Below are 288,358 nucleotides of genomic sequence, written 5' to 3' on the forward strand. Positions count from 1 at the left end.
GACACTATGTAGTAAATAACTGTATTCTAGGGTCTGTCCAGAGAAGTGAAAGCTTTTTTTTCTTCTTTCATTCTTTGGGACTCAGACCGGCCACGTGAACCCTCCCACTGTTTGATTTAGGTTCCTTGCCTGTCACTAGCCTGTAACAGCTAAACTTGTTTTAGGAAGGAAATTGCCAGCAATGTCCTTCCCTAGCCACACACTCGGCTTTCTCCTCCTACTGGTGAGCACCCGAGGGGCAGGAGAAGCCTGGCCCTTGTGTTAAAACCTAGGCCTGCCACCTACCAGCAGAGTAACCCGGAGGGCCGCCCTGGCTCTCACTGGGCCTGAAGTGAAGTGAGACAGACCCTGGGGGGTCTTGTTTCACACTGGACGAGGACACCCACAGATGGTGTTCAGCCAGGCCTGCCGCTGACGGTACGCTCATCCTGCGGGGACATTTCTTTCTCTCATGGTCAGCACAAGTTGCTTCAGCTCGCATTTCGTATGTTCGACTAATTAAAAGAAGCATGCCTTGCCCTGCAATTGATTTTCAAACTCATTTATTACTCATTTCTCTGTGGTTTAATTTAATTAAATTGAGCAGCATATCAAATATTGATTTTAATAAAATCTTGATTAAGATTCGAGCAATTATCAAGCATGATTTTTCATACCATGCCTGAATTTCAATGGAACTAGCCTCAAAAACCAATTTGCTTTTAAAAAAAGAAGTGATATATATATATGTGTGATATATATATATAGTGTTTATATATATATATATCTTATATATATATATAAGATATATATATATATATATAGTTTATATAGATACACCTCAAGCCATTTTCAGAAATAAAGAAAAAAATGACTTCCCAATCTTTTTATTAACAGAGATAAGTGGTAAGGTCTGACCAGGGCTTTAAAAGGCTTAATCTAGTTAGTCACTTCATCTACAATAAATAAATAGTTAATAGGACAAATCAGAAAAGAATCAATTCCTTTGACAAACATTAATTTGGCAACTACTGTGTGAAATGCACTATTCTTCCCAACACAAGTAGAGATATGGAAGACCTAATCATAGAATCAGTGCAGAAAACTTCAGCGGCACAGGAAAAGTCTAACTTTGCTGAATACTAACCAGAGAAGTACATATCTTCCAACCCTTGAAATTGCTCTATTTCGTAATTTACGAATATAGGCTCATTCTTAGGAGACTAATGAAAATGTGATATATAAATTATCAATAGTATCATATTAGCAATTAACCATAAATATGAGACACTTAATAAGTTAAATATTTGCTTTGATAGTTAAGTGTTAAAAAATTTCCAGCCAATAGCTTTCACAGCAGCACCACCTAGGGGCTGCTGGGGAGTAATGCAGGCGCATGTGGCCCCCTTGCCCTCCTCCTGCCTAGGGGGAAGAAATACTGCATGAACTTCAGTATCCAATGTCCTTTAAAGGATTTGACTTCCATGTCAATCATTTGGCATCTTCTTAAATATTGAAATCTTTGTAGAATAGCAAAGTGAAACTTAATAAACTCAAAGTCACAAAGTATTTGGGCAAAGGATCTCAATTCTTCTGGAGAAGTTAAGGAACCCAGGTATGTCCCCCAGGTCCTGGAATACTATAACTGGCCCCTACCCCGCAGCACTCCTCCCCACCACACACACACCTTACTTTGCTCTGATCAGACAGGTAAGCACCTAGTGAGACTGGACATTTGTGACACTGTTCCACGCAGTTCACACCAAAAGATCCACTTACTAACTCCCTTCCGTGGGGCAAGGCAAAATCAATGTTCCGGGAATGGGGTTGAAGGAAAGTGACAAGACACTTTCTGGTTTTTTGTTTTGTTTGGCTTTTTTGCTTTTTTATAGTTTTCACTCTTCTATTGTTTCTTGCAACTTTTCTCAAGCTGGAAACTTCATTGGAAACATATTGAAAGGATTAAAATTTAGACAATAGAATATGTCACTCTTTGTAGGAACCGGTGTTCTCCCTGTATTAACTGCATTCAGAATCCCAGCCAAACTTGCTGGCTGCAACTTCACAAGAGAGTGAAAGGCAAAAGCTGTGGACTCTGCCATAGATTGGAGCCAATGAGACACAAGAAGGAGTTCGTCTTATTTCCACAGGAGGGCGCTGTGTGCCTCGGTGAAAGCAGAAGGTCACATTTTGCAAGTCAAGGAGTTAAATGCAGAAATCTATGTTAACCTACACTTTCTTGTTTCCACATATGAAGTCAGGGTTCCTACCTGGACAAGCTACGTGAAGGGAAGGAGAGGCTCTAAATTCCAAGTGATGCACCTGGGCCTAATTTACCAAAGTATTATTCTAGGCTATGCCTACAGAAGTCTTCCCCATTCTGTACACTAGGGCAATGGCTAGTTATTCCAATTGCACTCACTTTAGTTCTGTGAAACATCACCATCTTCTTGCACAAGCTTTCCCATCTGTCTACCCCTACATGCACCTAACTGGGGTCTCCTTCAGGGTTCAGTTTAGATATCACTAACTCCAGGAACCCTCCCGGGACCCCTGCATGTGGGGTTGGGATGACTTCCTATGTGCCCCACTTGCGACCCTGCTTTCCGCTGAGGAAACTTGATGTGAGGTTTCTGAATTACTTGCTTATTAACGGTATCCCCACGAGGCTGCAGGCACTGTGAAAGCAGGGGATATTCCTGTCTTATTCACAGTTGAGTTCTGCCTCAAATTCTCCAGCAACACTGAGGCAATGGTTGTCCTGCATAGGCAGGGCTTATCTTGGGATAAGGACTCTGATGGGAGGGACTCTGATGTTGCGTCACAGCTTCCGTGCCTTCCAAACCTGTGCCTCAGGACCCACCACGTCTCCCACTCACGCCTTGCTCCCCTTATCCCCAAATTGGTCCAAAAAAGTGGTCCGCTGTTCCTTGATAAGCAAGGCTCATGGCAGTTCTGCTTGGCAGTCTCACCTCTGCTCATCATAGGACCCACAGACAGCTCGTCCTGATTCCTGAGTCCCCTGCAAGGGAGGCAAGCGACACGTTTACAGAGGGATCTTTGTGGAATGCCTGGTGTGCTCCACCGAAACAACGTCCTCCCCAGGAGGCAGATGAGACCCTGCCTTTGCCCAGCAGGCAGCAACGCCCTCTCCTCTCCCCTGTGCAGTTGGCCCAATAGCACAGGAGGAAGAAGAGAGCCTGACTTTGTTTCTGGCTTGGCCACTGACTGTGCCCATCAAAGGACCATGACATTTTGGAACTAGACTAGCACTGGACCATCTAGATAATTTGAAAGATACCCAATCAGTGCTGCAATAAGAAGTCACGAAAACAGTGTGTGATGTGAGACCGGCCACTCTGGATCCTTGTTCTGCCATGTGCCTTCTCTGCCTCAGAGACATCATCTGCAAAATGGAACTACCCTGGCCAGCTCCAGACAGCCCCGTAAGGACAACAGAGACGAAGCACATGGAAGCACTTAGAGAACCATGCTCAGCTAACCAAACATAAGAGACTATGAAGTGTTAAGAGAACTCTGCCCCCCTCCATAGGGCATTCGATATCTTAGTTTGCAATGGCCTGGGGAGAACATTTCACTGCCTTCAACTTGACAAAAGTTTCTTTTCACTAGGAAATAAAATTCACAGCACAATCAGCAAAGCACCTACCACATGATGGTTGGTGGAGGCTGCAGGGGCAATAGTGTACGTAGTTGTTCTATTCTGTTTGTTCTCATGCTTTGTGTAGGTGGGACCTATATGCAGTATAGGTCAAACGTGTCTCTTCCAGTGCCCTTAGAAAAGGCTCACACTCCTTTTATTCATTCATTTTAAAAAACATTGTTTTGAACTACTGGAAACTGGGAAAACACAGGACGACAATTTCTAAAACCAGCAAAATACATCAAGCCATAGTTTCAAGAGCACATAAAACTTGAAGCAAGACAAATTCATAGAAATCCTTGTGTAATGAAATGTCTGTGTGAGTGACCCACTGTGTCTGCCTTCTCACCAGCATTTGATGGTGTCCCTGTCTTTTTATTTCAGCCATCCCGATAGGTGTACAGTGATATCTCATTGTGGTTTTAATTTTCATTGCCCTAATGGCCAATGATGTTGAATGTCATTTTTATGTGATTATTTGCCATCTGTACATCCTTGATCCAGAACAACCTGTTTCCAATGCATGAGAACCAGCCCGACGTGCCATGATACCTAAGGAAAATCCAAGATTGCTCACGGTGCAATTCAGTGGAGTCTTACTCCTAGAAGCATGGTCCTGGGTGGCAACAAGTCCAGTGGATCCCCCTGATTTGGGACAGAAGTAGCGGGTGTGTAAAGTGGTTAGGACAAAACTGACTTCATCCAAGCCAGAAGGCCCCTGGGTTATCTCCAGCTAATATCAAGGACACCAGGCACATTCCTGGCACTGACTGGCGCCAGGGTCCAGACGTAAAGCTCCACATGCCACTCTGGTGGTTTTGATTATTTATAGTATGCTGGGAAACTATGCAAGGAAAACCGGCCAGGGTTACTCCAGGGCAGCCCCGGCACTCACAACCCAAGATGGCTGTGGTCATGCCAAGCTGAAGCCACACAATCCTCTTCGGTGAAAGTCTCTGTCTTTTGCTCATTTTCTAACCAGGTCATTTGGTTTTCTCCTCTTGAGTTTCCAAAGTACTTCAATTATTCTAAATTGTAGTCTTTTGTCAACTCCACGGTGTGCAAATATTTGCTCCAGGGTGCACTTTGTCTTTCCTTCTCTTGACAGCACCTCTCAAAGAGCAAACTCTGAACTTTGATGTGGTCTAATTTATCCGTTTTTCCTTTTATGGAGTGTGATTTTGGTGCCAAGTCTAAAAACACTTTGCCTATCCCTAAGAGTTTTCTCTTACTTTTTTCTTAAAATTTTAGCTTTACATTTCACATTTGGTGGTATATTTTTTTTATTAATCTGTTTATAAAGTGTTAGCCTTAAGTCAATTCTGACTATGCATGTGAACCCGCCCAGCACCGTTTACTGAAAAAACATCTATCTTTCCGCCTTGAATGCTTTTGCATTTGTCTCAAAAAACAGTTGGGTGTCTTGGGGGAGGGGCAATTTCAAGGTTCTCTATTCTGTCACACTGATGTATGTCTTTATCCTTCCCCCAGAACCACACAGTTTTGGTCACTAGAGCTACATAGTGGGTCTTGAAATTAGGTGAACTGATTTTTCCCACTTTATTCTTTTTCAAAATTGTTTTAGACATTCTAGTTCCTTTACATTTCCATATAAATACTAGATACTCTTCCCTACATTTATAAAAGATCTTGCTGTGATTTTGACAAGAATTGTGTTAAACAATTTGGAAAGAACTGACATAGCTCTTGTTATTCAGATCTTTTTCATTTTTTATCAGCAATTTACAGCTTCAGCATATAAGCTTTATACTTATTTTGTTACATTTGCAACTAAGAACTTAATTTTTGCGTATTTTTACTGGTGCATTATAATTGTACATAATGGTGGGATCTGTTGTCACATAGTTGTACATGCACTTAATACAGGAATGTAATTTGACTTATATGATTCCCCAGTAATTCTCCTTTCCATCCCTCCTCCTCCCCTGGTCTCTCTCCTCTACTCTATTGATCTCCCTTCAATCTTCATGAGCTTCCCCACCACACACACCTTTCTGTTCCTTTTTCCTCTTTAGCTTCCACATATGAGAGAAAACATACAACCCTTGACCCTCTGAGTGTGGCTTATTTAATTGAACATAATGTTTTCAAGTTCCACCCATTTTCCTGCAAATCACATCATTTCATTCTTCTTTAAGGCTGAATAAAACTCCACTGTGTATATATACCACATTTTCTTTGTCCATTCATTCATCCATGGACACCTAGGCTGGTTCCACAGTTTTGTTATTGTGAATTGTTCTGCTATAAACAAGGGCATGCATCTATTACTATAGTATGCAGAGTTTAATTCTTTAGAATTAATACCAAGTAGTGGTATAGCTGGGTCATATGGTGATTCCATTCTTAAGACTGTTTTAGTAACTGTAAATTGTATTATAATTTTTAAAATAGGTATCTCTGGGTTCATGACTAGTATATAAAAAGACAATCGGCTTTTGTATGCTTGCCATGTGCGTGACTTTGTGGAGCTCATGTATAGCTCTAGGAGTGGTTTTGTAGCTTCCTCAGCATTTTCTACACAGTCACTTATATGCTGCACAAATGGGGACAGCTTGAGTTCTTCCTTCCCAATGTGCCCACATTTGTCTGCTTTCCACTGGCTGAAAGTCACAGCACTTAAGAGAGCTTCGAGAAAACGTCCTTTTCTTTCCTGCATTTTAGCCAGAAAGTGCTCAGTCTTTCAACATCAAGCACATTAGCTTCAGCTGTTTTGTAGGTGTTCTTTATAAGTGTGTAGAAATTCCATTTTATCCCTAGTTGGCTAAGAATTTTTAAAATCAGGACTATTGAATTTTTCAAATGCTTTTTATGCATTAATTGAAATGATCATCATATGATTTTATTTTCTTCTTTACACTGTTAATATATATATTTACCCCAGCCACATTGCTACTGATATTTTTTGAATGGTAAACCAGCTTTGTATCCCTGGAATAAACCCCAGTTGTAATGCTGTGGAATTCTCTATAAAGTGCTAGTTTTCACCTAATATTTTGTTAAGGACTTTGCACATACATACATGGAGGATATTGTCCATAGTCTGTTTTCTCTCACTCAGTGTGTGTGTGTGTGTGTGTGTGTGTGTGTGTGTGTGTGTACATGCACGTGAGCTTGTCTGGTTTTGGCACCACGGTAATGTTAACAGTATAAAACCACAAAATGAATTCATAAGTCTCCCTCTTTCTTCTATTTTCTGAAAGATATTATATACAAATGGTGTTAATTATAGTTCAAATGTGGAATTCTCTAGTGAATCTTAATATTTCTTTTGGAAAATTATTAAATTCTGCATTCAATTTATTTTCTCTTCTTTTTCTAAGTTCTTGAAATAAGAATTCAGATTATTAAGACTTTTATCTCTTCTGATATAAGCATTTAGTGCTATAAATTTCCCTCTCATAATGGTTTTTTGCCGAGTTCCATTAATTTGGTAGATTGTATTTTCTATTTTTTTTTCAATTAATTATGTTGTTTTTTCTTGTGCCCTCCTCTTTGATCCATGGATTATCTAGAAATGTGTAGGTCAGTTTACAGGTGTACAGATTTTCCTTTTATCTTTCTGGTACTGATTTCTAGCTTGAATCCACTGTGGTTAAAAAAATACACTGTATGATTTTCATTATTTAATTTGCTGAGGTTTTGTTGTTGTTGTTGTTGTTGTTGTTGTTGTTGAACAGCTCAGGATGTGGTCTATCTTGATGTATATTCTGTGGGCATTTTAGAAGTTTGCATTCTGCTGATGTTGGGCGGGTGCTCTATAAATGTCAGTCAGATCCTGTTGGTTAAAGGTGTAATATTTTTATCACTGGTGACTTTGTTTTCTCTATCAATTGTTTGGTGAAGGTACTGAAGTCTTCAACTCTCACTGAATATATGTTTACTTCTCCCCTCTACGGTATCACTTTTTGCTTAACATACTTTGCAGCTGTTGTTTTGTGCCCACATTTTAATTCTAGGTCTGCTGCATCTATTTGGTGTAGTGGCCATTTCATTTCTGAATCTGGTAGCTAGCTGCCTTTGCTCTGAAGTCTGTACCTGATGTTCATACAGCCAACCTCGCCTTCTTTGTATTAATGTTCACATGGCACATTTTTCCATCCTTGTATTTCCTACTTGCCCATATTATGATATTTGAGGGGAATTTCCTCTAGACGGCAGTGTAGCTGGGCATCTGTCAATGCGTTCTGGTGGTTATCTTGTTGGTGTATCTAGACTATTTGTAGTTAGTGCAACTATTGGTGTTTAGTGCAACTATTGGGTGGAGAGGTGGCAGCCTGGACCTTCCACATGGTCTCCACTGAAACATCTGGGGGCAGAAGGCAAGGAGCTAACACCCAGGAGGGAGAAAGTCCCAGCTCTGACTCAGCCTTCTCCAGCAATGCTCCAGAGAAGGACTGGGGGCAGGGGTTACAGCAACCCACAGGTGGAAGTCTGTACCCTCCACTTGGCCTTTCCTAATCTTTTTCTGCTACACTTACCTGCAGTAGAGTGATCATTCTTTCCAAGAGTTCCTGTCTTGCTAGACTGGTCTTTTCCTGGTCTCTTCCTGGGTAAAGAGATGTGGAAAGGGGTTGGGGGTTTTTAAAATTGTCTGTGCCTGCTGGCATTTCTGGGTTGCCAGCTTCTTGAGCCCAAGTCTGGGATATGTGAGGAAAAGAGAAGAATAACAAAATAACAGGTAACTTAAAATCACGTCATCTCTCAGCTCCCAGGATTCCTACCCAATCTGCCCGATTCTGTCCATCTTTCAGAGACATCTTCTATGCATTATGTTATGTTCAGTTGTGTTCATTATGTTAAGTTCAGGATTTTCAGTTATACTTAGAGGAAGTAATAGAGAAAAATACCTCTACTCCATCTTTCCAGAAATGGAAATAATTGATAGTTTTTTGGATATGCTCTTTATAAGTGTGTAAAAATTCCCTTTTGTTCCTTGATTGATGAGAATTTTTCTACATTAACATTTAACTATGTTAATCATAATCAGCATATAATTTTATTTTCTTCTTGACCTTATTAATATGTATTACATAGGTATTTTAAAATTCTAATAATCTGTTAATTGGTATGCTTTATTTATATGCAATACGATTATGGATATATCAGAATTTAACTCTTCAATTATATTATTTGGGTTTAGATTGTTTTGTGTTCCGTTCCACTCTTTGTTCTTTACCTTTTGGGTTGTTTGAACAATTTTTAATATTAAATTTGTCTATTGTGATTTCGGCATATCTTTTTACATTTTGTACTGTTGGCTCTAGGGATCATATACCTCACTTTTCACCATCTACTTACAATGAGTACTCCTCCACTTCAACTGAAATGTAGAAAGCTTACCTTCTGGCCGGCTTACCTTCCAGCATAAACAGGGCCTCTCCTGTTTATGCTGGAGTTATTTTACACATTATATTTACCAACTTTTGAAACCCCAAACGATGTTCTAATCTTTGTTTTGAACCATAAAACATATTTTAGAGAACTCAGAAAGGAGGGAACAGTGTGTCAGTCACAGAAGCTTTTCCTATGAAAGGCTGGATCATAACTATTTTAGGTTTTGCAGGTGACACAGTGTCCATCACAACCACTCAACTCTGCCACTGCACAGCCAAAGAGCCAAAGGCAAAGCATAAACAGGGGCATAACTGACTTCAATAAAATTGCATTTATCAAAAACGGGCAGTGAGCTGAACTAGGGATCGGAGCTGCAGGTCGCCTGGTCTATTGTATTTACCCAAATCTTTGGCATTTCTTTTCTTCTTCCTTTATTCATGAAGCTTTACATTTCCCTGTCATAACAATTTGCTTCCATCTGAGAGTTCCTGAAATAACTTTTTTAGTCTACGTCTGCTAACAACGCATTTTCCTGATTTTTCTTTAGTAGCCTTGACGTTACCGGAGGACATTCTGTCGCAAGGGTCCCGAGCTGGCAGGTTTCTTCTCAGCTTTGTAAACACAGTTCCCCTCCAAAGTCTACGGGGAAGAATCCACAGCCCTAAGAATCATCCCTCCATAAATATTGCTTCATTTTTTATGACTCTTCCAAATTTTTCTTTAACTTCTGATTTTAGCCTTTGGTTATTGTCATGAGCCGTCCATGGGTTGCATGCGGGTCACCACACATTGAAGCTCTAGTGGACAGAAACATTTGGTGTCTGGGAATGACCAGTGGACATTTTCTCTGGTCAATTGCCCAGGGACAGTGTGAATGTCTATCCCACTCTGCCGTGGCCCATACAGCACCTGAGATGGGCGTGACCTGCCAAGACGTCAACCAGCCTGCTGACTGCAAGACATCGTGAAGCAAGACTCTGCCTTGAAACCTTCTCTCTGCCTTTGATGGACCCTTTCAATAAGCCAACAAGCCATTTTTTCTCTGTCTGGTGCCAGCACCCATGTGGACTAGATCTATCAGGGGCTTTGCTTTTGTAAATATATTTCTGACTATTTGTGTTTTGAACTTAACTATTTGAGACTTCAAGTTTTAAGGTGGCTTATACCCTCCTCCGCAGAAAGAACCCTCCAATGAGACACTGCCGTCGCCCCCATTAGGTTATGAGACGTTTGAATATGGATTTATTTCGGTGTTCCTCTTTGGGACTCACTGAGCTTCTTGAATCTGTAGGTTTGTATTTTTTGAAATTAAAAGTATCCCACTATCATTCAAGTATTTCTTCTGCATTGTACTGTTTCTCTTCTCCTTTGAGACACTGGGGACATTCTTAAACTTGGGGGATTATCTTAAGGCGCCAATCTCTCTCTCTTTTTTTTTTAATCAGGCTTCTCTCTTTCTCAGATTGGATAATTTCTTTCAAACTAACTCTAATTTCACTTAGTCCTCCCTCTGCCATCTCCAGCTTTGTGACACCATGACCAAAACCCCTGAAAAGAACAACTTGGAGGAGGAAGGATTTATTTTGGTTCTTAGTTACAAAGCGGTCAGCGGAGTCCAGTGCTCTGGGCCTGAGGTGGGGTGGCACATCATGGAGGAAGGCGTGGCAGGGGGTGGGGGGGACAGCAGAGAGAAGGTCAAACCCTCCAGGTCATGCCCCCCCCACTAGGTCCCACCCCCCAGCAGCACCTTTATGTCATGGTCCTCATGATCCAATCTTTGCCTAAAAGCCCACCTCTGAACACAGGAGCCTTTGAGGAACATTCTATGTCCAGAACATGATCCACTGATGTCAGTGAAGTCAGTGTAATTTTATCTACTACTTTTAAGATTTTCATTTTTGTATCTGCTTCTTTACAGCTTGCATTTTCTAGCTTTCTACCTTTTCATTTGTTCTTGAATTGTCCTCACTTCCTCACAATTTAGAGAATAGTGGCTTTGAAGTTTCTGTTAGATAATCCCAACTGTGTCATCTCAGTGTTCAGTGTCTGTCGATTCTCTTCTCACATGGGTTGAGATTTTCCTGGACTTCTACATGCCAAGTGATTTCGGGTTGTATCCTTCACATTTTGAATACTGTGTAATAAGATGCTGAGTCTTACTTAAATATTGATGGTTCTATTTAAGCAGGTAATCAATCCAGTTTGGTTCTGGCACCCATGTCCAACCAGCCTTCTGTGGCTTATGGTTTCAATGTAGTTTCAATTTGCAAATATCTTGAAGGATTATTTGGACCTTTTCTAAGCACCAGTTTTGAACATAAGCAGAGGTCTATACTGGAGTGAATTCTGTCTTTGGTATATTGTTTAGGATCAGAAACACACATGCTCAGTTCAGGGGTAAATCCAGGAGTCCAAACACAAGCTTTACGGAGTTGCCTGCTTAATTCCCTCTCTGCGATCTCTATGATACTATCAAATTCTCTGAGGTCCCCTTTCTTTAGTTCACTTACCAGAATGCTGGATGCTAAGGCTGTGAAACCACTCAGCTATGCCATTTCTGTGACCATATCTGTGTCTAAGGTCAAATGGTAGGAGCACAGAGCAGGAAAGAATACAGCTCTCCCTACACTCTTGGAAGCCAAATGCCCTCTGCCCAGAGAGAAAGATTTGCCTCTATTGTGGTGCCTGTGCTCTCACCACCACAGGCCCACTGTAATCTAAGGCACCACAAAACAGAGAAAAGGAAGACACAAAGAAAATGGAGCACTGGTCCCACTCCCCCTGAGCACGGGGAGTTCCCTTCCCCCGGTGCAGAGCTCTCTCTGCCTGGGCACAGGGCTCACTTCTGAGGCTGTGGGCTGTTCTGAATAAAGGCGAGGAGATACAGGAGGGGAAAATGGGAAATTCATCACTGACTCAGTGGTACTCTGAAATCATACTTTCTGTATGACAATATTTTCCAGAATATTCAAACAGCTTCTCCATAAACGATATACAGAATTTACAGCTGCATTTAGTTTAGGAAGGATGAGGCAAATATACTTACTCCATTTTATCCAGAACCAGAATCTAGGATCCATTTTTTATCAATAGAGTGAACCAAAGTTCCATTGACTTCCAGATAGCAGTTCAAAGATGAATTTCTGAAATAAACTCAATTTCACTATGCCATATTACTTTTTATATAGCACTTTACATTTGCATATAAAGTACTCTTTGTCACCTTTTATTTTGGATTTTTTGTATTTATGTTCCTAAATTTTTTTCCTTTCTTGCAATATTCCTATCAAGTTAATCAAAATTATTCTGGCCCCATTAAACGAGAGGATGTGTTCCTTCTCATTCTATTATACGTATAATTTATTTAAAACTGTGATCATTTGAAAATATTTGTATAAAAATACCTAGAGATTAAAATTAGAATAATTGAGTATGGTCATTTTGCCATGAATATATAACAATATAAATAAAATACAGAATGAACAAGTGTATTTAGCATGTTTGCCAGATATAAAGTCTATATCTGATTTGATCTATATACCACAAATAGAAAATAAAGTTTTGAAACAAATATGAAATACGTTTAAATAAATATAATGAAAGATGTGCAATTTGTTCATGCAAAAACTATACTTTATTGAAAGAAATGAAAGAAAAACTTTAAAGATGGAAAGATATACAATGTTCATTGATTATTATAAATATTTCAATTCTTGATAGTTGGTCTACATGCTAAGCTTCAATCAAAATACCAGCTATATTTTTGTGAAAACTAGCAATCTTATTCAAAAGCTATATGGAAATGTAAAGAAAAGCCATGCAATCAAGAACAACGAGAAGACCGATACTGCCAAATACCAAGACTCTGTACTACTACTTCAAATTAGGGCAAGGGTTATTTGTCCACAACCCATAGACTATAATAGAAACTCCGGAAACACACCTATAGGAACACTGTGTGCATAATAGAGCTGACACTTCAGAACTGTGGAAGAAATAAGGCTTTTCAGTACTCAGCTGTCCAAATTCACTTTGTTTTGCTATAAAAGAATACCAAGAGATTGGGCAGTTTATCTTTTATAGGTCTAGAGAGTGGGAGATCCAATATTAAGGTGCTAGGATCTGGCAAGGGCCTTTAGCTGTATCATTTCATGGTGGAATGTGGAAGGGCAAGAGAGCACACCCATGTGGGAGAGAAAAGCAAGAAATGGCTTACCTGGCTTTTACAATAAATCTGCTCTCACGATACTGAGTGCATTCCCACAACAACACCTATCCCTGCATGTGGCAGAACTCTCATGACCTAATCCCCTCTGAAAGGGCCTACTTCCCCACACTGCTGCATGTATTTCTAATATGTGAACTTTGGGGAACACATTCAAATCCTAGCAATGGAACTGTATCAATCTCATAGTCACGAGAAAATAAATGATGTGTCTTCATCACCTTGAGGTAAGGAAAGGATTCCTAAACCAGACACCAAACTTCTAACCTCATAAAATAATACTGATTACTAGAGTATATAAGAATTAAGAAATTCTGTTCTTTAAGTGACCAGAGAATAAAATGCAATCCACAGAGAACAGCTATATGTGCAATATAGATATAAATGTAGATATACGTGTTTGTATATTCACAGATATATGGATATAACCAGTAAAGAGCTTATATTCAGGGTGCATGAACACTCAAACACTCAAAAGCAATCAAAATATAGCCAATTAGTATGTGAAAAATATTCTCAATTTCATCAATAATCAGGATACAAATTAAAGCCGCAAGATATGACTATACATACACCAAAACAGTTAAAATCAAAAACCATGACAATATTAACTATGGATAAGGGTGTAGACCAAAAGTAACTCTCTTGTGCTACTACTGGTAGGCACATTGGTATAGGGGCACAACCACTTTGGAAAAGTATGGCCTTCCCAGAGAATGGATCTTACATTGTGACCCAGCAATTTTACTCCTACTTCTATACCCAAAGTGATTCCCATGTGCACTAAATAACATGTGAATGAATGCTTGTGGCACTGCTAGAAACAACCAAAATATGTGTCAATAGTAAAAGTATAAATAAGGGGTGGATAAGGGGGTGGTGGTTCCTTACAACTGAGTGCAGTGCAGAAACAACCGTGAAGACACTCCAACTACCTACGACACAGTCACCTGCCACAAACAGGAGGTCGAACAGAGTGCGCTCAAGACAAGATTGCCTGCTGGGTAATTCCATGGATGTAACTCCAAAGGAGGCAAACTAAATTACACTGCTGGAAGTCAGGGCAGGAGCAATAGCTGCGAGTGACCCCATGAAAGCTTCTGGAATGGGGACAATGTTTTCCTTCTTTGGACCTGGTCAGGGGCTACACAGGAGTTCATGTTGAGGTTCCTCACCCACTCTACATGTTTTATGTGCTTTACTTCTTTAGTTATACTTGCCAAAGTAATTTTTAACTAAATAGATCCGAGATCTTTAAAACAGCTTGCAGACCTTGGAGATCCTGGAGAAAAGAGGGGGCATATAAAGTGCAGTGGGATTTACTGCCCCTGCAGCCCTTCCCTCTTCCTACTTTGGACATTATTTATAGACAAGTGAATATTTAGTTTGCCCCCAATCTGAGGAGCTGAGCACATCAACTGAGTGCAATGCACTGAGAAGGAAACTGCCCGAGAAGGGAGCTTAAAGTTTAAAAAGGGGAGTTACAAAAATAAATAAATAAATAAAATCAGATTTGAAGAAAAGTTCTAACTGAATAATGGGTTATCTAAGGGGGAAAAGGGAAGAATGTTCTTTGGTGAGAAAGTCCAAAATATGAATTCTGAAGACTGTCCCTAGGGAGGACATGAAGGAAGAAGGAGGCTGAGGAGAAGAGTTAAGAAGGAAAAGAGGAAAAAATCAGGGAGGTAAAGGATGGTGAGATATGGAGTGACGAGGAGGGAGAAGACGCGAGTGGAGGAAAGAAGGAAAAACTGACCAGAGGAAAGAAAAAACCAAAGACACATGGTCAGATGATCCATCTTGTGCATCTGGTAGGAGTCGGGCATCTCACCCACACTGCATCATTCAAGCCTCCCATCAGCCCTCTCAGGGAGCTGTCATCGATCTTATTTTACACATAAGGACGCTCTGAGGGTTTCTTTTATCCAAGGGAGCATGCTTAGAAACTCCTAGCTGCATGCAACTCCCAACCCTGGGCCTAGGAAACCATTGGCCTCCAACAGGGAGGATTCCTTCAGTAGGAAGTAACTGATGATACACTCGGGTCCTGAAAAGGATTAGCCCCAAAGGTGCCTCTGTCCTCAGAAGCAGGAAATGGATGATCTTCTGAAACCCTAAATCTCTACTTCTGTAATTCTGACATTGGGCCATTTTTGTGGAATACTCAATGATATAACTGACATTGTGTAGTTCTGCCTTAGTATTAAGGGGCAGTTCAGATCAATCTGGTGTCTGTTTCCTGGGGAAAACAACAGAGTATTAGAAGTTCTGTTTAAGCTGACAAATTACTCCCTAACTTATGAGAGAAATGGGCACAAGATGTAGTATGGACCAATTTGTAGTACTCACCAACTGGCAGGAATATCAAAGATAGGCTGGTACAGAAAATTCCAAGGCAAAAACTCAAAGCCATGACGTTACCTGGATTTCTTTGGGCTAACCAGAGAGCAGTAGCAAATTATAAAAATTCAAGAGAGAATACGTCCCCAACCAGAAGAAAATCATCTTACTTGAACAAAATTATATGTAAGGAATAATGTTTTGCATATACCACACTTTGGAGGTTATGTCAGAGTACTTACAAAAAGTATTATTACTATTTTCCCTCAAGTTCCAAGTTATTTAGCACTTGAGTCAAAAGACAGGGTGAGGGATAGAAGGAAAGATGTGTACAGGGAGAACCCACACCTACTGAGAATAGGGTACGGAGCATGTCAGGTACTGCAGAGGTGCTTGATACAACACAGCTCTGGATATCCATTATAGTCCCCCCAATAAAAGGCATAAAAATTAAAGCAAGCTACCTCCTAGGAATAATTAGAAGTGAAAATCGATGCGGAGAAAATGGTTCATATTCTTCTCATTGATTTCCTGTGCAGAGTGTCAAACTTAACTGTTGGTTGAAAGTCAGTTTGGCTAAATCTTATTTCTTTTTCAGTAGTGGGGTTCTCCTGGGTGCCTTTCATGCGGGAGCCTTTCTTTACTATTCGCAGCTGTGAGCTACTAAATGCGGTTGACACCCTGACTCCGGAAACAAGGGAATTAATACTCCACACATTGCAGTCAGTGCCTTTATTAAAGCTGATTGAACTAACAGATAGGGTGCACTGCCACCGACTTGTATAGTAGAAACAAATGACTGTGTTGATTCAAGAGGGAACCTCCTGGATCAGAAACACCCAAAGAGCCCAAGAATCAGTCTTTATACAATTCAGTCGGTATTGAAGACCTATATTTTTATCACTGAAAAATGGTAGATACAATCTGTCATTTAAGAGGTAAATCTGTACACCCACACACCTGACTCAAGATTCCTCCCCTACAACTCAAGCTGTCCTTTCCAAATTATCAGTTGGAGTCCTGGTGTTGAGTACCAAGTGAGATTAGCTTGCGACTGAATTAGCTTGAAGAGAAAAAAGAGGAGAGAATTAGTAACAAGAATCTCCCTGGGGCCAAAGAAGAACTAGAGTTTCTCAGTGCTTCTGTATCTAAATATCAAAGAATAACAGGGTTAAAATGGTCACCTAGTCCACCAAGTTCCATGCCACTGCAGAGCACCCCTACCAAGAGCCCATTCAGACTCTAGCTGACATTCCTAGCAATAAGCATGCCTGTTCAAAACTGAATCAGCACCCTAAGAAGTCATCCTGGCATGGTCCCAATGGAGATGGAGATGCATTCCAACCTGTATTTAGTAACCAATGCGTGTCCTCTTCAAACCCCAAGAATTCACAACGTGACTGCGGCCGTGCATTTCACATAATAATTTCACTCCTCCCCACTGGCTACAAGGATATTAGCAATGTCCTTCAAAAGGTCAAGTGCCTTCTGACCATTCCTAATTGATCTTCAAGCTGTTTCTTCGTCAGTTAAACACCCAGTGGAACCTGCAGCGGCAATACGAACGCAGAGCCCCCAGCACTACCCCTGGCGTTTTGTGCTAACTCAAACCTGGGGGTGTGGTAAAAAGGAGGGTCCTAACCGAGGACAGAATCCTGATGGTGACAACTCACTAGAACTGGGCTGAGGAGTGTGGGGCGCAGCGTGCGACCGCCAGGGGTGGGTGAGGTTTAACACACGCGCGTCGCGGGCTTCAATATTAAAGCAAGGACACGTCGCGGGCGCTGTCGCCGAGCATCTAACGCAGCCCAAAGCCCGCTCATCGGCCCGGGCACGCGCCGCACGTGGCGACGGCCGCAGTCTCCCGGCGAGGACGTCCCGGGCGGAGGACAGGCGGGCGCGCGGGCGGCCAACTCGTCCCTGCGAGGACGCGCGGCACTGACGTTAACGCGCGCCTTAGGGGAGCGGGAGCGCACGCACGCCTGCGGGAGCCCGGCCGCAGCCCGCCACCCGACTGCGCGGGCGAAACGCAGGTGAGCGCCCGCTGCCCGCCGCCCGCCTGCCTTCCCCTACGGAGGCCGGGAGGCCTTGCGCCCGCAGTCCGGGCGGAAGAGCCTCCTGCTGCTTCCCGGCCGCGCACGCGCCGGCGCGGCTCTGGGCTTCCGGGAGATTGCTTCCGCCTTCGTCGCCTAGCAACGGCTGGAAGCGTTGTTGACAGCCGCGGAGGCGGCGGTGGCTGACTGAGCGCGGAGTCTCCGCTGCTGCAATGGTAAATCCCGCGTCCCCGCCGCCCCCCACGGCGCCCCGGCAGGGACTTCGCCGCCCGGCTTCCGGGGCGCGGCCACGCTGGGGCTCCGGAGACTTCGTGCAGGGGCGCAGGGAGACCGCCGAGGGGGAGGTGTGGAGATGAGGGGACGCTGCCTTGGAGGTTAAAGTCTGGAGGTGGCACGTAGACAGGAGAGAGAGGCTGAGGAGGTGGAAAAGGCCGTGGGGGAATGAGAAAAGCGGGAGCCAGTAAAGTTCGCAAGGGCAGAGGCGAGATGCAGAGGAGAAATGAGATGCTGCGAGGAAAGGGAGGGTGGGATGGGGAGAGCAAGAGCACAGAGAGGAGGGGAGGCTGGGAGGGGGAGATAGCTCCTCCCCTCCCCAGCCAAAAGGGAGAACAGGAATGTAGGGAGGGGAAAGAAAATGGACTTAAAAGAGGAGTGAAAAGGGGGTGGCAGTGGGGACCAAGAAGTTGTACCAGCAGGACTCAGAAAGCAGAAGAGAAACACTGGGAGGAGAGGAAAGGCCGGGAAGAGTTTTGAGAGTGAAGTAAAGGAGAAGAGGGAAACAGGAGACTGGTTGTCAGTAGTGTGGACATTGTCTTAGAAGTCAGAAATGTAATGACTTATTGAGCCTTATACAGTTATTAGGCTTTAGTGCAGTTTCCCAAAGTGAAATGCAAACATCCATTGCAACTTAAGATGGTCCAGAAATACCAGATAACAGAGTGAGTCATACTGTGAGACACACATGTGTGTGTCTTTAGAATGTACACAAGACCAAGTTTCTGGCACTATCAGGTCCTTAAGACTACTATCATTGGTAATTTCCATTTTTCATCTGAAGAGCAGACCAGTAGCTCAGAACTTCCATTGCAATGGAACATAATAATATGCCCTTTTCCATTTTTTTGTACAGTTATTCTTTTATGACAAATGATAACCAGGTTTCCATTCATGGTAGTGATGAATAGTTTCCTCTTAAAATGCATTTACTTCAGTTTTTGGCAATGAGATAAAGAACAGGATTGGTAAGTAATAGATAGCATTCATAATGTCAAAAATCATGAATTTAGTGCAATAATGCCTGAAATGTAGAAATGTTGTGGAAAAGAGAACATAACAAGAACCACTAAAGTGGAAAAGGAAACCATCTTTTGACTAAAGTAACAAAATGTTCACCTGTATGGTCTTGGCGGGAAAGAGTATAATAAATCCTCATCAAGAAACTGTGAAGAATGCTGTTTAATTCCAGAATATTCACTGATTGTTCAGAAAAATGGTAGATACAGTCTACCATGTGCAGGTTTGGAAAAGATTATTCTTGAATTTTGTATTTCTAGAGAGGAAGAAAACATATAATAGGATTGGTGCTTAAAATATATTCAAACAGGGCTGAGGCTATAGCTCAGTCAGTGGCAGAGTGCTTGCCTAGCATGTGTGAGGTACTGGGTTTGATCCTTAGCACCATATACAAATAAAATAAAGGAACTCTGTCCAATCTACAACTTCAAGAAAATTAAATATATTTTTCAAATAGATGAGTTTAATATTTATTCATGAGGTTTGGATGTAATTGTGCATTACATTGAACATTACAAGTTAAACATTCAGCTTGTATCAAGACTCAAGATCTAATTATCAAGAAAATCCTGAAACATGTTGTTTTTAAATTTAAATGTGATCATTTGAATGAACCCCCCAATAGGTAGCATTAGTGAAAATAAGATTTCCCACTAAAGGCTTTTTTTAAACAGAGGGAGGACATGATGTAGTTCTATAAATATTTAAAGGACTATAGAATAGAAAAGCAATTTTTGTGACTACAGAAAGATCGGCAAGTGAAATATGATCCAGGGAAGATTTCTTTGCAATGTAAAATATTCTTCTGTATCATATGGGGACAAATAAAATGAGTTCTTGTGAGGCAGTAAGTTCTGTGTCTCTGGAGGGGTTCAAGCCCATGAACTTTTCAGGGCTGTAGGCAGGAAGAGGGGATCTTATATAGGCTTGTGGGGGGGACTTTACAACTTTCAAGCCGACTTTTAAAAATCTGAGATGACAGCATCTAGTACAGAGATGGTGAAAAGAGTATCCTTGCACACATCATTCTCCTTAGGACTGGTGTCAGTCAACACAAAGACCTTTTTGACTAATTTCCTCCCTAATCTCTTCCAGGCAGAGGTGGAAGAAACTCTAAAGAGGATCCAGAGCCATAAAGGGGTTATTGGAACAATGGTTGTAAATGCAGAAGGTAAATATGTCACAGGCTGCCTTTTTGACACAAAGAGGCCCAAGCAGAAACCTCTTTTTCTTTGCAAAATTTATGGCAAACATCTTTGAATTTGATATTAAAAGCATATTTTGTGTATTTTAGCTAAAGCAGTTACTTACCAAGCATCTATTGAGTATATATTAGATGCCAAGCACTCTGCTAAGAGCTAGGGCTATAAATATGAACACAACATCTAAAAATACCTATATATTCCTAAGAAACTCTGTAGATTGTCTGCTTTTTAAAGCTTTAGTAATTTTCTTTCATCAGTTCTGAGTGCCAGTAAACCTATCATGTTGAGGTCAGGGAGAATATCACAACCGGCAGGTTGTTTTTGTTTTAACATTATGAAGAGTTCAGAGTTTCAGTCTTTATTTTAAATGAAATCATTTCTTTACCATATTTCGTTAAAAAAAAACTTTGAGAATTCATTTTAATATCATTTATCGAGTAGTCTTTATGGATATGGTATAAGAAGAGCCAGTGATTTCCAACTAGGAAATCTGGAGACTGGACAGGAACTTGCTCTCACTGCATAATCCTCATTAAGACTCCGCACAGCATTTCCCCTGCCACACTGCTCCACGCCCAGCTGTGGTGGCGACCTCTTTCAGGCTCCTGATGGTTTCATTGCTAATTCAGGCATTTGTAAGGGGAAGAGGTGCCAGAAATTCCAGAGCATGAGTTGAAATAAGAGTAGCTACTTAACATAATTCATGGTGCAACCATACAATTGGCATATAACCAGGTCAGGGCCTGGTAGAATCCATCAATAAATATTCATTGTGCAACCACCAACTGAAAGTCTGCTTAAACTCCTTACCGTTAAGAATGGAAAATAACCTACTTTAATGGTGTTTGTGACAATTAAATGAGATAATAATTGCCAAGTCCCCAGAACAATAGCCAATGCTTAATAAAATTGTAATAAAGTAATTCTGAGAGTGTGCGAATTTAATTTTACAAAAATATTGTTTTACAAAATAAAAAAATTACACAATGCTAAATACATGTAATAAATATGACTACAATAAATTCACTCAGCCTGAGAACCAGAGAGGAGAGAGGATTTAGGATCATTTCTACAGAGAAGTCAAGAAGTTTGTTATACATTTCTAGCAAGTGGTTCAGCCCTATTTCCTAGACCTGGCTAAACTGCTTATTTCCAAGTATTTGCAACTGCTGTGTCACACCCCCTGAATGTGCTATCTGCATGATTTCATAGAGGTGCTGCTGTATCACACATCGATGGCTTCAAACAACAGAAATTTATTATCTCTTAGCCTGGAGGTGAGAAGTTGAAACCAAAATATCATGGGGTTGTGCTGTCTTTGAAAAATCCAGAGGAGGAGCCTTTCTTGCCAAGGCCCAGTGTTCCCGGGGCTGACAGACATCACTCAAGTCTGCCTCCCTGCCACGTGGCCTTCTCCTCTGTCTCTGCTTACACTCAGGGAGCCCAATTATATTGAATTAGGGCCCACCAAAATCCCAAGTGGCTTCATTTTAACTCATTACATCTGCAAAGACCCTATTTCTAAATAAGGTCCTCTTCTGAAATTTAGGTTGGACTTGAACCCAGTGCATTCTTCTGTGGCACCCAGGCCAGTTCATCCAATGCGCTTTGTTGGCAGATCTTAACCTTAAAGCACATAATCCTGATGATATGCATCAGATAGCCACACCCTGGATCTGTAATTCCTCTCCTAGGAAATACCCTAAGGAGTGGTGAAGAAAGGTTTACTATAAGGGTACTCACTGAGGCATCATATGCAACACTCACAAACAGACAAATAAGAAAACAAAGCTGTCTCAGATCAGGGGAAATTTTTAAGTAACTATGTATTAGCTGCTTAATGAACATGACTCTATTAAAATGTTCAAGGATATTTGAGGATTTGGGAGAGCCACTCAAAGTATTAGATGAAAAAGTCAGGTAACAAAGCAGTGGCCAACTCTTTCTAATCATTTATGTAGCCAGTGCACACATGCATTTAAATAAGGAAGAAACGGTAGGCATATGTTATATATAGGGGTTATCTCTGAGTAGTGGAACTTAAAAAGCAAATTTCACTTTTTCTGAGGTATCTCAATCAAAACTCCTCTCATAAAAAGGCAGTGAAATAACATTTTAAATAGCCATTAACTTTTAATTAACCTCTAGTAGGATGCATAAGGGTTCAGGGCACTTTTCAAGACTGCTGGATACTCAGTTTTCACCTGAGAGTCAAATCAACCTTTATCCAAAATATAAACTAGGGGCTTATTTTTATGGTCAGATCATTAGTAACCACAGTATATGATGAAGATATTTATTAATAGCATACGGTGTAAGTAGTGTGACCAGAATGTAATAAAATACTCAAATTTCAATAATTTCAATAGCCTATTCAATTTTAGATAAAAGTGCCATCTATTCTAATGCAGATCTGCAGCTTTCAGAAATCATGTGAAATTCATATTGAAAATACTTAACCAAGACGGTGTTTGTGTCTTGTTCTCTACTAGTGGTTTTGGTCTACTAATTACAGACAAAGCATTTGAACACATTTTCAGATTGCATTTGTGGTTAGAGGTCCTATGTCTATTCATTTCATTCTCATCATGTAGCTTGCTAAACATTAGTCCTTTGTTTCACTGTTATTGAAACATAGACTCTTCATGACAGTAGACTTCTCAGTTTGTTAATGCTGAATGGTATAGGTTTTGGTTAGACTAATTGTTAGCATGGTTTCCCATTTATAAAAGCATCCATTGTTTATAATATGGAAACCCTGATCATTGCAATAGATAGTGGTGAGAATAAATATCTCCCAGGCAGTCATACCTATCATACATTCTTATGTATATAAACATGATTGCTGTGGGCTCTTAATTTTAAATATTCTTGACATTTCTAACAATGAATCATTTGAATTTCATTAGACTTTATCAGCCACTCAGCCAATTCCTTTTATTTTGAAATACAGTCTATCAACCAAAGTACAAATATATGGTTGAAAATGACAAACTAATAAATAACGAGTACAAGCTTACTGGGATCATATAGAGTCATATTTCAAAGTACTTCCATAAATTCAGCAGTATCAAATTTTAAAACGTCCATGCTCTTTGTTCTAGAAGCTCCATTTTAGGAATTTATCCTACACATACAAATAACTGTGAGATGACATACATTGCAGTTTTTTTCTAAGAGTCAAAGATTGGGGCAGCCTACTGCCTGTCAGGAGGGTGTGTTGTCTAAGTGAACTGCAGAATATTCATTGAACTGACTGTCACTAATATGATCACTTAGCTTTACTTGTGCTGAATCAAACAGTGAGACCATTTTTATACAGATCATGAACACAAACACATGCATTCTTGAGCTGGCCTAGAACACCTGTAGAGAGATGCCCAGGACACAGCATTACTTCTCAGAGACGAAGTGGGTGAATTTTATCACGTGCTAAAATTACTTTTTACTAAATTATTTTAATTACCTTGCATGGTACCAAGCAGGAGCTCAAATAAATATTTCTCAATTGTTTTCAAGTGTCTGTAGTGTATATGAAAAACTCCCAGGTGTTTCCATAATGGGCACTTATTATTCAGAAAGGCTAGCTATTTTATTTATTGACTTGGGGCATGAACAGACTAACTAAATAGGCCTGAGATTTTGATTCATAATCTTGTCATCTACATTTTAAATAATTTATTCTGGTTGTATTTCTTGTTTTGACACTGAGCAATGCAGACTTCCTAGGCAGTCAGTATTTAGGATGCAAAATAAAACTATTTTCAGAAAGTTCTCAAAGGTTGAGGGCTGGCTATGTTCTGTTTCCAGCTTGTTAAAGATCCATGCTTTGTGACCTTCCCTCAAGTGTAAAAGACAATCACCAACCACCTTTCAGGGGAAGAGGGGCCAACAAATAACAATTCAGAAATTAATAGTTTTATGTAACACCTAATAGGAGAATAGGAGTCCCTGCAAATACTGACCTTATAAAGTTTAGTGCAATCTTTTCTGGAGATAGTGATTATCTTTAAAAGAGGTTGGTCCGTTTCAAAGTCAAAGTGGATTCCAGCAGTTTCATGAAAATTTGATAAAATCCTAAGTTTGTAATATTCCTCCACTCTTTAAAGTGCTTATCTTGTTTAGTAGTTTCGAGCTACATTTTCTGAAGGAAAACTAAGAGCCATGTTCAACTCTTTTGTTTATTGGCCTTAATTCAGCTACCTAAGGAATTTGACCACAATCCCAAGTTCTCTTCCTGTGTTCTCTAAAATAAAGACACACTTGCAAATCAAATCTTGGAAATTCCTGTTTATCTGGCAGTTTTAAAATACTTTGAAGGTTATCTTTGATTACATACAATATTTGTAAAACACCTATTGCAGTATTGTTGCATAATGGGCCTTGAATTCTGGGTGGCCCCAACTGAGCTAGATTGATATGCACTGAACTGAATTATATGTACATATTTTCTAGCTAGAATTCTTTGGTAAATTAATAGATTGTGTTTTAAACCATAATAGAACAACAAAGCTAACAAGTAGACAAATTTAGTAGTATTTAAATAAAGAAGAAGTGCAAAACCAGGGAGCACACCACAAAAGTACAGTATCTTTGTCCCCATATTTTTCTAACATAAAATGTAAGGTGTTATGTTAGAATACTGTGTGAGGAATTAGTAAGAAATTGTGAGAATCCCTTTTGATCTCATACACAGTGATATCCCTTTCCGTTTCTGATTTCGGGGAAGAAGACTACCACCATGTCACAGACCAAGTTTTTCAAAGCAGACTTGCTGTAGATGGGATGCTTGGGGGCATGCATTTTATATTAAAACATGTTAACTTAGCACTGAAATAAATAATCAATAGCTTCCAAATGATTCATACACAAAAAATATTCATCACATCATTAGCTATAAAAAATATACCAAGTGACCAAACAAAAGGGGATTGTTTATATTATGATATATGCATAAAATAATAAAGCATGCAGAGATTGAAAATAATAGTGATGATGTTGTCAACAAAGACAGCCTGTATGCTATAACTTAAATGAAGAAAAAAGCAAGTCTAGTTTGTAAATATGGTTTGACTTAACTATGCTTAAAAATCTTTGCAGAAACAAAAAAACAGGCTGAAAGGAAATAAACTGAAATGGATACCGGTGAGCAATGTCAGCCGTCATTTTTTCTTTTTCTTGCAATTATCAACGTTTCCAAATATTTTTCCAATGTGCATTTTACTTTTATAATCAGAAAAAAATAACCCAAAATTAAATCTCATAATAGGCATTCCAATCCGAACCACCTTGGACAACTCGACAACAGTTCAATATGCAGGTCTTCTCCATCAGCTGACGGTGAAAGCCAAGAGCACTGTCCGTGATATCGATCCTCAGAATGACCTCACTTTTCTCAGGATCAGATCAAAGAAACATGAAATCATGGTAGCTCCAGGTAATTTGGCATTTCATTTCATATGTAAAGATTCTTTATTCTTGACTGGTTAAAAGCCTTGTTTCAAAGAATGGGGAGTACAGGTTTTAACATACAGTATGAAACATAATATTCTTTCACTACAAAATGGAGATGTTTGCATCTTAAGGTTTCAACTTGAAAAACATATGAAATTAGCAATTTATTTGACCTTTGAGCAATTTGAATTTTGCCCACTTGGATTTATTAGTAGTAATCAAAAGAATTTAGCTGTAATTCCCCTTTTTGGTGAACTTAGCACTCAGACTTTCTGGAGAGTGGCAGAAAGTCCTCCATCCTGGAGACAGAGTAGGGGGTGGATCCAAGTCCCATGGGGCCGGAACCCTCTTTGTGGGTAAAGCACTGTTACCTGGGCTACCAGGAGACAGCAGCCACAGCACCCTTCCTTCCTTGAAGGAACTGAGTCCACAGTGTGAATAAATAGCTGGAAGTCAGGCTCCTACACAGAGTCTAGAACACACTTGTGCATGGTACGTCGATCAAATCAGAATTGCCCATAAACTGAAGAAAGCTTTTTCTACAGCTGTGCTCTCTCCCTGGCTGCACATTTATATCACTTGCAGAGCTCTTTAAAAAATTATCCATGGCTGGGACACCACCCCAGATCAATGAAATCAAAATCTCTGGAGCCAGCTTGAGGAAAAGGGTATTTTTAAAGTATCCTGGTGATTCTGATGTGCAGCCATTGGTCTACACAGGTCCACTCGACACATGGAAGAGAAAACCCAGACTAGCTGAAATGTTGATGAAGTATAATTTTAGCGTGAATTAATTTTGTCCATGTCTCTCCATAGATAAGGAATATCTTCTGATTGTCATTCAGAATCCATGCGAGTAGACCCTCCACTACCAAGTCTATCCTCACGACACTGAGTTGGAAACACTTCGCGACACTGAGTTGGAAACACTTCACTCCTTAGTGATTCCTAAAATTATATTCCAATCTGACTGGGTCTTTGGACATTCTTTTCTATTTTTACATCTAAACTATTCTACATGTCTTTTCAGTCCCTTTTGATTGCATTGTGAACCTGTACTTTTGCTATATAATAAATTCTGGTATGTATGTCTCTATTTTTTTATAATACAGGTTGAATAAAGATAGAAGTCAGAAGCACAGTTCTCAACTGTGCTCAGCACCTCTGCTCAGCACCTCTTTCATCCCTTACAAAATTCCTGGAGCTCCTGCTTTTACCACACCAGCCTGAGGAGACCAGGAATGGGCCTTGGACAAAGCTGCATACATACAAAACAGAGTAGATAACTCCAGAGGGCTTTGCTTACACTGGGCCTGTTAGTCACCTTTTCACCCCTGTGACCAAAATACCTGACAAGAACAATTTAGAGGAGGAAAAATTTATTTGGGGCATAGAGTTTCAGAGTTTCGTTCCAGAATTGGCTGAGCCCATTGCTCTGGACTTCAGGTGAGGCAGAACATCATGGCTAGGGAAAGCTGGTCAGCTCCTGACAGCCAGGAAGCAGAGAGAGGGAGGAGCAAGGGCAAAATACATAACCCCCAGCATACACCCCCGGGGCCCACTTCCTGCAGCCTGCTTGCCTAGAGTTACCAACTGGTAATCCTTCAGATCACTAATTGCAGTGGATCACCACCCTGATTAGGTTATGGCTCTCATAATCTAATCAGGAGTTTTTTGCGGAGGGCACCTCATATCCAAACAAAACACTAAGTATTTCAAACATTAAAAGCAAATACAACAGATTGTCATTTACCCCAAAACTAGAATAGATGTTAATATTTTATCATATTTCCTTTAGGTACTTTATTTTAAAAGTAAATTTTGTATTTTGAGATCACTAAAGACTCCTGTGTGCCGGGTGTGGTAGCATGCACCTGTAATCCCAGCTGCTTGGGAGGCGGAGGCAGGAGGATTGAGGATTGAGTTCAAAGCCAGCCTCAGTAAAAGTGAGATGCTAAGCAACTCAGTGAGATCATGTTTCTAAATAAAGCACAAAATAGGGCTGGGGATGTGGCTCAGTGGTTGAGTGGCCTTGAGTTCAATCTCTGGTACCAAAAAAAAAAAAGATCCATGTGTAATGACAGAGATCCTATGTACCGTTTTCCCATGGCAACATCTTGCAGAACTCTAATTCAGTGTTGTAACTGGGAAGAAGACACTGATTTGGTCAAAACAGAACACATTTCCATCCCTGCCAGGATTCCTCAGTTGCCCTTTTGTAGCACCAAGCCTGTAACCTCTGGCCCCTGGCAATTACAAACCTGGCCCCCATTTCTATCATGTGTTGTAATTCAGTAATCTTTTGGGACTGACTTTTCTCACTCAGCATAATTCTCTTGAAATTTGTTCATAATATAAATGAAACATTACAGATTCAACCTGCTTCTCTCCTTATGCCTCTGTCCTCCTTCCCTAGAGGACTCTAGTGAGGAGTCCCAATTTTGCCATGCAGGGGCTCCCATTTTCCTGCTGCTCTTCACAGCAAGCTGTGCAGGGAATGGTGCATGGTAAGTTCTGCCACACCCAGGGCCCCAACTTGCAGCCCGTGAGGTGTTGTGGCCAAGGACCGTGTAAGTAGAAAGGAAGGGCTGAGGCAGAGCCCGAGGTAAAGGGATGATGGGAAAAGAGACAGGTCACCAATGGAAATCACCCAAGATTTAGAGAAAAACAGAGACTGAAGCCAGATAGCCCTGCCTGTCCAGCAGAGGTCTGAGCCCCACCGTGTGACTGGGTGCTTCTGGGAATTCTCAGCAGGTAAACTCAACAGCCCGCAGTCAGGAACAGAGCTAGGAGTCACTAGTCGTAGGTTCCTCACATCTGGCTCTGCCACTCTTGTGGTTTGGATTTAGGTGGCCCCCAGAAGCTCCTGTGGGAGTCAACACAGGCATGTTCCCAGGGGAAGTGAAGAGACCGTGAGAGCCGCGACCTCATCAGTGGACTGAGGCGCTGATGGGAATCGGCTGGTGGCGACTGTAGATGGCCAGGGTGTGGCTGGAGGAAACGGGTCCTGGTGGTGGTCTTCGGGTTCCTGTTTTGTCCTAGTGGCCTAGCTGGCTGCTTCCTTGTTGCCATCTTGAGCTGCTCTCCTGGGCCATGCCCCCCGCCATGATGTTCTGCTTCAATTTGGGTCCAGAGCTGTGGAGTCAGCCGACCACAGACTAGACCTCTCCCACTGGGAGCCAAAATAAACTTTTCCTCCGCTAAACTATTCTTGTTGGGTATATTGGTCACAGAGAAGAAGAGCTGACCCAAATAGCCATCCACGAGCAGTGTGAGCCTCAGCTTCACAAATGGGAGGCTAAGAGACCCCAACCAGGGTCTGTTCACGGAACCGGCTGAGCTGGTAGGGAGGAGGGAGAACTCAGCCAGGCCCCTGGGGGGGGGGGTGAGGAGCGGCCCAGACACGTGAATGAGCTCCAGTGACAGCCCTGGGGTTCTCACATCACCAGGTCAGCATGATCATAGGCAGGCTGCTGACTTCAGAGAAAAGGCAACTAGTGGGGAATGCCCCAGTTACAGCAGGAGCACAGCACCCCTAACTGCAGGTGACTGCACCCCGAGAGGCTGCGGGGCCGAGAGCCAAGGCACGGCACATCTCTGACTTTGACCCCACACCATAGAGAAAGACTTCAAATGTACAGAAGATTAGAAAGAAGAACCCAATGAACACGCATGGACAATACATTCACCAGCTGTTGATACTTTATGACATTTGCTTCATCTAACTACATATTTTATGTGTGAATATATATTTTATAACCACATACACACTATAAAAGTTGCAGATACCATAGTACTTTAAACACTCCAGCAGGTATTTCCCCAAAATGTATCCTCTTTCATAACCACACTACTTCAATACACTTAAGAAATTTGACATGCTCTAATATGCAGTCGTATTCAAATTTCCTTAGTGGTTCCAACCATGTCCTTTATAAAGTTTTTTAGAATCCAGGAACCTATCAAGGGTCACACTTTACACCTGGTTTTCATGTCTCTTTAAGATTTTTGGCTGTTTTTAGAAGCCCTTATTCTCCACTTCTCTATCTCCAGACACCATCATATCTGTATTTGCTCTCCCTAGAGTCCCCAGTGCCACCTGCCCGGCAGGCCCCTTGAGCCCCTGCTGCTGGGAACCAGGCACAGCTTGTACCCACAGCAGTTGGCCTGAACTCCTCACAGATGGGGGCTTCCACGCCATTGGGCCTCTTCCTTCAGCCCAGCACAGTCTGGGTACCTTAACCCAGTGCTCACTCTTCCCAGACAACTTCAGCACCTTGACAGTCCCAACATAAACCAGAGCTTGTCAGAATCCCCAAAGCAAGGAAATGCTCAAATGAGGGGAAGTCCCTTCTACTCAGGGCTGCCAATTTTCAGAGCTGGAGAGAACCATAGAAATCATCTATCCAACCCCCTCGTTTTACAGGTGAGGATTTCGCCTGTTATCTTAGGTAAACTTAAGGTGTGTGCGTTTGTATTGGTCTAGTCACGCCTATGCAACTGGCACTAAGGGCCTTATTAGAGGGCTCTGGGAGACCCCTCCCCAACCTCCAGAACTTGTTTTAAGGGGGTATAGAATTATTCATTGTTTTAAAGTGTACCAAAGGTTAATATTGGATTCGAATACCCAAATCTGTCATCGCCCCCCAGATCCCCAGCCCACCCAGAGCTCATTAACAGATGTATGGCTGAGTGGGAAAGCCACTTCCTTCCTCCTGGCCCAGCCAGGAATTTCAAGCCCCATTTGAGATGGAGCCGTGTGAAATCTCTGGCAGGTGCAGATGGCACTGCTCTGAGTGCCGGGCTCCACGTGGGCTCTTCTGGGAAGAAAGACCCCCTACATCATCAGGCAGGGACCTCACAGGAGTCCTGTGTGCACCTTTGCACCAGAGGAAACTGCGGCCCTTTGTCAGGGCAGAGGCGGTGGCAGCAAAGGCAGGACTGCCCGAGCCAGCTATGGCAGAGGAAGACGTGGTCCCGGGGAATGTGCACCGCTCCCCTCCACCTCCTGTTACCAGACTTTCCCTTTCCTTCTTGGACTCACAACAGCATAACTAATTGTCTCTATTTTAAGAGGCCTGGACCTATAGACTAAGGAGCTACACTCATCCTAAACCGTTGGTAGAGCTTTGGTTTCCTGTGAGAAGTGCAAGCCTGGGCCCAGGCGGTGGCCCTTCTTAGCCCAGCCAGCTATCAATTTTACCTGAACAATAGGAGCGCTATTTGCAGAGTCTCTGGAGGAGCATATCCCAACCATAAATATTAATGATAATGAGCCTGGAAAGGCCAGCTTAATAAAATAGCTGAAAATGCATTTACACGTCATTAGCATTATGAGCGTCCCTCTTCCTCTCTCAACAGCGGGCCCCTCCCCTTAGAAGCAGGGACCCAACCTAGAGCCCTAGGACGAGACCACCTATCCTCTTCCAAAAATGAAATCACCAGAGACCGAGCCCTGGGTTTTTTTTTTTTTTCCTACCTTCTTGGTTTTTGAAAAATCACAGTCCTCAACATGTAGTGACATGGGGCAAAATATGCTTCCTCTTCTGACATTAGAAAATTTCAGATGTCCCTGAAATGAAAACTTCAGCATGTGTAGGTGAATGGGTCACATCAATTCAACCAACATTTGATCATCTATTCCGTTTTTTAAGCAAGAAAAAGTGGACTGTGTTTGGAGCCATAACACATTTGGTGGTAAAATCTCCAACAAGGGTATTTACAAAAAAAATAGATCAGTCTCTCAACTGCTGAGATCCACGTGGCTACAGCACTCCCTTAAGCCAGAGTCACCTCTAACAATGGAAACCCAGACTTTCCCAGGGCAGATTGGAAGATATAAGGTTAGTGACACCTGGCTGGCATAATTCATAGGCAAAATTGGACCCAGAGTTGGCCACGCAGACAGTCATTCCTTGAACCCAGAGAAGAGAGGCCTGAGCCTTTGTTCTTTCTCCTGGCTTCTCACCCCAGGAAACACCCAGCCCTTACTCCCCTTAGGCACATGCCTGCACGGCCCCCTCCACAGATGTCATCAGCCCTGCATGAAGAAGTCATTTGAAAAATTCTCTTTTTTTGATCAGCTTTGCAACAGGAGACACACCGTGTTCAGTTGAAAGATCATGACATCAATGGCCTGACTCTACTACTTATCAGGAGAGGAGGCAAGGACCTCAATTTACTTTCTTGCATAACAATCTTTAGAATGTCTCCCCACAATGGCCTCTACACTATGGTGCAGCACTGATGCCTTATTAATAATAATAGCAATAGCAGCAAAATACCAGATTTACCCGAATGCCCGTCATTTGTTACATTTCAGTGTGGTCTCTTCTTATATCCAACCACATGCATTAATAGATCTACAGAGTTGCAGTCCTTATTATTAATAAACATTTCCACGTTTCTGCCTAGAATTCCTGTTGATCTTTTTTCTTACTCTCTGAACACAGCACGTCCAGTTGGTCACAGGTGAAGATCTTGCCCGATGAGGCCATTGAGAGATGTGGGCCTGATGTTTAATTTTCTTAGAGGAGTTAGGAAAAAAGCTTCTCTTGTGACTGGGCCTGAGCCCAAAAACAGGAGTTGGGGTGGCAGTGTTTCCCACAGGTGAGTGGCAGAGGGAGCCAGTTCTCAGAGGGAGGAATGCAGCCACCCTAAGCAAGAGGCAGAGCGCCCTGCCCAGGGCTTCCCTGCACTTACCTAGGTCCTCAGCTGCGTTTGGACCACTGGGTTCTCTGAGGTGGCCCCGACGTCCTATACGAAGTCCCCCCTATTGTGTATACCGCCAGAGTTGGTTTCTGTGGCCTGAAACCTAAAGGACCTTAACTAATACATTTGGGCTGTATTTGGGTCACTTCCGGCTGCTTTAGGCTGCCACAGCCAAGAAGCAGAGCCAGCCCCATGGCTGCCTGGGAAGTGTGTATTAATCAGAGCCCCTGAGCAGATGGGGCTGGTCACCCACTCCCTGCTCCCAAACACCGCCCGTGACTTTGGCTAGACAGGAGGCAGGACACTAATGGACCCTTCATGAGGCAGATCACGTGGACAGGGAGGCGCCGAGGTGAGGCTCTCACTGGGGAGCCCAGCCTTCAGCTTCTCTCCACCTGATGAGTGGCCCCCGCCTCTGTCATTGGCTAGAAAGAGAATTAGCCACCTGGACTCTGGGCAGTGCATTCCCAACAGGAGCCCGACCTGGAGTGGCCAGGGCATCTGGGGTACCGGAGAGCCATATGGGGGACCAAAGGGTGAAGCACAGGGCAGACTCACTGACTTCCTACCACCATCTCCCCACAAGGCAGTACGGTACAGAAGAAAGGACAAGAAAAAAGACAGCTCCATCTTGTTTCCCATCCCTTATTGATAATAAGAGGAGGAGGAGGAGGAGGAGGAAGGGGAAGGGGTGGGAGAGGGGGGAGGGGTAGAGGGGAGGGGGAGGGAGGAAGAAGAGAAGCAGCTTAAGTTGGCTTATCATTTGCTGTGTGCTGGGCACATTGGTCTCGCATAGTGGTCTCATTTCACAGATGAGAACAGCAAGGCTTCTAGAAGTTTCACGGGTCACTCAAGGTCAGTGAAGCCTTTCTGTATCAAAGAAAGCATCTGAACCCCAACACTTGAATCTAGCACAGGTTCTTAACCACCCCTTACTTTGCTTTCACTAGACACATGGAAAGGAAATCCACATCTCTGAGCCTCAAAACTTTGCCTATAAAGAATAGTCATGATTTCCACAGGGAAGGTCACTGGGAGACCAGACGAAATTCTATAAGCCCTCTGACGGTCACCGACGTCCCATAATTGGTAGTTGCTATTGTCACCATCACCAGCATCACTACAACCTGCAGAACCAGCAAGTGGTGGGACATGACCTGAGTGGCAGGCACAGGATCATAAGATCAGTGTCACATTTTGAGAGCTGACAATGTCCTCTGAGGTTCGTCCAGTAGGACAGTTACTACATTCCTTTCATCAAAGCTCCTCCATCAGTGACCCCTCTGATCAACAGGATGTCAGGACCACATGCCATTCATGGAAAGTCACCAAGTCCTATGAGTTGCTCCTAGGATTGAGCTCCCCATCAAGAGTCCATCTCCAGGTTCCTGTGCTCCCCAAGCCCAGACTTCATCATCTCCCATGGTCTCTACACGGGAAAGTAGCTTGTTGGGCTGCATCCCCTTCCCTGTCTGAAGCATTCCTTCCTCCCCTGTCACCTGCTTTCCCATGTCACCTGCTTTTCTATTTGGTCTGGATTGACTGGTCATTCCAATCCATTGGATTTTCTGGCTGGCGTTCCTGGGCTGCATTGACTCAACAGTCTGATCAGGAGAAGCTGAGTGCCTGGTGCATTTGGCAGTGCCACTCTTACCACCAGTGCCTGGCAAAGAATCCAGCACAGGGCGTGCTCAGTGTCCCAGGGGTCAACTCTTACCATCTCTATCCCTATTCAGGTCTTATTTTAGAAAACTGTTCCCCAGATCATGAGATCAGTTGCAAAGGGCCCCAGCAAGTTAATGAGCACCTTTCAAACAGGCCTAGTTAGCTCACTCACTTGAGAACACTCTAGGTGAGATTCTGGACTCTTAACAGCTTTCAAACTCAAAGTTCTCAGTTGAGATTGCAAAATGAATGAAAGCAGGTCATTGGCCCTCGTGAATCGGTTTCTGCACAACTTGTGCATCCTGGAGAGCTCCAAGGAGCTGCCTGGGGCCTGCCCATCAACACAGGAGCAGAGGCCCAGCTCCTCAGAAGAGGCGCTGCACCCTTGTGGAGCATGAATGGGAGTCCTGTACAGGCAAGTCCCAACCTCTGGGGAATGGGCCAGCGCCAGCGTAAGATCGCAATGCTCAAATTGTGCCATCAGCCAGATCCTTTATCCAACATGAACCTTAAGCTCTTGGCCAACGCTAAACTTTTTGGTTGGATGTTTGATCCTATCTCAGGGGAATCAGGGGAAAAGTAAATATCTGGTGTCTCCAGGAGGAAAGCAAATAAAGTACAACATTGTCAGTGGGGGCCCGGGGATGGAACAGGGGTGTTATCTGCACATGAGTGCCTGCGCTTGCCACACCCGGGGATTTCCAGGAGAGGCAAACAGAAATTATCAGCCATTTATGAACTCTCAAATTAATAAAAAGTACTGGTTTCATCCGAGAGGAGTCAAAGGAAAGAAGGTGTGCTGCTTACTCAGGGGAACGGGAACCCAGGTAGCACCACAGTCTGCAAGCGTTTGACCAGACATGACTATTTATGCCGGGCACACTCTGGGCCCAGGAGCAGAGATGGGCCACGTCATTCTGCCCCCAACAGCTCGCTGTTGGTGCAACACTGTGAGTAGGCGTGCAAACTTTCCATACAGGAAGATAATGGCAAAAGAAGTGTGTGGGAGGAACAAATGCGGATGCAGGTGAAGGGCAGGTGTTGAAGGAAGGCTTGCACCAGGGCAGACACACCTGAGTTGGATTTTAGAGAAAAAATAGGAGTTTGTCTTAGAGAGGAAGAGCAATCTGGGCAGAAGGAACTGCAAAGCCAGGCATGTTCTAGACCATTGGTTTTGAAACCTTGCTGCTTCAGGAATAGCAGCCTTGACTAACCTAGAACTTTGACCAAAGATGAGCAAAGCTTCTCCATGAAGCCAGGTGGGGCTCCTCTGCCAGGCCACATGGCTCCCAGCCTTTGCCACCCCACATTGACCCACAGTGGTCCGCAAGGAGGTGTCCAAGGACTGTACAAGCAGACTCGGGAAACCAGTGGGCTAAGAAAAACAAATCCTGGAAACGCAGCGGTTCCAAGCCAGAACTGTGTGTCTGGAAAGTTTTGATACTTTCAGGCCACCCTGGGTCTCCAACATAACTCAAACTAGTTCAAATAAAAGGATGAAGAAAGACATAAGAGGCTAATGATAATCAAAGAAAGATGGAATAACTACATTAATTTAAAACACAACCAACTTTGGACCAGGACCAGGGATAATGATTACGGTTAAGAGGAGCACAACATAATCATAAAGCAGATTTACATAGGCATAAAGCTGCTGTAATAATTTGCATGCAGGTTTTTGCATGCAAATTCTCCAAAAGGACCTAAGAATCTTAGGACATGCAAGCAACTAGCAAGACAGTAGCAAAAAACACATGAGGAAAAACTGAAAGAAGAAATAGACAAACTCACGAATACAGTTGGAGTCTTCAACACCCCTTGGTCAGTAAGAGCGGCACTGCCAAATGCACCAGGCACTCAGCTTCTCCTGATCAGACTGTGGGGTCAATGCAGCCCGTGAACGCTCACCAGAAAACCAGTCGGATGGATTGGGTTGACCAGTCAATCCAGACCAAATAGGAAAGCAGGTGACATGGGAAAGCAGGTGACAGGGGAGGAAGGAATGCTTCAGACTGGTCGCAAGTGTGCCGACAGGGAAGGGGATGCAGCACAACACAAGCTAGTTTCCTGTGTAGAGACCATGGGAGACAATGAAGTCTGGGCTTGGGGAGCTCAGGAACCTGGAGATGGAGTCTTGATGGGGAGCTTGATCCTAGGAGCTTGATCCATAGGATCAATGAGCTGGTGATTTCTTTCTTCCTTTGGAAGTGTCTGACATGACCTCATGCACTCCTCCTCCAAACCCAGTCAGGCATGAAGGTTCCCACCTCTCTTCACGTCTGGTAGCACCATGACATTCGAGGATCTGTCTGGCCCCTGCATTCTCCCCAACTACAAAGCACAAATTTTATGAAACGCCACCAACTGAGCCCAGGGCTGTGTCCTGAGACTCACAGGTCTGACCAGCACGTGGTGGACTCTCTTAGTCTTGGCAAATCAAAAACCCTCTTTCAAGTCTCAGATTAAATCTGTTATTGAAGATGATGAATTCCAGGGTTTTCCAAAGTTGCCTGATCATAACAATGACCACGTTACTCAGATTCACCAGAAATATCAGCAGCACCTGGGAGCTCGTCAGAAATGCCGAATCCTAAGCCTTACCAAATCAGAATCTGCAAATGACAAGATGCCCGGTGGTTCCCGTTCCCATGAAGTTAGAGAAGTGATAATCCAGGTCCAGGAAGTCTGTTTCCCCCAATAAGCACCCTGGAGGGGAGGGGCTGACTCAGCGTATTTAATAGAGCAGGGCTCTAGGAACCCCCTCCCCAATCCAATAGAAAGAAAATGGAGACTCCCCATAGAATCCAAAGAAAGGAGGGCGCCTGCTTGCCCACCCAGTTTTATACCCCAAGTATTCTGGGGTGCCCAAGGTCAGTGGTGAGCCGTCTTCCACATGGCACCCCAAGCCCTGCTCCAGCCCTCTTCCCTTAGCTCTCCCACGTCCGTGGGATGGCACTGTTCCTCCAGGGCACTGAGCTCTGAACCCCCATGCTCATGGGCACCACCCCCTTACCTGCCTCAGAAGTGGTAGGAGAGGGTCTTGCTGCTCAGGCACCCTGTGAGGTCCATCCTCTCTGTTCTTAACTCCTCATGTCCGGGAAGCCTTCCTGGGTGCAGACCCCACTCTGTACTCAGAACCGAGGCCTCACGGGGCCTATCCCACTGGCAGCCTCTTCACTTAGGGTGAGTTCTCTCTAGGAGCCCCCTGGACGCCCGTGCGAACAGATTTCTCCCCGTCATCGGGATGCACCTAGGTCTGCATGCGGGTCACAGCTTGGGCTCAAATCAGGTTCCTACAGCATTTGTTCAAGGGCCATGAGGTCCACTCTGAAGAGGAAATGGATTCCTGGGAGTGCGGCCTCCTGCACAGCCCGCTGCTCCACTCAAAGCCCCTTCCCGTGCATCGTCCACGCGTGGCCCGCACCCAGCAAATGCCTGATGAGCAAAAATGAATGGTGAATGTGGGTCCAAGCCATCGTAGCAGTTGGGAGCGAATCCGGACACACAGTTCAGACAAGGATAAGCTCCGCCTCCCCGTCCTCAGGACATGGGGGCTCCCCCAGACCCGCTCCATCCCCCTCTTCCTAGACCACAGACCCAGCGCCTTCCTGTTGCTATCATTGTTGAAGGCCGGCCATGCTCTCGGGTTCTGACGATGGCCCCAACACAGCCAGAAACTTGGCCACGCGTGTGTGTGCCCACGTGCACCTTGCACTCACCGTTGGACAGATTCTGAGAGACCCACACCAAGATGGTGGCCGTAGTTAGTGACTTCTGAACGACTGGGGTTCTGCCTGAGTGTTGTCTGTTTCAAAATTTTACTTTTATTTAAATTTTTGTTGATGTATGAATACATACAAAAAGTACACATCACAGCCTGGCGCAGGGCGCACACATCACAGCCTGGCGCAGGGCGCACACCTGCAATCCCAGCTACTCGAGTTTGAGGCCAGCTGGGCAACCCTGCCTCAAAATAAAAAATAAAAGGCTGGGGATGTAGTTCAGTGATAAAGGCACCTGGATCCAATCTTTCTCTCTCTCTCTCTCTCTCTCTCTCTCTCTCTCTCTCTCTCTCTCTCTCACACACACACACACACACACACACACAAGTACAATGGTATTTTCAGAAACTGAGCACGTCCTCTGACAAATCACTGCAGGTGACCTGAAGGACACCAGCTCCATTAGGGTCCTTTCGGTTCCCAAAGGTCTCCAATGCCCATCCCAAGGGCCATCAAGAGCCTGGGTGTTATTTCCAGAAATCAGTGGGAGTTTCTCTTTGTGAACTTTGTATAAATGGAATTCAACTTTGGGTACGGGTCGTCTGAATCGCCATGACTCCAGTGAGATTCATCCATATCGCGTCTGAGGGGTGTTCTCCTTGACATTTATTGCTTCTTAAAGCACAGACAATGCAACACAGATCATTTCAATAGAAAAAAGAGATGGGAGAGGTCGAAGCTTCCAGCCCTCGGTCCTCAGAGGCCCCTGGTGGAGTGATGGCAGCACACAGGGAGGAACGGGCGGGCGCTGGGGAGCAGGTTGGAATCCCGACCTGTGCCCTCTCCAGGGACAGCTCCAGGCCCGTGGAGCCTCCGTGTCTGAGTCTGTAGGTTGGAGACCTTCAGAGCTCCCTGAGGCAGACACTGGCAGCCTCTACCCGATCCCCTTGGGTCCTTTTCCTCTCCTCTCTCCGCTCCTCCGCTGGCCTCGGGACTCCTGCATTGCCCGGGTGTGGGCCACTGTGGCCACTTTGTAGGCACATCCTTGGGAGTTTATTCAGCCAGTGGCCGGAGGGTGCAGGGACTTGGAAGTCCAGCTTGCTGGCAGCCAGGGCAGGTGGAAGGTGCTCAACTTGGGGGGAGGAAAGCTCCCTGCATAGCCTTGGCCTAAAACCGAATCCTTGAGGGCCTTCCTGCCCTCCCCTCCCACCTCCAGTCTCCTTTGCCTGTTTCCGCTGGAAGTCTGTCTCCAGAAGCCACGCGGCCAGGAATCTTCCCTTGTACAGGGTCCACATCTAGGGATCCTGGCCTGGCCTGCCCGCCGGTGGCTGTGAGGTTCCCATGGACAGTTGTGCGTAAACCAACAGGCACCGGAGACACTCACACCTGTTAAAATCACCACCAAACGTAGAGCAGGTGAGCCGTGTTGTGTGGCCACAGCCCAAACTGTAGGATCCCTGGGGTTAGAAGGAACTAGAAACCTGGACTCCTGGAGTCCTGATCGACCTCATCGCCCTGTCCCCCTGGAGAGCCTCAGGATGGCTTCTTAATGAAATCACCGGGGCACGGAGACCCCTGCCCGTCTCCAGCTTTGCCGCAGTACAATCAGCCCAGCCATCTCCAGTGGAGATGATGAGGCAGTGGAGGGCGGATATTAAAAGCGCCGGCTGTCCTGAGCGTCCCCAGATCAGCGGCCAGATTCCTCGATGGCTCTGTACAGCTTGTCCCATGGTACTCCTCTCTCCCGGGGCTGGTGGGAGGAGGGCAACCCTGTGTGAATGAGCTCGCACTCACTTATCTTCAGCCCCCAAGCCAGGCGGTGCAGGCAGATATTAAAAAATAGCAGGAAACCAGAGCAGACGAGGAAATATCCTTTCATTTGAAACGAAGGTTCATTGCCGTTGAATAATCTGTGCCGTTCATCTAGATCCTAAAAAAAGGTTTTAGACATAGACCTCTCAATAGGATGCTGGGGCCAGACACCGACCAGAAGCAGCAGTTCAATATTTACAGCTGTCAGTTTGTCTGCCGGGTGCTGCTCTAAGGGCTCAGCAGCCAGCCCCTGAAGGAGGCAGGCCCCACCTCACACTCCAGGTGAGGAAACGCAGACCCCAAGGCGCAACGCCCCACCCTCGGCCCTGCAGCTGGTGACAGTGCAGCTGAGACTCCCCCCAGCTGTCTGCTTCTGACGCTCTTTCCTCAGGCAGAGCCCTGCCAGGAGTTCTGGTACCAGGGATGTGTTAGTTCCCTCTAACAAACTGGGCAGCCTAAAACAGCAAACTTCCTCTCCCATCACTCAGGAGAATCAGACCTTTCCTTCCTGCTGCTGGTTTCCCCCCGTGGAGGGCTGTCCCCGGCGTCCCTTGGCCGACAGCACATCACTCCGGTCTGTCTCTGATTTCACATGGCCTCCCCACCACCCTCCCTCTTCCTCTAAGGACAAGAGTCACGCAGGATTAGGGGGCTCTCCCGTGCCAGTATGACCCTGCCTTAACCAATCACCTCTGCAGCAAACCTGTTTCCAAATGAAGTCACAATCTTGGGTTCTGGGGGGTAGAACTTCAGCATATCTTTTGGGGAAACAGGACACACAACCCACGACAGAAGACAAGCAGCCAGAAACTCACTCTCCCGTCAGGGAGATTCAGAGAGATGAGGGCAACTCGGCCCCCTCCCCGAGAGAGGGACCCTGGAGTGGGCAGTCCATGCCTTTGACCCTGACTATTTCCATCTTCATCTCCTTTCACCTGCTACAAGAGGAGAATCCCAGAAGAAGAGGGCGGCTCTCCCCTGCAAGGCAACGGGAATAAGGACAAGCCCCGGGAGGGAAATCGACCTTGTGATGCGGCACCCGCTAAATGGCAGTGTTCGGGGCAAAACCCCTGTGAACCTGCTGTGCCTAAGACTCTACTTTTATGAAACCGTTTTCCAGACAGGGTTCTAGGTTGTATGCATGGAACCCAACTCTGGGTGACTTTGGGTGAAGGGACTCTGTTTTAAAGACGGGAACTGGCTGGCACAGTGGCTGGGAATGCTAGCGGACAGCCCAGATAGTGGCCGGGGACGAGGGTGTCTATAAGATAGATGCCAAGGCCACAGTTGGAAGAGGAACGTGCCCTTTGTGGACGTAGGTGCCACGGCCAAGGACGTGCAAGCCTGGGATGATACCGCGCTGCCGTCACAACCGCCAGCAAAGATGTCACCCTGTCCCTGATTCAGGCCACGGGCTCCGGATTCAAAGTCCCTGGTTGAGTTTCAGCCTTGCTCATGAGGTTATTCATGACGGTGACCAAAATGCCTGACAAGAGCCAGTTAGAGGAGAAAAGATTTATCTGGCTCCCAGTTTCAGAGAATTCTGCCCAGGGCCAGCTGGTTCCCAAGCAGACACCTCAGGGCCGAAGGGCAGGGCAAGGGAAGGCTGGTCAGCTCCCGGCAGCGGGGAGTGGGGAGGGGGGGGGTGAAGGCTCTGGAAGAAGAAAACCCTTCCAGGACCTGCCCCCGGTGACCTACCTCCTCCAGCTAGGCCTCACCTGCCAGGAGCCCACGCAGCTATCCATGGACTAATCCATCAAAGGGATCCGTGCGGCGATGAGTCAGAGCCCTGTGATCCCATCTCTGCCTCAAAGCCCCACCTCTGAGTCTCGGTGCACAGGGAACCATGCCAGCAACACCAGTGTTCAGGGACACTCCAGCAAAGATTCCTGCACCGTCCCCGGTTTTTCAGGTTACAGGCTCTGGAATCAAAGTCATATCGGCTGGGCTCACAACTGGTTCAGATAGAACTAAGGGCAGGGGTGTGGGGGGAGCGTGGACCTGGCTGGGTGAGTTTTAATAGAAAGAGGGAAGCCACAGTGAGAATCCACAGAACAGGAGGGGGTTCACCTGGTGGGCAGACAGCACAAAATAGCTCTTTGGGGGAGATTCAGCCCTCTAACCCAGACGCAAAAGTAAGGTGGGGGGTGTGGGGGGGGCCAAGGCTACTTAAAAGGGAGTTCACCGCTCGCGGACTGGAGGTGCTGATCCAGAGGTCTCCAAGGGCCGTGGAGACGGATGCAGATGGACGGAGAGGGGAACAGGGACTGGTGGTAACAGTTTCTTGGTCGGGTGAGGAAAACATTCTGGACTACATAGTGGGGGGGCTTCCACGGCTTTCTGCACACACTAAAACCTGCCCACCAAAAAGGGTGGATTCTATGTCATATGAATTTTCTCTCAACTTAAGAGGAACAAGTCTCTAGGAGGGGAGATCCCTGCCGTCCAGTGTACTGGGGAAAGAGGGGTCCCCTCAGCACACAGTGGCCGGATGGGCACTGGGCCAGGACATGGGGGACAGAGGTGCACGCCCTCACATCCCTCCAACAGTGACACCATATGGTGCACGAGGGCTGTCGGCTAGGAGTGGGGCTGGGTGGGCCAGATACACCAGCGTTCCCAGACAGCCCTTCTCTTTTGTAAGCGCGCCCTCTCTCTGCTCCCTGGGTCACCACGTAGACACACGTGCCCGCTCCTTCTGCTGAGAAAGACAGATTCCTGTGGCAATCGGTTTCCTACTTGAAATGGAAACGTCTTTTTAAAATGATCTCATTTGGAACAGGGAAGGCAGGACTTGAACCAGGACATGGGCCGTGCCAGGATGCCCAGACCCTGCCCCGGGGACCGCCCACTGAGTCTTCTCCCAGGTCCGTGAGGTGGGTTTAGTATCTCACTTTTGCAGAAAGAACAAAAAGGGAGGCCTGGAGAAATCCTAGGATCGGCCTCCGGGTGAGTGACTCCTGAGCCCTTAGGCCTCTCCACGGCGCTTCCTGGGCGTAAGGATTCCAGGCAGCGACATTCTGGGGGGAAGGTGAGGTGGAGGCAGGTGGGGAGGGGAGGGGAGGGGTGGGAGAGGGTGGGAGAGACCAAGTGACTCTGGAAGGACAGGCATGGTTGATTTTCAGCTCTTAATTTGGGGGTAGGCCTCCCCACCCCTGTCGCCAAGTCCGTTACAGACACAAAGGCCTTGGGTGAGTGGGGACTTCTTCTGGCAGGAGGCGGTTGATTGGGTGATAAAAGACGAGTTTCCCGTGTGGATCTGGGCCGGCAGAAATGAAGGAACTGAGACCAGATTGCGAGTGGGGAACTTCCTAACCGAAGTCAGAAGGCGTCAGATCTCAGTGTGAACTTGAGGTTGTAAAACCACCTTGGGATTCACAGGAGTTGCAGCCGTGGGTGACTACGTCCCAAGGGGCAGAGAGACCCCGTCACCTTAAGGATCGTACGTTTTCTTCCTTACCATGTTGGACTTTGAGACCTTTCAGGCCAGGATCCAAATGTGATTCACCTCCAAAGTTCCACTGTCTGGCACCCAGTAGATAAATGCCATAAATGTTTATTGAATGAATAAATTCAGGGACAAGGCCTGGTGTGAATAAACCTTTATGTGACTCAACCAATTATACCTGCCTACCTGTAAGAGAACTGGTTTCCTTGTTTAAATGGATAAGAGGCCCGAAGGTGGGCAGTTCCAGCCACAATGTGACGAATGTGCTACTATCCCCTTCTGCTCTTTCATCTCTATTTTACATCCTCATGGCCCCAGAATGGCTTCTGTATCTCCAGACATCCTGCCCATGTCCAGAGGAAGAAAAATAAAGAGACCAATGGTTTTCCCTGAGCTGGACCTTAGTGAAAACAAGAAGCCTTCCAAAGGAACCTCTGCTACATTTTATCAGCCACAACTGCCTACAGGTGTTGCTGGAAAGACACGGGGAGGGCGGCCGGGCAGAAGGGAGTTGGTAAATAGATGACCGGATCCAGTGCTGTCTCTGAGACGGGGAGGGTCTCCCTTGACAGCCTCTTCACCTCAGCTAGAATCTCTCTGGAAAGGAGGCATTGTTCATCGTGTTGCAAGATTAACACCTGCCAGGGTGGCAGGTGTGCGCAGGAGGAAACTGAGATTCAGACAGATGGATGAGCCTTCAGGTACCCAGCTGGGACTCAGCACTGATGCCCGGTGCCTCAGCAGCCCCACGGGCTTTGGATCTTAAGTGTCCCCAAGGCCAGGTGTTGAAGGCATGGTCTTGGGGCCCAACTGGAAGTTGGTGGCACCTTCAGGAGGCGAACCTTCATGGGAGGAAGTCAGGCCGTTGGGGCCCTGACCCCTCCTCTCTCTGCCTCCCAGCTGCCCTGGGGTGAGCAGCTCTGTTCTCCTGCCCTGATGTTCTGCATCCTCACAGCCCCCAAGCCACAGGGCCCGGGACAGGGTGGCAGGGAGGAGCAGCCCAAGTGGCCTGGCCCTGTGTGGTTCTCTGGCTTCCAGGCCCCTCCTGGGAGAGCTGTGGGGCTTCTCCCTCGGAGGCCGGGCCAGGCAGGCCTCACTGGGAGCCCCCTCGTCTGGCAGCAAGGTCACGTCGAACCAGCCATCGGCCTCGCTCCTGCCCCGTAGCAGGGCCTGTGACACTGTGCGGAGTCACCAGCTGGGGGCTGAGAGTCTGAGTGATGTGACAGTGACAGGGCGGCCTCACTCTCGGGCCAGCCGCAGGGCTGACTGGGAAGGACCCTGCCTGAAGGAGGGCTCACCCAGAGCGTCATCCTGGACACCTGCAGGCAGCCCGTCTGCCCCTCCGCCAGCTCCCTGCCCGCACGGGGGGTGCCCAGAGGGTGGGGGTGGCTCCTGTGACTCCTTACAAAGACCCCATAGCAGCAGGCGGTGGGGGGGGACGGCTCAAGGGCCTCGCAGAGCAGCGGCCACCAGCGGCCGGGGCAGGGTGACACCACAGTGGCAGCGACCGCAGGTGGCTGCAGCTCAGGGGGGTTTGCTGGGCTCCCTCCTTCCTTCCTCTTTCCTTTTTGGCTCTGGTTTGTTCTGACTCCGGGAGGAGCTCAGTCGGGGTTGCCGTGACCTAGGGCGGGGGTTGCCAGACAGTCAAACTGGGCCTGAACTGGCGGGTGCGCAGCCAAGTGACAAGGCCCTGGCACGGGGCCACCTTTCCTAACCACTGACACCGTGATCCCGGTTCCTGACCTCCCCTCTGGACCACAGCGTGACCTCCTGACCGGCCTCCCTCAAGGGCACCCTGGAACCCCGCGTGCGCACTCCACCTGCAGCCTGTGGACACGCCAGCCCTTGCTCAACCCCCTCTGCTTTCCCTTTGATCTCAGGATACAGACTAAGCTCCTACCTCGGCTAAAGCCAACAAAGCCGGAGTGGTCTGGCTCCTGCCCACCTCTCCCCCTCTCCCCATGAACCCCACCCCTCCCCACTAACTTGTTCCCCTGGCCCCAGCCCCACAGTTCCTTCTGAGAGCTTTGTTCTCACCCTCACCAGGCTCCCTCCAGCCACAGGACCTTTGCATGTGCTTCTTTTTTCTGTATGTCTGTATCTGGTTTCCTCCACCCATCTGTCCCTCAGCTCTCAATTCAAAGGTCACTTCCGCAGGGAAGCCATCACAGACATCCTCGACAAATGACCCCTCCCCCTGCCCACTCTGGACTTTATCCCTGCCAACAGCACTGCTCAGGGTTGCAATGTCACATTTATTTGCTGGCTTAGCTCACTAGGCCCCTGGACCAGGACTTCTTGGGCCCACTGGGCATCGGAATCAGCTAGGGACACTTCAAAAGGCACAGAGATCTAATCCCCCCGACCTCTCCTCCATTAATTCTGATTCTGAACCCGCTCAGTGCCGGAGGGGCCCCTTGGGACACACAGCTGAGTTTCAGACACAGAATTATCCAGCAGTCTCCTCCTCAGTCCACTCTGCCCTCCTGCTCTGACCTCTCCCCATGATCGCGCTCTAGAGTGTGGCCCCACAGTTGTGTCCCTGGCCCTGCCCTTTGCCCTTGACCCCAGGCTCCCACCCATCTGCCTCCTGGCTCTTCCCCTTGCCTGTCTAGTGACTCTCGAGATAGACAAGGCCACCAAAATGCCTTCCTCAGCCCCCACCCTGGGGCGGCTCTGTCTCCAACTCCTGAGCCCCGGGCTTTGACTCCCAGCCAGAGCCCCCCATCAGTGAGTGCCCATGACTGGGCCTCCAAGAAACCCGACCCCTGCTGCTTCTCGGCCCACCAGCACTGGCGAGCCTCCCGCAAGGCTCACGGCCTGTGGTCAGTAGACGATGACCCCAAAGGTGCCCACGTCCCGTCTTGGGGCCTGTGCGTGTGAGCTTGCCTGGCAGAAGGGCTTGCAGGAGTGACTGAGGCGGGGAGGTGGAGATGGGTCATCTGGGCTTATCTGGGTGGGCCTGGTGGGACCAGGTGAAGCCTTCTAAGAGAGGCAGCAGGACTAGAGTCAGAGGAGACCAGAGGGAAGCGGAGGTTAGAAAGAGCGAGAGACTGCAGGGCTGTATTCGCAGTGTTCGAGGTGCCATGGTTTGGAGACCATGGAAGGTCCCCAAATGCTCCTGTGTTCGAGGCTGGTTCCCGGTGCAGCGTGTTCACAGGTGAGATTTGGGGAAGCGACTGCGTCATGAGGGCTCACGCCCCCCAGGGGAGAATCTCGCCGTGGTGTGGACAGGAAGTGGCCCTGAAGACAGGACTGAAGGTGCGGTGCCCACGCCCACAGAGGTTCGGAGGTGGGCTCTTGGGAACCCCTGGGTCTCCAGGGCTGGATGGCACCATGGAGCTGGCGGACATGCAGGAGGTGGGGCCTCCTTGGAGGAAGCGGATCAGGGGGCAGGGGGGTCCCCTGGAAGGGTTTGTCTGTCCCCCTCCCAGCTGCCATGCGCTGACCGCCCCGCCCCGCCCCGCCCCGCCCACCTGCCACGATGCTCTGCCTCCTCAGGCTCAGAGCCATGGGGCTGCTGACCCTCCACCGAGTGCCCTGAAACATGAGCCACAATAAGTCTTTCCTCCTGGGCGGCGTCCTCTTAGGCATCTTGTCTCGGGGACAAACACTGACTTACACTCACGGGGAGCGCGGGGGCTGGGAAAGCTGGGCCTGGACCCCAGCGCCCCCAGGAGCAGCCCGGTCCTGCCCCGAGGCTTGCCACTAAGGGCGGGCCTGGGTCCCCTCTGCCACAGCCTCAGGCTCACCGCCTCTCCCCGGCACATCGTGTCACATCCCCTGCTTTATTTCCCTCCAGGCACTTGCCAGTGATGGAAGTCATCTCTTATTTTATCTTACAGGTGTGGGGACGGCAGGTGAGGACGGTTTGCCCTCTGTGTCTTCCAAAGTGTCTGCTGCACGGGGCCCCTACTCCTGTGCTCTGCTGGTGGCCGGGCACCGCAGCCCTCCTTTACCTGTTGTGATGTCAGCAGGAAGGAGGGAAGGAGAGAGAGAGAGAGAGAGAGAGAGAGAGAGCAGTGTGGTGGTGGTACACAGTCGGCGCTCAATGATGGCTATCCTCTTATTATTATCCTTGCCACTGAGAAGGCACGGGGCTAACAGAGACGCCCCTGCACAGGAGCAAGGCCCTCATTTCCTTCCCTTCCAAGGGGACAGCGACACCAGCTGGGACCTCTCCTCTCAGCACCCCTCCGAGCGTCAAGCTGGAAGCCCCAGGGCCCAGGATGGGCTGCAGGCAGGTCTGGTGGCCAGACATGAGAGCAGAAATGGCCTTGGAGGAGCTGCTGAGACAGGGCACAACAGGGGGTAACAAGCGTCCGCTCCTCAGTGCTGGGACTCACCCCCCACCTTGGCCCCTCCAGGGCCCGCCAGCAGAGCAGCGGAGGAGGACCCTCTGGAGGGGGGATTTGCAGGCGCCGTCTGGAGCGACCCTCCCATCATTAATGCCCCGTGCAGCTGAGCACACGCTTTTTATTGGGATGAGTATAAATAAACAGCAACAGGAGCCTGGAAAGAAATGACCCAGGAGGAAACCCGATCCTCGGGCAATTACAGCACTTCTGTTCGGATAATTGCCGCTGAAACCGTGAGCTGGGTGCCAATCCTCAGAAGACGCCAGCACTGGCCACCCCAGGCAGATCGCGGCCCCACCTGCCCGCCCCGGCAGCCTGGCCGCCTTTGTCTGCTGCTTCCTGGAGGGACTCTCCGCTGTCCCTGGGGCACGGCACCCCCGGGAACACTTGGCAATGTCTGGAGACATGTTTTTGTTTTTGCACAGGGGATTGAACCCAGGTGTGCTTAACCACTGAGCCACATCCCAGCCCTATTTTTATATTTTATTTAGAGACAGGGTCTCCCTGAGTTGCTTAGCGCCTTGCTTTTGCAGAGGCTGGCTTTGAACGCACCATCCTCCTGCCTCAGTCTCCTGAGCTGCAGGGTTGACAGGTGTGGGCCACCGTGCTCAGCGGCATTTTGGTTTTTGAAGCTGACATTTGGCGGGTAGGGGGCAAGGATCCTGCGAAACTTACTGCGATGCCCAGGGCAGCCCCACCACAAAGAACCATACCGCCCAGAGCTCCTCCAGGGCTGCAGCTGAGACACCTGTCCAGGGCGGAAGTTGCCAACGGCTGGCCGCAGACTCAGTGGGACCCTGTGGGCTGAAAGCTTCATCAGACTCACGTCAGTGGCTGAGTCCCCACCACCTCACTCTGAGGGGTACACACCATCCTCATTGCACAGACAGGGAAACAGAAACTCAGCCCAGTTTTTTCAAGACTTTAAGTGACTTGCCCAGTGCCTCCTGCTCGGGGACACAGAGCCAGCTTTCAGAGCTCAGAGGCAGCCTGGGCTTCTGCCCCACACTGGACAGGAGTCCACTGAAGCTGTGAAGCCCCACGTGTCACCTTCTGGGTCCAGTGGGGAATGGGCACTGGATCCGCAGGTCTGGGTCCCGTTCCCAGCTCTGCATTTTCATCTGCTACAAAAATTGGGGACATGTTAGTGAAACTCTAATGGCCTTAATTTTGTCACCTGCAAAATGTGCCCATAATGTGACCCATCAGAAGACTGGTAGGAGATCACATATGAACCCCTCTAAACAGTGCCCAGCCCAGGGAAGGGTAGTGGGGTCAGGGTTGCTGCGCTGAGTCTGAGGGTCAGGGCCACAGACGTGCGGATTTTTAGTTGGGAAGTGGACCTCAGGGCAAAGGAGGGGACTGAGGGTGGAGGACACAAGAGGGTGGCCGCTGGCGGAGGGAGCCTGCTCCTGTGACTGCCAGGCCCCTGCACCCCATGCCCCACACCTCCAGCCTTTGCTTTGGGAAAGTGTTTCTGCTTTGGAGGCCTGTTTCTACGGTTGGAGGCCCGTGACCTTGTCCTCCTGGAACAACAACCCGCAAAAAAAGTTCCAAACTTGAGGACAAAGCTGGGTTCCAGGTAGGCTGAGGGCAGGGCAGGGAGGCCACAGGCCACTGTGGCTGTGAACCTGTTGGAGTGGGCGGAGGCTGGGGTCCCCACACACACCACAGGAAGGGACGAGACTCGCCGCGCCTTCACGGCTGGGTCTGTGCAGGTATTTTCGACACGGCTTGTCCGTGTTCCCAGGAATCCCTGTGGAGTCATGGCACACCCATCTCATCGTCGGGGAAACTGAGGCCCAAGGGGGTTTGTTAATTGGCCCACAGCTGCACGTCTGGGAAATGGCAGCTCGGAGCCCTGACTCCAACGCAGGCGTCTTTAACCACTCCGCCAGGGGCCCGGCAGGCCTGTGAGAGGTGGCGGTAAGAGGTGAGCCTCCAGGAGCTGCTCCCGGCCCCCCTCCCGTGACTCTGGTTTCTTTTGGCCGCGTGAGCACAGATCCCAAGGCCCCCCCCCACACACTGGCTCCTGGTCTGGAAGAACCCAGTGAACTCAGTGTGCACCGAGACTGAACACCAAGACCTTCCAGAACAGCGCCCTCCGGGACAATTTTCGGATGATGAGGATGTCCTGTAGCTGTGCCCTCCTGTAGTGGCCTTTAGCCTCTTGTGATGATGCCTTTGCAGTGTGGCTGAGACGATTTCAAAACAGAATTTCCGATTTTATTTCATTTCAACTCATCGGAATTGTGAACTTAAAGTCACGTGTGGCCAGTGGCTTTCGTATTGGAGAGTGCAGAGAAAAAGCAAGATTCTTAGACCCCGGGATTTCTGTCAGGCACCTCCTTCTCAGCACCTTCTTCCACAGAAATTTCAGGTTGAAGATCCGCCCGATCCGCCCGCCCTTGATTTCTTTGAGCTGAAAGGGGAAATAGCCTCTTACGTGAGCCGAGTTCACAGGGGATTATCCACTAGAGCTTCCTGTCGGTCACAGGACCCACTGACCACCAGCCAGTGCACGGACTCACGCTGAGACCCAGCTGCCATGCCCGAGCAGGGCGTGGGCACCATCTCTACCCAGAGGGGGTCCTGGGCTAACGGGGGAGGGGGGTTAAAGGATAGCATCAAGCACGGTAAAATGATATCGAGGATGGTGACGTTGATGACGAAGGCAGTAGACATGAGATAAGACCAGGACTCGGAGTCACTCTCTGGATTCAAAGCCCCATTCCACCACTGAGTAGCTATGAGACCACGGAGAAGTCACTTGGCCTCTTAGACCATCGAAGGTCTCTTTTAAAAAATAAGGTGGACAAGGGTTGTTTCCCGAGGTGGCGGAGAGGGCTCAAGGGAACGTGTGGGGCGCTCAGCACAGAGCTGTGCAGGGACACCCCGAATAGTGTCCGCCTTCGTGGTTGGGCCTCTGGACTGCTCCCGGTCACACCCTGCAGGAGCTCCGTTCCTCCTCACAGGACCCTGCTCTCCTTCCTGGTCGACAGAACAGCCAGGCTGTGATCCCCCTGGAGGATCCGGCCCTGTCCTCGACCAGTGGCCGTCCAGCAATTGGAACCCCAGTCACCACGACTTCAAGACCTCGCAGGTGGTCCCATTGGCCAGCGGGCTACAGGTCAGAGACGCGTGCCCTCGATGTGGCACGGTGGAAAGTGGAGCAGCGCAGGTGCCAAAGGCAACTTGGTCACGTCCCCAGAGACAGGACCCTTTCAGTCCCTCCATCACCGGCCGATCACGCGGAGTCGGTTCCTAGGAGTCCGTGTGAAAGCTCCCCAGTGCTGGTGCACGGGGCACGCCCCCCACCAGCCCCCGGGGCCAGCCAGCATGGAGTCGCTTGGCACAGGCCTGGCACCCAGTCTGTGCTCAACAAATGCTTCTCTGTAACCTTTCCTCTATGTCACCCCTTTAGTGACATGCAGTGCCCACCTCCAACTCCTCCAGTGGGTGGGTCTAAGAGGCACGTCACTTCCCCGCCCGGCTCCCACTGCCCAGCAAGGCCCCATGAGGAGGGAGCAGCTCCCCGCAGCGGTGCTTTTGGGGTCAGGCCGTGCCTCTGCCACGAGCTCCCCAGGTAGGGGACACACCAGCCTCCATGATCACCTGAGTGCAGAGGCTCCTCCGGAAACCCTGACACGCCGTCCACCAGCGGGTGGGGCCTGCCAGGCCAGGGAGAGGTATTTATAAACCTGGCGCCGGTGCCGGGCCCTCAGGAACCGGAGAGGGCAGCAGGTCCGCTGCCCCGCGGGGAGACCAGGGAGAGAAAAACACCAACCCGCTCCGACTTTGGGCTTGAGTCAAAAGCCAGGGAGGCAGCGTCCAAGTGCCCTTCTAAATTTAGAACATTTGGCCAAACCAGCTCTGCCGCTCACCCAGCAGGCGTCTCTGCCCTCGGCCGGGCCAGGACGTTCTTCCCAGAGCTGGGGACACAAAGGAGCTCAGATCCAAACCACCGTGCCCTGCGCTTCTGCTCCCGTCACCCCTCAGGGCCTTTCCACACCTGAGGCAGCACCCGGGCTCCAGGGGGTTGCAAGTTCAGCTGTGCTGCCAGCGGCTGGCGCCAACCCGCCCGAGATCCGAGGGCCTTGGGTTTCCTGCATCCTGGGTCCTTCATCTGCAGACTGAGCAGAACCTGGCCAAGTGACTTTTCCTGGAGCAGGAAAGAGTATGACTTTTCAGTGATCTTGAGTCCCCCAGCCTCAGTTTCCCCTTTCTTCCGGGGGGGGGATTGCACCTCAGAAAAATCCCTGGAGGGTTAAGTGCATGGAAAGGCAGACATGCCAAACACAGGGTCTTCAATCCACGTGAGTGAGTGGACCAAGTTGGAAACCGGCATCAGAGTCCCGGTGCCGAGTCTCTTTGGCTTTTACTAAGTTCAAGGCCCTTATTTAAATATTGCCCTGTGCTCCCAGGCCCTGTTACTAGTCCAGGGATAAAAACAGGGGCCACGGTGAGTCTGTCCAAAGGTCTCCCTCCATCCCCCAGCTCTGTCGGCTTCTGAACGCCTGTGATCCCCTCCTACTCCTAGATGGGAGCCTAATCACCCAAGTGACATTATAAGAGGTGACACTCTGGGAGGGTGACTGAGTCAGGAAAACAGATCCCACAGAAATGGGATTAGTCCCCTCATGACGAGGCCCTCAGTCCTTCCACCATGTGAGGACCCAGGGAGCCGGCACCATCTGCTTACCAGAGGCGGGCCCTCATCACACACTGGACCAGCCAGCAGCACCATGACCTTGAACTTCCCAGCCTCCAGGACTGTGAGGAGTGGATATCAGGTGTTTCTAAGCTGCCCAGTTTATGGCATTTTGTCATAAAATACCATATTTTATGGATAGAGCTGGAACAGACGAAGACACCCACACACAACGGAGCAGCATCTAGTCCATTTTTAAACTCCTCCCGCTATTACCAGCACCACCGCCATCTCTAGTAATTATAAAAATAGTCATATTAGCTAACAACTATTAAACACTCTACGTTAAGAGCTTTACGTGAATTATATAATTTAATTCAGTTATCAACCATCATGCACATGAGCTTTACTTGACCCAACAATAAAAAACAAAGAGCAATCTTGATGTCAATGCTCGTATTCTCTGACTTCATCTTCGCATCAGTGCTGACAGGCTTCCTGTCTCCCTAGTTGAGTCCACAGGGGCATCACGGATGAATTCAAGAATGTGCCCCTCTTGGGAGCTCCATGGGCCCGCCGTATGCCCTCCTCACCAGCTCTAGCACCTTCTCTCCATGGGAAGGTCTGTGGTTGTGCCCAACCCCATTGCCTGCCCTGTGCCCTCTTGCTAGGTGCCTTTCTCTGCTCAAGAGCCACCCAGCTGGGGCTGTCCCTGTCCCTGCTCAGCAGCATCCTAGCGCCCTGGTGACCGGACAACAGCTCTGTGCTCTCAGCATCCCACCAAGTTTCCATATGAAGCTGCTCTTCAATTTTGTAGACAGGTTTGACTTAGCAGCTGGGCCCTGGGGAGTTCTCTGGGTGTGTGCATCCCTCGCACACTGCCCCCTGTGCTGGCCAAGCTTCCTGGCCCAGATTCAGTCCTGCTCAGGGGTCTCCTTCCTCGAGAGGCCATCTGTGGATAAGTCTGACTCCGGGTGAGCTCCACAGTTTGCGCTGCCCAGCGGTGACTTCCACTCAGCAGGAAAAGCTGCTGACAGGCCGAGTGGAGACGCGGATCCTCTGGGTGTCTTCTTAGAATCAGGGTGGCTTCGCGATGACTCACGCACAGCCTGTCTTCTGTGAGGAACCCCGTACACTGTGAACATCAGCATGCTTTTCTGTTCATGACGATTGCTCAATAAATGCTGGATGATTTGATGGAATTCCATGCATGCATTCGTGCATTTATCAAATACTTACCATGCTTCTGTCCGCACAGCCTGGAATCACCCTCGGATGGCTGCTAGGGACATTCATGATGAGATAGATGTGGCCCTGTCCTCAAGTAACGTGGGTGGGTGGGCGGGGAGAGAGGACAGATATTCATTCACAAAAGGCACAAAGGAAAAAAACATCCCCTGTGGAACTCACATTTTGAGAGAGAGAGAGAGAGAGAGAGGTGTGAATATTACATGCAGCAAGAGAGAGGCCATTACCACTCGGGGGAAAACACAAGGGGCAAAGTCAAGAACTGATGAGTCCTGTGTGGGGCAGGGAGAAGAGCGAAGGAAGTCACTGCCCAGCTGGCCACAGCACCTGGGTGACAAGTGATCTTCTTGGCTTCTTGGGCGTCTCTGAGGAGCCCTTGTAGAGATTTGCACCTTTGAAACATGCGTCTGCAGGAGGAAGACAGGCCTTGATGCACCGCTGCAGTGACCCGTCACCGTGTGGGTGGTCCACTCCCACCTGAGGACTCAGGGCAGGTGGCAGGCACAGAAGGCAGGTGGATCCTGCAGGGTCTCACACCTGAGCCAACTGGGAAGCTGCTGGGCAGGAGAAACTGGGCCATGCAGGCTCAAGGCGGGCAGAGGGCTGTCAGGATGTACCTGCCAGTGACTGTGACTTGTGGCAGCCATGGAGGCAACAACACCCTCATTACAAAACTGGGGGACAGTATGAGAAGGTGCGTAAACCGGATCTGGTACAACTCCTTAGGAGACTTTTTATCCAGCGTGTACCCTGTTCAAACTCGCATTTAAAAAAGACCACTCCTGCTGCACAGTAGGGAATGGGCGGAGAGTTTCACAGAGAGCAAGGCACACACCAAGGTCTGCTCGAGAGTATTTTATGTCATGCCCAGGCTTATTACAATAGCTAAGTCTTTAGAAATTATATGTGTATGTATTTTATAGATATTTATGCAGGTAGCACAATTTCAAATCTTAAGCAATAATCAATGTAAACTAACATACAGGCAGAGTTAATTGTATATATGAGAGATAAATGCGGCAAAAATCAAAAAGGCAATGCCGGCATGGTGTTGCACCCCTGTAATCCCAGCAGCTCGGGAGGCTGAGACGGGAGGATTTTGAGTTCAAATCCAGCCTCAGCAAAAGCGAGGAGCTAAGCAACTCAGTGAGACCCTGTGTCTAAATAAAATACAAAATAGAGCTGGGGATGTGGCTCAGTGGTCGAGTGCCCCTGAGTTCAATCCCTGGTTCCCCTCCCCACAAATCAAAAAGGTAAAATTTAGGACATGCTGGCTTAGACTGATGGGTAGGATCCAGGAGCAGGGGTCGGGGTGGTGAAAGAACATCATGGTGGGAATGAGAGGGTGCTGCTGAGGAGGCCGGTTTCCAAGGACACAGCAACTCCTTGGAATTGGGGTTTTAAGAGAGCGATCTTTAAAGCCTAGGATGCTTTAATTTCTCAGTTTCATTTCTAATATGTTAATGATGGGAAAGCAAAGGATCCGTGTGACATCAGACCCACGGCTTCCCTTTGAGCCCATGTCCCCACCCCACATGCACTGGGGGAGGATGAGGCTCCAAATTGCCACCCAGGAACTCCAAGTCCAGGTGGGCTGAGCTCTGCACGTGTTTAAATGAAGAAGCGTCCCTCAGGGTGGACCAGCCACTGTGAGCTGTGGGGACAGTTGAGCCCTAAGAAGGACTGACACATCAGTGCCAAGATGGCAGTGGGCTGTCTGTGGGGGACAACCCCGCCGCTCTGCCCAGCGTCATGAGTCAACACCCCTGCTACGCTTGATACTCACCACGAAAGTGCCCGTGTGTGGAAACTTGGTGACATCTGGAGTTTCCGTCTTCATCAGCCTGATTTTGGCAGTTCCCTTCCTGGTAGGGAGTTCTTTCTGAGTATTTTTTCAGACTGTCTTCACACACACACACACACACACACACACACACGTTCACGTGCGAACACATACACAGAGCTATTTGTTCAAATCAGGCCCTGGAGTGTTCTCCACGTGGTGACTGACAGGTGTGTCTTCTGGGTTTCCTCAGCTCGTTGGTATGTTTTCTTTGAAATTCTCTTGGTCTAGGAACCAGGGGCTGAAACGCTCTGCTGTGTGGTTTCCCACATTCTAGATTTGACCGATGGCATCGGTGGAGTTTGGTACAGCATGTCTCTGTCCTCAGATTCCCTGGACATTGGGATTCAGACCCAGGATCAGGTCCAGGTTGGATCACCTTGGCAGGGACGCTCGCTGGGTGGCGGTGTGTCCTGCATGAGGAGCTCAGGTCATCTGGTCAGCTCCCTTTTGGAGAGCTAACAGGAGTCGTAACCACGACCTATGTATCAATGGCCTCAAAACAAGTGTGGCTTGAGACTCAGCTGGAGCAGGGCTCCAAGTATAAGTCCCGCCATATTTTGGCTACATGATCTCTTGGAGCCCAAAGCCAAGTTCCCTGGAGGGCATAATACCTGACTCTCGGGTTCCTTGTGAGGATTCCTGATATAGCACAGGTGGTGCCGGGACTAAAGCCCTGCTGCATTACAGACAGGCAACAGCGTTTGTTTGCAGAGAGTTAATAGCAACTGTATGAGGAACAACTGCCATTGTTGCTGCTGGTGGTCAAGATGTGGCTGTTACTGAAGAACTGGGAAAACCTAGCCCCTGGTAGTTCCTCCACTGAGAAACACAAAGGGTCCAAAACAGAATTTCAAGAATGACTAATGGGAGCCCAGCCATCCACCCCGAGATCCTAGTGTAACGTGAGATACCACTCGGGGACCCTGTGCCCACCATCCCCTGGGATACCCCCCCACCAATTCTCCTTCTCCCTTTCTCCTCTCTCTACCCCTCCTCTTGCCTTCACTCAGGCAGCGAAGCCAAAGTGTGGCAGCCCTTCCCCAAGGGCCACACACCCAGGGACCAGAAGCATGCTCGGTGTGTGGGACTCCGTCAACAAGGCCCAGAACACGTCGGGCTCCATGGGTCACACAAGCAGCCTCTTCTCCCAGTAGAAATTTAAACAAGGGGTGAAGCAAAGTAAGCGTGGTCTCCCTAGCACCTCTGAGCCTGGGGGCGGGGGGGCGTGTTCCTCTACCAGAAACCCAAGGGGGACTCTGGGAGGGGGAGAGAGATTCCCCTGGAGGAAACACGGGAAAGCACCCTCCTGGCTCACGTCCACGAGAACGGGCCCCACCAAACGCTGATGAGCACGAGGTGTGGGAGCAGCAGCAAGAACTCTCAGGAATGGCTAGTGAGAGTGCAACCGATCTGCCACTTTGGAAAGACAATTTAACAGGTTTTGTTTTTTATTTTTTTAAGTAGAGCTAAACACCATCCTGCCATGCTACCCAGAACCTGCACTCCTAAGTATGCACTCAGCTGAGGTGAGAAAGCAGGTCCCCACAAAATACTGCACGTGCATGCTTTATTTACAACCGTCCAAATGTGGAAGCATCCAGGATGTCCTCCAATAGGTGAGTGGATTAAAAACCCTGTGGAACCACCACGCAATGGGTATTCTCAGTGATACAGAGAAGTTGGCTGCTCAGCTACAAAGAAGACATGGAGAAACCAAAATGCGTGCTGCTCCGTGAATAAGGCCAGTCTGAATAGGCTACATACAACTGGGTGACATCTGGAAAAGGCAGAAGTAGAGACACAGTGAAAAGATCCGTGGTGGCCTGGGTTGGGGAGGAGAGAGGGAGGATGAATGAGGAGAGGACAGTGGATTTGGGGGCAGTGACGCCATTCTGTATGACATGTAATGGTGGATACATGCCGTTCGTCAAAACCCACGGAATGTACCACACGAAACTGAGCCCCGAGGGAGACTACGGGCTTCGGTGACTAATACTGAATCATGTTCCGTCACCAGTTGTGACAAACGTACCACATTAATGCAAAATGTCAACGAGAGAGAAAAGGGGCGGGAGGGAGGGGGTCACTCGAGAGCCCCGTAATATATGCTCAACTGCAAACATAAAGCTTCTTTAAGAAAATAAAGCCCACCCACTAAAAAAAAACAAGTGTTTTCTGAGCGAGCTAGGTAGCTCTCAGACCCCCCCCCCCGAACTGTTCCTGACATCTGCTGTCCAGCCAAGAATCCTGGCCGGGAGGTGAGGACAGTCTCTGATAGATGCACAATGTTGCATCACAAGGCGATAGACCCCTCCTTTCTACGTTCTGCCCCAGGGGGCCAATCTGTGAGCCAGGCCCACCCACCTGGATCCTTTCAATTTTTTAGTTTGAGAGAGGGTCTCACTAAGCTGTTTAAGGCTTCACTAAGTTGCTGAGACTGGCCTCAAACCTGCAATCCTCCTGCCTCAACCTCCGTAGTCACCATGATTTCAGATGTGTGCCCTGGCACCTGGCAAGTGTACATTATTTAATGACTGATTTGCATATATTAGTCACTAATCCTTCAACAATGACAACAGACCAACCACAAACCCGGACAAAGAACCTGCAGCCAAGAGGAGCTATACCATCCACAGTATGCCACATGGTGGTGGAGGAAGAATCTGAACCCAGGTGAGTGGGATTCCAAATGTCCTGCCGCTCCTGGTCCAGCATGGTGACAGCTTGCTGAAGGACCCTACACACTGGGAAGAGAAGAGGGAGAGAGAGTCTCCACCACGGAGCAGGAAATGTGGCCAAGAGGACACACAATCGTAAAGACACAGCCACAAGATTCTAAAAAAGATAAAACAGAACAACTGTCAACCACGGATCGATCCCCCGGGAATCGGCCCACAGGGTCTGAATCTCCTGTAGGTAACTGCTCGTTACCCCCCAGATGGCCCACGAGGGCCGCTCGTGGCTCTGTATGGAAGTGAAAGTGTCCATGAGACCGTTTCTTCAGGGGCCCTTGCACACCACGTGGGCCACAACGACGGAACCCTTCAGGTCCTCTGTGACCTTGAGACAGCACACCTGCCACCTGTCCTGGCAGAGCCCAGGGCTCTGTTCCACAGCAGGGGGACGCCTGCCCGGCCCAGCTCTGTGTGCTCTCCTGGTGTGTGAGTCTCTGAAGCAGACCCCACCCACCCTACACCAGGGATCATCTTTGAGGCCTAATCCAGGAGGTTATTGAATTACACCCCATCTGGCTGGGGGATTTCCCGGTGGGTGGAGCCTTCTGACACTCTTGAATGACCTCAGCTTGGATGTCAGTCCCTGAGGACAGAGTGGCAGAGGCTCTGCCTCCCACTTCCCTCCCTCCCCTCCTGTCCCCACTCTTCAGCCAGGCGTCCACTGAAGGGAACGAGGAGGAGGTGCATTTGGGGTGCGCTCGCCATGGGCTGCCCCTCTTCTGGGCACCTTCTGTGGTCAGCTCCAGTTAGCCTCGTGATCACGTAGTAGGTAAGGCGATGCCCGTTGCACAGATCAGAAAAGAAAAGTGACATCGTCAGGATGTGTCACCTTATCAGAGCCACATTAGAGATCTTAAACGCACGGCTGTCTCACTCCCAGCCATGCTCTCTCCAGTGAGACCTAATGGCCTACTGTCTTGCCTTCCCACTGTCTAGCCATTTGCCTCCGCAAAGCCTCCCACAGCTGTTGAGAACGGGCAGCTCCACGGGAGGAGTAACCGTGGGTCCGTGCGCACACCATCTCATTTAAGTATATAGCTTTCCTATATTTGCATAAATCTCATGTGAAATCTCACCTCTAGACATACATGTATGGAAATCACATTAAATCATTACATAGTGACTGTGTCAATAAGATAAAATCATGTATGATATTGACATATAATCTAACTTAGAGAATCATATATGTAAGATCTTGAATATCCGTACAAATAGATCAAAATCTCATTTAGTCGTTAGTGACTAGATATCAACAACTGTTCTACATGCAATATATACACATTTATATATAAATCTCTCAAGTAAATTTCATTGACCATTAAAAAATGACTCTATGCCAACAAGTTTCCATATCATACATATATAAGCTAATTATACATTGAAGTTATTTTACATATAAATATCATTCAAAATTGTACATATGTACTTATGGACAGGCACACATAGGCATATCCACTTTCTGTGTGTGTAAATCTCTATCACTGAATCATCCCCAGAGGCAGGCACGGTTGTTACCTCGCGGCTCAGCAGGGCCACACACCTGGTGCCTGTGACAGTGGGCCTCAGCTGGGCTCCTGCAACCCCACGCAGCCTACTCCCTCAGGCCCCCAGCTCGGCCTCAGCTGGGGCAACCAGCTTTCCAGCGGCTCAGGCCTGAGCCCCAGGCCACCCTCTCTCCACAACCGCTTCACCTGCGAATCCTGGTCTGCCTTCAAGATGGTCTTGGTTTTCACCCCTCGACTGCCTCTGTCGAGGTCCCGGTGGACAATCCCAAGTCTCGCCAGTGTCCTTGCTTCTGCCCTCCCTGGGCTTTCTGACTCTTGTCGTGGAGGGAATCTGAGGAAGCACAAGCCAGCCCAGACCACCCTTCCCTGCAGCCTCCAGGGCCCCCCACCCACTTGGAGCACAAGTTCAGGGCCGTTTCAACCCACAAAGCCCTGCAGTGCCTCGTATGAGACTTCCCCACACACTGAACCATCATCTGAGGGAGCTGAATGGCTTCTAGGTTTTGCCATCTGTGTGTCCAGCGTTAGCTTAGAAGTGTGTGTAAAGAGGTTTTTTAGTTTTGGGGTTTTTTTTTTTTTGGCAGAGAATCATACTACCCCCCATGACATACCTGGAAAATAAGCAAAGAGCCCTTCCCTTCAATCTCAAGTTGGAGGAGAAGTGACCTTCATGTGCTCCCTAAAACTTGGAGGACACAGCTGATGGTGCCCGACTCATGCCTGAGAAGTTCTATGGACAAGAAGTGGAGCTGACAAGCTGCACCCGGTGTTCGGCAGAGGCTGCTGTGTCTCCCATGAGCTACCTGTGGTCCAGGCACGGCAAGGAGCTGGCTGGGGGGTGTCTCGCCTTAAGGGGGACAATAGACCCCAACTGGAAAAGGGAGACTGCTAGCCAGGGGCCAGTTGACTCCAAAAGGCTGAGTATCACAGAGTTCACAGGCAATTAGAAGGGACTGTCCACCATCAACCGAGGGGGTTGCCCAGGAACCCAGAACATGCCCCGTGAGAGAGTCAGGTGTGAACACCATGAGGCCAGGAGAATGCCAAGCCCCACGTGTCAAGGGCACCGTCCCGTGAGGTCCTTCCAGCTCTCCCAGCCCAACCAGAAAAGGCAGTGGAGGGTCGGCGAGGACAGGCAGTCTTGGTCTTGAGTGATGTTGGGGACAAAGACTCGTGGATGCCACTTGGAGCCCGTGACTGTCAGGAAGTCATCAGGAACAGGAGGCTCCCAGGGCTCACCAGGACCTCATCTGGGTTGGGGAAGAACTGCTCCCACTGATCAGGCCCAAAGGGACGCAGAGAGGCAAAACCAAGTCACCTCAGCGACCATACTCCTTCACCGCGGATCCGTGTGGCCGCCGCAGGCTGCTATTTCTGCGGATGAGGAGTCTGTCTTGGTCCCCCTCTGCCCTGCTGGGAAGGAGCTGCTTCAGCACAAGATCACATCAAAACAGCCCGAGAGGAGCCACAGCCGGCTTTGCCCTACAGAGGCTGCACCCTGAGCAGCCAACAGGCCACGTCCACCCCACTGGAAGGACGGAGGAGCGAGAAGCCATGCTTTCTGGCTTGGCCTTGACTACCTAGGATGGAGCCAGGACCTTGAAGGAAGGACGATGACGATGATAATGACATGGACAAGAGAACACAGAAAGGAGAGGGGGGCCGCTGAGGGCAGGTGCTGGGCGCCACCCAGGCCGGCCGGTGCAGACTGAAAGGTGACGCTGTGGATGTGAACAAGGAATGTCACCATCTTGTTGACTCGGAGGGTGCCTGTGACTGTGACCATGTCTTCTCTGCAGCCCTCCACTCTGGACGTTTCAAGAACCACGGCAGAATGGCCTGTCCTCCTCACATGACCGTGCTCCACGCTCCTGGAGACGGGGACTGGGTAACCCCTGCTTCCCAGAACCTGGGCAGCTCTTGAGACAGGGCAGGGGGCTCAGCCATGGCTGCCGGATGGAAGGGGAAGGACAGAGGATGGGTGGTGGGTACACAGATGCCTGCAGGACAGATGGATCAGCTCAAGTAAATCCCTTACCCAGAATTCCCTGTGACCATACCCTTGAAAGACTCCCCCTCCTCTTCCCTGGAGCGCCCCCCCCCCCACCCAATGCACTGAAGCTACGCCCTGGAAGCCAGGGCTCCTCATCATGTGCCTCTCCTAGGAGGCTTGTGACGACAAACGCAGTGAAATCATGCAGAGGAGAGGACACTGTTCATAGTGACAGTGTCATTGCTGGCCATGCATGACAGCTGGACTGCACAAGACCGAGATCTATGGAGGTTTGTCTCCAGGGAGGAAATTCCTGCATGAGAAAGCCCGCTGGATGCATCAGGGACAGGAAAAGGCTATCAGCTCCCTCAAAAACTGCTGCTGTGGCCCTCCGTCCGGGTCCCTTGGGCCTTCCTGAGTGCCTGAAGCCTCTGCTGGACCTGGGCTGGGGAGCAGGGTGTCTGGGCTCTCAGGAACCCAGACTCCACCTACACACATCACATCTCAGCCCCAGGAGGCCCCAGAAACCCCAGAACCTGTCTGTGAACATTATGCACAGGGTACAAACAAAAGGGCACACACAGCAAATGGAGACGAAGTTTCAACCTTTTTATTCAAAGCAGCTTCTCACAATGTATAAATACTGCATATTAGCACACATGAAAAATACAACTTCTAAGGCACCCAGAAATGTGTTCATACACGTTACAGGACCATTCACAAAGAGAGTGTACAATTTGCTCTAGACAGTCAGCATTGGATAAATCAGATTATCATCCCTCAGCACTGTACCCAGCTTGGGGAAATATTTACAACGTGGTGAGAACGGGTGGGTCAGCGGTACCTGCTTCACAACTCTATGAAGTACTCAAACGTACACATACTCAGAACGAGCTGAAGACTCTCCCATGACAATCGGGCAAAAGAAAACGAGTAGTCTAATTTGCAAAGGTCTCCGTGGATTTTGGTGTGTGTGTGTGTGTGTGTGTGTACATCCATGATCAAACCCAAACACTCCCGGGGTGGGCTGGATATGTTTTTGGTAGCCTGCTTCGTTATCAGAAGTTTGGTAATAAGCCTTACCAATAGAACAGCACTTCTTCAGCATCAGTCATTTCTCAACTGGTCAATGGGTCGATGATTTCATCACAAATGAGAATGGAGCATTGCTTAGTGTGAGAACGGAGGAAAATTCTTCCCCTCCCAAACAGGAATTGGAATGGGTGGATGCAGAACAAAGAGATGGGAATCTGGCAATGGTAGGAGCCCGCTGCCCAGCATAGATCCACCTGTAAAACCCAAGCCGGGGGCTCAGGTGCAAATGGAGGGATCTACACAGGTCAGGTAACCCAGAGGAAGGCCAGATTCCCACTTGCTATGAGATGAATACAAAGGCCTAGACTACACAGCAGAAACACCCACCTGAGTTAGTGAGTACCAACCTAGAAACTCCACCTTCAGAGCCTTCTCAGTGACAACTGGTCCCTCTGTGTGTGTGAGGTTGGGGGCCTGAGAGGTTTCTCTGTGCCATCACGCCCGCACACCTCTGCCTAGATGTGCCTACAATCTATGAAACTCGTGCTTTGTTGAACTAATGGAATCTTTGGTCCTTGGTTTTATGAAAGGCAATATTTTCACAATCCTGTCAACACAGACATTGGCAAATGACTTCAAGCTGGGACGAATGGCACAGGGACAAATTAAATACTAGATGGAAAACTCTATAATAATCTCTGAACTTCCCAGAGTCAATGAGCTCCAGCATCAGGCCAGACGTTGGGCCGATGAGGTGAGGTCAACACAGAGACGTCAGAGGCGAGCTTAATGCAAGACATTGGCTTTGGACTGCCACACAAGACAAAATCGGAAGCCGATCAGCAACTCTCCATTCTGCTGGCTGCAAAGGTGACTTTGCAAACCAAATGACTACCTGTACCACAGCCCTGAACTCAGGATCCTATTTAAAGTGCTGGTACAGAGCATCAGCCAGTGAACTGTGGGCAACCAAAGAAACTGAAATATTTTATTATTTTGAAAACCAAGTCCAAATTCTAGCTGGTTTTCCTAGATCCCAGACACAGCAGATCCCCTGCTGATGAGCCTGTGACTGCTGCCCGGATCCAGGGCCTGGGCCTGGGCTCTGCCTCCAGTTTGGCCTGTGACCTCCCTTTATTCTGGCTCGACACACAGAGTTCATTGAGGGGACACAGGGAACACATGGGAATGCCGATCATGGAACTAAAACCAACTTCAGATTGTCTACACAGTAAGACTTATATGTAAACTTTTGTTAGCATCTCTCAAGGAGTGCTGACCACAGCCAGACGGGACGATTCCAGTTCATCCGCAAGGAACCTGGGGCCCACCGCCAGGGTCCGGAGCAGGAAATGCCGTTTGTTTGGGACAGATGATGAGCCAGCAGCCCTCCCTCCCCACGACCGTGTCTGAACTATGTGAATAGCATGCAAGTGGCTCCAGAAAATCTGCCCTTGGTCCAGTCCCACGGCCAAAGACAACCACCGAGGAGTCGACCTGATCCCTGCCGCCATCAACGCACCAGACTCTTCAGATCAGCCATGAACCACAGACGCGCCAAGCCCGCCAACATGGCTGAAACAACCCGTATTACCCTTTTATTTATTTATTTTTTTTTTGCAACAAGCTTAAGGCTCTGTTCACAAACTCCATCAAACCGCCACACAGTGAGAATTTATGGGGAGATCTTAAACTACATCCGTAGTTGCAATGGTTGGAAGGTTTACTGATCCTAATGGTAAGGCTTATTCACAAATTCAATACGTTTTCAAAGTATACTTCAAACTCAATGACTTCTAGGAAAAGAAAATTAACCTGCTCTTTCAACAGTGTAAGAGCATTATAGGAAACAAAAAGAGATCAAAAAAAGAAAGAGAAAAACAAAACAACCCATTGGCACCAAACCAGTACGCTATTTTTTTTTTTGAAAGAACAAGTGATAAAAAATGGAAAAGATTGCCTAAAACGCATATCCTAACTTACCACAGAAATATAAAAGTTTATATTCTGAAAATATATACTGTATTAAAGTCTGTAAGCATTTCAACCAAAATTTGCAGAAAGAACTAAGCAACACTTATCTACAACAAAAATATACATGCAAGACAACCCCCGAAGATGTATCTACAAAGGCAAAGTGTCGATTTTTAAAGATTTTACAAAACCATTTACAGAGAATAAAATAAAATACTTAAGAAATCTTGTTTAGAGTCTTAAATACTGTGTATATTAGTGAGAGGGTCTAGACTAATATATACAATAGATCCAAGTGTCTGAACCCAGGACAAAAGCAACTCTGCATTTTAAATATTCACTTTGGAAGATTTGCAGTTGTTTATATTTGTTTCTCTTTGTTAGAAAAAAAAAACCCCACAGAAACTAGTTTGGAAAATTGTGTTAATGTGACTAAATCCCAAATTTAAAAAGCTTACAAACTTTTTAAAAGTTTTCTTAAGGAAACTTAAAGGGTTTAGTTTTTTAAAATCCAACAATTAATAATGGGAAGTGCGATTCAGCACTCGGTCAAGGCTATTTTTAGATGTGGCTGTGCAGGGATATGGCCGCGTTGTTCCAAGTCCGCTGTGGCTACTATTTTTCTGACCTCAAGAAACTTCATATGGGGAAAATGTATTTTCATGCTTCATGAGAACATGTCCTAGTTTAATCTATACCAAACAAAAATACTATTTTAATTCGATTCTCTAGTTCCTTCTCATAGTTACCCGATTTCATTCTGAGCAAGAAATGGTGATGGCTTTTCCCCACTGACTACATTTCTGAGTGGGAGAGGACAGGTAAGCGTGACATGGCACTGGGCTGTGGCTTCCTTATGAGGAAGAGGTCTGGCCGTTACAGAAGTTCTGCACAAGTCCTCTGGGAGCAGGGCTGTTAGTGCCGCTGCCCCATGAGGATGCCGCGAGTCCACCATCCCAGGCTGGGGCAGTGGGAGAAGTAGATTGTCAGAATGATCCCCGACTAAGGAGAGGGACCCCAACTTCCCACTTATAGCTGTTCTTCCAAACCCAAAGGCATTCTGGGATGGGGCTTCCAAGACCAAGGACAATTCTTCAAAGACCTGTCCAGGCTCTAGGAAAGGATAGGTATGGGGGAGTGGGGACGGGGTCGGGGAAGTAGAAGAGAGAGGCCTTTGGGGTATGAGATGAAAACTGGAAGTCTGAGTCCATATTGAGACTGCTGTCAGGACAAACCTTGAGGTCACCATGGGCCTGGTGTTCTTCATCCCAGATCAGTTTCTACAAGCCACCTGGATTTCATCTGCAGGGTGGCAAAAACAATGACCCAGAAGGTGAAAATTCCAGTGGCTCAGTCCGCGACAGATGGCGATAACTTTGAAAAATTGGTGGAACTCTCTTATTGAACTGACTTGATGCAAACAGCCAAGACACAGTCTGCCTTTAAGTCACCCGCCACGCCCAGGACCTGCAGGGTAACAGCCGTGGACTCCACCGCGGGAGGGAGCCTTCAGAGGTCTGGAGTTGATGATATGTGCAAAGTTCATACATTTCTGGTTCTTTCAGCAGGAAACAAATACAGACATCTACATGGAGGAACCTCTACCACCTCCCAATTCCAGTGAGAACCTGGCACTGCTTCTGTAGCGGCTGAGTGCCACCAAACCCTCACCAGAAGCTAAACAACGCCAGGCCCTTTCTACACAGGATGCAGCCGCGGTGAGATCCTCTGCCACAACACACGGGAACAAGGTCGGTCCAAGGCTTTGGGAAGGCCGACAGGAGACCGGCCATGGGAGAAGACACGGGCCCTGGGGAAAAGCAGGTGCCCCCCTGGGGCCACGCAGGCTCCCGTAGGCCTCCTCTCCAGCCTTGATGTTCACACCCGCCTCTTCAAACCCAAACCCAAAGCCAACCCCACTCCCTGTAGCAGATGCAGGGTCTTCAGTGTGATGGTCCAAATCAGCTGCTGGGAGCCCTGCAGCCGGGTCATGGGGACAGGGAGGCCTCCTCCTGTGACGGCTGCCTCTCATGAGTCAACAACCAGAACAAAGACAGAGCATCCGGCTGCGGAGGCAAGACAACTAAGACTCGGCAGAGAGCGCAGCGGACGGGGACCCCTCCCTGCCCCGCTCAGGCCCACGCCAGGACCCCTGCACATGCACACCTGGAAGTCTCTACAACACAGGTCAGGCCTTTGCCAGAGGAAAAACACTCCAGGCAGGGTGCCACCCCCAGGTGGCCTACGCCTGACCCCTTCCTGATGTCACACAACCAGGGTCGGGTGTGTTGGGGACCTTTTGGGCAGAGAAAACCCTTCATCTCTGTATAGTCAGTGAGTGAAGAGGAGACTCCACCGGGATCCCTCCTAAGGACAAGGCTGAAGAGCCAGCGTCACATGACCCAGCCACGCACAGAGGGCCTGCGCAGAGCCGCCTCCGCCTGCAGAACCCTCCTGCTGTCCTCCCGCTGAGTTGTATTTCTCGCGGTTCATTGTTAGAATGCACCAAACGGCATGAACCTCGACTGGTATTTGGTCCAGGGCAGTATGAAAATAAGATCTGTGTGAACAACAGACATCATAATATATAAACAGAAATAAATAAATAAAATATGTCCAATTAAAGAAAAAAAAACATTTTCCTAGTAGTTCATGTGTTTTTTTTGCAAAACTAGCTTTACATATAATACACATAAATTATCAGAATTTCCACTTACATTGTTTTAAAAATATATATTTAACAAAACATTTCTAAATGTACAATATCTGGGTTTGTAAATCACTTGGTTGGGTTTTAAGACCAAGCCCTAAGAGTCACACAGATTCGCACTGGAGAGGAGACTGAAGCCAGGTCTACACAAGCACTTGCTCATTGGTCTGTGAATTCCCTAAGATTGATCGTCCCCTGGCACAAGATGGACACTTAGCCAGAGAGAGCCGTGAGGGCCCCATCTCCAAATCAGAGGCACTGTGCAGACACAGCCTGAGTCAGAAGGATGGGGAGAGTGGCATCCCGTTCCTGGACCACGGTGGTGCATGTCAGCAAGTGGGGAAAGGCCAGCGGCACCTGGCGGAGCCCTGGGAAGACACAGCCCTGGAGACCTCTGTACCAGCTGGGAGGGGTGTGGGAGGCCCAGGACGCTGCCCTTCCCACTGTTACACAGAATCAAGCCAATGAGGACGACCAGAGGACACAAGGAAATGGACACGACCCTAGGGACAGAGACAGCTCAACAGACTCCTTGGCCAGGGCAACGCTGGGCTCCGTGGCCAGAACCCGGGGCTGAGCTGGAAGTCAGGTGCCCTGAGCACGGGCACAAGTGAGCCGGAGCCCTTCAGACCTCGTAGATCTTGTCCTGCAGGTAGCTGAACAGGGAGTCCAGGCCTTTGGAGGAGCTCCAGAGCTGCTTGAGCATGAGGCACTCCTTCTCGTTTACGTCCTCCAGCACCGACTTCAGGAAGCTCCGCACCAGACACTTGGACTCCTCCAGCACCTGGGGGGAGGCAAGCGGTCAGCCCTGGGGCCCACACTCCACCTGCCACACGGGTGGGGGGCACTCATGCACCAAGCCTCCTTCAGGGGGCCTCCCAGCTCCGTGTCCCAGCACAGAGGGAAGCCAGGTGCTCAAGAGGTTGCAGTAGCCACGGTGTCAACAGGACCCCGCGAACAGCGGCTCTGTGAGAAGCACTTCCCTGGGCTCCTGCCCTGGCTCTTCACCCACCACTACAGAAGGACCTGGAGGAGGAGGCCCGGCCCAGGGGCCCTGCTGCCCAGCGATGGCACAGCAGGAAGTGCTGCTGCCTCCCCCCACCAGAGGTGTGGTCAAAGTGAGGCCTTCCGGCATCCTTCTGCTGGCCTCCACCAACGCCCACCAAGGTCAAGGCTTAGCTTCACACCGTCCTGAAATGCTTCCCAACAGAAAAACAAGCAAGATGAGAGTGCCCAGGTGCCAACGGCTGGATCTCACTCCCCAGCATGGCAAGGAGCACAGGTAGTGGGAAGGTGCCGGAAGGCCTCCATCCTTCCCAGGAGCACCACTACGGGAAGCTTTCCTCCTGGGAATCCTCCAAAGCTCTTGGACCCAAGAGTGTTGGTGACATTGATTTCCTTGCAGTACTTCTTGTCACAGGCCTCTGCTAAGCATGTCTCCTTGATGTCCTTTCAACAGCTCTTCACCTGAGTGTCCCCCACTGTCCCCAGGGCACAGACCCCACTCCTGACTGCAGCTCAGGCCTCCTGCCCCCTCTTGGCCTCGCTGAGGCTGGGAGCCTCTGCCCCGAGTTTCCTCTGCTGAGCCTTTCCACCTGCCTCTGGGAACCGGCTCTGGGGTGATCTCATCTGTCTGTTAGCCCAGGACTATGGGGTTCAGTGCTAACTAGGAAATGTCTCGGGCAAAGTGGGACGAGTTGGCCACGCAGACATCAGGAAGGTTCAAGGCAAATCCAGAGAGATTAGCAAGGCCCCCTCACCAGCGAGGAGAGCGTCCCCACCACCATCATCAAGTGGATACACAGTAGGTGACAAATCAAGGGCTGAAGAGGCCAACAGAAAATCCTGACAGCTGGGTGGGGAACAGGTGGAGGGAGAAAGGAAGGGAGGTGGGGCACGGCCCCACAAACCCAGCCAACGCCCACTTCTGAAGCTGAGAACCTGGGGTCTCATGTCCCCAGCACCCACATCTCTGCTCCAGAACTGGCCCCAGGCATCAGCACCCCAGCCTTCCCTTCCCACTTGTCTCTCCCGTGCTCGGAACGCTGTCGTGAGAAACATCCACAATTAAAAACCAGCACCTCTACGGAGGTGTTGTTTATCTGTTTTTCAGGGTGTCTTCAGAGGCGAGCAGCAGGTTTATACATGACAAATACGCGGTGGGCAGAAGAAATGAAGTCAGGGACAGTGCGGCCCAGACCAGTCGCCCCTGGGCGGGTCCATTCCCAGTTCTCTACTGGCCGTGCTTCTGCGTTGTCCTTTGTGCTCAGGACGGAGTATGGAGTAGCACTCCACCCCCAAGTGTCACCCTTCTTTGTGAATTAAGCATGTGGCATTGAGCAGAGGCAAGGGCCTTTCCCTGACTCCCTGCATGACTCTGCAATGCTAATTAGCCCCCCTAAGCCTGGCTGTCCTCTCTTAACAGGGGTCCACTGCCAAGGCAAGCCCCCGGAGGTGCAGGAACTCACCACGGCACTGCAGGACGCCATCTCCTTGACCCGCAGCATGACCTCCTGGCTGAATGTGGTGGGCCAGAAGACTTGGGACACCAGGCCTCTGCTGCAGGCCTCCTGGGCTGTGAGCTTCCGCCCGCAGAACAGCATCTCGTTAGCCTGAAAGAGCAAAGGCAGGGGAAGGCTGAGGACCAGAGCTGTGCCTGTGTCCCTTGGGGAATCCTGGGCTGGTTGTACCCAACTCCCTGCTCTACGAGGCAGGATCTGCAACTTGGGATTGAATACGCTGTGCAAACTGCAGGCAGACATTAGCATCTCTGAGTGTGTTTCTGAGCAGAGGGTCCACAGCTTCCATCCAGTTCTCAAAGGGAGCCATGTATTTACCGAGGCCTCACCTGCCCATTACTGCTCCTCCATTAGTGGGAACCTGCTGTGGGCAGGACCCACATCAGGGCCCCCTCACCACTGCGACAGCAGTCCAGGGGTGAGGAGGTGATCTACCCGCACAATAAAGGTCTTCCAGGAGGCTCCCAGCCACACACGATGGGAGGGCTCTCCCTCTCGGGGTACAGACCAACACCAGTGAGCCCAGAGGACACCCCAGCTGCGTCCCTGCACTGTGGAGACGTGAGTCCGTAAGGAGAAACAGAGAGAGAAGACGAAAGGTGCTGGGAGTCTCGGGCCTGTCTCCCCAGGAAAGCCCCAGTTACGGGCCTTCCAGCTAGGAGCACCACTGAGCTCCTTTACTCTCTTTTTGAATTAAGCCAGTAGAGCACTGCCGCCTGGAAACCAGAGCACCCTCACACTGCGGTGGGGCAGCACCTCTCCAGGGCCAGGGCTGGCACAGGTACCCTGCAGGATGGAGGGCAGGAAGCAGCCCTCCCGGGCTGCCTCTAGAGCCCACTCTTCCGAGATTTCTTCTGCTTTAAAATTTGTGGCTGTCCACTATGGAAAGCAGTATGGAGAATCCCTGGAAAACTGGGAATGGAACCCCATTTGACCCAGCTAACCGCTCCTTGGTCTATACCCAAAGGACTTAAAAACAGCATTCGACAGGGACACAGCCACATCAATGTTTATAGCAGCACAATTCACCACAGCTAAACTGTGGAGCCAACCCAGATGCCCTTCAGTAGATGAATGGATAAAGAAACTGTGGTACATATGCACAACGGAATATTATTCAGCTTTAAAAGAGATGAAAGTCACGGCATTTGCAGGTAAACGGATGGAGTTGGAGAATATAATGCTAAGTGAAGTTAGCCAATCCCCCAAAACCAAATGCCGAATGTTTTCTCTGATTTAAGGATGCTGATTCATAGTGGGGATGGGGGGCATGGGAGGATTAGACGAACTTTAGATAGGGCAAAGGGGAAGAGGGGAGGGCGGGGAAGAGAAGGGTCATGGGGGTAGGAAAGACAGTGGAATGAGACAGACATCATTACCCTAAGTACATGTATGAAGTCACACGTGATGTGACTCTACTTTGTGTACAACCAGAGATATGAAAAATTGTGCTCTATGTGTGTAATATGATTTATAATGCATTCTGCTGTTCTATATAACAAATTAGAATTAAAAATGGGAAAAAAATTCGTGGCTGTCATACAGAGTGCAATAGTTTCAATCCTTTCTCCCTCCCTCCTTCCTCCCTTCCTTCCTTCCTTTCATCCTGGGAATTGAACTGAAGGGTGTCTCACTAAGTTTCTGAGGATGGCCTCAGATGTGATCCTCCTTCCTCAGCCTCCCAAGCAACTGGGATTATAGGCATTCACCAGTCTGCCTGGCTTAGTTTTGATCTTCAAAAAAACCCCTAATGGCCCATGTGTCCAGTGCAAGGTCCCCAGCTTGGTGTTCTTGAGATATGGCAGAACCTTTAAGAGGCTGGGCCTCGTGGGAGGTTTGGGGTCATGGGGGTGTGCCCTTGGAGGGATTATGGACCCCAGTCACTTCCTCCCTCTCTCTCTCACTTGCAGTTTCCACGAGGAGAGCAGCTCTGCTCCAGCCCACACTGCCACCGGGATGTGCTGCCTTGCCACAGGGCCAAAAGCAGTGGGTCCAACTGAGCCCAGACGGGAACCTCCAGGACTGCATGCCAAATTAAAGCTTTTCCTCTTCCTAAGCTGACTGTCCCAGGTATTTTGTCACAGCAGTGGGAATCTGACCAACACACATCGTCTGGGAGGAGCTACACGACAAAGGTCCTGGGCACAGACATGCCCATGGCAGTGCCCAGCAGAAGCTGACAGCCAGGAGCTAATGAGGGTGCACATCTCCTCTGAAGTGAGCCCCCACCTCCCTCCCGGGGCAGACAGCACCTTTCCTCCTGCTCTGCCCCTCTGCTCCTCCCGACTCCACTCACCCCGAACACTGGCCTCTCCCAGGCAGGTCTGAGCTGCCCAGCTCTCTGGCCTCCGGATCTTTCCATAAGTCTCTCTCCCCATTCTGACTGTCACTCATGGTTCCTGATGACCCAGGGGACAATCTTTCAGGCCAGTGTAGAGAAAGGTATCAGGCTGGCCACAGCCTCTGCTGTGTTCGCCAGAGGTTTGAAGACAAGAGCGTGTGGCTGTACTCAGTCTCGGGAAGCAGGAGTGAGTGAGTGAATGGATGAGTAAACTCCGCAGAAGGAGCCAGACAGAACCAGTCAGCAAGAACTTGTCCCCCTCATTTCTGTGACCACAAGCATGGGGAGGATCTGAAGAGGATGGAGCCCCTGGCTGGGACGGAACAGGGAGAGTGGTGGCCTCCTGGTCTTCTCGCCACTAGACGGTGAGACAGCACCTGGGTGGAAAGCCCGGCACCACGGGTGCTCAAGGAGGCCTGGAGACCAGCCCAGCCTCAGCCCAGCCGAGTCTGCAGGCTAACAGGGCCCCGGGTCTCTAGCCATAAGAAGCCACACCTTAACCTAAGACGGGGGTGTCCTGCCAGGACCCGACGCGTCATCCCAGAAGGAGAGGCCCCGGGAAAGGGGAGGCTTACCAGCGCCACACCCAGGATCTGGGGGAAGGTGTAGGAGGAGCAGCCAGCGGGCGTGAGGCGGATGGTGGCGTAGGGTGTCTGAAACCAGGCCTTCTCGCTGGCCCACACGATGTCACAGAGAGGCAGAATGGAGGCACCCAGGCCCAGGGCTGGCCCGTTGATGGCCACCACAATAGGCTTCTTAAACTGAATAAAGGCCTTCACAAAGTCCCTGGGGGAGAAAGAAGACCCTCTTTACCAGGCAGCCTCAGCTTGCTGAGCCCCTCTGGATGCCCCCGATTCCCCCAGGTGCTGCGATGCACACTCCAGCTGTCAGAGGTGAGCACAGGTCAGGCAGGGCCGCATTTCTCTGGGCACAGAGGCCCTGTGTGGTGGCTGTCTCAGTTGGCTCAGGTCATGTGCAATGTCCCAGGACCGTGCCCAGCTCCCACGGCCTCCTGTCTACTCTTGAGAGTTACATCATGGACAGTGAATGACACAGACACCCTAGACGGTGACACAGGTGGGCCTGAATGCCAGGGTTCCAAACCAGAACCAGAGCCAGAGCCAACGGAAGGATGTCCCAGAGACAAATCCAACAAGAAGAGAGAAAGAATGTCCACATGCCCCTGGCCCAGAGCAGAATGGGGTGGCTCTGGGAGGCAGAGACCCCTGCTCTTACAGGAACCCTGCTCTGGCTCAGTGAGCACCAGGGCCAAGCTGAGGAGGGAACTCATGCTTCAAATGGTGGCCACGGGTGGGCTAGTGACATCTAAGATTCTGCACCACCTACAGGGATGCCACCGAGGGTGATTCCATGATGCTAATGAGGGTCTACACACCACAGGGTGACTCAACCCACTGCGAAGGTGCTGGGCTGCCCACAGGCATTAGGCCTCTGGAATAGTGACCACAGGGTGCGGCAACACTCTCTCTCCCTGACCTTCTGTACACACCTCTACCTCCCATGTAGAGCCACTAGGAATGAGCTCTTCTTCCTCTGCCTTCAACGCTTTTTGCCTTCCCCTAGTTGCTAGGTAAGATCTATAAACTGTTAATATTCATCTGGATGTGCAGGAAAGAGCCACAATGTCTAGTAAAGCAAGTGTCCCCCATTATCCTCAGACTGAAGACTAGAAGCTATCAAGAACTCACAAGAATAAAATCCAGCTGCTCACAGCCTTGCTCTGCCCTGACTGACCTCTCAGGCTTCTCTTACATGGCTCCTGACCCTCCTCACTGCGCACGAGCCACAAAGGCCTCCAAGAGTTCTTGGAAATACCATTATCAATTTGCAACTACCCTCCTGATTATCTGCTTTGGAATCCTTCTTCCTTTTAGCTCCTTAAGGACACCCCTAGGTCTGCCCGGGGCACTGCTGGGTTTCCATCAATATTGAAATTCATGCTCAGTGAACAGCTGTTGAAGAAATACAGGAGTCTCCCAGAAGGACAGCAGGACTGCAGGCAAGGACTGCTAACTCTTCACCAAACCCATCTCTTCTTTCTTTTTTCTGAGTCTGCTGGTAGAACACATTCCCCAGCTTCCCTTGCAACTAGGTATGGAGTAGAAACCACTTCCAAGTGCTCAGTCTCCCACCACAGAGTCCTCCAAGCCCTGCCACCCAAATGAGCACACAGTCTGGGAAGACAGTAGTGGAGCCACAGTCCTCAGTCATCTTTTGGATGACAGCCACAGGATGATCAGTGACATCTGTTTCAGGTTTACATAACCAAGAAGTAAATTTCTATCATAGTTGAGTTATAGCAGCCAATATTTAACTAATAGAAAGTCAATGATCCTCCTGTAACTCACATCAAGAGACGTGGGTATCACCCGACATGCTGGCGCTGGAGTCTACTGTGAGATCACTTCATATTCTGCAGGATCTAGGGATGTCACATGACCTGTACCAGTCATCATGAAAGTACACAGCTTTGTGCCAGGCTTGGGCATCATATGGTCTCAGTCACTGCTGGCCTCACTGCAGCTGACCTGAAAAGACACCCCTACCAAGAGTCCTGGCACCCCGACCCCTGACAACCGACCCCTGGCTTCATTTCCCAACCTCACAGTTAGACTTTAGCTGTGTCACTGGCTTGCTTTTCACAGTGTAATTGGGAGTCTTCGGGGATTGGGGGTTCCTTCCAGGATCCTTGGAACCGCAGGCTTTGGAGGTTTTCATCAGACATCTCGTTCCTGCGCCAACACAACTCCACAGCAGTGGGCCTCAGGCTTGGGAGGACTCTCGACTCTCTGAGCCCATTTTCCTCCTTGGTACAGAACTCCCAGCACCGCGTCCTGAGGAAGCCCCCTCCACCTTTGTTGGACATTTTCAGTGACAGGGTCCGTGATGGCCACGACCCTTTGGTGGGCCTCCCAGATGTCCCCATTACCTGGCTCTGCCATCTGTGCCACAGTCCTTCAGGAATCAGCCGAAGCCCTCTCCTCCGAAGCCTTTCCCTGAGGACTCTGGACCCTCTGAGCTCTGGGCAAGGGCATGGGGACCATGAAGCGGGTGCCGGGGCCCAAGCACCTGGGCGGGGCTCGGGCTCTCCACCTGACAGCGCTGCTCCTGTTCACTTCTCTACCCCTCACTTCCCTTCCTTGCTATCAGTCGCCTGGTGAAGATGGTCCTCCCTCCTCTTCTCTCACCTTGGGCCACAGATCTCTATCTCCAGGGCCCCAGGGATGTGGGAGCAGACAGCAAACAGGATACTGCATTACACGCCTGCGGCTCAGATATCGGATCTGACGGCCGGCAGGGCTGGGCTCCCAAGATGGCCTGCCATCTTCCCTGTTTCCAGGGCCATCAGCCTGACCCGGCCTTTATAGTTTCTTCTGCTCAGCGCAAGCCCTGAGCTGCTGCCTGACCAGCTGCTAGGCTGCTCTGATGTGGCAGAAGGGGAAGGAATTCAAAATTTGAAAGGCGTGGGGTCAAATATCAACTCCGCCCCTTAACTGAACAGTGGACAGGCTGCCAGGTCTCCTCTGGAGCCTCAGTTCCTCCCTCCGTAAAATGGAAACACCTACACTGGCTCCCCACGGGGCTGCGTCAGAATTGAAAGACCAAGCCCAGCCCACACACCCTAAGGGAGACTCAAGGCAAACTGCTCCTGGGATGTGCGATGTCACCCGGAGCACCTGCGTTTCTTCTGTGAACCATCGACCACTCTCTGACCAGAGCCCTGAAGGCAGCTCCTTTACTGCCAAGTCTCAGAGGCGAGTCGGCCAGACCAGGCCTGGAGCACAGATGCACTCAGCAACCGGCACTGAGGGGTCTCGGGAGCCCACAGAAGTCAGGCTCCGCGCAGCTCTGACCCATGGCTGAAGGCCTAACGGAAATGATCGTGACTCTTCACGTCTGATGCTCCGGGCTTGGTAAGGGCCAGGAGTGCTCATGCAGGGAACCTGATTGCCCTTCAGCGGGCAGCCCACCAGGGAGGCCAGGGCCATCACGTGATGATTCCCATTTTCCACAGGAGCCAGTGGCCTTAGTGAGACGGGAGAAGAGCTGAAGGCCCTACCACTAGCAAGTGTCCAGGTAGCTGCCTCCGCACACCTTGTGGGTGCCACTAGCCCATGCCGCCTTCCTAAACCCCACACTGGACAAGACACCACACCATCCATGCCAAGTTCAGGTGAGGGCAGCCTCTTTCAGGATGGTCCTGGGGAGAGGCTTCTGGGAATGGACCACATCTGCTCCCGACCGACCCTCTGCTAGTCCATCAAACACCTGCAGAGTGAGCCAGCCCCGCCCGGTGTGCTTGCTTTCCTTGGGCAAGGAGCGGGAGCGGGTGGGAACACCGCTCAGGAGATGTCTGAGCCCCGGGTCAGCCCTGCAAGAGCATGGGACAAGCGCCAGGGACGTCCGCAGGTCATGTGGAGAAGAGGCACAGCTCCACGTCCAGAAGATGTTCCGCCCCGCTGGACTGAGAATGAAGCTCTTGCACAAGACATGCCTGGGCCTGTAAACACGTCATGCACCTGGGAACCCGCAGGAGCTGGATGGGACTCAGCTTAGCCACAGGCCCTGCCCTGGAAGCCCACCCACCAAGAGGTCCTGGCTCCGGGGGTGCACCCCAAGTGGGAGCCTGAGACTCCTATCTCAAGCGGAGTCTGTCAGTCCCTCTGTGGCCCGAGCACTCATCTCCGTGCAGCCACACTGTCCGCCCTGGGTCTCTTCCCCGTGCTGAGGCTGTCAGTCTCGCCTCCTGACACCCTGACTCCTCCTTCTGCACCTTCCACTCCTCACAACCACCTTTTCCGTCCTGTCCTTTTGTCCCTCCTTCAGCACTCGGTGTAGAAACCTCCTGGTCAGTGCTGCACATCACAGTGGGGGACTCTGCCACAGCAGGTGGGCTGCCAGGCAGCTGGGCTTGGGAAAGGAGCCCTCCTGCCTCTCCATGCTCTGAGGGCAGGGAACAAGAGAGCCAAGGGATGTCCCCGGTCCCCCTCCACAGCCCATGAATCAGCCCCCGCTCCCCCTGAAGCATGAGGAAGAGGCCCCTGTGCTGCCTCAGGCCTGGCTCCGCGTGCAGCTGGCTGCTGAGACGGTGAGGTCTGTCCCACTAGAGGTGCCTCCCCTTGTATGCAGGGCCCTGCTTTGGGGCTCCCTGGGTTCCCAGTTGGAGACGTCGAAGCCAGTCCAGGACCCAGACCCCGGACGCGTCTCCACTGCAGCTTCCTGTGGCTGATGTCTCTCATCCCTTTTTGCCCGACACCGCCACCTCCCTAGATTGGGTTCCCAACTCTCTAGAAGGGTGTGGGTGTCGGTCCTGTGGCCCTGAAGGGGAGGCTATGGGGAACAGAAGGCAGGACCACACCCCTCAGCCTTAACACATCTAGAGGCAGATGCAGGGGGAGGCTGGGGAGAGGCCGCTGTCCTCACTGGTGTGAAAAGCTGCAGGGGTGGGCAAGCATGTGGGGGCTCCAGCCTCCTGGGGCCCCTATTTCTGTTCGGGTTCCCTGCCCACAGTGACACTGCTGCAAGTCACTGTTCCCATGTGTCCTGGCACCACCCCACAACCCCACTGGACAACCTCATCACATCCACCCACGACTGACAGGCCATGGTGCGACAGCTGTCAGGGATCCCCTGATAATAGACCCCACCAGCAGAGAAGCAGGGCGCCCCGGAAGGAGTGGCCTTGGGGTACCAGAGTGGAGGTCGGCATGGAGCTTGCCTGAGAGGAGAGCCCAGGTGATGGGCAGGACCTTCTGAGCTGTGACAACTTCCCCAGGAGCAGCGGTCTCCCAGGGCTGCTGTCACGGCCACCACACACAGGCTCCCAACAACAGAAACCACTCTCCCTCCTCGTGGAGACCCGAGTCCAGAGCCTGGGGTGGGCAGGTGGCTGCTCCTGTGGCGCCGGCCACCTGAGCTCCTTGGCTGGCGATGCCTCCCTCCCTCTCTGCCTTAGGCCACCTCCTCCTGCTCACTCTGTCTCCTCTCCTAAGGCCATTCTCTGGGTGTGGATCCACTCTATTCCAGGAGGACCTCATCTCAGGACTTAGAACTTCTGCAAAGACCCTTTTTGCAAGTAAAGTCACATGTGCAGAGTCCGGGATTGGGACTGGATGTGGGTGTATGTTTTGGGGACTGCACGAGGTTTGCCTGCTCTGAGCAGAGTGTGCGTGGAGTGACAGCCAGGGACAAGGTCACAAGAGTGACAGCCGGGACAAGGTCACAAAGGTGCACCCAGGTGTCTGGAGATACGGCGGAGGCCTTGGCGGCATCACACCCAGACCAAGACTGAGCCAGGCTGGCAGGGGGGTGCTGGGTCCCCTGAAGTGGGTTCTGTTGGCTACTACTGAGGCGGGAAATATCATGGGGAAGCTGCCGGTTCCCCCAACTCAGCAGAAGCCAGTACTGAGTCCAAGCAGAGAACACACTGCCTGGGACTGGGGCTGGCTGTGCTTTGCAGGCCTGGGGCAGCACAGAGCTGGCAACCAGGCTTCCCGTCCCTCTGGAAAGCATTCTGCAACAGGAAGCACGTGGCGCTCTGAGCAAGGGCACCAGCAGACGCTCCCTGGAGAGGGACGCAGGTACACGCACTCCAGTGTCGCCTGCTGGAGAACTGCTCCCCCAGGCCCCTGTCACACACAGCCTGTGTGACGTGGCCAGACTGCAGTGAGGCTGGAGGCCGGAAAACCCCCCATGTACAGCCTAGGCTCAGGATGAAGTAAGTGTCCCTTCTGAGGAGACCAGGGGACATTACTAAACTGTGTCCCTGGTCTGTTTCCCTGAGCCAGGTACAGCAGCGAGCACATCTGCCCTTGCTGGAGTGGACGCTGAGGGATAGCTGTAACCAGCTCAGTGGCCTGGCTAGAAGTCACCTCCCTGGCTTTTGACACATTTACAAAGAATGGGGAAATGAGCAAATTCTGTGTCTCAAAGGGGACACCGATGTCATACTAGGACCCCAACTTTACCCAAAGGCAATAGAGAGGGGAACACTCCACTCCACAGGTCTAAGGATGCTCAGCTGCCCAGAGCACCTGCTCCACCCTGTCAACCAGCCATCTCAGGTCCAGGACCCAGGAATGTCCAGACAAGCAAAGCAGAGACCTCCAGGAGGAGGAGAGTGCCCACCACACGGGCATCAGCCGACACGGGCCTCAGCCGGGAAAAAGTCTCCTTCTGATCAAAAGACTAATAAGAGTGGGATCTGACCTGGAGAGCAAGGCAGGACTAGGGCTGCACATAAAACCAAGAGAGCCCATTAAAACCCAAATTTCAGATAAATAACCAATAATTTTAAACAGAAGTAGATCCCAAACATTGCATCGGCACAAACTTATGCTAAAAATATGTTCCACTGTTTGACAGTCAAATTTAACTGGGCAACCTGTACTTTTTTGTCTGCCTAATGTGGAAACCTTAGAACCCCAAGGTGTCCCAACAGGAGCAGAACTTACCTGATGGCTTCTGCAATTCGAGTGCTCTCCTTCCGCCGGTCACTGGACAGCCGGCCAATCAGGTAGGAGTAGTCCAGGCCACTGCAGAACACGCTCCCCACCGCGCTGAGCAGCAGCAGCTTGCTGTCGTCTGTGGCCGCGTTGCACAGCGCTCGCCGGACCTCCTTCATGATCTGCAGGCAGAGGTGAGGGGGCAGGGATGAGCGTCCGCCCTGGAAGCCGGACGCCGGCCCTGAGGCCAGAGGTGAGCAAACCTGCTCTGCCAGTGAAGGGAGTCTGCCCTGAACACAAGCAAGGCCCACCCCGAGGAAGGGAATGCTTATCAGACCCAAGCCTCCTGACTCCGTTCCCCAAGCACGCAGAGGAGTTAATACGGAGCCTGTGGTCACTGGCTCAGACCGGGGAGACGGGCCGGGTGCCGGGCAATCCCTGGTAAATCTCTACAAATCCTCTTCTGGCATTTGCTAGTTGAGCCGTTTACAAGGTGTGGAAAAATAGCTGCGTGCAGCCCAGGTGAGGTCGGCAGCCTCTCTCCACGGCTCAGTTCAGTTGGACTCTTGTCCGTCCTGAGTTCAGCCCAGACCCTCACAGTGCCTGTTGGTGGCTCATGGCAAACAGGCTTTGGCATCAGAGCTAGACCTGGGTTCAAGTCCTATGGAGTAAGAAAACTTGTTGGGAGCCGTGGCTCTGCCATGTCCCAGGGACGTGACCTGAGACACACGGAGAGCACTTGGTTCCTCTTCCATGGGGAGAACCACAGCACCCACTTTCAAGGACCAGAGTGAGGACTGAAGGAAGCAGAAGATGCTCTGGCCATCTGCAGGCTCCATTCCTAGGAGGGATGGTGAATTCTAGGTCAAGAGCCTTCCGTTCCTCCCCTTCATGCCACTAAAGGGGTATTGCTTGCCCAGCTACGCTGTGATTTTAATACGGACAAGAATGACGGCTCTCTCACTCCCACCATATTCTCAGAGCCTGGTATGACACCTGGCATACAGGGGGCACTCAATCATTGCTTGCTTCATTACATAGCAATTCTCGCACAGCACCTTTCCAAGCCCCAAAGAAAAAGATCCAGGTTGCTCTCCCACACCAGGAAGCCCTGAACACAGGTGAGGCTGCCTCTCAGGCAACTGTCACGGTCTGGATGTGAGGTGTCCCCAAGAGCTCATGAGTGAGACAATGCAAGAGGGTTTAGAGGAGAGGCACCTGGGTCAGGAAAGCTTGACCCACTCAGTGAATTACTCCCCCAGTGGGGAAAACTGGTGATAACTGAAGGTGGGTAGGGTGTGGCTGGAGGAGGTGGGATCTGGAGCATGTCTTTGGGGTATATATTTGGGATCTGGTAAGTGCAGCCTCTCTGCTTCCTGATCATCATGTGAGCTGCTTCCCTGCACCACCCTCTTCCACCATGACGTTCTGCCTCACCTCGAGCCCCAAGGAATGGAGCTGACTGTCTAGGAACAGACTCCTGAAACTGTGAGTCCCTAAATAAACTTTTCCTCCTCTAAAATCATTCTGGTCAGGTCTTTTAGTCACAGCAGCGAGAAAGCTGACTTTGGCCCTCTGGCTAATAATGCCCTCCAAGGAACAGGGTCTGGCTTTTGGAGCAGTCGGGTATGAGCTCTGCAAAGCACAGGGAGAGCAGAGCTTATGGTGCAGCCAGACTCGGAAGCCGACCCCTGCCACATGCATGCTGGCCACAGAGGCCAGAGCGTCATCCGAGACTCAAGTCTGGACTCTGGGTCAACTGACCCCAGCAGCCCTTCACATTTTCTGACTCCTTCCAGTCCCACTCCTGCAGCAGGGTGTCCACCCCACATACACCATTCTTCTTGGGCACCCAGGAGTTTGGGGTGAGTTCACGCGGTCGTGTGGCCAGGCTGCTAGAGTCCTAGACGGGGAGACAGACAGCTGTGCTGATCCACTCCACCAGTAACCAGCACAGCCTCTGCCACCTGTTCCCCTCCCCACAGTCAAAGACGAGGCTCAAACAAATAATTTATCTCGGCTATAGGAAAACCTCCTGTGAGAACCTGAAACTCCAAGCCTGCTCTGCATGTGGATCTGCAGTGCTGAGTGATCACATCCACCCAGGAGAGAGAGCTCCACCTTAGAAAAATCAACATGGAAATTGGACTCGGCTGGCGACAACCCCGAGGTATCCCATCAAAACGAATGTCAAAGTCCTCTGGAGAGAACAGAAACCAGGGCTGCCCGAGGACTGTCCCAGGAAAACAGTCCCTGCCGAGGCTGAGCTCACGACCCACAATCCCACAGCACTCGGGGGGACACAAGTCTGCACTCCGCGGACGGGAAGACGACTGTAAGTGACACCGACCTAAAAGAGACCACAACTGAAAACACTGGAAACAAGAAGGGAGAGGAAGGACACATGAGAACAACAGAGAAGGAAGAGAAGACTGTGGGAAACCAGGTTGAAAGAGTAAAAGCTTCTCACAGTGACAAACTGAGGGAGGGAAGGGAGGGCAAGTGACCTGAGATCTGAAGTCACCAACCGGCACCTGGAGCACAGGAGCAGGGGCAAGACGTCACAGGAGGGTCACGCCCAGCATGACAGGCCCAGGAGACTGGAGACCAGGCTGCAGGGTTCTCTCAGGAGGTCACAGAGGACAGGGCAGAGGCAGGATCCAAAGAGGAAAAGCGGGAGCAAACCCGGGCACCGCTGCACTCCGCCCAGAGGCTGGCGGGAGCGTCCACTTCCCTGCCTTCTCCAGCAACCAGAGGTGGCCGCGCTGGCTCAGGCCCTGCCTCTTCCCCAGAGCCAGCCCGGCAGCGCGGTCCTGCTCACGCTCCCTCCTGGCACTTCTCGGGGAGTGGCTCCTGTCCTCCCTGGATCCACTGGGCCCTCCAGGAGGTCCAGGTCATCCTGCGCCCTCCATCTCAGCGCAGCTGATGAGCAGCCCAGGTCCCTCTGGACCTGGACTCGACGCCATGTGACCGGAGTTCCTGAAATCCAGGAACTGCGGAAAGTTAGGCAGAAGGAAGAAGATGAAGGGAGAGGTCTTCATGACATCGAGGACAAAGCGAAGCCCTCACGCACCCAGAGGTAGAAAGCTTCCCTCCCCAGGGCCAACGTCTGACAGGAGGCCCAAGTCCACGGAGGTCACACCACGTCGTTTTGAAGGTGCAGGCTCTCCACCAGGCGCCAGCGCCACCGCCACTCAAGGGCAAGGGGTGAGGATTAGCCTCTGAGTCACACCCCACCCCAAACTGTAAGAGACGTCCTTCAAGAGGAAAAGCAGGTGCAGAAAGCAACGCTGATGCGCAGAACAACAAAGACCCACGTGGGAACCCACACAAAGCCACGCCGAAGCTGCCATCTGGGCCGCCCCGGAGGCTCCAGTCACAGGCTGGCTCCCCGGCTACTGGGAGGTGGCGGGATCCTTAGGGGGTGGTGTCCCTGGGCGGGGAGGGGACAGTGTGACCCTGGCCCCTTCTTTTCTCCTTTTGCTTCCTGAGTGCCATGAGGCCAACGGGCTTCTTCTGCCGCGTGCTCCTCACCGCGGTCGAGGCCGCCTCACCAGGGGCTTGACAGCGACCAAGCACTGACAGCCCTGCAGCCCACCCCCATCTGCCACCGTCCCAGTGACAATCAACACCCATAGGGACTAACTCGAGGGGGGCGGGCAGTGCTCCTGCGTGAGAAACCAGGGAACGTCCAGGGAGGGGTGCCAAGGCTGAGGCTTCAGAGTGGGTGGAGCGGGTGATGCCATCTAGACGTCCCTATGTGTGAGCAGAACTGTTAGATAATGGAATGACAGGGAAGGGGGATGAACTGAAGAAATCCCAGTCACTCAGCTGAGGAAGGAGTTCGGGAAGTCAGGGAAGGAGAACTCTAAGCGGCAACAGGAATCAAGCCACGGAGCTCACCTCCTGAGCTTCCCGTCTCGGGAAAGCAGCATGGGGCAGGCTTTCCTGGGGTCATTAGTAATCAGTCAACAGGCGTGACTGGAGGGTCTTGGGGTGATCCTCTGAGAGCTTTGCTTTTTTAAATTATACTTTTAAAAGAACCCCACTTATTAAGCACCTAGGATTCCAGGAACTGCATCAGGAAATTGCCACCTAATACTGTATCACAAACAAATTCTGCAAGGTAGAAAACAGCATCTCAATCTCACAGGTGAGGCAATGAAGATTCAGAGAGGTGAAGAAAGTTGTCCAAGGCACACCAGCACTAAAAGCAGAACTATAATCCAAATTCAGACCCACACCCTTAAATGGATGTATTTTAATGGGAAAGATAGGGATGACTTAAATGGATGTATTTTAATGGGAAAGACAGGGCCAGGTAGCCATCTGAATCAAGACTCTCCAGGCCCCAGCGCTGCTGGAAGGACAGGAGGAGCACATTCCTTGCTAATAGGGTGTAAGCCACAGATGTTCATTTTGAACATCAAAAAAGTGAGCAGGCCACTATCTTGCAGTTCCTTTAATCCATCTGCCTCCAGAAATAGGCACGCTCTCACCTACATATGAACTCAGTTTTTCTCAGAGGCCAATACAGGAAAACCCTGCTGCAAAGCTACGGACTGCAATTCCATGGTGACTCAGAGGGGCCTCTGCTAAGGCCACGCTCACCAATCAGTCTGCAAAAACAAGGCAAAACAGCTGCATCCTTACGAATTAGCTGAAAGTGGTGTGTGTTCTACTGACACGATGGAGTAAGAGACCAGCAGTTGCGCCTCATTAGCGCACCTTCCCTTTGCTCTTCTTGTGCTGAGAACTCAACGTGGACCTGTGGCCGATGTTCCACTTTCTTGAAGGACTCCAAATTTTACAGAGTAACTGCTGTGTTTAAAGTGAAGTGTTCTAGAATTCCTCCACTCCTTTGCCTTCTGATGCACAATGTGCTACTCCTGTGGAGCGTGCTCCTCCAAGGTCACGGTCCCCTCAGAGCCTCCACTGTGTGACTGGGACGATGGTCGTGGATGGCCTTGTACCTGGAAGTCCTAAACGTCTCCTCTGCATTTCCTGTCCACGCTCTGCCCTTCTTAGGTGCCGCCTGCAGAGAGAGCCCACTTCCCCAGCACGACCTCCAGCTTCAGATCAGCCATGAGTTTGGAACCAGACACCGAGTACAGGGGTAGAACCAGGGTTCCTTCTGCCGAGGATCCAGTCACCCCAGGACCATCTCAAAAGCAAGCCGCCACGAGGGACCTCCCCCAATCCCCAGCTAGCTCCAGTCTCTCAGGAGCCCCTGCAGAATGTGCACATTCTCGCCCTCTCTGCTTTCTGTGTGACCGAGACCCCTGTGATGGTCCACTCTGAGATGGGCCTCATGGGCCCCTGCCTGGTCTTCACGCCCTATGCAATCCCCTACCCTCGAGTGAGGACCGGACCTCACCATCTGCTTCTAACAGAATATTCCAAAGCGATGGGATGTCACTTTCAGGAGAAGGTGAGGTGACCAAGAGACCACAGCTCTGTCTGGGCCACCTTCTCTGGAGGAAGTGGGCTTCCGTGCCAGGAGCAACCCGGGGCCTACAAGGCAGGGAAGATGTCTCCGGTCAGTGAAGACGAGGCTGGTCAAAAAGACACTGGTGATCTCCAATGAGGCTACGACCCAGCCCACACCTTCACTACCACCTGCGGGGGACCGGGAGCCGAGGCACCCAGCTAGGCCACACCCAGATTCCCAGGCCACAGAAGTGGGCGATGACCAATGCACGGTATCGGGTGGAGAGTTTAGGGCAGTGTGTTACACAGCAGTAGTAACTGACACAACCCCATAAACGCTATAAAGGTGCTTCACTCGTCTACACACACCTCATGGCCCTCAGTTCAGAACCCTTCACGTGACGGGATCTAACAAGTGCAGCTTTTACCCTGTTAGGGTCTGGATCTGAAATCTCCCTCAAAGGCTCACGTGTTAACGGCTTGGTCCCTGGCGGCGTCACCACTGGGACGTGATGGAAACTTCAGGAGGCGGGCCTGTTGGAAGAGGTGGTCCCTGCCGACATGCCTCTGAAGGATAGATTTGTCTCTGGACCTTTTCTTGCTCTCTGTCTCTGTTTCTCTTTCCTCTACCACATCCTTCTACCGTGATGCTCTGCCTCACCACAGACCCAGAAACAGTACAGAGCCTCTGACACAGGACCAAGTTAAATCTGCCTTCTTCTTCTTTTTTTTTTTTTTTTGATTCACGTGATTTTATTTATTTATTTAGTTGTTTTTAGTGGGCATGACAGCAGAATGTATTTTGACATATAACACATACATGGACTGTATATACATTGATCATGATGTCTATTCTATTCTGCTGCCCTTCCTATCCTCCCTCTTCCTCCCCTCCTCTCCCATCCTTTCTCTCTATCCAATCTAATGTGACACAGTTTTTTTCTTTTTCTCCTCAAAACATCATACATGATTTCTGTATAACAATGAGGGTCTCCTTCCATCTTCCATGCAACTCCCCTTCTCCCCCCTTTTCCCTCCCACCTCTCTTCCCTATTTAGTGGTAGTCTTCTTCTCATGCTCTTCCTCCCTATCCCATTTTGAGTCACCCCCCTTATATCAGAGAAGACATTCGGCATTTGTTTTTTAGGGATTGGCTAACTTCACTTAGCATCATCTGCTCTAATGCCATCCATTTGCCCGCAAATGCCATGTGGCATTTATACACAATGGAATATTACTCAGCACTAAAAAAATCTTCCTTCTTTTAAGTTGTTTCTCTCAGGTATTCTGTCACAGTGACAGAAAGCTGAGAGACACAGAAAATTGGTACCAAGCAGTGGGGTCACTGTTGTTAGTATACCTGACCATGTGGTTCAGAAGCCTTTGGAGTTGGTTTAGGAGATAAGCTTAGAAATGTTTGGGGAAGCAAGCTAGACAAAAGCTAAGAATGTTGTCAGCAGAGCTTATCAGGCAATGGAGACCAGAATGCTCACAGGAATAAGGACAAAAAAGATCATGCTGATGAGGTTTCAGATGGAAATCAGGACTCCACTGGAAATTGCTAAGAGGCCACACATGTTAGTTCCAGTAAGGTGCTTGTCTATATTTTGTCCATGCCCTGAGACTCTGTGTGGAGGCTGAGTTTAAATATGGTGATGAATCAATCTGGTGGAGAAGATGTCACGGCAGCACAACATTCAGACTGTGGCATGGGTATTGTCGGCTGCTTTTAGTCAGATGATTTTAGTCAGCTTTTCTATCACAGTGACCAAATACCTGACAAGAATATCTCAGAGGAGGGAAAGTTCATTTGTTCTTGGCCCCAGGTGAGGCAGCACACCTTGGGGGAAGGGCCCAATAGAGGAAAGCTGCTCGGCTCGCGGTGGGGTGGAAGGGGCCACAGGGAAAACACACCTTCAGGGCACACCCCCAGTGCCCCATGTCCTCCATCCACGCCCACCTGCCTGCACTTACCACCTCCTGCAGTCCATTCAGACTGGGATGGACTGACTAGGTGACAGCTCTCACAGCCCAATCATTTCTCCTCTGAATGTTCCTGTTGACAGGTACTTTGGGGGGATATCCCATATTTGAACCATAACATACTTATGCAGTGAGAATTAGGAATACAAAGGACAGCAGAAAAATTTGAGCTGTAGTTCAACCAGGAAGGAAGAAGTTAAAACATGGTCAAGAAGGTGTGGCTGCTGAAGAAAGAAGTCAGGACTTCACCCTGGGACAATGGGGAAAGCTTTCATGGCTTCTTAAGAACTGACCAGGCTCCACCCTGCAACCTCAAGGACACAAAAGTGTGAACTCCTTTGAAGGGCTGCTCTGAAAAGACACGCTGGCTCACCCTGCCCCGCAGGCTGCCTGGGAAGCTCTTTCCCCAGGACTCACTTCCCTGTGCTCCACCACCAAGGCCTCAGCGGCCGCTCGGCTGTGGTGCCAGTGAGCCCAGCTCTTCTCCCACTGCAGCAGAGCGTGGCACAGTCCACGTGGCACTGGTTTTGCACACACACGGAATGCAAGGTTGTGTGGTCACAGAAGATTCTAACCAGATTTCAAAGACGGGTTGCCTCAAAATCTTGTTAACTCGTCCAGTAATGCATGAATTTCACCTGATATCAGATGTACAGCCAGGAAAAGAATTCAGCTGTGACGGTGACAGTGGCCTCCTCCCAGGTTCTCCACTAATGAGCAAGTGGATCCTGCTGATGACCAGTCCGTGGCCTCTGTTTTATCTAAACCAGAACTGGAGCGTTTGCTGGATACCCCATGTACCAGGAGCCTCTTTGCACACGTCCTCTCTAAGCTCACAAGGAAGGTCCTGTGGGACTTCCATGAATGAGGAGGTCCAGAGAGGCAGAACAACTTCCCAAGGTAACACAGCGGCAAGCTGGTGGAGTAGATTCAAACCCAGGCCTATCAGACTCCAGAACCTCCTCTGGCAACTCTACCCAGTTGGCCAGCTCACCCAGAGGCCATCCACTGTGGGTGAGAGCACAGAAATTATGGGATCAACAGCTCCTGCCCCTTCCCTCCATCTGAAACGGCCAGTGCTGATGAGGAATGGAATTCCTGATCAACCACACCCATGGCTCGGCGGGTGAGGACCTGTGCACCTCAGATCAGTCAGGCACAGGTGGTCTTCGATTTCAGGGATGAGTGGAAAACACGAAGCTGCACCGAAGAGGGAAGGAACTGGTATGTGTCGGCTCTATCGATTTCTAGAAGGAAAACGCTGTGTCTTTTAAAGTACGCTTTTAGAAAGTAGTAAAAAATCCAAGAATTGGTCTCATGTGGATGCTTCATGATGAGCTTAAAATAACAGGGTTTTGGGGATATGAACAAATGCAAAGCCCCAATGGGTAGAGCCCACCCTCTGGACTCCTGTGATCCCACACAGAGGTCTACAGGGGAGAGGACCCGGGGATGCTTCTGCTAACGGTGGAGGAGGAGAGACCCCGAACTCCAGGCCTAGCAGAAGGGAAGCCAGCCTTTACCAAGGGTTGCCCACAGCCCACAGCGTCAGCTGGCTCCTTCTCAGTCTGTCAATCCCCCCAGACTCTCAGGCCCACAGTTCCACAAAAGAACCACAGTCTCTGTGAATCATAAGGATAAGACATGTTCCACAGGGTCGGGGACACAGCACCACACCCCATTCCACTTCCAGGGCTCCTGAGGGTACTGAATCCACCAAGCAATGCCAGCCTGGTGAGTGGCCACCCCTCAGCCATGTCCCCCAGAGCCCACCACCCCACCCTGTTCCCACAGGGCACTGCGAGGATGGGAAAGGAGGTCTGGAATGACGTCCCCAGCCTGCCCACCCCTCCAGCCACGGCCCTTACCTCCGGGGTCAGTGCGTTGTTGTCTGAGGTCTGGCTGGACAGCAGGATGTGTGTGAAGCCCTCCTCCTTCCGCACCACGATGTCTCGAAACCGACAGTTGCTCTCGTTCTGCCGGACGCTGTACCTGAGCCTCTTGTCAAAGACGTAATCCTTTTCTGTCTCCAGCTTCCTCTTCATGGGGCTGTGCAGGCTCAGCCCCCCGTTGGTCAGTGCAGAACCTTTCAAATCAGAAGCACAAAGTGAGAAACTGACGTCCACCACGATCCCCCAGGAGCGCGAGCAGAGAGCACCTGGGTTTTCCGTGGAGAGGCCAGCCGCACCTGGGACACTTGTGCACGCTCTGTTCTGGGGGTAGAGACTGGGGCTGAATGCTGTCTCTCCAAATTGAGAGCAGGATCCAGCTGCGTGGTCCTGAGCCCCTCTTTAGCACGCTGGCCAGTGAGCAACAGGGAACCCACTGGCACTGGGGAGGCAGCCCTGTCCAAGGATGGACACCTCTGACAAAGGTGAGAACAGGAACAACACAAGCTGCCGGCCTTGGTCCAACCTGAACTCTGTCCTGAGCATTATGCCCTTGGATAGAGAGCCAGGAATGGGGTCTTGAGGCCCCAGCGCTTCCCGGGGGCTGCCCTGAGCTGGGGAGGGGGAGGGCCAGGCAGGCAGGGTCCTCACGTCTATCCTCTCCTTCTGAATCAACACAGCGGCTGTGCACTTCACAAACAGCCAGAATGCCCTGGATGAAAGTCTGAAAGCAAACAGCAAAGGGCAGGACAGGGGTGTGACAATCCCTAGGCTATCTAGGAGCTGCAAGGAGCTCTGGGGCATCCCGGGAGAGCAATCCAGGCCCACCCCAAACCTCCACCCGAAGCCCACATGGGAAGAGGCTCAAAAAGTATTTTTAAAACACTTCCCAATCAAGGGAAGAAGGAGAGAGAGAGAGGTGACTGTTGATCCCAAGGAATTAAGAGGATACCATGAGAAATACCGTGAACTTCCACCCGTGCATTCCACGGGTTAGATGAGATGCACCAACTCCTTGAAAGACACAAACTCCCAACGTACACACGAGGGGGAGCACATGGTTTCAACAGGACTTTATTAAATAAACTGAAGCCATCAGTCATCTTCTACAGCAGAGTGCACTAGCCCAAGTGAGTCCTTCAAACATTTATGGAGGAAATCATACCAATCCTCCATGGTCCATTCCAGAACACAGAATCCAAGGAACACTGCCCAACTCATCCCGGGGCTGCCACTACTCCATACCAAAACCAGATGAAGACGTCCTGAGAAAACCACCTCGGACCAATGTGTCTCATGAACACGGATGCGAAAGGGTCCCACGGAATATCAGCAAACCACTCTAGCAAGGTGTACGCATGCTGGATCAACAGCTGGACATCAACCTTACCACATCAGAGGGCTAAAGAAGAAAAATTATATCATTGCATCGACTGATGCAAAAAAACCACATCTGACCAAATCCAATACAAGGTGCTTCCCCGCTTATAAAACTCCTCCTGCTGGCACCACACCCAGTTGTGGGAAACTCTGGGCCTCCTCCTTAAGGTAGGAAGCAAGGAGAGAATGTCCTCTCTCAACATCACCTTGGAAGTCCTGGCTAGTGCACAGGACCAAAAAAGGAAGTGAAACATTACAGGATCAAGAAGGCAGAAACGAAATGACTTTCATTTGCAAATGGCAAGACTGTTTATGTAGAAAGTACCAAAGGATAAAAGGGGGGAACCCCAATCACCACCATTCCTGGAACCAACAGGCAAATTCAGAAGGGTCCTGACATAGAAGGTCAATGTGCAAGTCGTTACTTTTCCACAGGCGAGCAAAGAGCAACTGGAACTTGACATTTTAAAAACAGTGTTATTTACAACAGCACCCAGAATATGAAATATTTAGGTACAAATGTAATAAAATATGTACAAGAACTATAGGTGGAAAACTACAAAACTCTGACAAGAAAAATCAAAGAAGATCTAAATAAATCCAGGGATATTCTGTGTCCATGAATGTGAGTACCCCAAATTTTAAGATGTCAGTTCTGCCCCACATGATCTATAGGTTCAATGTAATCCCAGTCAAAATCCCATAAGCTACTCTACACATATTGTCAAACTAGTCCTAAATGACATTTAGGAAGGGAAAAGATCTGGAATAACCAAGACAATACTGAAGAGTTAGAACAAAGCTGGAGGATTCCCACGACCCACTGTGGAGACTTAGCACAAAGCCACAGTGTAGCCCAGGAGAGAGGGTGGAGTGCGGACCAACCCACCCCAACAGAGACCCCAGAAACAGGCCCAGGCCAAGGCAGGGGGCGATCCTGATGCGGGAGCGAAGACGCTTTAGTGCAGAAAGGACAGACTTTTCCAACAAATGGTACTAAAACTGATGGGGGTGCGTTGGCAAAAGAAGAAAATGACCTTAGCAGGACTCGACGCCTTTCTCAACCTGACCCCAGACATAAGTGTATTGAAAAACTGTGAACTCTGAGAAGGTAAAAGGATGAAACCCAAGCAACTTTGGGTTTGGCAGTGAGTTTTTAGATACAGCAACAAACACAAGTTCCATGAAATAAGAAATTCATAAGTTGAGTGTTAAAATTAAAAACGCCAGTTCCTGGAAGATCATTGCGGAAGTCTGTTATTTTGCAAATATGGACCTGACAGACTTTTGTATCCAAAATGTCAAAAGACTCTTAAAAAGCAACAGTAAGGAAACTAACAACCCACTGACCAATGGGCAAAAGGTCTGCGGCGCCGCCAGAGGAGCCAGGCAGGTGGCAGGCAGGCCGCGCAGCAGGCACTGTCCAGTCATGAGGGAATTAAGGCAAAGAAATGTCAGCCAGGGGACCTGCACATACCTCAGGTCAGCCGGGAGACCCCTACGTGTACCCCAGGTCAGCCGGGAGACCCCTATGTGTACCCCAGGTCAGCCGGGAGACCCCCTATGCGTACCCCAGGTCAGCCGGGAGACCCCTATGTGTACCCCAGGTCAGCCAGGAGACCCCTACGTGTACCCCAGGTCAGCTGGGAGACCCCCCACGTGTACCCCAGGTCAGCTGGGAGACCCCCCTACGTGTACCCCAGGTCAGCCGGGAGACCCCTACGTGTACCCCAGGTCAGCCGGGAGACCCCTATGTGTACCCCAGGTCAGCCAGGAGACCCCCTATGCGTACCCCAGGTCAGCCGGGAGACCCCCTATGTGTACCCCAGGTCAGCCAGGAGACCCCCCTACGTGTACCCCAGGTCAGCCAGGAGACCCCCCTACGTGTACCCCAGGTCAGTCGGGAGACCCCCTATGTGTACCCCAGGTCAGCCGGGAGACCCCCTACGTGTACCCCAGGTCAGCCGGGAGACCCCCTATGTGTACCCCAGGTCAGCCGGGAGACCCCCCTACGTGTACCCCAGGTCATCCGGGAGACCCCCTATGTGTACCCCAGGTCATCCGGGAGACCCCTACGTGTACCCCAGGTCAGCCGGGAGACCCCCTGTGTATATCCCAGGTCAGCTGGGAGATCCCCCTATGTGTACCCCAGGTCAGCCGGGAGACCCCTACATGTACCCCAGGTCAGCTGGGAGACCCCTACATGTACCCCAGGTCAACTAGGAGACCCCCTATGCGTACCCCAGGTCAGCCGGGAGACCCCCCTATGCGTACCCCAGGTCAGCCGGGAGACCCCCCACGCTTACACCAGGTCATCCAGGAGACCCCTACGTGTACCCTAGGTCAGCTGGGAGACCCCTACATGTACCCCAGGTCAGCCAGCATCCAAAAGACTAACAGTGCCAAGTGCAAATGAGGACAGAGAGCCACAGGGAGTCACTCACTGCTGATGGGAACATGAAGTGGGAGAGTCCTATGGTAAGAGGCTGGGTCTTCTCTTGAAAGGCTGAGTGCAGCCTCAGCACAGGACACAGCAATCACCACTTGTAGATATTCATGGGCCCAGATGTTTGGGAATCTTACAGCCACAAAACAGTAACAAAACCAACCAAAAACACGCAGCTTTATTCACAGTCACCCCAGACTGCAAATAACCAATATGTCCATTAGTAGGGGAGAGAATATGCAAATACAGTGGAAAAGCACTCAGTGACAAAAAGAAATCGGCCAGCAAGCCACAATATGATGAGTGAATTTTCAATGAACATCCAGGTAAAAGAAGTCAGTGTGAAACTCCAACTGAATGGTGTTCTAGGAATGATGAAACTGTAAATCTGCACAAAGATCAGTGGTCGCTAGGGGTTCAGAACAAGGGGAGGGTTGAGTGGGTAAAGCAGAGGGGATTTTTAGAGCAGGGAAAAAATTCTGGATGGCACTGAAATGGAGACCACCAGACAGAAGGTGCTTGTCAAAACCCAAAAACTTTGTAGCCGAGCGCAAACTTCAAGCATGCACATTTGCAATGTCACTTAGGAGGCTGCGGGATCCTGCAGAGAATGCAGAAAGTGGCAGAGACCCCAGCTGTGCTGAGTATGTGTGAACAACTGGCTGGAGGTTGGGGAGCAAGGTGCTGACACTGGCGTCCACAAGACCAAGGGGAAATGAGCTCCAGATGAGCCCCGTTCTCAACCCAAACGGCCGCTGCCAGAGGCCAGGGCTCACGATTCCCATCCTACGGTCCAGGTAGACGACGACCGGACAGTTCAGCTAATGGACACAGATGGGGGAACAAGGTCTTCAGCAGGGTGGAGTTCACAGAGAAGCAAAGCAGGAGGCCAGAATGACCCACAGGGCACTGGGTGAGAGTGGCAGATGTCGCAAGCAAACTAGAGTAACTCAGGAAGGGAGGTCGTGCCCACAACACCTGTACGTGAGCGTACGGCTACAATGCACCCCCCACTCTCAGCGGAGGGCCCAGAACCAGTGACACCCCAACCTCGACGGCACAAGTGGGCCTCCAAGCTGGGCTCCCTGCCCAGGGCACCCTGGCGAAGTGGCTGGCTCCAGGGCCAGAGCAGGAAGCACCCAAGACACGGTGCCAGAGCAGAAGCAAGACTCAAGCAACAAAACCACCCCCGCAACACCAGGAGGGACACCAGGCCAGAAAACCATCTCACAAACCCCAGTGGAGGGCCACCCTACGGATGCCTGGGCAGCCCTCCTCAAGCCCCTCAGGCCATCAAGAAGAACAGGGTGAGACATCAGAGCCAAAAGCCCACAGGGACGCGAACCTGTGGGCACCGTACCCAGCACATTGGACGGGGTTCTGGGGCAGGCTCAGCCCCAGAGTGGAGGCTCTAGGAAGTGCAGGTGGCTCCTACCGACAAGTTGCTATTCCTGCTCCTTGGCCACAGTGCCAGGCTAAGATGGTAAGATGCAAACAGAGGCCCGGTGGGGGCACAGGCACTCAGCCAGCTCTCCAATCTTTCTGTAATTGTAAAACTATTTAAAAAGTAGAGTCTATCTTAAAGGGTATATTTTCCAAATTAAGCTCATTACAGAGCAGCACTTCCCGGGTGATTCTAGCAGGCTTGAGAACCTCCCCAGAGTCCTGACACTTAGTGTGCGTCAGGGTCACCTCGCTGCTTGGGCAGCCCTAGGGTCAGGCACTAAGAACCAGGCTCCAGACAGCCCAGGGATTCTTCCGTCACCATCACTGTCACCAGGAGCCACTCTGGGGCCAGGTGTGGCAGTTTTCCTCTAGCCCTGTGTGCTGAGGAAGATCTGAAAATCTCACTGATGTGTCAGCCTTCCTGCCAGGTGGGAGCCGGGGACTGCTTCCTGTAGGGGGACGTGACCTCTCCAGGCCTTGCAGACTGCGGGGAGGGTGTGAGGGAGCTCAGAGGAGCCCTTCCTATGTGTCTCTGTGGCTGGGATGGGAAAGAAGTCACCCACAAGCCGCAGCTGAGTGCCAGACCCAGGCTCCAGGGGCGTGCTCCGTGTTCTGACCCTTAGGCGGAGGATCAGATAGGCTGCCGGGTTTAACAAACCCACGCGCAGTCCACAGTGAGTAAGCGGGGGCTCTGATTTGCTCTCACCATCGCGGCCCGCTAAGCTCAGGGTCTGGCAGTACCTGCAGCTAGTGTGAGTCTTTCTCCAAACAATGTCGGGTCTTCAGGGAACAGCACTGGACACCCACACTCTGCTCCTCACAATACCTGAGGCACCTGGAAGCCATGGGAGGTGCTGCCCCAACCCAGAGCCCCAAGTCACCCTCTGGGTGGGCCCAGACGCTTCTCCTCACTTGCTTTTAGCCAAAGGGCTGTGACGCAACGGGGCTCAGACTGAATTAGCACTGGGGGTCTTGGCGTCCCAGACACTGAACCAAAGGCAGGCACTGCTGGGCGCTGGGCACTGCTGGGCGTTGGGCACTGGGCCCCCTGCAGGACTGTCCCCAGGAGGTGAGCCGCCTCATACCACATAGACCCCGTGGGCAGCAGAGGTGCCCGCATCCCTGCAGCTTCTGTGAAGCCACCTCATTTTGTACTTTTCCATTACTCAAAACAACTGGGCTTTGTCAAATCAAGATGCAGCTCCTGCCACCCGGGGGGACAGTAACGAACTTCAGGAGTGAACACCGTGTTTAATTAAAAGGCTCCTGTCCAGGGAGCAGTCTCTTCAGGGTGAACTTTGGACCCTGGGTGACAGGGCAGGGCTTCCTGACCCCACTGGGCACAGTCTCCGCAGCGGCCTGGGCAGAGCCGTGCCACGGCCCTGTTTGCAGTGGTTCCTGTGAGAGAGCTGCCAAGGGCCAGCTGGACCTCACCTGCCACGAAGTCAGGGCTCGGAGCGTGGAACCCTCTCTACTTCCAGGCCGGCCAGGCTGCCTCCCAGCTGACTCACAGTGTCACCACGTGAGGGAGGGAGACTCGGGCGCCCCGTGCTGAGCAGCTCTGCAGCACTCAACAGTCCTGTGGAGCGGCCACTATGGGTCCAGTTCACAGATAAAATAAGCGAACAAGTCACTGGGTGCTGCACAGCTTCTGAATGGGAGGAGGACCGGGGCTGGCCGTCCCATCGTACCCATTCGTCTGAAATCTAATTACGGGCCAGCTGTCCTCCAGGTGGTGGGGTCCAGCACCGAGAGGGAAGGGCTGCTGCCCTGGTAAGCCCGCTCGGGTGGGCATGGGGGTGAACAGAACACGGCAGGGTGGGCTGGGCTGGGGCTCCTGTAGAGACCTTGCTTTGCTCATGTGAGGCGCTGCGTCTGGTCCTCAGCACCACATAAACACAAACAAACAAAAGAGTTAAGACATTGTGTCCACCCACAACTAAAAAAATATTAAAAAAATAAACAGGGTATAGCTGGGCACAGAGGCACACGCCTGTAATCCCAGGGGCTCCGGAGGCTGAGGCAGGAGGATGCCAAGTTCAAAGTCAGACTCAGCAAAAGTGAGGCACAAAGTAACTCAGTGAGACTGTCTCTGAATAAAATACAAAATGGAGCTGGGGATGTGGCTCAGTGGTTCAGTGCCCCCGAGTTCAATCTCAAAAAAAAACCAAACAAACAACCAGGGTGTATTTGACAAGTACACCCTACGTATCAAAGTCCACGGCCTTCCCACGGGAGCCCAGGGGGAAGTAGTCCCCAGAGACGAGGGTCCTGGGATCCCCTGACCCAGTAACCCACAAAACCATCCAAGGACAGCAGACCTGCCGTTCCTTCAGGACTCTGAGCTCCTAGGCTGATGTCACCTTGGGAGGATGCTGGGCCGCTTGGACCCCGTCATGTGGCCAAGCCACTCATGACTTAGAAACCTCCTCCAGGAGATGCAGGGGAATGTGTCCTGCAGACTGCAGCCCCATGTGCCGTCAAGAGGCCCTCCCGCCACCGGGCCTTGTGCCTCCTGAGACTGCACCAAGCTGGCAGCGAGGCGCCTTGGGACAGAACCTTCTGAAGTGGCAGGTGCAGGCTCTGCAGTCAGACTCGTGGGAATCCCAGCCCTGAGCTCGATACCTGGGAGGAATCAGGAGGCCACTAGCCCCACGTCCTCGCCTGCGGTTCACAGGACCCACCCGCCCCACGTCCTCGCCTGCGGTTCACAGGACCCACCCGCCCCACGTCCTCGCCTGCGGTTCACAGGACCCACCGGCCCCACGTCCTCGCCTGCGGTTCACAGGACCCACCGGCCCCACGTCCTCGCCTGCGGTTCACAGGACCCACTCTGCAGGGCTGTTTTGAACTTGTTCAGTCAAAGAGCTGACAGCAGGGTGACTCTGCTCATGCTGGGAACCCCCACGCTGCTGAGAGGTGGCAAGGGGGGATGCCAAGACAAGCTAGCCACAGCCCCCACCCTGCCTCGCAGTCCCCCCGCAAAGCCCAGGCTGAAGATGGGCGTCCCAGCCCTGAGGAGTCCAGGAAGCCCACTGGAGGGGCACCACCTGCAATGCAGACCCCACATTCCCTTTCGCGGGCTGCAGGGCTGGGCAACCTGGGGGCCTCTACTTCCCGCCTGAGGAACGGGAGGCACCATTCCTGCCTGGAGGACTGTTGGCAAGTACGGGAACGACGACGCAGGCCGCGTGCCCAGGGTTGGAATCCCACCACGCCAGCCCCCTCCCCCTCCCCTCCAGGCCTCTCTTCAAAGGACAAGGAGTCTCCCACCCACTGTGCTCCCACAGGGAGGGCAGAGAGAACCCAGGAGGGAAGCTGGCTCCCAGAGGAGATCATCACCTCTGGGCACATGAGGCAGAGCATCCTCAGACACAGCCACCAAGGCCAGGCGCAGGGAGGGGGCAGCAGGGGCTGTGGAAGGGACAGGACTGTAGCACTGCAGGACGGGAGGGGGCCCAGGCTCAGGGCTGTTGGCCAAGGGATGAGCGGGCCCCCTCCCACTCCTCCAGGCCCCTACTGCCTAGCACCAGCCCAGGGATCCGAGATGGGGGGGGGGCCTGCACCCCGTCAAGGACTTGGGGAGTATTCTGAATGCTCAAAGTGCTAGACACAAGAAAGATGCATTTAAATAAACAAGAATCTCTCCAACAAAAGCAGAAATAAAGGAAATAAAGACAGTGAGCAGGAGAAAGAACTAATTAAAAATCAAAGAGGGAAAAATACTGTGTATCACAAATTAAGGACTAACATCCCCGGACCGTAAAGCGCTTTCACACACTGGAGTTGAAAAGACCAAAAAGCCCTCAAACAAAAGACACAAACAATCCACAAACATCACATCAATATGGTCCTTGAATATGAAAAAACAAAAAAACTTCAACTTCACTCAAAGGAGTAATGCAAATTAAAATTTGTAATAAAAGAAATGAAGAACTAAAACTGCACTGAAAACTCTGCCTCTTGACATCCTCCTCTGCTCGAGAGCATTCAGGGAGTCAGGCAGTCTCCAGGTAGTGAGTGGGGTGAGAAGCAGTACCCTCTGAAGAAAAACCGGCAAGAGCTGACACAATTGTCTCTCACTTTCTCAACTAGTCAACCCGACTCTATAAACTCACCACAAACATGTACCTCCAAGTGAGCAAAAATGGACATGCGTGAGATTATTGTTCATAGCATTATTTGTTATTACAAATACTGGAAACTACCTAAATATCCAAGCACAGATTGGTGGAATAAACTAAGGTGTGTCCACATAGTGGAACATACAGTATGAACCTATAAAAAGAGGAAGAGAACCATCTCTATGAACTAACAGGGAATAATTTCCAAACATATTTTCAAGTGAAGAAAAGAAATGCTAAAAATATTTTGTCTTTAGTGTAAGAAGGATGGGAAATGAACACAAATAAATCTGCTTACTTTTACAAAAATAAACACAGGAAAAATAAATCAGAAAACAGTGGCATTGGTTATTGACATGTGGTTGACAGGAGACCGGAGGAGAGGTGGGGAAGGTGTGGCACTTTGTTGAATAGATTTTTTTGATTTGGGAGAAGTATGTTAAAATGCATTAGGGTATAAAATAAAATCAATGAAGATGGAGGAAAATAAATTAAATATAAAGAAATAAATGTAATCATATTTCAAATGAATAATATAGCCACTCTGAGGTGGGAACAGAATTAACACAGATAACTTTTGGATGCATTATTATGACTATAAGCCATTGAATAAATCTTGAACTTTTCTTAATGGGCTTGTTTTTCAGAGCAGTAAGGGTGGAGCAATTCTAAAATTATTTTAGGACTAGTATAGGTTGAGAAATAAGTAAATACATGAGGTGGAGAAACAGAATATTTTTAGCCTTTCCTTTCTTCACTGAAAATATGTTTGGAAATTACCCCCTATTATTTCATCCTTTCTTATAGGTGCATAATATTCTACTCTCTGGACACACTTTAATTTATTCCACAAATCTGTGGTTGCACCTTTAGGCAGTTTCCAGTATTTGCAATAACAAATAATGAAAGAAGGGACATATGAAGGTGGGATGGAGGAAGACAAGAAGAATCCGGTGGGGCGGGGATGGAGCTGCAGCATCTGTACAAACTCCTGGAAGGAGATGCACCTCTCTTCAGTCTGCTGCTGGGAGGGCTTAGAAGAATTGAAACCCCGTAGGATCAGCACACCCACATGTTGGTTTTCTCAACAATGATCCCCGGAAACCAGAGGACAGAGCAGGCTGCCTCAGGGCCAGACAGACAAGGCACAGGTTGGTCTAGAACCTCTTACTGTGCCTGGAAGGAAGGAGCTTCTCCAAAGAATAACCAGACAGGGAAAAGGACCAATGAGGTGGCTCTTAAGGACACTCCTCCTGTCGGCCAAACCTCGGCGAATCTGAACATGAAAATAAGCAGCAATAATCATGGATTCTAAACAATCACATGAAATAAATGGCGATGACAGAGATGACTGATGATGGATGGATGGACGGATGCGGTGGGTGGTACACGGACAGGCTGGGTGGGGGATAAAGAACAACACTGAAGACATCAAATATTTCACTGGAGACGCATAACCTACATCTAATCTTGAAGAAACCAAACTGAGCAACACTCAGTGAAATAACTGGTGTATTCTTCAAAAAGGAAAGTCATTAAAGCCAGGGACAAGTCAACCAGACAGACAAGAAGGCACTGTCACTACCTAAGACACCCAGGGGTACTCGGAAAAATTAGAACATGGACTATATAGATGAGATCAATATTGCAGCAATGTGAAATACCCAGAATTCACAACTGCACTGTGTTCACTGCAGAACATTATTTTCTTAAAAATATCCACACTCCATATTAAGGGGAAAAGAGGGATAATATATGAAATCTATCACCAGACAGTTCATAAAATAATAACTTGCATATCATTCATATCATCTTTTGTATATGTGTAGGTCTCTCGATCTATAATTATCTATGTACATGTAGGTACACACAAAGAGAAAGACAACAAACATGGCAAAATGATTAAGCCAGTGAATTGGATGGCAAAGTAGCAGGGTATACATTTAACACCCATAAATCAATTGCATTCCTATACATAAGTGATGAATCAACTGAAGGAGAAATTAGGAAAATTATCCCATTCACAGTAACCTCAAAAAACTTGGTGGGAATCAATCCAACAAAAGAAGAGAAAGACCTCCACCATGAAAACTACAGAACACTTGAGAAAGAAAAAGACCTTAGAAAATGGAAAGATCTCCCACGCTCTTGCATAGGCAGAATTAATATTGTCAAAATGGCCATACTAACTAAAGTGCTATACAGATTCAATACAATTCTATTAAAGTTCCAATTTCATTCCTCATAGAAATAGAAAAAGCAGTCATTAAATTCATTTGGAAAAATAAGAGATCCAGAATAGCCAAAGTAATCCCAAGCAAGAAAAGTAAAGCAGGAGGCATCACAATACCAGATCTTAAACTATACTACAGAGCTATAGTAACAAAACGGGAATGGTTTTGGCACCAAAACAGACATGAAGACCAATGGTACAGAATAGAAGACACAGAGACAGATCCACATAAATACAGTTATCTCGTACTAGACAAAGGACCATAAACACATACATTGGAGAAAAGACAGTCTCTTCAACAAATGGTGCTGGGGAAACTGGAAATCCATATATAGCAGAATGAAAATATTTCTCACCCTGCACAAAAATCAAAGTGGATCAAGGACTTGGGCACTAGAACAGAGACCCTATGCCTAATAGAAGAAAAAAGAGGCCCAACTCTCCATCATGTCAGCTTAGGAACTGACTTCCTCAACAAGACTCCTAAAGCACAAGAAGTAAAATAAAAAATCAAAAAAATGAGGTGGTATCAAACCAAAAAGCTTCTTCACGGCAAAGGAAACAATCAAAAATATGGAGAGATCCTAGAGACTGGAAGAAAATCTTTGCCACCTGCATACCAGATAGATCATTAATCTCTGGATATATAAAGAACTCAAAAAACTTAACACCCATAAAACAAAGGAACTGAACAGACACTTCACAGAAGAAGAAATAGGATCCAGTCAACAAATACATGAAAAAATATTCAACATCACTAGCAATTACAAAAATGCAAATTAAAACTACATTGACTCATCTCACTCCAGTCAGAATGGCAATTATCAATAATACAAGTAACAATAACATTGGTGAGCATGTGGGGAGAAAGATACACACATAAATTGCTGGTGGAACTGCAAATTGATGCAACCACTCTGGAAAGTAGTATGGAGATGCCTTAGAAAACTTGGAATGGAACCACCATTTGACCCTTTATCCCACTCCTCAGCATATACACAAAGGACTTTAAATCGGCATACTACAGTGACACAGCCACATCAATGTTTATAGCATCTCAATTCACAATATCTAAACTATGGAACCAACCTAGATGCCCTTCAACAGATGAATAGATAAAGAAAATGTGTTAGATATACATAATGGAATATTACTCAGCCAAAATAAGAATGAAATTGTGGCATTTTCCAGTAAGTGGATGGAACTGAGAATACCATGTTAAGTGAAATAAGCCAGTCCCCAAAACCCAAAGGCCACATGTTCTCTCTGATATGTGGATGCTGACTCACAATGGGGGGAGGGTTTCATCTGGTATGTGATACTGGGATCAAATTGGGGGTCGGTAGTGTAACGCTGGTACAACCACAAAAATGGGAAGTCATACTCCATGTAGGTATGATATGTCAAAGCACATTCCACTGTCAGATATGACTAAAAAGAACAAATAAAAAAGTTTTTTAAAACCCAGTTTATTTTGAATAGGGGTACTTCATGATGCTCAGTAAGTATGAAACCATTTCAAAATAAAGAGTTAAATATAACGTAAACAAAACTAACCTGAAAATAAGATCCAAATCAAAATTTTATTCAAGGAATAATCCTAAGACAGAAATACTCAAAAAGTTAATAGCAGAATATTTTCTAGAACCTAAAAAAAGTTCTTAGTTTGACAGAGCACTCTGAGTACCAAGCAGGGTAAGAAAGACAAATAATAATGAAATTAAAGAAGGTTCATAGGTAAAGAAGTTTGTAAAAAAAAAAAAAAAAAAAGCATACACAGAAAAATGACATTATTCAAAGAGAATGACCCATTCATAACAGCAACAATGGGAGGCTTTAAAAAAATAAGCTACTATCATCAAAATGACAAGAGAAAATAACCATTAACCAGGATTTTTATACCCAGCTAAAATAGCATTCAGAAGACCACAACAAACGGGCATTTTCAGATACTCATACAATAAGAGAGGTTATCTACCACAGACTCTGAAATAAATATTCAGAGAAACTTTAGCAAATCAAAAAGTTAATTCAGAAAAAGACCTAGGGGAAAGAAAACAAAGTAGATAAATTTTTTTTCAGTAAATGTAATTATTAGCTATAAAAATAATGATCTTTGGTCTTTAACATTTATTATATATATGAAACAATAATAAGATATAGAAAGGATATACTAATGCAATTGCAAGCTAAGGAGAGGTACCTTCCTATATTTAGTAGGAAGATATCCCATTTGTTAGAAAAAAATACGAGGTAGATATGTGTGCCAAAATTTAAAAATACAAATATAATCTACAGCTGGCTTCTAAGTCACTAGAGGGGGAGAAAATATATATAAAATGTATCAATGCAATAAAAATTTTTTTCTTTTTTCTTTTTTTCTTTTTTTGGGGGGAGAGGGTGCTGGGGATCAAACCCAGGGCCTTGTGCATGTGAGGCAAGCACTCTACCGACTGAGCCATTTCCCCAGCCCCCAATAAAAATCTTGATAGGTCAAGGGACAGGGTGAGAGGAGCAGAGAAAAAAATTAAAATGAAATGAAAAATAGAAATAATTCAAATAAATTAACAATCATATTAACCTGTGATCAGAGGACATTGATATTTTGAAGACAAAGATAATAAGATTGGACAAAAGGAATGCCTGGAAAAGACACAAGAAGGCATCTCAACTCGGCCCACGACAAGGGAGCAATGCTGCCCAGCTCATGGAGGATGGCAGAGGCAGCCAGGACAAGGAGCAATGGCACGCTCTGTCCACGACACGCAGGTTGCCACACAGAGGTCGGAACGTGGCATCTGGGAGATCAGGGGCGGCATGCTGGACTCAAGCACCAGGACTCAGAAACCTCACCCTGGCCCAGGCCTCCGCCTGGCGCTGCTCCAGGGGATGTCCAAGGTTCCTCCCATCAGCCCAGGCTCTGCTGAACAAAGCAGGAAGGAACCAGGCACTACAACTGTTGCCTGCATCGTGCGACGCTGTCCCCAAGCAGAGCTCACTCTGTTGTGTTGTTGTCACCTGCCAGACATCCCCACCAGACTGCGGGCTCTTAGGGAACAAGCCTGGGACTCACTCTCCTGTGTGTCTGTAGCACTGAGCCCAGGGCCCAGCCAACAGCACGTGTCCCCCAAAGTGTTCAGTGAGGTCATGAAGGGGCCAACCCACAAGGAGGGGGCCACTCAGCAGCCACACGCATCACCAAGCTCATAAGCACCGACCCGACTCGGGGGTGCGTTCCATGTCCGCCTCATTATCAGACCATGAGGTGTCTGCCGCAGGTCCAGCGCTCAGGGAAAGGCGTGGAAACACGTGCCCTTCTGCAGTCAGCCTGCTCTCACACCCAGGGGACCAGCCTGTGCGGGTGCCACACCTGGCACTCAGCCTCCCAGCAGCCCAGTGAGATCTCACCCCTGGGCCATGCGGAGGAGAGTGCGAGGACGTAGTAGCACCTGTGTGGCTCCAGCCATGAGGACACAGAGAACTTCAGGGACATGGGGGGGTTCTCCTTCGGAGGGAATACCTGTTCCCCCAACCTGTCGGAGAGCTCGTCCTTCCCCATGAAGCTCCAGTGACCTCTGGACATCTTCCTAGGGCGTCATGTCCCCCCCTTCCGGCTGTGTCCAAGCTGCACCCACAGCCACACTGCACTGTCCTCCATCCTCCTGCCACCTATTCCCTGAGCGTCTGTGATGTGCTCGGTCCCTGGGGTGCAGAAACAGATGTGGCCTGAACCCTGCAATCATGGAAATGTTCAGCAGCTGGACAGCCGAATCCAGTGGCCACAGACAGCTATTCAAAGTTTTAGATTCTTTAACTTTCATTAACTGAAACTTAACTTTAGCCACCCGTGGCTGGGGGTCACCCTATTGGACTGGGCAGGAAATCACACTCCAGGATAATTCCCAAGCACACCTCACATATCTCGATTCAGCTTCTCCTGAATGTCTGGCTCCCTCCTCGTCCCCAGACGGATTCTTAAAGGCCAAGACTGTCGTCGCTGCTCCTGCCCATGGAGCAGCACAGGGGAGGGCTCAGGCCCTTGTTTGGTGAGTGAACGAACAAAGGCTAGACCTAGAACAGAGGACCTACAGAAGTCCCTGACCCCGACCAAAAGACAGAGGGGACGAGAGGCCAGAAAGCAGCATGAGGAAAGAGCTGGGAAGGGGCCCCTCCTCAGTCCCATAAAGATGCCAGTGCCAGGTGCATTCTTGCCACCCTTTCCCCCGTCTGTCCTGTCTTGGGAAGCAGATAACCATAAAGAGGAGGAGGAGCAGGCACTGCCTAAGGGCAGCTCACACTTGAGCACCTCGGGTGGCAAACTGGGCCATGGATGGGAAAGGACAGCCATGAGCAGCAAGAGGGAAGACCCAGCAGTGCTCCTGCTGAGCAGAGCTGTGATCTGCACACAGGGTCGGGGTTTTCCAGCTGCAGTTCTCAGAAGAGAAGGCGAGAGGTCTGGGGCAGGGGCCATTTCCTGGTCTGTGGCCGACCTGCAGGAGAACTGTGAACAAGGGCTGCGCCGGCCTGCTGGGCGGGGGAGGCGCTGACAGAGGGCCAAGTCAGGTGTGGAGACCTGGTCTGCCAACAGGGCAGTGGAAACAAGGCGCTGCCACCTGCAGCAGCTTCCTGCATGCAGTAAGCCTGGGGCAGGGTGTCATCTTCTGAAGACGGGCAGGGAGGGCCTGGAGCTGGAACCCTCTGAGGGACCCACCCATGCACTTTGTGAGAGTCACAGTGTAGGGCCAAAGCGCTCAGCATGCACCCGGAGCCCCCTGCCTGTCCCACTGTCTCACAGCTGTCATGTCCCAGCTCCCCACTGTCCACCTACAGAAGTCCCGACCTCAGGGCCTTAATGAAACTGCAAAGCTCAAATCCACAGGCATAAAGAACCCCAGCCACATGGGCCATCGCCTGGCCTGCTATAACTGTGCCTGATAAAAGTCATCTGCTCCGCATTTCAAGGAAGTTCAGGTCCCAGGATTACCTGGAGTTGCTGAGGATTATAAACATCTTGTGATGTTTACTGTCAAACATCTAAACGTCTGGTCTGCAACAGCCAGATGAGCAAAACACAAATTCAAAATGCAAAACTGCTTCCGCAGGTCAAACATGCCTCCTGCAGCACTGAAACCCTCCAAGGCCGCCTGGCTCCAAGAGCGCTGCTGCGCCAGACTCCTGGCACGCAGCGGAATCCTCGCAGTGGCTTGCTCTGCAGTGACCCTGCTGAAGGTGTTGCAGCTCCTGTCCCTGCTGCCCCTCTGTGGAAATGCAACGCGCCTCGCCTTGGCTCCACCTTGCTGTGGGGCCTCAGCTCCCACTCCTGTCCCTCCAACACCCGGATCCTCAGGACTATTCGAGGTTCTTGGACTCTGTGTTTCCTGTATCTGAGCCATTGCTTCAGCTGACCCCTTGGCCGGCAAAGCCACTCCCGTCCACCTACACCCGGGGGTTCCAGAGCCATTCAGTGCTTCTCTACCCAACACCTGCCTCTCCTGCCCCAGGTGCCCAGGAACAGCCGCCCACTTGGCTCCCAAGGTGGGGGTCCTGGTCCTTCCTGACTTGCCAGCACACTCAGGTCACTGGGGACCAGCTGACCCCCCTTCATCAGTTTAATCAGCCTGGAGTTCTTTGGAAGACGAGGCTGGTCATCTCTATGTCCTCAGTTCCCAGCTCACAGGGGGGCAACGTACAACCTGCTTTAGCTGAATTATAGGAGAAAAAGTATGGTCCTAAAAGGATAAATCATGTCGTTCTCCTCGGGCTCCCTAAAGCAGCAGGAGAGTAGCCTGGCTGAGAGGGTCTGGAGCCAGACCACGCGGGCCCAGAGGCTGCAATGGCTGCCTACTGCCTGAGGGGCCACAGGCCAGCTCTCTCAGTGGCATACACCTTGGTTTCCCTGCCTGTGAGCAGACAGCGATGGCTGCTGCCCGTGAGGATTAACTGAGCTGCTGGACCAGGGCACTGCTCACAGCCAGGGCTCAGTAGTGACACGGTATGGGAACTGTGGCTGTGAGTGTCATTTCCCTATTTATCTGTCCTCTTCCCTAAACGGAGAGCATCTTGTCTCACCATTTTATTCTAGCACAGGGCACATGGTGGCATGAGGAGGTGCCAGCACTGGCTCACAGGGGTCACCTAAGGGACACCTGATGAAGAGGCGACAGGGAGTGCATGGGTGACGTCTGGGGTGGGACTCTGCAGACATTCTCCCTGCACACATCTGCATGTCCTTCGGGTCTCAGGTCTCTTTTCCCGTCTCCTCTTTCCAGAAGGTTCTGCTTGCATGTTGGATGCTCCTGCATCCCAGTCATGGTGCCTTATGTTTGGCCCCTTCCTTGGTTCCCCCCAAGAGCACAATCCCAGTGGTGTCCTGAGCATCCAGAGCCAAGCCAGGCACACAGACATGCTCAACAAACCCTGGAACTAGAAGTTTCTCCTTCTCCACCACAAAGTGACACAAGGGGTCGCGCGTGGGAAGCTGGGCCAGCAGTGGGAATATGCTGCTTGAACTCCCAGAATTCGGCTCAGATGTCCTCTCTGCCAACGTGGGGCAAGGTGGGATAAACTACAAGCTCTAATGACAGAAGAACAGACAACAGGCGAGGAGACAGAAACCTGCAACTCAGTGACACTGTCCCCAAGGTACCAGGTGGGAAAGTCAGGGAAGTCAACAAGTGACGGACAGGTGTCCCACATCCCAAGGTGGGGCCCCTTGTTCTGCCTGATGGTTTACACAGCACAGTGAGGTCCACCTCCTGGAGTCAGCAGGACCCTCGGGGGCTGGAATGGACAGCTGCGCAAATGGAGAAGAGACGGAACATCTTCAGGTGCTGACTGGCACCCACCGCCTGATCTTGTGAGGCAGGATCTCATTGCTCTGTTGCAGGGGTGAAAAATCCAAACTCAAAGCTGAGAACCGCCTCACCCCTCCCTGAGGGACAAAGCCCAGGCTTGATCTTTCCCGTAGCTGCCTCGGAAGTTCACAACCATCTGAAGGAGAAATCTCAAAATCCCTTCTGCCTGGGGCTTCTGCCAAAGCAGCCCATGGCCCCACAGCCCATGTCACATGAGGCAGGAGTCATTATGAGCCGGGCACTTCCTCCTCCATAGCGACGGGAGAACGTAACTCGACAGGAAGGCGCTTGCTGAAAGGCCACGCTGGTCTCTGGAGGGGACGGAGCCTGGCCATGACCGTGTGGACGACAGGAGCGGCAGGGAGGGCACCACGGCAGATGGAGAAAACGGCAGAGACAGGACGAGGGAAGGGCTCCTTCAGTTGCTGGTCAGAGTCCTGACAAAACAGTAGCTCTCTGCCACAGTGACCAGGAGCAAGAAGCTGCACACGAGCAAGTGTGCAAGACAACTCAGGGAGGGAGGGTGACACTGGGACCAGTGTAGCCTGGAGAGGTGCTAGGAGGGCTTGCGGTGGCTGGTCCCCAGCCGTGGGAACTTCTCGCTCCCTCTCCCACCCACTGGCCCTGCTGTTTCTTAGACACCTGCTGGCGACCATCTCAGGAGCTCCTGACCGTGGGGTGAGACCGAGACCATTCAATAACCAGGCCGTGGGCTTTACAGACCGAGGACCATGCTGCCCCTGAGGGAAGGTGGCTCTATGTGTGCAAATGAAGACAGGGACGGGTCTCCAGACAGCCTGGGAAGGTCTCCACAGGCAGCCGCTGCTGGAGTCAGAGTGTGGGATGAGCAGAGACCGCCATGGGAGGGTGGCGGGAGGGAGTGCGCAGGCACGGGGACACCCATGGCACGAAAGGTGGGCTGGTGCTGCTGCGACCTGGTTCTTGAACCGCCCCTGATCACACAGGATTCCCTGGTCCTCTGCCTCCTGGAGGGCAGTCTGACATAGGCTGGAGGGCCACACCCCTTGTGACGTGGTGGCCGGCACCCACTCGCTGTTCCTGGGTTCTGAGTCCTTGCAGAGGCCATCCTACCTTCTTCCTCACTCTTCTTGCCCCTTCTCCTGTGTTGGCTTTAGTGCCCCTGCTTGTGGCTCCCACTGTACCTTCTATGTGTCTCCATAAGGCACAAGTGTTTGTCTCAGCAGTTCCTGGTTTATATAACCACTCAATGAGTGTGGTATTAAGTAACTAATACACACAACAGTTAAAGTGCTCTAAAAAACAATTCAGAAAATGCAGAGATCCACTTTGAAAAATAGGGAAAGAATTTAAATAACAGGTAAAGACATGTCTACCATAGGGTGGGTAATGTTCTAAGTGCTTCCTACAAGTTAATTCTCTTATTCTTTGCCCCAGCCTCACAAGGTCTGATTATCTGCATTTCATTAATAAAGAACTAGGCCCAGAGTCTGAGGTGGCGGGTGGACCACAGACCTTCTAGCACACCAGGTAGCAGCACGCCTGCACCCGGCAGCTCCCAGGGACAGACACAGGAGCAAGAGAAGACTCTCCCGCACTGAGGAACTAAAATTAAACAACGGAGCTCGGGAAGGCCTTACAAAGGCTGGCAATAGCCAGGGTTGGCAAGAGCGGGTGCCTCTGCAGCAGCCTGAACGTCATCAGAGAGGAACAGTTAAGTCCTGGCTCGCTGCAAAATCCTAAGCAGCTAAAAAGAGGAGAGTGGATCCACATGTCGCCAGCCAGACAGGGAGCAAGTCATAGAACAGGAAGCCCTCACCACCTCTGGCCCTATCCAGATGTCACCTCGGGAAGGCCTGGGAGATGACAGACAGAGGAATGACAGAAGATTGATAGATTGATAGATAGATACAAGCAAATATGATAGATGATAGATGAAGCTAAAGACAGACAGCTGATACATAGGATAGATGGCAGATGATAGCTAGCTAGATAAGTGATAGATGAGGTATATGGTGGCTGATAGGCGGGGAGATGATAGATATGACAGAGAGGCATAACAGATGATAGATATAGAAGTGAAATGGACTCTTCCAGCCACCACTCAATCACCAAATATTTAAGTAAATATAACATGTGCAATATGTAATGCGTGTTATATACACATGATGGACTTGGTAAACAGCCTGGAAAGATTCAGAGAGAATATTTACAGCAGTCACCTCTCCAAAGAGGGCCTGGGAAGAAGGAAGAGGGAGATGCAAACATTTAAAAAGCTTGCCCTTCCCATGTGGTCTGAATTTTCAACACTGTATGTGCACCTTACTTTTGTAACTTAAAAAAAAATAGAAGAGAGAAAAGGAAACCCTTTGGGGGCTTAGAGACACCACACGACCTGCTGATCCTCCTCCTTGAAAACCACTCAAAAAGCGTACACTTTCTATAAAAGGCATAAACCCAATGAAAAGGGAGTTGGAAGAGTGAGCAGTGGTCAGCGCCTTCCACACACCTGGAGGTGACAGGCAGGGAATGGGCCCAGGTGCTCGGCTCAGCCAGGCAGAGCAGGCTTCCAGCAAAGTACTGAGGGCAGGTGGATGAGAAGCGAGAGACGCTGAGGACTACAGAACGCGATCCTGCCCTTGCTGTGGATCTCAGAACAGGGTCCCAGAACCCAGTCAGAGGTGGCCTTCAGGCATCCCCTGGCTGTGTGATGACAGCCAAGTTCATTTCCTCTATCACTGAAATAAAGTTTGATAATCAAGGGGACTTCCTTTAAGATTCACCAGCATGTGTACAAGTATGCATCTTAACCTACAGCCCCAGGGAAAAATCCCCAGGAACAGAGACCCCAGCTCAGCATCTCCACCCCTGAAGACCAAAGGCAGGCTAGCGGTGTGGCCCAAAACAGTGCCCCGGGCCTCTATCACACTCATCACAGACCTCCGGGAGGCTGGCACCCAGACCTGGCATCACTCCCCGACTCCTGTCCTTGGCATTGTGCCTTAACCTCTGCACCTGTGTTCCCCGTCCAGAGCAAGGTGGATGGTAGGCAGCCTTGTTCTGTGGCTTTGTCCCCACCACAGAGAGCTGGATCTCACCTCCAGCAGCAGGAAGAAGACTGGCTGTGGAGCAGTGTAGGGCGCAGAAGTGACGGTGGGAGTCCATTCCCGAGGAGTGGCTCACCAAGCACATTGGTAAACCGAGTCTCACTGTGGCTTTGACTCCCTCTACAGACACTGGACCCTGTTACTGTTTGCACCTGGGGGACTGTTCTGAGGTCACAGTGCGGAAAGCCGAGTCTGAGCTGGCAGAGAAAGCGATCTGGTGACTTACACAGCCTGACCACGGCCAAGGCCCCCTCAGCCTCTCCCAGAAGCTGAGGACCAGGAACCCACTCGGGGGAGCCAGTTCCCCCTTGAAGTTGCAAGGCCAGGCTGCTCCTGCCCGAAGAGTCACATTTCCCACCACAGTCACGCGCTGTCCAGAAGACAGGCTGGCCATGCTGGACGGGTCCCCACATCACCATGTAGAAGGGTCTGAGGTCTATTCACTCGCACACCTTTCTCACTTGCCACACTTTGAAAAGCAAAACAGAAAACCGTGGGCTTTTATTGATGTCACTAATTTGAAAAATCACCCACTTCTGAACACCAAAAAATTAGTGTTCAGATGCTTGTTGGCCTGTGAGTGGGAGCTGAAGAGTGTGCCCAGGCACTGCGGTGGGGACAGCCCATCCGGCCTGGGACTCGGGGCAGTCTGGGTGATGCCCAGAGCTGTCACAAGTCAGCTTCCCCTGAGCCTCTTCCAGGACAAGCTGAGTGCCTTGAGAAGTAGTAGTGACTCCAAAGGTCGTGAACTGGGGTCAAGTTCAGGGTGAGGGGTGAGAAGTTTCTGGAACAGTCCAGTTTTGAGGAAGTCTCCAGGCAACTGGAACAAGCCCACAAGGGCTGCTCATTTACTGCTGTATTCTGAAGCGGGACTGGCCCACAACTTTCCCCTCTCCTCTGTCTGGTGTGGGAATCCTGGTTGTACGGGCCCCTGGGAGGCACCAGGAGGCCACTCTTCTGTTCCCTGTAGCCTTCTGGTGAGGGGGGAGGGGTGTGACCTACATGGTTAGATTACTTGTTCTAGAACCTTTGGACTTGCCGCCTCTAAAACCAGCCGGTCTTGGGCTTCTTCTGAGAGCTTCGTAACAACGATTCAATCTTGTTCGGTGTATTTCTTCCAGATTTTCAAGTTCAATGGCCCGGAGTTCGTTCCAGGGTCTCAGGCTCCGGATTGTGCCCCCCGCCCCCCGTCACTAAGCGAGGAGGCTGTCCAAGCAGCAGCTCTGGTCCCACAGCACTCTGTGCCCCAGGCTTGGGAATTACTTTTTACTTCCCAGGAGCCGGCTGGACGGGGGTTCAGAGTCAGCCCTGCAGTCAGACCGCCTGGGTCTCTCTCCCGGTCCCAGCCTGAGACTCAGAGCCTCGGTCTCCACCTCTGTAAAACAGGCAGAACAAGAGCCACCTCCCAGGACTGCCACGAGGCTCACAGAAGGCGCTTGAACTCCAAACCTCTGCCTTCCTTCCAACCTTGGCTTCACCAGCCCCAGTGAGAACCTTTATAACCACGGGCTCCTCAGCTCTCCCAGGAGCCAACCAGCATCCACAAGCCTCTGTGTTTCCATTTTAAGTACCCTGGAGCTCAGGGGTCTGGGACAGTGGCTCTAAAGTGGGCAGCTCCTGAGAACTGGCTACAAGTGCAGATGCCCAGGCTGCCTGCCACAAGGCTGCCCTCACCCTCTCTGGGGGTCTGGGAGGCCCGGGGTCTCCAGAGTCGTGGGGCGTTTGCCCTGCTAGTGCTCAGTGCCGGGTGCTTGAAGACATGGCTCAGTACTGCCGTCGTCCTCGGAGACACGCTGCGAGGGGCAGGGAGCGCTCCACAGTGAAGGCTGGGATCAATTAAAAACCCAATGGAGAGAACAGGGGCCGTGTATCTGCGGGCTGACTGGTTCGATGGCAGGAATGACCCAGACAGCACTGAACCGTGCCGGGTCTGAGGTACAAGGCCTGGGTGGCAGAGCACGGTGCCCGGCACAATGAAAACATCAGCAGAAATTTTTAAAAAAATGGATGTGGGGCCACAGGGCTCCGCGTTAGCAGGCTGCTCGTGGGCTCTGCGGTCACTTGGAGAACCCTGGGGTTCTGTGTGTGCACCACTCCAGGGCTCGACGGGAACGGATGTTTCTACAGGTACAAGGCTCATGCGACGCTGCAAAGCCAGCAGGCTTTGGCCCTTGAGACGAGAGAGGGCAGGCAGTTCTGCACAGAATGGGAGGGCAGACTAACCCAGCAGCTCTCCCACAGAGGACCCCGTCTGGCCCAGAAAGACAGCCCTCATAGGAAGTGCACCAGCAAGGGGAGAAGCTCAGGTCTTAAACCTTTGAAGGACCAAATCACATTCCTACTTAGAAAATTAAAATCCAGGCAGTAACTCAGATGGACCAACAAACAGAGCTATGACCGTCGCTCACCATCAAATACCTCCGTGTCCACACCTGACGCTGTTAAAAACTCAGCATTTAATACGGTTAACTCACACCCTGCCCCCTGAGACCCCAGTTCCTGTGATCAGGGTGTAGCCCATTTTAACAAGCTCCCCGAGGGCTACTGAGGCAGATGGTCTGGGGACCACACAGTCATTTGTCATTCCCAGAGAAGAAGCAGAATCAAGAGCCCTTCTGAGCCGCGGCATAAACTTCACAAACACTGCTGGGGGAAACGCAGCCTGCAACCAAAACAGCACCCACTGGAGCCCGGATTTAGCACTCGTTCCCCCGAGCAGATCAGGGGAGTCAGCAGTCGGCGGGAGCGCTGTTACATAAGCCGCCGTCTGCAGGCAGGACCTCAGCTCCCCAAGGGAGTTACCACACATGAAAGCAATAGCCCACCCCAGGGCACAACATGCCAGGGCAGCAGGCAGCGCGGAGCCGCCTCTGGTGCCACAGACCCCGTGCCCCCTGGGCCACTGGGAACCAGATCCCTGGGCCAGGTCCAGGAAGGTGGGGTTAGGCCAGGGGTTAGGAGGAGGTCATTCAGGGATCCACCTAGGCATGGACATTGCCTTCATCAAAGCTTCCCTCTGGATGAAAATCTAAGTGGAGCCATGGTTTGTTTCAATATACCTCTAACTCTTTGATAGAAAGTTCTAGAACCACAGCACCACCTTTATTATGAGTCTGTCCAAGAACATCTAACTTCTCTTTGAATCTACCCTTCCATCTCTAGCCAGGATTCCCAGAATCTACCTCTCCGCAGTCCCCCAAGACCAGGATAAAAAGGCAGTTCTAATTAGAGTGTTAAAGGCTGACAGCGGCTGGGACCTTAATCGTGCCAATGGCCACAGATGACATTAATATGGCTGTAGTAAAGGCAGACCGAGTGTGTGACATACATGTTACTCCTCCCGTGGGGTTAGCCTCAGGTGCCTTCTCAACATGGAACCACAGGCAGCCACTCCAACCTACTGGAGAGTAGGGTGTAAGTTTCAGAGAGAGAAGTCCGTACCCACCTTTCTATTATGCTATGCCAGTACTGAGCATAGTGAGTGATACTGAGGAAGTGTTCAAAAATCAGTATTAAATCAAATTAAATTGATGCCTGAAGTGAAACTTCCTTGCCACCCAATTTTGCCACAGAGGATGTCTCAGAATTCAACAGTCACTGGGCACCTACTAAAAGTCCACCTCACGGGGCACAGTGGCGCATGCCTATAATCCCAGTGGCTGGGGAGGCTGAGGCAGGAGGATCGTAAGCTCAAAGCCAGCCTCAGCAAAAGCAAGGCACTAATAAAATACAAAACAGGGCCAGGGATGTGGCTCGGTGGTCGAGTGCCCCTGCGATCTGTGTTTCTCATGGCTGCCAGGCCATCTAACGTACATGGGACCTGAGACCGTGGTCTCCACCATCTGGGAGGATCTCATGGGCATCAGTGCCACGGGACGTGGTGAGGAAAAGACCCTCTCAGAGTAGCCGAAACAGCACACAGAAGAGGTGGGGAGCCTCCTCTTCTCCACCAGGCTTGGGCCCATGGGGTGGAGAACCCAAGAGACCAGGGATGAGGGAGGTCTCACACAGCACTCTGAGTTAGCCGGGCTCCCGTGGGTCTCACCAGGCCAGGCCCTGCCTTGTTCTCCTGGTCACGGATACCCTGCCCATTGTCAGATCACGGACCAGGTCAGCATCAGTGAGACCCAAGGATGGAGAATAAATGGCTAGTGGCTCCACCCACTTTGGGAGAGGGGCAGAGGACGAGAAGCCACCTTCTGCTCTCCCTCATACCGTAGGCTGGCAGCTGGTCAGCAAACTGCCCTCCCTCAGCCTTCTCCCTACTCTTGGGGCAGCTGTGCTCTGCGCAGGCCAGGGGCTGCCAAGAGCCAGGGTGCTGGGGATCCTGCCCAGCTCCTGCGCCTGCACCTGCAGAGCCTCGGAAACTCCCCTGGCCACCCTTCCTGCAACAGGGAGCTCCGACTGCTGGCAGCTGTCACGGGGAACATCAAACATGGGTGTTTATGCCAAGCCTCATTTACACAAGCCCACTTCTCCCCAAGAGATGAATGTTTAAAACAAACAGCTCTTACATATGTTAGCAGGCACAGTCACATCAGCATGAGGGATCCCCAAGCGGAAATATGAGTCAGTCTGGGACAAAGTCAGCTAAATAAATCCTGTTTGGGTGAAATTTCTCTCTCTGGACAAAGATGAACCTCAAAGCGATCGCTCCGATTCCCCAACAAGACTCCCTGAACAGCACACTCTGCAGCACAGCACGCTCTCTGCAGCACAGCCCGCTGCTGCAAACCCTCCAACTCCAGTCACATCACTGCCCTGACAGGCATCTGCCTTGCCGTCCCCTCCAGCAGTGCCACCTGCATCTTGGCATCCCTGTTACCACTCTGGTTCCACCCAGGGCATCTGATGGCCCTGCTCTGATGGGCACAGACTGGCCATGACACACAGAATCTCCTGCTGTCCCAAGGCCTAGGGCTTTGACAGCCAAGGAAAAAACGGCCAGCAGGTAGACAAGGTGTCTGAGGGGTGAGGGTGTGGGCATAATGGCTTCCCAGAAAAACGCAGGCCACTAAGGACTCCGCCAAGGAGCAATCTGACTAGTAAGGAAATGTCAGGTTTGGGAGACTGAATTCCCCGGCCATTGCCTTCTTTTTCTTTAATTTTGCCTTTGACGGAGCAGAAGGGAGCAATTCCTAACCCAATCTAGTGTTGCTCCGGGATGGAGCAAGAAGGTGCCAGCCAGCGCAACCAGCACAGGGCCTCAGGGCAGGACGTGGGGCCTGCTGTGGTCTGCACGCTGTGGCCCCCACTCACATGCTGAAACCTAACCCCAGTGCAACATCATCTAGAAGGGGGCCTTAAGAGGTGAGCCGGCCGCCAGGGCTCTGCTACGGTGACTGGGATTAGTGCCCTTGGAAAAGGCTGAGGGAGCTTAGCCACACTGCTAGAAGGCGCCATCTCCACCAGCGCCCCAATCTCAGACTTCCCAGGCTCCAGAACTTTGGAGCAGATTTCTGTCGTTTATAAATTTTCCTGAATGGCTAGGACCTAGCATAGAAATGAGACTGATCACCTACCTAACAACAGTGAGAGGAAGAAGCTCCAGGTGACACACTGGCTTGCTGAACTCCACATTCAAATGGGTCTAAGAAAGAAGAGCAGCCCCAGCCCAGGCCCCTCCTGGGCTACACTGCCAGGCCCTGGTGAGGCTGCAAGCGTGGCCTCTGCCTGGGGCCAGACCTCTGGGGACACAAGACCTGGGTCCCGGGTTGTGGGGACTCTGCACTACCAGCAGGGACACGGATGTAGATGTTGCCCTGCAGCACAGTCAGGAATTAACAGTTCATTCCAAGCCTTGGCAGAGCCACAGCCAGGCCGGCCTCCCCAGCGTGAAGCTGTCTGTTGCCAGGTGGGCAGGAAGCCACGTCTGTGGGGCCCCAGGTGAGAGGAGAGAGAAGCACAGTGGCCAAGAGTCAAGGATGGGCTCTTGGTGTTTCCCTAGGCTGCAGCGAAACCCAAGCAAAACCCTCCACCCAGGCGGGCGCCCAACCCAAGAGAAAGTAAAGCACCCACCGAGCCCGTTCTCCACCAGCACGGAGTGGGTTCCGTCGCAGTCCACAGCATCCTGCTCTCCAACCGGGTCATCCAAATCCACATCAGGCTGAAGGGACCCGTTCCCAAAGTGCCTCTCGTCCTTCTCGGAGCCGCCGTCCCCGTCCCCGTTCTCCAGGCCGTTCTGAGCCTTCTTCAGGGGCATGATTTGCAAGCCACTAGGGGTAGTCCGGTAGGACACGGTCTTGGTGGCCCTGTCGCCCCCCGGCCCGGGGGACTTGCCTGCGCACCCTTTCTTGGGCTTGGCCAGCGGAGGGTTGATGCGCTTCCGCTTGTGCGAGGCCGCCTTGCTCTTGCCGGGCTCTGCGGGGCGCGGGGCCAACTTGTCGCCAGCGCCCCGGCTGTCGCGCAGGAGCTTGCCGGCACCCGGCTGCTTCCCGGCCTTGGGGCGCTTGTCGCGGGGCACGGGCAGCCCGTTGAACTCGTCGATGAACTCCTCGCAGTGCAGCAGGTGGTGCTCGGGCTCCCAGGTGTCCTCGGCGCTGCCATAGCCTTTCCATCGGATGAGGTACTCCCACTTGCCCTTCTTGTTCTTCCTCTTGTCCACGATCCTTTCCACCTGGCACAGAGAGTGGAGAAAGAGAGAAGAGGGTCAGTGGCCGGACCAGGCCGCCCTGGCAGGGGTCACAGGCCTCTGGTGTGAGCAGGGAGGCAGGCTGACCTCAGGAGGTCACCGGGAAATCCCAGACACCCAGGTCACTCCCCAGCGTGGCTCAGGAAGCCGCCAGGCTGGGGCATCTGCACCCGCCCTTGGTGGCACCCACCCTGTAGAATCGCTTGAGAGATTTTTGTTCTTTTCAGCACAGCAAGTGGACTCGGGCTTTTAAAGACCAATTTGGAGTGGGTGTGTCATCCTTACTTACACTAATAACATTTATTAAGCAATCACACAGACAGTATATGCTAATTTACTTATAATTATATTGTCCGTCAGTGGCAGTCACTGGATACTCTGAGGTGGACACTGTCCCAGGGCTTGGCGTCCACTCTCCCTTCTCATTTCCCCAGGGAAGCCGCCCAGTGAGGTGATCCCCCATGTGGCACTGAGGGCCCACAGAAATCATGCAACTGAACCAAGTTTCAAAGCTGGCAGGGGCAGAGCAAGGTTCTGAGGCTGTCATCCCAGACCTACTCTCCAGTCACTAGGCTAGACCAACTCTTTCAACAGCAAGAGGCCTCTGCACTGACCAACAGGGATTTGGGTTGACAATACCAGCTGTCCCCATACAGCTCCCCATCTGGCTGCAACATGGGGCACAGCTAGGAGGCAGAGATGGGTGACATCTGCTGAGAGCCTACAGTGTGCCTGGTAACCTCAGGGCATGCACTATTGTTCCCACTGGACAGATGAGGAGACTGAGGCAACCCGCCTGGGATGCACAGCCGCCTTCGAGGCACAGTGGTGATGTGGTGGAGGGGGTTCTAAGCCACATGGGACAATCGACATGTCTTTAAAGAACCTCTCCAAGGGAAATGCCAGTCTAACGCCATAGCCGGTGCACCCCTGCGTAGGGTATCTGAGAGCTCATTTACTATTCTTTCAACCTGCTACAGATTTGGAACTTTTTAAATTAAAAAAAAATGTGGAAAATTCCCAATGTTCTAACCCCAAAATGCTAAATTTATATGAGAAAGCAAATAATCATATTCAATAGTGTATTTCAATGTCCATATAATATACCTTTAAAGAATGGAATTTTGATGTAATTAAGTAACAAGTAAGGAAAAGGCCCTTGAAACTCAAGAAAAGAAAATATCACAGAGGGAGCGGATCGGCAATGTTGTGGTTGATGGAGGCGAGTAGTAGGTGCACAGGGGTCATGATGTGACTGTGTTTGCACGTTGGAATTGCCATGAAGCGGCCTTGCCTCACCAGTGGTTTCTGTACAGCACAGGCTATGCAGAATAATTAAAAAGCTTTTTCTGTTTTGCACTTAATAAATATGGAAACAGCGAGGCCGAGCTTCCTCTCCACAGCACTGCCTCTCACGACTGTAATTGTTTCCTTAATTGATTTATCTCCACTTAAATTGGCCTATATCTATAAAAGTTTCTCTCCTTGTAAAATGCTCTGTTAGCATCTGTTTTAGATTTATTGCACAATTTTTAGATGTAACACATGAACTCTGTAACAGTTTTTAAAAGTAAAATCATGCCCAATTCATTCAACTTCCAACCTGTGGGTCAAGGAATGGAGTCGGTTGAGTATTTCTTTGTAATAATGCTTCAGAAAGCTCAGAGTGTTTCTGGAAGAACTTGCAGTTTTGCTTATTTTGAGAACATTGTAAGGGGGAGACCCTCTGCGGCTTGACAGAGGAGGAAAGTGAATCATGAGCCTGGCCTGCCTGTGACAGCAGCATTTCCAAGGACTGCAGTGTCGAGAGCAAGCACGGGTATTTCTTGGGAGCTAAAGAATGTCCTGGCATGGAGAGCTCCAGCTTGTGACAGCATGTGCACAGCTCCTGAGGTGGAAGACTTCCTTTCCCAGATGAAGCAGAGGACCAAGTCAGACAAACAGCCACCCAAATGGGTACAGTGGTGGGTGGGTGAGGGGGTGGGGGGTGAATGATGGATGGGTGGGCAGTGGGATGAAAGGGTGGCTAGGTGGATGATGGATGGATGGATGGATAATGGGCTCAAGAGTGGGTAGACAGGTGGGTAGATGAATGGATGGGTAGAGGAATAGATGGTAGTCACTTACCAAAGTGAGCTTAGTGTTGAAGAACAGAGGCTCTGGAGCAAGACTATCTGGTTAAACTCCCTGTTAAGCCTTATCATGTGTTCTTGAGCAAGTCTCAAACCTTTTTGGGCCTCAGATGACTCATACCAGGAGGAGGAAGTAACACGCCTACTTCATAGGGTGGTTGTGGAGAACAGACAAATATGCGCTTTCACATTCCACAGTAAAGGTCACTTAATCTTGCTCAGCCTCTGTGACCACAACCTTGGTGTCCTCTGAAGACAGAAAGCTTCCCCACCCTGCAAACATGACTTCTTCCGACAATCAACTCCTCCTGGGGAGGAGAGAGTCCACCCACTTGGACATGCCCTTTGAGTGTAGAAGATGGCTATGCACAGCCGGGGTCAGCAAGGGTCTGAAGGGCTTTCTGTGGCCACACTGAGGGGGAACTTACTTTTGTTCCCTACAAATTACGGGAAACTTCACTTTATCCAGTGTCTGTCCACACAGCACTCTGTGTGGTGCAAGAAACCACTCCACCCAGTGTCCCTCATACACACTCCACTCAGTGTCCAGACACCACTCCAACCGAAAAACCAACCTCCAACCAACCAAAGTCATTTTCAGTTTTGGAAAACCAATTACTTTTTCTGAAAAACCAAAAAGCCCACAAGAAACTCCAAATACAGCTGGCTCCAGACATTCCACCAGACTTGTGTGTATGTGTGTGTGTGCACACGTGCGCGTGTGTGCAGTACTGGGGACTGAACCCAGGGCCTCACACATGATAGGCAAATGCGCCACACTGAGCTCCATCCCGAGCCCTCCTCCATAGTCTTTGATCCCTGGCCTCTGGGGACCCAATCTCCTTTATGTCCCTGTGTTAGTTTTCTGACCTCTTTGCCTCTCGCCAGGAGTGTCTCCTGTAGAACCTGCATTGTAATTTGCCCTGTTGGTAACAAAGGCCTGAGCCACAAGGACTGGACCCTGCCCAGGAGGTCCTTTCCTCCTGTGAAGCTTCCCGAGCCTCTCCTGTCTCCTAACTCTGCACACTGCAGAAAGCAGAGACGTGGCCCCCGGTCCTGGCAGCTCTCAACTGACCTTTATTCTTCTGTGATCCCAGCTAAACTGAGACTCTGTTCTGCAGGTGGGAGCAGGGAAATTCTGATAGAATAATTACCAGTGCCACAGTGACGGTGAGTGGCCGTCTCCTTAGGAATAGTAACAATGACAATCACATTGTATAGTATATGCCCAAGGCCCAGGAACCACGTTAATCACTTTCATGGGGTCAGCTTTCATCTTTGTGCCCAGGCTTTAGCTGGGCATTATAACCATTTGACAAGTGAGGAAACTGGGGCTCAGAGAAAGTGGGTGACTTTCCCTCAATTACACAGCTAGTAGTTGGTTAAAAAAGATCTGAACCCAAGTTGGTCTGACTCCAGCACTCCAGTTCCTACATGTCCAGCCACGCCTCGCCTGTGGGAAGCCATCAAACCAGGTAGGGCCCGGCAACACACAGCAACAGGCCTTGAAGAAGGAAAGCTGAGGCAGGAGGATCGCAAGTTCAAAGCCAACCTCAGCAACTTAACGAGGCCCTAAGTAACTTATTGAGACCCTGTCTCAAAATAAAACATAAAAAGGGCTGGGAATGTGGCTCAGTGGTTAAGTACCCCTGGGTTCAATCCCTTTTACCAAGAAAAAAATAATGGCTTCAATACCCAAGATGCAAGGCGCTGCTGAGGGCAGCGAGGACCCACACAGACCAGCAGGGCTCGGGCAGCCCAGTGGGGTGCACAGCCCTCGAAAGACTGGACACAGAGCAAGATGCAGTGCTGGACACAGAAAGAGCTCTGGTGGGAAGGAGAAGAGGATTAGAAGGAACAGTGGCAGAGAAGACGTGGCGTCCTCAGGGGGGACGGTCAGGAAGGCTCCTCTGAGAGCAGTTCAAACCGAGGCCAAGTCGGACACTCAGAGATGGAGAGACCTGACCCCTGAGATTGGCAGACTGTGGGCGTGGACATCTTCCTTGATTTTTGAGGACCTTGCTTTGCTCTCAGAGGTCACTCGCCTCCTCCTCCTCAGCCTTCCATTTTCTTTTCTTACAGAGGATGCACTGAGGCACCCCAAGGTTAAGGACCGTGGCCAGGCTCCACCTCCGATGAGCATCACAGAGTTAAGAGCAAAACCACACTTTGGCTCCAAAGCCCACACTGTGGCCACACTCCACACATGGCCAGCAGCCCCACCTGAGGCCAGCGGCGGATCTGCAGCTTCTGAGTCTGCCCCTCAACTCCTGCCTAGTTCACCGGATACCTGTGACACCTTTACCCATCCTGGGATTAGCCTTCTGAGCCTGACCCCCCAGAGGTCCCCAGCAGGCCAGTGGGCGTCCCTCCCTTGTCACCAGTCATCTTCCGTTTCCCAGCTCCCCAGGTCTGGACCCAGGACAGTGCATGACGTTCCCCTAGCCCTAGGACACAGATTTCCTGGACTCGGAGGAGCCTCTCCCACAGCTGGGCTTGGCTTGAAGTTCCTGGTACACATCTTGGTCTCTGAGAGCAAAGCAAGGTCAACAGAAATAAAGGAAGATGTCCACACCCACAGTCTGCCAGCCGCACCCCAGAGTGGCCATCATCCCTGGACAAAAGCAGCTCCTGTCTCTGACTCCAGACCTCCACGGCCACATCCACGAGGATCTTGCCTTCTGGATCCGTTCAACATCCTGGGACAACCTCCTCGGGTGCAAGCACACAGGCACCCATCAAGCAGCTGGAACGGGCCGCAGAAGGTCACCCCAGACAAGCTGGTTTAGGTGATCTCGTCTCAGAGGAGCCTTCTCCTCGGCCCAGCCGAGACACACTAGGGAACTGCTCCGGACCTGGAAGCCGGGCTCAGAACCAGGTGAACCAACCTGGCCTCCAGGCGGGGACTGACCAGAGGCCTCTGGGGCACCCAGGTGAGGGAGGCGACCAAGAGGGATGCTCACTCAGAGACCTCCGCTGGGAAACCCCACGCCTAGACAGGCCTTGCTCTGGTCGGGACACACTGAGCTACAGAACCTCCCACCACACACCAACGCGATCCGAGCAAAAGCCTCCGAGGACCGTCTCCCCCACAGAAGCACCTGCACACCTGTGCGGAGCACTGAGGTGTGCCCTGACCTCAGACAACGTGACCTCTGACCGTGACCTCTGACCTCGTGACCTCGGTATTTAGAAGAGAGCAGAAATAGAATGAAACCAAGAGTTGAGAAGGAAACAGAAATCAAAGAAGATTCATTTACATAAGGAAGGATGTCACAAGAAAACCCAGGGGAAACGCAAAGGCAAAGGAGTCCAGTTCCCAGTGGAACCCGGAGAGGACAGAATCAAGGCAGAAAACCAAGTTGGGGGGGACAGCAGTTCAAAAAGCCCTTCAAAAGAGCAGGAGAAAAGCACTTCAGTTGAGCAGAAAGTATTAGAGAAGATGAGAACGAGCAGAAGTGACAGAGACCCAACCAGTGTGAGTCCCGCAGAGGGAAAAATAAAAGTGGGGCGCAATCGCTGATGAAGGCGTGACGGAAACATCCACGTCCAGGAGTCTGCTGGTCAGGGAGAGAGCCCAGCGGGGGAGGCCGAGGCTGGGGACACGCACACTTTATTTCTAGCCTTAGAGACATCTCCATTTCAAAAATTAAGAATTCCCACCATCACCTGAAAATCCTCCTCCAACCAAAACGCTAAGAACAAAAATCGGGGGAATTTCAGGGAACATGAAATGCTGGAATACATTATGAAGAAATAAATACTGTGACCTCAAGAATCCTACCAGCCTCGAGTGTCTTCAGACAAGAACGGGAAGACTCGTCATGCCACAGGCGGCAGAAATACAAACTATCCTCTGAAAAAGATGACACAAACATACACTTCAAAAACTGATTATAACCTAAACTTTTTGAACTTAGAACTCAAGAAGGTGCCATAAGGATGTGCCCCAGGTTGAATGCTAGTGATGTCACCAACTGACACTGGGAGTTAAGTCCAAGTGATTCTGTAATCACGATAAAATCAAACGCAAATATAAAGTGATCCTTAAAGAATTATGTATATTTATATAAAAAAAAGAAAGCAAGCAAAAGCAGTGGTTTAAGATACCGCACTCAGAGAACAAGTAGAGACAGTGGTCCCACTGAAGCAGAGTGAAACCTGACTGTGAGCTGAGCATGTCTTCACAGAGGAGCATGTCTGTGTATTGTGCATATTGTGAAAGGAAGATAGGTGGAGAAATATCATAAGGAATCATGTGCTGCATAAAAACGCTGAACAGACACTGGGAAAACACAGGCATTCCAGCAGGTGAACTGTGGTGAGGCACAGCGACCCCTGATGCGCACAGCTTGAAAGGCGCCCTCCGGCAGCGCGTGGAATCAAGGGCCAAACCCCACAGGCCACATGCCCTGCAGAGCCCATCCCGGGGACCTGAGTCAGAGCAGCAGTGATGGGCAGGCTCCAGCAAGTGCCTGCAGGAGCCCGAGACAACTCTGGGGAAGCAGAAATGTTCTCTGATTTGACCAGAGTGGGGAGAGGTGTCAAATGTCACCTCTCCTGCACATCAAAGTTGACAGCAGCTCAATTCACAATAGCTTCAGCAGATGAATGGATAAAGAAATCGCGGTATGTATCCACAATGGAATATTACTCAGCCATAAGGAGAATGAATTTATGATTTTTACCAGCAAATGGACGGATCTGGAGACGATCATGCTAAGTAAAGTAAGCCAGTCCTAAAAAGCCAAAGGCTGAATGTTTTCTCTGATCAGGGTGAGTGAGGAGAAGAACAGAAGTTTAGTAGATTGGGCAAAGCGAATGAAAGGAGAGTGGGTTTAGGAAAAGGAAAGGCAGTGGAATGAACCTGACATAACTTCCCATGTACATATATGAATACACCCCAGTGACTCTCACCATCCATTGTGTATAGCCATAAGTATGGGGTCCTAATTAGAATACGATACATTCCATGCTTGTATAATTGTATCAAACTGGATTCTACTGTCATATATAACTCAATAGAATCAATAAATTTTTTTAAAAAGAGAAAAAGTCACCTTTATACTTCAAATGCATAAGTTTTTTGTAGGTAAATTTGCCCCAATAAAGTCGTTTGGAAAACACACATGAAACCACAGAAATGAAAAGAGAAAATAAACACTCCAAATCAAATAAGAGGATGGAAGTAAGATCCTTTATTGCAAGAGACATTCTAAAAATGAAACAGTATTAAAGCATAAAAGCCAAAGAGAACTAAATCATGAAAGCAGAAATAAGACCAAATGTGCTATTTACTAAAAATCAAAAGCTGCACCTGAATGCTTACGGTGGTTTTCTTCTTAATTGCCCCAAACTGAAAATAACAGACATCCTTCACTGAGCGAACAGATAAATCGGTGTCCGTCCTGCGATTGTGCTACCAACTTGCACAGCGACATAAACGAATCTTACATTCACTTTGCAAAAGGAAAGAAGATAGACCCCAAAGCCCTCGCACATCTGAGGACCGTTTGTGTGGTACTCTGGAAATGGAAAATCAAGAGGGATGAAGGGCAGGTCAGTGAGTACCAGGGCCAGGCAGGAGCGGGGGAGGACAAACCAGCTGCGTGATGACATCCATTGCGGGGCTGTGGTGGTGGACACACAGTCTGCGCATTTGTTAAAACCCACAGTGACACACACCACACATCACACACAAATGACCTTTCCTGTAGGCATTGAAAAATCAGCCTGGATGTTAGGGTCCCTCTAGGGACGGGGGAGGGAATGTGTCCTGTGACCACTGAATCTCACTGTGTCCAAAACCTAGGATGCAATCTGTGAGTCAGGCATCTGGGATATAGATACATATTCACCCTGTGCAGCTGAACCTATGAAAGCCATTTTTTAATATTTATTTTTTAGTTGTAGTTGGACACAATATCTATTTTATTCATTTTTACGTGGTGCTGAGGATCGAACCCAGGGCCTCACACGTGCTGCGCAAGCACTCTACCGCCAAGCCCCAATCCCAGCCCCCTAAGATGCAATCTGAATGAGGGATGGGGAAAGGAGCAACCCAAGCAGAGCAGGAAACAGCACTTTACCTGATAAAATAAAGGCACAGACAAAAGGAACTGCTCTCAAACACCTGACTCCTAGAACATGTGTTTCTCATAGCAGCACAAAAAATAAAGACAGGACCTTACATATGCTGGATTTGAGCAAATAAGTAAATAAATTGTAGGTAACCGGGGCCAGGATCTCTCTCCATGAAGAGTACGTTCCAAGTAAGCTGAAGGGGAGACAAGAAGGAACCTAGACACCAACCAGAGCCAGAGACATTAGGGTGCACGCATGCTGCTTCCACCTGCAGCACACTCTATCTAAGCACAGAAACAGAGTTCCACGTACACGTGGGTTGGCATGCACTCCCCACACCGCCTGCACCTGCCCAGGAGAGGGCCCAGGAGCAATGCTCGCATTCAGCACCCAGACCTGGGTTTCTAAGTTTTCATTCCCCAAAAAAGGAACCAGGGATCTCTAAAGGAACACCCGATTCCAGGTGTGGGCAGGACATGTACAAGATGAGCCCAGAGGCCCTAACAGTGCCAGAAAGCGAAGAAAGAAAGAAAGAAAGAAGAGAGAGAGAGAGAGAGAGAGAGAGAGAGAGAGAGAGAGAGAGAGAGAGAGAGAGAGAGAGCTCATGATGGCGGAGGAACAGCAAAGGGGCCAACTGAGAGAGTTCCCAGTGGCCAAAGCTGGAACAATTTCAATAACAAAATAAAGACACGTGCTGCATTAAGACCCCAAAATAAAATGAATATACACACATCTGACAGACAAAATAAATGGATTAATGAATCGGGAGTCGGCAAACGATGGCCCGTGGCCCGATGCCTGTTTTTGGAAATGAAGCTTTCCTGGAACACAGGCAAGTGCCTTCCTTCATGTAACGAGCGTGACTGTCCTCACGCCCAACAGTACGACTGGATTGTTGTGACAGTCTACAGAGCTCGCAGAGTAAAAACTATTCACTGTCCCATTACAGAAAAAGTTTGCTGACCTGGTTAATGAACAAATAGCAGAAAAAGACAATATTCCTTTCAAAATAATCCCAAACAATAAGTGAAAAAAAATAATAATAACAGAGGAAATAGGAAAATCACCATTAGAAGACTACAGTAAGAACTGCAAGGAAAGGTCCATAGATGGACGCTAAAACTAGTGGGTAAGACTCCAGAGAGGAGCAGGACACATAAGAGCCTCAGAACACCTCCTCTGGCATATTTAATCACTGTGGTGTTTTCACCAGAAATGGACACACGATACCACACCCATTAGGAGGGACGGCTTAATTCCCCTCTCATATGTGACTATTGTAAGAAAAGTAAAAAATAAAAAGAAAAAGAAAGTAACTACACAGCAGAAAAACCCAGAAAAATGGTAAAACATACAAAGAAACAAGAAAATTTCTCATTCATAGAGAAAATTAATAGAAACTGTCCCTGGGAGAGCAAAGATATTGGACTCACTGGACAAGAGCTTCAAATAAACTGACTTCAAAATGTTCAAAAAGCCAAAATAATCCACAAACACAGAATTAAAGGGAACCAGCAGGGAAATGTCTCAACAAACAGAAAAATTAAAGCAACAGGAAACATTAAGAGAAACCAAATAGAAATTCTGAGCTGGAAAGCACAATACCTTAATTGGAAGAATACAAGAAGGTTTAAAAAAAAACGATTTGAACAAGCAAAGGAAAGAATCAGCATACTTAAAGCTTCTTCAGTTCAAATCATCCAGTATGAGAAGCAAAAAGGAAAAAAATATGAGGAAAAATGAACAGACCTAAAAGACGAATAGGGCATCACCAAGTAACCAACACACATACAACGAGAGTCCAGAAGAAGAGGAGAAAGAGAAAGGAACAGAAAGACAAAGAACACAATTGCCAAAAACTTTCAAATTTGATGAAAAACACAACTATATACCCAAAAAGCCCAACAAATTTCAAGTAGGACAATCTGAAGCACAGCTACATGGAGGTACAATATAACTAACTGTAAGAAGACCGAATTCTAAAAGTGGTTAAGAGACAAACAACCCATTATATACAAAGGATCCTCAATAAGATCGACAGCTATTTTCTCATCAGAACCCACTGAGGCCAGAAGTGAATGGAATGGCATATTTAAAGTGATGATGAACAACTGTCAATCAAAGTCTATATCTAGAAAAATTATCTTTTTTAAAAAAAGAATCAGTTATTACATACTCGTAAACAAAAACTGAAGGAATGGGCTACTGGTCGACTTGTTCTATAAGAAATGGTAAAGGGAGTCATTGAGGCTGAAATGGAAAGATACTTCGTTAGACAATAACTAAACCATATAAAGATATAAAGAACTTTGACAAAAAACAAACATAAAATCCAGTAAATACAAAAGCCATATTATTATGGTTTTGGTTTATAACTTATCTTTGGGTTTGCTATATGATTTAAAACACAAAGCACTAGTTCTAAATCTATGTGAATGGGCATGAAGTACATAAAGACTCAACATGTGATAACAGGGATATAAACGGAGAGAGTTGCCGAGTTTTTGTACACTGTTAAGCTCAGCTGGTAGCAATGCAAACGAAATCATTACAACCCTAGAATGCTAATGTCAAACCCCATGACAACACTAAGAAAATGTATTAAAATACACAGAAAAGGACTGAGAAGGGCATCAAAACAGTATGGAACAACAACAACAACAAAAAAGATTCTTGGGGCAAAGCAAAAAAAAACTAGGTCAATTTCAGGTAAATCCTACTGAAGGAGACACAGGATTTGTTTGTATTTTATATGAACAAAACAAACCACAAATGAAATGAACTGCAATATCATGTCTTCTAGCAGCACATCCCCTTCAAAGGAATAGGGATCACTTACCATGTCCTGGACATCAAACTTACTAAATTAAAAATACTAAAAGTCATTCAAAATAGGCTCTCAGACCAAAGCAGAATCAAACATAGCAAAGGTAAAAAATGTCTGTCAATCCACTACAAATATTTGGAAATTAGACCACACACTCCTCAATAACCCAGGGATCAAAGTAGTCTCGGGGGAAATTTTTAGATATCTTGGAATAAATTAAAATAAAAACACAAAATATCAAAATGTGTGGGCATACAGTATTCAGAGGCAAATTTATACCACTGTATGATTATATAAGAAAAAAGAAAGTTCTAAGATAAATAATCTAAGTTTCCATATTAACAAATTTTAAAAGAAGAGCAAATTAATTCCAAAGCAAGCAGAACACAGAAAATTTTTATAATTTCTTTATGAAGAGAAATAAGTAAAATTGAAAATAGTAAAACAATGAAACAAAAAACTAGTTCTTTGAAAATAATAATAAAATTGACAAACCTCTAGCTAGACTTCAAAAGATAACCAGTAAAACCACAAACAACAAAGGATGGAAATAAAAGAATGGACAGAAATACAGGCTCTACACATAAAAATGATTAGCAACAGATATAAATCTAACAGCTGAGATGAAATGGACCAATGATGTGAAAGACACAAACTACCTGAACTCATTCTAGAAGACACCAGTGACCTGAATAACCCTATATTTAATTTTTGTATCAAATTCATGGCTATATACCTTGCAATAAAGCAAATTATAGGCCCATATGATTTCACTGCTCAATTCTACTAAATATTCAGGGAAGAAACAATACCAATTATATACAGTGTCTTCCAGAAAACAGAAGAGAAAATAATGCTTCTCAATTCATTTTACTAAGCCAGTATTATCCTGATGCCAAAGTAGACAAAGACATTTAAAAAAATACTACAGACTGCTATGACAATTCAAAAATCCTCAACAAAATAACAGCCAGTCAATTCTGAAACATATAAAAGGTACTGTAACACAACTAGGGAATTTATTCTGAGAGTAGGACTGTCAAAATTTGAAAATCAGTGTAATTCACCACATTAACAGATTAAAAAGGAAATCCATATGATCACCTCAAAAGATTCACACAAAAAGTATCTGAATATAATCTGACAAACATTTTTCATAAACTAAAACTCTCAGCAAACTAGGACCAGGGGAGACTCCTTTAATGGGTAAAGAACCTCTATCTACATAAGAACCCACAGCAACAACACACTCAACAGTGGAAGACTTTCCTTCCAAGACTGGGGAAAGGTAAGGGTGCCCTTCTCACCCTCCAGTTCAACACCGTCCTGGCGGTCCTACCCAGAGCAATAAGCAAGGAAAATAAACTAAGGGTATGGAAATTTAAGTGGAAGTCAGAAAACGGCCTCCACTACAGATGACAAAATTGCCTACGTAATGAACGCAGTGAGCTTCACACACACACACACACACACACACACACACACACACACACACACACACAATCTCTTAGAATTTGAGTTCAGTAAAACCACAAGACATAAAGTCAATATATAAAAGTAATCGCAATTAATAAATGGACAAAAGAACTAAACAGAAGGTTCTCTAAAGAAGAAACACAAACGGCCAACCCACATGAAAATATGTTCAATGTCTCTAGCGATCAGGGAAATGCAAATCAAAACTACACTAAGGTTTCATCTCACTCCAGTAAGAACGTCAGTCATCTAGAATAGAAATAATACGTGTTGGCAAGATGTGAGGGGAAAGGTGCATTGTTGGTAGGACTGCAAAACAGTGCAGATACTCTGGAAAGCAATATAGAGACTCCTCAAAAAAACAAAACAAAACAGGAATGAGGGGCTGGGGTTGTAGCTCAGCGGTAGAGTGCTCACCTAGCCCGCGCACAGCCCTGGGTTCAATCCCCAGCACCACATAAAAATAAATGAAATAAAGGTATTTAAAAAAACTAGGAATGAAACCACCATATGACCCAGGTATCCCACTCCTTGGGATATACCCAAAAGATCTAAAATCAGCATACTGGGGCTACATTCATATCAATAACAGCACAATTCATAATAGTCAAATTATGAAACCAACCTAGGTGCCCTCCAACAGATGAATGGATAAAGAAAATGTTGTGTATATATACACAACGGAATATTACTAAGCCCTAGAAAAGAAAGAAACTATGCCATTTGCTAGTAAATGAACGAAACTGGAGACTATTATGCAAAATATAATAAGTAAATAAGCCATACTCAAAAAGTGAAAGGTCAACTATTTTCGCTAATACATGGAAGCTTGTCCAAAATAAGGAAGTAGAGAGAAGGGGAGAGGGGGAGGATCCATCAAAATATAATAAAGAACAGTGAAATAGACAAAATGGATTGAGAGGGAGAGAGGAGGAATGGAATTAGGAAAGAACAGGAAATGAGTCTGACCTAACTTTCCTATGTATCTAATGAACATACCATAGTAAATCTCACGATTATGAATATCCACAAGACACAAATTTTTAAAAATGCTACAGGTAGATGGAAGAAATTTCAATAGAATGAAGGGAAGGAAACAGAGGGAGGGAAGAGAAAGGGAAAGTACTAGGGACTGAATTAGAACAAATTATATTTCATGATTTTATAATCATGTCAAAATTAATTCCAAGGATATCTATAACCAAAAAGAATCAATAAAGAATGAGTAAAATAACAAAAAAGCACATTGACTTTAAAAGGAGTTGAAAATAGTTACCTGATCAAAAGAATTCATCCTGGTATTTATAATCAGGTAATAAAATGTACAATGTACAAGAAAAGTAATTGCATTTATGTGATAAAAGTGAACAACCAGAATTCAGTATTTGTTTTAAAAGTACCATTAATAAAAACACCCCAAAAGTGAAATTGGTATAAGTCTAACAAAAAAGTACAGATCAATATGCTAAAAATCATAAAACACCAATGAAATAAATAAAACATAAAAAAATTGAGATATACCATGTTCATGGATCAGAAGACGTGATATTATTAAGATGCCATTTCTCCCCAAATTGGTATTTAATATAAAGTCAATATAAAACAAATCAAAATTTCAACAGAATTTTACATAGATTTCCAAAGCTGAAATTTATATGGGAAAGCCAAATAACTAAAACAACCAATTTAAAAAAGATTTGGAAAAGTCACAAGTACTTTGCAAAGTTCTAGATAAATTAAGATTTGGTGAACAAAGAATATATTAAAAAACTAACATACTTTTTAAAGACCTGGAGAAGAGGAGGTCTCTGAAGCAAAAAAAAAAAAAAAAAGAGTGATAAATTTTACTACACAAAACTTTACATTTTTAATAACTAAAAGGTAGCAAAAACAAAGTTAAGTGATAAATGGCAGGGTGATTACATTTATAACAAAGGATTAATACCCCCAATATACAGAACCTTAAAATCAGTAAAGAAAAAAAATGGGGAAAAAAACAGAGAAAGAAATAGCAATTCAAAGACATAAAAATTGACGTTAAGAAGAGGGTCAAACTCATTGATAATCAGGGGTCTGAAAGATAGAACCATGAGGAAGTTCTAAAAGTTAATAACGTTCTTTGTTGGCAAGGATGTAGGGGAAGGGTGACCGATGCCCTTGGAGTGTTGGCGGGCACAGCTTTTACAGAGAGTGACTTAACAGACAGCTGTGCAAACTGAGATGGACAGCCGTCCCCCACACAGAGGGGACACGGGGTTACATCATGTTAGGTTGGCCGGTGGGCAGGGAACAGAGCAACTGTGAGCTCTGAACAGGACACTTAATTTCCTGTTCTCTCTCTCCCTGTAGGCGGAGTCACACCTGTTGCACCTCTGAGACCCTCAAGCCACCATCAGCAGCCAGGGCCTCTGTGGGATCAGGTGGGCAGAACAGCCCACCAGCAAGCATCAGGCAGGACGAGTAACAACTGAACCCTTGCTGTCTAAGCCACTGGGAAAAAACATCTGCACAAATTCTGGACCCTGATTTACAACCAATTCTAATGAGAAAAAGAAATAAAGATGCACTCTAGATGATCATTGTCAAAGTAAAATGACTAAATAAATCGAGAGAGCTGTGTTGACCTATATAGCATGATCCCGTTCAAGTTAAGATATGCACATGAAGATAAATAAAAACCTAGTAATGCTCTATAGCTATTGCCTAACAATCTGCAAAGGTTGGCTAGCATACACAGGAAGAGGCGCTAAGAGGTTCTTTGCTTTTCATTCAATCTTTTTCTGTATTGTTCAACTTTTTTTAATGAACATTATTTATATAGTATCTGTGTCATTTTAAATCAACAAAAATATCTTTAAGAATAAATTTTCTAGACATATAAAAAATGACCAGTTAAAACATATAATGGGAAAATGAGCATATTTCACAAAGCATCCAAAAAGGTTAAATTGCAAAGATTAACTTTCCACAAGATATATTGGAAACTATAAGAAGATAAACCGCAATTCTACTGAGCTACTTCAAAGGGCTTAAATGGCTGGAATTACATGTATCACATTTCTGGATGGGAAGCCTTCATATATTAAAGCTGTCAGTTTGCAGCAAATTGATCAATAAATGTAATGCAGTTACAATCAAATCCCAATGGGTCCATTTTCAGAACTTTACAAAATGATTCTCAAGTACCTCTGGGAGAATTCAACAAAAATAGCCACGAGATCTTTGAAAAAGAAGAATGAAGAGGCACTTCCACAGTTATATAATTAAACACAATACAAAGCCAACATCATTGTGAGGGCAGTATTAGGGCAGGACAAATAAATCAACTGAGCAGGACAGAAAGCCTGGAAACACCCCCCGGGTATATTAGGAAATATAATCTGAAAAAAAGTAGCATCAAAAATCCTGCCAAATGGAAGGATTACTGGGTGAGTGGCTCTGGAACACCAACAGGACCGAGCGGGAAGCAGGCCCTCACTTCCCAGTGGAGGAAACAGAGTTGGTTTTTTCAAGAAATTAACTCCAGGTAGTTTCAAAAGTTAGTAAGCCTAAACACACACACACACCAAAACACACAACTGTGACAACCTGAAAGAAAACAGAGAGCTATCTCGTTCTTAACTGAAAGCCTATGTTTAAAAGACTTTTTATTCAGAAGGAAAATGCTGATAAAAAGAGTCACAAAATGGGGGGGGGGGGTCCAGAAACATGAAGACCTCGGGAGTATCATTAAAGAAAAGGCTGCAGAGGGGCAGAGGATACGCGGGGGATCGTCCACACACACAGTACATGGATGGCTGCTTCACACACAAGAGGCGCGGAGGATCAGGAAAGCACTCAAGAGCGAGAACGAGGGTCTGGCTTTTATTCACTAAACTGACAAAGGTGTCTTGAAAATCAGTAGCGCTTCATGCTGACCAGGGCGTGGTCCTGGTGGACCACTGAGCAGTGCCACCACTTTCAGGAGAAGAATCCCACTCTGCGTATGGAGAGGCTTAAGCTGCCTATGCCCTTGGACTTGGCAATGTCTCTCCGAGGAGTGGTAAAGGATCATGCATATTTATTGAAGCTTTACAAGGAAGCAGATTAAAATCTACATCTGCAACAGATTAAAAGGAAACACATATGCTCTAAATATTCCTAGGAATGGGCTTAATGAGGTGGGAGTGGAGTACAGAGTGAAAACTACTTCCACTGTTTCGGGGAACCTAGGCTGTTTTAGTGACTCACCTCTGGGTGTCTGTGGCCCAGGGCGCCCACCTGGCTGCCCTTCCCATCCAGTCCCTGCACTACAGCATGTGGCACAAGAGACTGTGGGCAGCTTTAGGAGCTGGACCTGCAGGGGCTCCCCAGCCGTTTCCTCTCTCTGGCTTGTAGCCCAGAGACCACCCTCTAAGGGAACTAGGGAACCAGACCAGCAAACAGGAGAACAAGAGGACACCAAGTGCCCAGCCAGCTACCTGCACTGCATGCTGAATGTGGGTAAGGCCACCCTGGACCGTCCCTCACCGGCAGGAATGAGCCTAGATCAAACCCACAGAAAATGGTTCAGCAGCCCACAGAGCCAAGAGAAGTCACTGGATGTTGTCTTAAGCCACCAAGTGTATCACTGACACACCACGGTACAGAGGGTTTCCCCAGAATTGGCTGAATCATATTGAATACATACACCCTAAACTAAAAGAAGGGAATGTTAGGAATATAGAAACTTACAGAATTATCTCAACCACTTATCTCACACACACATACACACACACACACACACACACACACACACACACACACACACACATACACACACACACACACACCCTGGGGGGAAAAATGAAGCAAGGAAGTTGATAGGAGGGTTATCTCCAGAGAGGAGCACTAAGCTTCATTATCTTCTTTATACTCATTTTGTTCATAGGTGACCTAGGCAGACACCACCATGTTTTAAAGGTGGGTTTGTCTCAACCAGACTGTGGCCCCCTGGGCGGTGGAGGCTCGGACTGAACTTGAACCTTGGGGCTTGTCACACAGCTGACACAACAGCCCCCAAGCTCCTCACTGCTCCCCAGATTTCCCCAGATTCCCTGGACCAGACCTGGTGCCCAGGACAGCCGTCAGGCTTCCCTGCGTCAGGCTCCCGCCACGCTGTGCATGCTCAGCCACAGGGACCTCCTCCTGCACTCTGGCGACCCTGTACGACACTGGCTCAAGGACGGGGCGAGCACGAGCCCTTCTCCCAGGACGGAAACCCGATGGCCAGTCTCCTACGTGGCCAGCTCCTGGAGCCCCGGGTAGAGGCTCCCTGGTGTCTCACCTGCTCCTGGGACCTTACCTCAGGGTCCTGCTCCTGCTGCCCACCCTCTTCCAAAACCACACCTGTCCTCGAGTGGCCAGAGCCCCCTGTGGAACCGTGTGGCTCACACCTTCGTCCAGGTCAGCCAGGGGCCTCTCCGCCTCCTCTTGCCAAGCTGCACATCTCCATGTGCCCTGCCACACCTCACACCCAACGCCACGGCTCACACGGGCAACATTTTGAGCTTCGATGAGAGCAGAATGTGCAGGTGGCCAGGAAGACTGGGCCAGGGAGGCGGCCTGCAATCTCCAACACCTGAGATGGGCAAGATGTCTGTCCCAGCAGGTCAGTCAAATGGACCACCAGCAGGTCACTCCCTCCCCTCGCGCCTCCCTCTCCCAGGCACACGCTGCTCATCATCGGGACACCCACCCTCATCAGCCCCATCAACCCAAAAGCTCAGTGACTAACTTACACCGGGAGGCACTCAGTGACTGACTTACACAGGGAGGCCTCAGTACATCATTACTATTATTTTCCATCTAACACCCAGGAAGCCACAGCTGCCCTCTCAGAAGGGGCACGGAACACGCAGTTCATTCATTGCTTCAGTAGAAGGCTCCGAGTACCTGTCACATGCCAGGCACTGTGCAGACGCCAAAGGGGCAGCGGGGAATAGGGGCCACGTGGTCCTTCCTGTCAGGGAGCCCGCAGGCCAGTGGGACAGACAGACACTCGGCAGTCACTGCGCCAATCCACGCAGAATCCCACTAGATAGGGCTCGGACCCGACAGCTCAGGCAGCCGACCCCAGAGGCTCCCCTGAGGAAGCGGCTCTCCTGCTGGGGGTGGAAGGAGGAGCCACCGCTGACCAGAAGAGAGCCGGGAGGGGCCCAGGAGAAGACAGTTCCGGCCAGAGGGGACAGAGTGAGCCGGGGAGTGCCATCACTGAGGGAGGCTGAGGGCTGAGGGGAGGGGAGGGAGACCAAGGCAGATGGACTCTGTGGGCAGCTCCTCACCACTCCAGGGCAAGACATCAGGGCTGCAGGGGATAGAGCTGGCAGAGGCGGGAGCTGGAAGTCCCCTGGTCCAGGCCCGCCAAGCTCACCATCCTCATATCCCAGCTCCCCCTGAGCCCAACAGCCCTAGGTGCCCCCTTTAGGACTTCTGTAAGCACACACACCAGGGTCAGGAGGGAGCACAGTCCTCCTGGACAGCAGGAGGCAATCGTTTAACTCTGGTAGAATGGCCTCTAACATGCTCCTTTCTGTCCACTCCTACCTTGGTGGTCACCCTAGGCAGGACCATCCCTGACAGCTGGTGATAGGGAAGAAGGCACGTCTGAAAACCAGGGGCAGTTTGCGATAATGCAATAAGACATTACAAGAGTTCTGATGTCACCACTCACCGAGTCCTCTAAGTCAGCCCGCTGCATCCTCCTAGGAACCCATCTGTTTTCTGGAGAATTCCAGAGGTTGCATCCCAGCTCTCTAAGGCACAATGAGGGGGCACAGGCACGTCTCCTTGGCAGAGTCTGTCCTGCTCGGGGCATTTGCAGGGCTCAGTGTGTATCGTGAATATTTTCCCTGTTCCCTTCAGTACAGCCGACTTATTATAATTCAGGGGTCAGCAAATACCCTCTGTGGAGGCCCAGATGGTAACTATGTCGGTCGGCCCTGCAGGTCTCACAGTCTCTACCGCCACAGCTCAACTGCGCCCCTGGAGTGCAAACACAGCCACGGACAATAAGCAAACAAATGGTGGTGGCTGCGTTCCAATGAAACCTTATTTATAAAAACAGGGTGGGCCAGATTTGGCCTGGGGGCATTATGATGTCTCCAGTTTTCAACCACAAACATTGTGAAATCTTCCTTCAAGTTATCTCTTTGTTCATTTACTGGGGTTGGAAGCATATATTGAGTGCCTGCTCTATGCTGGACACTATATGTTAGGCACTGGAGGGTAGAGTCCAAACCCCGTACCCACGGTCCACATTCTCATGGAACCCTGCATCCAGTGAGACTCATGGCAAAGTGCTCACTCCTCTCCTTCCTCCAACTTTCCTTCAGGATAAGACATGAACTCCAGCCAGCAAGCCAACAAGTGACCAAATATCTATATCAAAAGATTTAAAATTCTGTACAGTGTTTCAAGAAGTACAAATCAATTATATCCAACAGTCGCCCCTTAGCTGCAGGTCCATGAGCCTCCCAAGAACATCTAAAGATGTATGAAAATGTTTCCCTCCAACACTCAGCAGAGCCTGAGCTCAGAGACAAAGGCAAAGCTGGATCCAAGCTGGTGGTCAAGGGCAGCAACAAGACAGAGCCAAGGCTGAATCCAGGCTCCTCCCCTCATGTGGCCCACCAAGCCCTCCTGGCCTCTGTGAGCCCTGCTCTCCTGTCTGAGGCCTGGGGATAATGATCACATTGTTGCACACTGCAGGGACCAGATGAGATGGCATCCGGAAAGAACTCACTCCTAGGCCTGGCAACAATGAGCCACCACTGAATTACCACGCTAGACTCCAGGGACAACCCAGAGGAAGCCATCCCCTCCTTCTGTACAAAAGCAGACGGGGGAACACTTACAAAAAACGCCAAACAGATTACAGAAAACATGGAGAAGAACGAGGATGCAGGGAGCATCGGAAACAGGGACGATGACAAGGAGAGACGGGGGTGGAGGAGCAGCAGGTCTGAGCTGCGGCCTGCCTGCTCCACAAGCCGACCTGGGCCCTCAGAAAGCTTCATCAGAGCCAGGCGCCGTGGCATACATCCATAATCGCAGCAGCCCAGGAGGCTGAAGCAGGAGGATCATGACTTCAACGCCAGCCTCAGCAAAAGTGAGGCACTAAGCAACTCAGTGAGACCCTGTCTCTAAATAAAATACAAAATAGGGCTGGGGATGTGGCTCAGTGGTTAAGTGCCCCTGGGCTCAATCCCTGGGACCAAAACAAAACAAAAAAAGAAAAGAAATCATCCTCTGAGTGAGGCAGAAGAGAGGCCGGTCTCTGTTTCATGGAGAACAGGGTAGGTACTGGAAGACCTGGCTCTTCAAGAACCTGGCCAAGAAGCTCAGGCAAAACAGACTATAGTCATGTCTCCCTGCAAAGCAGAGGTTTTCCACCCAAGTTTTGGGAAGTCCTACGAATCAATGGAGGCCTTTCAGGATGTCAACTTGGAGCAGTGGGGACCCATGAATTCCCTGCGTCCAATTCTCTTTACCTATAACCACCTATCACAGATTGGGGACAGCCAAAGTTCCATCTTGTGTTGCATTTGATGCTAAAAAGAACATTTTTAGATAAAAATAAATGTGAAAGATCTTAGACAAGCTGATCCTTCCTCAATCCTTCCTTCTGGAAGCTCCTTCTGATTCTACGACTCTAAATGCCCTCAGCTGCAGTAGCAGCATCAAATAAGCCAGAACAAGAATCTTCTCTGGGTCAGCTTACCCCATTCCAAATGATTTGGCCGCGTCATCTGGAGTGTGCAGGCCTGAGGCTGAACTCATCATCCCTTTCTAGTTTTTAATAGAATTCGTTTGTGTGCAAAAAGTTTGTTTGTAACAGAATGACCAAATCCAGGGTGCAGAGAGGCAGCCCCAGAACGCTGTGGGAACACAGCTTTTCTGGATCCTGGCACAGGTCAAGGGCTGGTGCTTCAAGGGGGATGTCCTCTGAAGACACAAGTGTCTCGTCAATATTTATGGCTGAATTCCAGGAAGAGACCCTTGACACCTCTTCAACCACAATTGTTTTCTCTCCAGCAGGTGCCAGTGACTGAGGCTCCATCCCCACAGGATGATCCAGAAAGGGAGGCAGGATGGCCTCACGTGGACAGAAGCGCTCCAGGGGAACCAAGTGGAGGCTACTGAGTCAATGGGAATGTCCAGGACTAGGACACCAGGAAAGGAGGGAGTTCGCACTTCCCAATAGGAACTGGAGATTCCTCTCCATTATCTAGTGCATCACCATTAGGGCCAGGGGCTCAGACAGGTTTCCATCAAGGAGACTCAACTCAGTCCTCCCGACTGAGCACACAGGGCATCGCTGTACCCAACAGGCAATCCATGCACTTTAGCTGTCAGTCAGCCTGACTTTTATAAATAAATAAATAAATAGATAGATAGATATATAAAAGACACAGACTTTTTTAAACTCACAAATAAAAGGTCCTATGAGCTCATTTTGTGGTTCAAGTTGTTTTCAGTTTCAAAGCAGGAAGACAGAACAGGCAGAAATCTGGTAGCAATGGAATCTTTACTATAAAATAAAGTTGATGCAACCCTTGTAAAAATATCTTAAAATACAAAAATAGTCTATTACAAAGCAAAATGGGGCAATTACCTATCTACATTCCTGTGTTTAAATATAAAGATAAAAACATTCTTCTGGCAACACGGCCCATTTGCAAATTGGATAGAAGCGTAAGGTGCCAATCAAACAAGAGAAATAAAAAGAGAAAAGAACAGTCAGTACCACTTTAACTTGTTTTGAAAACACAAATTTGTTCCAACACCATTGATATGTTAGGCAACAATTTGAGCATCTTGCAAGTTTTACATTTGCTTTTGCATGATTTTGTTCATGAGAAATAACAGGTAATGCAGAAAGCCCCGACCAGTCAACTTAAGCCATGTCAGAGCACACAAAATGCATACAAATGCACACACGCACACGTCCATCACTCTACAGCTGCCCTAGCTCACACAAACTCACAGCTGCAGCCCTTTCTACACCCAAATCCACAGGCCAGCTCTCAGACTTCTTCAAGGTCAAGTGCCACTTCTGTTGTAGTATTTATGGATTTCTTACCCATTTAACATATGCAAAAACATGCTGCTTTCTTCATTTACTGTGCCACTAAAGACATTTTTGAGTGCTATACTCCACCCCTACTTTTCCTGTAAACCTTGTGACTTTTGTTGCATGACTCTGGACACACACGGTGATTTTTAGGAATACCCAAGTCACACAGCAGCAGAACCAACTGTTTTTAATAGAATTTGTTTGTGTGTAAATGTCCATCCACAGCTTATTCTGTTTCTAAAGGAAACACACAGCACTGTAAACGGGCATAACCCTCCCAGAGGTTGTATGGCAACAGGCACCAAGTCAGGCCCACATCTTTGGCCCAAGTTATCCCCTTCTTGGAAACATACCCTCATCCAACAAGGAAGAGGAAATATATATACCTCAAGATGCCCACGTGACAGTAACCTGTACGTACATGGGCTTGTGTGTGTGTGTGTGTGTGAAGCTACCAAGCATAATTACAAGGACTGTGTAACTAAAGAGTGACTATGACTTAGGTAGGTATAAGTATACACGAAATAAAAAGTATGTAAACCGATTAATGGTAAGACAACAAAGACAACAACGGCATCAGTTGTATTAATAGGATAGGATTGAGGGTGACTTATTCTACATCTTAGAAAAATTCCTTAACAATACTCTTACACACACAGGGACACACACACACATCTGTGTTTTAAATTTTGTGAAAAGCTAAGTCACCAAGAAGGGTTTTGAATATGCTAATTTGGGGGTTTGCTAAAAATCAGAAATAGTTCTTCACTGCATATCATACACCCAGCACACTATTTATTTTGAGATGTGAAGGGAAGTAATTTGAAATTTTAGTTTCATGAATACATATTTTTGTAACAGTACAAATCTGAAGCCTGAACTACAGCTGGTTATCTTCAGTCTGTCACTAAAACTAATTTGCAGCCCTGCAGCTTGCTGTAAATATGGAAACAATAGCCCCTTGCAACACGTAAACACGCAGGGCGAAACACACCAACAAAGCGGAGGTTTTGTTGAGTGGCAACCTGGACGTGCCTGCGGGCTGTGTGGACGGGTGAAACCAGGCTTGGGGCTGGTTTGACGCAAGGCTGTCTGTGCCCAGGAGGATGACTTCCTGCACACACCAGATGGCCAACAGGAAGCAGGGCACTTCCATGGGAGCGCAGAACACCCCGACCCCCTCGATCCCATGGGCCGTGTTAAGTCTGCATCTTGAATCCCCAACGGCCTGCCTTCCCACATGTGGAACAGGGGCTCACAGGTCCTGCAGGGGCTGGAGGGGCAGCAAGCCTGCCACACACCTGGGAGGGGCAAAGATGGGCTGCTGTGAATACTTAACAGGAAGTCCTGTTTTATTAACACGTTAATAAAAGAGCTGGGTTTCCCATGTGGGAACGCTCTCTCCTCCTCTCAACACCCAGCAGCAGAGTGGGAGAGGGAGCTCCAGCTTTGGATCCTGACAGCCCCGGGAGTTAATTCATGCTACTTGCTGCACGAGCATCAGAAAATTACCTCTCTGAGCCTCACATTCCTCTTCAGAAATGTAGAGATAATAATATCTCTCAAAGGGTTGTTCAGAGGATTAAATGGTTTTAAAAACAACACACCTGTCCCTAAGAGGAGCTTAATAAATACTCATTATATCTGAAGCTGAGTATTTTAAGAGACAGTTCAACCAACTGCACTCCCAAGCCTGACCCCTTACCTGACATCCCCAGAAAGATGTCAGATGCCCTGACTGAGCATGTTCGACACGGCACACGGGACAAAGACCTCCATGGGATCCTGGTTACCCACTGTCCAACCGGCATCACCCGGCATCATCCGACACACACACACACACACACACACACACACACACTGCTCATGCCATAAAAACAGAAGGCGAGGGCTGGGGATGCAGTTCTGTGACAGAGTGCTTGCCTAGCACGTACAAAGCCCTGGATTCAATCCCTAGTGCCAAAAAAAAAAAAAAAAAAAAAGGCAGGGTGGTGGGAATGAAGAGATTGAAAGGTAAGCAGGGGAGAATAAATAGTAAGAATTATTCCTTGAAACTTAATAATAATAATAATAAAATCCAGACCACTATTCATTCTGTTCATTGTGATTCAATTGAATGTAAGCAAATTTGTGCGTTTTAAATAATGTCCAAAAGGCCTTTCAAAAATGACCACATGAGCACCTGGACACTGTATGACAGCACGGCGCGGCACATGCCGTCATGGCCTGGCATCTGCTGGAGGCCTCTGGTTCACCTGCCAGCGTCACGACAGTGCTGCTCTCTGGCTCTGCACATGCCAGAGGGCCTCTCACTGTTGCCTGGTCACTAACAGCAGAAAGCTGACTATTGGTGGAGGTGAAGGAGGCAAGATGACCTCGACCCGGTGGCAGCACAGGCCAGCTGTGTCTGCTCCACCACATGGGAGAAGGCTCCAGGAACATGCAGTAACAGCCCTGAGCTGTATCCCTGGCACAGCCCTGGGATAAGGGGATATGGACGCTAGGAGAAAACTCAGTCAAAAAGGACTGTGTCCCACTGCCACCAGAAAACATTTCCCTTCCTCTGATTCATGCAGGACTCACAGTTGGCTCTCAACGTTTATCTATTGGGTGTCACAAGCTCAGTAACATCCAGTCTGCAGGGGCACTGGCCTACTGGGTAGCAAATGCACTTTCCACCAATATCTAACTGAAAGGAGGAGAGGAGGAGAGCCTCATGCATATCAGAAGCCACACGCACCCCAGGTCCAGGGTGTGACTTTGTGGTTTAGAGGCAGGATAAGAGCTGCTCCTGTCCTGCAGTGACCCCGTCCACTTGTATCAGAATCTCTCTTCAGAGACGGCCTGTTCCTTGTCGGTGTGGCCCAGGACCTGCTGAGCTCGGTGGCTTCTTCTACCTCTCCTCCTGCTCCTAATGGCCTGGCACACAGTCGGCGCTTCATAAGCACTGCAGGGATGGATCAGTACATGATGGATGGATGGGTAGCTGGGTAAAGTTCTGGGGCAAACTATGCAAGGCTGTGAGTTGGGTACACTGACAGTGATGTCTGAAATCATCCGGGTGACTCAATCAGACTGTCATGTGCTATTTGTAGACAAACATCCAGAAGACTGACAGCATTTTATTTTACTAAATCAAATGGCCATTCAGATGCTCTGTGGCCACAGCCATGGGTTACTGTTTAAAATGCTCCATTTGGATACTAAAGTTTAACCCTGAGCTCAAAAGATCCCTCCAAACATTCACTGAGGTTTTTTTTCCCTTTTTTAATATAATTTTTTAAAATGTGTTCTAATTGGTTATACATGACAGTAGAATGCATTTTGACACACAAATGGAGCACAACTTCTCATTCCTTTGGCTGTGCGTGGTGCTGAGTCACTCCAGTACTGTGATGAAGAATGCAGGGACTTCAATGAGTTTTTATCAGAGATTCGGCATGGGGATGACTGTGACCTTAGCATGATCTTCTCCACCTACCAATCGCTATATGTGGGTTTCACAAGGATGGCCACAATGGAGTCTCCTGTCTGCTTCTAAGACTTTGCCATCAAGAGGCAGGGTCCTTTCCTCCTGAGTCTGGGTAGGCTTTTGAGACTCTCTCCACCAACAGTCTCAATCAACACTTGTGCAGGTGACTGCCTGTGACTTCTGTGTCTGTCTCACAAAAGCGCCACTGATTTCCACCGTGTTCTCCGGGGGCGCTCATTCTTAGAAGCCATGCCATGTGGAGGCCCAAATGAGGCCCCACGAAGGGACCACAGCAGGTGTCCCAGCTCAGTCCCACACAGGCCCCAATCAGGAACCAAGAGTGACCACCAGACTTGAGCAACTCTGCTTCCAGACGCCAGCCCCCAGGCTCCAGGAGACCACAGCTTCCAGGTCTTCCCAGGAAAGACTCCAGATACCACAGCACACAAGTGAGCACTAATGCCCGACTGTGGTCCCATCCCCTCGCCCTGTGAAAACCTCAGCAGCCCTCCACTGCTCAAGAGAGAAGGCACACAACCCTGTCGTGGCCGCCAAGGCCCTTCACCTTGCCCCCCACTCGCTCCCCCAAGCCCTCAACCCTCCTCTCAGCACCGGCTGCCCTGGAGGCACTTTAATGCCCAGTCCTCTTCCTCTAGCTCACTCCAGCCCAGCCCTTAGATTGAAGAAAGCAGAGGTTACGCCCGCCTTCCTGAGCTCAGATTCCAGCTCTGTCACTGGCTTGTGGCTGTGCCCTTGGGCAAAGGTCTAAGTCTGTGAGGATGAGCATCATTCCTGCTTCCTCGCGTCACTACGAGGGTCAAGAGCTAACACACGTAAACCAGGAGAAGTTGTCACAGCAGAGCCGGGCTCCCAGAAAGCACACAGCAACCAGGAGCAGCTCACGCTTCTCTCAGCTCAAACACCACTTTGGCAGGGGCCCTTCACTCTGAGATTTCCTCATTAAATGCCTTTTCCTTCAAAGCATTTGCTGCATCATAATTATGGGTCCTTTAGTGGACTATCCAATTAGTGCACGTCTCACCCACTGGTCACAAGACCAGGGTAGTGCCTGGTTTGGCTCACACTTTACATCGGTACCTACCACAGCCCCTGACATGATGAATGTATGGATGGATACAAGGGAGGAAGGAAGGAAGGGAGGGAGGGAGGGAGGAAAGGAGGGAGGGAGAGTGGACGAACACATGGAAGCAATGGGTAGAGACAGCCCAGCTACCACAGAGTGTGGTGTCTAGGCCTCTCATTATCCAACCTGAGGCCATCAACAGGGCCAGAGGAGGCTGGACTGCCTGACGATGTGGAGAAGACACTCCAAAAGACAGCACACTGAACACGTCCACTGCCACAGTGGAGGTCAGCAAAGATGGAGGTGGACTGAGCTGGAGCAGCTGAGAGTCCCCAGCCCTTCCGAAGACTCCACAGAGGAAGCATGCAGGAGGTTTCTTTGCTTCTTTAGAAGAATGAAGAGAAAAATCCCTGGGGCAGATTGGGGACTGCATGCACCAAATGTCTTCTCCAGGTTCTGGAGAGACCTGCTATGGACATGGACTGGTGGACAGGTGAACCACCTGCGCGGGAGAATGAGCTTGCATATGTCAAAGACAGGAAATAAAGAGCTGAAATAAATAATTAACTGCTGGTGTGCAAAGCACAATTCGTGTGAGTAAATACTGGCAAGAGGATCCCTCATCCATACTGGAAATTCCAAATGTGACAGGATCTTAGAACGGGTTTCCCACGTGCTGTGTGGAGGCTACAGAGAGCAAAGTGGGCAGGTCTTCTTCTAGTCAGTTTCTTTACTTACAAGACCAAGAGTGTGAGGTCTGGCTCGAGCTGAGTGCTTTCCCGGATACTAAGTCACCCTGGCAAACCCAGGAGGGGTTATTATCCCCACTTCACGGACGCAGCAACTGAGACGCAGAGGCTTAGATGAGATCCTAAGATCACGTAGCTAAATCAGGATCAAACCCCAAAATTGTCTCCCACATCCATCCCCTTTCTGCCCCATCGGGAGTGAGAGGTAGATTTTGCTCTGTCCAGGCACAAATCTGAAGGACCAATTTAAAATAAAACATTAATGAGCAACCTTCATGACAAGATAATCCACAACTGAAACTCATGATTTGTTTAAAGATGAATGGCAAACTGTCAAACTGTAATTAAAACAGAGCTAAAACCTAGTAACAGGCGCCATGGCACGAAGCACCTTACATGCAGGATTTTACTTAATCTTCATGTCTATCCAGGGAAGAAGGGATTGGGACCATCAAACCCGATCTACAGATGTAAGCACTGAGGCCTAGAGAGCTAAAGTGCTGGCTAAAGGCCAGCAGTGAACCCAAGCCTATCCAGGCCAACACCTGAGATCCATATCACCTGACCGTATTAGAACAGGAATGGCTGCCGGCTCTGTGACAGGTGGGCTGGGATGATGGCCACACTAAGGAGCTAGAATTGGTAACTATGGGAAAAGAAGGCAGTGGAAGGAGCTGGAAGTCCAGACTGGCAAGTGTAACCTGACACTCAAGGGAGAGCAGCAGGTGGCAGTAGGTGATGTCCCAACACATGAAGACTCCAGACCACAGGGCAGGAGGCAGCATCAAGAAGGCCAACTCAGGCCACAGGGTCCCCGCAGCCACATATTTGTTGGAAACAACATCTCAGACCCTGAGAAAGGTGCTGTCAAGAACATGGAAGGGCTGGGTCTAGAGAAGGCTAATGAGGAGTCGGGGACTTAGGGTCAGGAACAATGCCTGCATTCCATGCTCCAGTCCCGGGAAACACGGACGGTCACCTGAACCCTAAATGCAGGGACAAGGGAGCAGAACCAGAAAAACAGAGTTGTTCTTGGCAGCAACCAGACCAAAGCCATCAGAAATGGGGCATGAGCTCCAGGACGAAGCCTTACTGCTCCCAGGGAACTGGCCAAGGACTCCCGACACTTTCCAGGGACTGCTGGGAAGAGAACAACACTCATTCACGCCTTCAGCACCTGTAATGAGCATGGCCCGGGCCAGGCCCTACAGAGGGAGTGCTGAGCCAGACGGATGCTGTCCCTGCCCTCCACATCTGGAGTCCAGGGCAGTGTTTCTCAAACCACGGTCGGGGATGTCCTGAAGGCCTGCAAAACTGCACATTCCTGGGCCCTGCTCCACACCTGCTGAAAGGGGTCAGGAACAGGAGACTATATGGGTCTCGAGCAGGTCTTCCACCCTTGGAGCCTGAATTTCCCATCTGTAAGTGGGACTAGGGGCAGGAATGGCCTGTGGCTGCTGTATTAATGACTCTACTCATCACAGAGGAGGGACCAAGACACAGCCACGATCACCAGGGTCGCATGGATTTACTTTTCTACACTGTTTTAAGGGGCTCTTCATTTCCACTATCCCCCTCGTCACTGCAGTGCACTAAATCTTGGGAATCCCTGGACTGTCCTCACCCCATAGCAGTGCCTGTCCCCATGAAGTCTAACCAATGACTCAAGATCCAGACAAGTGAGTGCACCCTGGGCTGCTGGGGGGGTGGGGGGACGAGGTCATCCGGGCCCCCAGTGTGGAACCCTTCAAGGTGCTCAATCTCCTGTGGAGCCAATCACAGTGACAGGCCATCCTCACAGAGCTTCACAGAGCCTCACACTGTGCAGGTGACACAACGGAATCAGCCCAGGGGAAAGCAGAGATGCGGGCCGAGTCTCCCGCATCACTTCCTGCCACACCCCATCCTGGCATCTCAGCACCCAAGGGGGTTCAAAACCAGCTGATAGTTCCTGTGGATTGGTCCTTTTTCAACAGCATGTCCTCACCCATGCTTGACCCCTCAAAGTCACCAGCCTTTAACGACAGAGCAAACAGAATTCAGGCAGAAACGGGTAAGTAAAGCGTGAGGGTGGGGAGAGAATCAATCTGAGCATTCTCTAGACCCTGAAGCCGTACCCACACAGACCCAGGAGGCTCTCCTAGTTCCCTCACGACTTCCCTTTCCGTGGACACACCTGCATTCCATGCCCCAGTCCCGGAAAACACGGACGGTCACCTGAACTCTAAATGCCAGGACACCAGGGAAACAGGGAGACGAGAACTGGGCCTGGGTCTGTGCCTGCAGACTCAATGCCATCCCTGCTGCGATGGCTAGCCACCATCAGTCGCCACGGCCAGGCTGTGCAACCTCAGCCCGGGCCCGTCAGCGCCCCAGCTGAAGCCTGCTGTCAGACTGATTTGATCCTGACAGGAAGAACTCTGCCAATGAAATGAGCTTTAGGAACATCCAGCTCTGCTGGCCACGCTTTCAAAGTTGAGGGTGTCCCACCCCAGAGTCCCACACCAGCCGTCCCTGCAGTGCGGCTTCTGGGGGAGTTGTTCCTTTGTCAAAGATATGCCCTCCATTTCTTCCTGGGACTTGGGATGCACCTTCCTGGGGGACCCTGCATCCACCAGGGCTGCGGCGGATGCACACTCCACCTCTACCGTCACTCAGCAGCACCGTGGCTGAAGACCCCAGTGGGCTGACCTGGGGACCCAGCTACCACTTGTAATGTCATTCCAGGTTTAAAAATAAACTCCACGAGCCCAGCCACTTCAGAAATGGAGCACGTGCGGTTGCGGAAAGGCTTTCTTTAGAGACACAAGTGGGGTAACATCTTAAATAAGAGGAAAGACTAAAATAACCAGAGAGCCCACACCGTGTCATTACGGGGAAGTGGCTACCGGCAGAAAACGAGGAGCTCCTCCAGAGGAGACCCCGAACACAAGAAGCACACTCCTCTAGGACCCCAGGAAAACGCACCTCCTCCCAGGCAGGCAGGGGCTTCCTTCTCTGGGACCCCAGAGGCCAGAAGGAGGACCAGCATGACCAATCAAAGTGCTCCTGGGAGGAGCGCCGACAGGACGAGAATCCCTGCCAGGCAGTCAGTCACTGCTGCTGCCCCCCCGGGGGTGCTGTGTGCCAGGCACGTGCCACACACATCATCTGCAGTTACTCTATGATAGAAAACCGAGGCTCAGAAACCTTCAGGACTTAGCCTGAAGTCCTGTAGCTAGCACACTCTAGGGCCTGGATTCAAAATCAACAGCTGATTGACAAGACTGAACTCCCTCCCCACGCAGGAGCAGGGAGGGACAGTGAACAGCAACCCAGAGGGACACCCACAGGTCATGACTATCTGAGGGCATGGTGGCAATGAAGGTCCTGACTGCTCTTGGGCTCTGAGTTCCTATTCACCGGCAAGCGTTAAACCAAGCCCCAGCATCCTTTGCCAACCTGAGCTGCTCGTGCCCGCCTTCTTCAAAGCATATCACCTGGCATAACCCACTATGCTCCAGACTTCGAAACGCACGATCTTGCCCATTTTCTCTGCAACCAGGGCTGAAATCAAGGGCGCCTTACATTGGCCCAGCTTGGGCACCCTCCTGATTCCCAGAACAGAAGCTGAGCAGCGGCCACAGGGAACACTCAGCATCATCCGGGTCCCACAGCCCCTTTGCCCTGTCCACTTCTCCCTGACCCACTGAACCTGAGCCCAGGAGCTGCCAGGGCTGCAAACTCGGGGACTGTACCCCAGGCAGGACCAGGGAGAAATCCTGGCTCTTCCCAGTTCTGATCTGTCAGCTGGGACAGCATTCCCGGTAGAGAAGAGGTTGTGGACCAGCAAACTAAAATAAAATCCCCAGCAATCTGGAAGCTCTGGGGATCACAGAATGGACAGTGGTAGTTCTCTTGGTGTCATGTTCTTATCCTGGCTGCACATCACATCACCTAGAGCGTCTTTGAAAATACTGATGAGAAATTGAGAAAGAAATGAGTGAACGGAAGCAATGTCCAAACTTAAGTTTCTGATCTTGTGGTGTGGAGCATCACCTGGGCACTGAGACAAGGAAATGCCGGCAGGTGATTCTACTGCTTAGAGGTGCACAAAATAGAACAGCATCTTACAATAGGAGGAGCTTCAGGGCCACTGAAAGCTCCCTGCTGAACCCTGAGAACTTCCTGGAGACCTCAGTCTGATTTCCAACACTCCCCCAGCTCCTTTTGATGAGATACTTCACCAAGTCAATCATGGCCAAATGATCGGTAACAGAATGGACACACAAGCTCTACAAGTACTTTATCTTTAGTCCTCAGGATGTACCTAAAATTGATGGGCCCATTTTATAGCTGAGGAAACCGAGTCTTGAGGAAATCAGACAAGTTGCCCAAGGAGATGGAGGAAATCACTGGTGGACATCCAAACCCATGCCCTTTCCAAAACACCATGCTGACTCTCCAGAATAATCCACATATACAGCTGGGGAATGCTAGGATGGATGAACCAGACCATGCACACGAAGGTCTCTGTAAAGCACCCCACGAGGCAGGGACTCTGGTCACCCTGAGCACCCAACACAGGAAGGTACGAGGGAGTACCCAGGAGGGGAAACTGCTCTTGATGCAGGATCCAGTCTTCTAGAGGAGAAGACGGGGCTGGCTCCTGGAGGGAGGAGGACTTCCACGACAGTGCAAAAGGAGCGGCACAGGGAGGGGTGAGAGAAGGCCCACCCTGCAGCAGGCGAAGGTCTGCAGGAGCATGCTGCTCCTCCCCTCTGGCCCCTGGCCACAGTCCCCACTTCAGGCACTTTCTTGGGCAAACTTGCTTCCAGGTACATTGGGGTCCTGGAATTCCTGGAGAGGGGACAGCAGCCCTGCAAGCCACTCCAGCTACAGCCTCCTCTCTGGAACTGCTCCCCAGGACAAAGGCCATCCTCACCCACCTCGGTCCTATGGCAAGGAGCACTGCCCACAGGGGTTGGATTAATTAATCCCTGGCCAGGCATCAAGTCCAGCATGGGCCCTGCAGTACTGAGGAAGCGATCCTAAGGCTCAATTTACAGTTTGCGTTGTCTGTGGCTGCATCTGAGCCCTTGAGAGGGGACATCGCTAAGGAAATTAACCATACCCACCTGGAAGCCCAGACTCCACAGGCAAACCCCCAAGTGTCAGCCTTGCCCAGTGGCCACCACAGCCCCGAGGCCATCTTTCTGCAGACGGATACCATCCCCCAGCACACTGAATTCATCCCAAGGAGACACTGATCCCATGGCTCAGTCCCCTTGGTGTCCTAGGGGATCAGCAAACCACAGCCTACAGGCCAAAGCCAGCCCCCCAGCTGCTTTTACTAATAAAGTTTTATTGACAACACAGCCACAACCATCGTTCACATACTGTCTATGGCTGTTGTGCTTCACAACCACAGAGCCGAGTGACAGTGACAAGAGAATGGCCTACAAAGCCAAAAATATGCTGAAAATATTTACTCTCTTTCCCTTTACAGAAAAATTCTGCCAACTGCCACTGCAGAAGGAGGAAAGGAGAAGGAGGAAGAAAGAACGAGGAGAAGCAAAAGGAAGCGGAGGAGAAATGAGAGAGATGAACTGTGTCTGTGTGTCACACGGCTCCTCCTTCTGTCCCCAGGGTTGGCTCTCTCAAAGAACAAAGCTCTAAACTGGAGGTGTTCCACCCCATGCAGGATGAAGATCAGATTCTCAAGTCTTGTAACAATCGGACCCCCACACACACACTCGCACACACACTCGCGCACACACACACACAAACACACCCCATAAGACACATCCTGGTGCTGTGCCTACAATAAATAAGGTATCGTTGTATGAGGCTTTTGTTTCACACACATATATACACCCACGCTGTGTCCTAAGTCTATGACACACACATATTCCTTTCAGTAGGCCACAAAGAAGGTTGAAAGCTCTGAATTAGATTTCAACCCTACCTACCTCTCTGTGTCACCAAGTCACAAAGCCTCTCACCCAGACCTTAGTGCAGCCTCCCACTTGGTCTTCCCGCTTTGTCTTGACCACCAACCAATACACTTCACGCGGTGGCCAGGGGGGCCTTGGACACTGTCCTGCCTCAAGGCATCCAGCTGCACTAAGACAAGTCCAGGCTTCTTATCCCGTCCCAGGGAGCTGGCAGGGCCTGGACCTGCAAGGCCCCGCTCCTCTCCTCACTCAGCCAGCTGCTCTCTGCGGTTCCTAGGTCACGTTCGGCTCTCTCCCCCTGAGAGGCTTTGTGGGCGTTGCTCCCTTTGGCTGGAACATTCTCAACTGCCATACACCTATCCCCACAGGCAGGCTGCACACACACACACACACACACACCTTGGGCCTCACCAACTCCGAGCCACCCTGTAGGTCCCAGTTTAATATCGCTTCCTTGGAGTATCTTCCCGGACACCATAGACAAAAGTAGGGACCTCTGTCCTCTGGCACTCCCTCCATCCCTTCACAGGCTTCCCATAGTGGGATGAGTGGTTTGTATGATTCATGATGACTGTCACTTTTACCCTGGACCACAAACCCCGTGCAGGAGGGTCTGTGTCTGTCCCAGCACAGCATCTGCCCCCAGCCCCCGGTGCTCAAGAAACCTTCATCAAATGACTGAGTCTCCCAGCCTGCAAATGCAAATCTCAGCCTCCACATTTTGAATGCTCACTTCCTTGTCTAAGAACCTCCTCCGTCACCGCAGCCTCACCTAGACACAGAAGTTCCAGCAGCCCACGAGGAGTCCTGGTGAGCAGCGTGTGTGGCTGACCTGAGGAACTTTAGTCCAGACGGAACTGAAAAACACTTTGCATTTTCTGCTCTTAAAAGCCAGCCAACCCCAGAGGGCGCAGCTTGCTCTGGTGACAGGCACCCATCCTGCTCTTCTAGAGGAGGAGGACCTGAATTCCATGAGCCAGGTGAGCAAAGCTCATTGTCTTCTGAGTCCTACTCGTGGCAAAAACCCTCAGTGTCATTCAACCCCAAGTCTCCACTGCACGCGTCTGGCCTCTGCTCTGGGGTGGGATGGCAACAGGGCACCCGTGGGATCTCAAAAAGGCCAAGTGTTGCGCGTTCCTTAGATTTATCTGAGCTGCTTTCATTATGTATGTCTGAGTCAAATTAAAGCATTCACACCTATTTCAAGTTGAGAAATGGTGCTAATCCAGACTGGTTGTGAGTTCAAACTGTTCAAGTCGGGTGATAAGCTTATGTGAGCTCAGGATAAGGTACTCTATCTTTGTAAGTTTTTGAAATTTTCTGTAAAAAAATTGAAAAATTATTTGATGGGCATTAGTGACTCAGATCAATATTCATGTTTTCTCCCAACAAAAGCCTTTGTTTTAAAACCATCATAGAATGAAGGAGATTGTAAAATAAAGATTGCTTTTAACCAATCAAACAAGAATTATATGATACTACCTCAACTCAACTGTAACTCATGACTAAAATAACATTAAATTATGAATGGATTCTAAATACTCCTTATTACAAAAAGTGAAATCTATTTACAGTAAGTTTTAAATAACATACACAGGACCCCAAGGACAGGCTGGCATCCAATACACATTTACTGAATCAAAGAACAGCTGGGCATCTTTGTCAACTAAACTGCAACTATTTTTAGCTAAATAAAAAAGTATACTAACCCTAACCCTTGAGTTCAGATCACAGGTCCACAATCGTTCTCCTATAAGAACCAATTACCCTCAGAAAAACGGCTGGTTCTTCCAGTGGGTTGTGGAATACACAAATCAAACTTGCACCATCTTGTCCTGCCAGACAGTAAAGAAGTGACCCAAAACCTCAACAGCATGGAGGAATGTCCAAGTGCCAGGAGACAACTGGGCAGAGCTCCCTCCCAGGGGCCAAGGCTGGGACGACATGAGTAACAGAAACAGCCAGTACTCCTGGAATACAACCCAGATTATGAAGCACATATCCTCCAATCCCAGCACAGAAAACACAAGGTCCAGTGAGTAACGGAATAAATTAATTGATGTGGATATTCCCCTGTGAGAGGCAGAGCTCAGCTCCCACCCCAGAGCTTTGTGACCTACAGAAAAGGGGAGGGGTCACTTTACAGAGGAGCCACTGGGCAGCACGACCCCAGCCAGCCCAGCCAGGCCATGTCAGGGTGAGCCACACCAGCAGCGGGTGTCCTTGATGACATGTGCAGAGAACGGCACTTTACCTCTCAGGGCTGCCTCCAAAAACCTCACCCAAACCGACCGGGAGGGGAACACCAGCCAACCCAGGGCACTCTACCAAGCACATGCTTGTGCTCCTCAAAACTGGCAGCACATCGGACATGAGGGGACTTCCAGAAACTGCCACGGATACGGGAAGGCCAGGAAGAGGTGATGTTCCACATACAGGCTGCTGCCCTGCGCCAGAGGTGGCCTCTGAACACTGGCCAGGCTGCTGACTCCATAGTAAAGTCACAACCAAACTCAAATTTTTACATCTCACTGTTTCCCACACAGCCCCAGGGAGCAGACGCTTGTCCGTTTAGAGCTGCAGCTTCCCAGAGCCTACGGAACTTCCCAGCATCTGCTGGTCATAGATGAGATGAACCTACACAGCCCACACTGCTGCCCTTCCGCTCTCTGACCCGGGTGGGCTGCTGAACAAATCACCCAGACACCTGAGCCTCTGCCATGCCCCAGGAGCACCTGTGCCCTCCTTCCATTCTGAGAAGTGCCCCCTGTGCCACAGGTGCCAGCAGGTCTTGTACTGTGAGAGGCCGTATCCACGAGGAAGCCTGTCCCAAATGAAGCACCACCCAAATACGGCCACCCCTACCATCTTTTCTCCTTGACCAGCCCCGAGATCCCTTAAACCGCAAATCCTGGAACAGAAAAGGGCATTAGAGGAAATACACTGACATCCAAACAGATGTGAGAATTACAGCGTTGAGCTGTTAATGACACTGGGTTCTCAAACTGTTCCACGGTGAAGACGCGAACAGGAGAGACGACCCTGGATAAACTCTTGGCAGAACCTTCGCCACTTTTCTGATGCAAATCTAGAACCATCCTAAGATGAAAGTCTATTTCAGTTTAAAGCACGATTACTAGGAAAGCGAGGCTGGACTGCTGGAACAGCTGTGCGAGGGGCTCAGAGGACCCTTTTCCCAGCACAATAATCATTCGACTGGTGAAAACTGCAAAAAGGAAAATGAGTACACACAGCCTCAGAAACCTGTTCTCCATGCTCACACCAAGGGGGAAACAACCATGGAACAAATATCTGCTGAACTGTAATGACAGAGTCTATGCCATCTGCTCTATGACTGACGCCATGCTGCTGCCCAGCTCTGTGTCACAGAAATTTTACTCTCCCTCTCCTGCCAGCTCCCAGTCCAGGGCTTCAGTGCCACTCTGAGAGGAGACTGGGGGAGCAATCATCCCCCCAATCTAGACTGCCTGTAGGTGCATACTGCCTGCATCAGAAGATTGGGGGCCACCATCTTGTCTCCAATGCTCATGTACAGGACAGGCGTGTCACTCCAGGAGACATGAGCTTCTGTCCCCACCTCCAGCCTCAACGCAGTGGCAGAAATGTTCAAAGGAGCCAAAAGCTATGCCCCAGGGAATGGCTCTAGCTGGAAAGTGACACAGAAGATCCTGTTGAAGACAAAGGAGACCTGAAGGCGGAGCAGTTAAAGGGGGACTAATCGCTTCATGACATCAGGAGCCACACACAAAATGGCAGGGCAGTCGTAAGTGGCACAGAGGAACTGTGTCATTCTCCTCCCTGAGAACCCAGGTCTGGGTGTGTGCATCAGGCTGCTTCCACTAAGAGCAACCACAGCCAGACGTGGAGCAGACCTGAAATCATAGCCCCCACACCCCCCGAACACACACACACACACACACACACACACACACACACACACACACACACACCACCAGTCCAGCAAAGGGTGGGAAGATGTCCAATATACAGAACAAAGAGAAAATATTAAAAGCTTCAAGAGAAAGGAGGCAGATTACATTCAGGGGTAAACCAATAAGGTTAACAACGGATTTTTCATCACAGACGCTGAAAGCGAGAACATCCTGGAACAACATATTTCAAACTCTGAAAGACACTGGATGCCAACCAAGAATTTTGTATCCAGCAAAATTAAGCTTCAGGTACAGCAACAAAATAAAAATCTTTCATGATAAACAAAAGTTAAAAGAATTTGCAGCCAGAAAACCAGTATTGCAAAGCATCTTGAGCAAAACACTACACAAGGAAGAAATGAAAAACAATAACCAAAACCAACAGTGGGAAGTACCTCAGTAAGCCAGAGAGCAGGGGGAAAGCTAATCATGGAGAAACAAACCAAATTAAAAAAAAAAAGGTAAATAATAAAACATGGCTGGAAGTACAAATCATATATCAATAGTAACTCTAAACGTAAATGGCTTAAACTCACCAATAAAGCGACATAGGCTGGTAACATGGATTAAAAAAACAAATCCAACAATATGCTGCCTCCAGGAGACATATTTGATTGGAAAAGACATACACAGGCTGAAGGTGAAAGGTTGGGAAAAAACATACCACGCACACGGTCCTCGTAAACAAGCAGGGGTGGCCATCCTCATATCGAATAAAAAAAAAAGTTAATCAAAAGGGATAAGGAAGGACATTATATACTGTTAAAAGGAACCATTCACCAACAATACATAACAATTATCAATATTTATGCACCAAATAATGGTGCTGCAACATTCATAAAACAAATTCTCCTCAAGTTCAAGAATCAAATAGACCACAACACAATGGGTGACTTCAACATTCCTCTCTCACCATTGGACAGATCCTCCAGACAAAAGTTGAATAAAGAAACAATAGAACTCAATACCACAATCAATAACCTAGACTTAACTGAATATATAGAATATATCAACCATCATCAAGTGGATATACTTTTTTCCCAGTAGCACATGGATCCTTCTCAAAAATAGACCATATATTATGCCATAGGGCAACCCTCAGTAAATATAAAGGGGTAGAGATAATACCATGCTTTTTATCTGATCATAATGGAATGAAACTGGAAATCAACGATAAAAGAAGGAAGGAAAAACCATATATCTCATGGAAAATGAACAATATGTTACTGAATGATCAATGGATTACAGAAGACATAAAGGAGGAAATAAAAAAATTCTTAGAGATAAATGAAAATACAGACACAACATATCGGAATCTATGGGACACAATGAAAGCAGTTTTAAGAGGGAAATTCATTGCCTGGAGGTCATTCCTCAAAAAAAGAAAAAACCAACAAATAAATGAGCTCACACTTCATCTCAAAGCCCTAGAAAAGGAAGAACAAAACAACAGCAAATATAGCAGAAGGCAAGAAATAATTAAAATCCACAAAGTTACAACTTTCTTATATTTGATAAAGGGGCTAAAAGCATGCAATGGAGGAGGATAGCATCTTCAACAAATGGTGCTGGGAAAACTGGAAATCCATATGTAACAAAATTAAACTGAATCCCTTTCTCTCGCCATGCACAAAAATTAACTCAAAATGGATCAAGGAGCTTGATATCAAGTCAGAGACTCTGCGTCTAATAGAAGAAGAAGTTGGCTCCGATCTACAGACTGTGGGGTTGGGCTCCAAATTTCTTAATAGGACACCCATAACACAAGAGTTAATAACAAGAATCAACAAATGGGACTTACTTAAGCTAAAAAGTTTTTTCTCAGCAAGAGAAACAATAAGAGAGGTAAATAGGGAGCCTACATCCTGGGAACAAATTTTTACTCCTCACACTTCAGATAGAGCCCTAATATCCAGAGTATACAAAGAACTCAAAAAATTAGACAATAAGATAACAAATAACCCAATCAACAAATGGGCCAAGGACCTGAACATACACTTCTCAGAGTAGGACATACAATCAATCAACAAGTTCATGAAAAAATGCTCACCATTTCTAGCAGTCAGAGAAATGCAAATCAAAACCACCCTCAGATACCATCTCACTCCAGTAAGATTGGCAGCCATTATGAAGTCAAACAACAACAAGTGCTGGCGAGGATGTGGGGAGAAGGGTATACTTGTACATTGCTGGTGGGACTGCAAATTGGTGCGACCAATTTGGAAAGCAGTATGGAGATTCCTTGGAAAGCTGGGAATGGAAGCACCATCTGACCCAGCTATTCCCCTTCTTGGACTATTCCCTAAAGACCTTAAAAGGGCGTGCTATAGGGATTCTGCTACATCGATGTTCATAGCAGCACAATTCACAATAACTAGACAGCGGAACCAACCCAGATGCCCTTCTATAGATGAATGGATAAAAAAAAAATGTGGCATTTATACACCATGGAGTATTACTCTGCACTAAAAAATGACAAAATCATGGAATTTGCAGGGAAATGGATGGCACTAGAGCAGATTATGCTAAGTGAAGCTAGCCAATCCCTAAAAAATAAATGCCAAATGTCTTCTTTGATATAAAGAGAGCAATTAAGAACAGAATAGAGAGGAAGAGCATGAGAAGATCACCACTAAACAGGGATGAGAGGGGGGAGGGAAAGGGAGAAAGAAGGGAAATTGCATGGTAAAGGAAGGAGACCCTCATGATTATACAAAATTACATATTAGAGGAAGTGAGGGGAAAGGGGAAAAAAACAAGGGAGAGAAATGAATTACAGTAGATGGGGTAGAGAGAGAAGATGGGAGGGGAGGGGAGGGGGGACAGTAGAGGATAGGAAGCACAGGCAGCAGAATACAACAGACACTAGTATGGCAGTAGGTAAAAAAGTGGATGTGGAACCAGTGTGAATCTGCAATCTTATTTGGGGTAAAAATGGGAGTTGATAACCCACTTGAATCAAATGTATGAAATATGATATGTCAAGAGCTTTGTAATGTTTTGAACAACTGATAAAAAAAAAAAAAGAAATCACCGCCCCCTCACCCCCACCCCACCCCCAAACACACACACACACACACACACACACACACACACACACACACACACACACACACACCAGTCCAGCACAGGGTGGGAGCTGGGGGCTCATGAAGCACTGACTGAACAATAAGAGACAATGACCCCGGTTTCTGACACACACAGAAATCTGATGGAAAAGAGTGGAAATATTACTAAAGGGGCATAAGCACACCTTTTGACCAATAATTGGCTTATACTGACAGGGGTGGGGGGGATCCCTAGGAATCCAAGCTAAAAAGTAATAACAAGATAAAAAAGCTAAGCAGGGACATCAAAGCTGCACACTGAGGGCAAATAAGACCTTACAGAATTAGTTCAGCCTCATCATTAAGCAAATAAATAACTAAAGGAAAAAAAAGTCCTGGATAAAAGTCGAGAGAGAGAATCAGTATCCAGATTTACTATATTATCTAAAATTTCCAGTTTTCAACCGAAAGTTATGAGACATGCAAAGAAAGACGAAGTTGTGACCAATACACAGTCATCAGGTAGGCAACAGAACCAGTCTCTGAGAGGGTCCAGATACTGAACTTATTGAAGACTTCAAAAGAGCTGTTATCAATATGTTCACAGACCTAAAGAAAACCACATTTAAAGAACTGAAGGAAATGTAATGTCATGATGCATCAAATAGAAAATATATATAAAAAAAGAAATTTTAAAAAGAACCTAATGAATATCTTGGAGTTGAAAACTACAATAACCAAAATGAAAATGCACAATGGTAACAATAGATTAAACAGCTTCGAGTTGACAGAGTAAGAATCAGTGGATTGAAGGTAAATCAATACAGATTATGCCACCTGAGGAACTAAGAAAGAATGAAGAAAAATGAGAAGAACATTTACACACATCAACATATGTATGCATAATGGAAGTCCTAGGAGATGAGAAAGAGAGACAATGTTAAAAGAAATAATAACTGAACACATCTCAAATTTTATAAGAAACACTCCTTTATATAACCCAAAAGTTCAACAAACTAGAATAAATGCAAAAATATCCACAGCCAGACACATCATACTGAATGCTAAAAGTCAAAGATAAAGAGAAAATCTTTAAAGTAGAAAGAGAAAAATGGACCATCACATACAAGGGAACTACAAGAAGATTAATGGCTGCCTTGTCACCAGAAACAATGTAGGACACAGGCAGTGAGTGCAAAGAAGAAAACTGTCAACCAAAAACCTGACAATTAACAAAGACAACTTCTAAAATTGAAGGCAAAATAAAGATTTTTGCCAGATAAACAAAAACTAAAATATATTTGTTGTAAAGCAATCACTAAAATATTAACAAAAATGTATAGTTAGTTCTCCAACTGAAGAGATTTAAAAGTCTGGTTCTTTTAAAAAATATTCAACTCATACAAAAAGAGGCAGAAAATTGAGGGTGGGGGTAGAGACAAAGTAATGATGAGACAAATATAAAACTAACATTAAAATAATAAATTAAGCCTACCCATATCAATAAAAAATCCAAATGTAAATGGTCTAGAAACTCCAATTAAGAAAGAATTTTAAATGGGATAAAAAAATTAAAAAGAGAGAGAACCAATCATATGCTGGCTATGTGGAAAATACTAAATATAAAGACACAAATCATTCAATGTAAGAGATTTAGAAAAGATATGTCATGCTAACACTAATCAAAAGAAAGATGAAGTTACCATTTTAATATCAGAAAAAGTAAATTTCACAGCAAGGTGTATTACTCTGGAAAGAAGGTTTATTTAATGACAAAATGGCCAATTTATTAGGATAATATAAACATAACATTGTGCACCTAATAACAGAGCTTCAAAATACAAAAAAGCAAAAACTTACAGAAGTGGAGACTGATCCATAATCATTGGAGGTATATGTACCAAAATGAAGGGAACAAGTACTCAGAAAATCAGTATATAGAGAAAATCAGTATATAGAGAAAATCAGAATATGTGACAATCTGAATACTACTACCAACCAAATTGACTTAATTGACACAGTATACTCCATATGATAAGAGCAGAATAAACATTCTTTTCAAAGGCATACAAAATATTTGCCAATATAGACCATAGACTGGGACATAAAACAAGTATTAATAGGTTAAGAAAACTAAAGTCATACACACTATTTCTCTTACCAAAATGTAATTAAGTTAGAAATTAATAACAGAAGGATCTCTGGAAAATCCCTAGATATTTAGAAATCAAGCAACATAATTCTAAATAATGTGTATGAGAAAGAATAAATAAAAAGGAAATTAGAAATAATTTAAACTTAAATTAAAATGAAAATACATAGTGAAAAAATTGTAGGATGCTGCTCCTGCCTATGTCAGTAAAAAAGTAAGGTCTCAAATGATCTCAGATTCTGCCTTAACAAATTTTTTAAAAAAAGTTAAACTCAAAGACATAAAAGAAAATAAATTATGAAGATCAGAAAGAAAGAATGAAAAGGAAAATAAAAATGATAGACAAGGGTTTTCAAGATGGCCAATAGCCAGGCGCAGTGGTGCACACTTGTAATCCCAGCAGCTTCAGAGGCTGAGGCAGGAGGATCCCAAGTTCAAAGCCAGCCTCAGCCAAAGCAAGGCACTCAGCACCTCAGTGAGACCCTGTCTCCAAATAAAACACAAAGTAGGGCTGACAATGGGGCTCAGTGGTCGAGTGCACCTGAGTTCAATCCCTTGTACCAAAAACATAAATAAAAAGATGGTGGAACAGAGGAGGTCGCGTCTCTGGCTGTCCCGTGGCATGAATCCAAGAAAGCAGATGGGCAGCTTCTCTGAAACGTGGGTGAACAAAAGAAAGAGGGGACACTTGACTGGAATTTAAAACTGGACGTTCAAAAGGAACAGGGGCACAGGAGGGTGGGTATAATAAAACAAGGGAAAGATCCCCAGTGGCACAGCCGCTGCCTGGTGGGGCTGGAAGCTCCAGCTAGAGTGGCCCCTGCATGAGCACAGTAGGGGGAGAAGGGGATAAAGGAATCCACATTTCTGGTCCACCCGAGGCGTGTCTGCATGTGGAGCATTTAGAGACCAAGGACACTGCCCAACACACCCTAAAGATGCGCTCCATGACATCCATGCGTGGGGAAGAAGCCACTGTTTCTCCTGGCAGCATGTGGAGGACAAAGGAAGGACCATTCTGCAGCTGTGACACAGGGGCCACCAACTGAGAAAGCCTATTCCCTGCAAACCCAGGTTTGGCCCAAATCACAGGCCCAGTAAACACACCCTGCACGACACAGAGTGATTAAGGGACCAGGAGAAAATCAATCCTGGAGCCAGGTTTACACAGGGGACAACTGGTCTCAGAAACCCACCTGGCTCCACCCCTCCCCTCCAATCCCACTGCTGCAGGACCAGATGGGACAGGAGCAGCTGACCAGGAACTGGAAGGGCAGGGCAAGAGAGACTGTCTGAAGACTGAACCTGAGACCAGGAAGCATGGGGTCTAAAGGTGGCATAGGGGACTAAGGGTTGGCTGCCCCACCATGAGTGGAACCCAGGGGAGGTCCCTGGGTACAGTCCTCCAGCGTGGACCAGCAATTGACGGGCCCTGGGTGCGCTGATCTAAAATCTCCAGGCCGAGAGCCTGGAGCCCACCTACACCCAAACCCGGCCTCAAGGAACCCCGCCCATGGGATTCTCTCACTCCAGCAATCCAGAGGGTGCAGCATCCCGGACCCACCTAAACCGCTGAGGAGAGAAGCGGAGACTGTTCTGAACGCCAGTGGAAAGAATTCTTTAGCTCTTTATCAAGATTTTTTTCTTTTCTTTTTTTTTTCAAATTCTTTTTCTCTGTTTAATTGTGACCTTGATGGTACATGGACATTTATACATTTTCATATTTGGTTTTTCTCATTTCTCACTGAAGCCAGTTATTTTTCACGGATTAGTTTTTTGAGAACTAGAATGTTTGATCAGTGTATTTTGTATTCTATTTTTATTTTTAAAATTTTTACTTTATATACATATTTTTCTCCCACCTGTTTTTCTTGATTCTCTCTTCTTCTGCTGACAGCCTATCTCTATTCTTTTTCACTTTTTGCTTTGTTTACTTCTATCTTCTCTCTTCCTCCCTCATAATCATCACATCCTACATCACTTCTGTTCTCTCCCTGTCCACCATTTGAACTTGTAAACCCTTTGCAAACTTGCTGGTTTTATGGTAGGCAATAGCTGATCATATTATTTCTGTTTATTGTGATAATTAACATTGTAGACATCATAGTAGGAACTATTTGGTTTAATTCTGTCTATTGTTTGCATTGATTATTGTTATTATTTGTCTCCCCCCTAAACAGTGAGGTACTAGAAACCTTCAGGGACACTATAAGTCCGCAGGGTAGAAATCTAAAGAATGAAATGGAAAATCAAATATAGGAGGCTTACTTAAAGGACCCCAAATGTACAAAATCACAGACCCACATGAAGGCACATTATAATGAAAATGCCTGGCATACAGAGTAAGGATAGAATTTTAAAGGCTGCAAGAGAAAACTATCGGATTCCATATAGGAGGAAACCAATTTGGGTCTCAGCTGATTTCTCAACCCAGACTCTCAAACCTAGAGGGCCTGGAACAACATATACCAAGCTCTGAGAAAAACAGATGTGAACCACAAATTTTCTATCCAGCAAATTAAATTTCAGATTTGAAGATGAAATAAAAACTTTCCATGATAAACATAAGCTAAAGGAATTCACAACTAGAAAGCCTTCACTACAGAACATTATCAACAAAATATTCCAAAAGGAAGAAATGAAAAACAATAAACAATGAAAACCAGCAAAGGGAGGAACTACACTAAAGGAAAGGTCAATCAAGGGAGAAACCAATTCAAAGTAAAACTAGAAATAAGCCAAAATGACAGGGAATACAAATCAGATCTCAATAATAACCCTGAATGTTAATGGCCTAAACTCATCAATCCAAAGACCCAACAATATGCTGTCTCCAAGAACTCACCTAATAGGTAAAGACATCCACAGACTGAAGGAGAAAGGTTGGAAAAAACATATCACCCACATGGACCGCACAAACAAGCAGGGGGTCCATCCTCATATCAGATAAAGTGGACCTCAAGCCAAAGTTAGTAAGAAGGGATAAAGAAGGACATTACATACTGCTTACAGGAATTATACATCAACAAGATATTACAATTGTAAACATTCACGCCCCAAACAATGGAGCATCGACCTACATCCAACAAGCCCTTCTCAACTTCAAGAATCAAATAGACCAGAACACAATAATATTGGTGACCTTACCACACCTCTCTGACTACTGGATAGATCTTCCAAACACAAACTAAACAAAGAAACTACAGAAATAAATAATACAGACATATATAGAATGTTTCATCCATCAATGAGCAAATACATTTTCTGTTCAGCAGCACATGGCTCCTTCTCTAAAACAGACCATATCTTATGCCACAAAGCAACTCTAAGTAAATACAAAAAAGTAGAGATATTATCCTGCATTCTATCAGATCACAATGGAATGAAATTAGTAATCAATGATAGAATATTCTAACACCTGGAGACTAAATAGTAGCTACTGAATGACGAATGGGTAGCAGAAGAAATCAAGGATGAGATTAAAAAAAAACACTAAGCCATAAAGGAGAACAGTGGTACAACATATCAAAATCTCTGGGATACTATGAAGACAGTGCTAAGAGGAAAGTTCAGTGCATTGAGCTCATTCATTTAAAAGAATAGAAAGTCAACAAAAAAATGACCTGACATTACATCTTAAAGACTGGGAAAACAACAAAACCACACCAAAAGCAGTAGAAGGCAGGAAATAATTCAAATCAGAACTGAAATCAATAAAACAAGAGAACTCAAAATGTTGACAAAACAAAAAGTTGGTTCTTGAAAAAATAAATAAAATTTATAAACACTTAGCCATGCTCACAAAGACAAAGACAGAAAACCCAAATTACTAAAATTCATGACAAAAAGGAAATAACAAGGAACTAAAGTAAGAAGATAATCAGAAACTATTTTGAAAATTTATACTCCAATGAAATAGAAAATCATGAAGAAATTAACAAATTTCTAGAGACATATGACCTACCAAACTGAATCAGGTTTAAACAGATCAATTTAAACAGACCAATTTCAAGCAATGAAATAGAAGACGTCATCAAAAGCCTACCAACTAAGAAAAGCCCAGGACCAGATGAATTCTCAGACATGTTCAATAAGACCTTCAAAGAAGAATTAACGATACTTGGCAAATTATTCCATGAAATAGAAAAGGAGGGAATCCCTCCAAACTTATTCAATGGGGCTAATATCATACTGATACCAAAACCAAAGACACATCAGGAAAGATAACTTCAGAACAACATTCCTGATGAACTTAGATGCAAAAATTCTCAATAAAATTTTGGCAAATTGCAAACAAAAACATTAAAAAGATAGTGCACCACAATCAAGTGGGGTTCATCCCCAGGGTGCAAGGTTGGTTCAACATACAGAAATCAATAAATGTAATTCATCACATCAACAGACTTAAAGATAAGAATCATTCCACCAGAAAAGTTCTAGAACTAACAAATGAATTCAACAAAGTAACAGGACATTACTTTAACACCCATAAATCAAATGTGTTCCTAGAAATCAGTGATAAATCCACTGAAAGAGAAATTAAGAAAACTACTCTCAAAAAAATTAAATATTTGAAATCAATCTAACAAAAGAGTCAAAGACCTCTCCAATGAAAGCTACAGAGCACTAAAGGAAAAAATTGCAGAAGACCTTGGAAGATGGAAAGACCTCCCATGCTCCTGGATAGGCAGAATTAACATTATCAAAATGGCCGTACTACCAAAAGCATTATACAGATTTAATTCAACTCCTATTAAAATCCCAATGACATTCTTCATATAACTAGAAGAAGCAATCATGAAATTCATTTGGAAAAATAAGTGACCCAGAATAGCCAAAGCAATCCTTAGTGCAAAAATTGAAGCAAGAGGCATCATAATACGGGACCTTAAATTATACTACACAGCCATATTCACAAAAACAGCATGGTATGGCACCAAAACAGATATGTAGATCAATGGTACAGAACAGAAGAGAGACAAACCCACATGAACACAGTTATCTCGTTAGACAAAGGCACCAAAAACATTCATTGGAAAAAAGACAGCCTCTTCAACAAACGGTGCTGGGAAAACTGGAAATCCATATGTAACAAAATGAAATTAAACCTCTATCTCTCACAGGGCACAAAGATCAACAAATCAAATACTTAGGCATTAGAACAGAGACCCTGTGCCTAATAGAAGAAAAAGTAGACCCAAATCTCCACCATGTCTGCTTAGGAACCAACTTCCTCAGTTAAGACTCCGAAAGCACAAGAAATCAAGTCAAGAATCAATAAATGTGATATAGTCAAACCAAAAAGCTTCACAGCAAAGGAAACAATCAAAAATGTGAAGGGGCTACAGAATGGGAGAGAAATCTTTACCACACACACCTCAGATGGAGCATTAATCCCCAGAATATATAAAAAACTCAAAAAACTTAAAACCAAATAAATAAATAAATAAACAACCCAATCAATAAGTGGGCAAAGGAGCTGAACAAACACTTCACAGAAGAAGAAATACAACTGATCGACAAATACATGAAAAAAGTTCAACATCTCTAGCAATTAGAGAAATGCAAATCAAAATTACATTGAGATTCCATTTCACTCCAGTCAGAATGGCAATTATCAAGAATACAAGCTACAATAAGTGATAGCAAGAATACGGGGGGAAGGTACATTCATACATTGCTGTTGGGACTGCAAATTGGTGCAAACACTCTGGAAAGCAGTATGGAGATTCCTCAGAAAACTCAGAATGGAACTATCTTTGACCCAGTTATCCCATTCCTAGGTTTATGCTCAAAGGACTTAAAATCAGCATACTACAGAGACACAGCCACATCAACGTTTATAGCAGCTCACTTCACAATATCCAAGCTATGGAACAACCTAGTTGTTCTTCAACAGATGAATGGATAAAGAAAATGTAGTATATGTATATACACAATAGAATATTTCTCAGCCTTAAAGAATAATGAAATTATGGCATTTTCCAGTAAATGGGTGGCCCTAAAGAATATCATGCTAAGCAAAATAAGCCAATCCCAAAGAACCAAAAGCTGAATGTTTTCTCTGATATGAGGATGCTAATTCACAACGGACGGGGGGGGGGGGGGGGGCGTGCCTAGGGAATAATAGTGTACTTTGGATTAGGCAGAGGGGAATAAAGGGTGGGGATGGGGGATGGGGTAGTATTGACAGTACAATGAATTGGACATTATTACCCTATGTGCATATATGATTACATGACCTGTGTACCCCTACATCATTTACAACCAGAAGAATGAGAAGTTATACTCCATTTTATGTATAATGTGTCAAAATGCATTCTACTGTCACATATAACCAATTAGAACAAATTTTTTTAAATGATAGAAAAGGATCATTGAAATCAAAAAAATTCTCAATGAGAAAAATCAACAAAATTGATAAACCTTTACTAAGACTGATCACAAGAAGAAAGAAGATACCAAGGAAGAATCGGGAACAAAGGAGTTGATATCACCCCAGATTCTACAGTATTAAAATGATAATCATGGAAGCAGGCAACAAAAAGAAATAATTACCAATAAATATGACAACTTATATGGAATGAATAAATTCATGGAGAGACACAAAAACATGGTTCACACAAGACCCTTAATACATAATCTGAATAGCCCCAAATGTATTTAAAAATTTGAATTCGTAGTTTAAAATCTCTCCACAAGAAATTCTTCATTGGTACATTACATCAAATATTTACTTTAAAAATTACACAAATTCTCTAGATAACTGAGGAAAAAAATAACATTTCCCAATGCCTTCTAGGAGGACAATATTATCTTGCCACCAAAATGAAGCATAACATTATAAGTAAATCAATATCCATCATACATACAAGTACAGAAACTCTACAATTTTAGCAAATACAACCAAATATATAATAATAATAATAATTATTATTATTATTATTATTATTATTCCTCATGACCAAGAAGAATTTATTCCCAGAATTCAAGGTTGGTTTAACATTAAAAAAAAAATCAATATAATTTGCCATACTAACCAAAGTAAAAAGAAAAACCATACAACCAACTCAAAGACACATTAAAGCATTTGACAAGATCTACCACTCCTTCTTTGGTTCTGTTTTTTTCTGTTTTGTTCTGTTTTGTGGTAGACAGGGCTCTACCACTGAGCCATATCCCTAGCCCCCAACCCTCATCCTTGATTTTAAAATGTCGGCAACTTAGAACCAGAAAGAAACTTCCTCAAATTGGTGAAATGTATCTACAAAACAATCTACAATAAGTATCAAACCTACTGGTGAAAAATCAAATGCTTTCCCACTTAGATCAGGAATAACACAATTTCCTCTTACTACTTCCTTCAACTTTGGATGTTCTATGTAAGCAGGCAACAAAAAGAAAGAAATGGCACTCAGACTGGAAACTAAGAAACAAAACTGCTTTCATTCCCGGAAAACATGTTTGTATGTGCAGACAATCAGATGACGTCTTTAAAAAAAAAAAAAAAAGACACTAGAACTAATACATATTTTTATCAAGGACACATGATAAAAGATGACTATATAAACATCAATCACATTTCTATATGACAGCAATGAACAGTCAGAAATTGAAATGTTAAAAAATCCCATCATCCACATCATCAAAATACATTGACTATTTAAAGATCAATCTGATAAAAGTTACATAAAACTTATTCTAAAAACTACAAAACATTGTTGAGGAAAATTTAAGAACACCTACTAAATAAGAAACATGTTCACAAGTCATAAGCTCAATACTGTAATGATGTCAATTTTCAAACTGATCTATACAATTAACACAATTCCATCAATATTCCAGTAGGCTTTTTTGTAAATACTGACACACTGATAAGCTAATCAGCTAATATGGAAATAGAAAACCTAAATTGCCAAAAAAAAAAACTATTTAAAAAAAGAATGAAGCTAGATTGTAATCCTACCTAATTTTAAGACTTATAATAAGATACAATAATCAGTGCAGTTTGGTGTGAAAACAAGCAAACAGACAAATAGAGTTGAATAAAAAGTCCAAAATTGACCTACACATATATCAACAACTAATTCTGACAAAGAACAAACACAGTCAAGTAGAGAAAGTTTGCATTTTCACAATTTTATATAACTGCAATAATGCAATAGGTACTCCTTGTTTATCTGGTTGCTTTTGCCCAGTATAATAATCATTGTGAGATTCAACCATGTTCTTGTGTGTATCAATGCTCGTCCCTTTTTATTTCTAAGGAATACCTTACTGCACAGACCCTGAACATACGCATTTTTTTCACTTTGTGGTGATTTCAAATGCAGCTGCAAGAGACATTCATGCTTAAGTCCTTTTTTCTCTCAACATATGGTACAGAAACGACTGGACAAATGGAGAGTTCCTTGCAAAACCAAAACAACACAAAACCCCTAGTCCAAACCTCACACCATACACAGGAATGAACCCAAAATGGATCACAGACCTAAATGTGAAACCTAAAACAACAACACTTCTAGAAAGAATGCAGGTGGAGACATCTGTGACCAGGGCTTAGGCAAAGCATTCTAGACAGGACATGGAAAGTACAAGCCCTAGAAGAAAACGGACAAATTAGACTTCACAAGTATAAAACTTCTGCTCTTTGAAAGAAACTTCTAAGGGTAAGAAAAGACATGTTACTGTCTGAGAGAAAATATTTTCAAACATGTATATGATAAAAGACTTACATCAATAATAAGAAAACAACCAAATTTTCAAAGGGGCAGACACTTCACCAAAGAAGGCAAACAAATGGCAAGTGGGTACAGGAGGGGTCCCCAACACCATTAGTCAATAAGAAGATACAAATTAAATCCACTCGAGATGACTATGTGCTTATAAAAACAGCCAAAATTAATAACACCAACCACATCAAATATCAGAGAGAGAAACTGGAAACCTCAGACACTGCAGACAGGGCTGTGGAATGGTCTGAGCACCCTGGACACAGCTTGGGGAAGGCCCGTGCCTTTCAAAGACATGTACACAGATGCTCACAGCAGCTTCGTTTGTAATAATCACAAACTGGAAGCAAGACATGTGTCCATCACAAAGTGAGTGGATAAATAGATGGTGATGTGTCCATACAGTAAGATATTACTTAGAAATAAAAAAGCAATGAACTTGAGTCTCAAAATAATCTTACTGAATCAAAGAAATCAGGCAAAAGGTAGTAGATGATACTGTATCACCACGTTTTTATAAAACTGTGGCAATGCAAACCAATTTGTAGTGGCAGAAAGTGGGCAGAGCAGGGGGTGATGGCTGGGAGCCGGGGGAGGGTGGGATGGATTACAGGCAGGCCACAGAAAACACCGGAAGTAACACACATGACCTGACTGCCTCCGCGGCTTCACAGGTGTGCATATGTTAACACTTAGCTGAATTTATACTTTAAATATGTACAGTTTATTGTATGTTAATTACACCTTAATGAAGCTGCTACACAAGTATCCTCCAAGAGAGAAGATATACATAATGCACATGCAAAGTAAGAGCAGGGCACAATTAAAAGGGGATCTCAGCAAAACCAAATTTTTAAAAAGTGCTTGGAAACAAAAATGAGAGAAAAAAAAGAGGATAAATAGAAGATGAAGTTGAGAGAATCCCCAAAATATAATAAAACCATCATAAGAAAAATAGGAAAGAAAATATGAGAAATTTAGAAGACCAGGAAATACTTTATCTGAATAACCTAAATACAAAAAAAGTAAGAAAAGAGAAACTAAAAGGGAGAAAATCAATAAATAACAGCAAAATTCTCTCAACAAAGAAATGCAAGTGCCCACCAGGCGTGCCACACAATGACCAACACAAAGCTGGCCCAGGGCACGTCCCTGTGAAAATTCAGCTCTGGGTTTCAAAGGGAAGATCCTGAAATCTTCTGGAGAACAAACAGGAGCCTGACATCCAAAGAACCAAGACTCAGAATGGCTCCAGGTTTCCTGGTAGGAACACTGAGCAGGAGAAGCACTGGAGCAGTATGCCAAAGTCTTAACAAAAATGATCTGCAAGCCTATCCTGCCAAATGATTAGGGGCCTACCCTTAGCCAAAGCATTGATCAAGTTGGAAAACACAAAAGGGACATGTTTAGAAAAATGCAAATCTAAATAATAATAACTTCCATCCACCTCTCTCAAGAATCTACTTGAGGATGTGCTCCACCATAACAACAGTGTAAATAAACAGAACTCGTGGAACCCAGCCCATGAGAGATTCAGCGCAGCTGGAAAGGGCAAGCCATGGCCCAGGCGATGGTGACGGGGGCCTGAGTGACAGGCATGCACTAACCCTCGAGGAAATCAGTGATCCAAGGATGTTTCACTGATGCGGAGACCACTTTCTCACATCTCTGAAGTCAGGATATGTCTTACAACAGGGAGTGTCATAGTTTACCGGAGGCACGCTGCTTTCTTAGTGGGACCTCTTATCATTGACAATACCTTAGATTCCGTGAAATATGGTATTTTCCTGAATTGAGAGGTTTCGCTCAAGTTTGGGGCCTCTGTGACCCAACATTCTAGCAAGAGTCTTCTGATGTCCCCTGCTACAGCACAGAGAAAGGGACCTTTTGAATTTTATACAATACACGTTTTGCCTATCAAAAAATTACAATTTTTAAATATCTCAAATATCTAAAGTAAAAATTCTTAAAAGGAAGCCTAAAATCTGGACATTAGCTGAGATTTGAAAATGACTTTGAAGCGCCAGACCCAGACGGCAATGGAACGACTTCCTTTTGTTCCGGCTCTTCCTCCACAAGGGTCTAGTTGGGAAAGCTGAGAACAGAACACACATGCACGCACATACGCGCGCGCGCACACACACACACACACACACGTCTCGAGGTGCCATGACCCATCAGTGTACCAAAAGCTGTTTCAAAGCCACAGACCAAAACAGACTCAGAGACGTACACACAACAGGGTAAAGGTGTCCCCCGCACCTCCTGGTGAGGTCTTCCCATGACCATTTCTAGCCGTGACCCTCGACAGCGAGCACCTCATGTGGGAGGGCCACGGGACTGTACTGAGAGGAGGATGGAGTTACAGACTGTGGAACTTGGCCTCACAAAGGCAGCGGTCTTCAGGCGCTCTTCATATGACCCCAGCATCCCTGATGTGTGTATTTTAATTGGCCCTGAGAACCGTGAAGGGCCATGAGTGGCAGCCTGGCTGGGAGCGGGCAGGGAGAGGATGCCATAGGACGCCACTGTCCAGCCGGCTGGAAGCACTCTGCACAGTTTCACCACGCCATCTGGGCTCGGCGATGGCTTTGCTGTATTTCAACACACACATCCTGGACCTTCCGCAGGACTCCCTGGACAGCTTCACACGGCGGACCTTCCGCAGGACTCCCTGGACAGCTGCACACGGCCTCCCTCGAGGCACCTGGGTCCTCTCTTCCTGCAGTAGGAAGTGGCAGTTTCTAAACTCCAGCTGCACTGGGGACAGCACCTCCCTGCCAAGATGGCGAGAGGCCCACCTGTGCAGAGGAAAGGGAACGGGTCTGGATGTGTCCTCCCTCCAGGGCCTTGTCACCACGCTCGATCGACAAAGCAGACGCCACCATCAGGGAGGCTGCCTTGGGCGCTCTGCGGACAGCCAGGCAGTGGGGCCTTGTGAGGGACTTCAGGGACTCCTCGGATCACGCACACAATGACCACCTGGAGCAGGGTCCCCAGGGGGAGTCGGGGGTGATGGGTCTTGAGGGCTACGGCCTTGTGAGTGGATTATCCACATGTGGATCCACAGAGTGACGCCATGTGCTCTCTCTTTGCTTTGGGACCAGGATGAGGTGAGCCCTTTCCCGCCCCGTGCTCCCTCTCACCAAAGGCCAAGGAGCAGCAGAGCCAGCCTAGAACTCGGAAGCCATGGGGGGAGATGAGTCTTTCCTCCCGTAAGTTGATTTTCTCAAGCATTTGTCATAGATGGCAAGGTGACCGTGCAGTCCCCTTCCTCCACACCTGTCTCCACTCAGAAGCCAGGCTGACACTGCTGAAATAAAATCCTGCGGTCTTAACCTCCTCTCAAAATTCTGCAGTGACTCCCCAACAAGGTTAACCTACCCCCAAAGGCAAGATGTACAAGGTCTCCCAGAAACGTTCTGAGTGGGAGGCTGGCTCTGCCGAATGACTCTTGCCAGGAATAAAGGGAACAGATCCACCAGTTCATTCAAAAAGTCAATGAACTTAATGACACCAAAGCCCTACATGGCACTTAGATTCCTGGGTGGACATTTCATACCAGTTAATCTTCTGATAGACCAGGTTAGGAAATCCCACCACTCAAAGCTCACTAATTCAATAAGTACTTCAAAACTTTACTTCACGTAAGTATGACTGGAGGCTGGGTTCAAGTTAGAAACACGGGAGCCAGGCTACATGGAGCAGGACACACACAGAGGAGCATTCTACACGGACATGGGGCTGGGATGGCTAAGATGTGCACCATTAGACAAGAGAACTAGAGCCAGGCCTTGAGAAGGGCAGCAGACTGGAAGGCAGACGTGCCGTGGATCCGGAGCGGCTGTACTCACGGGGCACAACGTAGGAAGCAGAGAACAGAACTCGGCAACCATGTCGGCCTGGGAGAGCAGAGTGGAGTCAGGCTACCTGGCAATGGGAGGCCTGGGGCCTGGACTCTCGCTCAGCAGGGTGTGTTGCACAATCCCCACTGTGGGAAAACCCTGGGCGGGCCCAGGGCGCAGACGCACCTGCTTCACTGTAGGCATGCGTTCAGGGAAAGGCACGTGCCAGCAGAGTCACTGCCTCGGGCACGTCCCCTCGAGAGCTGGTGCACAGTGGTGTAACCTGGGGTGAACATTTCTTCAGCTTAGAGCTGGACACCATTAAGGTCCCCTATTGACAATGACTAGTCCTCCTGGAAGGGACACTTCCCAGCCATCCCTGGCCCTCCGCTTCCTCCTCTGTCTCTCACCAGTCCACAAAGGCCCCTGCCTTGAGTCACCCCAAGACGGGCACCTACCACCCAGCTTGCCCCACTTCCTTGCACTGGATGGCCCCAGGCAGGCAGGAGCTCTTCAGAACAGGCGATCATCAAGGAAAGGGAGGCAGGGGTACCCGCAGCCTGGAGCACACGTGGTGCCCGAGCCACCGTCCTTGCCAGTGAGCCAGCCTTGTACTACACTGAGTGTGTGCAACGTCCTATAAAGATGTTGAGAAAAATGAACAAATAAAGCCACATCCTTCCAGAGTTCAGCAAGTCCTGCCTGGGCCACAGTTTCCTCATCTGTAAAATGGGATTAAGACTGACCAGCTCACTGTCAGAAACAAATGAGCCAATTCACTTGAAGCCCTGACTCCACGCCTGGCCCAGAACAGGCGCTCAGAGAGGGGGAGTGATGGTGGCTGTCCCCACGTTCAGGATCATCAGGCTTGATGATGTGCTTATGGGGAGTGGAGGGGATTCTCGGGAACAACACAGACCCCAGAGGATGGCCCCAGGCTCCCACTAGAGCTCGGGGTCTGGAATAGAAAAGCACCTGGGCTTTTCATGCAAAGCTATTTTTTCTCAGGGATCTGACAGAAACAATCCCTGGACTCCCCACACAGCAGGCTCGGGGCCCAGCACTGCTCCCAGACCACCCCTTCCACTGTGGTGGGGTCTCCAAAGAAACCTGGGGCAGCCGGGAGACACAGCCAGCTCCCACTTTCAGACAAGGCTTCTGTGCCTCACCAGCCTCCCAGGAGGCCTGTCCGCACCAGGGTTAGAGAGTGGAAGGAGCAGGAATTGGGAGTCTCGGAGACCTGGGCCTGCACTTCCTAGCTCAGGGACTCCAGCAGGAGAGTAACCACACCATGCCCCGTTCTGCTCCAACCTCCAGACTCAGGGTCACCTGCCTCTCATGACACAGGTTAATGACCCTGAGACTGCAGAACCTGGAGCTGTCACTGCTGGCCCCGGGCCCAGGGGCTGTGCGTGAAAACTGCCTTCCTGTGGGCTGCCCACTTGTCAGCTCCTAGCCCTAACGGCAAGCGGCGGCGCGTCCCCACCACGGGTACAGCCACAGTTCCACCGTTTCAGAGCCACCATTTAATCAACATTTTCTCATTTGTCTCTTTTCTAATGGCAAAACATGACACATACCCATCACCCCCTAACACAACCCTGTCCCACACAGCATGCTACAGACCAAGCACTGGTTTTTACCAAGTCCTTCTTACGCACCATTCCACAGTGGCCAACAGAGGGACAGCACTGTCTCCATCTTGTGAAGAGAAGAAGAGCTAGAAGACATTAAGTAACTGCCACCAGTCTCACTAGACTCCAGATTGGGATTTGGGGGTTTAGGAAGCACCTTCAGGCCAGGAGAATAAATGAGCAGTGACACCTGCTACATCTGAAGAGGCTGAGGACATGCCAAGTAAGCAGCCGGCCACAGAAGACCACACCTGGTGGATTCCAGTCACCTGCAAGCCCAGAACAGGCAAACCACGGAGACAGCAAGAAGGCGTGTGGCCACCTGGGGCGGGGCGGAGTGGGGTGCAGGAACACTGTGACTGCTGACGGCAACGGGGTTCTCCTGAGGTGACGAAGGGTTCAAAACCCAACCCTGGTGACGGGTGGCTGTTCTGGTGAGACCACGGACGTGCACACTGAACGCGGGTGAACTGCAGATAGGTGGCTTGTAGTAGGAGATAGCTGCTTATTTAAAACACAACTCTAAGAAAACTACTTCTCCAAGTGTTTCCTCATCTATTAAATGGAGAAGACATTAGTGGCACATTTAAAAGTATCCTGAAAATCCAGAGGTGTGCCTTCACAAAGCGTGCCGCTGTTGCATCAATTACAAAAGACTGAGGATTACAACCACAAGATGCAGACTGTCCAACTTCCTGTCAGTGCACCGATGGGAAAACAAACATGGCCAGCACACACGTGGATGTCATCCAGCCTTCAAAAGGAAGGGCCTTCTGACACAGGCTGCATGACCTGAACGAGCCCAGAGGGCACAGCTGAGTGGAAGAGTCAGTCACAGAACACCCCAAGGTTCCTCTCACAAGACGGACCTGTGAGGCCAGGTCCAGAGGCAGGAGCACATGGAGCTGGTGCTGAACCTGGCAGCCTACACCTTGCAAGGAGAAGAGCTCCGCAGATGGTGGTGCCCAGGCTGCAAGCCAGGGCAACTGCACCCACCGTGAGCCACCGAGCCCTAACCAACGGTCGTGATGGTAAACTGTGTCTGTCTCCTACCACAATGAAAAGGGAGAACTGGGGGAGGGGGAGGACCTGGAGAAGCTCACAGGGAAAAGACCAGGCGCCAGAGCCCAGGAGGGCCAACGGCCCCAGCACAGAAAGCTCCCCCAGCCCGGCCACCTTCTGCAGGGAGCTTCGACGCCCTGCCCTCCCCGCTGCCACCCACACCCTCCTGGAACAGGGAGCGCCAGCTCAGCACTGGAGGAGGCAGATGGGGGCGCAGTGAGTCACAGTAGCTCTGCCTGCAGACAGACTGCGGGACACCACCTGGCCCCTGCACCGACCCTGGACCTCCCACTCGGGCCACAAAGTCACAGAAGTGCAGGTCTCAGGTACCCAGAGCAGCAGCCCAGCCTGCACAAATAAAGCTGGGGCAGGACGGTGCTGGGACCAAGAACACAGCATCCCTGTATGTCAGGGTTCCCCTGTGGCTGTGTAGCTGCTGGGTGACCTGCAGGTGGTGGGAGGCCATGCAGGTGGGGGTGACCGTGAGAGAGGTAGGTGGTCCTGTAGCTGGATGGTGGCTTTGCATCTGGTGGGTGGCCATTCAGGTGGTGGGTAGCTGTCCAGGTGATGGGTGCAGGACGGACCAGGAGGAGAAATTACAGAAGACAACAGAGCTGCCTATAGGCCTCTAACTCAGAAAAAGATAGACTGATGACATTAGGCAGGACTGACACCCACAAGGACAAGTTCCTCAGAGCAGCGTCCCTCATTATCAACCTTGGTGCAGCCCAGGAAGGAGCCTGTCCTGGAAGATACGCACAACCTGTGGCCGAAATGTGGTCTCTTGTTCTCCAGAATCAGCGTCAGCCTGCAGCCCATGACCTCACAGAGGGACACCCTTGTCCCTGCCTTCCACTTCTCCCTGGTGGAGGGTGGGGAGTGGGTACACAAACACCATCATGTGAAGAGACGCACACCGGAGGATTGTTTGAAAGGTATCCTCCGAAGGTGAACTGTGACCAACCACAAGTTCCACTGTGCATAAAATTTCACCTTAAAAAAATTCAGGCCTGACATCCAAAACCATTACTGTTAATAATGTTCTAGAATTTCTAACTATGTACTAAGGCTAAATAAATAAATAAATAGATAGATAGATAAATAAGAAATCTATATGAAAGAATCCAAAAAATATTATTATAAGCATAATCATACATCTGGAAAGCCCAAGAGAATAAAGTGAACGAACTTAGAATGAATGAGATAATTCAGAAAGATATTTGGTTACCAGATAAAGATCTAATCAACAATCAGCAATAACCAGTTAGAAAATATAGTAGGGAAAAATCCTACTTTGGGAGGCAACAAAAATATAAAATGCCTAGAAATAAATTTAACGAGAAATGTGCAGGATTAAATGAAGAAATCCACAAAACTGGGATACATTAAAAAAATGATTATACCAAATGGAGACAGTTCTATATTTGTAGATGGGAAGTTTCATTACTATAAACATGTTAATGTTCTCAAAATTAACTTTAAACTTTAAAGCAATTTCAATCAAAATCCCATCTGGATTTTTTAAACTTGACAAATTTATTTTAAGTAAATAAGAAATAGAAATAGAGCAGAATTTTTTTAAACCCCCCCCCAAAATGAATTCAAGACTTACACTACTATTATTAAAACATAAAGCTACAATAAATTGTTAGTGATACAAATACAGACAAAAACTAGAACTGCACAAAAAGCTCCGAAACACACCCCTGTATATACTATACACACCATACACTATACGCATGCATACTTTAGAATTTTTATATAATGAAAATGACATTTTAGATTCTAGATTTGGATAACTGGTTAACTAAAGGTAAACTTGGAATTCTCACCTCATATCATCAACAGACATGAATGTATTATATATTTTAACTCAAGAATTAAATGTACAAATAAATAAATGTGCCCGTACATATATGAACGAGGGACAGAGTTCTTTCTGAACTTCCAGAAAAATTTAAACACTTTCATTAACTATTTTCGATTTCTGGATATCAAAAAGTGTCATCCTGATTTGAAAACAAAATGTGAGAAAAACACTTGCAACATATGTAGTAGATAAATTGTTTTAAATATTGAAATGAATCTTATGCTTCAGTAAGAAACAGATGAACAGATAATGGAAAAGGACAGGAAAAATAAGTGTAGAGAGGCAAAAAACACAAAACGAGCAGTAAGCAAATAAAATATATTTAAGTTCACCAGCAATTAATGTATTGAAAATAAAGCAATGAATTGACACTCTTCACACAATTTGCAAAATTAAAATAACTGACCACATCGGCAGATGCTCAGGTAAAATGGGCATTCTCATCTACTTCTGGGAAGAGTTAAATGCTGTCCTAATTTACAACATTCCTGAAGGGCTGTTTGGCAATATGTTGAAAACCTTTGAAACAGTCACCTCTTTTGGCCAGTAATTCCACTTTCAGAAAATAGGCTGCTGTAACTACAGATAAGGTTTCAACATCACCACCTTATCACTCACTTATTAGGTGTGGTTCCATACATCAAGTGGATTGTGTAATTCAACCCTCAAAAAACAAGATGTAGATCCTGTTATGTCTACTTTCATGGATGAGAAAACTGAAGCATAGGGAGATCAAGAAAATCATCCAAGGTCACACAGTATGTGGGGAAGCAAGTACTCAAACGAAGGCAGTGACTGCCAGCCAGAGTCAACCACTAAGATGCCATAAAGAAGTGTCAACACTAATTGCAAAAGATTTGGCTTACACATGTGACAGAACGGATGGATGGATGGATGGATGGATGGATAGATGATGGATAGATGGATGACGAGTGGATGGATGGATGGATGGATGGATGGATGATGGATGGATGATGGATGATGGATGACGAGTGGATGGATGATGGATGACGAGTGGATGGATGGATGGATGGATGGATGGATGATGGATGGATGATGGATGATGGATGATGAGTGGATGGATGATGGATGACGAGTGGATGGATGGATGGATGATGGATGGATGATGGATGGATGATGGATAGATGATGGATGATGAGTGGATGGATGATGGATGACGAGTGGATGGATGGATGGATGGATGGATGGATGAGTGGATGGATGATGGATGACGAGTGGATGGATGGATGGATGGATGGATGGATGGATAGATGATGGATAGATGGATGACGAGTGGATGGATGGATGGATGGATGGATGGATGATGGATGATGGATGATGAGTGGATGGATGATGGATGACGAGTGGATGGATGGATGGATGAGTGGATGGATGATGGATGGATGATGGATTGATGGATGACGAGTGGATGGATGGATGGATGGATGGGTGGATGGATGGATGATGAATGAACAGATGATGGATGATGGATGGGTAGATGGGTGATGTGTGGATGGATGATGATGGATGGCTAATGGATGATGGATGGATCATAAATGGATCATGGATGGATAGATGGATGGGTAACAGGTACAAGTCAGAAAGAATTCCTTTGGGAATACATCGCCATCTTTGTTCCCACTCACATGTACTGCAGATCAGCTTCATGGCAGGCAAACTTCCAGGTACATTTTAAGCCCTTTATGAAACAGATGGGAAACAAACGGCAAAACCCGGCGTTCCCAGAGGTAGAAGTGAAAGTGGGAGCGCAGACAATGGGAGCAGACCTCAGGCCAGCAGGTGCTATCTTCCAGGTTCTTCTTTGTTTCATATAGTAGAGAGAATCCAAGAGAAGTCACAGAGGGAAAAATATTGCAGGTCTGTGCCTCCAGCAACCAAAGAGACAAAAAAGCCTGACAAGAGCACACGGGACATCTCTCTGGCGGCCGGGCCCAGTGTGGACAGAGGATACGCTGCAGGGCTGTTTCGGGGATGTCCAAGTGAGGACGGGTAAGAGGTTCAGAATGACTCAGGACGCGTTCTCCAAGCCTCGGTTAGTCATGGTCTTACCTGCGTCCTGGTGAGAGGGGATAACGCCAAGACCACAGGACATTGTGACCTCCGAGTTCACTGGAAGTTGATCCAAGAAAGATCACTTTCTACAATGTATTTTAGGTTGAAATATTCTTCCTTATTTTTATTTAACTCTCTCCAAAACTGATCAAGGCTGATGTCAACAGAAGAACTGGGTGAAGTCATGCTGATGAGGCACGAAGCACAGCACTGGCTCCTGGTCACAAAGCCACACTCGGTGGCTGCTGTGGCAGGCGACCCCACCATCCCGGCTGCCTCTGCTGATGGCTCCTTGGGGGGAAGGGAGCACCCCTATTTTCGTGGGTCAGAGACACCCGACACCACCAACTCATTCCCTCTTTTAAATCCCTGTGGGAAACAGGGAAAGTGAGGCAAAGAGAAGCTAGAGCAACCATCAAAGCCACACACAGGCAGCGAGATACTCAGACGGAATCCATGCGATTCTAAGCACAGAGATATACAAAAGGGAGGCTAGGACTCCACTTCCCAGTCACCCAGGCTGGCACCTGAGCCCAAGGACCCCAACTCCCCGCCGCTTTTACCTTCCCACCCTGCCCCCCATCTCTGGGCAACTATCAACCACAGCAGGGCCCCAGAAAGCTGGGGGGCTCCTTCCCTTTCACACCACCCCCCGCTGCACACCATGAAGCTGCAAGATGCCCTCTCCCCACATCTTGACCTTGGAGAGCAACAGGGTGATGACCAAAAAGGAAAGTGAGAAATGAACACGTAAGAGCGCTCGAAGCCAGGTGCACTACGTCCACAGGGCAACCGGGCCAAGGGAGCTTCTGGTCCCGCCAGCTCTGGCAGGCTGGCTTCCTGGTTGACAGGTTGACAGGGTGGCATGGCAGGAGCTTTATCTCTCGACAGACAGCAGAACGATTCCTTGTGATCAGAAAGGACAGACCTGGGCCACCACCCAAGGCCCTCCTGCCGTAACAGCTGCAAGCCCAGCAGCAGGAACAGGGGCACCAGGCACCTGAGGCCTCTATACCCAGGACCCTCTGCTAACAGGGAGAACGCCAGACTTGGGACGATAAAGCACCGTGACGGAGGCCCTTCATCCATGAGGCACCCTCACCACACTTCCTTCCATCTGCACACCACCCCCAGCAGGCAGGTGCAGGTGCACGGTGCCAGTGAACAGGGCAACCCAGGAGAGAGGCCCACCCACCGCCCCCACCCCGGTCCCACAGCTAGACTGCAGGGGCCTTCTGATTACAAATCCCATGGTCCATCCATGACACCGGGCAGTCTTTTATGACAACTGAGCATCTGGAAAATCAGATGCTCGCTCCCTATGACAGCCAGCGACCCTGCATCACACGAACCTGTCACAAACACTCAGATACCCACTGGCAAAGGCAGTTCAGCACAGTGGAATCAAGAGCTCCTGCAGAGCAGAATCCCACCGACCCATCGACCCGCCGCGGATCCTGGGAAAGCCACTGACTTCCCCGTGCTGGCATTCCTAGTCTGCAAAAGGAAGGTGACAGCAGCACCCCTCAGAGTCGGAATGAGGAGGCGACGAGACAGTGCCTAGAACACACTCCACATAACGCCTGCCTGCCACAGGCACCCGTCAGCAAATCCCAGCTGCTGCTCTTAGAGCAACGATCCGCATCCATCTACGCCTGTTCCAGATGCCCAGGTTATCAACCTAAAACAGGCGGTGGCCTCAGCCTTGGGTTGGATGGTCAGGGGAAAGACCACACAGTGGCAGCGTCACACTGTGGCACCTATGGGAAAGTGGAAGTCAGTGGCACCCACAACCAGGGTGTGCATAGCAGCTCTAGGGAGGCTTGAGAAGGTCTCTGCACTGCCCTTCCACTCAGGCCACCTCTCTCGTCCCGAAGTCAGAGGAGGGCAGGGAGAGTGGGAACACTACTGGTCTGCAGCAAGCAGCAGGCCTCGGCCAGCTGACTGAACCCCCTGCAGGGGCAGGCCCCTCGCCCTGCAGCGATGGCAAGCCTGTCTGGGGCCGGGTCCCCCTCTGTCTGCACACTGCTCACAGTGCCTGGGGCTCAGAAGAGAATGGCCCCCCAACCGAGCTCTGCCCCCAGGCCTCCCTTCCACCCTTGGCTCTGGGAGGCAGTGACTCTGCACCAGGCACAGCCAGGGAGCCAGGCTGTGCCCAAGAGAGAATGAGGGCGGTGACCCTCCACGCACAGGAATGCTGGGAAGGACGGAGACTGAAACGCCCTCTACCTGGGAGCAGCACAGGCTGGGAGGGGAGTAAACCGACACACAATGATCCACCCACTGACTGGGTTTGACTTCACGTTCCCCCGGCTGTGGATCTAGCAGGAACTGTGCGACGGGAACAAGAGGCCTCCCCTGCTCAAGACGTTGCATGGGACGCCAACTCCAGAAGTGACCTCTGTCCCCTTCTCATGTCCAGGGTTCTTTAATCTTCCCACAATCCTGAAGACAGGAAAAGTAACCCCAAGAATGCAGGGCGCGGGAGTCAAGTGCCCAAGGCAGGCTGGGAACAACTCCTGGAGGGTCCTCCCAGGCAGGATCCTCCCGGCCACGAGACTTGCCAGGAAAGCACCTCAGCATGCAGGTGGGGAGGGGCCCGGTGAGGCTGCACTGTGAGCCTCCACGTTAAGTAAGGCTGCTCACAGAAGCCGACTCCTTCCCATTCCCAGGATTGTAGACTCAGGGTTATTAAAAACACTGAGCAGGCTTCAAAAACTCCAGCTTCTCTTAAAAAAAAAAAAAAAAATCACAGAAAGGAAAATTGGCAGCCTTGGGTCTACAATGTAACATGGCCACAAAGAGCTGGAGTTCAACCCCACCGCTGGGTTTCCCCCAATCCCCACTACCCCCTATTACACCCCAACACTGAGGGGGTCGCCACTTATCATCCTACGTATGCTCTCGGTTTTCTTATGACATGGAAATACGTCTCTGAATTCCAAGGGAAAGCAACAGAACAAAAAGGCCTGATTCAAGCTCGTGCATCGTCTGCATGGCCAGCCTGGAGCCAGTGGCTACGAGTTCCGCCTGAAGCAGCCCAAGCAGGGCATTCTGGGAGGCGACAGGTAAGAAGGGAAGCACACAGGTATCCTGGCTCTGCCCTTCCAGGCTGGGAGAGTAGTCTTCATCTGACTCCTGGAGCCGTGGATTACACAATGGGAGACGAGGTTACTAAGACACATTTTTGTGGGGCTTTTGTGAATAATAAATAACATTAGAAAACAAAATCTTCACCAGCTGCTCCTGTGACTGGGGATTAATATCCAGAATATCTAAAAAACTTAACACCAAAAACCAAATAAGAAGCAAAATAACTAAAGAGAAAATTCTCAAGAAACACAAATAGCCAACAAATTCATGAAAAACTGCTCAACACCTCTAGCAATCAGAGAGACGCAAACCAAAACCACACCAAGCTTTCATCTCACTCCAGTCAGAGGGGCAAATTATCAAGAACACAAATAACAACAGACGCCGTCGAGGATGCGTGGAAAAGGTACACTCATACACTGCTGGTGGAGCTGAAATTTAGCACAGCCACTCTGGAAAACAGTATGGAGATCCTTAAAAGACTAGGAAGGGAGCCTCCGTATAACCAGCTATCCCACTCCTTGGTACTTAGCAAAAAAAAAAAAAAATCAGCATATTATAGCAATATAGCCACTTCAATGTTTATAGAAGCCCAATTCACAATCACCAAATTATGGACTCAGACCAGATGCCTGTCAATGGATGAATGTGATCTATATACATTGTGGAGTTTTACTTAGGAAGAAATGCTGGCATTTGGCAGTAAATGGATGAAAATGGAGAATATCACGCTACATGAAATAAGCCAGACTCAGAAAATCAAAGGTGGAATGTTTTCTCTCATGGGGAAACTAGAGCAAAATGAGGGAAAGAAGGGGAATCAGATATAGGGAAGATCAATGGAACAGAATAGGAGATGCAGAGTGAGGGAGGAGGGATGGGAAAGGGGAGGAGATGCAGAATGGATTTGTGTAATACGCCACAGGGAATTTCACCTTCATGTGTGCAGAAAGCACCAATTAAGGATGAATAATGGATGAGCCAGGGGAGGGTCAGTGGAGTGAAGGTGGGTGAGGGGGACAGAGGGCAACAGGGGCTGACATAGAGTAGGTGAGAGTCTGTGCAAGTTGATGTGGCTGGAATGAACCCAGGTACCATGGATAACTGTACTGCTCTAGGAAATGTTGTTTTAAAAGACACATTAAAAAATAGTTGAAAGATAAATCCTCAAGACACTCCAATAACTAACTCTTGACTATAGAAAGTAGTCTGAATTATTAATTACATACAAAATAATGATAACAGCCCCAACATACACCAAACTTTAGGATTCAGCCAAAACTGTGCTCAGAGGAAAAAAAGTAGCCTTGTATGAAAATTTTAAATAAATAAGAATAAGACTATGTAAAGCACAAAGTACAAAAAGCTGATTAAAAAGATCAACAAAATCATCCTAATCAAAGTATAAAAAAGGGATTAACTTTTAAACATGAAATAATTAAAAGAAACAAAGCAAAAACCCTAGACCAGGAGGCTCCGTGGCAGAGCACCTGACTAGCATGTGCAAGACCCCGGATTTGATCCCAGCACCATAAGTAAATAATAAAATAAGAACACTAGCGTGGGTCAAAAAAATCTAGCAACCAGTTATTTAAAAGGACTGATAAGTAATGCAGATTTCAAGCTACAGGTGGGGGTGCACACCCACAATCTGAAGCAGTCAGGAGACTGAGGCAGGAGAATCACTGAGCCCAGGAACTCAAGACCACCTGGACAACACAAGGAGGCCTCCCCCTGAAAAAGGAAGAAACAAAGGGCAAACCCCAAGAAAGCAAGAGAGAGAAAGAGAGAACATAAATCTAAAACACTAGGGGAAGGGGAATCTTAAAACACAACGCTTCTCCAAAATAAACCAGAAAATACAGAAGAAACTCACCGCTGCTTTAAAACAAACCCAAAAACCCTATTATCAAAATTGACTCAAGAGGAAAGAGAAACCTTGACTAAGCTAATGATCAGAAAATAAATGAGGATGTGTCACCAAAGAACACCGGGGAGCGGGTGCTAGGTCCAGATGGTTTTATTAATACTTCTTCACATTGGGAAGAAAGCTCTTCCGCTAGTGTAGATCATGGAAAACTGGGAATCTATCAGCCAGGCTCGGCACTTGCACCCTGACTCCACAACCACACAGATGATGCAGGAAATAACAACAAACACTGCAGACTTCTACGTTCAGCCCAGGCAGAGTGACTCTTAGGAAATCAGTGCTGCTGCCAAGAGCAGCAGGAAGCTGGTAGGATACTCTGCTCCAACACACTCAGGAGCTGCCTAAAAGCCAGGACTCGACGCACCAAAACCCAGAGAAAACACCAGCGGAGGCGCCCTGACATGCGGCAGCTGCTCTCCCCTTGGGACGTCTGCCAGGCTGTGAGCAGTGTGGGGCGAGATGCCGAAAAGCCTGGCAGGGACACACTGAAATCCAAGCAGCACACGGCAGCTGGGGCACCTCCCGACAGGTGCACCGAGCTGAAACCCTAGATAGCACGGAGGGCAACCAAGACCTGAGGGTCCAGCAGCAGGGACAGAAGAGAGACCGACAACTGTGACACTCCGTCCCTGTCTTGCCTTCAAAGTTCCTCAAGGTTCTTCATAAAGAAGGGATAACCAGAGAAGACCTTCTGAAGACTAAAACCCAGCTGAGCCTCTGGCTGAATCAATCTGCTCTTCTCTGCTCGCTGGAGGACGGGGCACGTCTTCTCGGGCGAGGTGGATGCTCTTTTGTGAGAAGGAAACATCCTCAGTGACATAAATAAATGTCCACCATTCAATCAAAAATTTCCAGGTACACCAAGAAGTGGGACCAAGAGTTAAAATAAACTTTGGACCCACAGGTGATTAAATATTAGTTATCAAATACGCCCCTTAAAATAACTATAAAATAGATAATCATGGGGAGAATTTTAGCAATGAAAAACTAATTAAAACTGAGAAACACAATAAATCAAATTAAGAATTCAGTAAATGAGTTCAACACCGTACTAAACACAGACGGAGTGAGTGATGTGAAAGACACTGTACGGGCCGATATCCAGACAGACACGGTGGCAAGAGCACCCGTGAGATGGGCGTCCCGGGAGGAGGGAAGGAGAAAGAGAGGGGAGCGTCGGATGAAGGGATATGACCAAGAACCTCAAGTCTGAAGACCTCAAGAGAAGAAATAAAAAGTAAAAGCAAGAGAAAGTCTCAAAGGGAGCCAGACTGGGGGAGTGGTCTTATCTTGAAATCTCAGTGAAAATAATAATATGAGTTGCTGAAAGAAAATAAAGGTGTCTTAGAATCCTTTACCTCTGGAGATATCCTGCAGGAAGGAGCAAGCAGACTCTCTGAGACGCACAGAAACAGCACTTGCCACCAGCCAGGGGGAGGGAGGCCTGATCCCCAGGGCTTACTCGTTTCTGAGCTGTGAAAACTCCCTTCACGGCTGTACTGAAGCTACAGGGTGACGTCCCTGCTGCAGAGTCGGAACAGGATGCACCCAACGAGCTCCCACAAATGCCACCCATGGAGCCGGAGAGGACTCTTAAGAAGCAAGGAAAGGTACCTCACACTACAGGCTGGAAATGCAAGAGAGTGAGAAACACAGGAGCAGAAACGTGAGCAGACCTGGGTGAACGCTCAGCGTGCAAAGCAATGTCAACGTGTGGTCATCAAAACAGACGCAGAAGGAAGAAATGGAGTCCACGCTTTATAAGGTTCTGGGAGCAGTAAAATTCTAGTTTAAAATCTTCTATACACGTGTTGAAATGTCACTGTTCCCCATAACTAAGTTCGACTACTATAACTTAACAAAAAATTTTAAAATTTGCAAGTTACACTTTTTCATTCTTGCCATTCTTCCCATGACTCTGGGCACAAGTGGCTCTCAATCCCACCCCCTGCAGACAGCACTGCTGGTGCTCCTCCAACACGCCAACCCCTTGTGACTGCTGGGTCGCAGGCCTAGGGAAGGCCAGGGTGGCCCTGTTCTGTGAAAGCCTCAGGTAAGTAGACGGGCGCCTCCGTTTTAAGAGCCCCAACTTCGGAAAAGCAGACTCAGGACAGTGTGAGGGTCAAAGGTCACGTCCATCACTCAGAAGTGCCAAGAAGAAAGATGGTGTCAATGAGCTTTGGGAGAGCATCCAGGAGGACATTCAAACTGTGCCAGCACCGACGATCCCAAGGAGGAGGGGAAGCAAGGGAGGAGGACTTCCTGCAGGCCGGGGAGCCAGGCCCCAGGGGACAGAGCAGAGGTGGAGGAGCAAGAGCAGGGCTCGGAGCAGCCCAAGGCCGCTGGCAACGCAGGGCCAGAGGGCGTCAGCCCTGCTGCAGACGTCCTGCAGAGCCAGGTGAGTGACACAAGGCCTCACTGCTGCTCCTTGGAGCCTCCTGCTGCCAAGAAGGGTCCCTTCTGCCGCCTATTCAATGCTCCCTCTCCCGTAGTTTCTGTCTGGGCTGGTGTTGGCCGTCGGAACCAGGGACTGAGTGTTGGAGTGCTGAGCGTCCCTGGGTGCAGGAGGCTGTGGAGGACCTGTGGAGGCTGCTGCTGAGAGCTCAAGGAGCGTGTTTCCCAGGGAAACAGGAGGTCCCGTCTCAAAGGCTGACAGAGCAGGTATGGCCACCACTTGAGGGGGACGGACACTGAACGTCACAGTAACCGCAGCCTGTGCTCCCTGACCCACGTTTCCCAGGGCAGCTGCACAGAGCGTGACTGCTGTGGACAATGACAACCACTCACAAGCAACCGCAGCTACTCAAAAGCCAACTTGCCCCATGTGTGCAACAGAGAAAAAGTCTTCCAGTAGGAAAGGGTCCAATGGAGGGAACCTTAAAAGCTTCGGCTCCCTGGGCTCGGATGAGTTCACCCGCAGTTCCAGAATAATCAGAAGATCCCTCCACTGGACAAGCATTTATTGAGGCATAACTTAAGGAGCTGTATCCACAGATACACTGTGAAGAAAGAATATCCCTGCCCGACGGAGCTGGTGCACTTCTGGGAGACCATGGAGATTTTAAAAAGTTAACATATGGTATGTCAAAGAACTGAGGAGAAAGAAGAAATAGGGAAGGGGGTATGACAGAGGGAGGGGAGCTGAAATGAAATGGGGTGCCAAGGAAAAGCAATGGAAAAAACAGAGAGAAAGAGGAAATGGGGAGCTGAGCTTGGCTATGCACACCTATAACCCCTGCTATGCAGAAGGCTGAGGCAGGAGGATCGCGTGTTCGAGGCCAGTCTGTGCAACATACTGAGACCCGGCATCAAAGTGAAAATATAAAGGGGTATATATAGAGAAGTAGAGCTCTGTGGTAGAATGCTCATGCACAAGGCCCTGGGTTCAATCCTCAGCACCAAACAAATAGATAAATATCAAAAGAAGCAAGACAAAACCTAGGCTCATTCGCTGTAGTCACCCAACTGTGCAAGAAAGCACCACAGCCTCTCCCCTGGACGCTGCAGCACTGCACCTGTCAATGAAAAAGACCAGTCCTGAAAGACAATATGACAGAACACGTTAGAAAAAGCCATGGGAAAGATAAACAAGAACACAAACAAGTGGCTAGGTAGGAAAAGAACATATAGAAAAATCACTCTCTTTCCTATAGCCCAGCAATAGCCACTTACAAAGCATGATCTAAAAGCACCCTTCACACAACAGACTTCAACACTATACTCCACCTACAAGGTCTTAGCAAGAAATGCGCATACAAAACCTACCTAAAGACAACTGAAAACCGCTGAGAGACAGGACGCCATCTGGGAAAAGGGAGCTATGTCCCTCAAGCAGAGAGAGAAACCCAGGAACACAGTGTCACAGAGCCCCCGGCCCCAGATGAAAGCTTAGGACTGCTGCGATCCCAATCCTCCTCCCAACAGGAGGATAGGAAATAAAATGGTTTTGTATAAGAATAATTAATTAAAAGAGACCAGCAGTGTCAATACTAAAATATTTATAGTAAAGGGGCCTGCTGCTGGGGCAGGAACAAACAGCTGTACAAGAACACAGAGATCAAAACCTCGCCGGCATCTGTTTACGCGCTGCAGTAAGATCCTGCAACAGCGGCCTTCAGAATACCCCGCGGAGGTCATCCCCGCCGTGGGAAAAGGAGTTCCACACATCAACAGGGCTGAGCTGACTGGTCAGTAACACGAAATAGCTCCTCACACATCCTGCCTGGTCGGGTACCCACCGTTACCCCACACACCTGGAGAAACTGCCTGACTCTCCCTTCATGATTTCTTGAAGTTCCCCTGGACTGCGTCGACCGTGGAGGACGTGCATGTCCATCCATCACAGACAACTGTCCACAAACCACTGTGCTCACTGCCCTTCAGAAGTCAAAGGGATTTTTACAGGAGCAACTTGTCTCCTTCAGGGTCTGACGGCTCAATTCCCCACTGAAGGGTGTCATGAAGTAGAGTCGATTCTGTCCTCACCAGGAGACTGTTTTAATTCCCCAAGGAAAACACAGTCATGGGTCCAACATCAACATCGGAGTGAGACCTCAGCTCTCCAACTAGGTTTGGAGAACCAGGGCAACAGGAAGCTGGCCCAGATTCAGATGCCAAAGGCTGGGCAGATGCCAGGAGGTTCAGATGGAGGCCTGTGGGTGAGTGTGTAAGTCAGTGTGTCCCATCGGCACTGGGACCAAAAGATCGGACAAGAACAGTGAGAGGAGGGGAAGTTTACTTGGGGACCGTGGTTTCGGAGGTCTCAGTCCACAGATGGCCAACTCCATTGCTCTGGGCTCTAGGTAGGCAGAATATCAGGCAGAAAGGTCTGGAGAAGAAAGCAGCTCAGGACACACATCCACCGGAAAGCAGAGAGAGAGACGGCAAACCAGGGACAAACATACACCCCAAGGGCACGCCCCAATGACCCACCTCCTCCGGCACACCCTCCTGGAGGTGTGAGGAGCTACCCCCAGCTCACCCCTACCAGGGGGTTAATGCTCTCTAGGCTACGGCTCTCCTAACCCAATCCGTTCACCTCTGAACGTCCTTGCTTTGTCTCACGTTGAGCTCTGGGGACACTCATAACTAACCCACACAGGGAATGAGGACTACGGAGGCACAGAGACTCCCTCAAAGAACTGAGACCCATCAGGTACTGGCCTTAGCACCCACCCTGTTCAGGGGAGCTGCCGGGACGAACTTACCTCTCAAGACTTTCCCCAGCAAAACAAAACATGCAGATGGAAAGGGGGCCAGGCCGAAGCAGCGAGCGCCAGCCCCGCCAAGCCCATCCTGAGCGCGCCTCCCCTGGGAGCAGCAGCCGTCCCGCGCGGGTGGGGTGCAGGGCAGTGGACAGCCGCACCACCACTACCTTCTAGGTTTTTACAGGTTCCAATAAGGCCCCTTTGCCCTTCCACAGGGCTGGGCCAGAGGCCCGAGCAGCAGCACTGCGCGGAGGACCAGGTGTCATAAGCTTGTCCCCATTTCACTGTGCACCAATGTCCACAGACCCACGCTTGTCCCCACCCCACTGCAACATCCACCCACACCAAACCTACCCGTAGCCCACTCCCAACAGATATTCAGCCAGTCTGTTGGTGACAGAAGGCGGGAATGTTTTGTAGCAATGAAAAAAGGACAAAAGATCAAAGTAACAGATGGAACTACGTAAAAACCGTAGGGCCACCATCAAAAGGTGAACAAAATGTTTTCAACGAATCTGACAAGACCAGAAGTCCCTCACATAAAAATCATACAAGAAAAGCACTTAAGCCCCAATTATAAAATAAGTGGCATGCGGTGGAACGGTCGCGTGTTCCTCGAAAGAGTTCAACGTGGTCACCACACTGCTCGGCAGTCCCTGGGCTCACACCCAGGGGAACGGAAAACTGTCCACACGAAAACCTGCTCAGGAAGGTCCACGGCAGCGTCACTCACAAGCATCAAAATGCAAAAAACAGGCCAAATGCTGTCAGCAGATGAGTGGGTGCAAGATGGGCGTTAACCAGCAGCCGGAAGGAACGAAGTTCCTCGGTGCAGAGGACTGTCAGGACAGCCAGAGGGTCTGTATCCTGACACCAGTGACGGGAAAGGCTCAGAAAAGGCAGGTCCACAGAGACTGAAGCACACTGATGGCTGCCAGGGGACAAGTGACAGGGTGCGACAGGGTGCGGCTGGTGGGATGCAGAGAAACAGCCAATGGGTACAGGGGTTTGTAGGGAGGAGAGGAAGATAACGAGAAATGTTCTAAAACTGACTGCGGTGGTGCTCACACAGCTCTGCAGATACACTAGAAACTACTGAGCTCATATTCTAAAGAGCTGATCATACAGTATGTGAGTCATAACATGCCTGGGGATATAAAGAAAGTTCACCAAGGGGGGTTTTCAGAAGACCAAGAAAACATAGAGGGTAGTTTGACCTCTACTACTAAAGGAAAATTATTTAAAGCCAAATCTATATTTCGCCTAAAATTTGCTGAAGGGCTTCAACTGTAATAATCGGCACTGACCAAGGACAATGACAATGACATTCTCTAATATGGGTAGAGAGACCCTGCTGAGGCCATTGCCAAGTAGGAATGACGCATCGAAATTTCCTTGCCAGCGTACCCCATGTTAAATGGACTTGCCTTGGACATTGCATGTGTGTTTGAGAAAGGTGACCCTGCTCAAGGACCAGGGTGGATCCAGGTTTAAGGTGTATCCTGCAGGTCTGAGGAAGTATCCCGCTCCTTGGGTTTAGGGCATTCCCGGTTTAAGACAATCTGGGTTTAGGGAAGTTGGAGGTTTAAGGCTATTGCTACTGGGAATAGGGTGTTCCTGCTGCCTGATTTCCCATTGAGTTCTCGTGGAATGCAGAAAGTATTTGGGACGTGAATTGTGCGGGCAGAACTTGGAGCGGGAAGAACGTGGATTTCCCCAGAACGTGTGTAGAGGCCGGTGTGAGTTCGGGAATAAAGAATTGCTGTTTGAATCTACAAAGTGTGAGTGCCTCCTGATCTTGTGCCCAGCCAAGACATTGGCAAGACCCCACCTTGGTATAACCCTCTCCCAACATAACCCAGGGAGATTGATATGACCCTTGCTGAACTCATTCACAAGTGGAAAGACTGAGGATCCTAAAGGTGCATAAATGACCCAAATTTATATAACTCTAGCCAATGGCAGTTACTCAGACAAACCATACATCTGACTGCTCATTCTGAGTCTAGAACACAAGGCAAAACGGAATCACCAAAAAGTTAAAAAAGCAACCCTGGAGATGCACGGAACATTCACACCCAAGTAGTGATGATTTCAAGGTGAACATTTAGTGAGCACCTACTAAATACAAGGCACTGGCTTTTACAAACACTAACCAGATCATCTAAGCCTCACAACAGCCTTCAGACACAGGCACTGTGTACCCTCACTCTGCAGATGAATAAACAGAGGCACAAAGAGGCTCGAAACTCACCAATGGCCGTACCACACAGATACTTGGTGGCTGAGCTGAGCTGTGACACTCTCAGCCTGGCCCCAGAACCTTCCCCCCTACACACCACACTGTGTCTTGTTCTCTCAAGAAATAAGACAACTGAAAAACAGGAGAACTTCTACCCAAATACAAAGCAAAAATAGAGATGGATCTTTCCTTGATTCCCCAATTTCCAAACCGTACCAATGAACAGACCAACTTCCAAAGAACTCTCTGAGCATGTTCTACTTTGGAGGTACTACATATATCAGTCTGCATTCTTGGGGAAGGGAAGCTTCATTTCACTTATTACTTGTAACAGGTGTTTAATCCAATAGCGTGAATATCTACAGCCATTTATCTGGGATGGGACTCCGGTCGCCTGCAGATTCCTCCACTCAACTTCATTTATAGGAAATAGAGCCATTTAACCGAAGGGCCATCGGGTAGCCATGAAATATGAATTCCTAACAATACAGAATCTGGTTTCTAACTGGCTTTTCTGAACCCAAGGAACCCCACGGACTTAAGGCAGTCATGGAGTGGACAAGGCATGGGAGGAGGAATCAGCCAACCCTCCTGTAAAAGCCACCCCTGGGCATCACAGGACCCTGGAGAACGTAAATGCTTCCTTGCACCACAGAATCCATTCTGCCAGGATTTACTGAGCACCTACTGTGTGCCAGGATGGGACAAGGCCATCTTTGCTAGAAGGAAGGAAAAGGAGCTGGGGTTGAAGCTCTCACCAAATGGCACGTGACTGGCCTTGGCCTCCCACTGTGAGCATTAGTGGAGGAGGGGGCATCGCCTGTGGCAGGGCTGGGGGTGCCAGGTGCCTGGTACTGACCAGGGAGTCTCCCTGCCCATCCTGCCAGGCCAGGCCTACTGCTCCCCCTCCACACAAGGTGACACTCCCAGTCACACTGCTAATGAGGGAAGGAGCTGGGGGGTGACCCCGACCGGGCTTCGCAGCTCATGTCTTTTCACTAACTCAGCAGCCACAAAATAAATGGAGTTGACAATAGAAACTGCAGGAAACTAGGCAGATTATAAGACTGGATAACAAGTTACCCGAGAATTAGGTGTAAAGTAAAAACCATACGCAAAAGGACAGAAATACGAGAGCACATCCGCAAAAGCGACAGTGAATTCATGGTCAATGCACACTGAAATGAGGAAGGACTCAATAATCAATGACAAAGTTTTGGAAGAATTCACTACAGATCAAGATACTACGTACCAACCTGTGTTAATGAAAACGTCAAGCCTAGATAAATACTTGCCAATTTAAAAGATAAAGTAAAAACCTCACAAGAATCAGAGGTTACTAATTTTTAATCATATTTGCATCAGACTTCTCCTCCACACGGTGCTTTTCAAAGAAACAAATGTCACAGACAGACAAGAAAAATGCTCATGTAAAAACACAAATTCTTTTCTATTTTCAGATTTCCAACAGTCCAGAACACACACACGCACACAAAAAAAAAACCAACGCACAACACGCAACACACATGCCACATGACCAACTACAAAGTAAATCAAATTAAATTCAGAAATGGGGACAGGGCAGATGTGTCATAAAATAACTCGTAATAATAAAAGTAAAATTTAGGTCAATGTGAAAGCTAATATTTAATCTTTTTTAAAAAAATACATAGATATTAAAATCTAAAATGAAAATATAAAATCCTGTTATGACAACAAAAACTGGGAAATCCGTACACATGAAACAATCATAGAAAAACATTGTCTGATTCTTGACAAACTAAAATAGAGAAACAGGAGAATTAAAAAGGAACTGCACAATTCCTTTTAATTATCCAGCCAAATCCTTGGAGAAAATGGAAAGCCAGAGTGAATCCAGACATGGGGTCCCAGGCGGGTATTTCCCAGCCCAGAAGTCAGGTGAGAAGATGACAAAAGCCAATCTACTCAGCATCTGTGAAGGGCCCCTACACTCAGAGGTCAAAAGAGAACAACGAGACTCCTAAGACCAAACCCACCTGTGAGTCATCTGGATGGTCCAGAAAATCTCCATCCCTGTCAGCGCTTTGAGATGATCCTTTATTTTTGAGATTGTGATAAAAGCAAAGGAAAGTAAAACTATTCCACGTCTCAGTTAAGTTCTGTGAGCCTTTTTCCAAACACAATGTCAAGAACACAATCAAAGATAAACAGACACGAAAGACAACATTAATGAGCACCGGCAGAAATGCGAGACCGCCCAGACCACCGGGAGCTCCGAACACTGAAATGCCAGGCACAGACTCTAAAATGTCTATGTTTATTATGTTCAAGGAGCTAAGAGACAATACAAAAAAATTTCAACAAATTTTAAATGGAAACTAAAAAACTGCACAGTGGATTTCTAGAACTAAAAAATACAATAGCCGTAATTAAAAGCCTCGGAGAAAATTTGACAATAGAGTAGACAACAGATGATTGAAGAATTATTAAACTGGAAGATGAACTAGAACATAACATGCACAGAACAAAAAAAAATCCATTAAGAGACAAAGCCTCACTCCATACAGAGCTGGAGTTAGACATGGATTTAAGTGGACTATCACAAGAAAGGAGGAGAGCAAGGGGAAAGAGAGAATGACCACCATTCCCTAAAATCATGAAAAAATGGAACTCCATAAACTCCGCAGCCCAACACACCCACGGCACCCAGAAGACAAAGGAACAGTATCTTTAGTCTACTGAAGAAAAAATGCAACCCAATAATTCTTTACTCGATGAAAAAAAGAAACTCCGCAAGAACACATTTGAAACAGATACCTTAGACAAACAAAAATGAAGGGAATTTTACTAAAGAAAATAATAAAAAGTGTTCTGAAAATATTTCATATGTAGGGATAGCTATGGAAAAAGAGATAAAGAGCACAAAAATGGAGAATATGGAGAAATCAAAATAATAATAACAACAACAATAATATTGCCCTTTAGGGTATAAAACATACAGAAATAAAATACTTAAAAACAACAGTATTTAAACAAAAGAAGATATATTCAATTGAAATTTTGTAAGGCCTCTGCATTGTCTGGAGAGAGTGTAAAACTTTAACATGAAAAATTAAGCCAAGCATGTCTGTTGTGATTTCTCAAGTAACCTATAAAAGAGAAGAAGAAATCATAGAGAACGGGGTGAAAATTTTTCTCATTCAGTACAAAGTAAGGCACAAAAGAAGACAAGGAGAAATGCAAACTAGGTAGGACAAAGAGAAGGCACACAGTGCAACGATCGTTTTCAACCAAAATATATATGTCTAATTGTATTAAATATAAATGGTCCAAATATTCCAATTGAAACACACAGGTTATCAGATGGGATTTTTAAACCCAATTATGAAGATACACCTAAAACATATCAATTAAGAAAAGGTGAAACCAAAATGATAGAAAAAGAAACTTCAAACATTATTTAAAAAATACAACATAGCTCTTCTATTCTCAGATAAGACAGTCTTTAAAACGAAAGGCTTTACTAGATAGAATTAGGAATTCCTTTTTGTGATGGGAAAAGGCTGATTGCCTAGGAACACATGCAAGTGACAAATTTCTATGCACCTAACATTAGAAGCTCAAAATAGTGTAACAACTGGCACAACACCAAAGTTGACAAAATTATAATGAAAAATAAATAGATCCACACTCAGAATAGAAATGTTAATGCTCCTTTCAGTAACTGATAGAATGAGCAAATCAAAAACTCAGCAAAGCTAAACGTTTTAATTATAATAGATATTAATAATCCACCTAAAGGCACATGGAGCACACTGTGTCCACAAACTCTCTACACAAAACATCTATGGAGAAGCCAGAGTCTAGGAGACAAAGCAAGGCTCAACACATTTTAGTGTCAGTAACAGGCTATGTTCTTCAACAATACAATTATTCTAAAGCTCAATAAAATAAAGATAACAGGGCTGGGGTTGTGGCTCAGAGGCAGAGCGCTCACCTAGCATGTGTGAGGCACTGGATTTGATCCTCAGCACCACATAAAAATAAATAAATAAAGGTATTGTGTCTAACCAAAAGAATATATATATGAAAAATAAAATAAAATAAAGATAATAAGCTGGCACTGCATGCCTGAAATTCCAGAAACTCGGGAGGCTGAGGCAGGAGGATCACAAAGTTCCAAGCCAGTGTGAGTGACTTAGCAAGACTATGTCTCAAAATAAAATTTAGAAAGGGCTGCAGATGTAGCTCAGTGGTAGAGTGCTTGCCTAGCATGTTCAAGGACCTGGGTCCCATCCCAAGTACCAATAAGTAAATTTAATAAACAAACAAACAGAAAATCTTCATGTTTGGAAATTAATAAACATACTTTTAACCAAAGTATAAATTATAAAATGTTTGGAATCAATAATAATGAAAGGATTATATATTAAAGGCTGTGCTAGATAGTTAAAGTAGAGCTTAAGTTTTAACTAATGTATTTAGAGGACAAGGCAGGCTAAAACCTAATGAGGTAAAGAAGCATGTAAAAACTTGTTAAGCCAAAGAGGAAAACAAGCCAAAAGTAGAAGACATTTTATAAATCATACAGATCAGAAATAAATAAGATAGAAGACAAGCACACCATAGAGAAATCCACGAACTTACTGCCAAAATACTAAAAAGAAAAAAATTGAGCACTAACAAGAATGACTGGGGGAAAAAGAGAGAGGATAAATAAACAGAAACAGTTGAGGAGCAAAAAGAGGCAATCCCCGGCTCAGAGCCCAGCAGGGGACGCGAACACCTAGACCAGCTCACACACAGAGGCCTTCTCTAACCCTCAGCTCCTAACCCACTGAGGTGCGTACTTATAGTTCTAGCTAAAAATGAAAACATAAAAATGAATGAACGGAAAGAATATGCAAGGAAAATGGAAATAGAAATCAAAAGTGGCCAAAACAAAGCAGAATTGATTTAACAGGTATTTACGGCACACTCACTACTCCAGAGGCCAGGACCACACAACAGTAAGAAAAATGACTGTGGCCCTTGTCTCCATGAGCTTTCGAGGACTCGGACATCAACCAAATAGTCGTGCAAACCAATTCCAACCTAATGTCTTCTACTTTTGGCTTGTTTTCCTCTTTGGCTGTGAAAAAGAAAGAGAATGGACTAAAGCACAAAGTGTGGAAGTCTAATCTGGTCTTAGACAGCAAGGAAGATTTCCAATGGGAAGACTGTATGAAATAAGGGTTGAAAATATATATATGGATTAATACGTAGAGCAGGAAGACAGCATTCAGGCAAAATTAAAGAGTATTTCGAACAATTCATAAAATGAAACATGGGACATTCAAGGTCAGCAGGAAGGTCAGAATGGGCAAAATGGGGAAAAATAAAGAAAAGAGTAGTGAGATATATGCAAAGGCCAGGATGGGAAGGACAAAGAGCAGAGCAATGGGCTTCATTTACCTGAATGTTAAAAGGAAAAAAGGTATCATCACCCCAAAACAGTTGATAATGGGAGGTTCACATTAGATATTTGTTAATAGAAAAGTGGTCAAGAGAGGAAGGTTTATTTTGGCTGAAAGAAATATATTCTAAATTAAGAAATTACAACATGTTCAAGGAATTAGAAATGCTCATGCATAGTCCCTTTCTGAAAGAGCTACCTAAGGAAATACTCCAGCATCATGAAACACAACTCCAACAAAAATAAAATTATGCAATATATGAGAGAAAATAAGTGAAAATATAAGTAAATTTATATCTAAATAATTGTTAATCATTTGACTATCGTACCTAAGAGAATGCTAAAGACACAATGCACAAGAAAGTAGGTAAAATACAAAAACACAATAGCAATTAAAAAAACTTGTATATAATGTGCAAATAATTAAACTAAAAGACAGGAAAAGGGGGCCAGCAGAAAGAAAGGAAATAAAAGAGTGGCTGAGGAGATTGCCATCTTCAGGAAGGAGATTATAACAGTTACTTAACTAGACACTGGTAGAAAAAAAAAAGTTTGTCAAGGACTTAAGGACAGCCATCAAAAAACTAAAAAGCATACATGGAACTTCAAGGACACAAAAAGAAACAAGAAAATGGTATAAGTCGTCAATCCCAGAGAAGCAAGAAATGGAAAGCAAGAAAAGTAAGATCAGAGTAAGACATAAACTATGGTGCCGTAAATCATTTCAAGCACAGCCGTATTCACGTAGGTGTCATCTGTGTGCACTAATGTGGAGACCTCTCCAGCACATCCAAAGGAGACCCTGAGGCTTCCTCAGGCTCATCTCAGGACAAAACCAATGGAAAGTTACTTGATATGACACTGAGCTGTATGTGGTATCTCACGTTCATCATGCATCATCACTTACGTAAACAGGAATCAGATCTGTACTCTCCAGAGACTATGTATTTTTCTCAACTATCAATAAAATATTGATCACGCATTGTCATAAAAAAAATCAATAACATTGCAAAAAGGAGTTAAGTATAATCTTCATAATCTCTGCTCTTAATGGTTATAAATGTATAAAAACTTCAAGTTCTAAGCAACAAAAATAGAAAAATAATATTAATTTGATAACATGGAACTTTAAAAACACCCTAAGTAATTTTTCAGAAAAAAAAAAAGAAGCAAATAGCCATAGAATACATTCTGTTTAGGAAAAAAATATCATAGATTATATAATGAAAATTCTGTAGTTAAAATCTATATTCTGGAAAAAAATTCATAACTATACATGTTCTCCCTTTTTATTTTTAAACATCAACCGTGAAAATAAATAAGTTATCCATTAAATTCAGGTAGCTAGCTGGAAAATTAAGGACAAATTAAGTCTAACAAAAATAAAAGTACATTGGAAACTATCTGGTGAATTTGATGTGATCTAGCGAAGCTGAATATACACTAGGACTCAGGAATACCATGTCAGTAGCCTGAACAGACTTTGGCATGAATAAGCCTGAAGACAGCTACCAAAAATATATACAGCAGCATTGTTGGTAACACCAAAGCACAAACACAAACACGAAATTGAAGTCATCTCAAATACCTACCAACATGAAATGAATAAATTCCATATATTTCTATATCTCCTGTTTACACCTTATGCACTATTTGCTATTTAACTTATATATTTTATAATATATAATTTTGTTTTTATATATTTTTAATTTTTATGTATTTGTATATGTTCATATATTCTCATAAAGAAATATGCTCTTGAATATTAACTTTTTGACTGTATTAACAGGAATAAATCTCAGGAGCATAATGTTGAACAAAAACCAAATGCAGAGCTGGAGCTGGGGCTGGGGCTCAGCGGTGGAGCGCTCGCCTAGCATGTGTGAGGCACTGGGATTAATCCTCAGCACATAAAAATGAACAAATAAAATAAAGGCATTCTGTCCATCTACAACTAGAAAAAAAAATTTAATGCAACCAGGTGTGGTGGCACAAGTCTCTAGTCCCAATGGCTCAGGAGGCTGAGGGAGGAGGATTGCAAGTTCAAAGCCAGCCTCAGTAACCATGAAGTGCTAACAACTCAGTGAGACCCTATCTCTAAATAAAATACAAAATAGGGCTGGAGAGGTGGCTCAGTGGTCGAGTGCCCCTGAGTTCCATCCTCCCCAAAATGCAGAATTCAGTCAGTTTGGTACCAATTCTACAAAGATAAAAACCAGAAAAAAAAATCAAGCAACACATATTTCATGGATGCACATATTGTAAAACTATAAATGAAATAACTAATCGGAAATTCAATGCACATTACCTCCTGGAGAAAGGGAGGGACATAGACCTTTCAAGACATGGCACCCAGAGGGCTTAAAAGGAACCTATTTCCTAAATTATGTGGCTAATTCTCTCAGTGTTTTTACTAAATGGTATGTACACTGTATACACTTTTATTTGTGTATTATATTTCAAAATTAAAAGTACAAAAAAGTAAATGGATGAAAGAATGAATAACAGTAATCAGAAACTGATTAAAATAGAGCAGAAAATGTGTACAGTGAGAAAAGTAAAGCTAAGAGTCTGGTTTATAAAAGCAAATCAACATAACAAATTTCTACCAACACAAAGGACAGAAAAGAGGAAAAGCACAAATCCACAATCTTAGCCAAGGAAATAGGAGCCTCACAGACTCAGGACAGAGGTGCTGTGAAAAATGTCATTGACGGAGAAGATTATTTGTACCTCTTCAAATATTTGTAAAATAAAGAATCTCTGACTGGTGCTCTTACTAATATAAAGGACCAACAATTATGAAACAAAAAGGGAGACCAGGAGGTCATTGAAAAGGCTGTCAAAACTGCCTCCAAAACAATTCCAGGACACAGAAAAAATCACAACTTATTTCCTTCAAAAAGCTTTTGAGAGGAAAGCTTCATTAGCATGTTTGCATAAACTATTCCTGAAAACAGGGAGAAAATAAAAGGTTAATCAATTAATTTTATGAAACCAGCATGACCCTGACATTAAAAACTGGATAAATTAGCACACACACACAAAAGGAAAACAGAGGCCAATCAATTTATGAATATCAATACTAAAATTCTAACACTCACGGCAGCCGGCTGAATTAGCATGACGTTAAAATAAAAATGCGTTGTCACCAAGCACGCTCATCTCAAAATACAGAAGGCTGCCTTAGGAAATCCTAATCAAGTGACATCAGTAATACCACCTGAACAAATGTAAATTAAAAGAAATATAAATATCTATTCCTAGTTAAGAAGAAAAACAGTAAACCAGGTATGGGAACTTTAATTAACAGGTAAAGTAATATCTATTTTATAGCCATAGTCACTGCCTTCATTAATGATAAAAGGCAGTTTTATTTAATCAGTAATAAGATAAAAATTCCAACTGTTACATTATGATTTAGCATTTTCTGATGACTCTAGATTTAAAAAAAAATAAAAAGAGTAGAAAAGTACATAAGGGTATAAGTACAGATGTAAGCCAGGTAAGATGACATAACGTAAGAATATTATGGCTACCTGAAATTCCAAAAGGAACTAAATGAAAGTCACTAGTCACAAAAGCAACAAATATTCAAACTACCAGATAAAAAATTTAGGGGCTGAATCAAGAAAAAGTGGGAAACTCTGCCATCACACGCACAGAAGTGCTGACAAAGCAGGTGCAGCATGGCGCTCCCAAGTGAGAAGACTGGGGAGCACAGAGGTGACCAGCAGACAGGTGAGAGGAGCCCTGGGAGGGGATGTGGCTGGGTGCCAGGGCACTCTCAATCCTCCTGCCTCAGCCTCCCAAGCACTGGGATTACAGATGTGCACCATCATGCCTGGCTCCTCTCCTATTTTAAAATCCACAACAGGCTAAATTAACAACTAACCGGAAAGAAAAATATTTTATTAATGTACACGATAAGGATTAAAGCAATTAATAGTTTCAAAGGTCTTTACATGTCAAAAGAAAATGTTTAAAAACACCTCTTAAAATGCTTTGTTAAAGGGTTGGGACTGGGGCTCAGCAGTAGTGCACTTGCCTGGCATGTGTGAGGCACTGGGTTCGATTCTCAGCACCACATATAAATAAATAAAGATCTATCAACAACTAAGAAAGAAGAGATTTTTAAAAATGCTTTGTTTAAAAAAAATTAACAAACAAGAGTAGACATACCGAGAGCCTGGCGAGAGAAACACACCTGTGGTCACTGGTGATGCCCGTGACCGTGGGCACACCAGGGCTGCAGAGGTAACTGGGCAGTGTTATCAAAAATCTGTGCAAAGGGCACACTCCTTGATCTACCACATGTAGAACTCTGTCTTAGGTAAATAGCAGCTATATATACAAAGATTTACAGAGAAATCCTAGAGTTTTACCACTAAAACACTGAACATTTCAAATCAAAGTACTGAATCTAATATGCCTCAAAGAAAGTGACAAATTACGTGATATGGCACTTTAAAATATGTTCCCAACACTACCAAGTAAATACATTATTAAAAAAGAGTTAAAAAAACTTCTGTACAGCACAGCCTAATTTTGTATCTATGTAGTTACTACAAATGCATTTGGCATTTCCTCATGTAAGTGTGAAAAAGGCCAGAAGAACATGCATCCATGTTAACAGGGAACACTGCTAACTGCAGAAACATGAGTGGTATTTGTTTCCTTTTCGGTGTATCCTATACTTTTTAACTTGTTGATAGTGACATGAGTTTGCTTTATAATCTGATTATTTAAAATGCATGTAATGGAGAGAAGACCTGGGCTGCGATGGCTAAGATGATGACACACCTCTCCCAGCTACTGTGGAAAGTTGCAGGAGTGTGAGTGGAGATTTCTATAAATCCCGGCAACTAAGGAATGCACGTAGAATAGAACACCCGACTGTCCCCCTGTACAAACTTCTAACTAAGGCACTTTCTGTGAATTCTTGGTAAAAATCCTAGAATAGATTCTTTTAAAGGTTATTTCTTATGTCTGTACAACAGCGTGGAGTCATTTATCAACTTATCAACGTGGAACTACTACAGGAAAGTCCTTCACACCAATCTTAATTCCTCCTGTAATGGGATTCGCAGGTTGTACAGAAGGAAAATAATACAGGTGCACAATGTCGTAAAAGCAGCAAAGCACCCGACAAAATCTTCCATATCACACGGAACAAGACTGAAATGTCAATGACGTGAAGGCACTTCCAGTGAGAACAGCAAACCAAGGACCTCCAAATACTAATACTCTCTCCTCCATAAACGCAATGAGAAAACTGGCAAAAGGTATTAGAATCCACTTCAGAACATGAGTCAATAACTCAAAGATTACAGCAATCTGCTGGGCTTTCCGGAGAAATGGATGCATCTCAGTGACAACAGCGAGTTTTGTGGTGTTTCATCCTATCTCATGCTTGGCACTCACTTGCCCAATACACCTCCCTGTGCTACCTAGGTAGTCGGGATATTAAAAGCCAACACATTAACTGGAAATAACATCCACTTAGGTTTTCAAAATAATTTCAATAAGCTGAAAAGTAACAAGGTGAAATTTAGCAGAAATCACCATAAAATGCACCTTTAGGTAAGAAGGAAAGGTAGGTTTGTGCTACCACAACCTCTAGATCCATTCCCAGGAATTATTTTACATTAAGAAATCTGGGCAGCTTTAATTGATTTCTAAATTCTTATGACTCAAATAATGAAGTTTTGGCTTTTGTTTTTTGTTTTTTGTTTTTTAATGCTAATACTGTTCCATCCATCAGAAGTTACAGCAATCACAAGCATATGTACACCGAACAACAGAGTTGTTCAAACCACATGAAGCAAAACTGACTGGATATACGGAAGAAACAGACAGTGCTACAATGGTTGGAGACGTCGATATTTCACAATGAATAACAGAAAGAAACAACCAGACATACCAGTAAAGAACCTGGAGAACACTCCACCAGTGAGGCCCAACAGTCTAACGCTGCAGCTCGCCCAGCCACATCCCAAGACACCTTCCTCCCAAGTGCACGTGGGCGGTTCTCCAGGACAGAGCACACCTTAGGCCACACAAAGATTTAAGTGGTTTTTTTTAATTGAAATAAATGTGGGGGAAATAATTAAAATCACACAAACTATGTTTCCTGACCACAAATGAATAAGGTAGAGATTGATAATAGAAAGAAAACAATAAAACTCACAAATATCTGGACATTAAACAGCCGTTTCTGTAAAACAACCATGGGTCAAAGAAGAAATCACAAGGGAAACTGGAAAACAACTTGAGACAAATTAAAAGAAAAACACAGCATACCAATACTGCAATACTTAGAGGAAATAGCAAAAGCAGTCTTCAGAGGGAAGTTTATAGCTGTAAACATGTGCATTAAGAAAGAGCAAAGATCGTAAATCACTAAATGAATTGAACATCTAGCTTTCTGCTAGTTTTGGGTTTAAGAAACAAACTAAAACAAACTGAACCCAAAGCTAGCAGGAGGAAGGAAATAATAAAGATCAGAGTAGAGATAATGTAGAATATTAAAAATCAACAGAGGAAAAATCAAAGAAACCAAAGCTTGTTCTTTTTAAGATCAACAAAATTGACAAGATTTTTGGCTAGGCTGATTATGAGAATAAGACTCAAATTGCTAAAATCAGAAATGAAAGAGGAGAAATTACTACAGACTTTACAGAAATAAAAAGAATCATAAGCCAAAAAACTCTACCAGAAAGCATCTAGAACTCATGAACAAATTCAGCAAAGTAGCAGGGTATAAAGTCAAAACCAATATATCAATTGCATTCCTATACAACAAAAATATAGCAGCTGAGAGAGAAGTCAGGAAATCTATCCCACTCACAATAGCCTCAAAAAAAATAAAATAAAATAATTGGGAAGCAATCTAACAAAAGAGATGAAAGTCCTCTACAATTAAAATTACAGAACACTAAAGAAAGAAATTGAAGACTTCAGAACAATGGAAAGATCTCCCATGTTCTTGGAGAGGCAGAATTAATATGGTCAAAATGGCCATACTACCAAAACACTACAGATTTAATGCAATTCCTATTAAAATTACAATAGTGTTCTTCATAGAATAGAAAAAGCAGTCATGAGATTCATTTGGAAAAATAAAAGGCCCAGAATAGCCAAAGCAATCCTTAGTTCGAAAAGTGAAACAGGAGGCATCACAATACCAGACCTTAAGTTACACCACAGAACTATAGGAACAAAACGAGCATGGGATCGGCACCAAGACAGACACGTAGACCAATGGAACAGAATAGAAGACACAAGAGACAAACCCATATAAATAGTTAACTCACACTAGACAAAGGCATCATAAACATGCACTGGAGAAAAGACAGCCTCTTCAACAAATGGTGCTGGGAAAACTGGAAATCCATATGTAGCAGAATGAAATTAAACTCCTGTCTTTCACCCTGCACAAAACTCAACTCAAAGTGGATTAAGGACCTAGGCATTAGACCAGAGACCCTGCGCCTACTAAAAGAAAACAGGCTGAATCTCCATCATGTCAGCTTAAGAACCAACTTCCTCAATAAGACTCCTAAAGCACAGAAGTAAAATCAAGAATCAATAAATGGGATGGAATCAATCCAAAAAGCTTCTTCACAGCAAAGGAAACAATCAAGAGAACAAAGAGAGAGCCTACAGATTGGGAGGAAATCTTTACCACCTGTACCTCAGACAGAGCATTAATCTCCAGGATATATAAAGAACTCAAAAGACTTAACACCAAAAAAATAAACAGCCCAATCAATAAATGGGCAAAGAAACTGAACAAAAAAACAATGTTTAACATCACTAGCAATTAGTAATTAGAAAAATGCAAATTAAAACTACACGGAGATTTCATCTCACTCCAGTCAGAATGGCAATTATCAAGAATACAAACAACAATAAGTGCTGGCGAGGATGTGGAGAGAAAGGAACTCTCATACATTGCTGGCAGGACTGCAAATTGGTACAACCACTATGGAAACTTGGAATGGAACCACCATTTGATCCAGTTATCCCAGTCCTTGATCAATATCCAAAGGACTTAAAATCAGCATATTACAGTGACATGGCCACATCAATGTTCATAACAGCTCAATTCACAATAGCCAAGCTATGGAACCAACCTAGATGTCCTTCAACAGATGAATGGATAAAGAAAATATGATATATATACACAATGGAGTTATTACTCAGCCATAAAGAAAAATGAAATTATGGCATTTGACAATAAGTGGATAAAATTGGAAACTACCATGCTAAGTGAAATAAGCCAATCCCCCAAAACAAAAGCCAAATGTTCTCTCTGATATGTGAATGCTGACTCACAACAAGGGAAGGTGGGGAGGGGAAGGATAGAAGTCTGTTGGATTAGACAAAGGGAAGGGAGAAGCAGGAGGAGAATAGGAAGAACAATGGAATGAATCGGACATAACTTTCCTAGTCTTGTATTTGAATTCATAACCAGGGTTACTCTGCATCATGGACAACCAAAAGAATAGGATCCTAATTAGAATATAGTTATACTCCATGTCTGTATAATACGCTAAAATACACTCTACTGTCATGTAATCTAAAAAGAACAAATAAAATAAAAAATTTTTAAATATAAAAAATAGATCAATGAGTTATCAGATAACTATCAGTAAATATGTCTGAAAAACCAAACAAATAATAAATTATTATATCCTGGGAAAAAGATCAAAAGAAAATACTATGAACAACTGTACACCAAAAAATTGGCCCACATGAACAGCAAAATTCTGTAACAGTACCAAATTACCAAAACTGACTCCGAATAAGCAGAAAATGGAATAGACTTATAACATGTTCAGAGGTTGAATCAGTAATTAAAACCTCCCAACAAAGAGAAGGCTGGGACTCAGACAGCTTCATCAGTAAATTTTACCAAACAATTAAAGAACAATTAACACCAGGATTGGTGTTAATTCTCCTCTTTAATTTTTCAAACCCTTCTGAAAAATTAAAGAGGAGAATACATTTTCAAATATATTTTATGAGGCAAGCACCAGCCTAACACCAAAGCCAAAGACACCAGAAGAAAGAAAACCCCAGTCCAATATCCCTGAGAATACAAATTCAAACCCTCAACAAAACACTAGCAAACCAAATCCAGCAGCATGTTAAAAGGATCCTAAACTATGCCAACTGAGATTTTTCCCAGGAATGCAAGGATAGTTCAACACACGAACATAAATAACCGCAAAGTGAATATAAATAACTGCAATATTACCACGTTAATAGAATAAAGGAAAACAACACATATTCATCTCCATTGACACAGAAGAGGCATCTGACAGAGTCCAATGCTGTTTCGTGATTTTTAAAAAGATCAAAAAAATAAACTCTCAACATGATAAGGGGAATTATGGCAGACCCACAGCTAATATCATATTCAGTGGTGAAAGCCTGAGCATTTCTTCTAAGATCAACAATGCCCACTTTCCCCACTTCTCTTTTACATAGTATTAGAGTTCTAACACTATGCTGGTATTTGGTGTCATTTAAATATGACACCAAAAGCACTGGAAACAAAAAATACATATAAATACCAAAAATACTCATCGAACGTCAATAAAATTATAATTTCTGTGCATCAAAGTACACTATCAAGAGAGTAAGAAGGTAACAGATAGAATGGAAAAAATATTTTCAGGTCACATATATGATAAGGGTTTAATATCCAGAATACGTATATTTTTAAAATCCTATAACTCAATAACAAAAGGATAAACAACCCAATTCAAAAACTGACAAGGGACTTGAACAGACATTCCTCCTAAAAAAATATACAAATAGCTACTAAACACAAGGCTCACATCATCAGTCATTCAAGAAGATGCAAACCAAAATCACAAGGAGATACCCTTTCACAACTACCATAATGGTTATGAACAATAATAAACAAAATAACAAATGCTGGAGAGAATTTAGACAAACTACATTCCTTGACTAAGGCCAGTAGGACGGTAAAATAGTATAGATTCTGTGGAAAACAATTTGGCAGTTCTCAAAGAGTTCCCTGTAAAATTAGAATATAGTCCAGCAAATCCACTCCTAGCTATATATCCAAAAGAACTGAAAATAGGAACTTAAACGGACACTTGCAAGCCAATGTGCATAGCAGAATTATTCATAACCACAGTCAGAAGAGCTAAAAGGTATAACAACCCAAGTGTCATCAACAGATGCATGGAAAAACAAAACATCTTACATACATAATACAATGGTATACTATTCAGTTATAAAAAGGAAAGAAGTTCTGATTATATGTTCCAACAAGATTAACCTTGAAAGCATTATTATACTAAGAACAAGAAGAGGCCAAATATAAAAATGCCATATTTTGTTTAATAAATTGCCGTATATTGTTTAATTCCATTATATGAAATACCCCAAACAGGCCAATTCATGAAGACAGAAAGCAGATGAGTGACTGCCGAGGAAATGGCAAGTGACTACGTACAGCGGCTTCCACTTGGGATGTTGAAGCACTGTAGTAATCAGTTATACAACACTGTGAGAGTACTAAATGCCACTCAACTCTACACTTTAAAATGGTTAAAAATAAGTCAGGTGTGGTGGCACATGCCTCTAATCCCAGCTTTCCAGGAGGATCACAAATCCAAGTCCAGCCGGGGCAACTCAGTGAGACCCCATTTCAAAAGGAAACAATAAAAAGGGGTGGGAATATAGCCCAGTGGTAGAATATTCCTGGATTCAATGCCCAGTATCTCCCACAAAAATAAATCATTAAAATAAAAATTTTATATTTACATTTTTCCACAATTTATAAATATAGTAAGTAGGGCTGGGGTTGTGGCTCAGTGGTAGAGCGCTCGCCAAGCACGTACAAGGCACTGGGTTTGATCCTCAGCCCCACATATAAGTAAATAAATAAAGGTCAATCAACAACTTAAAAAATAAATAAATAGATATAGTAAGTACATATACATATAAATAAAACTGGCACCAAAAATGTAAGTATAATCTTTAATATATGTAATTTTATTTTTCTTTTCTACTTTATTATTGTTTTTGCTTCTCTTTACATTATTTTTTTCTTTATATAATGTCTTTTCATTTTGCTATCCTTTTTCTGACTTTTTGAGATGAACTGAATTCATTCTTTTTTGCTTTTTTAATTGGTTGTTCACAACATTACAAAGCTCTTGACATATCATATTTCATACATTAGATTGAAGTGGGTTATGAACTCCCAATTTTTACCCCAAATGCAGATTGCAGAATCACATCCGTTACACATCCACATTTTTACATAATGCCCTATTAGTAATTGTTGTATTCTGCTACCTTTCCTATCCCCTACTATCCCCCCTCCCCTCCCCTCCCATCTTCTCTCTCTACCCCATCTACTGAAATTCATTTCTCTCCTTGTTTGTTTTCCCATTCCCCTCACAACCTCTTATATGTAATTTTGTATAGCAAATCTTTTTTGCTTTTGACTTAAGGTTACGAATGTGCCTCTGAGTACCACTTTACCCATTGTGCAGAAGTTTTAAAACAATGGTTTTTATTCATGTTATTTTTTTTAATATTTATTCTACATTTCAGGTTTTCCTAAGACTAAATTAATTAAAAATTCAGCACACAAATTATGAGATGTGACCTCTGCTGATGAACCTAGAATTCTTCTAGGTCATACATTTTAAAATGGCATTGACAGACTTGAGAATAACCAGACAACAGCCAGCAGGGTACAGGGTTGAGAAGCACATCAAGACCAGAGTGGGAGGAAAAGAGGCTGTGATGCTGATTCTGGAAGAAAACAGCCCAAACTTGGTGGTCCAGAGCTTCCTGGAATCTGGAGGGATTTTCACCAGCCTGTCTTATGTGCTGGGTGCAGGGGCACTGCACCGGCCGAGGCAGAGCTGGCTCTGCCTTTCAGAAGACAGACCTTAACTAAGCACTGGAGCCACTGACTGAGGGGAACGAGCTGTGGAGAAGCCCGGGAAGCTCAGGGGGTGCAGAGCAAGGGCCATCCTGGCCTGGGAGGTCAGAGAAGCCCAGAGCTCAAGAGAGAGAGGACCAGGCAGGTCCAAAGAAACAGCATGAGCAAGGTCATGAAGCAAAGGAGGTTCAGGTGAACTGAAAGAGTCGGTGAGCAGGCCAAGGAGGGTGGTGGGCAAGCCTGGGGGCCAAGCCAGGAGCCATCCTGGTAAGCATCGGGGCTTTTGCCCCAGAGCCACGAGGCCACGGAAGACATTTTCAGAATTACCTTTTCACACAATCACTTTGGATACACTGTGGGAACAGAAGGTGGCAAAGGATCCAGCTGTCCACTTACCTGTGCACCTACTTCAGAGCGGTGTCTAGTCAGTCCTTTGCCCAACTTTAAGGGTTATTTGATATTGAATAGTTTGAGTTCCCTGAATCTCTTGGCTACTAGCCCCTTTTCTACAAATGATTTGCAAATATTTTCTCCAAATCTGCAGGTCGGGCATCTCTTCCGCCTCTGTTTCCTGTTATACAGAAGCTGTTTAGTTTGATGCCATCCATTTTCCCATTTTGACTTTGTTGCTTGCGCTTTTGGAGCCATAGCCAAGAACTCTCTGATGGACGATGTCACGGAGCGCCTCCCGTTTTCTTCTAGTACTTTCACAGTTTTAGGTCTTAAGTGTTCAATCCCTTTAGAGTTGATTCCTGTATCAGTGATAAGGAAAGGGCCCATTTCCATTCACCTGCATGTGGATACCCAGTTTTTCCAACACCACTTCTTGAAGAGACTGTCCTTTCCCTAATGTGTGTTCTTGGCACCTTTGTCAAAAACTAATCGACTGAAGATATGTGGGTTTATTTTGGGGCTGTCTAGCCTATTCCTTCCCTTTCAGTGTGTTTTTATGCCAATACCATGCAGTTTTAATTATTACAGCTTGGGGGGGGGGAGCTACTATTGGTAACCATCAGAAAATGCAAATTAAAACTACAGTGAGTTGTCATCTCACACCTGTCAGATTGGCTATTATTAGAAAGATGAAAGTGTTGGTGAGAATATGAGAAAAGGGGGTCCTTATACACCACTGGTGGTACTGCATATAAGTACAGCCATTATGGAAAATAGTACAAGAGTCCTCTAAAAACTGAAAATAAAAGTACGATTGGCTCCATCAGTCCCACTGCTGGGTACCTGCTACCGGCTGTACCCAGAGGAATGGAAAGCAGTGGGCAAAAGGGGAAGCTGCCCAGACTCCCTCGCTCACGGCAGCTCCACTCACAACGGCAAGATACAGAAACCGCCTAGGTGTCCGTCAATGGGTAAACGGGTTTTATAAAATGAGGTACACATGCACAATGGAATACTGTTCAGCAAAGAATAAATAAATAAACTAGAAAGCGTGTCATTTGTGTACTGTAAAGTAAATAAGCCAGGCACAGAAACACAAATTCCCACATGTTCTCACTCACACATGGAACCTAAAAAAGCACAGCTCATGGAAGAAGAGGGCAGAATGCTGGCTATCAGGGGCCAGGCAGGGGAGCGGGCAGGAAAGAGGGATGTTGACCAGTGGGCACCGAGTTCACATGGAGGAAAGAGTTCTGTGCTCCACTGGACGGCAGACCAGAGCCAATCATAATGCACTGCACGTTTCAAAACAGCTAAGAGACACGTTTGCAAGTATTCTCACCACAAAGAAAGAATGAAACTTTGAGGTGACAGATAGGCTAATCCCTCTGACTTGATCATCCTACCACATCACAGGTGTAAAACACACACCGTACACTACAAATGTGTGCAATTGTTATTTAAAAAAAAAAAAAGACCTTTGTAAAGGAGTGCCCTGGAGTGGCGTGGTCAATGAAGTAGAGATGCTGGTGACCAATCCACAGCCCCACAGACACCAACTGACAAGGCCACTTCAGCTCACTGGACCCAGCGCTTCCCAAGAGCCAGCACCAGGCCAAGATGGAGGAGGTGCTGCAGAGCGGAGCACCCCCTTCCTGGGAAAGGTTCCCGGAGGCACTGGGCCATCTAGAGAGAAGGACTGAGTGCTGTCAGGAGTCACCAGAGGGCATGAAAGATAATCTGACCTCTAAGGAGAAATGCCACCCCACCTGGACAACTCGGTGGGAAACCTCCAAGAAAGAAGGACACTGCCTGTGTGTCTGTCTCCTCCGTCGGTGCTCCTGCCTACTCAGGCTGCTCCTTACAGAACTGACAAGCCACTGTCAGTACAGGCCTGGGTTGGGAGAGCCTTAGCCCCACCAGTGCTTGGTTCCCGAGAGGGAGTGGGACTGAAGGCAGGCCTGGTGGGAGGAGGAGCTGGGCCACTGGGGGGCGTGCCCTGGGGTCCAGGAATGCAGTCGGCTGTGTATGCACTGAGACCTCCGAAACCATGAGCCCCAAGTGCATCTTTCCCCTCTAAAGTTGTTCTTGTCAGGTCTTTTGGTCATAGCAGTGAAAAAGCTGACTAAAACAGTACATGACAGCTTGTCATGCAGGTGGCAAAAACACACATCTCTTTGCGGTTCTTTGAATTTAAGAATTTAAGAATTGATGTAAATGCTTCTACTTATTCAAACATTAACAATGAAGGATAAAAAAACTGTGGTATATATACACAATGGAGTATTACTCAGTCACAAAGAAGAATTCTGGCATTTGGCGGTAAATGGAGGGAACTGGAGAACATTGTGCTAAGTGAAATAATCCAGTCCCAAAAAGTTAAAGATCAAGTTTTCTCTGATATGCAGAAGCTCGTTCATAACATGGTGTGGAGGGAAAGAAAGGGAAAAGGGGAGAAGGCATTTCATCAAAATAGAAGAAGGATCAGTAGATAGACTAGAAAAAAGACGAAGGGGACGGAGCAGGAGGAAGGAGCCAGGGAAAGGGAAGAGGTGGGATGGGTGTGAGCAAACTTCCGTAGATACCTACATGAATACAGCACAATGGATCCCAATACCAAGTACATCCACAGACATTAATGAAAAACACAACTATAAACAGACTGCAGAAGGTCAGGAGAGGGAGGGGCAGGCAGAGGGAGGAGGGGAGGGGGGCGGCGGGAGTGCTGGGGACCAAGTTAGAGAATATCATAGTCCACGATTTTGTGATCATGTTAAAATCTATCCTGATGTTATACATAATTTTTTAAAATCAACTTTAAAAACAGTGCAGACCTGTTTGCCAGGATCTGGACTCGGTCACCTCACCCACGGGAAGCAGCTTTCCACAGCACCTTACCAAGTCAGCCACGGTCACCAGGGAAGTTTGGAATGACCACCCTGACAATCCCGGGGCGAAGGGATGCTAACACCACGCCAGCCACAGTGAAGAGGAAGACGTGGAAGGTGCAGAGGCCCAGCAGGATGCTGCAAGGGCCACGCGGGGGAAGTACCCACCAAGGACGCCACCAGCTAGCTGCCCTCCAAATCAGTAATGGGGCCTGAGTGAAGGCCTCGGACCCGGTTCTGCCATCACCACCACCAGCGTGGGCACAGCCCGGCTGTTCTGAGGAGTGGGGCTGAAGGCAGTGCTGACCACAGGAACTCCCTGTGCCGTCCCTCCACAGACAACAGGCACCCGTGGCCGTGGTCTTACAGAGCCTGGGGAAGCAGGAAGACGCGCCTCTTCTCAGTGCCACGCGGATGATCACCGTGCTCTGTCTGCTGGTGTGGGTGGCTGCCCTTCACTTAGAAGAATGTGGCCTACGTGAAGATGGAGTCTTCAAAGACACGGTGCTTTGAATCCCATTACGTGACCTGACTTCCAACAGTCCCCACATGAGTCTGGATTTCCATGAAAAGCGGAGGTATCAAATGTTCCCCATCAATGTCAAGGCCTGTGACTGCAGGTCCCAGCCCTACTCTTCATCACCAAAAGAATTAAAGGAGGCATAAGGACGTTCCGGGCCTCACTGACCTCCTTTGAGAAATCTGCACAAGAAAGCAATGACAACATCAAGATTTCCAAAGCAGCTCTCCAGAACAGTCCAGGAAGATGCTGTCTGCCTCACGTAGACAGACCCACAGACGTCAGTGAAAACCAACAGTCAGTTTTTGCATCTCAACCGTTGTTCTCCTTCAACAAAATAAATGAGGCCATCATTCTTATCACCTGCTGGAGGTGCTAGTGAAAGACAAAATGGATGACTTCCGACCCTCAGCCCACCAAGACCCTGCAATCCTCCTAACAGTACTGCACAAACTTCACCGGTTACCCAAAGCTAGATGTTTTCAACGAGTCTGGCTCATAGGAAAACAATGTCCACTGGTAGAAATCACACTGAACTGGGAAACACTGAAAGACTTTAAATGCCTTCAAACATCCCACCAAACGGGTTGTAGACATCCGAGACAGAACAGCTCTGACTTTCCTGTAACTTAAAGACCTGACTGATCAATGCTTCTATAAACAGACTGTGGTTCGAAACTCGCACCATGCTTAGTGCTAAAAACGGAACAAGTTAGATGGATTCACAGGCCCCACTCAAAGCCCTCAACCTAACGGGAGATTTCAGTGTTTGGTCAAGCCAAGCAAGTGTCCACACAAGGAGCAGGACTCTGTGGGAGCCTGAAGAAGGGGCAGAAAGCCTTGGAGAATGAAGGAAGCCTTGCCCAGCGTGACATCCAAGCTGACACTAGGAGGAGGGGCAGGGGTCAGGGCTGGACAGTGTTCATCACCTGGAGTGGGATTAAAGGAAGGAGTGTGGCGAGGGGCAACGCGCAGCTCTCTGGGCAGAAGGCATGCTCTACATGGGGAACCATGGAGGGACAAGACTCAAATCACAAAGTTTACACGGACTTCACACTCTTTCATCAGAAAGAAACATGACGAAGTGAGGGTCTGAGGAAGACCCTTGTGAGTAAAATGTGCAGAAAAACTGGAGTGGGCAGGAGCAGACCCAGAGACAGCACTCGACACCCCACAGTTACTCCATGCAGAGTCCCCTGGACTGAAGTGGTGAGGGTCTCAGGAGGAAGAAGTACTTGGGCTGCTGAATGAAAGGAACAGACCAGGTGTCTGGGCTCAGCAATGGAGGCCAGCCTCTGGCCCAGGAACAGGGATGGAGGCTAGGAATCCAGGAGGAAGACCGTAAGTTCACCTTTGGATATTTCAGTTTAAAAGGCCCCAATGGAATTGGATAGGTCTGGAGCTCAGGAGAAAAAGTCAGGCAAGTGTCAAAACTTAGAAACTGTCCCTACAGTGACTAAACAGGAGAGCAAGGGAAACCTGGGACAAACCATTTCTCCTGTCTCAAGCTGCCAAGGTCAAGGAACTGGCAGCAGAAGATAAAGATGCAAAGGCATCTGAGACTCCAGGAACTCTCAAGGGAAATGCTTCAAGAACAAGGGGTGGAGACCAGCAGGAGCCCAGCCTCGGGAGGCTTCCCTGCAGGAGATCCCAGGCCAGTGCTGCCCGGGCAGTGGAGGGAACCGCAAGCACCATCCCAGCACAAGGCCAGCCTGTCCAAACTCGGACTCAGGCTGCCCGAAGAGGCTGGCAAATGACAAAGGATGTCATCAGGGAGGGCCCAACGTGACAGATGTCTGTCCACGGCTCACCATCAGTAAGGGCAAGGACAGGTGGAGACCTAGAGGAGTGATATGAGGTGATACTCCTCCCAGGTCCCTCTACTCCATCAATTACCTGTGACCGCAGCTGCAAGGACTATCCTGCTGCTACAGGCTCACAGATGTGCCCCTTGCTGTGAGCAGCCTACCAGCAGTGACTGGGGACACTTCTGAAGGGCCACCACAGCTCAGAGCTGACTACAGCATCAGCGGAGACTGGGCTGTGACCTCACTGTGGGTGGGCTTCACATCTGCCCAGTCCCACCTTCCTCAAGGCCTCACAGGCCCAGCTCAGGAGAACGTTCCTCAGTAAACCCTTGGGCGTCCGCTCCACAGTCTGTCTCCAGGCTGAAAGGAAAGTGAGGAACTGGAGACGGGAGACCAGGCAGAGACACAAGAGAGTCTGTCGGAGCTGGCAAATTAAGGCCCGTCCCTCCAGTGGAGAGAGGCAACAAGGCTGCAGTTCTGGGCTTTTATGGGAGCTCAGGGATTAGAGCCAGGTGGGTCCCAGGTGGGTGGTGAAGAGCGGGTGGGTACGCCCCTGGGTGGGAAAGAATTCGAGGTTGAGGGTGGGGCTGGTGTCTGAGGGAGCGGTAATACGCCCTGGGGCAGGAAAATGGGGCTGTTACTTAGACGGCAGCCCAGGTCCCAGCAAGGACCCTACACAGGCAACCCACCCTAAATGGAAGGTAGACGTCCACCCAGAGGCCGAGCAGAGGGCGAAACCACTGCTGGCAGTGACAGGGGCTGACACACACGCAAGTTAACCAAGAATGGCCGCTGGCTCCCGTCGCCACCCCCAGGAGGAGCAGCGCCTGAGGCTTCAGCGCTTTCAGGAACTTGCATCACCTCTAAAACTACACTGGATCCAGTGAAGGGAAAGCGGAAGCCCGCATTTCCAGGAAAACTTGAAGAGCTCTTCTCGAGAGGGGAGGAACCACCGCCACACAGCAGCAGCGCAGGAAGCTCACAGAAGGGACGGCCAGGGAAGTGCTTCAGGTACCTGCCTCAGGTCCCTGCCCAGCACCTGGGCGGCCATCTTCAGTGACAGGCACCATTTTAAGGAAACCTTGGCCTTCCCGCCAGGGGCATTTCTGAGAAGGGCTCTCCATTCCCTCACACCAACCCCACCCCTAACCACCATTGGGACCCACCCAGTTTAGCTAACCCCGAGCCTGCCCCATAAAAGTCCCAAGCCCCAAGCCTGTTTTGCGTCTCTCCATCTATGGAGACAAGGCCTTTGTCTTCTGCTCTGACAAATAAACTCTCCTGTGACTCTGCCTGGTCTCCGCCTCTCACTTCTGTCTCTTTGCTTCCTTTCAGCCCGAACCTCAGGTTTCAACGGTTTCAACCATTCCTTCAGTGTCTCTTGGAAGGAAGAAATATGCCCTGCAAAGAGCCACGAGCTGGGAACACAGCCATGAATAGTCCAGGGGGGCTCCCCCTCCCACAGAGCTGAGTCTAGCAGGAGATGGGGGCTCGGCAGGGCCACCATCTCCCCTACCCAGACTGTCCCCAGAACTCCACACAGGACGCGTGACACCTGTGGCGATTTCTTAGGGTACACGTCTACTCTAAGTTTAACTCTCAACACTTTCTGACCACTGAGTTAACCGAGCAGAAAATACTACTTTAACAAACAAGAACTCTCAATGGAATCCGAGCATGTCAGCTGCCGTCCTGACAGCATGAGAAACCTGACCTGGACTCTGTCATGAGCAGTGGTTGAACGTGGCTTCCACTCTCTCTCTCCAATTTAAGTCAGGGCAGAAGGACCCAGAATTCTCAATAAACCCCAACAATACAAGATACTAGGTGTGGACGTCCATTGTATCGCACACTGAAAATCATGCCAGGTCGAGAACATTCGCCACCACCCGCCTGGACCCCGAGTGGTACCTGAGCACATGACTGTATTGGTTCCCACAATTTTACACAAGCAGACAGAGATGGGCCTGAAGGTTTCTTAGGAACCACACAGACCTACAGTATTGCTAAAAAGGCCATTTATCAGAAGTTCTAATATATGTCCAGGGTGGAGAAAAAAGCTGTATTCTTGGGCCTGCCCACAAAAAAGAGTTGGCCTGGCTGCACCTTTAACATATGAAAAACTCCAAAGTGTTAAAAATACAGTACGGAACATATGTGGGTGTTGGGTTTTTAATTACTACATTTTTAACGATAGCTTAAAAGGCATTCATGGCCAAAGTCCCAGCACAAGCAGAGTTCTAGGCACGTAGTAAACATTCAACAAACACTCGATAGGTGAATTATTGAACAAATGGCTATCTTTAAATAAAATACAAATCCAGCATTTATATATAAGCGCCACAGTTTGTCAGTAAGACCCGTGAGACATAATTTTTAAAACACTGGACTAGAAGACAAGAAAATGAAAATCAAGGAGGAAAATGCCCTGATCAAGAATTTGAGGACAAGGCAGATCCCCTTCCTCAGAAGGGGGCATTCCTGGCCCGGCAAAGCCCCTGTCCCACAGGTGAGTCCCTAAAGCCTCCTAAGTCACTTATAAAGCAGCACGGTAACAGGTCAACACAGGAGATTCTGGGAGTCAAGAGGGTCGAGGAACAGCAGCCATCTTAAGAGAAACCAGGAAATGACAAACCTCGAGGCCTCTTTGGCTTTTTAAGGTCCATGATCAATGGCGGCCTTCTCCCGGAGAGGGTGACCCGCGGAGGCAGCAGCTCCACCCACTGGCTATGGTACTGGCCACAGGACCGTGGCACACCAGGACCTCCCACTCACCTGCCTCGGAGCTCGCCGCTGACTCGGCGCAGGAGAACTCCGGACCCAGGCCAGGCCTGCCCTGGAGCCAGCAGCACACATGGCTGCCTGAGAGGTTCCAGCGTGCGAGCACACCCGGGCCTCAGAGTCCCTGGACACTGGTTGTCGCCCAGAGCTCGTGGCCCTCGGCTTGCTCCTCTTCATACACACAAACCAGACAGCGGGGCTCCTGAGAAGCAAGGCACTCAGTGAAGTGATGGACGAGTCAGGAGGACAGCCTCCGCTTCACAGTCATGGCCACCCAGGTTCTGATGACGGCAAGCTCATCCAGCACACACTGCTACCAGAGTGACGTGTGGGGGAGAGGCAGAGCCCTGGCTCCACACATGAAGGGACTTGCTGAGGAATAGCAAGCCTGCTCAATATACGTTAGAACAGGAGGCTTCTGGACAGGAGGCTAGGGGGAGGGCAGGCTGGAACTCGGGCCTGGCCTCGGGTGCTGTCCACAGGTGGAATTTCTTGTTTTTCTGGAAAGCCTCTTGAGGGCCTTGCAGCTGACTGATCCAGGGCCACTGAGATTATCTAGATAAGCTCCCTTAAAGTCAACTGATTAAGGACTTAAACCACATTACAGAAACCTCACAGCCATGCCTGGATGAGTGTTTGACCAAAGAACTGGAGACGGGAGGCCGGAGCCAGCCCTGCGGACACCTGAACCTGACAGCCACCCTGGCTCACCAACAGCCACCGCGGACTACTGTCCCTGCTCCTCCCCTCAGATCAATGCTACCTCAACGACCCCTCATGCAGAGTTCTGTCTCCTCATCCTCAGCCCAGAAAGAACTCTTCCTTGAGCAAATTTCATTTAGAAAGGTTCTGTGGGACTACACCTTCTGCTTCTTTTCTCCAGGAAAAATTAGTGGAGACCTCAGACCCAACATCGCAGGTCAGCAGAAGGGCCCTGGGGCTTACGGAAAATCACGCCTAAGAACTGAGGTCCAGTAACCCAACGTCTCCACCCCCATCTTTAAGTATTCACGCTCTCAAGCAGCAGAGCGCGTGGAGAACCCGGGTGAGGTGGCCGACCCCTCCGCACCTGGTCAACACCTTCCCTCTCTCCTCACCACCACACCTGAGACGGGAAAGCACTGCCCATAGGAGGTGTCTATGTCACCTTCCCCTGTCCTCGCCAGGCTGCCGCCACCCCTGCCCAGGCAGCGGCATAGCTGCCTCCCAGGGCTCACCAAGGACCTGCTGGTTATTAGGTCCAAGGTCACTTCGACCACCCCATCTTTCTCATGTTGACAGCTCCCAAGTCACCTCTAAAGCAATGGTGACAGCGCCACAGTGGGGAATTCTGGCAGTGCTGGAGTCGACTGGCCTGAAGAGGGAACAAAGCAGAGCCCTTCACAAGAGAAACTGGGACACAAAAAGGGGAGACCTCAAGGCTTCTCAGGAAACCATGGCTTTTTACAGCCCCGTCAGGATGCGACAGAAGACTTCCCCATCAGGATGTGACAGCAACACCCTTGGTTTTTCTTCTATTGTTCATGTTAATCCTTTGATCTTCTTTCTCTTCCCCATCTCTAAAATGTCCACTTTCCCCATCACCAAACCCCTCCTGACACCCTCACTCTGCTCGCTGGTTCGAGCGGGACCTGTGTGGCCAGGGATCCCAGCCGCTGTCTCCATGCTCGATCCTGCTCCAGAGCTCTGGCTCCCGGGGCCCACCTTTCTGAAGTCTGAACCTGAAGTTCCACACGGCCTCCTGATTCACTGCCCTTCCGGCTGCCTCTGCACTTGCCCCAAATGCTGCTTCCTCCCTGCAGCTACCAGCCACCCCAAGAACTAACACAGGAAGCTAGAAGCCATCCCCCAAGTCCCGCCTCCCCTCAATCCCACACAGGATCAGCGAAGCTTGATTCAAGAACAGCGGGAAACACAGCGGACAATGACACTTGTATTCAGCCTCCTTTGCAGCTAGGCTTGAGGGCAACCACGTGATGAGTTCAGGAAATGAGGTGCGAGGACCCTGGGGAACTTGCACACGCTGTCTGTGGAGAGACGACTCTGGCCCTTCCATCTAGAGCTCCAAGGCCACCTTGGCCCCTGACATGACCTTGAGGACAGAAGTCACAGCTGAAGATGACAGAAAAGAGATGAAACTTCAAAGAGCATCACAGCAATCCAGGACTGCCCAACTCCAAAGGTTATTTCAAACAAAAGAACAGATCTTGGTTAAGCACTGTTCTTTATGTTTTCTATATTATGCTGCCAAACATGATCCTGTCTGAGATCCCAAACGTAAGCTGATTCTTTTTGAGTCTTTCAATCCCACCCACTTCTCTCCACCCCTGCTGCCACTCCCCTTCATTCAAGCCACCATCATCTGGGTTCTACTGCTGAAAGAGCACACAGTATCAGCCAGTCACCCCACTTCTGGTCTTCTCCAATAAACTACCGTCAATTTCTGAAGGCAGCCTAGAATTATGTGTCAACAGTGTTTAAAATATTCACATTTTTCAAACTAATGATTTCTCAGTATTTAGCCTGAGGAAAAGAGTAAGATATGCATACAGATTATAAGGTTTATGGATGTTCACAACAGCAAAACTGACAGTGGTTTACAAATGAAAATAATCCAGGTGTCCAACAGGGGATTAGTTACAGAAAAAAAATGGCACATCCAAGAGAAAATTAACCTGCTATTAAAAATCAAGCCAAGCATAGTGCCTTGATTTTTAATGGCAGGTTAAAAATCCTGTAATGCCACTGACTCAGGAGGCTGAGGCAGGAGGATCCCAAGATTGAGGCCAGTCCAGGCAACTGAGGGAGAACCTCAGCAACTCAGCAAGACCCTGTCTTGTAATAAAAAATAAAAAGGGTTGGGGATGGAGTTCAGCGGTAAACCATCCCTGGGTTCAATCCCCAGTATGTATGTATGTATGTATGTATCTTTCTCTCTCATACACACACACACACACACACATAGAGTATAATTAAATGATTTAAGTGAAAAATAAAACAAGTTATAAACAGCATGTGCCCTATTTTCCAATTGGGTTTTTATTATTACATAAAATATGTATAGTAAACAATTACATCCTTCCTTTGTATCTACATCAAAAAGCTAACATTTTACTTAATTTAGATATCACATTAATACTTACTGAACACAATTATATACTAAGGGCTTAGTAACAGTTATCTTAGGTATTATAACTTTTTACTTCTATTTTTAGAAGTTATAACAATAAATATACATTGCTTTTCAAAACTGAAAAGATCTCAAATATTCTCAGTAAATCCTGCAGATCTGATCATGCTCAGATCCTAGGTTAAGGTCTTCGACAGCCATCACCTTCTCAGGGATGCTCCCTCTCATTCCCCCAAGGCTGGATGAGCTCCTCAACCTGCACCTGGAGAGCCCCATCTTCCCCTGTACATACCCTGTCCAGGAAACTGCACTGGAAACTTGTTTACCTCGCTGTGTCTCCCACTAGACCCCGGCTCCTAGAGGGCACCAGTACCACTTCCCTAGCGCCAGGCATACGTAGGGTGATCTCCAAATAAGAAAGGTACAAATGAATGATGGTGCTATGGGTTCACTCAACCTGGACCTCTTCTCGCCTTCCAACAGAGAAAGAAGAACCAAGATCTCTGAAATCTAAAGGCACCACTGCAATGTCTTTGACCTCTGAGGATCACCAGGCCTGAACTGCTCCTGAGCAACTGGTCAGTCGGCAGGGAGCCACAGCAGCTCCTGTCAAGAACAGTTTGAGCCCCTGGAGAAATGATCTTATGCAGTAAGGAGGGACTTGACATAAAGATCTACTTAAACCAATGCAAACCCACTGGAGACCATTTAAAATAATTTTCAAAAGGAGAGAGACTCACATACCCATTCCATATTCATCAGGCACCTGCTATGTGCCAAAGAATCAATTCAACTCCTCAAATACTCGTGCAGGGATTCAAGAAGTTGGATCCCACACTGTTCTGCTAGAACACGTTTTTTTGTTTTTTTGACAGGAATCTTCTTAAACGCGACTGGTAAATAGGGGACGTGACACCAGCCTATTGGTTCCAGTGTGATTCTTCCTAGCTGGTGGACATTCTGAAGCCACACTGGCGACCACTCTCACAGGAGAAGACGTAACAACAGATGAAGGCCCTAGAAGCAAACGGCGATGCACTCAGTGCCTTCCTTTAACGTGAGTGGTGGCTGATTTGGTGACTTTGAGAGCCCCTTGGGCTTGCCACCATGTTAACCTGCATGGCCAAGCTGCAGAGCAGAGGAAGAAGCCACAAGCCATCTCTCCCCACACGGCTGAGAGAAGAAAGCTGCGCCCTGGACCAGAATGGATTTGATGGAATAGTCTTGATGAGGAGCGAATGTCCTCCAGAGTCTGGAGAAGGGACACAAGCTCAGTGTGCCTCTGTGAAGGAGCGCCGGGTGGGGCACGCACCAGCCAGCCGAGGCCCGCGGCCCTGCATTTGTATTAGGCTTGCCTTGGTTTTCAGTGTTCTGGTTACAGGTTGCAGTCTGCTTCAGGGCTGCTTCTCCCATAAGCTCTGTTATTTTTAGCATGTGGTTCTAGTGCGCAAGGTGCATATATAGCTCCAGAGTGGAGGTGCCTGTGCTCATCACTGTGGAGTCCATTTTTAACTGAAGTAAATTCTTTCCAACAAAACTCAAACGATTCCATTGTTATTGACTTTATTTGGAATGAAATAAAAGTATTTTATCACTGATGTTACACAATCACACACATAACTACACACAGGCACGTGGAGCTCTCTGTATACACCTAGTGATAAGGATGCACATCAATCCCAAAAGAAAGAAAGACTGCACATCTTAGAAGCATCTCATCCTTTCAAGTGGGAACTTTGGAAAGCATAAATAAGTTGAATGTTGACACAAAAAGAACCATCGGGCCCATTTCTGTAAATTTCAACCTGGTCAGTGCTGCCCTCTTCCAAGGACCTACAGCTTTCTCTTCCAACACCTTTGCCTACAAAGTGGAGCCCTCCTCCAGTGTCAGACAACCCTCAACACCAGGGAAAGCCACGTGGCTGAAGCTTAAATGCACAGCATCCTTCTTCTCTGGAGGAAGCACAGCAGCCTGCTTCTCTGGTAAGAAGTGAGACATACGTCCTCCCGGAGAGAGAGCTGAGCCACCCTACACATGGTTTCAAGAGACCATGAGCAAGAGACGTGAAGAAAACAGAGGATGATACTCAGAAGGCCACCTAAAGTGTTTTATTTATACTTAAATCAGACTTGTGCTCATGGATTCAGTCAATGAAGAACTTAATGTGAAGGAGCTGGGTTTCCTATTCTACTGATGATGTCTTCCTGATACCCAAATGCCTTAGCAAACAATTGACCAGAATCCTGGGGTTGTAGACGCTCATGCCCACTGGAGCCAGATTAAAAATGTAAGTGTGAAGAAGTACACGGTTACAGAGCATTAGAGACAGTGACAAATTGTCTCTAACTGTCATTAGAGGTCATGACAACCTAGAACACCAACTGAAAGTGATGAAGTTCAGTCTTCTTATCCACAGTGAGGCAAGGTACGCACATAGGCGCGCACAACACACACACACACACACACACACACACACACACACACAGCCTAGACCTGGCCCCTGGCCTGCCACTTACAATCCCTACATTCAGCAAGATGTAGGCCAGGGCATCTGAAAAAGGAACTCGCTTTACAACTAGGCCTATGTCTGACTCCATGGCATTAATCGATATTTAAAAACACCTTCATGCAGTTGATGGCTACAACGTACTGGAAGAGGAGGAGGAGGACTCTATTATGGGAGAAACAAGGCAGAACCATCTATCAAGATCCAAAATTGAGGGACCTGAGCGCGATTCTGTCTTCCTTCAAGATCACTCAACAGTGCCATTACATACACAGAATTTTCTTCTTTTGATGTCTTTAAACTCAGTACCTATGTCTTAAAAAAAAAAAAAAAGTGCTATTTGAGGAACATTTGCTCTGTACAACTGAATTGTCTGAAACACCAAAGAGAAGATGAAGACTCTACAAGTCTTGAAATTCAGAAATCACATCTTCACCATAAAGGGTCAAAAATAGTGTCAGCACAAAGGTGAAATATGTTAATGACAAAGGCAGTCATTCCGAGTCCACTCAAAATGCAGTTTATTGGTTAAAGGTTATGAGAAGCCATTTTATGTACATTCAAGTATAATAGTTAATTAAAGTAACAGCATAATTTAGAATGAGATCTGGTTTTTTCCTTTCAAGATCAGTCATTATACGAGGTATTCCAAGATTTTTTCTTAATCAATATCCTATTTTTTTGCATACAACAATGTTACAGTTAGAAGTCTATGTGCTAATGTACACTTAGCAGTTCTTAATTGTTTTTAAAGTTAAATTTGAACAACAAATTAAATTCCTCAGTATACGTTATATAATGTAGACACAGGCTATAAAAATGTTGACATTGGTTATATTCTCATAATGCAATTTAGCCCTTTTAGTAATGACTATGCAAATAATCAGCCACAGGAAAACCATTTTACATCTAGTACAATTACCTACTATCAGAGAAGTAATTATTATTATTGTCTGCTTATTGAACTTCAATAAGAACTCTTGAGGTGCTAAGATAGTTCAAGGCTGTTGTGAAAACTCCCCTCTTCAGACTCATCTGGCAACTATAATTACCATCGTTAAGGAGGGCAGTTTCAGATGAACATTAAGCAAGAAATTATCCCCAGAAGGTTTGTAAGTTCCAAATTTTAAATGGGGAAACACTGATGGCTGGTGATAGGTCCTCTTAAAGCCTCCGCCATGCAACTTTTACCTGGGCAAGGTCAGCAGCTCTAACACATTGGGCAACAATGGACAGAAAAACTCCATGATCTCAACAAGATTAGTTTTGCCCCTGAACATCTCCTTTTGGCCAAGGTCCTGGTGGGGCTGGTTATACTACAGGAAGTCCAAATTTTCCATTTCACTGTGATTCAATTTGGGTTTCTGGAAATGGCTCTGCCATCTTGAAAGAGACCCATCTTGAAAAGAGACTCTACAAGTCTTGAAATTCAGAAATCACATCTAATGGTCCCATTGGTTGTCTCTGCCAAAGTTCTTCAACAAGTTTCCATCCAACTTCATCTTCTCTACCAGTATCTACCAGTACAGGGATCAGGAAGGCCACAGGGCAGACAAGAGGGCAACTTACATCACTCAATAAGTGCTAAGGCTGCTCCTAGCTGCATATGGGTGAGTGATCCATGACTGGGCCTCACCAAGCCCTGGTTACACAGGAGGCCAAGATGCTAACTTGCCTATTTTCCATTCTTCTCCCACACCAGCCAGAAAATCCACCTGATAAAGTTTGAGCTGCCTGTGAGACCCAGAAGAAAGCGCTCACCATGGGTGAATCACCCCCTCTAGTCTCCTAGCCAGAAGGAGAATCCCACTGCTTCTAGATTTTTGTCTCAATTCACCCAAAAGTCTTGAAATTCAGAACTGGTGTTAACTGACTTATGTTCAGGGGAGTCCAGGTCCAGAGTGACCCCTGAGCTGGCTTCTTGCAGGATCAGCAGATCTTTTGGTTGAAGATGGCCCATCCGTTGGCTTCTTTATCCAGAACCTTCTCTCGGGAGCCAACCCCTCTCTGCTCCAGGGAGCGCTGCTGGTTTCTTGTGTGGTCCACTTGTCCACGTCCAGGGCTGGTACGTGTGCAGTCCAGGACTGGTTAAGCCCTAGCTCTCCAGAGGTCACGGGTACCAGGGGTATTTCTACCTTGTTTGAAGGTGCCAGACTACTATCTGCCTTCACCCCTCTGGAACGATTTCAAAAATACCTAGGGCTGCCCACCACCTGCGTGGACCTGGAGTGCGGTATCCGCCCAGGGTGGCGGAGGGTGGTGGGGGCAAGGCTCCCATCCTCGTCCTCTGGCAACGTGTTACCACCCACCTCCGACTTCCATGTTCCCTTCGCTTCCACCGAGGGCCTCCGCAGCGCCCCCTCTCGGCCCCGGCGAGAACGACACCCGCAAGGGCCGCCCCCATGCCCCAGCCCGGAGGGTCGGAGCCCGCGGCCGGGCAGCAGGTGGGGGGGAGGGGCGGGGCCGGGGACGGTTTGGCGGGCGTCCCCCGAGCCCCGCGGGCCGCCCCGTCCGCAGCCCCCGGCCCGCCGCGCCCCGCGGGCTCCGCTCGGCCGCCCGCCCCCCGGCCTCCGCGCCCCCGGCCCGGCCCGGCCGCGCACCCCCGCCCCGCACCCCCGCCGGCCGCGGCGCGGCCCCCGCATTCCCGGCACGTCCGGCGCCGACTTTACCTGTACTTTCTGCACTCGGGGCGGCTCGTCGGGCGAGACACCTCCCCGGGACCGCTACCTCCCCCGCCCGGCGCCGCCCGGCTTCCTCCTTCCCCTCCAAGGCCGCAAAGTAGATGGAGTAAGAGTGTGTGCGAGAGAAAGAGAAAGGCGGCGGGGCCGGCGCCGCGGGAGGCGGCGGGCGGCGGGCGGGCGGCGCGCCCGGCCCCCGCCACCCTCCGCCGCCGCCGCCGCCGCCGCCGCGGGCTCGGCAACTCCGCTCGCGCCCGGCCCGGCCCGGCCCGGCCCGGCCCGGCCCCGCCGCCCGCCGCCGCCCGCGGGCTGGGTCCGGCCCGCGCCCCGCGTCCCCGTACCTCGTAAAGGTCCCCAGAAGCCATGCCAGGCTGCGGAACTTGGCTCGCCGGGTGTGCGCGTCTGCTCGCTCGCGCCCTCCGTGCGTGTGCGCGCGGGGGCCAGTGTGCGCGTGTGTGCGCGCGAGTGTGTGCGAGTGTGTGGTGTGTTGAGTAAACTGTGTTTTTGCAGAATGACAGGCTTGGGGGCTGCCTATGCGCAGAATCGGAGCGGGCGGCGGCGGGGCTGGCGTAACCGGCAGCGGCGGCGGCGGCGGCGGCGGCGGCGGCGGCACGAGCGCGGGCAGCAGCGACGGCCGCGCAGCGCGCCCGGCAGCACGGACGCGGCCCGAGCGACGCGGCACCCGCGACCCGCGACCCGGCGGCGGAGGCTGCAGCCGGCAACGGCTCGCCCCGGCGCCGCCTGCAGGAAGCCGCCCCGCGCCCGCCGCCGGCCCGGACGCTGCTGCCACTGGGCGAGTCCCCGCCCCCCGGGAGCCCGGCCCGGCCCCCGGGGCGGGGGGGGGCGGGGGCGGCGGCCCGGCCGCGCCCCGGGGACCGGTCCCCCGGCCGAGCCGCGCCGGGCCCGCCCGCCCACCCGGCCGGCTCCGGGGCCCCGCGCTGGCGGGCCAGGTGGCCTCCGGGCGTGCCTGGCCGGGGCCGCGAAGGGGCGGCCGCCAGGCAGGTAGAGGGCTGCGGCGGCCGGTGAGGGGAAGGACCGCGGCCGGGCTCGGCCGGACCGGGTCCCGACGCCCACCCCCGCGGAGGGCAGAGGACACGGGCTCTGGAGACCTGGCCCCCGGGGACTGCGCGACCCCTCCCTCCAGACTGGTGGGAAGAAGTGGAGGCCACCGAGGAGGACGGAATGGCCACCACGGGGAGCCAGGACGGCGAGGCCGCCCGGTAACCCCTGCGAAGAGTCCAGGGCTAGGCATGGCCTTCGTCAGAAGCCCCCGCCCCACCATCCATCCACTTATCCATTAATCAACAAACATTTCCCAAAGTCCACCCAACTGCCCCGCAATGTCCGGGCCCAGGCACAAGCGGGTCCCTGCCCACACTGGACTTTGAATCCCAGAGATGAGAGAAGACACGTGCATGAGGGGAGAATGGTGGTTCCTCCTCTGGTTCTACTAAAAGAGTTCCTACTGTGTGCCAGGCTCCAGAGCCAAGGGACTGGAGGAACTCCCTAAAACCCAAACCCCTTCTTATGCCATGGCTTCCTATTAACGTCATGGGTAATTGTCACCCTTGTGGTTAAAGGCTTCTCCTTATTAAAAATGTAGTTACCTCAGAAGCTGGGCCAGCAGGCTCTTCTGAAATTGGAAGAAAGGTCTTCTTCATCCAGCCCCCTAAAAATGCCCAGCTAGGCACTGTCCAAATGGAATGTGGATGTAACATCCTCCATGGGTCATTTCCTATTTGTGAGCCTATGGGCAGGTCATTTGGTGACTTCTCTGTAAATAGGCAACGATAACAGGCACCTAAGATGAGGTGAGATTTAAATAAGAGAATTGTGGGCCTGTCTGCTCCTGTGGGATTCAATAAAGAAAATTTATGTGTAAATCTGCACCCTGAACTGCCCCCCTGGAAAGTGAAATGCCAAGGAGGTCGGAGGAATGGTTTAGTCCAGAGATTGTCAACCTTCTAAGTCACCAAATCTTTCAATTAAAGAAAATTCCTTGGAGTCTAAATCACAAAGTTTTTATTTCTAGCTCATTCCAGGACATGAGTTTGCAGATACTGTTCCCACTGCTAGAATGTCCTTCCACATAGTCCATCTGGGAAGCTTCCCCAGGGGCTGGGTGGTCTGCCTATCACACTATCACTATTGCAGGTGGAGAGTGGTACCAGATGAGTGCTTGTCAGGTTATCCCAATACAGCAAGTTGTAGTCCAAGTCCTAATTAAAATCCCCTACTAAAATGGTGAGGGGAAAAATGGTGGGAAGGTGTGGAAATAAATTAGAAAGCACATTTGGCTTAGAAACTGTGGAATTGGTTATAGCCATTCTCTTCTTTGTTCATATTGACATTTTTCCAATGGTCATTGTTTTAAATAATCACATTAATAATCAGCAGTTCTCTATTTGTAGTGCAGCAAAACAAAGTTTAATGATCTTCAATTTGTTCTTGGAAGTAGTATGTGCGCATAATTTGGAAGTAGAAGACAAGAAAGAAAATGGGTTTGGAAATAATATTCTCAGACAAATTTAAATATATAACCAGTAGTCTAAAAGAATACCAAAAACCGGGCTTGTGCTAGCAAATACCCCAGAGGAATGTGAGTGACATTTGGGAAAGAAAAAAAAAAAAAACCCTAACCTAGACAACAGTTGTTTACAGAGTTCACAAAAGGGGGCTCTGACTGTGGACGGCATGCCTAGGGAACATTTCACAGTGGTGGGTCTTGAAGACTTAAGGAGGGAAAGAAGTAAGGGTGGATGGCAGGTGGTTCTGCAGCAGGAGAGGTGTGCGAAGACTAAAACATGAATCTGGACGCCACAGCCACTTGGATATTGAAGGTGACGCATCTTGAACACTCAGCAGTGGAAAACTGGCGCGTGGCAATCAAGAGTGTTCTTTGGAAAACAAATCCTGGAAATCTGAGACATCCACTACAGGGGTTGAGGTGAGAGGCAGGGAGACTCATTGCCATGGTTCCTGGTGGTAGCAGTCAAAATGAAGAAGTAAAACTGGATTTGTGAGATGTCCAGAAAGGACCCAGCTAACATTCATTTGTTACTCCACCTACCTCCATGAACCATTTGATCCAGATCAACAGGACTTGATGACTAACAGGATGTGTGTGCACGGAGGACTGGGGGAGGGGTGAGCCACTAAGGAAAGGAAGGATACACAGATGACTAAGGTTTGAAACTGAGCGACTGAGCCACCCCCACCCCAGCGTCACACTCTTCTGAGTACCCCCAGACCATCATTGGCTTCTAGGAAAGACAGATGCTTCCTGGGGACGAAGAGGGGAAAGAGCTTCACCATCTGTGGAAGCCAACCAGTGGATGGTGCTGCCCCAGGTTCTTCAGGTGAGGGGGACTCTCATTGCTCCTAGAATGGGAGGTAATAACCATCTTTCACAAACTGTGGTAGACTCTTCATCCTGACCACAGCTGGAGGGCAAGTGGTAAAACAGAGTTTATTGACTCCTACAGATTGTAAAAAGATGAACTTGCTCTCAGGAATGGCTGGATTTCAGGTCTCAAGATATGCAAGATGGCATCTCTCTGCTTGATTCTGCTTGTTGGCACTTCAACTGTTGAAGATAGGCTTCTTTTGCCACTGAGAATACAGCCCTTGGTAGCGCAGAATCTGGGCTTGTGCATTATGTGGTATTTATAAGTCCCAGGGAAGGGCTCTTCTCGGCTCATACACTCACACTTTGCCCAATCACCCTAGTTGAACACTGATAGTACACAATGACTGGCCAGGCTTAAGTCAGAAGCCCACCTATGGAAATAATACAGTGATTGAAGTTTTATCAAAATTGCATCATTGAAAGTAGAGATGAGCAGAAGCTCAAGGGTATGGCAGAAGGAATACAGGAAAGATAGGTTCCCGTTGTATGCTTGCACAAACCTGGGATGAATGGGAATTCAGATGCTAAGTTATTAGCTGCCTACCATGGCCTTGCCTTAAAGCAAAGACCAGCCTGTTTACTTTCCAAGGAAATATTGAATCCACTGCCCTGGCTGGCACTAAAATGGGGCAGTATTTTCCTTCTGCTGTTGAGATGTAATCTTGGCCTTGTGTGGTTGAATATGCGGGCTGTAGACTCACGTTGACTGGGTTCTGATTCTTGCATCATTTCTACTAGCTGTATGGCTCAGGGCTCTTCATCCGTCTGTCCTTCCGTTTCCTAATGTGTTTGTTATTTATTGTGACAAATTATTCCCAAAACGTACGACAAAAGGAGGGCTGGGGTTATGGCTCAGTGGCAGAGCCTTCGCCTAGCACGTACAGGGCCCTGGGTTCGATCCTCAGCACCACATAAAAATAAATAAATAAAGATACTTTGTCCAACTAAAATAAATATATATATATATTTGGACAAAGTATCTTTATTTATTTATATGTATTTTATTTATTTGTATGTATATATATACAGACACATATGTATACACATTTTTTTAAAGTAATTTCTAATCTCTCTGCTTTGTGGCTTAAGGATTTGGAAGCAGCATACTTGGGTGGTTCTGGCTCAGGGTCTCTCTTGGGATTGCAGTGAGATCGTTCATTAGGCCCAAAGTCACTCTACAGCTTGACTGGAGCTAGAGGATCACCTCCAAGATGCCTCTCACATGACCGATAGCAGGAGGCCTTAGCTCTTAGCTACATGGGTCTGTCCCTAGGGTTGCTCAAGTGTCCCCATACCATTCTCATCCGCAAACCCAACAAAATACAGCATGGCATTATGTAAAAATGTGAATGTGTAACCTATGTGATTCTGCAATCTGTATTTGGGGTAAAAATGGGAGTTCATAACTCACTTGAAACTATTGTTCGAAGTATGATATGTCAAGAGCTTTGTAATGTTGTGAACAACCAATAAAAAAAAAAAAAATACAGCAAATTGTCAGAGCAGCGGCTCTTTCTAACACATGGCTGCTAACTGATAAGACACCAGCTTCCATGCTAAGAAGGCTGCTTGCTGCTGGTGATTGAAGAGCTGGGATGTCTTCGGATCCACAGCCCTCACCTTCAGGTGAGAAAATGAAGACTCAGGTTGGGCAACCCTAGAAAGAACAGTGAGGAATTTCGATGTCTTTGAAGATCTAATCTTGGGTGCCAAAGACTGTCACTTCCACCATATTCTCTTCTTTAGAACAAAGCCATTAAGCCAAGCTCACATTCCAGAAGAGGCTAATTAAACTACCTTTTAAAGAGAGAATGGGCATAGAATTTATGGGAAGCTTTAAAACTCAGCAATACTTGTATTTGTGCGTGTGTGTATTTAAAACTGCAACAATACGTGTATGTGTGTGTGTGTGTGTGCGTGTTAGATATCTCATAGAGTTATTCAGAGTATTAGATGAGAAAATTCTCCAAAGCACCTGCCACTAATAAAGGCTGCATATGGCACCTATTACAATTGCTGCAACAGCTACCATTACTAGTTTCAAACTTGACGTGTGTCACTAATATCCTTGAATGTTCAAGTTTCCTATAGAATAGCATGAAACCAAATAAGACCTTCAAAGTGAATATTGTTTCCAAGCCAGGAGAAATTCTTGTTACCAATTAAACTATTTTCAGCATTGATTTTAAAACAGCTTATTTCCATAATGATAACTGAAGTCAATGCATACTTAATATGTTAGGTCTTATTCATGCTAAACAAAACAAATAGCACCTTGGCCTCATGGAGCTCATAGTACAGTGGAGGATAAAAATCAAGAAAACAAAATATATGCACAATATGCTATTTTTTCTAGTAGTGATAAGAACCAGGAAGCGTATGCTGGGAGGGATGGGGGGGATACTGGTTTAGATAAGGTTCTTCAGCAAGATCTCACTAAGGTGGTGACATTTCAGCAGAAACCTAAACAATGTGAGAGAAGGTACAAGTCAAATCAAAGGGCAGAAGGTGTCAGAAAGAGAAAATGGCAAGGGCAGAGCCCGGGGACTGGAGAAGCTCACGTGTTCAGGGTCCAGCAAGTAAGCCAGAATGGCCAGAGCCAGAAAGCAGAGAGAGCCCAGGAAGAAATGGGCCAGAGCTAGCAGGGGGCCAGGTAGGCCAAGGTAAAGAACTGGGTTCCTCTAGTGCAAGCAGAGGTCGTTTAGGGTGGGGTGAGTGGGCACCCTGACCTGATCCCAGGTAGGGAATGGAATGAAGAGGGAGGAGAGTGATGCAGGACACCATTGCAGAGGTCCCCATGCGGAGCCCTGGGGACTGCAGAGGAAACCATCAAGATGGAGAGGTGTGGCAGGATTTCACACGGGATGATACATGATAGGAGGAAAGAAGAGGAATTCAAAGTTTTGGGCCATCATCTGGATAAATGGAAGTGATATTCACTGAGGTAGGGAAACGGGAAGACATTTGGTAGATGGCATTAGGGCTGGGTGAGGAGGAATCAAAAGTTCAATTTCAGAACATGTTAATTATGAGGTAAGTATTAGATGTCCAAGTGGAGACGAGGAGGATGAGTCAGGAACCCAGGCGGGACACGTCTGTGACAGTGGTCAGCCTATGGACGGTACGGAAGGGGCCAGCGGAGCAGAGCTGGGGGAGGAGAGGGCCTGGGGTGGAGCTCTAGCACAGTAGCATTCAGAGTCAGGAGGAGGGAGAGGACACACCGGGATCTGAAGAGGAGTGAAGGAGGTGACAGGGGCCCAAGAGAGTGTACTGCTTCAGATCCAAATGAAAGGGAGCAAGACAGGAAGTTAGAGGCCAGGGGGAGGCTGGATAAGAAGGGGACCATGAGATGTGACCCCAAGGAGCCTGGCTCGGTGGTGCAGGAAAGGTTGACAGCTAGGCTGACCCGAGTTAAAGAGAGCTTTGGCAGAGAGGAAGTGCAGATGGTGATCGCAGGTGATTCATTTGAGGCCTTTTGCCACAAAGAGCAGAGAAGTGGGTCAGTAGGTGGAGGGGGGCGTGGGATGCGGGAAGGATTTTTAATATAGAGCTATGACAGCATGTCCGTACAATAGCAGGAATGATGTAATACATGTGGGGAAGTGGAGGTGCAATCCAGAGAATTACAGGAACCGAGTCCGAACATTCCAGTAGAGAAGAGATGCAAAAGGCCCAGGAGGAGGGACTGGACTTAGAAGCAGAGTCCATCTGTACTGCATTGAATTCTCTCCTCCCAAAATTCACATCCACCCAGAAGTTCAGAGCATGACCCTATTTGCAGATAAACGTTAGTTAAATTGAGCTCATACAAGATTAGAATGGGTTCTAATCCAATAGCCAGCATCTTTATAAAAACAGAAAATAAAGACAGAAACAGAGAATAAGACGTGAAGACAGAGGCCAAGACTGGAGGGATGCAGCTACAAGCCAAGGGATGGCAAAGACTGCCAGCAGCCACCAGAGGCTAAGAGAGAGGGAAAAGAGGGCTCTTCTCCAGAGTCTTTGGAGGGACCATGGCCCTGCCAACACCTTGACTTCAGACTCCCAGTCTCCAGAACTCTGAGTACATTTTTATTGGTTTAAGCCATCGAGTTTGTGGTAATTTGTTATGGCAGTCACAGGAAACTAATATGTCATCCACCCGAAGAGCAAGGAAGGCCAAGAGCATGATTGCAGGTTGCAGTGCTCTCTTATTATTTATATATTCTCCTTAAAATAAGTCACGAAATCAGTGGATGGTAACGAAGAAAAAGAAAAGGTATCAGAGAGGGGACTGAGGTTTTCCTGGGACAATACTGGTTTGGTCTATTGTCTCTTTCCCCTAAAACTCTCAATAGCACCTCCTTTCATTACCAAAGGCGCCCAGATTTAGACAATTTATGAATGAATGGCTCCCTAGTGTTGGATGTCTGAGGACAAAGTAAAAGATGTGAAAAGTCAACGTGGGGAAGAGTGGCTTGACCAGGAAAACAGAGCAGCACCACAGGAAGGTGGCTTCTCCCCCTGGGTATTTGCAGTCCCACGTGAAAAGCCAGACCAGCCAGACCAGAGATCGTGGCTGTGATTTTCCCACTCACATTCAGTTGCTCTGGGTCAGGCTGGAGGAGAAGGGGTCTTGGGTTCCACTGCACTTAACATTCCACAGGAAAGAGGGACAGGAGGGTTGAGAGTGTGGAGGGAAGTGACCCCACGTGGTGGATTGATGGTGACAGGCGGGATGGCATGGCTTGGGGTAGAGCGGGTCAGGGCGAAGCTGTCCATCAATGGATTGGGAGGAGGATGGCGGGAGTGGGGCCACAACAACAAGAAGGACACCCAGAACAGCCCTTCTGTCAGTGAGAGTGGCTGCCAGGCTGCCACTCCTGAGGGACAGCCTTGAGCTGCGTGCTTTCCAGATGTGACCACCTTTTGTTTTCTTAATCCTTCAGCCTCCCTCACCCATCCTGCTGTCCCACCAGGAGGGACACAGGATTCCTGTTCCCAAACCTGAGGGTCTGAAAGACGGAGAGTGAGTTTGGGGTGAAGCCAGGGGTCGAAAATACTGCAGCTATTGGGGCAGGTAGGAGGTTGAGAAAAGAGGAGGTGGGCAGAAAGGAATGACCTCCAGAAACCCAGTCCAGATGACCTTGACCTTAATGAGGGGGGAAAGAAAATTGTGGTGCTGTCGGTGGACTCCAGGGGCTTCCGGGGTGGGAGCTTGGCATCCCTTCTGAGCATTGTAGGTGGAATTCCCCGGTGTGACATGTTGTATAGTGTTCATCTCAACAAGGCAAGAGACACTGTCCCCATTTTATAGATGTAAGAAGAGGAGTCCATGCCCCGCCCCTGCGGGACACGCCAAAGACACAGGTGGTTCCAAAATGAAATAGAGGAAACACACACAGATAACACGTAAGCACACACTGCATTAGCTGTTAGAGTGATAAAGTTACTCAGGCATCCCAGAGCTTCTACAAAACTCCTCTGTCCACTGGGGAGAAACTGGGCGTGAGAAAGGCAGAAGTGTCTTAGTATTAGTAGGATCATTTTGACCACATGGATCCCTGAAAGAGTTCCAGGGGCCCCCAAGTTTGCCTGGACCACTCTGAGAACTGCAGTTGTACAAAATTACCAACAAGTATTGTGAACTATTGAATTAATGTCCAATCTCCTCAGTTGTCTCAAAAATACTTTTTGACAATTGATTTGTCTGAATCAGGTCTAAACATCCATACATTTGTTTGCCATATTTCTCAAATCTTTGTTAATTTTTAAGTACTGTCCTTAATCTTCTTTTCCTTTTTTATTTCCTTGCAATTTATTTGTTAGAGAAACTTGATTGTTGCTGGTGTAATTGGTGTAATTCAGCATGTTCTTCTAGCCACACTGGTGGCTAGATTTGGAAGCTTGATCAGACTTGGGGTTATTGGCAGGGGGCCACAATTCTCCAAAGAGGGTGTTGTGTGCTTACATCAGAAGCACTTCATGTTGCTTGACTTTCTTTTGTGATTTCAGCAGCCACTGATGATCCTTGCCTAGACTCATTTTTTTAAAAAAATTGGGTATTACAAAATGGCGGCCATCAGTCACCACTGCCATCCTCATCAGCTGGATATGTGAAGACATGGATATGTCAATGAGGCCTTCTCTGATCTCTCTTGGCTTCCCTGAGGTACATGTGTACAGGAAAGGCTGACCAAAGGCTTTGTTCTTTCCCTTTGTTTATAAGTTTTCCAAATAATTAGTTGGTTTTCCAACATCCTCCAGAGGATCGTGAGGTATTTGTTTACCACCATTATGAACTCATGCATTTTAGCACATTTAATGTATTTCACCCCATTGCCATGATTGCTTCTAATTTATTCATTTTTTTTAATTGTGCGAAACACTTGATATGGTTCCAAAATGAAATCTACAAGCAAGGATTATTTAGAAACATCTAGCTCCCACCATTTGCTTTCCACCCTGTTTCCTCCCTTCCCTTGTAGATAATTGTGTCATTTCATGGTTTATTCTTTAATTTTAATATAAACAAATACACACATACATTTATATATCTGTCTTTCTTAGATAAATCTTAGTGTGCTCTGCACCCTTTTCTGTCTTGTTTTCTCACTAAAAATTATATCCTAGAAGTCATTCATTGATATTATTTAGAACTATTCTTTCTTCTGACAGCTGCATATTACTTCAGGATGCGCCCATACTGTGTTTATTCAACCAGACCCCGTTGGTGGGCAGCCATTTGCAATTGTCTGTCAGAATTTCTGCAGGCTTATAAGGGAATTTAAATTTTATGCTTAATAACTTGACTCCAGAAAAATGTATAGGTGCCTTGTCATTATCACCAATCAGGAGGGAGGGTATGGGAAAGAAACCCTATCCCTGTGAGCAGCACATTGGGTTTATTTTTATTTCTGAAAGGAGTGGCCACTCAACTGTCAGTCATCCTAGTGGGTTGACAAATGAGTATTTGCAAAGAGGACAGAACCTAAATCTCCACAATGAGTGGAATCTGTGGGGTAAAGGAACTGAGTGAAGTGGCCTTCACCAGAGTCACCCTGTCTAGGAACTGGCCTTGGTAGTGCCAGCTGGAAACTAGGGGGGAGGAACCTGAATACGTGTGTTCTGACAATAACCCATTAATTGCGTTTAATTTTATCTATTTCCAATTTCTCTTGCTCATCCGAAGATCTTTAGATAAACGTGCCTTAGTTGTGCTGTGGAACATTCAGAGGCAGGCTATAGAGGGATTCCATAAGGAAATAGAGTAGCTCCGCTGCCTGCCCATGATCCCAGAGCTAAGAGGGCAGCCTCAGGAGGAGCTTGAGGGAACAGAGATCAGGAGGTATCAAAAGTGATGACGTAGAAATCCTTGTGGAATGGAGAGAGGTGCTGAGGAACCAGGAGACCGCCCAGATTTGAGTCCTGTTGAGTAGAGTCAGGCTTCCTAAAAAACGAAATTCCACCAAAAAGATGCGTAGACATACATTCTCAAGAGGTCATTTCTTTAAAGCAGAAAAGGACCCTTGTGTGGCAGCTGAGGAAATAATAATGGCACAATATTAAGTAATTAGTAAGCAGGCCACACAACAAGCAGTGTGGTGAACTACTTTTCTAAATAACCATATATAAAATATAAAATAGGAAGATCTGGTATGTAAACAGGCACACTGTCTTGAGCCCTTTGGGCCACTATAATAAATACCAACGATTGCATAGATTGTAAACAGCAGAAATTTTATTTCTGACAGTTCTGGAGGCTGGGAAGTCCAAGGTCAAGGCAGTTCGGTGTCAGGTGAGAGCTCCTTTCCTGGCTCATATATATACCTTCTCAAACCTCATCACATGGTGGAAGGGGCAAGGCAACTCTCTGGGGCCTCTTTTATCAGGCCACTAATCCCATTCCTGAGGGCTCCACCTTCACAGGCTAATCAGCTCCCAAAGTCCCCAGCTCCTGAATCCTTCACACTGGTGATAAAGCCTCAGCATATGAATTTTAGGGGGAATAAGCATTCAGATCATAGCATATATCAAAATGGAAATGAAAGTAATGAAATAAAATCAGGTGATCAGATCATGGAAAGTTATTTTTTTCTTTTTATTTTTCTGTGGTTTTTAAAGCTTTCTATATTAGGTATGTATTTATTTTTAGATTAAAATGTTATTTTGAAGTAATAAAAATACTGAGCTTTAAAAAAACTAGGGAAAGGCACTAACAAGAAATATAGAAATGAATAAATACAAATGAACAATGAAGTTGGGAAATAGTGTGTTTTAATACATTTGTAATAAAAGAAATTCAATGTAAAATAACAGCAAAATGTCATTTTTAGTTAATCAATTGATTATTTTTAAAAATTATACCAATAACTAGTATTGTTCAGACTATAGAGAAAATGGTTTGTGTACAAAATTTTGGTAGAAAACTAAATTACTGCTATCTTTTTTTGGAAGGAAGTTTGGCATTGTTTATCACTACTGAAAATGTTTGTGATCTAGAATCCAGTAATTTAACTTCCACAAAAATATTCTAAATAAAAAACCAAATATGTGCATAATGACTTGTGTCAAAGAATATTTGTTATAGTTATTTATAATACCAAAAATTATGAAAAGTTAAATGTCCATAATTAGAGGTTAATATTCTGTAGGAAATTAAAATCATGACCTTTAAAAATAGTTAATGACTTGGGAGGGAAGCTCATTATACATCATTGAATAGAAAAAGCAGATTATAAGTAATATGTCTAGTATGGTCACAATTTTGTTCACAAAAGTATATATGTGTGTGTGCCTCTGTGTGTGTGTGTGTGTGTGTGTGTGTAAATTTTTAACAGTTTTGGAATCTAGAAGGATATTTAGTATTTTTTCCACATCCATTGTTTAATTTTCCTAATGTTCCACAATGATCATGCAACACACACATTCTTAAAACACAGACACATTTATAGAATTAGGAATATTGTTTTTTAAGAAACTTTTTACAAAGTAGGATTGTGGAATGGGAGTCTACAGAGCAGCAATGGGAGGAAGCTAAAATGATCCATGTGGTCATGGATTGTTATAAACATGTTTCACTTAATATTAAAAGAGGAGGTTGAATATGAAAATATTTCTAGATGTGTGAATATGCACTGGTAAGTCTACACACATTTCTCTGTCAACTGAGAGAGCCTAGAAGTAATAACACCCCAGCAGTATTGAGCATCCCTAATGCTTAGATCTCGATTTCTAATACCACTCTCCAATAAAAGGAGTAAGGGCTCTTAAGATCAACGGCTGATTCTAGGACTAGGGCAGGAATTGTACCAGATGATCCTGGGATATCTCATGGTGCCAGGGGATAAGAAAGTACCAAAAAATAAATTTAAAAAATCCACAGTGATGGGACTAGGTCACAGGAGCCAAATGACAAAGTTCTCATTGGCTAAAGCTGGAAAAAAATTAAGGGGTCATATTCAAAGTAAAAAATAAATAAAAGTTAAAAATGATATAAATGAAAAATTTAAAAAAAAAAATAAATGGGTAAGAAAACACAATTTTCCTGTGCAGAAGAATTCCAAGTAATTTGTGTTGATACCCTAACCTCAAGGAAATGGAGCACAAATCCCCACTCTTGAGCATGGGCGGCACACAGTGACTCCTTCCAAAACGCACAGCATGGAATGGACAAGTGGGTGGGTAAAGAGAAACTTCAGAGTGGGTGCCGAAGCCTGATAGCCACAACCTCAGCCAGGGGGTCCAAACCAACCAAGCCACGCTGGCTGACGGCATGTGCCCTTACTACCACGTGATAAAAATGGTGATCTTCCCCATGTAAACCCAGAACCCCCGACCAATCAGGAGAAAAACGTGAGATTGATTCCAGTGGAAGGCCGTTCTACAAAGCACCCAACCTGTGCTCCTCAAGACTGTTCAAGGATGCTGAAAACAAGGAAAGCCTGAGGAATTGTCACAGCTGAGGAGCCTCAGGAGACATGACGCTCACAGGTAAAGTGGTGTCCTGAATGGGACCCTGGAGTAGGAAGGGGGAAAGAAAGACATGGGGTTAGGATGAAGGCAATCTGAATAAGGCACAGCCTTCAGTCAGTGATCATGTAGCAATATTGGCCTCTAGTTGTGACAAATAAATCAAGGGGGAGAGTGGAATACGGGAACTCTATATTATCCTTGCAATTTTTCTGTAAATCTACAAGTGTTCTAAGAAATAAAGTTTATTTGTTAAAAATCAAGGTTCTGGGCTGGGGTTGTAGCTCAGTGGTAGAGGGCTTGCCTAGCACGTGTGAGGCACAGAGTTCGATCCTCAGCACCATAAAAATAAATAAATAAATGAAGATATTGTGCCCATCTACAACTAAAAAAAAAAAAAATTAAAAACACAAGGTTCTATAATACAATAAAAAAAGTTTACAGATTCTTTAAATAACTCCAAAAGCAAAGTTACTTCTGGAGAAAAGTTTTGCTTTATTGATTTAAATTAAGAGCACAGTAAAAATACACTGCAAGAAGAGGAATATTTTTTCTCTTCATGAAAATAAAAGTGAAACATTACGTTTTTCTGCATCTCTTGACATCAGTAAGGCCATGTGTTCTTTACCATAAGGTAAGTAGGAAAGTAAGGAATTTATCTAAGGAAAAAGCATAGCTTCACAACAATCAGAAACTCAGGAGGAATAAGGCTCAAAAAATGAGTTTGACTCTGAAGATGAGCTATACTAAAATATAGATGAAAATATTCAAAACCTAGTTGAGATTCTCAAAAGAGGATAAGAAAATAGACTTTTAAAATCATGATCAGAGAGTAATGGTTGTGAAGTAGAATAAAAGGAAAACAAAATATTTCAAAGAAACTTAAAATATTGGGAGAATCAAAGTCAGCACTGTAGAGAGTAGGAAATGTAAACGCCCAACGTAAGAACACCACCTCGTCAGAACAAAGAGAGGTAGATGAAGATGGATAGGAAGGAAATACGGTAATCATGGAAAAGGGAGAATGGGAAAAAAGTATAATAAAAAGTACATCCACAAGGCACTGATTAAGAAAAAAAAACCAAGTAAATATTAGAAAGGTCAGTAGAGTAGAGGGAAGGGAAGCGGGAAAGGAAGGGAGGGAAGGGGACTTATGGGGACTGAATTAGAACAAATTATATTCCATCCTTTCTAATTAAGTCAAGTGAATCCTATTGTTATGCATAACTAAAAGAACCACGAAAAATAAGCTTTAAAAGAGCGCAACTGGGAAAGAACAGAAGCAACATCTAAAGAAATAAGAGAAGAAAACAATTTTGAGCTAAAGACCAGTATATACACACTTCAAACATTAATATACAAAAAAGTGGTCATTTATAGGTAAAGGCAACCCAGTAACATTCTTATATGAACAAGAATTCATCTGATCTTCTTGAGAAAGTATTTTATCATAAACCTCAGTCAAAATTTACATCTTAGGAATTGGACAGTAATAAACACTGAAATTGATCAAAGTTTACTTAAGTCTACTAATTGTTTTAAATCTAGCTTTTAAAACTGAAAGTGAAAGTAAAAGTCACAATATAATGATGATCTAATACCAAAACCTGTGCAGAAAGGGGAAGTAAATTGTATCAAATAGTTTCCCCCAAATGGAGGACAGATTGAGAAGCCCAGAGATTCTGCTTTGCTCCTGACCCTATAATTAGAAAAAGAAAAATCAGAAAATGAATTTTAAACACCAAAGATCACCACTACTAGACTTTACGTGATATATCAGCCTTTAAAACACGGACAACTAAAAGAGCAAAGTCAAAGTAGCATAGGATAAGGAACAGAGAGAGCAAGGAAGTGCGCCCACAGGAAATGAGAGGGAAGGTGATGGGGGCAGCACCTGTCATAAAGACTAGGGAATGGGACAAAGGCTCTCGGAGGGGCAAAGACTCTTACATTTGGCTCAAAAAATACATTAAACCCAAAGTACATTCTTTTTATGAAAGTACAAGTATACAACAAAATTGATATGACACATTTAAACAACAAAGAATACAGGAAACACCACATAAATATAAAATGAATATTAGATGAAAAAGAAATCTAGACAAAAATACTAAATGGCATAAAGAGGAACATTTTACAGTAAAAACATATATAATTCAAACTAAGAATGTGATGCAATATTCAACAAATATTTATCAATGCTCACAGCTTTTCAGGAAAACGTGAGCAACACTTAATGCTAACTAGTACTAAAATTTAAAGTAGGGTGTGTTGACTTTTTTGAGTTGTTCTATTTCTCACAATATTCACATAAATATATATAAAAATGTTAGAAATGCAAAGAAAAGCTGACACAAATATTATAATTTTGAGAAACTGAAACATACCCTTATTGTTTTTGACAGATCAATTAGACAAAAAATACACAAAGATTTGAAGAAGCCAGATAATAAGAAGCATTTTTAATGTTTAATTTTATTATTTTTTTTTTAAAGAGAGAGAGAGAGAGAGAGAGAGAAAGATAATTTTTCAATGTTTATTTTTCAGTTCTTGGCAGACACAACATCTTTGTTTGTATGTGGTGCTGAGGATCGAACCCAGGCTGCACACAAGCCAGGCGAGCATGCTACGCTTGAACCACATCCCCAGCCCAATGTTTAATTTTAAATGGAAGTGAATACATTACTTTTCCCTTGAAATTTTGGATAATTGATACACATAAAAATTATCGATAAACTGTTTAAAATATATTGATATTATAAATTAATAAAGCTATAACCTGAGGATAATGGCAACTGAGAATAATTCTCTTAAATAAATCTCCTTAAAAGGAAGTTCAAATTTTCATAATGAGAAAGAAAAGTTGGAGTGGAACTTTATCTTGAAAAATAAAACTAAAAATTATCAAAGGGAGTCTATTTTGCTTTGTTGGTAAAATTATAAAAAAACAAAACATTGATTTTTGCCTACTTGTTCTGACAAATTTGGGAAATCATGATACAACATTCTCCATGTTTTAATAATAAAGTCATATTATAAAAAACTCAAAGCCTCCGTCAGTTTCCCACGGTCCTTTTGAGCGTTCCTACTTTAGATGCTTCTCCTCTGAAGCTGTCAGCCAGGACTGTACAGGTTTTTCAGACCCTTGTTTGTCAACGAAATCTGATTCCAGTGGTGCTCCGGCACCACCTTCTCCACCTTCGTAAGATCCCACGGGATCTCTCCTAAGCCACATCTCATGTTTCACTTTGTTTTGTCAGAAAAACATTCAATAATCAAATAGAGGTTACTGGACAGACATCTGACCAGATGGACGGGAATGGACGGACCTTGGTCTTTGCAGTGAAAGAACCTTTAAGATCAGGTCCAGTATTAAGTGCTTAGTTCAGCAGTGAAGGCTTCATGTCATGGACCGCTTGCTGCCCAACGCAGCTTCACAACTGTGGAGGGCTAGATATTGAAGACCCCTCTTCATGAACTACAAAAAAAAAAAAAAAAAAAGCTGCCCAATGTAATTGTGCATTAAAGGATGTCAAAACTGCAAGGACAGATTATTTAGAAGTTAATCACAATTAAAATAAATCATCAGTGGCATGCAATCAAGGTGTTAATCCATGGGGGAATTTATGGAATTAAATACTTTCTCAATATTAAATAATATAAAAGATAAACCAAGCACTTAACTTTTATTAAAAGCTGAAGAATGACATGAAGTTTCAAAATAAAGCTTTGATTCTTTGGAAATTCTAATACATTCCAAGGCTGGGCAAGAAAGGAAAAGAAGGAAGGAAGAGAAAGTGAGAGCCAGGAAGGAGAAAAGAATAAAGAAGGAAGGAAGAAAAAGGAGAGTGATGGAGAGGAGGACAGACGGAAGAAACCAGCCAGTTTCGTAGGATTATCAAGGTCTTCTTCATTCTGAAGAGATGAGGGTCCAGAATGAAGTCTTCCCAATCATTTGCATCTAAAGTCAGGATTTACAGTGACTGCTATCGCCATCTGTTGGTAGCAGACGGAATTGACACCTTTCCTTTGGCTTCCTTCAGATCAAACAAAACCTGTAAATTGAAAGGTCAAAAAAATTTTTTTATGATGCAACTTCTGAAATATTTAAAATGGTAAAAGGGGTTACATCAATTAATTTTTAAATTTTGATTAAGATTTTAAATAAGTTAAATTGACTCAATAAGAAGTAGAAAAGTCAAAAACACAAATTAGCACATAAGAAATTAAAAAAAAATTTGTCCACAGTACATTTTAGGAAGTTAAATAAAATTTAAGTTATAGATAAAAAGTCATTTAAATGAATAGCAGGTTAAATACAACTATAAATTTAAAGAACGTCACTTTGTGTCCAGTCAGCATCACTTCCAGATGTGGGAGGATAGTTTAATATTATGAACATTGTCAATAAGATTCAAATAATGATTGGTCCAAGGAAGAAAATCCCGGGAAGACCCTGAAGGAAGATCTGGAAAACCTTGATAGACTTCAACTGCATTCTTGATTAAACAATCCTGCTACACTAGTATTAGAAGAACAGTTCACAAATATTAGTAAATATCAGTCCCTCTCCTTCTAAAATCAGGAATAAGAAAATAACACATGAAATAACTGCTATTTTTCAAATTGTCTTAGGATTTTTGATTAGTGCAATGTTAGGAAAAGAAATGATATGAAAAATACAATAACAAGTATAAGTATGATTTCAAAACTAAAAGAGAATTACTGAAAAATATTTAAAATAATTAAATTAATTCAGAGAGGTAGCAAACTATAAAAATGACAAGACAGTAGCTTTGACACACACTAAATATGACCATTTAAAAATATCATAAGGGAAAATAAGTTCACAAAGTATCAAAACTTAAAAAGTTTCTTGAGGGCTGGGGATGTGGCTCAAGCAGTAGCGTGCTGCCTGGCATGCGCGCGGCCCGGGTTCGATCCTCAGCACCACGTACAAACAAAGATGTTGTGTCCGCCAAAAACTAAAAAATAAACATTAAAAAATTCTCTCTCTCTCTCTCTCTCTCTCTCTCTCTCTCTCTCTAAAAAAAAAAAGGTTCTTGAAAAAATAATTTTAAGACATGCTTTATAGAATCTAGAAAATGATAGGAAAAACAGAAACAGGCCTGGGGACAAATAAAGTGATATAGTATGCTTATGGATCAGAACAAATAAAGTGATGTACTATGTTCATGGATAAGACTTAGTATTGCCAAAAATCAGTTATCTTCCAAATTAATCCACATATGTAATATAATTTCAACCTATAACTCAGTAAGATTTCTTTTTGGAAATAAATTCAGGTTTTCAAAGTCTAAGTAGAATAACAAACACAGAGAATACTTGAGATATCTTTATTAGAAAAAGGGGGGAATAAAACAGTCCTTTCCCCAGTTCATTTTAAAAATATTACTAAACCTGGTACAGGACTAGAAAAACAGATTGATGAAGTCCAACATAAAGTCCAAAACCCAAAGACAAGCCTATAAGAATGTGATGTATGATAAATGTAGCTTCATGATCAGTATGTGAAATAAAAGTATTAATAAATGGTATTGGGCTGAGGTTGTGGCTCAGTGGTAGAACACTTGCGTAGCATTGTAAGACACTGGGTTCAATACTCAGAACCACATAAAAGTATAAATAAATAAAGTAAAGTTATAAAAAGTTGCTAATAGATTTTTAAAAAAATAAATTATATGGAAGCAATATTTGGAAAAATGTAAGGAACGATCCTACTGCAAACATACGGTAGCTTGTACTTAGCCCTGAATTATCACTGCTTTTTCCATGAATTTATATTTCCATGCCCCACTAATATCAGGCTCGGTCATATGGCTGGATTTGGACAGTGAAATGTGAACAAAGTTCCATGTGCCGCAGCTTGCTTCCACCATTGCTCTCTTTTCTTGCTCCCACAATTTAGTCTTCTACCCAAAGACAGAGTAGAGGTTGCCTCTTCAGTTTTGGTCTCGGAATAAGGCAGCCCTGGAACATCATCAAAGGTGACTGATAACCAACAGGAAGACTGAGTGAGAAAAATAATAGTTATTACAAGATCTTGGCATTTGGAGACCAATCGTTACCATGTACAACCTTATCCCAAAATATTGAGTGATACAGAAATAGGCAAACTCTGATGTCTCTAGAAGAAAATATTAATAAATATTTACATAACCTTATGACTATTTAAATATATCACGGGAGAGCAACATTTAAATGAAACAATTTACAGTTGACTAAAAGTCAGAATTTCTATTCTACAAAATATTCAGCCAACCACAAACTAGGTGAATTTATTTATGGCAAATATGCCAAAGGGAATTCATACATTAAAAATTATTGGAAGCAAAAAAGCAATAATGTCCTAAGGGACCAAGGACATTAAAAAAAAAAGTCAGTTCTCAAAAAAAAAAAAATAAAACGAAATAGCTACAAAATTTTTTTAACTACATCTAAACTCACTTACCATCAAAGAAATGCAAATAAATATTGAGATCCCTTTATCAACAAAGGTACACACTGTGATCACGCCCAGTGTTGATGAAGAGGCAGATGCACCCTTCTGTACAGTTCTTATTTATGTATTTACTTATTTTTTGTGTGTGACACTGGGGCCCGATACAGTTTTGAGTGTAGAAACTGGGATAGTTTTTTTACTAAAACTGGTACACGATCAGGGAAACGGATGAAGCCCCTGTGGCATACAGAACATCTATTTCCTGGAATTTATCCTTTAAAATAATGGGCTATATGGGCAAAATTCCTATACACACCTCAACATCATTTATAGCAGGGAAAAATCCAGAAAAAATCTTAAATGTAAATCATGAGACATTTATACAGTGTAATGCTACAAGGCCCTCAAGTATGTATATGTTCATTTAGAAGAAAAGACAGTGATTTTTAAAAAAAAAAAAAAAAAGAGAGAACCATTTACAAATATTTTGTTATATCCAATTATTCCATTCTAAGAATATAGTATGACCTGTGTGCAGACAATTAATCTAGACTCTAGCTGTGTGCGCCTGTTGGTCTACACATGTAATTTTTATTGACTAAACACCTAAGAAATAGCTAAATGGCCTTTGATGTCGTTTTCACCCGTGCGCATTTTTAAAAGCTCCAACATCGTGTCATTAGCGTGTTACAGAAATTATGAATTAGGAGCCTTAGGGTCTCTGAGGACCTCCGAGGGCCGCCGACGGCGGCAGTGCCCATGCTGGTGCCCACGGTCTTGCCAACCCATAGGGACGCTCACACACTTCCAAAGGCGGCTCGTTGCCCGCCGAATACATCCTGTGCCTGGACACCAGCTGCCCTCAGCCTTCTACTCCGGATGACCCTGGGTCCACCCCGTCTAAAGGCCTGCAACCAACAGGACCGGGGCCGTCCAACCTGGGCTCCCCGAGTTGATCCACAGCGCGTCCCTTATCCTCTCTCCTTAGCGCCGTCGACCCGAGAAGCGCACGGGGCTTCTGCGCCCAGTGCTCCTGCACCCAGTGCCTGGCCTTCACCAGGAGCAAAGGGTGGGCGGCTCTGGGTCCCGCGCCTGGCTTCTGCTTGGGCACCCCGAGATGGGGAGGGTGTCCGCAAGGCTGAGTCGTCTGCACACGTCCAGGCTCACCCTACGGAGCCGTCTTTCTGGCCATCTCCAGCGCCGGCGTGTTAACTTTGCGTGTTAGCTGAGTGTCCCTCACCGCTCCCTGGTCTTGTTCCACACCTGCCCTCTGCTCGCCTGATGTCCGGCTCGTTCTCTCTAAAGGAGGGGCAAGGGGCGGCCGTGTTCCTCCTCCTGAGCTGCAGACGGGCTGGGAAGTCCTCCCCTGCCTGGACGCAGCAGCAGCCTGGGTCCCCTTCTCGCTCCCACGGTGGGGCTCCGAAAAGGGACCTGCCCTGCTCCTGAAGTCACATACCCAACCCGTGCACCTGCTGTCACTTGGAGGTGCCGCTGAAGTCTTCCAAGTGTGACAGGAACTCTCCAAGTCTCAAAAGCTGAAAGAGGGAATGAAGTCATCACGTTCCGTGGCTTTGACAAGGAAAGGCAGGTCGCACGGACGGGGCGCTGTGTCCCCGTCTCGAGTGGCTGAGCTCTAGCCAGCGTCAGCCGTGATAGGAATTAAGAATTTAGGAAGACAGTCCCTAAACATGTGAAATGTCTAGGCAACAAGATAACATGTTTATCCAAATATTTAAGGTGAAATGTTCCAGATAGGGGAAGCTTACAGTTTTCAAGCAAAAGCTTAAGAAAATTTTATGGAACTCTTTCAAAAGGAGCTCCAAACATGTCTCTGCCGCAGGCAGAATATGCAGAACATTGATTAAGCTTTCCCGTGTGTCTCCCGATGATTACGAATGTCAAGTCTCACGCTGTGCTAGGAGGGGTGGATCCCCCTGGGGACGTTCACCTGTGCAGGGGGCCCAAGCTACACTTATTCACTTCCTGTTTTTGCATTTTTCAGTTTTTTGGTCCCCTCCGTTTCTTGCTTTGAGCAAGGTGCCAACCACACTCCACTTCAATTTGCTGTCGACTGGGAAACGATTGAGCCAAGTCTTGATAAAAATTACATCCAATGTAAGAGTCTCTAAGCTATAAGTAAGCTCCGACAGTCTCTGCTCAGATTCTACCTCCTTTTAGATTCATGCTACTTTTGGAGTATGAAGTTTTTTCCTCACATCTAATTTTCTGCCCAGTTGCCACCAATGGCTTTGTTTGTGTGTTTCTTCCTGAATTCTAGGCCATGTTGGAGAAAGGTAAGTTTGCCTGACAGGTGACGTTTGGTCAAATGCAATGTCATTGAACAAAATTAGTGCCTAATGAAAAAAGGAAATGGGATCCTGGGGAAAGATGACAAAGGAGCCGGATGCTGCAGCCTAAACATGGACGCTGAGGCACTTCCGGATCCAAGGGCCCAAAGATGGATGTGCACCTGAGGCACTTCTGGATCCGGGGGCCTAAACATGGATGTGGGCCTGAAGAACTTCCCGATCTGGGGGCCTAAACATGGACATGCACCTAAGGAACTTCCGGATGCTATGGCCTAAACATGGAGGACTGAGGCCCAAAGATGGACGTGCACCTGAAGAACTTCCGGATCCGGGGGCCTAAACATGGACGCCTGAGGCACTTCCGGATCCTAGAGCCTAAACATGGACGTGCGCCTGAGGAACTTCCGGATCCGGGGGCCTAAACATGGACGTGCCCCTGAGGAACTTCCGGATCCGGGGGCCTAAACATGGACGTGCCCCTGAGGAACTTCCGGATCCGGGGGCCTAAACATGGACGTGCCCCTGAGGAACTTCCGGGTCCGGGGGCCTAAACATGGACGCCTGAGGAACTTCCGGTTCCTAGAGCCTAAACATGGACGTGCGCCTGAGGCACTTCTGGATGTACGCCCGGGGAACTTACGGATCCAGGTACCTAAACATGGACGTGCACCTTTGAAACTTCGGATCTGGATCTGGGGGCCTAAACATGGATGTTTGAGGAACTTCCGGATCAGGGGCCTAAACATGGATGCTTGAGGCACTTGCAGATCCGAGGGCCTAAACATGGACGTGTCCCTGGAACTTCTGGGTCCTTGTGCCTATAAAGGGTAGAGTGTGACTCTCAGAAGGGACGTGGCCCATGAAGGGGAGCCAAGTATGGGGCCTGTTGGGGGCACACTGAGCTGTTGCACCCTGAACTTGAATGTGACGGTGGCCTCACTTCCCAGCCTTCCCCTGGGTGTCACTTCCTCCCCTTCTGGGCAGTGCCAGGGAGGAAGTAAGACCAGGCACAGGGGCCAGGCCACCGTCTTTCTCCTCGCTTAGCCAGGCGCCCAGCCTGGCTGGGGACAGGGACGTCTTGTGACGTCCTGGCTGCCTCCTACATCCCTGCCCCAGGACCTCAGGGACCACAGGCGGGGACAGTCGTTGATCCTCCCCTGGCCGTTGACCCTCAGCCCTGGGGTCTGCCCAGGGAGAGCTTTGTCTCCCAGAGGATCAGGGGGCCCCTGTGACCTGCTGCTCCTTACCCACTGTCATCCTGGGCGAGCACAGGTCAGGACACCAGACGCTACTGAGAGTGACATCTTCTGGATAGGCGGCTGCGGACTTTGCCTCTATCTCTAGGCCTCAGCCACTGGATGATCCCTCCCAGAGACAGAAAATAACACCATACTACCCAAGAATTATTTTTAAGCTTTGGATTCTGAAATTTTCCTGCTGCCACCTTCTTTGTGAAGCCAGATTTTCAACAGAGACAATATTCTGGGGAGGGGGGTGGGGTGGGGGAACAACATGGAGTCAATCAAACCAACTGACACATCTGGTCCTCCAAGAGAAATCTGGACTAGAGGGAGAACAGCCATTCTCAACTGGCAAAATAGTGAAGTTCCCTTGTCTTTATTTTGTGTAAGCAAAATAAATAATCTGATGTTAACTCATTAAAAAAAAAGATGACCAAGTTTGTGGTCATGTGTTGTGGCCACAGAATCCCTCCCCCCCTGGCCTCGCTGCCCAGCTCCCGTGAACTGAGACAGGTGGCCCCGTCTTCCCCCTCACCCCAGCCGTGCCGTCATTTTTGAGCTCACTGCAGGAATTAAAATCATTGTTCCTCTTTATTTTTGTTAAAAACCTTCCTGGGACACATGATAAGAAACCTGATTAATTTTCTTTTGTCTTTAAATATTTAAAAAAAAAAAAAAACCCACAACGCAGTATTTTGCAAAAGTGTAAAAGGAATGTGATTGCTGGCTGGTTCTTTCCTCAGAATTTAAAAACTCCCTGATTCCATGTCTGTGCTGTTCTGAGATCCGGGCCCAAACGGGACAGTTAGCGGACTGGACCCTTAAACAGTCCCCATTGTCTAGAGGAAGTCGTGTCAGCCTTGGGACCCAGGGAGGAGCTTCTTCACCTCCATTTATTGACAGCAGACTTACGTGTGCGCATGGGACTGTATCTGAAGACAGGGGCAGAGATTCACCAATCCCTCAGCGGTGTGTCCGTGTGACAAACTTGGTGCCTCGAAACAACAGAGATGGACTTTCTCATGTTGTGGCGTGAACGTGTGAGCGGGGCCGCCTTCTCCCTGAAGGCTCTAGGAGAGAAGGTTCCCTACCCCTTGCAGCTCCTGGGGGCTCCTGGCATTCCTCGGCCGGTGACAGCATCATTCCAGTCTCTGCCTCTCATGTCCCCAGTTGTCGGGGACGAGTGGTAGGAGGTGGTCCCGGGAGCACAGCTCTCTAGGAGGGCCGCCTGGGCACGGGAAGGAGGGAGGAATTCTCTGGGAGGTGGGAGTTCCACGGGTGTTGAGGAGGAAAAGGTCTTAGGAAGACCATCCCACCTGTTGTGAGTGGTTTCGCCTAGTTCTGCCTGTCTCCATGCTTACCTTGGGGACAAGGGCAGGGAGTACTGCACACAGGGCATACCTTGAGGGCGTCTGTGGCTTCCAGGGTCAGGCGTGGGGCTGCTGCTGAAGGTCCCGTATTGGGGGTGGGCAGGTGCCTGAGGACGTGGCTCTGGCAGCCCTGGCGGGAGGTAGGAAGGGCACCGTGGGTCCCGGAGCCACGGAGAAGAGACAGCGCAGTGATGGGAGGCTCCGCGGAGGGTCGGGTGCTCTTCCTCCAGACGTCGTGAGGGAGAAACTTCATCCCCAAAGTCACACGTTGAAGGGAGTTGGAGGTGGGACCTTTGGGAGGTGACGGCGTCGTCCTTTCATGGATGAATGGGTCACCCAGGGAGTGGCTTTGTTATAAAAGTGAGTGTTCTGTGGCTTGCTCATCTCACCGCGTGATGCCCTGTGCCACCTCGGGGCTCTGCAGAGAGTCCCCACCAGCAAGAAAGTGCTCACCATATGTAGCCCCTTGACCTTGACTCTCCCAGCCTCTGGGACCTTGAACTGAATGAACCTGTATTCTTCATAAAATTACCCAGCCCGTGTTATGTGGTTATGGCAACTGAAGATGGTCTAAGACAGGCTCTCGGCTGCTGTCCACAGCTCTTGGGATGCCACCTTCTCTCCTGACTCTTGACAATGGCAACTCTGTCTTTACAAGTTGGGGCAAAGACGCTGTTCCTTGAAGATTCTTTAAATACCTGGAAATAGCTTTACTCTTTATGATGGAAGATATTTTCTAAATACAAGAGGTGGTTTTTTTCCTTCTATCATGGCATGATTATAGAAAGAGTAATTGCAGTAGGTTCAAATCCATTGGGATAATAGTAACATGTCCAACCCTCCATTCTTCTACCAAAAATATCTTGTTGAGATTAAATGAGATACTGTCTGCCTGGCCGTCATTTCTCATGCCCTGATCAATAAACATCCTCACCCATCCTTCTTTTTGTTAGTAGGATTCCAATTTCTTCTAACCTGACACATTCACTACTGGTTCTCCACTATGGCAACCGCCTCCTAGGTTCTCAATAAATATTCATTTAATAAGCTGGGGGACTCCCTCATCCAGCAAGGAGGTCCACAGAACAGGGTAGAGGAGAATGTGGCTGCAGAGTCGCTAATCAAGACCTCCGGAAACCAAGCAGGAAGCAGGTCTGGTTTTATTGCACAGTTACCATGTATGTGTCAGGTGCAATCCTGCTCTTTTTTGGGGTGATATTCTAGGAGAAAGACAATAACCGAGAAGGCAATTTAAACAAGCCAGTAAAGGGTGTGATGAGCTTGATTTTAAAATCCCACCGCAAGATGGGCCAGGAGGTAGGGGAGCCATAGAGGACACTTCCCTAGGACCAAGATGTAAGAGGTGAAGTCAGCAGTCAGAATCTGGGGGCGGAAGAGGAAAGGGTCAGGACTGTTTTGGTCCCGAGGACCCAGGAGAGGGAGGAGTTGAGGGTCCCCGAGCGCAGCAACAACACACACAAGTCACTAAATCCCCGGCTGCGCTGAAGCGCTGCAGGCCGGGCTGGGGAGGGGGTGAGTCACTGTCTCACTGGACTCCCTGTGACTGTTCATTAATACTCCTGACTAATGCGAGGCGATAGAGATTGGGCAAGAAAAATGACTGCGGCAAATGCCTTGGCATCTGCCCCTCCCCACCTTTGGCAGAAGCCTCCTGAACATGTCTGTGCTGTGTTTGGCAGCGGGGCACTCCCAGAAGTACAGGGAGGCGGCAGACGTGATCTCTGCAATGCAGCGAGACCAGGAGGCAAGCTCTGGAGACCGGCTCTGGACGGCAACAGGGACAACCCCCCCTGCCCCCCACCGACCTTCTGAGGCTTGAGGCTTGTGATGCTACCAGAAAGCCTGGGCGCCGGCTCACACACCCCTGGCTGCATACTCAAGCCAGCTCCCCTGCCTTCCCCGCCTTCCTGAGCCACGTCGGCTCCAGCCCCTTGGGTCAACTCCATGCTGTGTGTGTCACCAAAAGACCTTGAGAAAGTCCTGAGAAAAATGCTAACATCGGTGTAGGAAATATCCGCCCACTGACTCAGGACAAGGCAGCCCCCCCCCCCTGCAGAACTGACAGATGCCACCACGGCCCTACGTTTCTCATTGCCTGTTCTGTAGACCAGACGTCTCCAGGCACTGTCCACCTTGCTGAGAGCACCTTTTCATTTATCACCCAGATAAACTTTTATTATCCAAATAAAATGGCTCAATCCCCATTTCAGATACTAAGAGAAATCCTATGACCATCTGTGCCTGAGGGAGTAGGAATGGGGAGGAGGAAGGGACGGGGTCAGGCCTCAGCTTCGGCTAGCCACCTCCTTTCCCCGCTTCTGAACCCTACTCACCTCCCCCACTGACACCGTCACACAGCTACCGTGTGAGGTTAACTTGGAGGCTTTGAGGGATAAGAGAAGTGCTTTTCCTCACTACCTCTTCCTCACAGCCGACGCCTGGCTCACCCCAAACCTCAGGGTCCTCGCTTGCTGCCCTGCAGTCTGTCCTCCACCAGGAACTCCCGTAGCCCCGTGGCTCCCCAGGGCTGCCCACGGTCATATGTTCTTTGAATTGGCAAAATTCCACGGTGGTGTCCTAGATTCGGTTCTTGGGCGCCTTACTGGCTGCCGTGGATTCTCATTTGTGCTTGCACAAATCCTTCAAGACTTCCGGGGTAGCTGGTACCCATCCAGGGGTCCACAACCTTCCCTGGCTCATCCACCTGCCTCCACGAAGGCACGCTCCAATCCCAGCCTAGAGTGAGCCCGCTTCGCACCATGCACTGCAGGATCTCTGGGGGCGCACCCTGCATCACAGAGATGCTCTTGGCTCCCCTGTTTTTTCTGCTTCTGATCCTCACTGTCAGTTCCCAGAGTCCACCTGTGTTCTGACTTTTCGATTAGCTTCCCACATGCACCCTTCTTGCCACTGATAGATTTTGCTTCCCTAATTTGGACCTTCAGCATTCTCTGCTGGGGGGCATCTCCACCGTGGCACTACAGGCTGTGGGGTCCAGATCGTGCTGAGTGGTAGGAGCTCTCTCATGAACTGCAGAGGTTAAGCAGTATCCCTAGATTCCAGTGGCACCCCGCCCCAATTGTAACAACCCAAACTGCACCCCAACGCTGCCAAAAGTCCCACTAGACGCAAAATGGCACCCAGGTGACAAACACTGATCTGCCAACCCTGCACCTGTTGTTTGGTTCTGCTCACCCCTGGGTGCTGTGGAGAACTTCCTCCCAACCGCCCCAGACCCACCAAGGAACACCGACGCTGAGGGGGTGTGAGAAGCGTTTTAGTCTTCCTGTGAACTCTGTGATGTTCTGGCTGTCCAAGAAGCACTCTGTCCCAACTACTTGAAGAAGAACTACAAACAACTCAAATGCAGACTTTGGCTTCATCCCAACGGCCAAAGTCAAAACATCCAATTGAACCTTTATACAATTTTCAGTATGCGTTGTGCTTCAGATCTGGAATGTCCTCCAGAGTCTCAGGTGTTGAAGGTTGGTCCCCAGTGCCGCCATGTTGGAGGCGGGCTCTCCAGAAGTGCTTGGGTCAGAGGGCTGCTTGGTGGGCTGATCCACTGACAGTTGAATGGACGGTTGGGAGGTGGTGGAAACCATAGGCAGTGGGGCAGGGTTGGAGGAAGCAGGTCCCTGGGGACATGCCCTGGACCTGCCCTTGTCCTCTCTCTCTGCTTCCCAGTTGTGGTGAGTGGAGCACTTTCCCCCACCACGCCCTTCCACTGGGATGTTCTGTCGCATCTCAGGCCCAAAGCAATGGAGCCAGACCTCCAGGAGCTAAAGCCTCTGAAACCAAGAGCCAAATTAATTTTCCCTCCTCTGAGTTGTTTTTCTCAGTTATTTGTCACAAGGACAAAAAAACTGGCTAACAAGGTTTGCTAGCAAGACCCAATGATCAATTTAAATTTTCCTTCTTTTACTCATATTTGGGGGCTTACAAGCAGCCCAGCCCCTGGGGGAACCACCGATGCAGCAGGACACAGCGGAAGTGAAGCACAACTAGGAGGAGCTGGGGGTTTAACGTCTAGATGGAGGGACTTCGCAAGTCACAGAACTCCACAGACTTCCCTAGAGACCTGGTGCTAGTAAGGCTGTTCCAGGTGAAGGACTTGTGGGGACGGGGCATCTTTAACATTTGATATCCCATTACAATGTTGTGCTTCTGGGAAAAGGTCCACCTCCTGAACATATCGATAAATTGATGACATCCTTTGTAAAAAAAAAAAATAATAATAAGTTTGCATAGGAAGTTAGGAGACTAAGCAACTGTGGGAGAATAATATTAGAAGGGGATCTTTTAATGGGGAGATAAAGAAAATACCAGCCCCTGTGTGGTTGGGATGGTTTGAATGTGCCCCTGAGGCTTCGTGTGTTGAAATTTAATATCCATTGTGAGGTATTTAGAGCATAGAAAAATAATCCGACTGTGGTGTTTAGAGGTGGGGTCTGCAGGAAGTGATTAGAATTAGACAAGGTCATTGGGGTGGCGCCACCATGATTGAACCCTGGTGGCTTTTTAAGAAGAGGGAGAGGGGGCAGAAGGACATATATGCACATATGTGCCTGCTCTCTCCTGCCATGTGATGCCCTGCACCACCACGGGACTCTGCCAGCCACACCAATATCACATAAGGCGTGATATTTACTGTCACTGTTCTCTCTGAGTTCAAATCAAATGAGGGACGTCAGGAAAATAGTTAATTGTAGCCAAGTGTGCTGGGTGCTGGCACAGATCATGGAGCTCAGCCATGGCACACCAAAGAGAATGGCTGCCATATCACAAGAGAAGGAACAGCGGGGATCCTGGAAAAGGCAGCCCCCCAGGTGGCACCAGGCTTTCTGTGTATCTGTTCCTCTCTTCAGGAATGTTGTGTCTTGACCGATCTCTCAAAGTAATTCCATGAGAACCCAAAATGGCGGCCCTTGAAAGTTTCCAACCCACCTGAACAGGCTTTGCCCTGACCATAAGGATGATAAAGATACACATCAGCTGTGCCAAGGGAAGCAGGTCAGAGCCAAGGTGGAGAAGAGGGTCAAGAGGAGGCATGGGGACAGGAGACCTTGGTCCCCGGCTTCATGGCTACAGTACAATTCCTGTTTCCACTCAACTTATGTTTCCCGGTGATCACATTTACAGATGTTCACGGTGAACAGGGACAAAACTAGGAAAAGAGGACAAGAAACTATTCTGTTTCCAAAAACCAATTTGTTGTATGTTTATATCTTTGAGTCTTCCAAATGCCCCAAGATTCTGGAAAGGAGACAGTTCCAAGAGAAATTACAAGGGGGTTGGTATAAGAAGAATTCTTTTGCCTCCATAAATTTGAAAAATGAAAAGTTCTCATGCCCATTCCTTCCTGTGATTCAGATGTATATTTCATTCTCCAAGTAGAGAGACTGTAACAGCAAAAACAAAATCGAGTTTTGTCTGAGGGCTAGACCTCAGGACACCACGTTGCTCACGAGGAGGATGGGAAAATGGCAGCCAAGTCACCATTACTGCTTCCAGGGTGAGGGTAAAGGTCAACAGGGGGAGGGCTCAGCTATTCCAAGAGCATGAATGTTGCCTTGGGAAGAAATATTTTGTTTTTTGGTTTTTTGTTTTTCTTAATTCATCTGCTTTGAAGATTTTCCTGTTTTGAAATCCTATCAGTTTCTAAAAATCAAAATTATTTCCTATAGCTTACGCCAGTAGAAAGTTCCTTGTTACTATTTCTTTCACAAAGGCATTGGAATTCCTGGGATGAGAAGTCACTGCAATCTGCCTGTTTGAGCATATAATTTGCAACTTGCTTTTTTATTTCAAGTCCTTGAAAAAGAACTTTTTCTAGTGTACACAGTTAAGCTCTCAATGGCCATGTAAAGACTGCTTATCCATGTTTTTCAAAGATTCTGATGATTTCTTGTGCAGTTATTGGTTTTTATTTAAGATGAAGTAGAGTTAAAGCTCATTTTTTCCTGTTGTGGCATTCTTCTTTCCCTGTGTATCCCACTAAAATGACCTCATTGTTGTCCCAGTGCATCATAAACTTGCAGGAAGAGATTCACTAACAGAGGGGCTTAAGAATTTTAAAGGAGGATACTTATGTTAAAGATTTAGAGACACTAAGCTTTCTGCCTTTTGGATAAGAAAAAAAAATGCAATTGAAACGTTTTCAAAAACATGCAACCAATTCTTCAATGTTTTTTTTTTTTCTCTTCAGCCTTAACTTGAGTCTGCAGTATTTCCAAGACATATAAATAAGTCGTAAAATCTGGTGACATATTTGGGGGTCAAATGCATAAATGTAAACAGATGCAGTGAGCTCTTGCCGCCAGCAGCCGGGCTCCCATTTCCTGACGGAACAGAACCTGGTTGGTGCAGACCTGTGATCATCGGGAGCTCGCCCTTTGCTAACTTAATCTCCCGTTCCACCCACATTTACTGACGCCTCATTAGGTGCTAAGCACTGAGCATCCAGGAAGGAGCAAAACCAGGCATGGCCCTGCCCTGTGAGCTCAGAGGCAGGGGAGAAAACCACAGGTAAGAAGGAAGCACAGGAGTGTGGCCTGGAGAGCAGGCGGGCAGGGCGGGAGCAGGGGTCTGAGCTGGCTTCTGCCACAGGAAAACTAGGCCACCCCAGAGCTTGGCTGGCCAGGACAGCCTTCTCCATCTGATGCCCAGGGGGCAGAAGTCCCCCAAGTCCACAGGCAGGGAGGAAAATGCCGGACCATGTGTCCTCCAGTGAAGTCCATCCTAATTGTGTCCCCTAACTAATAAAACACTATTGACTTTTAACTATGAACAGGCAGAACCCCTTCCTCTTCAACTCCTGCCCCTGTGCTCTTCTAAGTCAATATTTAATCATTTCATTAGGCACATAATGACTTAGAACCCCAGAAGAGTCTTACTCTCCAATGAGATTGAAGTAGACTAAAAACTGGAATTTTAAAATTAACGTTATTTTAAAAAACAAATCATAATATATGCATTTGTGATGTTTTGATATAAACAGTGTGGAGTGATTAAATCAAGATCATTAAGCTACCCATCACTGCGATTAATTACCGTTTTTGTGATAAGACTTCAAATTTAACCAGGCGCAGTGATGTATGCTTGCAATCCCAGTGACTCAGGAGGCTGAAGCAGGAGGATCAGAAGTTCAAGGCCAGGCTCAGCAATTTATCAAGGCTCTGTCTCAAAATGAAAAATAAAAAGGACTGGGGATGTGGCTCCGTGGTAAAGTGCTACCCAGAGCAAAACAAAACAAAAACGAAATTTACTCTTCTAACAATTTACAAAATTAGCTTGAGTCACCCTGTTATGCCATAGATCTCAAAGATAGATTCCTTCTGTGAGAATGAAAGTTGGCCACCTTTCACCAACATCTCCCTTTCCCTGCCTTGCCCTCCATCTCCGGCACCTGCAAACATCATTCTACCCTCTACTTCCATGAGCCTGATTTCCTTAGATTCCACATGGAAGTGAGATCATGCACTATTGATCTCTCTGTGTCTGGCTTAGCACACTTAGCATAATGGTCTCCAGGTTGCATGGTGCTATTAAAACAATACATGCATTAAACATGTCATTTACCTTGAGATGTGCATAGGCACATTAGCTAACCAATGTTTGAAATGGACCGGCAAGGACTTGTCTGTGCACGGGACATATGACTGCATCAGTGTCCAGAGGAACTCTCTGGAGATACAGTGTTCACGCTTGGTGTAATGCAGGCACTATGGGCCACATGGTCACAGCTGCACGTGCTGTGTTGGACAGCACAGGATGTACATCCGTGTAGTCTTCTCTGCATAGACCACACTCATATGCTTCCTCTCTGATTTTCACTTTTGGTTTCTTTAAAACAGAGTAATAAAAACATATGTAAAGAAAAATAAGATGGAGGTGGGAAGTTAGAGGCAATCGTGACATATTTTGAGAGCAGAATAGGTTTAAATTTTTTTTTCTGATTTTTTTATGGGGTCTTTCACCACACCTTGTTGTTTTATTAAGCAACTTGCATCTTTTAGGCCATTCAATGCATTCAACGCCCACTCCCTCTCCCACTTCTGTCTGGTTCCTCTCTGGAAGAGGTCAGTTTCTTACTTGGATGGAGGGGGAATAGCAAGAAATGGGTCCCAGGGGACAGAGCTGCCATTGGGTTTCCTCACCTTGAGCTGAGGAAGAAGCATGAGGCTAGCACCTGAATTTTAGTGACAGATTCAGTATGGCACGTGGGGATCTGAGGACTCCTACGGTGAGACCTGTTGAGTACCTCTGGGGTCTGTGGCCTTGAAGACATCTCAGTGACACTGAACAGGGGGACTCATCTTCTGCATCTGTGAAAACACAAGAGTACAAAACAGCTGGGCACCAAAGGGTTCCTTCTCAGGCCCCCAGGAAGGAACTGCTGCCCACCTCCCCCTCCCTCTCCCCTCCCCCTTCCTTCTGTGTAGAACTCCCTTCATTTTCCATCAAAGACCAGCCCTCACGTGGGGTCCTCTGACCAGCAGATCTATGACCCGTTTTTAAATGAAACATTAAAGGAAACTTGGCTAGAAGGAGAAAAAACTCAATCAGAACAACAAAACACTTGGCTAGTGAAATGGAGCTTTTAAAAACAACAGAGGGCAACCTGACCAAGCAAATAAATAAAGCCACTTAAGGAGATTCCAATGCAGTGCATGCAAAGAATGTCTGGACCTCGGGAAAATATGCTTTGTCCATTGAAGAGGGTTGCCAGGATTTAAGAAAACCACAGAAAATGCCCCCAAATTAAATTAGATTTAAATTCCATATAAATAATGAATAAATTCAGTATATCATGTCTCATGCTATGTTTATACATACTCACACTAAGAAACTTATTCATCGTTGATCTGATATTAAAATGTAATTGTTTGTTCTGTGATTTACCTGGCAGCCCAACCACTGAGCAAGTCAGTGAGTGAACTGAAGGCGGGGAGGAGAAGTTCATATACCACTGAAGATGTGTGAACCAGTGATTGTAAAACACATGGAAGGAACTTCCTTGCAAATATTTTTAAAATGAGGATGAATCCAGGAGATCTGTCATGAGTGACAATATGAAAAAGAGGAATTGCTATTAAAATAAATACTAATTATGAAATAGAATAAATTTTTAAATTGTATATAATATAAAATTAAGTGTAACAGTCTTTATGCTAAAGAAAAGTTAAAATGAAGGGATGAGCTACTAGATACCACGTAAACACCACAAATGAGGACATAAAGCAGACATATCAAGCAAGTTGGAATTAGTACTATTGAGGATTCCACCACCAATTCAAGGATCTATTTATTTACTTGCTTCTGCAAAGCTAAGTACAGAAGTGAAGGATAGACACACACTCTTAGTACACACTGGAGCTCAGGTAATAGGACTGACCATCGGAGCTCAGAGATGAAACCTGAGAAGTGATGGGAATGGGGAATGATGTCAGCAAGGTGGTGGGACAGGAGCTGTCTACCATGATCCCCCATGCTATATTTATACACACTTACACCACATGTACAAATAAAGAAGCACTGATTTTGACAACCAACTACCAGTGGACAAGAGTGTCTTTTGGGAGTCCAGGAATCCAGAAAAGAGGATCCAGTGCTTTGGAGAAAAGAAAAATCTGAGAAGTATTTAAGGGGGCAAAAAGAAGAGTTGCACTTTACCCACGTCATCCTCCCCCATCACAGCACAACCTAGTGCCAAGGGACACCTTACCCCATGATTTTCCCCATGGGGAAAAGTGAGTCATACCCAGCTCCTCCAGCCAGGCAGGACGTTGCCCAAGAGGCTTACCACTCTCTCACCCCATGCAGAATACAGAAGTGATCAGGATGGCTGAGCGTTTGGGACAAACTGAAGCTAGGAATGGAAGTAACAGGTCCTACTAACCACTCTGCAGATTCCATTAGGAAGCCCACCCAGGAGCCACGTGAGATGCATTGTTTGTGCCCCCCCCCCGCATGAAACCAGTGGCCATGGACACCACAAATACTCCTCAACCTCAGGGCCATCTCTCATAGCTACCCTGCCTAAAACACATACCCCTACAGAAGGCAAACGCAAGCATCTTACAAAAACAAGCCCCTCAACTTTGTGAACTTGGAGGAAGGTACACAACTTAAATATTTCAAGGCATCACCTAGGTTGGCTTTTTAGGGTTGGGAGAAGACACACAAGCGTAAGAAATCTCCCACCAAAGAGAACCAAAGTGTGAACTCAGGGCATTCATTGGAAAGGTCTGAGAGGGCCCCAGAACTCCTAGCTGAGATATTTGGTGACGATCCCCAGAATAGTCAATAAAGACTGGAGGAGATGACCATTTCTGAAAATGTGAAAGCAGAAACACAAAACATCAAGGAACATGAAAAATCAAGGAAATATGACTCCACCAAAGGAACACAATAATATTCCAGCAACCAGCCCCCAATAAGGAGATCTTTCTATTTCCTGAAACTAATTTACAATGATGGTTTTAAAGAAGCTCAGCAAGCTATAAGAAAACACAGTCAACTAAACAATATCGGAAAACAATACGTGAACAAAACAAGAAGTTCAATAAAGAGATAAAAATTGTATTTTTTTAAAAAGAACCAAACAAAAATCCTGAAACTAAAGAATACAAAGAATGAAATAAAATATGTCATAGAGTGAATGGCAAATTTGATTAGGCAGAAGAATTTGTGAACTCTAAGATAGGTCATTTGAAAATATGCAGTCAGAGGAGAAAAAAAAAGAATAAAAAGAACAAAGAAAACCTATGGGGTCTTCAGGACACCCACAAAAGAGCTAGCATTCACATTTTAAGAGTCTCCAAACAGGAAGATACAAAGGAATATGTATTTTTTAATGAAAAATATATAATTAGATAAATAATTTTAAAATATACATTTTAATTATGGCTGAAAAATTCTCACATCTGGTAAGAGATATGAACATCCAAATATATGAAGCTCAAAAGTATCCAATCATGTCAACCCAAAGAAGATTTTATCAAGTCTTCATCCAGATGCTCCTCAATTTACACTGGGAATATATCTGAATAAATTATCACAAAGTGACAATATCATAAGTCAAAATGCATTTAATATGTCAACCCACTGAACATCATAGCTTATTAAAAACATACACTGTGTAGTATCGATTGTTTATCCACATGCTTCTGTGCCTGACTGGGAGGTATAGTTGATGGTCATTGCCCTGCATCAGAAGAGAATATCATATCACAAATTGCAAGCCTCAGAAAAGATCAAAATTTAAAATTCAGAGTACGGTTTCTACGGAGTGAGTATGGCTTTCACACCTTCATAAGTCAGGGGCCATCTATAATCAAACTGCCCAAAACCAAAGACAAAGAGAAAAATTAGAAAGCAGCAAGAAAAAAGAGGCTCTTTACATACTAGGGAGCATTCATAAGGTTATCAGAGAATTTCTTAGCGGAAATGTTACTGGCCAGGCAAAAGTAGGATGGTATATTGGAAGTACTGAAGGAAAATCTTCCAATCAGGGAAGCTATACTTTCAGAAATGAGGGAAAAACAAAGACATTCCATGACAAACCAAAGCTGAGGCAGTGCATCATTACTAGACTTCCCCATCAGACGTGCTAACCAGAGTTCCTCAACCTAAAACAAGAAGACATTAACTAGTGACATGGAAACATCATCTAAAAGTCACACCGTAAAAGTGAGTACACCGTCAAATGCACAATTCTCTAACACCCCATTTCCTTCTCTTATGAATTAGTTCCTTCCCCAATCTTAGTCAATTTAACTTAGCATTCACTGAGCAATTAATACAATGCCTGACTCTTCCTTGGAGAACATGAAGATAAGAAAACAAAACAAATGTTTACATTCTTTTATAAGAAATCATGCCTTCCAACTTCTAAACAAAATGTCTTAGTTCACATTTATAAACCTAATTTTCTACCCAGATCTTATTTGTTTATTAATATGCAAAGATTTACCAAAACGAATTCATTAGTGCTTCTGTATCTAAAGTTCTTTTCTTCTAGAAGAGTCCGAAGAGAAATACAACCATACCACAAATGTGATTTTAAAATTTTTGTGTCCACAGTATAAAAAAGTAAAAAGGAAACAAGTGAAATTAAATTTAGTAATATGTGTTATTCAATGTTTTCCAGCCTATCCAAATATTACCTTTTAATATATAATCAGTATAAAATTATTGAGATATTTTACATTTTAATACTGTATTTTAAGTCTGTGTACATTTTATGACATATAGATTTTGACTAGCTACATTTCACATCTCAGTAGCCAAATGTGGCTACCATATTGGGAAACGCAATTCCAGGAAATCAATGTCTTCCTGTAAAATTATGTTGAGCTGTTGTTCCCACCAAAGTTTACTGACATGGCCATTGTTTCAAGTGTTTGTGTCCTTTGTGTTAACTCTGTTACAAAGGTTTGTTAATTTTCTCCATTTATTAATAAGAATCCACCTAGATTTTTATGTTAGATTTTTTGAGAAAAATAATATAAAAATCTAAACCCAACTTAAAGGCAGATATTATTATTCTTATTTTACAGATGTTAAAACTAAGACACACAGAGATTAATAACTCGTGTAAGGTCATACAGCCAGAATGCGTGTAGCTTAGAAGTTCACGTATCTTGGAAGGCCTTCCCTGTCTGAGACGGTCCATGAGGGTAAGAGCAAGGGCATAAGGAATTAGGAAAATGAGAGCCTGCAATGTCTTGGGAAAAGGGAAGAAGGATTTGGGGGCTCACTCGGGAAAATCTTTTGAGGACACCTCTCAGGCATACAGACGCAAAACCTGGTTCAGGACGAGAACATGGGGAAGACCAAGAACCAGGGGAGACCACTAGGATGGTACCATGGTTCACTGTGCCCTTGACCAACCCTGGAACTTGCTGTTGTTTTTATGCCTCCACATCTTGCTGACTACCTTCCATTTGTCCCTCTAGGTCTACCTTTCATGACACTCTCTGCCCTCTAGCCTCTTGCTGAGTACGGTATATAAAAAGGGCTGGCAGAGATCAGAGGTAGGAGGAGAATGAATCAGGGCAGTTGCTGTCTGTGCTCTCACACACTGGGATGCTCTTGTTGCTGTGTCCCTTTGTGGAAGGAAGGCAGCCTCCAATGTATAAACATCCTGTCGGGGTTCCACAATAGCTTCTCCTGCGTGCCCCTGCAAGCCTGGATGTGTCAGGTCTTTACTATCCCTAGCTTGGTTCCTTGAACTGTCCATGCCCTTGAAAGTGGCCATTTTGTTGATCTCTTATCTCTCTTCAAATTACCCAGATTGCAGGCATCCTCTCTTTTCTGCTGGGACCTTGGCCACGTGCTTTTCTGTCTGAATGCCCCTATTTGGCCATCCCTGCCTTATGAGCTCCTGTAGATACATTAAAGAGAAGTAAAAAACATCACCTCCTCTGAGAGGAAGTGTGGTAAACACGAAGCACTGCTGACAGGAGTCCCACAGGCTGGAGACCACCTCCTGACCCTGCTCTGGGGCCAGGGACAGATTCAGTTCTCGGTATATGGGGGTGACGGCCCCCAGCTGAAGGCTGCGCTGAGGCTCAGATGTTCTGTAAGTGCTGGTTACCGTCCCCATGACAATGTCAGTGATTCATGCATTCTTCTCTGCTCCCATAGCATTTTTTAACAGCTTGATTAAAATGTCATTCATATAGAGCAATTGGCCCATTTGAAGCCTGTAACTCCATGGCTTTTCCTATATTCACAGAGTTGTGCAAGCATCACTGCTATCAATTTAAGAACATTTTCATCATGCCAAAAAGAAATCCTGCCTCCTCCAACCACCATCCTCTCTCCCACCCCTCCCCTCACCATCTCTGGGCAACTGCCAATCTACTTTCTGTTGCTATGGGCTCTGCCCATTCTGGACATTTCACATACATGGAACCATACAGTACAGGGTCCTTTCTGACTGCTTTCTATCACCCCACATAATGTTTTCAGGCTCATTCCTTGTACCATGTGCTACTCTTCATTCCTCTTTACTGCCAAGTAATTTCCAGTGTGTGACTATGCTGCGTTTTGTCCCATTCACCGGTTGGACATTGGGTTTTTCCTACTTTCTGGCTATCATGAATAACAATTCTCTGGGCATGCATGAATTCCACAGCACTCGGTGCAGACCTGGACAGAACTCTTACCACACTGCAGCAGCAGCATTTCTTGACACATCTGCTCTTTGCCCCATTTCCCAATCGCTCACTTTGTAAATAGAGTTATACTTTAGGAAATGAGGTACCATAAAGCCAGAGGACTTTAAAGATGATTGTGAAAATCCTGAGGTTCTGACTCACAGAGAGCTAAAGAAAGAATTCTATTGCCCAACACTGGGCCTTGATATATTGCTACACTGTGTGTCCAAGAAGGAACATAAAAACCAATGTCGAATCTGATGGGTCACACGGATCATGACTGAAGAATGGCACAATAAAATGGGAGAGTGTTTTTCTGGCTTAAATATCACACACAGAAACTGAACATTGCAGGAGGTTCTGTGGCTGGCAATGCATGTGTGGGATTTGGGGCAGGTAATGTTGCAACGATTGAAAGGGAATTTGTGAATCAGAATTAGACAAATATCACAGTTTTTTTAAAAAAAAAAAAAAAGCTATGTCTCAGAAAAAACACTTGAGCTTGTAGAATACAAATGTAAATGAAAAAGGGACTTGGGGGAGAAAGTGTGCTGGAGTTTAGGAAGAGTCTCTGAGGCTGACAGATGGTTAAAGAGGAATGTGAGCTTGTGTGCTTGAGAGAGCCTCAGTATGGTCTCACCCCACCATCTCTCTGCTTATGATCCTAACCCTCTTGCTAAGAGCCGTGCAGCGTGAAGGAGACAGTGGACCACAAGTTGATGAAGTTACTTGTCTGTCAACTTCTGAATGTTGACTGTAATGTCAGCCACTGTCGCAGGAGCCAGTGGCTTTTCCTGTTCCCCGGGGCAGCTGAAAACAGCGGAGTCCACCTGGAGATGCTGTGATAAGACATCAAAAGAAACCATAAAACTTTCTGAAGTTCAAGAGAAAGGAGTAAAGTGCTAAGTAGGGTTCAAAGGAGGTCTTCCCGTGAAACAGCTTTACAGTGAAAGGTCATCTAGCTAGAATGTCCACGATCTGACCTCTTCCAGTGCGGTTCCAGATTTGCATATTTTAACCTCAAAGGAGAAAAATGATAAAAAGAAAAAGAAAAAAAAAAGGAATCTTAGAACATTAGTGAGACCTATGGTGTAGTAAAAAGTAAATTAGTTTTAAAAGCAGGTAGATCCTAGAAGAATTTTATCTGACATAAATGTTGTCATGAAAACTAACTGCAGAATATGTTAAGCATCCATCATCCTTCTGCACCCATCAGAAAGATCTGGGTTAACTTGAAAATTGGGGGAGGGGATGGGGGGCGGCATTGACCTATATATAAATATTAAATAATGGAAACAGCAAATATATTTTACTCACCAATTCTCATCCACAGAATCTGCTTTGCACACACGTTCCTTAAAAATAACACACATGTAAAAATTATCAATTAGTTTTTAAATGAAATTTTCTCCAGGAAATCTTTGTTGAGGTGAGAGAGGGCAGTGGCAGAGGTCCCCAGGGGCAGGACTGATGTAACAGCAGTGCAGAAACTAGAGGATGGAGAGGTGCAGCCGCATTCATGAACAGACCCCTCGTCTGCTCTTCCCAGTTCCGCTTTGATTGCTCAGGTGTCTCTTGGCCTCTGCATCTAAGCCATCTCCTGTTCAGTAGTAAATGGCATTTGTCCCATGAAATTTATGAGATTTCACAAAATTAAGTAGCATCGAAGAAAAGCATTCTCCCCCCATCTGTTACGATACTCACCATCTTGGACACAGCTCAGGGAGCCACCTCACCTTCCACTTCAGGAAATCATTCTGCAATTATTTCTTTTTTTCATATTTATTTTTTAGGTGTAGATGGACACAACACAATGCCTTTATTTATTTATTTTTTTATGTGGTGCTAAGGATCGAACCCGGGTCCCGCCCGTGCTAGGCGAACGCTCTACCGATGAATCATAATCCCAGCCCATCCGCAATTATTTCAATAAACAATCTTTTAAAGTAGACAGTGGCTTTTTAAAACTAAGAATATAACAAATATATAACAGTTACACATTTTTTTTCTGTTTAGATTCCTAAATAAATTTTCTTCTACTAAAACTTCATGAAATTAAATAGTTAGGAAAAATCCACCTCTAACGGTCATTTAGATACAAGCAATATATTTTCTATGAAATAAGAACAATCAGACATAAGCCATCAATCCATATAAAAATTATAATTCAAAAAACAAGTTGAATAGGAAGGACATGATGCTACCCAAACCTGATTTAAAAGTGCAGAATTAATTTTAGGCACACTAATAGAATTATTAAAAATCGATTATTAAATCAATATGGAATGAAAATTAACAGGAGTATACTGGGGATGTTGACAGATAAATCTGATAGATTACAAGCATTCAACTAAAGAATGGATGTTTCTGCAGGGAAAGACGGCAAAAAAAAATTGACGCAATGATCAAAAGTGTCGTAAGAGAAAATGCACATAAACGGAGCACTTGTAGTTTCTGAGAAGGAGAGAACCAAGCCTACCTTATCAAGACGTACAGTGGTCAGATTCTGAAAGAAAAACACCTGTTGGAGAGGGCCACCCAGCAGCGGGTGAGAGGGGTTTCTTCAGAGAGCTGTCTTCTCTCAGGAGCTTTGTTCTTCACCAACTGTTGTGAGTTCCACTCTCCCACTGAGATTCCTCTCACAAGAGAAACAAGAGCCTTATTGTGACACTCTCTCAAGGACATTGCTAGACCCTTGTCCGGAGACAGTTGAGGTCACTGACAGGCTCCTGCTAGAAACCTGCTCTTGGCTGGTCTCAAGGACACCTTACTCGCCCCATTCCTCCACCTGCTCTAAGTGCGTCTGCCCCCTCTCCTCTCCCAGACGCTCCTTCTCTCCAGTGATCCCTGGCACAACCCTCTCTCTTCTGGCCTTGGTCCGCACAGCGAGTGTGCAGTTGCATCTTCTCCCCAAGCTTCTATCTCCGGCCCAGTGCTGTCCCGTGAGCACCAACCACTTCCGTTGTATTTCTGGAATATGGCCAGAGCAGACCTGATATTTTCTATTTTCCTCCTAAATGTGTCCTGTGCCATTGTCCCTGACTTCTTAAATGACACCGTTGCCCATTCAGGTGCTCAAACAAGAAAGCTCGATTGTTTTGACTCTTCTCACCCTTGCACAAACTGAAAAGCCTCGTCCTGCTGGGCTGAATGTGAAATGTTCTCCACTCTCACAACCGTCAACCTGTCCTTCAGCTCAGCTCTTCAATTTGGCCTTCAGTTTGGCCTTCTAGCAGTGAATCTTGAATCTCATCCTCAAATCAATCCTGCAGCTCTGCAACTGGAGAGATTTTCAAGATAAAAAGCCAGTCATGCTACTTACCAATCCATAGATATTTAGAACTTTTTATTTTGGCTCTTATTTTAGAAAAACATCTTAAAACTCAAACCATCTCAAACCCACCTTTCTGCATATCTCTCTTGGATGAAATCCTCCAGCACGCCTCCATGAGGTACCTCTTCCCCACTCCTTGCCTGGGTGTATAATTCTCCCTTCATCTGTCCATTCTTCTTTCCCTCCCACATTCTAACTCTACCCAACCTTCCAGAGTAGCCATCAAAGTATAGGCAATGGTATCAAAGGCTTCCTCTTTGGAGTTATCTTTTTCTCAAGAGAAAGCTGATCTTTCATCCTTAGATGCATTAAATTATTCCAGCTTGCCCACCTTTGCCCTATGAACTTCAATAATGCTCATCATACTCGTAATTAAGTATTTGATGTCAGTCACCCATAACTGATGTGAAGCAGTAGGAAGGCTTCAGGTATCACTTGTGTTGTTGTAGATTCAGGTCTTAGAAAAATACGCAACACTAGTCCATGATTAGGAAGCGTTTGTTGAGTTGAATGTAAAGGGAAAATCCTCTAAGGGTCTGATCTCAAAAAGGAGAGTAAAATAAGGAATAGACAAGGAATAAAAAAAAATTGGGTGTAGCACACACTTCCCCTCCGAGACAAAAACATGCCATAAGATAGTGAAACAGGCTTTAGAGCTTCAAGGGAAAAAAATTCACGGCTCCAAAATTTTGATTCACACTTACCTGCGTGTGTTAAAGACAATAGAAAGAGACAATTGGTCAAGAACCTTTCCATTCAAATATCTTTCCTCAAATGTGGTTTAAATATGTAGTTGATGCTGTTAACAATCTCAAATGCATGCAAATAAACATTATGTTCTGCATACTGCTATGCATCACTTAACAATGGGGATACATTCAGAGAAGTGCACCCTTAGGCCACTTTGTCACTGTGTGAACATCACATCATGTACACACATAAACCTGGATGGCACAAACAATCACTGGAAGCAGCCTCTTGTTGCAGTCAAGAGATATGGGAGCCCAAGATGTACCGGGCTGCTATTAGGGTCACAGAGCATGCAGTAAACTTTTCTATGTAGGTATATGTTCATTCTAAAACAATAAAGTATAGAATAGCAAATATACAAAACAGTAACAAAGTCACTTATTATCATCATCCTGGATTTCTGTTGTACACAATTCCACATGCTGTATTCTTATATAAGTGGCAGTGGAGTAAGTTTGTTCACACCGTGTCACTGCCAATGTGACTAACGCACTGTGCGACAACATTCCTCCGGCTGCACCATCACTAGGGACTTTCCAGTTCCTTTGTAGTCTCCTGGGACCGCCCGCATGCATGCAGTCCATTGTTGGTTGAAATGTCAGTACACAGCACATGACTGTGTGTGAGATGTTTGAAAGTAAGCAATTACACATTAGGAAAATACAGAGGAAAAGAAACCAGGTAAAAGTCTAGGGATCAGTGAATAAAAGCACAGATCAGTGACGAGAGGAAGCTAAGAGCGGACATTGCCGAGCTGCGGGCAGGTGGGATGCAGGTAGGGAGACAGGCAGGTGCCATGTGACCCCACCCATCAGCTGCGCTCCATCTAGACTGGGGGAAGGATTTGGTTTGGAGGAGTCCAGCAGGCTGGTCTGGAAATGGCCTGGATGGCTAACAGGATCTGGGGACGGAGCCCTTCCCACAGTTCCGTTTTCCTCTCAGTCTTCAGTTAAACCTGCAATCCTGTAGATAACCCCCGCATCGTCACCTTTTATTTTGGTCTATAATGGAACTTTTCTGAAAGAACCCTTTCCCTCTAATCTAAAATTCAAAGGCTTAACTTTACTGCCATGATACTGTGAGTGGGACTCTACAGTTAGGAAAAAACAAGCCCGAGTGGGCCAGGAACTGGGTGGGGGCTTCAGACTCCAGGTGCCCTCTGGCTTCAGAACATATGTCCAATCTGTGAAAATTCAGGGGCACAGAAAAGAGAGCGAAAGGCCTTTCTCAAAAATCACTCATTTAGCATAATTACTCGAGACGTGGACATGATCAAAAAACAGACTCACGGTAAAAATGCTGAGGCTGAGAGAGTTCTAGACCAGGGTCTCCTGAGATGAAGACAATGACTATTTCCCATGATACAGGATTACTTCATTAAACCATGAGAAAGTTTTGAGGAGTCCATACAACCAAAGGTGTGGGTGTTCTAGGTAAAAAAGAAAAACGAAAGAAAGGAAAATATTGGGGAAAAAGGTAAAAAAGTGAAAAAAAAAAAAGAAAGGAAAACATTGGGAAATCGAGAAAACTAAAAAAAAAAATCTTAATTTTTTTTTAAATAGCTAAGAATTCAGCAATAAAATTTAAGATCATACTGGAAGTCATTTGAAAGAGTGTTTATGTGCTCCAACATGCTGGCACAGGAAATTTCCTTAACAAGACCCCTAAATCTCAAGAAATAAAACCAAGAATCAGTAAATGAGATGACATCAAATTAAAAAGCTTTTGCACAGCAAAGTCAACAAGAGTATGACAAGAGAGCCTACAAATGGGAGAAAGTCTTTGCCAGTCGCTCCACTGACAAGGGATTAATATCCAGAATATGTAAAGAACTCAGAAAAACTTAACATCAAAAAACCCAATAACTCAATAAACAAAGGGGCAAAAAAGAACGAAGCAGACATTTCTCAAAGGAAGAAACACAAATTGTCAACAAATACATGAGAGAATGTCCAACGTTCCTAGCAATCAAGGAAAAGCAAAATAAAACTACACTGGAATTTCATCCCACTCAAGATCGAATGGCAATCTTCAAGAATACCAACAACAGCTCTCTCCGCTTCCCGACCGTCATGTGAGCTGCTTCCCTCCATCACATGCTTCCACCATGATGTCTTGCCTCACCTCGAGCTCTGAGGAATGGAGCCTGCTCTCTGTGAACCGGGACCTCTGAAACCGAGAGCCCCCAAATAAACTTTTCCTCCTCTAATGCTGTTCTGGTTGGGTGTTTTTGTCATAGCGGTTAAAAGCTGACTAAAACAGAAATTGATACCGAGAAGTGGGGAAGTTGCCGCGACTAACCTGAGCATGTGGTTCAGAAGCATGTGGAGCTTTCTGGACGTGTGGGAGGGGGTTTTGAGATGTGTAGCAGTGCAAGCTGGAAATGCTCTGGGTTGTTGTAAACAGAGCTTAATGGCTGATTCTGGTGGAGCTCAGAAGACAAGAATGCCAATAGGACTGTGGACAGTGAAGACAGGGCTCACGAGGGTTTAAGAGGAAAAGGAGGACACTATCATAATTGGACTAGAGGCCATTCATACTATGTCCTGGCTGAGAATTTATCTGCATTTTGCCCTGTCTTGAGACTGATTTTGGTGAGGCTGATTTTTAAAATGACAAACTTCTTAATCTGGCAGAGGAAACTTCTAGTCAGCAGAGCATTCAGGGGGTGACATGGATATTGCTGGCAACTTTTAGCTAAATTTTTTGTAATAGTCAGGAGCAGAAAGCAGAGTAGAAAGATTTGAAAAACTTGGACTTGAAAGGTGGGAGTTTACTGGGGCTGAGGAAGTTGCAGTTGTTAAAGACATTGCTTCCACTAAAGAAATGCTAGAGGCTCTACCCTGAGACTCTAAGAAAGATGGCTTGAGGGCATCTCAGGAATCGACAAGATCATATTCATCCCAGACTCGAGGAAGTAAAAGTAAAAATTCTCCTGAGAAGCGACCAGTGGAGCGCCCTTCTCGCACAAGGGGGCCTAGGAAGTGTTTTGAACATGCTCCATCACCCAGATGCTCAGAGGCTGCTGCAGCAAGGGTCCCTGGAGGCTTGACTACTGCTTGAGATGGCAGCAGACTTTGGTATCAACCACGTGGTGCTGGTTCTGCAGGAATGCAGGGCACTGGAGTTAGGGGGCCATGGAGTCTTCCGCCAAGGTTTCAAAGGAAGGCTGGGAGGCCAGGCAAAGTGCAGCAGGGTGGGAGACCCTGCAGGAACCCCCTAAGAAGTCAAAGTGTGGAGATGGGAGGAGGAAGCCAAAGCTGCAGTGGAGACGCCCCAAGGTTAAGAAATGCCTGCAACATGCGACATTGTCATAAGAAAGCTGCAGAAATTGAGCAGAGACAAGCCAACAGAAAGGCCACTTGGACTGCAACCAACAAGGCCCCGGAGGCGGAGCTACATAAGCCCTTTGGATAGAACCATGTGCCCCAGGTACTGGACACAGAACTACAGGACTTGTTTGCCCAGCTGATTTCAGTCTTGCTTTGGTCCCATCCCTTCTTTCTGTGCCCCTATTTTTGTAATTGGAAATGTTTACTCTGTACCTTTATGCATCGAATACTTGTAAATCATTTTCAATGCTGAGTCTCAGAGGAGACTGTGGACTTGAACTTTTGGGCAATCTTGGAACAGAGTATGGAACTGTTGAGACGATAGAGACCCTTACAAATGGACAGAATGTATTTTGCTTTGTCAGATGCTTTTGGGGGCCAGGGGCAGAATATTATGGTTTGGGTGTGAGGTATCCCCCAAAAGCTCACATGTGAGACAATGCAAGAAGATTCAGAGGAGAAATGATTGGGTTGGAGGGTATTAATCCAATCAGTTAATTAATCCCCTGATAGGAATTAACTTAGTGGTATCTGAAGGGGGATAGGGTATGGCTAGGGGATAGGATATGGCTGAAGGAAATGGGCATTGGGGTGTGGCTTTGGGATATATATTTGTATCTGGAAAGTGAAGATATCTTCCCTCTCTCTCTCTCTCTCTCTCTCTCTCTCTCTCTCTGTTCTTCATGTGAGCTGCTTCCTACCATCACACTCTCAACCATGATGTCATCTTAAGCCCTGAGAAATGAAACCTCCTATCTATAGATTGAGACCTCCCAAACCATGAGCCCCCAAACAAACTTTTCCTCCTCTAAAAAAGGGAAAGAATACAAATGATAATAAATGTTAAATGTTAGAATATGGTGAGAAGTGTACTGATGCATTGTTGGTGGGCCTGCAAATTTGTACAAGTACTTTGGAAATCAGTATGGAATTTTCTCAAAAGACTAGGAATGGAACACCATATGACCCAGTTACCACTCCTTTGGTATTTATCTAAAAGAACTAAAATCAGAACACTACAGTGATAAAGGCACATCAACGTTTATAGCAGAACAATTCACAATAGCTAAGTTAAGGAACCAGCCCAGGTGCTCATCAACAGATGAATGGATAGAGAAAGTGTGGTCTATATACACAATGAAGGTTTATTCAGCCATAAAGGAGAATGGAATTATGCCATTTGCTGGTAAACGGACGGAGCTGGGAAATATCATGCTAAGTAAAATAAGCCAAACTCAGAAAGTCAAGGGTCAAATATTTTTGTTCATAAGAAGATAGGAAGAAATAAGGGGGGGGGAGAAGAAGAGGTATGTGGAGAGTTCCACGAAAATAAATGAGAGATAAGTGGACTAGAGAAAGGGGATTGAAGGGAAGGTAGGAGGAATGGGAAAATGAGGAACTACAGGATGAAACTGACCAAATTATGCTATGTACATATATAAATTTACTGTAGTGAATTCCACCTTTATGTATAATTAAATATTACTTAGCCATAAAAATTAAATGATGGCATTTGCCAATAAATGGATGAAACTAGAGACTATTATGCTAAGTGAAATAAGCTGATACCAAAAACTAAAGGTCAAATGTTTTCTCTGATATGTGGATGCTGACTCACAATAAGGGTGGAGGGATGAAAGAATAGGAGTTCATTGGATTAGATGAAGGGGAATGAAGGGTAGAGTGGGGATGGGAATAGGAAAGACAGTAGGATGAATTGGACATCACTTTCCTGTGTTTATATATGAAAACCTGACCATTGTAACTTCACACCATGCACAACCTCCAGAATGGGATCCTAATTAGAATAAGTCATACTCCATGTATGGATGTCAAAGACACTCTACTGGCATGTGTATCTAAAAATAACAAATAAAATAATAAATAAATCCATGGCCACTAAATAAATAAATAAAGACATAGAAGAAGGAAGACCATGGGAGTAGAGGAAGGAAAATAGGGAGGGAGAGAAAGTAGAAGTACTAGGGACAAAAATGTAGCAAATTATAGTGCATGCATGTATGAATATGTCAAAATGAACACTATTATATGTAGCTATAATAATAAAAAGAGTGCTCATGACACTGCAGAGACTCAATTGAATAAAAAAAGAGAACAAGTATATAAATACTCCAGAAACAGGACAACATATATAAAAATATAGAGCTGGGGTTGTGGCTCAGTGGTAGAGCTCTTGCCTCACAGTGTGAGGCATTGGGTTCGATTCCCAGCATCATATATAAATAAATGAATAAAATAAAGTTTCATCAACAACTAAAAAAATTTTTTTAATGTGAAAGAAGACAAATACCTGGAAGGCAAATGCCAAATATACAACTTAAATATATTGGGTGCACCTGGGGGAAAAAAAGAACAATTGTAGTAAAAGTAATAATAATGGATATTTCAAAAGAAAATTGTATAAGCTTAATAAAGTATTTGATATTGTAGATTGGAAGTGTTGACTGTTGACTGTGCTGTAAGATAACTTAGTAAATACAACACATCAGAACCTATATTAGTAACAGATCCAAATTCAAAACTGGGGAAATTCCACAATTACACTAGCAGAACAAAAGAAGTATTACCTTCAAAGAAGTTAACTCGAGAAAACAAGAATTGCATTTTTTTTCTCATGTGGAAGTTAAAAGGAAAAAATAATAACATGAAAGTATAAGGGGAATTATTAGGGAAGGGGAAGGATATCCAGGAGAGGAGAAGAAAGAGTGGTAGGGAGGGTGGATGTGATCACAGTACATTACATGTATGTATGGAAATGTCACAGTGAAACCTTCCTAAATACACACCTAATAATTAAATAAAATCATGTTGGTTTCACACTTCTAATTTTCAATAAGAAGTTCTGAATGTAAGTACAGAAAATTTTTTAAACATTCAGAACAGGAATTATACATCAAATCAAAATTGTCATTTATGTTTTAGAGTTAGAAAAATCCCCTTTCAATTATTCCATATTAACTATTTTGAGAAAAGTGCCTAAAATTTTCTCCTGAAAATAAAAAAATTAAAGATTACAATGAATGTTACATATACATCATATTATATTATATATTTAATTTATATAATTTTATAGAGTTACGATGGAAATAATAAAGTGAATGTGCCTATTTTTTATTATAACTTCCACTAGCTATACAATAAGGATCTGTCATTAATGAAAAACTGTTGAAATTATGAGGCTATTAAATACATCAATGTCTCCAAAATGGGTGAAAGGCCAAAAAAATCTGAAAACAGAGGGAGGTCTTTGCTTCATTTGTTTTAAATTCAAAGTTAGTGTTTCTGCACTATATTGTGGCAAAAGATCAGATAGATGCCCAGTTTCACTTTGAGCCTTGTTGGAGTAATTGTTACCAGATGTGCTCTCTCACCAAAAACAAACAGAAAACTGGAAAAATATGAAACAGCTCTATACAGGACACTGGACCACAGGCAACGCAGAACTCTGGTCCCTGTGGGGCGGGGAGTAAGTGAGGACCTTCCCATCACCTGACTTCTGTTGGAAGGCCTTCTAGACCCCAGCCTAGAGAGGGGGAAGTCAAAGAGGTGCTCACTGAGCTGTGGAGGTGGAGGCTGAGGTAACTGAGGTTAGGAAAGCCTGCATCAGAAAGGAAGACTTACACCAAGAAAGAGCTAAGTAAACCCACATCAGGGTCTCTCTGTGTACACTGATTAATAGTAAGCTGTGCATGCATAAGGTGAAACCATGAAGCTCAGAGTTGCACCATTCTCCAAACTGGAATATGTTCAAGTTCCAATCACCAAAATGAGAGACTTTGTAAAACATCTATATCCAGTAAAACAAAACAAAACAAAACAAAAAAAACTTTAAAAGTAAAGATAAAATATTTTTTAGACATACAGAATCTGAAAGAATTTATTGGTATAAAATACCCTCTAAGGTACAGGAAAATGATTCTAGATGGAACTCCAGAACTACAAAGATAAACTAAGAGAACCAGAAATGCCAAATATGCAGATAAATAAAAAACTTGTTCTTGTTTTTTGATTTCTTTTAAAAACACAATTTAACACAAAAGAACAATACCTGTTGGGGTTAATGACATATGTAAAGGTAAAACGTATGACATCACAAGTACAAAGAATAAGAGGGGAAAATGAAAACAATCTGCCGTATGGTTTTACATGATAAATAAAATAGTATATTAATGAAAGCAGGCAGAGATAAATGTAATATGTCATAACAATATTTAGAACAAAACAGAGAAAATCTCATTTTAAAAAGAAGTATGGCATGTAAGTCAACAGCAAAGATAAAACAGAATACCAAAAATAAATAAATAAATAAAACAAATAAGCCCAACTGATCTGAAGTAAAATAAGAGAAAAAGTTAGAAAGGAATCGAGAACAAAATTAGGAAACAAGTATAAAAATGGAAGGCTAAGAGTACCACATCAACAATTACATTAAATGTAAATGCTCTAAACACTCCAATTATAATAACTGGGGGCTGAAGAAAAAAAACTATGTGCTAAAGATATCATATTACTGTAAGAAATTAACCTTAAACATAAAGACATAAATTGGTTACAAATAACAGAAAAAGAAACACCTTGCAACACCAATCATAGGAAAGATAGAGTAACCCTATTAATAGACAAATACACTTCAGGACAAGGTATTCTGCTTAGGGATAAAATGAGATGTTGTAATGATAAAAAGATCAATTCACAAGGAGAGAGAACAATTTTAAACATATGCAAAATGACAGAACTTCAAAATGAAGAAAAAACAAAACTTAGAGGAGAAACAAATAGTGATAGTTGAAGATTATGGAATTCCACTCTCACTGACTGATAGAACAGAAAAATATCCACAAGGATATAGACAACTGGAATAACACCATCAACCTGACCCAATGGAAATTAATACAAAATTACACCCAAGCATGGCACATGGAACATAACCAGGATAGATCATATGTGGGGCAATGTAAAAGGCCTCAAAAAATATGGAAGGATAGAAACTATTAGAATATATTATCTAATCATAATGAATTAAAACACAATCCAATAAAAAATTTTGGAAACTTTTAAAATTCTAAGTATTTGGAATTTATACACACGTTTAAAAAACAATAGGTCAAAAATTCAATCACATGGAAAATTAGAAAATATTTTGGACTGAATAGCAAGAAAAGAAACTATATAAAAAAATTGTGGCATACAGATAGAGCAGTACTCAGAGGGAAACTTATATCTTTAAATGCTTACATAATAAAAAAGAAAACCTGCCAGGTGTGGTGGCTCACGCCTGTAGACCCAGCTGCCTGGGAGGCTGAGACAGGAGGACCACATGTTCAAAGCCAGCCTCAGCAACAGCGAGGCACAAAGCAATTCAGTGAGATCCTGTCTCTAAATAAAATCCAAAATAGGGCTGGAGTTGTGACTCAGTGGCTGAGTGCCCCTGATTTCAATCCCTAGTTCCAAAAAAGAAAAAGAAAAAAAAGATTTAAAACACTTTAACTTAATTTAACCTAAAAAGTTAAAAATGAAGAGAAAGTTAAACTCACTCTAGGTAAGAAAATGCACAAAGTAAAAGTAATTTTTAAAAACAACAAATGAAATATAATATTAATAGATACTTGAAGATTGATAAGTTCAAAATCTAGTTATTAAGAGGAATTAAAATAATAAATTCCAGATAAAATAATCAAGAAAAAAGGAGTGAATTCCACTATTGTAATAAAAATGAGATATCATTATAGATCTTATAGACATTAAAATATAATAAAGGATTATGTTAGCAGTTTATGCTATAAAATGTGACAACTTAGGGCTGGGGATGTGGCTCAAGCGGTAGCGCGCTCGCCTGGCATGCGTGCGGCCCGGGTTCGATCCTCAGCACCACATACCAACAAAGATGAGAACTAAAAAATAAATATTAAAAATTCTCTCTATCTCTCTCTCTCCTCTCTCACTCTCTCTTTAAAAAAAAATGTGACAACTTAGATAAAATAGATGAATTCCTTAAAAGACATAAAATACCAAGCTGCCACAAGAAAAAATATAAAGTCTGAAAAATGTTTTAATGTTAAAGAAATTTAATTCATAATTTAAAATATTTACACATATACACACACAAACTATAAGTTCAATAAGTTTCACTGATTCATTCTTTTAAACATTGAAATAATAGTAATAACAACATCAATCATACACACACTCCTTCAGAAAAATAATGAACAAAGTAACAATCTCCACATCATTGTGAGCTTAGCATTACATTGATAGCAAAAAACAAAACAAAACAAAAACCATTGTTTAAAAAACTTAAGGATAGGCCAATTTCCCTCATGAACATAGACCAATCACTCACACACACACACACACACACACACACACACACACACACACTGTCAACAAATATTAGCAATCAAGTCCAACAATATGTAAACAGGATAATATGATATGGCCAAGTATGTTATGTCACAGAAACACAATGTTAGTTTAACATTAAAAAATCAAGCATGGTAGCCAGGTGCAGAGGAGCATGCTTATAATCCTAACGACTCAGGAGGCTGAGGTGGGAGGAGCACAAATTCAAAGGGCCTCCCAGCAATTTAGCAAGACCCTAAGCAATTTGGTGAGACCCTGCCTCTAAATAAAATACAAAACAGGGTTGGGGGTGTGGCTCAGCAGTTGAGTGCCCCTGAGTTCAATACTCAGTACCACCCCCCACCAAAAAAAAAAAAAATCAAGCAAGGTAGCCCTTTTTCACACATTAAAACAAAACAAAACAAAACACAATCATTTCAATGGATACAGAAAAGGAATTTGACAAAATTCCACACCTCTCATGACAACACCTATAAGAAGTATAGGAATAAAAGAAAACTTTCTCATGCTGACAACAATGATTATGGTACATGAAAAGCCAGCAGCTCACATAATACTTTATTGCAGAGACTGTAAACTTTCCCTCTGTGATCAAGAAACAAGAATGTCCACTTGACAACTCCTACTTCACTTTTTAGTAGTGGTCCTACCTACTATAACAAAGAAAGAAAGATTCTCAACCTTAAAGATAGAGCAAACTGTCTCTATACTCAGATGATATTATCATATTCCTAGAATATCCTATGTATATGATAATATAGGAATATACTTTTAAACTACTAGAATTACTAAGTAACTATAAAAGTCAAAGGATAATGTAAAAAACAACATACAAAAATCAGTTACATTTCAATCTACTAACAACAATTGGAACTGAAATTTTAAAAAGACACCATTTATAACAGTATCATAAGAATGAAATACAGATTTAACAAAATATTCACAAGACCTCTGTACAACAAAAAGCTGAAGGATTTTACTACCTATACTATTTGACTTCAAGACTTACTATAGAGTCTTAATAAATACAATATGGTAATAAGAATATGATATAAGTCAATAGAATATAATAGAGATGCTAGAAAGAAATCTACAGGTATTAAGTCATATCAAATCAAGTTTCAGTTGATTTTCCATTAAAATTACAGCGTTCCCATTTAATTCAGTGGGAAGAGATAGCCTTTTGGACAAAAGATACTGAAACTTCTAGAGATCTATTATAACTAAATAACCTAAACCACCACTTCATATAAAATACAATAATTAACCCAAAATAAATCTTAGACCAAAAGGTAGGACTTCTAGAAGGAAAGACAGAAATTTTTGCAACTCTAAAGAATACAGTGATCACTGAGAACATACAAGGTGATCAACCTAAAAGGAAATAGTGAAGTGGAAACCAACAGAATTTAAAATTTTACTCTGCAAAATACCTGAAATCACAAGACACAGACTAAATAAGATATTTGCAACATCTGTGCCTGCAAATATTTACATCTAGACTATACAAGGAATCATTACAAGTTAATAGTAAGAACAAAACAATACAATTTTTAAATTGAGAGATTATTTGAAGAGAGACTTTACAAAAGATATATAGGCATAAATAAGCACAGAAGAAGAATTTAAGTATAACCTAACTTTAAATCTTAAGGAACTATGAAAAGAAGAACACTCTAAACACAAATTTAGCAGAAGGAGAATTAAAGAGGAGATCAATGGAGTAGAGAATACAAAAATAATAGCAAAAATCAATGAAACCAAAAGTTAGATCAGCAAAACTGACAAACTTTAGCTAGACTGTCTAAGAAAAAAAAAGAGAATACACAAATAACTAAAATCAGAAATGAAAGTGAGGACATTACTACCAACTACAAAGAAATGAATTATAAGAGAACAGTATAAATAAGTGCATGCCAGCAAATTAAATAACCTAGAAGAGATTGGAAAATGCCTAGAAACACAAAACCACCAAGTCTCGAGAAGGAATAAAAATGTGAACAGTCATACAAAAAGCACAGAGATTGAATTAGTAATCAAATGCTTTTCAATGAAGGAAAGAGCAGAATGAGATATCTTCACTCATTAATTCTACCGAACATTTACAGAACAATTCACACCATTCTTTCTCAAACTCTTCCAAAGAAATGAAGAAGAGGGAACGTTTCCTAACTCCTTCCATGACGACAGCATTATACTGATACCAAAGACTCTAGGAGAAAAGAAAATTACAGACCAATATACTTTATGAATGTAATTGAAATATCCTCAACAAAACACTATCAAGCCATGTCTTTCAACATATCAAAAGGATTATACACCATGAGAAAGTGATATTCATCCCATGAATGCAAGGGTGGTTCAGTGAGTATCTAAATTTATACAGAAAAATAAGATTTAATAAAACCCAACATTCTTTCATGAAAAAAAACCTCCAATAAACTATAAATAGAAAAAAATTTCTCATGGTGATCAGAAGCATTTATGAAAACGTGGAGCTGACACCGTACTCAATGATGAAAGCTTTCCTCCTAAGATTTCAGGGTTGCCAGCTTTTTCCACATTTTTTTCAATGTTGGATTTGGGGTTCCAGCCAGGACAATTAGAGAAAAAGAAAGAGAGAGGGAAGGGAGGGAGGGGAGAGGGAAAAAACGAAGGTAATTAAAATAGAAGATGTGAAGCTATCTCTATTCACAAATTATATAACCTCATATCAAGAAAATCCTAAGGAATCCAGAAGAAACTATTGGAAGTAGTGGTTAATTTAGCAAAGTTCCATTAATTAATTATTTCAGCAAAGACCAACACATAAAAATTAGTTGTTTCTATACAGTAGCAATGAATAATCCAAAAAGCAAATGAAGAAAACAGTTCTATTTATAATCACATCAAAAAGAATAAAATATTTAAAACTAAAATTGGTGGGGGAGGTACAAGACTTGTACACTGAAAGTCACAAGACATTATTGAAAGAAATTAAATAAGATAAAAAAGAAAGAAAAGGCATCCCATGTATCCCATGTTCATGGATTAGAAGACTTCATATTTGTTAAATTTGTAATACTCCCAAAGATATCTACAGATTCAATAAAATACAAAAACTAATCCTAATTGGACCAAAGATCTCAATATACAAGCTAAAACTATAAAACTCTTAGAAGAAAACAAACAGATAACTCTCGCTTACCTTAGATTTGACAATGGTTTATTAGAAAAACAAAAGCCAAAAAAATAGGCAAATTGAAACTTTATCAAAAATAAAACCCAGGATGAGGTTGTGGCTCAGAGGTAGAGCACTCACCTACTACATGTGGAGTGCTGGGGTTCAATCCTCAGCATCACATAAAAATAAAATAAAGGTATTGTGTCCAACTACAACTAAAACAAAAATAGTATTAAAAAATAAATACATAAAAATAAAACCATGCTACAACACGAATAGACCTAGAAAACATGATAGCAAGTAAAAGAAGCCAGACATAAAAGAGTATATGTTGTATAATTACATTCATATGAAATATCCAGAATATGCAAATCCATAGACAGGGAAAAAAACGGTGGTTGCCAGGGCTGGTGTAGGGGTAGAGGTAGTGACTGTTCAATCAGTCTGGAATTCCTTCTCCTATGATAAAAATGTCCAGGAATCAGGGATATGGATGCCAGTCAGTGGTAGCATGCTTGCCTAGCATGATCCCCAGCACCAAAGAATGAAAAGGAGAAATTGTGCGAGTGCTAGGTACTAGTGATGGTTGCATGACACTATGAATATATTTAGTGACTAGAATGTACACATGAAATGGTTGAAGTGAGTGGTGAATGGTGAATTTTATGATATGTGAATGTCACCAAAATTTTTCAAATAGGGCAAAAACATAAATACCACAAATAAACATTGAAAAATAAAGGTTTTCAAAAGATCAGCATACATAGGGATACCTGAATACCCATGTTATTGGAGCACAATTCACAATAGGCAAGTTATGAAACCAGCCCAGGTGTCTGCCAACAGATGAACAGATAAAGAAAACATGGTATATATACATCATGGAGCTCTACTCAGCCATAAAGAATGAAATTATGTCATTTTCTGGTAAATGGATGAAATTGGAGAATATCATGCTAAGTGAAATAAGCCAGATTCAGAAAGTGAAGAGGTGAATATTTTCTTTCATATGCAGAAGCTTGGAGGGGGTTAAAAACCAGGGGATCTCATGAAAATAGAAGAAAGTATTAATAGAGTAAAGAGATCAAGAGGGAGAGAGCAGGAGAGGGCAGAAGGAAAGAAATCTAGCAAATTATACTATGTCCATTTATGAATATAGCACAGTGAATCATATGCACATACATACATGATACATACGGTTCATATATGAGCATACATGTATGTGATTCATTGTGGTATATTCATACCTATAGTAATATGTAGCACTAATTAAAATAAAAATAACAATAATGGAAGGCAAAACTTCTCAGATAGGCAAGATTAACAAATGGCTAGCAGGGATGAGAGAAAACACAGGTACCCATACACTGCTGGCTAACCCAGAGTCTGTGCTCATGCTCAGAAGCAAGAGACAAGAAACTAGCAGAAAGTAAAAGCATAGAAGACTTAAAACACCCTACATCTGAATGCACTTCCTACCCACACAGGCCCAACAGCAGAGGATGGAAGACCCATGGCAGAAGGCGTTTGAGCCCAAGTTCTGTCCAATCACTGCACAGTCCCATAATAAAAAAGCAAGAGGTCAAACAAAAATCTCAGCAGAGAATTCAGACACTGACTTCACAGACTTATCTAAGACAAGTCACTAAACCAAGAGACAAAAGAAGACACATAGCAGGTAAGCACATGAGAAAATGTTCAACTTTACTGCCCTTCAGGGAAATACAAAGTAAAGGTAGAATGAGAAACCACGACACGCATATTAGAACGGCTAATATTAATGTGGATAAAACCAAGGGTGTGGGGCCACTGGACCTCTGGAATACTGCAGGTTGAAATATAAAATGGGGCTGGGGTTGTGGCTCAGTGGTAGAGCGCTCGCCTAGCATGTGTGAGGAACTGGGTTCAACCCTCAGCACCACATAAAAGTAAATAAACAAAATAAAGGCATTGTGTCCAATTACAACTAAAAAAATTTTTAAAGAAATATAAAATGGGAGAGTTTGGAAAAAAATTGTGTCAGTTTTTTATAAAGTTGAATATGTACCACCACGTAAGCCAGCAATCACATTCCTAGGTATTTATCCTAGAGAAATGAAAACTTAAGTTCATACAAAATCTGGACATGAATGTCCATAGCAATTTTATTTGTAGTGGCTTAAAGTAAAACAATCTAAATATCAAGTGGACAAATTATCATACATCCATCTGATGGGAAACAACCAAATGGCCCATGAAACTGCTTGGGTGGATCTCAACATATCATGTTAAGGGAAAGAACCTAGATTTTAAAAACTACATGTTACACAATTCCACAAATGGAATTTGTGTAGTGTTTAGTGGCTGTGTAGGACTGAATATGGAGGTGGGGATTAACTGAAAATGGGTTGGAGGAGAATTTATAGGATGGTTAAAACAGATTATGGGGAAGGTGCACGAACTTACTAAGAACAATGAACTTGTGTGCTTGTGGTAGGCAAATTGTATCTGAAAACAGCTGTTTTTAAAAGCATAGATAACTGGATAAACTGAATGGAATTTACAGGAACCTCTGGGTACCATCTTTGCAACTTCCTGTGAATCTATAATTAATTTAAAATACATGTTTTTTTAAAAAAAAAAAACAAGATGAGCCACTAGATAATAAAAACTTGGAGTTTTAAGAGACACGGATGAATTATTTTAAAGTTTTCCTATTTTGGAAAGAGAATAAGTATATAAATTAACTTAAACCTTCAGTCAAATATGTGCATCACAAATTTTAAGGAAGACCCTAAAAGAGTGGGGAAAAAAATGCTTAGTTTTGTAAATCAGTGGGGAAATAATAGTAAGGAGAAGTTCAGTCCACAGAAGTTGAAACAAAGTGGCTTGTTGAAACATATATTCAAAAACACCATGGGCTGGGTTAGTAGCTCAGTGGCAGAGCGCTTAGCCTTGCACGCATGAGGCCCTGGGTTCAATCCTCAGCACCACATAAAAATAAATAAATAAAAATAAAGATACTGTGTTCATCTACAATTTTAAAAAATTTTAAAATCATGACTTTTTTCTAGCATAAGTGATAATTATTAGCAAATATTAAGAAAACAGCCATCCAAATTATAACAAAATAATTAAATCAGCTACACAAGGTTTACAGGAGAACACTGTGTGATGTGAAGAAAACTCCAAATACTCACTGACTACATCTTGTGGACAGCCACCTAGCCTTGAGAGGTGAGGAAGGAGAGCAAGTTCCAGATGTGCCCGTGGATGGCAGGTGCTGGGTAAGAGGGCAGAAGGAACCCCAGCTCCTGCAGATTGCTACAGATCGCAAGGCGGGAAGGAGACTGGCTGGGCCAAAGAAAGGCCGGGCGTCCACAAGTGCTCCTAGGGAGAGGATGCCAGGAGTAAAGGACTGGAGGTGCAAGTTCATCCTGCTCCCCAATAAGCCGGGGGCGGGGGAGGGGGGCTGACGAGCTGAGGGCTCCCCCCTCTCCCTGGAGCCAGGGTACAGCTCCAGCAAGGTGTGGAGGCTGATCCAGGAGGGGAGGCTGCAGGGCTCTACCCTGGCCTTCCTCTGCCACAAGCATGTCGATGGTACCCAGAGGCCAAGTTCAGCCCCCATCCCCTGCTGCCAGCCATGTCTGGCCCATATCAAGATCAGGAGAGGGTGATGCTACTGTGTCTTCTGTATTCAGTCTGAGTAAGAAGAGGGTCTCACCCTGCTCTTGAGACTGGTGAGGAGACTCGATCCAATTCAATGATCCCATCAGAATGGGTTTGGGATGATCAGAATCCCTTCTTCCCACCCAAGACTCGTCTGCTGTAGTTAATTAAGAACCCGACTACAACACAACGAGTGCTTCTTGATGAATCGCACACTAGGGCTTGAATAAAGCAAGCTGTGCTCCTGCTTAGGGATTTATCATTCTTTCCAAACCAGTACATAGGTTGGGTTTAATATAACTCCAGCCAGCATCACAGTGGGACAAGTTTTAAACCTGACAAAATGCCGGTGATAGCTAGCATGGTTTGAGGCTCGCTTGATGTCAGGTATTCCTCTAGGGCTGTATGGGTTTTAACTCCATGAATCCTCACGACTGCACCATAAAGAAGAAACCACCCTTGGCTGCACTGGACAGATGGGAGACCTGAGGCACCGAGAGGCCAAGCCACCTGAGCAGGTGTTTTAGGCTGAACGGCATCAGTTCAGCTTTAGAAGCAAGTCTGGCATCGAAGGCCAGGCTCTCAACTCCTCTGCAACTTGTCCTTTTAAAATGAAATTGGAAAAATAGATAAGGTATCAAAGAACACCACTAATGAAAGCAGACTATGCCTGACAGCTATCTCAGGATGCAATAACAGGGAGATAGATACTCCAGGAGACAGACAGAGGGGACTGGTGGGACGGAGCCAGTCAGCCAGAAGCAGATCTATTGTTCACATTAACTTCATTTAAAGTGCTTCAGAAACCAGAGACAAGCTTTTAATAAGCTGTGTTAGCACAACAGGCCAACCCCCATAAGAGGAATGCAAAGATTCATTTTCAGTTAAGAATTTCTCCTTTCACCATTCACAAACAGAAATCCCAGCTGAATAAAACAAAATTATACCATAAAAATAGAACAAATATTGCTAAATATTTATCAAACTCTTAAGGGAGGAGGAGTGCCTGGGTAATAAGTTATAATGGGAAATAACCATGGACTTGATAACATTAAAATGTACAACTTCTCCTAACTAAATAAATACTCAGAGAGTCCAGAGACACAGGCATTTAAAAAAACACAATAATTTTTTTTAAATCACACAAAATGCAACTGCTCGATTTTGTCAGGTTGCTTTACATTTGAAAGATTAGTTGGTATCTTTTAAATAGGATTTTCAGAACTCAGAGAGCATAATAGTAACACCTAGAAGGAAAATTGATGTAAGCAGAAAATCTACAGAACAGACACTAAAGGTCAATAAATTCATTTTTAATTCAATGAAAGATGCAAATTAAAGGATAAGCCATTTCATATTTCCCCTTGTTGACAAAGATTTCTCATAAAAATGATAGTAAGAGGGAAATATAAATATAAACTCGTGCAAACTTTCTATAGGACAATTGAGCAAAATACTATAGTTACATTCTGTGTGGTTTTAATAAATTAAGTAGTGGACTATAAACATGTTAAAAATTTTTACTTTATGAGTAAAACTTGAAATAACAAAGCCCAGCCTTATGTTTTGTTGGAGGTGCTGGACCTGGAACCCAGGGTTTCATACATACCAGGCAAGAACTGAACCCCTAAATCTCAAGCCCCAAGCCCAGCTTCTTTAAAATTACACTGCTTTCTATCCAAGTGAATCATAAACTGTGGAGGGATAGCGTAGCTTGGTGTTTTGAGTTTGGACCCTGGGAATGGGCCACCAGGGGTTCAACTCCAGCCCTGCCATTTTAGGTTGTGTGACCCTGAACAAGTTGCTTTGCCTCTCTGTGTCTTGGTGTCTGCACTATGACGTGGGATTAACAATGGACCACATATTAAAGAGTGTAAAGGAGTCCACACTTTTGAAGTACTTAGGACTCAGCCTGGAGTATGTAAATATCACATAGTGTTTGTTGCGATGACGACCACAAAGGTGATGGTGACAGCTGACGAGGCCGCACGGTGGCACCGCATTAGCGGAAGACAAGCACACCACTGCTGCGTCATATTTCTAAGATTTGCACCTGCTGTTAAAGGCCAGCACATCTGCCTGTGACTGTGGTGGGCATTTATTATTTGACTATGTGTACAACGAAGATGATAGTTAATACTTTAAACTGTCTGCATAATTGCATTTGTTTATTGATGTATTTATTGTTACATAAAATACAAATACTCTTGCTGAAATCATACCCCTAAGTCATTAAATTTAAAACAAAAGTTTAATGTAATACATGATAAGGATGACAAAAAGCCATGGTGATGTATTATGCCCTTTGAAAAAAATTACATCAGACAAATGCTGAAAAATAAGTAATCATTAAAGCAAAAGCACACTATTGTGGTGGAAGATTTATGCACATCAAGAATACCCTCACACATACGCTTGCATTTATTTCATGAGAAAATAAGCCTGTGGTTTGCTGTCTTCAGGAGCACATTCTTCACATAAAATGCAACTCCCCAGTAAAGAGATCAAAAGACACAACAATGGAGACCCTTTCTGTACTAGAATCAAAATACATAAAGCAATTACTGATGAAAAATAACAAATGTTTGATTTTTAATAAAATAAGCAGAAAAAAATATACCAATGAGCTATTAGTCTATAAGAGAAATCTATTTTTTTTTCAAAAATAGAATTTATACAATGTATTATTCCTACTACTCCATCACCCAACAAAATTTTAAGTTCTTTACAAGGTAGCTCTTGGGTTAGGAAGAAAATAAAATCTATAATTTAGGAAATTGAAACTATTTAGGAAACTTTTCCAACAATAAATAACTCGTTTCAAAGAACGTAGCAAAGCTGTATTCAAAGGAATATTCACAGCCTCAAATGCTTTTATCATTAAACAAAAAAATAATGAGACACTTAACATAGGAAGAAAATGAAGTAAATGATAATAGTAATAAAGGAGACATTAAACACTAGAAAAATGGAATAGAATTGATATATCAAAAAACTGGTTATTTAAAATGGAAAATTAAGCAGGGGATAAACTTTAATAAAGTTCAATAAGAAAAAAAAAAGGAGAGAGAAAATACAGATAGAAGAATTCAGGGTTAAAAACGGAAATATACACCTCTTTCTGAGACCTCACCTTTAAGTATAGCCACAAAAATCCAAATAGCATTTAAAGAAGCCTAACTAGTAGCTATAGCAAAATGAATTTTAAGAACATAAAGATGGT

The 288,358-nt window shown here is 46.4% G+C and overlaps 2 protein-coding genes and 4 long non-coding RNA genes across 22 annotated transcripts; 3 read left to right on the plus strand and 3 right to left on the minus strand.

Annotated features, from left to right (window-relative positions):
• Window positions 1-17,684: 17,684 nt before the first annotated feature.
• On the plus strand, window positions 17,685-26,660 carry Dynlrb2 (dynein light chain roadblock-type 2). The gene is made up of 4 exons (XM_013365793.4): window positions 17,685-17,835; window positions 20,009-20,084; window positions 25,388-25,555; window positions 26,389-26,660. Exons 1-4 carry the CDS (start codon window positions 17,833-17,835, stop codon window positions 26,430-26,432), a joined length of 291 nt encoding a protein of 96 aa, XP_013221247.1. The 5' UTR covers window positions 17,685-17,832; the 3' UTR covers window positions 26,433-26,660.
• An 11,076-nt stretch (window positions 26,661-37,736) lies between these two features.
• Window positions 37,737-41,457, minus strand: LOC144370922 (uncharacterized). The gene is made up of 2 exons (XR_013431021.1): window positions 41,181-41,457; window positions 37,737-39,600 (listed from the first exon to the last, which is right to left on the minus strand). It is a non-coding gene; the product is annotated as an uncharacterized LOC144370922 (long non-coding RNA).
• On the plus strand, window positions 41,083-43,065 carry LOC144370921 (uncharacterized). The gene is made up of 3 exons (XR_013431020.1): window positions 41,083-41,774; window positions 42,265-42,358; window positions 42,698-43,065. It is a non-coding gene; the product is annotated as an uncharacterized LOC144370921 (long non-coding RNA).
• An 18,789-nt stretch (window positions 43,066-61,854) lies between these two features.
• Cdyl2 (chromodomain Y like 2) lies at window positions 61,855-226,227 on the minus strand. The gene is made up of 7 exons (XM_078032717.1): window positions 225,937-226,227; window positions 116,201-116,798; window positions 88,593-88,810; window positions 79,321-79,493; window positions 72,421-72,631; window positions 69,454-69,597; window positions 61,855-67,769 (listed from the first exon to the last, which is right to left on the minus strand). The coding sequence occupies exons 1-7, from the start codon at window positions 225,958-225,960 to the stop codon at window positions 67,611-67,613; spliced, it is 1,527 nt and encodes a 508-aa protein (XP_077888843.1). The 5' UTR covers window positions 225,961-226,227; the 3' UTR covers window positions 61,855-67,610.
• Window positions 118,580-131,905, plus strand: LOC144370923 (uncharacterized). The gene is made up of 2 exons (XR_013431022.1): window positions 118,580-118,769; window positions 131,682-131,905. It is a non-coding gene; the product is annotated as an uncharacterized LOC144370923 (long non-coding RNA).
• Window positions 226,228-242,622: 16,395 nt separating the features above from the next.
• LOC120887960 (uncharacterized) lies at window positions 242,623-268,546 on the minus strand. Of its 17 annotated transcripts, XR_013431037.1 has the most exons (9): window positions 267,007-268,546; window positions 265,845-265,882; window positions 261,498-265,366; window positions 259,264-259,416; window positions 258,519-258,686; window positions 257,941-258,204; window positions 257,413-257,537; window positions 250,370-251,558; window positions 249,541-250,196 (listed from the first exon to the last, which is right to left on the minus strand). It is a non-coding gene; the product is annotated as an uncharacterized LOC120887960 (long non-coding RNA). The 17 variants fall into 17 exon arrangements; XR_005731380.2 differs by lacking the exons at window positions 249,541-250,196; window positions 250,370-251,558 and adding an exon at window positions 242,623-243,010 and having other exon boundaries at window positions 267,007-268,205; XR_013431038.1 differs by lacking the exons at window positions 249,541-250,196; window positions 250,370-251,558 and adding an exon at window positions 244,299-244,986 and having other exon boundaries at window positions 267,007-268,205.
• Between the last annotated feature and the right edge of the window lie 19,812 nt (window positions 268,547-288,358).

This window comes from Ictidomys tridecemlineatus, chromosome 15 (assembly GCF_052094955.1).
Source record: "Ictidomys tridecemlineatus isolate mIctTri1 chromosome 15, mIctTri1.hap1, whole genome shotgun sequence".
Lineage (NCBI taxonomy): Eukaryota > Metazoa > Chordata > Mammalia > Rodentia > Sciuridae > Ictidomys > Ictidomys tridecemlineatus.

Coding starts and splice junctions, on each gene's coding strand:
- Cdyl2 (XM_078032717.1), bottom strand. CDS start 225,960: ATGGCTTCTGGGGACCTTTACGAG. Junction 79,494..88,592: donor ACAACGCACTGACCCCGGAG/GTAAGGGCCGTG, acceptor CTCTGCCTGCAG/ATCATGAAGGAGGTCCGGCG. Junction 67,770..69,453: donor TGGCGTCCTGCAGTGCCGTG/GTGAGTTCCTGC, acceptor GCCTCCCCCCAG/GTGCTGGAGGAGTCCAAGTG.
- Dynlrb2 (XM_013365793.4), top strand. Junction 20,085..25,387: donor AATGGTTGTAAATGCAGAAG/GTAAATATGTCA, acceptor ATCTCATAATAG/GCATTCCAATCCGAACCACC. Junction 25,556..26,388: donor TGAAATCATGGTAGCTCCAG/GTAATTTGGCAT, acceptor GTCTCTCCATAG/ATAAGGAATATCTTCTGATT.